The 272,935-nt window shown below is 40.4% G+C and overlaps 4 protein-coding genes, 3 long non-coding RNA genes and 3 pseudogenes across 18 annotated transcripts, besides 4 other annotated features; 4 read left to right on the plus strand and 6 right to left on the minus strand.

The window, feature by feature from the left end:
• Positions 1-2,002: 2,002 nt before the first annotated feature.
• FCHO2-DT (FCHO2 divergent transcript) lies at positions 2,003-21,352 on the minus strand. 2 transcript variants are annotated; one of them, NR_186391.1, is made up of 3 exons: positions 20,482-21,352; positions 6,070-6,518; positions 2,003-3,455 (listed from the first exon to the last, which is right to left on the minus strand). It is a non-coding gene; the product is annotated as an FCHO2 divergent transcript (long non-coding RNA). The 2 variants fall into 2 exon arrangements; NR_186392.1 differs by having other exon boundaries at positions 2,003-6,518.
• Positions 21,402-22,101: a silencer, noted in NCBI's record as "silent region_16086". NCBI's record gives its function as "represses an Ori minimal core promoter by ATAC-STARR-seq in GM12878 lymphoblastoid cells {active_cell/tissue: GM12878}" and the evidence as "EXISTENCE:reporter gene assay evidence [ECO:0000049][PMID:35858748]".
• On the plus strand, positions 21,509-155,990 carry FCHO2 (FCH and mu domain containing endocytic adaptor 2). 9 transcript variants are annotated; one of them, NM_138782.3, is made up of 26 exons: positions 21,509-21,597; positions 33,966-34,057; positions 54,895-54,969; positions 55,946-56,087; positions 56,180-56,332; positions 71,913-72,017; positions 81,094-81,192; positions 82,680-82,776; positions 100,125-100,169; positions 102,611-102,683; positions 106,759-106,783; positions 116,817-116,874; positions 117,800-117,975; positions 119,628-119,639; positions 119,993-120,017; positions 121,533-121,575; positions 123,901-123,992; positions 129,309-129,412; positions 134,118-134,247; positions 140,210-140,321; positions 142,806-142,961; positions 143,648-143,780; positions 147,251-147,450; positions 148,229-148,293; positions 153,057-153,221; positions 153,536-155,990. In NM_138782.3, the coding sequence occupies exons 1-26, from the start codon at positions 21,565-21,567 to the stop codon at positions 153,556-153,558; spliced, it is 2,433 nt and encodes an 810-aa protein (NP_620137.2). In that variant the 5' UTR covers positions 21,509-21,564; the 3' UTR covers positions 153,559-155,990. The 9 variants fall into 9 exon arrangements, with proteins under 9 accessions (NP_620137.2, NP_001139504.1, XP_016864505.1 ...); NM_001146032.2 differs by lacking the exon at positions 81,094-81,192; XM_017009016.3 differs by lacking the exon at positions 71,913-72,017.
• Positions 62,189-63,310, plus strand: CTDNEP1P2 (CTDNEP1 pseudogene 2; annotated as a pseudogene).
• Positions 84,872-86,855, minus strand: CHP1P1 (CHP1 pseudogene 1; annotated as a pseudogene).
• Positions 155,991-178,612: 22,622 nt separating the features above from the next.
• Positions 178,613-185,959, minus strand: LOC124901001 (uncharacterized). Its single transcript, XM_047417978.1, has 2 exons — positions 180,055-185,959; positions 178,613-178,743 (listed from the first exon to the last, which is right to left on the minus strand). The coding sequence occupies exon 1, from the start codon at positions 185,895-185,897 to the stop codon at positions 185,196-185,198; it is 702 nt and encodes a 233-aa protein (XP_047273934.1). The 5' UTR covers positions 185,898-185,959; the 3' UTR covers positions 178,613-178,743; positions 180,055-185,195.
• Positions 184,882-185,433: an enhancer, noted in NCBI's record as "H3K27ac-H3K4me1 hESC enhancer chr5:72415241-72415792 (GRCh37/hg19 assembly coordinates)". NCBI's record gives its function as "activates a minimal SCP1, AML or CMV promoter by ChIP-STARR-seq in primed H9 embryonic stem cells {active_cell/tissue: H9 hESC(primed)}" and the evidence as "EXISTENCE:reporter gene assay evidence [ECO:0000049][PMID:30033119]".
• Positions 185,960-186,042: 83 nt separating the features above from the next.
• TMEM171 (transmembrane protein 171) lies at positions 186,043-197,277 on the plus strand. 3 transcript variants are annotated; one of them, NM_173490.8, is made up of 4 exons: positions 186,043-186,164; positions 188,774-189,481; positions 193,858-193,999; positions 197,006-197,277. In NM_173490.8, the coding sequence occupies exons 2-4, from the start codon at positions 188,842-188,844 to the stop codon at positions 197,196-197,198; spliced, it is 975 nt and encodes a 324-aa protein (NP_775761.4). In that variant the 5' UTR covers positions 186,043-186,164; positions 188,774-188,841; the 3' UTR covers positions 197,199-197,277. The 3 variants fall into 3 exon arrangements, with proteins under 3 accessions (NP_775761.4, NP_001154814.1, XP_011541458.1); NM_001161342.3 differs by having other exon boundaries at positions 197,009-197,277; XM_011543156.2 differs by having other exon boundaries at positions 193,915-193,999.
• A 198-nt stretch (positions 197,278-197,475) lies between these two features.
• Positions 197,476-216,060, minus strand: LOC105379030 (uncharacterized). Its single transcript, NR_134252.1, has 2 exons — positions 215,888-216,060; positions 197,476-197,751 (listed from the first exon to the last, which is right to left on the minus strand). It is a non-coding gene; the product is annotated as an uncharacterized LOC105379030 (long non-coding RNA).
• Positions 216,061-217,877: 1,817 nt separating this feature from the next.
• On the minus strand, positions 217,878-219,204 carry LOC101060067 (40S ribosomal protein S3-like; annotated as a pseudogene).
• Positions 220,717-221,217: an enhancer, noted in NCBI's record as "H3K4me1 hESC enhancer chr5:72451076-72451576 (GRCh37/hg19 assembly coordinates)". NCBI's record gives its function as "activates a minimal SCP1, AML or CMV promoter by ChIP-STARR-seq in primed H9 embryonic stem cells {active_cell/tissue: H9 hESC(primed)}" and the evidence as "EXISTENCE:reporter gene assay evidence [ECO:0000049][PMID:30033119]".
• Positions 221,218-221,718: an enhancer, noted in NCBI's record as "H3K4me1 hESC enhancer chr5:72451577-72452077 (GRCh37/hg19 assembly coordinates)". NCBI's record gives its function as "activates a minimal SCP1, AML or CMV promoter by ChIP-STARR-seq in primed H9 embryonic stem cells {active_cell/tissue: H9 hESC(primed)}" and the evidence as "EXISTENCE:reporter gene assay evidence [ECO:0000049][PMID:30033119]".
• On the plus strand, positions 238,661-240,611 carry TMEM174 (transmembrane protein 174). The gene is made up of 2 exons (NM_153217.3): positions 238,661-239,337; positions 239,528-240,611. Exons 1-2 carry the CDS (start codon positions 238,712-238,714, stop codon positions 239,631-239,633), a joined length of 732 nt encoding a protein of 243 aa, NP_694949.1. The 5' UTR covers positions 238,661-238,711; the 3' UTR covers positions 239,634-240,611.
• A 20,146-nt stretch (positions 240,612-260,757) lies between these two features.
• On the minus strand, positions 260,758-267,429 carry LOC340090 (uncharacterized). Its single transcript, NR_134291.1, has 3 exons — positions 267,286-267,429; positions 264,557-264,727; positions 260,758-262,801 (listed from the first exon to the last, which is right to left on the minus strand). It is a non-coding gene; the product is annotated as an uncharacterized LOC340090 (long non-coding RNA).
• Positions 267,430-272,935: the final 5,506 nt, after the last annotated feature.

Genomic DNA, 272,935 nt, shown 5'->3' on the forward strand with positions numbered 1-272,935 from the left:
TACAATCCCAAATAGACTCTTTGGCAGCAGTGACTCTCCAAAACCACTGAGGCATAGACCTCCTCACTGCTGAGAAAGGAGGACTCTGTACCTTCTTAGGGGAAGAGTGTTGTTTTTACACTAACCAGTCAGGGATAGTACAAGATGCCACCTGGCGTTTACAGGAAAAGGCTCCTGAAATCAGGCAACGCCTGTCAAATTCTTATACCAACCTCTGGAGTTGGGCAACATGGCTTCTCCCCTTTCTAGATCCCGTGGCAGCCATCTTGCTGTTACTTGCCTATGGACCCTGTATTTTTAACATCCTTGTTAAATTTGTTTCCTCTAGAATCGAGGCCATCAAGCTACAGATGGTCTTACAAATGGAACCCCAAATGAGTTCAACTAACAACTTCTACCGAGGATCCCTGAACCAACCTGCTGGCACTTTCACTGGCCTAGAGAGTTCCCCTCTGGAGGACACTACAACTGCAGGACCCCTTCATCATCCCTATCCAGCAGGAAGTAGCTAGAGCGGTCATTGGCCAAATTCCCAACAGCAGTTGGGGTGTCCTGTTTAGAGGGGGGATTGAGAGGCCTCCTCGGCCTCGGTGTCCACTCTGGCTGCACTTGAGGAGCCCTTCAACCCACTGCTGCACTGTGGGAGCCCCTCTCTGGGCTGGCCGAGGCTGGAGCTGGCTCCCTCTGCTTGCGGGGAGGTGTGGAGGGAGAGGCGGGGGCGGGAACCGGGGCTGCACACGGTGCTCGCGGGCCAGCGTGAGTTCCGGGTGGGCGTGGGCTCAGCGGGCCCTGCACTCAGAGTGGCTGGCTGGCGCTGCCGGCCCCGGGCAGTGAGGGGCTTAGCACCCGGGCCAGCAGCTGTGGAGGGTGCACTGGGTCCCCCAGCACTGCTGGCCTGCCCGCGCTGCACTCAAATTCTCACAGGGCCTCAGCCGCCTCCCTGCGGGGCAGTGCTCAGGACCTGCAGCCCACCATGCCTGAGCTCCCTCAACACCAGTGGGCTCCCGTGCAGCCAGAGCCTCCCCGACGGGCACCACCCCCTGCCCCTGCTCCACGGTGCCCAGTCCCATCGACCGCCCAAGGGCTGAGGAGTGCAGGCACGTGGTGTGGGACTGATGAGCAGCTCCACCCATGGCCCCAGCGTGGGATCCACTAGGCGAAGCCAGCTGGGCTCCTGAGTTGGGTGGGGACTTAGAGAACTTTCATGTCTAGCTGGAGGATTGTATATGCACCAATCAGTACTCTGTGTCTAGCTCAGGGATTGTAAATGCACCAATCAGCACTCTGTCAAAATGGACCGATCAGCTCTCTGTAAAATGGACCAATCATCAGGATGTGGGTGGGGCCAGATTAGGGAATAGAAGCAGGCTGTCTGAGCCAACAGTGTCAACATGCTTGGGTCCCCTTCCATGCTGTGGAAACTTTGTTCTTTCGCTCTTCACAATAAATTTTGCTGCTGCTCACTCTTTGGGTCCGCACCACCTTTAAGAGCTATAACATTCACCGTGAAGGTCTGCAGCTTCACTCCTGAGGCCAGCAAGACCACGAACCCATGGGAAAGAATGAACAACTCCAGATGCGCCGCCTTTAAGAGCTGTGACACTCACCGCGAAGGTCTGCAGCTTCACTCCTGAAGTCAGCGAGACCATGAATCCACGAGAAGGAAGAAACTCCAGACACATCTGAACATCTGAAGGAATAAACTGCAGACACACCATCTTTAAGAACTGTAACACTCACCACAAGGGTTTGTGGCTTCATTCTTGAAGTCAGCGAGACCAAGAACCCACCAATTCCAGACAAAATTGTAAATATACTCTTTATATTCTTCCTCTCCTGGAGCAGCTCAATAATTTGGTGAAAGTTATGGGGAAAGTTTGATAATTGCCAGAGCCCTCAGGGGAAGTCCCACCTATTAGACTGAGTTTTGAATTTTTTGGAGACAAGCAGGTAATATGCAGGAATGTATCTATGGCACATAACAAACCACTCCAAAACCTAGTGGCTTAAAACAACAACAGTCCTTTATTTTTGCTTAGGAATCTGTTATTTGGGGAGGTCTTAAAAAGGAATCACATCTCTGTTCCACATTTTATTGTCAGGAATGGCTTGCCTGGGCCTGGGGGATCCACTTTCAAAATGTCTCATTCACATGACGGCACCTTGGGGCTGGCTGTAGGCCAGGAGCTCAGCTGGGGATGTGAGCCTTGGGCCTCAGTTTCTGGCTGTGTGGACTTCTCCATGGGCTGCAGTCTTCTTTACAGCGTGGTGGTCGGATTTCAATATTAAATATTCCAAGAGAACTGTACGTATATTGCATTACCTTTTAGGACCTAGCCTCAAAAGCCATATAGCATTATTTTCATTGTAGTCACAATTCTGCCCAGCATCAAAGGGAGGAAACATGGGCTTCCATTTCTAAATAAGAATGTAGTATCAAAGTTATATTATAAGAACAGCATGTGAGATGGGACACAGTGTGTTGCCCATTTTTGGAAAATACATTCTGTCTCTAGGAGATAGGCTTGCAATAAATCTGCCTCTTTAATGTGACTTGGAACACAGTCTGCTGAGCTCACCGATGCCCCTACACACCTCGGCAACTACAGCTACCAGACTGTTTCAGTGCTTTGGGAGTTTTCCATCGGAGGAGAGGCCACTACATATCTATCCACACACCTACCTGGTAGCCACCATCACGACTAACTCATTACAACTGTCACAAGACTTCTTGAGTGTCAGTCCTGCCTCAACCACTGAGTGGCTGAATGGCCTTTCTGTGTCTCAGTTTCTGTGTCTGTAAACTGAGGATGATAAAAATACCTACTTCAGAGGATTGTCTTGAAGACTAAATGAGTTAACTCACCTGAAGACTTAGAACAGTGTCCGTCACAAAGTTAGCCTGAAGGAGTTTCTGCCTCAGATTCACTCTATTCTGTGCCCACCTGCCCACGTTTCCAGAGTAAAGTGAAAGTTGCTCCTGTCCAGAACGGGCCTTCCAAGTGTTGAGGTACAAGTAGCATCAACCAAAGAGTCACATAGGGGAGATCTGGGGCTGACCACTTTCAACTACCTTCTGAATAAATGTGGGAAGTCCTCTTATTTGACCTGTGAGAATGGAAAATGCTTACTTGGATCCTTTTGCACATGGGCTGCTCTTCTCTGGCCAGTGTGCATGGCCTCCATGAACAGAGTGGTGTACTCCACAACTACAGTGCAGGTGGAGAGGCAGATGGCCTCAATCAGGCTACCAAAGTTTCCTCAGAAACCCCTCAGCAGCCAGTAGCCTTGGTTAGTCAAGCCATCATCCAGGATAATGAGCTTACAGGAAAATCACTGGTTATGGGAGGCGAATCAGCCTCTGAGACAAAAGAGGAAGTGACTTCCAGTAAAAACAAGTTAAGACATCAAATAGGAGAAGGACTTCCGCTTTGCCATTCCTTCTCCAAATTCCACTGAAATCACAAAGAAATAGAAAAATAAATTCAAAGCAGCACAGGAAAACCAGAAAAGGTGCTTCCAGCAAACAATATAGAAAGGAATTTTTGAAAAAAATAAGAAACGTGGGAATCAGTAGAGAAATCTAGCAGGGCATAAGAACCTAAAACCATTCAAAGGAACAAAGTACTTTGTTAACTGAAGAAATAACGGAGCCATACCCCTAAGTCCCCATCAATTCCTGGAGTTGCTCTTGGAGCAGCTGGCTCCATTGTTTGGGCTTAGATGAGAGTCATGGGTATAGTTTTCTGACATAGTACAGCAGCCCCACAGCAATGGTATGCTAAATGAAGTCAGTCTCTTAAGAATCTAGTTTGCACATCTCTTCTCAACTCCCCATTCAGTGACTGTTATGTTGCTAGCTTGAAAATTGGCTAGGGTGGGAGATTTTACATTGCATGGAAATCAGGAAATGCTGCAAACTAGGACTTCCCCCACTCCACCCAGAGCTGGCTGTCAAACATTTACCAACATATTACTGTTCCAGAGTAAGCTAAGGTCAGAGGAAAAGGACAATACCCTGGAGGGTCAGGAAACTATTCTAAGAAGAGACGTTACCTACAGAGTCTGCCTATCCCTACCAAATCCCATGAGGCAGATTCTTGTAATCAAAACTTGCATTCACTGCCAGGTAAACATGAGTTCTCATTTGAAGTGAGGAAATGCGTCCAGCTATGAATTTCAGTCTAGACTGAAATTCTGTTCCTACAAATGGAACAACAACAACAAAAGAACCAACAAACATTTGGAGAAACCAAGAGCACTAAAGAGAGCACCAAATTTAACAAATAGAACTAGCCCACTTAAAAAGAATAGTCAATAGAAACAGATAAAAACTTGAAATTAAACATAGTTCAGATCCTCAGAGTTGCTTTAAAGTAAATCACATTGAAACAAGAGACAGCTGCTATGAAACACAACCAGAATTCATGGAAATTTTAAAATATTATTGCGGCCAGGCATGGTGGCTCATGCCTGTAATCCCAGCACTTTTGGAGGCTGAGGCGGGTGGATCATCTGAGGTCAGGAGTTCAAGACTAGCCTGGCCAACATGGTGAAACCCCGTCTCTACTAAAAATACAAAACTTAGGCGTGGTGGCAGGTGCCTGTAATCCCAGCTACTCAGGAGGCTGAGGCAAGAGAATTGCTTGAACCCAGGAGGCAGAGATTGCAGTGAGCCGATATTGCGCCACTGCACTCCAGTCTGGGTGATGGAGTGAGAATCCTTCTCAAAGAAAAAAAAAAATGACTAAATCCAATAATTGGGCTAAATATACAATAACCCTTACCCTAACCTGAATATACAATTAATGAGTTGGAAAATTGAGCTGAGAGACTTTTCCAAAATTTATGCAAAAAAGAAAAAAAAAGAACAAAAGAAAAAGTACAGCAATAGGCCAGGCGTGGTGGCTCATGCCTGTAATCCCAGCACTTTGGGAGGCAGAGACGGGCGGATCATGAGGTCAGGAGATCGAGACCATCCTGGCTAACATGGTGAAACCCCGTCTCTACTAAAAATATAAAAAAATTATCTGGGCATGGTGGCGGGCGTCTGCAGTCCCAGATACTCAGAGGCTGAGGGGGAAGAATGGTGTGAACCCGGGAGGCAGAGCTGGGCAGTGAGCCGAGATTGTGCCACTGCACTCCAGCCTGGGCAACAGAGCAAGACTCTGTCTCAAAGAAAAAAAGAAAAAGAAAAAGTACAGCAATATTAAGAGATACAGAAGATAAATATAACTAAAATTATACAGCTATAGGACTGTAAGAATAAAAGGGAGACAATTATCAAAGAAATAAAAAAAGAACATTTCCCAGACTTGGATTGGAAGAGTCTACTAAATGCCAGGCAGAATTAATGCAAAATCATCTTCTGATCTTATCTAGGTATTAATATGGCAAAGAACATAGGTCTTTACTGCCTAGCCACCCAAAAGTAATAAGAAGAATAAGAAACGGTAATGTCAACTCTATATCTGATGCAACTAGAAGATATTTGAAACTAAAACAGAAAAAAAGTCTGCCAAAAGCAGTGAAGATCAAACAGAAATGTACAGAGCCAGCAGAATCCATGACTCTAACGTGAAGTGCATAGCCTAAGATGAAAAATCAATAATCTCTTTGTTTGCAACAATGGAATGAGGTTCCGGTGGTGGGAACTTTTCTGGACAGTTTGGTACTGAGAAAAAGCTGAGGAAGCGGATTTGAGCAAGAAATATCATAAACTAATCATATTTTTCAGGAAGTAGTCTGTAGTTGAGGAAAGAGTGGGGGAGAGAGTCTGCATTGTGACATCCCATTGGTGCTGATCTCAAGGAGGCTGCAGAGAAGCAAAACATAAAGTTTATTCACACACGTAGCACATAACCCTGTCTCATGAGGAGAGTTTCTGCTGACCATGAATACCATCTTGGCCTCTCTCATACAAAACTCCAGTAAATAGATAAGAACTCACCTTATTTAAAGTTGACCTAAAATAAAATAAAAACTAGCATAGGAACTGTAAAAAAAAGAAAAGATGGGAATACCCAGCCCCCGCCCCCGCAAAACAAATAGTAGATAAAGCATTCTCACCATAGAGCAAATAAAAGTTGAGACTAAACAAATTGTCATGAATTAAAAGAACACAAATCAGAAATATAGGCGTCAGGGAAGATAAGATAAAACATGAAGACAGCCGAGTGCGGTGGCTCATGCCTGTAATCCCAGCACTTTGGAAGACCAAGGCAGGCGGATCATGAGGTCAGGAGATCCAGACCATCCTGGCTAACACAGTGAAACCCCGTCTCTACTAAAAATACAAAAAAATTAGCCGGGCATGGTGGCGGGCGTCTGTAGTCCCAGCTACTCGGGAGGCTGAGGCAGGAGAATCGCTTGAATCCAGGAGGCGGAGGTTGCAGTGAGCCGAGATCGCGCCACTGCACCTCCAGCCTGGGCGACATAGCGAGATTCCATCTCAAACAAACAAAACAAACTTGAAGACGTATTTTTCTTCCTGTTGACGAAACATGAGACAGCAGGGCCTAGAGAGAAGTGAAAAGAATGTTAAAATTAGCGAAAGTGAACATGATGTACAAGCAGCACAAAGGAAAACAGACATTGTTGAAAACACAGTGATGTACACAGAGGGCAGGATTTTTCTTTTTTAAAAAGAAAAACATTTTTTAAGTGACAGAAACTTTTTTTTTGTTTTTGAGATGGAGTCTTGCTCTGTCGTCCAGGTGCAGTGGCGCGTTCCTGGCTTACTGCAAGCTCCGCCTCCCGAGTTCACGACATTCTCCTGCCTCAGCCTCCCGAGTAGCTGGGACTACCGGCGCCCGCCACACACCCGGCTAATTTTTTTTTTTTTTTTTGAGACGGAGTCTTGCTCTGTTGTCCAGGCTGGAGTGCAGTGGCACAATCTCGGCTCACTGCAAGCTCTGCCTCCTGGGTTCACGCCATTCTCCTGCCTCAGCCTCCCGAGTAGCTGGGACTACAGGCGCCTGCTACCATGCCAGGCTAATTTTTTTTTTGTATTTTTGTAGTAGAGACGGGGTTTCATCGTGTTAGCCAGGATGGTCTCGATCTCCTGACCTCGTGATCCGCCCGCCTTGGCCTCCCAAAGTGCTGGGATTACAGGCGGGAGCCACCGCGTCCGGCCGACAGAAACAATTTTTTTGAAACAGGGTCTCACCCTGTCTCCCAGGCTGGAGTGCAGTGGCACCATCATAGCTCACTGTAACCTTAATCCCCCCAGGCTCAGGTGATCCTCCTGCCTCATCCTCCCAAGTAGCTGGGACCACAGGTAGTCCACACCACCACCTCTGGCTAATTTTTTTTTTTTTAATAGAGATGGGGTCTCCCTATGTTGCCCAGGCTTGTCTCCAACTCCTGGGGTCAAACGAACCTCCTGCCTCAATCTCTTAAAGTGTTGAGAATACAGGAATGAGTCATCACACATGACCAAAATTTTTTAAAGTTAGAAAGAATTGAAAGCTGGGCATGGTGCCTCATGCCTGTAATCCCAACACTTTGGAAGGCTGAAGCGGGCAGATCACTTGAGGTCCAGAGTTCGAGACTGGCCTGGCCAGCATGGCAAAACCCCGTCTCTACTAAAACTACAAAAATTAGCTGGGCGCGGTTGCACGCACCTGTAATTCCAGCTACACAGGTGGCTGAGGCATGAGAATTGCTTGAACCCAGCAGGTGGAGGTTGCATTGAAACGAGATTGCACAGCTGTACTCCAGCCTGGGAGACAGAGCGAGACTCTGTCTCAAAAAAAAAAAAAAAAAATCAAGGAAATAAAGTATGACACAATAATTGTACACCCAATTGACACTAGTCAAATTATCATTGAAATAAAAAGGCATCAGGAAACCATGCCATGTTTTACTTTATTTTACACATACTAGGACCTTTGGGGGTGATGTTCATGTTTTTTCCTATCGAGCATATCCAATCCATCATGGTACCTTTAGTTATAGCCCTGTCCCTCAACCTTGATTTCACTACCACCTTTTAACATTTGGGTAAAATGATTCTGATTTTTTTTTCCTTTTAATGTATATTTATTTGTTTTTTTTATTTTTCTGTTTTTCATGTTTCCAACAATATTTATCTTTTTTTAAATAGGTAATACATTCACATAGAACAAAATCCAAGGCCAGCCGCGGTGGCTCATGCCTGTAATCCCAGCACTTTGGGAGGCTGAAGCAGGCAGATCACGAGGACAAGAGGTCAAGACCATCCTGGCCAACATGGTGAAACTCCGTCTCTACTAAAAATTACAAAAATTAGCTGGGCATGGTGGTGCACACCTGTAGACCCGCTACTCGGGAGGCTGAGGCATCAGAATCCTTGAACCCGGGAGGCAGAGGTTGCAGTGAGCCGAGATCGCGCCACTGCACTCCAGCCTGGCGACAGGCGAGACTCTGTCTCAAATAACAAAATTCAAAAATTGCAAAAGATAATCTTTTAAATCCTGTAATCTAGTTCCCTTCTCCAAAGTATCACTGTTACCAGTCTCTTACATATCCTTCCTTCCAGAGATAGGATATGTATATGAAGAAAATACATATCTAATATACATTGTGTATATGTATATATGTAATGTTTACGTATAGGTGTAAAATGTATATATGTGTATGCATACACATATATGTTACAAATACACATATATAGAGATTTTTAAAATGCCAATGGCAGTATATCACGCATTTTGTCCCACACCTTGCCTTTTTCTATTTATTAGTATATCTTGAATCCAGTAGTGTGGTACATGTTTTTAACAACCAGCTGTCTTGCCCCTTTTAGCCTATTCTCCACATAGCAGCCAGGATAATCCTAAACATTAGGTTATGACACTGCTCAGCTAAAAGCCCTCTGATGACTTCCCATCACTCTTAGAATACCACCTGAGGTTTTTCTATGACCTATAAGGCCCTAGCTGATTTGGCCCAACTCCAACTCCATTCTTTTACCACATTCCCTACAACTATTACCCACTCATTCTGCTCAAGCCATACCAACCTCATCTGTTTTTCTGTGTGCTTTTTCTTCTGCCTGGTAGGTTTTGTCTGGTAGACATCACAAGATTTGTTTCCTTCATTTCATTCACCTCCTCAGATTGATTTTCATTAAACTTTAATAGGACCCCCATCACTTCCAGTTCTTCTTAATATTAATAGTTTATAATAATAATTGTTATTATTATTTTTTGAGATGGAGTTTCACTATTTTTGCCCAGGTTGGAATGAAGTGATGCAATGTTGGCTCACTGGAACCTCCCCCCCTAGGTTCAAGGGATTCTCCTGCCTCAGCCTCCTGAGTAGCTGGGATTATAGGCGCCCGCCACCACACCTGGCTAATTTTTGTATTTTTAGTAGAGACAGGGTTTCGGCATGTCAGCCAGGCTGGTCTTGAACTCCTGACCTCAGGTGATCCACCCACCTCGGCCTCCCAAAGTGCTAGGATTACAGACATGAGCCACCGCGCCCGGCCTTATTATAATTATTTTTTGAGACAGGGTTTCACTCTGTCGCCCAGGCTCTGGAGTGCAGTGGTGCAATGACAGCTCACTGCAGCCACTACCTCCTGGGCTCAGGTGATCCTCCCACCTCAGCCTCCTGAGTAGCTGGGACTACAGGGGTGCACCACCATGCCCAGCTAATTTTCTTTGTATTTTTAGTAGAGATGGGGTTTTGCCATGTTGCCCAGGCTGGTCTGGAACTCCTGAGCTCAAGTGATCTGCCCGCCTCAGCCTCCCAAAGTGCTGGGATTACAGGTGTAAGCAATGGTGCCCTGCCATTGTTTTACATATTTTAACTCATTTAGTCTTTACAGCAACTCTTTGAGGTAGATACTATATTATCCCCACTTTACAGACGTGCAAACTGAGTCATACAAATGATTAAATAACCTCCCTAAGGTTACAAAGCTCATAAGTATCAGAGCCAGGATTAAAATCCAGGCAGTTTAATTCCAGAGCCATATTCTATATGGTCATCTCATCTGCTATATATTTTTTAAAAAGTAGTTGTTAAATTGGCAAATAAAAATCTTATATATTTATCATGTGCAACATGTTATTTCGAAATAAGTATACATTGTGAAATAGCTAAATCGAGCTAATTAATACATTACCTCACATACTTATAATTTTTTTGTGGTAAGAAAACTTAAAATCTACTCTCAACAAATTTTAAGAATACAATACCTTGGTTTTAACTATAGTCACCATATTGTGTCATAGATTTTCTGATCTCATCTGCTATTTTTAAACAAGACATTATACTGCTCTTGCCCTGCTTTATTTTTGTAACATAGCACTTACCACTATGCTATGTATCTACTGACATTTCAGATATTATACTATGTGTCTACTTGTTTGTGTTATTTTTGCCTATCATCCCTACTGGGATTTAAGATCTCTGAGAGCAGAATTCAACTTTTCTTCACTGCTGTCTATCACACACCTAAAACAGTGCCAAAACACTATAGGTGCTTGTTGAATGGATGAATGAATGGACATCTATATCTGTAAAGCTATACATACTCCCCCCACCAATATGGAAGCCCCTGTATAAACTGAAAAGTAAGAGATGATGTATTTTTAAGAGTAAAGAAAGAATGATGAATTCTTCCTCCGACTATGATCACCAACACAAACACATGCACCTGCAAAAAAGAGAAAAAAAGAAAAAAACAAGAAAGCATCTACAAAGAACAGTACAAAGCTCTTTGGACAAGATATAAATTACTCAATTTGAAGGATGTATCACTCAGGAAATATGTCGGAAAAAAGAAATATGAGATTATACAGAAGGTAATGGTTTTGCAACTTTCTTTTTTTGGAGGAGATATATTTGAAGACAGCTTTGAATAAATGGAAATAAGTGGTTTTAGCTGGCATGTGGGAAGTAGGAAGGAAAAAATAACATACATTTTCTGGACCTAAATGAAAAAAATAACTAGTTGGTGACAGTTTGTTCTTGAAACACTATAAAGAAAAGTGTATAAAGGCAGATAACATCCAGTGGGATTTTAAGGCTGGAAACAATTTTTTTTTTTTTTTGAGATGGAGTTTCGCTCTGTCGCCCAGACTGGAGTGCAGTGGCATGATCTCGGCTCACTGAAACCTCCGCCTCCCGGGTTCAAGCGATTTTCTTGCCTCAGCCTCCTGAGTAGCTGGGACTACAGGCATGTGCCACCATGTCCGGCTAATTTTTTTGTATTTTTAATAGAGACGGGGTTTCACCATTTTGGTCAGGCTGGTCTTGAACTCCTGACCTCAAATGATCTGCCCGCCTTGGCCTCCCAAAGTGCTGGGATTATAGGCCTGAGACACTGTGCCTGGCCTGGAAACAAAAATTTGATTTTATTACCTTTGGATCTAGCCTGTTTGACCCAGCCCAGTTGCCTCCTCCCTGCAAATAGTTAATGAGAACTCTGTGGCCTTAAGGATTTTTATAAAGAACATTACAACCATTTCTACAGGCTGATATGGTTTTCTGTTTCCTTCTGTCTACAAAAGGGAGTGGTTTTTAATACAATTACCAAATGTCCTGTTTAAGGTAGGTCAGCCTTAGATTTTGATTAGAATCTGAAATTTTGAACAGTTATATTTCTTGCGTGTTTCAGGATTAACAATGAAGAGAGAAGAGACTTTTTAAACAGTAAGATGTAAATATATTTCCTTAATTTTTTTTTTTTTTTTTGGAAACGGAGTCTCTCTTTGTCACCAGGCTGGAGTGCAGTGGCACAATCTCGGCTCACTGCAACCTCTGCCTCCCGGGTTCAAGTGATTCTCCTGCCTCAGCCTACTGAGTAGCTGGGATTCCAGGTGCCCGCCACTATGCCTGGCTAATTTTTTGTATTTTTAGTAGAGATGGGGTTTCACCATGTTAGTCAGGCTGGTCTCAAACTCCTGACCTCAGGTAATCTGCCCGCCTCAGCCTGCTGGGATTACAGGCGTGAGCCAACGTGCCCGGCCTCCTTGACATTTTTATAGGATTCTTACTAGTTAGCATTTATATTTACCTAAAGCACCTAGTTAGGGAGAAGGTAACCAAGAAAGGGACCTCTTTATGGAAAGAATGTGGAAACTGAGGAAGACCAGATCCACCAGTTAAAAACAAAAACCTGTAAATAAAATCCCTGGGTGGCCGGGTGCGGTGGCTCATGCCTGTAATCCCAGCACTTTGGGAGGCTGAGGTGGGTGGATCACGAGGTCAGGAGTTCAAGACCAGCCTGACCAACATGGTGAAACCCTGTCTCTACTAAAGATACAAAAAATTAGCTGGACGTGGTGGCGGGTGCCTGTAATCCTAGCTACTCGGGAGGCTGAGGCAGGAGAATTGCTTGAACCTGGGAGGTGGAGGTTGCAGTGAGCCAAGATCATGCCATTGCACTCCAGCCGGGGCACCAGGGCCAGACTCCGTCTCAAAAATAAAATAAAATAAAATAAAATAAAAAATAAATCCCTGGGTGGATGAGTTTAACTTTCACCCTTCACCATTCCTCGTCTTTTGACCTGTTTTGTTGCTTGAGGCATCGCTTCCTCCATAACACTTTATTCATACCTCTCTTGTACTCCTAAATTAACAGTAGTTTCCCATTTACTTGTTGTATGACCTTGAGCAACTCATCTAATCTCCTAGATCATATTTTCTCATTTGTAAAATTGGGGTAATCGTTGTGACCTCACAGGGTTAGTATGATGATTCAATGAGATAATACATGAAGGATGCTTTTAATATGCAGAACTACAATAACCTATAGTTCTTATTTTTTCCAACCAATTGACCAATAACCTATTAGACTTACTAGAAATCCAGAAACACCCTCTTAGAACTCCACTTTTATTCTGGATCTCATATTCTTTCCTCTACTCAAGGACTTCATCTCTATAATTCTCTCTCTTTTCCCCCCTCTTTGGTTCATCCTCTCTGGAACTCAAATTGCTTTATTACATCTCATCTTAATGCTTACTCCCTCCCTTTTATCACTTGTTCTCTTCAATACCTGCCTATTTTGCTGCTTCATTTCATAGCAAAACTTCTTGAAGGAATTGTTTATACTTTTTGTCCTTACTTCCTCTTCTCTCTTCAACCCACTTCATTCAGATTTATGTCTCCACCCCTTCAAAGAATCAACACTTGCCAAGGCCACTTCCAACTGGCTAAATCCAATGGTCATTTCTCAGTATTTGTCATGCATCAATCACTTCTTAAAACACTCTCTACTCTTGGCTTGAATGTCATCTCTTTTTCTTGGTGTTCTACTTTACATTAATCTCTTTTCCTGGCTTATCCACTTCTCCTAACCTCTAAATGTAGGAGTGCCCCAGGGCTTTTTCCTCAGTTCCACAGGCTCTCTATCTCCCTCCCTTCCTCTCTCCCCTTTCTTTCTATGTGATCTCATCAAATCTCCTCTATTCATGCCAATGACCCTCCAGTTTACGTCTTGAATCCAACCTCTGTCCTGGGCTCCAGAATCATATATCCAATTGCCTGATAGACATTTCTACTTGTATTTCCATTAGGCCCTTCAAATTTAACAAGTCCAAAGTAGAACCACTGAGTTCTGGCCAGACGTGGTGGCCCACACCTGTAACCCCAGCACTTTAGGAGCCCGAGGCAGGTGGATCACTTGATGTCAGGAGTTTGAGACCAGCCTGGCCAACATGGCGAAACCCGTCTCTACTAAAAATACAAAAAAAATTAGCTGGGCATCGTGGCGCATGACTGTAATCCCAGCTACCTGGGAGGCTGAGGCAGGAGAATCACTTGAATCTAGGAAGCAGAGGTTGCAGTGAGCTGAGATCACACCACTGCACTCCAGCCTGGGCGACAGAGTGAGACTCTGTCTCAAAAATAAATAAATAAATAAAACCACTGAGTTCTCTCTTTCTCCAAACCAGCTCTTCTCTACATTTTTCTATCGTTGTGGCACCATTCACTATACACCTAGTTGTTCAGGCACAACTTCTAGGATCATCTTTGATTTCTTTCCTTCCCGCCCTAAATCCAATCCATTAGCAAGCTCTGTCAGCTTTACCTTCCAAGTAGAGCTTGAGCCTGATAACTTCTTACATTTCCACAGTTGTCACCCAGTCCCTGCCATCACCTTCCCTTGCCAGGTCTATTATATCCATCTTTGGAGTGGCCTCTCAAATATTTTTTCCACTACCCTTCCTTTCAGAGAGCAGTCAATGTGATTTTTTTTTTTTTTGAGATGGAGTCTTGCTCTGTTGCCCAGGCTGGAGTGCAGTGGCACGATCTCGGCTCACCACAACCTCTGCCTCCTGGATTCAAGCAATTCTCCTGCCTCAGCCTCCTGAGTAGCTGGGATTACAGGTGTGTGCCACCACGCCTTGCTAAGTTTTGTATTTTCAGTAGAGACGGGGTTTCATCATGTTGCCCAGGCTGGTCTCAAGCTCCTGGTCTCAAGTGATCCGCCAGCCTCGGCCTCCCAATGTGCTGGGATTACAGGTGTGAGCCACCGTGCCCGGCCTGAATGTGATCTTCCTTAAAACATAAATCAGATATCATTCTGCTGCTTTCAAATCCTCCATTGGCTTCCTATGGTGCTTAGATTACAAACTAGCCTCTCTCTGACTTGACTCTGCTTTCCTGTCTGATTTCATTTCTGTTCTTCTTCCGTTTGATCACTGCACTCCAGCCAAACTGGCCCCCTTTTCATTTACTTGAACAAATCAAGCTCACTGCTACTTCTGGACCTTATTGTTGTTGCTTTAATGTGGACTACTCTGCAGATCTTTGCATGGCTACTTCCTTTAGCTCATTCAGGTCTCTGCTCAAATGTCATGTCCTCAGGGAGGCCTTTTTGACCATTCTAGGTAAAGAAGAAGCCCCCTCTCCCTACTACAACCTATGTCAATTATACTGCAAGGCATGTATCACTATCCCAAAAGATATCATTTATTTAAATCCTTTTGGTCTGTCTCTGTACACTTAAGTGCCATGAAAGCAGCACAATTATTTGTCTCATTCACCATTGTATCACCAGTGTCTAGAAGAGGGCCTAGCTCAATACAGGTGTTCAATAAATGTTTGTTAGATAAACAGTGAATAGGACCACTGGTACACTGTGTTCTGTTGAAATCTGGTGCTACAAGGTGTACAGAAAGTGCTGGTCCATTGGTGACTCATATTCAGTGGCTCTTCAGGGGAGTAGCTCTTCAAGTCCACTTCCTCCATTCTTAGCTAAGCCAAGGGTGCTTCTTGCTTGGGCTCCTATTATTACAATTTCTAGTGCCCTGTTCTTCATAAGCATCCATCTCCTAGGGAGCTAGCTGGCTCCAGGACTGAGTTTCAGAAGTTGCTCTGGACTCTACTATTCCATGGACCCCCAAATCAGTGTGCTAATGGAGGATACCCTGGGTGAATCCAAGGCAGTTTCCTGTCACTTTCCTTGCAGAAAGAAAGGAGGGAGTTGAAGGGAAAAGGAGAGAAGGAAAGAAAGAAGGAAAATACAATAAAAATACAAATTACATTTCTTTGTGGTTACGTTTTGGAACAGTGATTCATTAATTAATGCATTTAACAAATGTGTATTGCTTGCCAACTATGCGTCAGGCACTCTTCTATGCACATTATTGCTATAATTGCCATGATCTCTATCATCTTCATCATACGTCTATATTAGACTGTGAATTTCTCAAAGGCAGAGATGGCCAGGCATGGTGGCTCACACCTGTAATTCCAGCATTTTAGGAGGCCAAGACGAGAGGATTACTTGAGCCCAGGAGTTCAAGACCAGCCTGACAACATAGGGGGATGCCATCTCTACAAAAAATAAAAAATTAGGTGGGCATGGTGGTGTGCGCCTGTGGTCCCAGCTATTAGGGAAGCATAAGTAGGAAGGCTTGCTTGAGACCAGGAGGTTGAAGTTGCAGTGACTTACGATTGCGCCACTGTACTCCAGCCTGGACAACACAGCAAGACCCTGTCTCAAAAAAAAAAAGCAAGCAGAGACAATCTTTTCATTGTAACAAGTGCATAGTAAATGTCTACTGCCTGAATGAATGAAACAGAGGAGAGAGTTAATGAAAGACATTAAAGAAGATTAGGCCCAGTTACATTTATATTCAGACAAAAACATAGAACGATTGTTCTTTAAATTGTACAATGTTATTATATTAAATTTTAAATGTCTTCCATGTTTTACATTTGTCTATTTAACATACTTTTTTTTTTTTTTTTTACATATTTGTAATTTTTCTTTCTTTTTTTTTTTTTTGAGATGAAGTCTTGCTCCATTGCCCAGGCTGGAGTGCAGTGGCATGATGTCGGCTCATTGCAATCTCCTCCTCCCAGGTTCAAGCAATTCTCTTGCCTCAGCCTCCTGAGTAGCTGGGATTACACGCAGGCACCACCACGCCCAGCTAATTTTTGTATTTTTAGTAGAGATGGGGTTACACCATGTTGGTCAGGCTGGTCTCAAACTCCTGACCCTGTGATCCGCCCACCTCGGTCTCCCAAAGTGCTGGGATTACAGACGTGAGCCACCACACCTGGCCCATATTTGTAATTTTACAAATAAAATGTATGACTCAACATATTTGTAATTTGACACCTTCTGTCTTTCTACTTAACATTAATGACAAACATTTTTTAGTGTTTGTTTTGATTTTGGTTTTTGTTTGTTTGTTTGTTTTGAGACAGTGTCTCGCTCTCTTGCCCAGGCTGGAGTGCAATGGCACGATCTCATCTCACTGCAACCTCCACCTCCCGGGTTCAAGCAATTCTCCTGCCTCAGCCTCCCAAGTAGCTGGGATTACAGGCGCCTGCCACCACGCCTGGCTAATCTTTTGTATTTGTAGTAGAGATGGGGTTTTGCCATGTTAGCCAGGCTGGTCTCAAACTCCTGACCTCAGGTGATCCACCTGCCCTGACCTCCCAAAGTGCTGGAATCACAGGCGTGAGCCACTGTGCCCAGCCCTGAGTGTTTCTACATTATCATTATCTTCATGGCTTTCTGTAATTTAGTAATTTCTCTTATTTTTGAAGCATTGTTGGGTTCCCTGTGGTCACTAGCAATGCAGACCCTGGAACAACTGGTCAGGTGTTTGTGCTTCTTCCACAAATGACAAAATGAAGGAGCACCCGGGAAAGTACATCTCATTCTGGAGGAAGAGATGGCACCACATGAGGAGCAGGCAGGGAGTCAATCCCAGGTGCACTTAGGAGAGAAGAAAGGCACATCCACCTGGTAAGCCGCTCTGAAATGAGTAGCGTGCAGGGTGATGTTGAGCTCTATTCTGCAGTTCGATCAACATGCTTCTACCTCTCGGCCCTCACATAGCAGCCTGCCTGGCTGCCATCTGCCAAGCTTTTGCTTTCCTTTCTGTTTTGCATAAGGCTTTTGCTTTTAATATGCTGCTACTGAGTACAGAAAAACAAGAGCGTACCAGACTTCAGGGATCTGCCTGTTTCTTTTCTGCCTTTTAATAGAGCTTAGCTCTTTTGCCACTTGTTATTGTCAAGTACAACATGAGTTCAGAGAAAGAATACTGCACCTGACCGGGGATGGATGCCACGCCTTGAAGAAATTGGCAGGAAACAGAAGAGGTTTATAGGATCTTCTCTTCTGCCACTCCCATCTTGGAAACAAGTGGAAGTACATTTGCAAAATTATATTGAAAAAAATGAGAAAATGCATTTTTCTTTATAGTCAACCCTTCTGACATGGACCTAGTTTCAAATGAAGTTATGAGGAAATGGCCCTTATGACTAAATGTTGATTCATGTGCTGTGAGCTGTGAACCCAGGATGAGAAATGGGAGGAAATCAAACTAAGGAATGGAAAGGGGGAAGTGCTCTGGGTGCCTTGCCTAAGAGACTGAACCCTCAAATCTTGGAAATAAACCATATTTTGTAAACCAGATAATTTAGACTTAGGTTATTTTGTGTGTCTCTTATTTGGTATCATTTATCAAGTTATGTTTTAAAAGTCTATAGCTTTGGGCTATAACATATATGCTTAGGCCAGAGTTTAATGGGGATCAACAGCATCCCTGGAAGCCTATATCTCTTCAGCAGGTATCGAGAGAGATCCTAAGAGAAAGATGATTCTGGTAGCGGTGACACCCAAAAATCAAAGTCCAAATTGAGTAGGGGCTCCTTTCCAACAGGCAATCTCTTGCTACAGTAAATCTTGGATGTTATTTAAATTTTATTTTATTTTTATTTCACAAAGTACACTAAGGCCAGGTGTGGTGGCTCATGCCTGTAATCCCAGCACTTTGGGAGACCGAGGTGGGTGGATCACCTGAGGTCAGGAGTTCAAGACCAGCCTAGCCAACATGGTGAAATCCCGTCTCTACTGAAAATACAAAACTTAGCCAGGTGTGGTGGCGCATGCCTGTAGTTCCAGTTACTCTGGAGGCTGACGCAGGAGAATCACTTGAACCTGGGAGGCGGAGGTTGCAGTGAGTCAAGATTGCACCACTGCACTCCAGCCTGGGTGACAGAGCAAGACTCTGTCTCAAAAAAAAAAAAAAAAAAAAGTACTCTATCCTTTAAGAAGTACACTCAAGCCCACAAGAATTCTTTTGAATATATTTAAAGTAACATGAGAAAATTAAATAAAAAACTTAAATAATGATATTTTCTACAAACTCTAGGATCAAGCACCAATTAAAGAGGATGAGTAGGCTGGGCGCGGTGGCTTATGCCTGTAACCCCAGCACTTTGGGAGGCCCACACAGGCGGATCACTTGAGGTCAGGAGTTCGAGACCAGCCTGGCCAACGTGGTGAAACCCCGTGTCTACTAAAAATACACAAATTAGTCAGGCGTGGTGGTGGGCATGTGTAGTCCCAGCTGCTTGAGAGGCTGAGGCATGAGAATCGCTTGAACCTGGGAGGTGGAGGTTGCAGTGAGCTGAGATCGCACCACTGCACTCCAGTCTGGGCAACCAAGCGAGACTCTGTCTCAAAAAAAAAAAAAAAAAAGAGAATGTGTAAAAGATAATGGAATTATTACATATTCAAGGTCTCATCTACCTTGACATTTCTATGATAGATGTCATCATTCATTCATTCACTGAACATTTACTGACTCTTAAGTGACAGGTATTATAGGCAGTGACTTGTACACTGTTGTTATCTATGTTGGTTTTTAATAATTTCAAAATGAAATACATTTTGATAAGCAAAGTCTAAGAGAGTGTGGCACAAACACTTTAACGCATATAAGCTCGGTGGCTCATGCCTGTAACCCCACCCAGCACTACCCACTCAGGAGCTTATCTATGCTCTGCCAGAATGTATGTTCATCCCTGGAAACCTCACTTGAGAGTGCAGAAGGAGGCTGATACCATCCACGCTCTTCCTATACTACACAGTCTTGTCTGAAATTTAGTCACCTTAATCACTGTTTACTATAAAGTTCCACAACTTAAACATCAGGCAATTACAGGATATGGTGTTTCGGCCCTAATGAACCTTGCAAATACCTGAAATACTCAGAATACTTATTTTCATTCCAGATCTACTCCTAAATTTAAGGGGAGCAGAAGAATGCGAATGAAGGCCAGTAACTATTGTGAATACTATACTAAATTGTCTGTAGGTAATAGCCACACATTGGAACACTAACAAAAGGAAAATGTATGCTTGATACTACTGAGAAACAATACTTTGTCATGCAGGAATCTATAGCATTCAAGCTGAGATGAAGGATTTGACAAGTTAATTTGTCTTCTCTCTTACCTAAGCATTTCTGCTGCTCAAATTCTGACTCCAAAGCAGTCTCTGAAATGGGCAGCCATGCTATGTACAAATTTTCACTGCTTTTGGAGTTCACCGTTTGTTTTGAGGACAGAAGACAAAAGATAGGAAGAAGAGTTTTCCTGGGGCCTGAATAGTGTTCTTCACTGGGAGAGGGAATTTATGGTTATGAGCCAGTGTTCAGTATCAGATCACAAGCGGCAGGGGCACCTATTTTTTTTTAAATTAATGTGTGTGTGTGATATGTAAGTTCCTTTAAAGCATGGAGTCCAGGATAGAAGTCTCTCTTGCCCAGGTCTAAGGGTGCGGGGGGAAGGGGGGGGGCGCGGCGGTGGGAGGGAGTACTTTAGTGATACTAGGAATTTAATGCCAAATGTATTTGCTGTGTGACCTAGATGGCTGAATTTTTTAAAAAGTTCTTCAGCATCGAGAAAAATCCAGTTAGACCGATAGCTTAGAGAGCTGTAGCTTATTTCTAAATTTGACTTTCCCTAAAACTAAGTGTAAATGTCAGTGATATGAGGACTTTTTAAAGAAACAAAATAAAGAAACAAGATACACAAAAATAGAGCAACTATGGCCAATCTTGTTTCATCCCTTTTCATCTATGACCTTACTCATACCCCTATCCATAATAAATGACTTTCAGCAAATCCTAGATGTTCTGCATCCTATATCTTTCTAACAGATATTCTTAAAAAGTATGACCACAATACCATTATCCAATTATTCCTTGTTCAACAAGCACTTACAATTTCATCCATGTGAAAGGCACCTCATGATTTTTACTTGAGGATGAAGATAATTTCTCATGAATTCTCATTGTTTTAAGTCACCTGAAGAGGTGTGATATGCTACAATAAATCTATTTGTAGGGCTTGGCTTCAAGAACTGAAGATTCTGGACCTAGCTGATCTGGTGACAGTGAACTTGAGACCTCTAATAGCGTTTAACTATTTTTTTTTAACTTTTGGAAAGCAAGGTGTAGGAAGGGGATTTAGTTTTTCCATTAGGTCGTGGCATGTTAAGACTTGTTTCTTTTTCCAAAATGTTCAAGTTGCTGAAGAGAACTATGGACTATGGGTCAGGAAGTCCGTCGGTTTCGGGTCACATTCCGCTCCCGCAGGCCTGCGGGCCGCCCCAGCTGGTTTGTTCCCGGCGTGTTAGAGGTCAGAGGCCGAGGCCGCACTCAGTGCCTGGGTCTCGCGCAGCTCCAGGGCTCTCAGGCGACACTGGGCGTTTCCTTTCCGGCTTCGGAAAGTTTTGTTTTGGTTCAAGGAAAGGCGCCCTGTTGACCAAAGGCTTCTCAGTCTCCTCCGGGTGGCCAGCGGCCAAGTTTCCTCCAGCCCAGCGAGTCCAGACTATAGTCCGTTCGAGATCCTCGAAGGCCGGGGAAGCGAGTCTTGTGAGGAGAGAAAGCGAGTGGGCAGCCAGCCTGCCGACTCCACTGCCGCTGGCTGGCCCTTCTCTTCCCTCTGTCCCTGGGCCAGTGCCCGTCGCACCACAAACAGTGCGAGCAGTCTCCCCGGTGACTCCTCAAGGACCCAGTTCTCCACCATTCCTAAGAGAACACTCAACCCAGCCGCGCCCGGGATGCAGAGAGATCTACCAACACCCGAGAATGGGGACAGGGCGCATGCGCACACCGTGGCCGTGGCGTCTAAGTGCTCGCCCAGCTGCGGCAGCCGCTAGGTGGCGCATGCGCCCTGGAAGGTGCGGGCCGGTCTCTGGGAAGAAGGCGGCGGCGGCGAAAGGCGGGGGTGCTGTGGGGGCCGGGCCGTGTTTACACAGCGGCGGGCGGGCGCGGACGCGGAACCCGGCGCGGCGGCGGCACGATGGTCATGGCGTATTTCGTCGAGAATTTTTGGGTAAGCTTAGGATGTTGGAAGTCGTGTGTTTCGAAGTCCAAGGCTTTTGGCGCCTGAGCTTGGCCTGCGTGCGCTTCGGGCGGCGGCGGCGGCCCCTCCGGCAGGGCGAGCGTCCTCCTGCCGCGTCCCGCCTGGGTGAGGTCCGGCGGGCGACCGGTCGCCAGCCTATAGGGACTCCCGGGCTCGCAGCCCTATGGGGACGGGGGCTGTCACCGCGGCCCGGGGGCCCGCAGCGGGGCCGCCGGCCACCGGGGCTGGGACAAAGCGCCGGATGGGGCGGGAGACGGGACCCAGCCCCACCGGAGGCTCCCGGTGCCGCGCTCCGCGCGGGGCGTGCGCGGCAGCTCGGACGCGAAGGACGGGCCCGCGGCACAGCCGCCTCCCGCTGCGCGCTGGCTGGGAGCGCCGGGCGGTGGGGTTTTGCCTCCTGCCCTCACCGCGGGCCCCCCATCTGAGCGATCCCTTTTACCTCTGACGGTTTCCACACCAAATCCAGTGCGGGGTTGGGCTGGACTAGCACTTCCTCTCAGCCTCGCAGCTCGGCTCGTGGGTTTGCGCCCAGGACTTTGCCTCTGGGCCTGTTCACAAAGCGTTTAAAAGTTGGATTTAATGTAACTGGACTCCTTGGGCTTAAATGCATGGAGACCTCCCCCTACTCTGTGCTCCTTCCCCTTCCTCATTCTTTCCACCCCTTGTCTTAGCTCAGTATTAGATTCTTCTTTGAGAATTTCTCCGGCTCCCGGTGGAGTATTTTTCTGCAGTTATTGTTTTTTTTTTTGTAATGGGAAGTACAGTTCAGCCATGTACAGGAAAGGAACGTGTTTACTCAGGTATCTTTCGTGAATCCCATTTTATGCCCTGACAGTTGCAAGTACTGCAGGTCCATTTTCGTTGAGATTTAGACATATTTAAAGGGGTAATCTTTTAGCTAGTAAGGAATGTATGTTAAATTCTTAATTCTAAGTGCCTCAAGCATGGTCTTGGTTAGTAATCAGATCAGTTCATAGTTATTTATTTGTCTTGAATGTACCTTGTTTTCCACAAAGAACGTATATACTAGACCTTAGGTGTTTTGTTTTTTAAACAGCTTTATTGAGTTCACATTTCCGTACCAATACACTCATTTAAAGTGTAGTACAATTCAGAGGTTTTTTCATATGTTCATAGAGTTGTGTAAACATCACCATATCAGTTTTACAACAATTTCGTTATCCCAGAAAGAATCCCTAGACCCATTAGCAGTCACTCCCCATTTTCCCCCTGCCCCAGGCCTAGGCAACTAATGTATTTTCTGCCTCTCTGCATTTGTCTAGTCTGGACATATCCTATAAATGGGGCCATGGTGACCAGTTTCTTTCACTTAGCATAATGTTCTCAAAGTTTATCCATGATGTAGCATGTATCACTACTAATTCCTTTTTATGGTCAAATAATATTCCATTCCACATTTTATTAATATTTATCCAATCAGTGATGGACATCTGGTTGTTCCCACTTTTGGGTTATGAATAATGCTGCATGAACATTTTTGTACAAGTTTTTGTGTGAACATATGTTTTCATTTCTTTTGGGAATGGGATTCCTGGGTCAAATCGTAGCTCTATGTTTAACATTTTGAGGAACTGCCATACTATTCTGAAGTGGTTGTAGCATTTTACAATCCCACCAGCAATATCTGAGGGTTCCTCTCCACATGCTCACGAACACTTATTTGTCCTTTTTATTATAATATAGTGAGTGAACGTGAAGTAGTATTAATATTTTATTGTGGTTCGATTTGCGTTTCTTTGATGCTTAACATCACAGTTAATGTGCTTATTGCCTATTTTTATATTTTCTTTGGAGAAATGTCTATTTAGATTAATTGCCCATTTAAAAATTGGGTTGTCTTTTTTTATAATTGAGTTGTAAGAGTTTTTTTTTTTTTAATATTCTGGATACACACCTTATCTGATACATAATGTGCAAACATTTTCTCCCATTCTGTGGCCTGCCTTTTCATTTTCTTGATGCTGCTCTTTGAAGTAACTCATAAGTTTTTATTTCTCGTGAAGTCTTGGTGAAGTCCATCTTATCTATTTTTTTCTATTACTTGTGCTTTTATTGCATCTAACCCAAAAATTATTTGCCTAACCCAAAAATTACGCCTTTTTTCTTGTTTTCTTGTAAGGGTTTTATAGTTTTACTTCTTCTGTTTAGTTCTATGATCCATTTGAAGTTAATTTTTGTGTATGGTGCAAGGGAAAGGTATAACTTCATTCTTTTGCAATTGTGTATCCAGTTGTCCCAGTACCATTTGTTGAAAAGGTTCATCTTTCCCCGTTGAATTGTGGTACCATTGTCAAATATCAATCGACCAGAAATGTATGGATTCATTTCTGTATTTTCAATTCTATTCCATTGTCTTCCCTTACGACAGCCAGTAACACACAGTTTGGATTGCTGTTGTTTGGATTACAAATTTGTTTTGTATAGCAAATTTGGAATCAGGAAGTATGAGTCCTCTAGCTTTTTCCTTCTTTTTCAGGATTATTTTGACTGCCCTGGGTTCCTTGCATTTCCAGATGAATTTTAGGATTAGCCTGTCAATTTTAGGCATTAGGTTTTACAATGGCAATTTATAAAATGTTTTAAAGAGCATTTAAAAATTGATGCTCTTGTAAATGTTATGCATATTTTTGATGCATGAATGTTTTTTAAGTTGCTAACTTAATTCCAAATTGCATCTTCACATTAAAAGTTATGTTTCGTTTTCTGTTAATTGAGCTTTGAGCATAGCTTTGTTTGATGTTTTTGGCTAATATGAATAATACTTCTCTGAATATCTTTCTACACATTTTTATGTGCTTCTTGGGTATTCTTGTTACAAGAGGGATGGGAATAAACTTCAATATTTGAATTCTGGAGAGACCTCCAAATCTAATTTATGTTTTAGTTTTTGCCTTCACTTTCACTATTGAAAACAAATAGTTAATAGACTGCATTTTATTTTATTTCCTGGCTTGGAATTGGGGCTGTGAGGAGGCTCAGTGAGCTAGGAAGGTCTAGGAATTAACTAAATAATTAACTTCCGAGAATTTATAGTTGTCATTTTAGGCTGGGCATGGTGGTTCACTCCTGTAATCCCAGCACTTTGGGAGGCTGAGGCAGGGGAATGGATTGAGCCCAAGAATTGGAGACCAGCCTGGGCAACACAGTAGACCTTGTCTCTACAAAAAATTTTAAAAAATTAGCCAAGTGTGGTGGCATATGCCTGTAGTCCCAGCTACTTGGAAGGCTAAGGTAGGAGGATTGCTTGAGCCCAGGAGTTCAAGGTTGCAGTAGGTTATGATTGGTCACTGTACTCCAGCCTGGGCAACAGAGTGAGACCCTGTCTCAAAAACAGAAAACTAAAAATTCACATATTTCAGGATCATTTATAAAATAATCCCTTAAAATAGATATTAATTTAACTCTTCCCTCTAGCATTTAAAGTGGAACTATTAAAAGGAAATAAAATTGTCAAAATTCAAAACATCGTGCTCTATATGATAAATATATATGTTTTTCATCAATTAAAAGATAAAAACTTGTCAAAGTGAGGTAGTGAGAACCTTTGATGTTTTAGGTCTGTCTTGTCTTGTCTTCTCTTCTCTCTCTTCTCTTCTTTCTTTTTTTTTTTTTTTTCTGAATTGCAGTCTCACCGTGTTGCCTGGGCTGGCACGCAGTGGCACGAGCATGGCTCGCTGCAGCTTCAACCACCCAAGCTCAAATGATCCTCCCACCTCAGCCTTCCAAGTAGGTGCGACCACAGGTACAGGCCACCATGACCAGCTGGTTTTTAAATTATTTGTGGAGATGAGATCTCGCTATGTTGCCCAGGCTGGTCTCGAACTCCTGGGCTCAAGCCATGTTTCCGCCTCAGCTTCCCAAAGTGCTGGGATTAAAAGGCTGAGCCACTGTGCCCAGCCAAAGTTTTAGGTTTCTAATCAAACAACCTATTAATTGTTTTCTCCCCTACATGTATAAAGACAAACCTTTTTTGTTGTGACATTTCATTAGAAGAAAGTTTGAATCGTTGAAACTCTCTTCAAGCTCTTTTGAAAGCAGCACATTCTTCCTTTTTCTTTAAAGTATAGGTTTTCTCAATTGAAACTATATGCTAAATTGAAAATTCCTTTACTTAATACTGTACTTTGAAGGAAAAATTATTCAAAACCTTTTACAGAACAGGTGTTTTGTTATTGATAAGTCAGTTTTTGCCACGAAGTATAGCACCATTGATAATCAAGCTGAAATTGGACAGCAAAATTAAAATTGGACGCAAAAATAATTTTACTAGTAGAAATTCACACCATTGCTTTTAATATGTAAAAACAATTGTTTTTTATCTTTATTTTTACATATTAAACATTATGTAACTTTAAAAAGATATTATAAAAGATTATGTAACTTTAAAAAGATATTGATCAGTATTACAGTGAGGAAGTGTCTAAGCCGCTGCTTTCTCAAAGGAATAATTGAGTACAAGTTTATAATAGTCTTGAGATTATAACAACATTGCTATGTAATAATTAAAATGGCATTATATTTTTATGTAAACCCAGATTATTCAGCAAAAAAACCTTAATGCATTTCATAGGTAATTATTAATGGGGGACAAATAAGTATGTAAAACATACCTGAGTTGAATAGCTTATAATCTTCATTTTACAGAGTAATCCCAATCTATATACGATATGAAGCATTCACCCAAAGACACTAAGTAGTATTCTTTAGTATATATCACATTGTAATGAGCTGAGATTTTTAGTTAGGTGACTTTTTCCAGAGGTTATCTATAGTCAGCACATAAAAAATGAACAAACAACAATTAGGTATTTTTATCCTGAAGTTTTTCCTTATTTCTTTTACTGATTAACTGTACAGAAGTCTCATTTCACTTGATTTTATTGGTTTTGTTACATTTTGATTTAAAATTAAATTGAAACATTGGTTATATACCCAAAATTTGATTTATCATTACTTGGATAAGCTAAGAGAATTAAAATGTATTTTAAAATTCTGGAATTGCTATTAATAGGTCTTTGGGATAAAAAACATTATTATATTTTTGCTTGATTAATCTAAACTTAGTATCCTAGATGAGAGACTAACACACATTCTTTGGGGTTATGTATCCATATGAAATTTTAAAATATATATCTTTAGCAAATTAGTTTAGGTGACCATATTTGAAACCCAGAATAAAGGCTTTTCATTACTTGAAATTTCCAAATATTGTAGTTTGGGATACCTGTTTTTAGGATATGATCCCATCAGATGACATACCAAAACAAAATCTATATATCTGTATATATTTACTTTATACATTAAGAGATTTGCAAATTTTACATGGTTTAATATTTAAAAGGTATAAGAGGGAGTAAATCTTCTTTTTCTCTGGTAATCAAGATGTCCCTAAAGGCAATCACCATTACCAATTTCTTTCTTTTTTTTTTTTGAGACGGAGTTTCGCTCTTGTTGCCCAGGCTGGAGTGCAATGGCGCGATCTCAGCTCGCTGCAACCTCTGCCTCCCAGGTTCAAGCAATTCTCCTGCCTTAGCCTCCCTGGTAGCTGGGATTACCGGCATGCACCACCATGCCTGGCTAATTTTGTATTTTTAGTAGAGATGGGGATTCTCCATGTTGAGGCTGGTCTCGAACTCCTGACCTCAGGTGATCCGCCTGCCTCGGCCTCCCAAAGTGCTGGGATTACAGGCATGAGCCACCATGCCCGGCTTCACCATTACCAATTTCTTATATGGTTTTCCACAGATGAGACCAAATAACATACACTCCACTAGGTTAAAATTATTATTGTATAACTTTTAGCAAGTTAGCCAGGCCCAACTTGTTCCCATTGCAACAAGCTGTGAAAATGAAGACTACAGATTCATTTAACTTGATGCAGAAGACTTGACAGTAGACATTATAAAATTATAGTGTTTTAGATTGCACTAAAATTTGAGAGGCCCTTAGAATTTTTTAAGGGGTGTGATTTGTTTTATTTTTTAACCTTAATTATAGGAGAAATTTGGAAGTGAAAATTGGTACTGATTTAGTGTGTATATATGTTCAGTTCAGGGGGAGGATTTTAGAACTTTGACATTTGAAAGGATATAAATTTGATGTCTGCGTTCTTTTTTAGCTCTACACACTAAATCCTAAATGCTGTAGTCCTTTCAGAACTACTTAAATTATTTAAGCAAAGGATGAGGGAACAGTTATGCTTTAAATCATCCTGCACATGTGGCTAATATAAGCCCTTTGAAAGTAGTTTTTTGAGTCACTGAGGTATCTCCTGAGATTATCCATCCTGATGTCATAATTCTAGAATAGTTAACGGAAGCACCCTTAGAAATTCAAATGGAAATAGGATCCCATGGAAACTTAAAAAGGAAGGGAATAAGGACTTGGGTTTCAGTTTTCTTAGTGTGGAAAAATTAAAGAATATTAGAGTTGGGGCAGGTGCAGTGGCTCACGCCTGTAATCCCAGCACTTTGGGAAGCTGAGGTGGGCGGACCATGAGGTCAAGAGATCAAGACCATCCTAGCCAACATGGTGAAACCCCGTCTCTACTAAAAATACAAAAATTAGCTGGGCGTGATGGTGCGAACCTGTAGTCCCAGCTACTCAGGAGGCTGAGGCAGGAGGATTGCTTGAACCCGGGTGGCAGAGGTTGTAGTGAGCCGAGATCACGCCACTGTACTCCAGTTGGGCGACAGAGCAAGACTCTGTCTCAAAAAAAAAAAAGTATTAGAATTGGAAGAATTTTAGTAGCAATCTGGTCCAAAAAGATAAGTATAAATTGTTGTGATGTGGGGAGAAACAAAAACAACAGCATGACAGCAACTGAGACCTGTAATGATATCTACTATATTGATAAATGTGCAAGAGGATGTTGCTGGAATGGCCAGAGTCAGAGATAATTAAACTGGAAAGTGTTACAGTGTGTGATAAAGTTGAGGAGATAGTCATGCTCCCTGATGTATTTGAAGGAGTGAAGATTATGGAAGATATATCAAGCACGTTTGCTTGACTTTAGGGAAAAGATTGGAAAGTATAATATAAGTAAAGCAAATTAGTGGTGGTGGTGGAGCCTTAAAACCAAGGGGAGTGAGTTTTCAGTTGGTTGAAGCAACAGCCACAAGTCTGCATGGTTTTCCTTTTTAATTAAAACCATTATTATGGGATAGGTAAAACACAGAAGAATACAGAACACAAATTGCCTATAGCCTCTCCCTCTACCCTTATAATTTTCTTTAGAAATACAAAATTCAAGATAGATTCTACTATATGGTTGTGTGTCTTGGTATTTTCAGTTGATATTACCATCAAGCATTTTTCTCATGTGAATAAGTATTCTTTAATAGGTTTCCATGGAATGGATAGGCTGTAAATTTTTTTTTTTAGACAGGGTCTTCCTCTGTCGCCCAGGCTGGAGTGCAGTGGCCCCATCACCATCATAGCTCACTGCAGCCTTGAACTCCTGGGCTCCAGGGATCCTCTTGCCTTAGCCTTTGGAGTGGCTAGAACTACAGGCGCATGCCACCACACCCAGCTAATTTTTAAAAAAAATTTGTAGGGACGAGGTCTTGCTATGTTATTTAGGCTGGTCTCAAACTCTTAGCCTCAAGGGATCCTCCTGCCTCAGCCTCCCAAAGTGCTGGGATTCCAAGTGTGAGCCACCACACCTGGCCAGATAGGCTGTAATTTTCTTTAATCATTCCCATTTTGTATGGGAACTTTCAGTTTTTTTTTTTTTTTTTTTTTTTTTTTGTTTATGAATTACAAGGACTGGAGATTTAAGTACTGATGTGAACAAGATGCCAGTTTAAGAAAGTAGCCTTCTGTCTCTTTGTAGGCATAGATTGAAGAGCTGAGAAAACTGAAATTGTTGGTTTAGTTTTTTTATTTTGAAAGTAATGAAAAATACTTTCATTTATAGAACATTACAGAAAACGCAAAATATATAAAAATTAAAAAATTAACTACTGTTTGCTTCTGTAGTTTTTTCTCAACCCATATAATATTTATTTAGATAGCTTTAAGGATTCAACTAACTGGCAGAGGTGAACTATAATATAAAAGATTAGGGAAGAATATCTGAGAGGTGAGAAAAACAATTTTTTGAAAGGTAGTAAGATTTCTTTCCTTCAATCAACCAACAAATATGTTTGAGTCACTTTTGTACCTGCATCAAATCGTTCTGACTGCCTATTCTACATACTTTATTTCATTTTTATTTATTTAGAGACTGAGTTTCGCTGTATTGCTCAGGCTGGAGTGCAGTGGCATGATCTCAGCTCTGCAACCTCTGCCTCCCGGGTTCAAGTGATTCTCCTGGCTCAGCCTCCCAATATAGCTGGGATTACAGGGGCACGCCACCACACCTGGCAAATTTGTAAAATATTTTTAGTAGGGACGGGGTTTCACCATGTTGGCCAGGCTGGTCTCAAACTCCTGACCTCAGGTGATCCACCCACCTTGGCCTCCCAAAGTGCTGGGATTACAGGTGTGAGCTACCGCGCCTGAGCATTCTATATATTTTAGTCACTATTTTCTCCATTAGCAGTATCTCTTGCCAGTAGCTCTGCAGAGTACTTTTAATGATCATGACTAAAAATGTCAATGTACGGTTGTCTCCCCATCCATAATTTCACTTTCCACAGTTTCAGATCTGAGGTCAACTGCAGTCTGAAAATATTAAATGGAAAATTCCAGAAATAATTCATAAGCATTGAAATCTCACTGTGTCCTGTTTGGTATGCGAATCATCCCTTTGTCCAGTGCATCCATAGTATATACCCTTCCTGCCCATTAATCACTTAGCAGCCATCTTGGTTATCAGATTAAAAAAAAAAAACAGTGTATAAAGGGTTCATGACCAGTATATAAAGGGTTCGTGACTATCCATGGTTTCAGGCATCCACTGGGGGTTTTGAAACATATCCCCTGTGGAGAAGAGGGGACTACTGTACAAATAAGAGTATTGATGAGAAGAGGTTGTAACTTGTGGTTGAACGTCCCGTATACCTGTAGAAAAATTGCTTGCATACAAAGGCATACCTTAGAGATATTGTGTATTGAATTCAAACAACCACAGTGAAGCAAGTCACAAACTCCTGGTTTTTCAGTGCATATAAAAGTTATGTTTACACTATATTATTTACACTATACTGGTGTATTAAATGTGCAATAGCATTTTATCTAAAAATGTATATACCTTAATTAAAAAATACTTTATTGCTAATGCTAACAGGGAAGAAGTGAGCACATGCAGTTGGAAAAAAGATACTGATAGACTTGCTTGACACGATTGCCACAAACCTTCAATTTGTAAAAATGCAGTATTTTCAAAGTGCAGTAAAGCAATGCTCAATAAAAGAAAGTACAGTAAAATGAAGTGTGCCTGTATTTTACCTCCAGCTCCCTAGCAGTTTTCAAGGCCAGAGTGGCACTGGAGAGCTGTCATTGCATGTCTATTGAGTTCTCATCAAAGCGTATCTGTAGGTTCTTCACTAAAGGGGCTGTTCTTCAAAGAAAAAAATCTTTAGGATTAGTAAAATGTTTTTTGGTGTGTTTCAGAGAAGTCAAGATAAAGTGAGACTGTATCAAAAATATGAATGTTATATTGTGCATTGACTTGTCCAGGGTTGTCTATTAAATGTCCATAAGAGCTAAATTAAAAGGAAAATGTAGACAGGGTGGGAAGTTATAGTATTTATTTATTTTTGAGGTGGTTTAGAGTTGAGAGGGAGGTTAGGCATGTTATTGGTGTTTGCAGGATAGTACCTCCTGACCCTTCTCTTACCCCTCCAAAGAACTTTTTGAAAAAAAGGAAACTTGGTAAAACCAATTTTTTAATCAGTAATGTGATTATACAATATACAATCTATCTTCTGCCTATTTTTCAAATCTTGGACTCACCAAAAGTGAATGCTCGCCACATGCAGTGGCTCACACCTGTAATCCCAGCACTTTGGGAGGCCAAGGTGGGAGGATTGCTTGAGGCTAGGAGTTGGGAGACTGGCTTGAGCAACATAGCGAGACCCTGTTTCTACATAAACTTTTTTTAAAAAACTGAATGCTATCCAGGTTTTTTATTTTTAGTGTCTAATTTACTGTTACTCTTAAAAAGTTCACCGAAGGAGAAGTTTCAAACCCTTATCTTTTTGTTTTTTTAGAGACAGGTTCTCACTTTGGCCAGGCTGGTCTTGAACACCTGGCATCAAGCAAGCCTCCTTGCTCAGCCTCTGGAGTAGCTGGGATTACAGGCACAAGCCTCTGACAATAAATTTTTAAAAAAATCTTAAACATGTAAAGTTGCAGAAGCCAAATGGAAATGTTTGGATTCACAAGAGGCTGTGGTTTTATGTTATATTCTTCTTAATAAATGGAAATGGTTATTCAAAATGCTAAGGATATTGTTCATATTATCTTGTTACAGATGTGACATTTTAATTTGTGATATGTAGGCAAAGTAATTACTAGCTACATTAGCTGATGAGTTTATCAGGAATCACTTCAACATAGCTGGAAGTTTTTATGCTTTCTGTTTTCAGTGGACTGTGGAAAAATCAAGTTTTGTATTATGTAACACTTGCTTATGGTATAACACTTTCCAACAAATATATTCCATTTTTCCATTTTCACTAAAGAAGAATAAAAACTGCTGCCTGTAAAGAGAGTTGTTAAACCTAGTGTATCAGCTGTCTTTTATTTCATCGAATAAATTGACATTTCTAATGTTATCTTTATGATTTACTAATTAAGGATTCATAGGATTAAACAACAGTAGAGGTTTTCCAGGATTGTGTAGTGATCTAGTTCTATTAATATCTCATTAATTAGGCTGGGCATAGTAGCTCACACCTGTAATCCCAGCACATTGGGAAGCCAAGGCAGGTGTATCGTTTGAGGCCAGGAGTTCGAGACCTGCCTGGCCAACATGGCAAAACCCTGTCTCTTCTAAAAATACAAAAATTAGCCAGATGTGGTGGTGCACACCTGTAATCCCAGCTACTCAGGGGGCTGAAGCACAAGAATCGCTTGAACCCGGATGGGGAGGTAGCAGTGAGCCATAATTGCACGTCTGCACTCCAGCCTGGATGATAGAGTGAGACTGTCTCAAAAACAAAAACAAACAAACGAAAATCCCATTAATTAAAGACTAGCACATAGCCTCTTCTCTTTTGTTAAATTTTGTCTATTTTCTCCCTTCTCAGGTTAAGTTTACTGAAAGATCTAAGTATTTTGTGATACTCAATGCTGATGTGACTTAAGTACTTTACTGTCTTAACTCAGAAATCAAGATTTAGTTATTTTAAAGCACAAACTCCAAATTAAATAATCAGGAATTTCTTACTGTGTGTTAAAGAGATTGAAATGGGATTTGGTAATATGTTTTGAAAGGTCCATGTTTATCTTTTCTTAATTATGCTGCATATTCCTTAAAATTTCATACTTAATTTTTTGTTGTTGTTTTTGCCAGAGTCTCACCCTGTCTCCCAGGCTGGAGTGCAGTGGTGTGATTTCAGCTCACTGCAACCTCCACCTCCCGGGTTCAAGCGATTCTCCTGTTTCACCCTCCCAAGTAGCTGGGATTATGGGTGCATGCCACCATGCCCGGCTAATTTTTGTATTTTTAGCTGAGATGGGGTTTCACCATGTTGGCCAGGCTGATCTAGAACTCCTGACCTCAAGTGATCCGCCTGCCTCCGCCTCCCAAAATGCTGGGATTACAGGCGTGAGCCACCACGCCTGGCCTCATACTTAATTTTTTTTTTTTTGAGATGGAGTCTTGCTCTGTCACCCAGGCTGGGGCGCAGTGGCACAATCCCGGCTCACTGCAAGCTCTGCCTCCCGGGTTCACGCCGTTCTCCTGCCTCGGCCTCCCAAGTAGCTGGGACTACAGGTGCCCACCACCACGCCCGGCTAATTTTTTGTATTTTAAGTAGAGACGGGGTTTCACCATGTTAGCCAGGATAGTCTCGACCTCCTGACCTCGTGATCCGCCCACCTCGGCCTCCCAAAGTGCTGGGATTACAGGTGTGAGCCACCACACCCGGTCACAACTTAATTTTATTAATTGTACCTTTATGGGTGATTACAAAGTGTATGCATATATGTTTGTATGTAGGTATATGTATATATAGTTAATTGTAAACTTTATTAAAGCATATAATATTGCTTTATACTGTTTAAAATCATACAATAAATGAGAAAAATTTATGAAAACACCTCACCTGAGCACAGGATTGCATATTAGTTAATGTTGGCTTTTTATATTCTCAAGTCATTTTTATCTGTTTTTTTATGAAACTAAAAATCTTTTTAAATTTTAGGGGGAAAAAAATAGTGGCTTTGATGTCCTCTACCATAATATGAAACATGGACAGATATCAACAAAAGAACTAGCAGATTTTGTAAGGGAACGGTATGTATTTTTTAAATAAGTAATTTGTTTAACAACTTAATAGCAATTTAAATTTTAGAATATAAATAATGGAGAAAACTTTATTTGGATTTGGAATAAAGTAATTGTTTTAAAATATGTACTGTAATTATATCTATCTATTTGTATCTATCATCTACACAGCTGAGGGCTGTATAGTGGCTCAAAGTGGCTCAAAGTTTAATACCCCTGGTTTGTGGATTCCTTCTTGAAAATATTATCTACATATTTTTCACTGGATATGCTAGCAAGGTGATATAATACAGTTGAGAAGTTTGTAGGATAAAACATTAACATTTGTTAACCATGCTAAAATAATTAGAAAAGACTAACTTTTCTGAACTTCAGTTTAATTTTGTGTTTTTGTAACTTTTATTTTTAAAAGTCCTAAGTATATATTTTAAAATCTTGCAAATTTATAAAATGTGATTGTTGTTAAGACTCTTAGAATATAGCGAATTTAAAAGCTATTAAGAATAAATATAATTTGATTATGATTCAAAATCAAACAACTCAAAAGCTGCTATCCTACTAACTTAAAGCTATTTTGTGGCTACCCCAACTTTGTAATTATTTATATGAACACATTTAAAATCTTTACCTTGATAATATAGGGATACTTTGGCTTTAAATTTAATACTCCATTTATTCATGTATTCTTTCAACAATGTATATCCCATCAGTGCTGTGTACCAGCTACTTGTCTGGATTATGGGAATATAGTGGTTAAGATAACAGCTTCTCCCTTCATGGAGTTTACAGACTGATAGGAATTGGGGAATAAACTATTCTATAAGTTCGGTTCTTTTCTTACTCCCTCCTCTCTACTGGAATCAACAAGGAATGCAAAAGCTCAAGTGCTCTGGGTAAGGCTCTCCTTCCTCCGGGCTTCTACATTATCATTGGCAGGAGCAAAGGAAAGGCCGCAGAACTCTGCATCTCTTGGCATGTTCCTTAGCCTTCCCTCTTCCCCTACACTTCACTACTATCACTGTCTACTTTGCAACCATCAGGGCAGATATTATGCCTTTGAGCCCTGTTTATGTTAGTCACCTTAAGAAGTCCAGGACTCCTGGGTTATCCTTCCTTTGCCCAGAATCTATCCCTTTCTGATTCTTTGGGTAGTGAGACAATCCGTCATACTTCCCCTTTACTACTTTATTTTTCTCCATAGTATGTATAACTGTCTGATAAAAGTGATATTTCATTTATTTATTTTTCTGTCTCTTCCCACTAGAATATAAACCCAACAAGGGCAGGGATTTTTGTCTTTTTTTGCTTATTTTGTCTTTTTGCTCTATTTATGCACTTGTGATAGTGCTTGTCACTTGGTAGGCCCTCAGTAAAGGTTTTTCCATAGAATGAATCTGTAACTTCATTATGCTGATCCCAGCTATCATTATTTTTGCCTGAACTTCAGCAGTAGCTCGTAACTGCTCTATCTACAGTTGTTCTTGTTTTCCTGCAACTTACTCTGTCTACTGTAGTTGGAGTGGTTTTTTTGAAATATAGTACAGATCAGTTGTTACCTCTTCTCTTTCAGCCATCTCAAGGGCTTCCCATTGCTCTTAAGATAGGCCTGCATATTCTGACCCTAAAACTACCTTTCAGGTCTTATTGTTCTAGGCTCTATGCTAGGCATGGGATACAACAGAATATTGTCTCACAGGAGAACATAGAAACAATTAACAAAAATGAGTAATAACAAAACTGCATACATAGTACAAAGAGATACATGAATTACAGGCTGCTCCTTATTCTTTCCACTCCAGAGATACTGGGTATCTTATAGACAGGCTTCCTCTGTCTAGTCCAGGCTTTGTAAATACTTATTCTTCTCTTCACCTAGTTAATGCCTACTTATTCTTTTTTTTTTTTATTTAGAACTTTAATTTCCATTCAAAAGAAGTAAAATATAAATTCAATAAGTTGGTTAAAATATTCCTAAAATGACTCCACATTTATATTTTATCCCTCTGAATTACATGTCAAAATCCTATCTTTTTCACAGGGTATCAGTCTCTGGACCATCAAGATCATCAATAATGCAGCATTTCTTTTTATTTTTCTTTCTTTTTCTTTTTTTTTATTTTTTATTTTTTATTATTATACTTTAAGTTTTAGGGTACACGTGCACAATGTGCAGGTTAGTTACATATGTATACATGTGCCGTGCTGGTGCGCTGCACCCACTAACTCGTCATCTAGCATTAGGTATATCTCCCAATGCTATCCCTCTCCCCTCCCCGCAACCCACAACAGTCCCCAGAGTGTGATGTTCCCCTTCCTGTGTCCATGTGTTCTCATTGTTCAATTCCCACCTATGAGTGAGAATATGCGGTGTTTGGTTTTTTGTTCTTGTGATAGTTTACTGAGAATGATGATTTCCAGTTTCATCCATGTCCCTACAAAGGACATGAACTCATCATTTTTTATGGCTGCATAGTATTCCATGGTGTATATGTGCCACATTTTCTTAATCCAGTCTATGATTGTTGGACATTTGGGTTGGTTCCAAGTCTTTGCTATTGTGAATAATGCCGCAATAAACATACATATGCATGTGTCTTTATAGCAGCATGATTTATAGTCCTTTGGGTATATACCCAGTAATGGGATGGCTGGGTCAAATGGTATTTCTAGTTCTAGATCCCTGAGGAATCGCCACACTGACTTCCACAGTGGTTGAACTAGTTTACAGTCCCACCAACAGTGTAAAAGTGTTCCTATTTCTCCACATCCTCTCCAGCACCTGTTGTTTCCTGACTTTTTAATGATTGCCATTCTAACTGGTGTGAGATGGTATCTCATTGTGGTTTTGATTTGCATTTATCTGATGGCCAGCGATGGTGAGCATTTTTTCATGTGTTTTTTGGCTGCATAAATGTCTTCTTTTGAGAAGTATCTGTTCATGTCCTTCGCCCACTTTTGGATGGGGTTGTTTGTTTTTTTCTTGTAAATTTGTTTGAGTTCATTGTAGATTCTGGATATTAGCCCTTTGTCAGATGAGTAGGTTGTGAAAATTTTCTCCCATTTTGTAGGTTGCCTGTTCACTCTAATGGTAGTTTCTTTTGCTGTGCAGAAGCTCTTGAGTTTAATTAGTCCCATTTGTCAATTTTGGCTTTTGTTGCCATTGCTTTTGGTGTTTTAGACATGAAGTCCTTGCCCATGCCTATGTCCTGAATAGTAATGCCTAGGTTTTCTTCTAGGGTTTTTATGGTTTTAGGTCGAACATTTAAGTCTTTAATCCATCGTGAATTGATTTTTGTATAAGGTGTAAGGAAGGGATCCAGTTTCAGCTTTCTACATATGGCTAGCCAGTTTTCCCAGCACCATTTATTAAATAGGGAATCCTTTCCCCATTGCTTGTTTTTCTCAGGTTTGTCAAAGATCAGATAGTTGTAGATATGTGGCATTATTTCTGAGGGCTCTGTTCTGTTCCATTGATCTATATCTCTGTTTTGGTAGCAGTACCATGCTGTTTTGGTTACTGTAGCCTTGTAGTATAGTTTGAAGTCAGGTAGTGTGATGCCTCCACCTTTGTTCTTTTGGCTTAGGATTGACTTGGCGATGCGGGCTCTTTTTTGGTTCCATATGAACTTTAAAGTAGTTTTTTCCAATTCTGTGAAGAAAGTCATTAGTAGCTTGATGGGGATGGCATTGAATCTGTAAATTACCTTGGGCAGTATGGCCATTTTCACGATATTGATTCTTCCTACCCATGAGCATGGAATGTTCTTCCATTTGTTTGTATCCTCTTTTATTTCCTTGAGCAGTGGTTTGTAGTTCTCCTTGAAGAGGTCCTTCCCATCCCTTGTAAGTTGGATTCCTAGGTATCTTATTCTCTTTGAAGCAATTGTGAGTGGGAGTTCACTCATGATTTGGCTCTCTGTTTGTCTGTTGTTGGTGTATAAGAATGCTTGTGATTTTTGTACATTGATTTTGTATCCTGAGACTTTGCTGAAGTTGCTTATCAGCTTGAGGAGATTTTGGGCTGAGACAATGGGGTTTTCTAGATATACAATCATGCCATCTGCAAACAAGGACAATTTGACTTCCTCTTTTCCTAGTTGAATGCCCTTTATTTCCTTCTCCTGCCTAATTGCCCTGGCTAGAACTTCCAACACTATGTTGACTAGGAGTGGTGAGAGAGGGCATCCCTGTCTTGTGCCAGTTTTCAAAGGGAATGCTTCCAGTTTTTGCCCATTCAGTATGATATTGGCTGTGGGTTTGTCATAGATAGCTCTTATTATTTTGAAATACGTCCCATCAATGCCTAATTTATTGAGAGTTTTTAGCATGAAGGGCTGTTGAATTTTGTCAAAGGCCTTTTCTGCATGTATTGAGATAATCATGTGGTTTTTGTCTTTTGTTCTGTTTATATGCTGGATTACATTTATTGATTTGCGTATATTGAACCAGCCTTGCATCCCAGGGATGAAGCCCACTTGATCATGGTGGATAAGCTTTTTGATGTGTTGCTGGATTCGGTTTGCCAGTATTTTATTGAGGATTTTTGCATCAATGTTCATCAAGGCTATTGGTCTAAAATTCTCTTTTTTGGTTGTGTCTCTGCCCAGCTTTGGTATCAGGATGATGCTGGCCTCATAAAATGAGTTAGGGAGGATTCCCTCTTTTTCTATTGATTGGAATAGTTTCAGAAGGAATGGTACCAGTTCCTCCTTGTACCTCTGGTAGAATTTGGCTGTGAATCCATCTGGTCCTGTACTCTTTTTGGTTGGTAAGCTATTGAATATTGCCACAATTTCAGATCCTGTTATTGGTCTATTCAGAGATTCAACTTCTTCCTGGTTTAGTCTTGGGAGAGTGTATGTGTTGAGGAATTTATCCATTTCTTCTAGATTTTCTAGTTTATTTGCGTAGAGGTGTTGGTAGTATTCTCTGATGGTAGTTTGTATTTCTGTGGGATCGGTGGTGATATCCCCTTTATCATTTTTTATTGCGTCTATTTGATTCTTCTCTCTTTTTTTCTTTATTAGTCTTGCTAGTGGTCTATCAATTTTGTTGATCCTTTCAAAAAACCAGCTCCTGGATTCATTAATTTTTTGAAGGGTTTTTTGTGTCTCTATTTCCTTCAGTTCTGCTCTGATTTTAGTTATTTCTTGCCTTCTGCTAGCTTTCGAATGTGTTTGCTCTTGCTTTTCTAGTTCTTTTAATTGTGATGTTAGGGTGTCAATTTTGGATCTTTCCTGCTTTCTCTTGTGGGCATGTAGTGCTATAAATTTCCCTCTACACACTGCTTTGAATGCGTCCCAGAGATTCTGGTATGTTGTGTCTTTGTTCTCGTTGGTTTCAAAGAACATCTTTATTTCTGCCTTCATTTCGTTATGTACCCAGTAGTCATTCAGGAGCAGGTTGTTCAGTTTCTATGTAGTTGAGCGGTTTTGAGTGAGATTCTTAATCCTGAGTTCTAGTTTGATTGCACTGTGGTCTGAGAGATAGTTTGTTATAATTTCTGTTCTTTTACATTTGCTGAGGAGAGCTTTACTTCCAAGTATGTGGTCAGTTTTGGAATAGGTGTGGTGTGGTGCTGAAAAAAATGTATATTCTGTTGATTTGGGGTGGAGAGTTCTGTAGATGTCTATTAGGTCCACTTGGTGCAGAGCTGAGTTCAATTCCTGGGTATCCTTGTTGACTTTCTGTCTCGTTGATCTTTCTAATGTTGACAGTGGGGTGTTAAAGTCTCCCATTATTAATGTGTGGGAGTCTAAGTCTCTTTGTAGGTCACTCAGGACTTGCTTTATGAATCTGGGTGCTCCTGTATTGGGTGCATATATATTTAGGATAGTTAACTCTTCTTGTTGAATTGATCCCTTTACTATTATGTAATGGCCTTCTTTGTCTCTTTTGATCTTTGTTGGTTTAAAGTCTGTTTTATCAGAGACTAAGATTGCAACCCCTGCCTTTTTTTGTTTTCCATTTGCTTGGTAGATCTTCCTCCATCCCTTTATTTTGAGCCTATGTGTGTCTCTGCATGTGAGATGGGTTTCCTGAATACAGCACACTGATGGGTCTTGACTCTTTATCGAGTTTGCCAGTCTGTGTCTTTTAATTGGAGCATTTAGTCCATTTACATTTAAAGTTAATGTTGTTATGTGTGAATTTGATCCTGTCATTATGATGTTAGCTGGTGATTTTGCTCGTTAGTTGATGCAGTTTCTTCCTAGTCTTGATGGTCTTTACATTTTGGCATGATTTTGCAGCGGCTGGTACTGGTTGTTCCTTTCCATGTTTAGCGCTTCCTTCGGGAGCTCTTGTAGGGCAGGCCTGCTGGTGACAAAATCTCTCAGCATTTGCTTGTCTGTAAAGTATTTTATTTCTCCTTCACTTATGAAGCTTAGTTTGACTGGATATGAAATTCGGGGTTGAAAATTCTTTTCTTTAAGAATGTTGAATATTGAATGCCTACTTATTCTTTAGAGCTCAGCAAAGTGGTCACTGCTCTAAGGATGCCTTTCCTAATCTCTCTGACTAGGTCAAAAACACCTAATATAATCTTTTGTTACATCACCTATCTCTTTGTAGTATTTATAAAATTTGGTAATTATTTATTTTTATTTGTTTTTATGTTCCTCTGTGAAACAGTATTTGTTTGTATCCCAGTGGCTAGCACAAAGCCTGGAACAATAGGATAATCATATTTCTTGAAGGACCCAATGAGAAAGGAAAAAACGTAAACTTTGTATACATTATCTGATTGATTGATTGATTGATTTGAGACAGGGTCTAGCTCTGTCACCCAGGCTGGAGTGCAGTGGCTCAGTCAATGCTCACTGTAACTTCTGCCCCCTGGATTCAAGCGATTCTTGTGCCTCAGCCTCCCAAGTAGCTGGGATTATAGCCCTGCGCCATCATGTTCGGCTGATTTTTGTATTATTCTTTTTTTTTTGAGACAGAGTCTCGCTCTGTTACCCAGCCCAGGCTGGAGTGCAGAGGTGCGATCATGGCTAACTGCAACCTCCCTGTCCTAAGTTCAAGCAATTCTTGTGCCTCAGCCTCTTGAGTAGCTGGGACCACAGGCATGCACCACCATGCCTGGCTAATTTTTGTATTTTTTATAGAGACGGGGTTTTGCCATGTCAGCCAGGCTGGTCTGGAACTCCTGACCTCAGGTGATCCACCCATCTCGGCCTCCCAGTGTGTTGGGATTACAGGCATGAGCCACTGTGCCTGGCCAGGCTCATTTCATTTTAGTGCTGAATAATATTTTGTTGTCTGGATGTACTACATTTTATCCACTGACTTACTCAGGGACATCTTGGTTGCTTCCAAGTTTTGGCAATTATGAATACAGCTGCAGTAAACATCTGTGTGCAGGTTTTCGTGTGAACATAAGTTTTAATTTAATTAATTAAAATTTAAATACCAAGGAACGCAGTTACTTGATTATATGGAAAGAATATGTTTAATTTTGTAAGAAACCCATCTTCCAAAGTGACAATACCATTTTGCATTTTAACTAGCAATGAATTAGAGTTCTTATTGCCCCACATCCTTGCCAGCATTTGGAGTGGTCAGTATTCTAGATTTTGGCTGTTCCAATAAGTATATAGTGGTATCTTATCATTGTTTTAATTAGCATTTTCCTGATGACATATGATGTGGAGCATCTTTGCTTTTAATTTTTTTTTGTAGAGGCAAGGTCTTGCTATGTTTCCCAGGCTAGTCTCGAACTCCTGGCCTCAAGTGATCCTCCTTGCCCAGCCTTGCAAAGTGCTGAGATTATAGGTGTGAGCCACTGCACCTGGCTTTTTTGTTGTTGTCAAGATGTGGTCTCAGCATGTTGCCCAGGCTGGTCTTGAACTCCTGGTCTCAAGCAGTCCTCCCGCCACAGTCTCCCAAAGCTCTGCGATTACAGGAGGGAACCAGCACACCTTTCCTCCATCTTTTCATATGCTTATTTGCCAGCTGTGTATCTTCTTTAGTGAGGTATCTGTTAAGGTCTTTGGCTCATTTTTGTTTTTAATATGGTTGTTTGTGTTCTTACTATTTTTTTTAAAATTTTTTTATTATACTTTAAGCCCTGGGATATAGGTGCGAACGTGCAGGGTTGTTACATAGGTATACATGTGCCATGGTGGTTTGCTGCACCCATGAACCTGTCATCCACATTAGGTCTTTCTCCTAATGCTATCCCTCCCCCAGCCCCCCAGCCCCCAACCCCCAAACAGGCCCTGGTGTGTGATGTTCCCCTCCCTGTGTCCATGTGTTCTCATTGTTTAACTCCCACTAATGAGTGAGGACATGTGGTGTTTGGTTTTCTGTTCTTGTGTTTGCTGAGAATGATACTTTCCAGCTTCAACCATATCCCTGCAAAGGACATGAACTCATGCTTTTTTATGGCTGCGTAGATTCCATGGTGTATATGTGCCACATTTTCTTTATCCAGTCTGTGATTGATGTGCATTTGGGTTGGTTCCAAGTCTTTGCTATTGTGAACAGTGCTGCAATAAACATATGTGTGCATGTGTCTTTATAGTAGAATGATTTATAATCCTTTGGGTATATAGCCAGTAATGGGATTGCTGGGTCAAATGATATTTCTGGTTCTAGATCCTTGAGGAATTGCCACACTGTCTTCCACAATGGTTGAACTAATTTACACTCCCACCAGCAGTGTAAAAGCATTCCTGTTTCTCCACATTCTCTCCAGCATCTGTTGTTTCCTGACTTTTTAATGATGGGCATTCTGACTGTCATGAGATGGTATCTCATTGTGGTTTTGATTTGCATTTCTCTAATGACCAGTGATGATGAGCATTTTCTCTTATGTTCGTTGGCTGCATAAATGTCTTCTTTTGAGAAGTGTCTGTTCATATACTTTGCCCACTTTTTGATGGGGTTGTTTTTTTCTTGTAAATTTAAGTTCTTTGTGGATTCTGGATATTAGCCCTTTGTCAGATGGATAGGTTGTAAAAATTTTCTCCCATTCTGTAGGTTGCCTGTTCACTCTGATGATAGTTTCTTTTGCTGTGCAGAAGCTCTTTAGTTTAATTAGATCCCATTTGTTAATTCTGGCTTTTGTTGCCATTGCTTGTGGTGTTTTAGTCATGAAGTCTTTGCCTATGCCTATGTTCTGAATGGAATTGCTTAGGTTTTCTTCTAGGGTTTTTATGGTTTTAGGTCTTACGTTGAAGTGTTTAGCCCATCTTGAGTTAATTTTTTGTATAAGGTGTAAGGAAGGGGTCCAGTTTCAGTTTTCTGCATATGGTTAGCCAGTTTTCCCAACACCATTTATTAAATAGGGAATCTTTTCCCATTGCTTGTTTTTGTCAGGTTTGTCGAAGATCAGATGGTTGTAGATTTGTGGTGTTATTTTTGAGGACTCTCTTCTGTTCCATTGGTCTATATCTCTGTTTTGGTACCAGTACCATGCTGTTTTGGTTACTGAAGCATTGTAGTGTAGTTTGAAGTGATGCCTCCAGCTTTGTTCTTTTTGCCTAGGATTGTCTTGGCTATACAGGCTGTTTTTTGGTTCCATATGAAATTCAAAGTAGTTTTTTCTAATTCTGTGAAGAAAGTCAATGATTGCTTGATGAGGATAGCATTGAATCTATAAATTACTTTGGGCAGTATGGCCATTTTCACAATATGATTCTTCCTATGCATGAGCATGGAATGTTTTTCCATTTGTTTGTGTCCTCTATTATTTCCTTTAGCAGTGGTTCATAGTTCTCCTTGAAGAGGTTCTTCACATCTCTTGTAAGTTGTATTTCTAGGTATTTTATTCTTTTTGTGGCAATTGTGAATGGGAGTTCACTCATGATTTAGCTCTCTGTTTGTCTATTATTGGTGTATAGGAATGCTTGTGATTTTTGCACATTGATTTTGTATCCTGAGAATTTACTGAAGTTGCTTACCAGCTTAAGGAGATTTTGGGCTGAGACGATGGGGTTTTCTAAATATACAATCATGTCATCTTCAAACAGAGACAATTTGACATCCCCTTTTCCTATTTGAATACCCTTTATTTTTTTCTCTTTCCTGATTGCCCTGGCTAGAACTTCCAATACTATGTTGAATAAGAGTGGTGAGAGAGGGCATCCTTGTTTTGTGATGGATTTCAAAGGGAATGCTTCCAGTTATTGCCCATTCAGTATGATATTGGCTGTGGGTTTGTCATAAATAGCTCTTATTGTTTTGAGATACATTCCACCAATACCTAGTTTATTGAGCGTTTTTTGCGTGAAGTGGTGCTGAATTTTGTTGAAGGCCTTTTCTGCATGTATTGAGATAATCATGTGGTTTTTGTCATTGATTCTGTTTATGTGATGGATTACATTTATTGATTTGCGTATGTTGAACCAGCCTTGCATCCCAGGGATGAAGCTGAGTTGATAGTGGTGGATAAGCTTTTTGATGTGTTGCTGGATTCGGTTTGCCTGTATTTTATTGAGGATTTTCGCACTGATGTTCATCAGAGATATTGGCCTGAAATTTTCTTTTGTGTGTGTGTGTCTTTGCCAGGTTTTGATATTAGGATGATGCTGGCCTCATAAAATGAGTTAGGGAGGAGTCCCTCTTTTTCTATTGTTTGGAATAGTTTCAGAATGAATGGTACCAGCTCCTCTTTGTACCTCTGGTAGATTTTGGCTGTGAATCCGTCTTGTCCTGAGCTGTTTTTGGTTGGTAGGCTATTAATTACTGCCTCAATTTCAGAGCTTGTTATCGATCTGTCCAGGGATTCTACCTCTTCCTGGTTTAGACCTGGGAGGGTGTATGTGTATGTGTCCAGGAATTTATCAATTTCTTTTTTTTTTTTTTTTTTTTTTTTTTTTTTTGAGACGGAGTCTCGCTCTGTCGCCCAGGCTGGAGTGCAGTGGCGCGATCTCGGCTCACTGCAAGCTCCGCCTCCCGGGTTCACGCCATTCTCCTGCCTCAGCCTCCCGAGTAGCTGGGACTACAGGCGCCCGCTACCACGCCCGGCTAATTTTTTGTATTTTTAGTAGAGACGGGGTTTCACCGTGTTAGCCAGGATGGTCTCGATCTCCTGACCTCGTGATCCGCCCGCCTCGGCCTCCCAAAGTGCTGGGATTACAGGCGTGAGCCACCGCGCCCGGCCGAATTTATCAATTTCTAATAGATTTTCTAGTTTATTTGCATAGTGGTGTTTCTAGTATTCTCTGATGGTAGTTTGTAATTCTATTGGATCAGTGGTGATATCCCCTTTATCATTTTTTATTGTGTCTATTTGATTCTTCTCTCTTTTCTTGTTTGTTATTCTGGCTAGCGGTCTATCTATTTTGTTGATCTTTTCAAAAAACCAGCTCCTGGATTCATTGATTTTTTTGAACGCTGTTTCATGTCTCTATCTCCTTCAGTTCTGCTCTGATCTTAGTTATTTCTTGTCTTCTGCTAGCTTTTGAATTTGTTTGCTCTTGCTTCTCTAGTTCTTTTAATTGTGATGTTAGGGTGTCAATTTTAGATCTTTCCTGCTTTCTCTTGTGGGCATTTAGTGCTATAAATTTCCCTCTAAACACTGTTTCAGCTGTGTCCCAGAGATCCTGGTATGTTGTGTCTTTGTTCTCATTGGTTTCAAAGAACTTACTTATTTCTGCCTTCATTTCGTTATGTACCCAGTAGTCATTCAGGAGCAGGTTGTTCAGTTTCCGTGTAGTTGTGCAGTTTTCAGTGAGTTTCTTATTCCTGAGTTCTAATTTGGTTGCACTGTGGTCTGAGAGACTGTTTGTTATGATTTCCGTTCTTTTGCATTTGCTGAGGAGTGTTTTACTTCCAATTATGTGGTCAGTTTTAGAATAAGTGTGATGTGGTGCTGAGAAGAATGTATATTCTGTTGATTTTGCGGGGAGGGTTCTGTAGATGTCTATTAGGTCTGCTTGGTCCAGAGCTGAGTTCAATTCCTGAATATCTTTGTTAATTTTCTCTCTTGTTTACCTGTCTAATATTGACAGCGGGGTGTTAAAGTCTCCCACTATTATTGTGTGGGAGTCTAATTCTTTTTGTAGGTCTCAAAGAACTTGCTTTATGAATCTGGGTGCTCCTGTATTAGGTGCATATATATTTAGGATAGTTAGCTCATCTTGATGCATTGATACCTTTACTGTTATGTAATGGCCTTTGTCTCTTTTGATCTTTCTTGATTTAAAGTCTGTTTTATCGAAGACTAGGATTGCAACCCCTGCTTTTTTTTGCTTTCCATTTGCTTGGTAAATATTCCTCCATCCCTTTATTTTGTGCTTATGTGTGTCTTTGCATGTGAGATGGGTGTCCTGAATACAGCACACCAGTGAGTCTTGACTCTTCATCCAATTTGCGAGTCTTTGTCTTTTAATTGGGGCATTTAGCCTGTTTACATTTAAGGTTAATATTGTTATGTGTGAATTTGCTCCTGTCATTATGATGCTAGCTGGTTATTTTGCCCATTAGTTGGTACAGTTTCTTCATAATGTCGGTGGTCTTTACAATTTGGTATGTTTTTGCAGTTGCTGGTGTTGGTTGTTTCTTTCCATGTTTAGTGTTTCCTTCAGGAGCTCTTGTAAGACTGGCCTGGTGGTGATGAAATCTCTCAGCATTTGCTTGTCTGTAAAGGATTTTATTTCTCCTTTGTTTATGAAGCTTTGTTTGGCTAGACATGAAATTCTGGGTTGAAAAGTCTTCTCTTTAAGAATGTTGAAAATTGGCCCCCACTGTCTTCTGGCTTGTAGGGTTTCTGCAGAGATATCCACTGTTAGTCTGATAGGCTTCCCTTTGTGGGTAACCCGACCTTTCTCTCTGGCTGCCCTTAACATTTTTTCCTTCATTTCAACCTTGGTGAATCTGACAATTACGTGTCTTGGGGTTGCTCTTCTCGAGGAGTATCTTTGTGGTGTTCTCTATATTTCCTGAATTTGAATGTTGGCCTGTCTTGCTAGGTTGGGGAAGTTCTCCTGGATGATATCCTGAAGAGTGTTTTCCAACTTGGTTCCATTCTCCCCATCACTTTCAGGTACACCAATCAAATGTAGGTTTCGTGGTTTCACATAGTCCCATATTTCTTGGAGGCTTTGTTTGTTCCTTTTCATTCTTTTTTCTCTAATTCTTGTCTTCATGCTTTATTTCATTAAGTTGATCTTCAGTCTATGATATCCTTTCTTCCACTTGATCGATTTGGCTATTGATACTTGTGTATGCTTCACAAAGTTCTCATGCTGTGTTTTTCATCTCCATCAGGTCATCTATGTTCTTCTCTAAACTGGTTATTCTAGTTAGCAATTCGTCTAACCTTTTTTCAAGGTACTTAGCTTCCTTGCATTTGGTTAGAACATGCTCCTTTAGCTTAGGGGAGTTTGTTATTACCCACCTTCTGAAGCCTACTTCTGTCAGTTTGTCAAACTCATTCTCCATCCAGTTTTGTTCTCTTGCTGGTGAGGAGTTGTGGTCCTTTGTGCTTGAAACCCAGGGCCCTGGTGGTGTAGGCACCCGAGGGAATCTCCTGGTCTGCGGGTTGCAAAGACTGTGGGAAAAGCGTAGTATCTGGGCTGGAATGCACCATTCCTCACAGCACAGTCCCTCATGCCTTCCCTTGGCTAGGGGAGAGAGTTCCTGACCCCTTGTGCTTCCTGGATAGGGTGATGCCCCGTCCTGCTTCTGCTCGCTCTCTGTGGGCTGCACCCACTGTCTAACTAGCCCCAGTGAGATGAGCCGGGTACCTCAGTTAGAAATGCTGAAATCACCTGCCTTCTGCATTGATCTCACTGGGAGCTGCAGACTGGAGCTGTTCCTATTCAGCCATCTTGCCAGCTGCCCCCTTATTGGGTTTTAAGAGTTCTTTATATATTTTGGATAATGGTCTTTTATCAGATGTGTCATTTGCAAATATTTTCTCACAGTCTGATTTGTTTTCTCATTCTTTTGAATTTGTCTTTCAAAGAACAAAAGTATTTAATTTTAAGAAAGTCCAACATATCCATTATTTATTTTATGGATTTTGGGTTTGGAATACCTTTAGGTATTGGAATGCCTTTAGATATTGTGTCTAAAAAGTCATCACCATAGCCAAGGTCTGGTGTATTGGAGTGCCTTTAGATATTGGAATGCGTTTAGATACTGTTCTAAAAAGTCGTCACCATACCCAATGTTGTCTAGGTTTTCTCCTATGTTATCTTCTAGGGGTTTTGTAGTTTTATGTTTTACATTTAGGTCTGTAATACATTTTGAGTTAATTTTTGTGAAGGGTGTAAGGTCTGTGTCTGGATTCATTTTTTTTTTTTTTTTTTTTGCATATAGGTGTCCAGTTGTTCCAGTACCATTTATTGAAAATACTATCTTTGTTCCATCGTATTGCATTTGTTCCTTTTTTTTTTCAGACAGAGTATCTCTCTGTCGCCGAGGCTGGAGTGCAGTGGCGCGATCTCTGCTCACCGCAAGCTCCGCTTCCCGGGTTCATGCCATTTTCCTGCCTCAGCCTCCCGAGTAGCTGGGACTACAGGCACCCGCCACCACACCCGGCTAATTTTTGTATTTTTAGTAGAGACGGGGTTTCATCATGTTATCCAGGATGGTCTCGATCTCTTGACCTCAGGTGATCGGCCAGCCTCAGCCTCCCAAAGTGCTGGGATTACAGGTGTGAGCCACCATGCCCGGCCTTTTTAAAATACTTTTAAGTTCCGGGATACATGTGCAGAATGTGCAGGTTTGTTCCATAGGTATACATGTGCCGTGGTGGTTTGCTACACCCATCAACCTGTCATCTACATATCTACATTAGGTATTTCTCCTAATGCTATCCCTCCCCTAGCTTTATTTTTTTATTTTTATTTATTTATTTTTTTTGAGACAGTGTCTTGTTCTGTCACTCAGGCTGGAGTGCAGTGCAGCCTCCACGTCTTGGGCTCAATCAATTCTTCTGCCTCAGCCTACTGAATAGTTGGGACTATACATATGTGGCACCATGCCCAGTGTCTTTCAAAGTGACAATACTTTTTTTTTTTTTTTTTTTTTTGGAGAGACAAGGTTTCACCATGTTGCCTAGACTGGTCTCAAACTCCTGTGCTCAAATGATCTGCCCACCTCTGCATCCCAAAGTGCCGGGATTTTACAAGCATGAGCCACTGTGCCCCACCTGATTTATTGTAGCTTCATAATAAGTCTTGAAGTTGGGTAGTATCAGTCTTCCAACTTTGTTCTGCTCCTTCAGTATTTTTTTGGCTCTTCTAGATCTTTTGCTGTTTTCGGTTTTTTTTCTATTACCAAGTAATGTTGCCTTGAATAGTTTTGCACATATGTCCTGGTATGCATATATATATATATACATTTATATTGGGTATATACTCTGGAGTAGAATTGTGAGGCCATAAGGTATACGTGTGTTCAACTCGAGTGACTAATAGCAAAGAATTTTCCAAGGTGGTTGTATCAGTTTACACCACCTTCCATCCTTATTTGAGAGTTCCAGTTGCTTTATGTTCTCATCAATTCTTGGTATCGTCAGTTTTTTAATTTTAGCTTGCTAATAGTAGTATCTATCTTATTGTGACCTTAATTTGCATTTCTCTGGTGAATAATGGGATGATATATTTTTCTTTTTCTCTCCTCACAACTTGTCATTTATGTGAATTATTGAAATTTGTGTGTTAAATCAACTTCCCATTCTTGGTCTAAACACAATTTGGTGGGAATGTAGTTGATCATTTTATGTGTTAGTGGATCAATTTGCTGCTATTTTATATGCAATTTTTACATCTATACTTGTGAGTGAGATTGGCCTGAACATTTTCTTTCTCTAAGTGTACTTGTTAGGTTTTGGTATCAAAGTTTGTTGGCTTCATAAAATGAATTGGGGAGTATATCCTATTGTTGTATTTTCTGGAAAAATTTTTGAAAGATTATTGTTTTTTCCTTATGTGCTTAATAGAATTTTCTGGTAAAGCCCTCTGGGCTTGAAACTGTCTTTATAGGAAAGTTTTAAATTACATATTTAATTTCTTTAATCATTATAGGACCATTCACATTTTTTAGTTCTGTGAGTTTGAAAAGTTATGTTTTTCTATGAATGTCTTAATTTTATCCACACTTTAAGGTTTGTTGCAAAAATTTATTATTATTATTATTTTTGAGACAGGGTCTCACTGTCATCCAGGCTGCAGCCTTGACCTCCTGGTCTCAAATGATCCTCCCACTCCAGCCTCCCAAGTAGCTGGGGCTATAGGGATGCACCACCATGCCCAGCTAATTTTTGTATTTTTTTTTGTAGAGATGAGGGTTCACCAGGTTGCCCAGGCTGGTCTCAAACACCAGAGCTCAAGCGATCCTTCTGCCTCGGCCTCCCAAAGAGTCGGGATTACAGGCATGAGCTGTTGCACCTGTCCTAATTTCTATATGTTACACTTGGTTGATATGCCTTTTGAGTCTCTTAATCTATAGCCACCCACCTCCTTACCTTTTGTTGTTGAAGAAACCAGAGTATTTGTTCTAATAGGGCCCCATATCCTGGAATATGCTAATTGCATATGCATAGTTTATTAAATATCTTCCTTTATCCCTGAATTTCTTAAAAATTGTCATTTAAATCTAGCAGCATGATCAAATTCTATTCAGTACTTTTTTTTTTTTGGACTGAGTCTCACTCTGTCACCCAGGCTGGAGTACAGTGGCATGATCTTGACTCACTGCAACCTCCACCTCCCAGGTTCAAGTGATTCTCCTTCCTCTGCCTCCCCGAGTAGCTGGGATTGCAGATGCATGCCCCCACGCCCATCTAATTTTTGTATTTTTAGTAGAGGCAGGGTTTCACCATGTTGGCCAGGCTGATCTCGGACTCCTGACCTCAGGTGATCCACCCACCTCGGCCTCCCAAAGTGCTGGGATTACAGACATGAGCCACCACGCCCGCCTCTATTCAGTATTTTGGAAAGAATACTTCTTAGGTGGTGGTGTGTACTTCCACCAGAGGCATATATTATCCAAATATAACTGTTTCATGATGTTAGTGGCCATTGGTGATAATCACCTAGATCTGTTATTTTATTAAGGATTTGCTTTCATTTATATTTTTGCTGGGTATGGAATTCCAGTTGGTAGATTTTTTTAATTAATTTTTTTTGAAGATCGTTCCATTATCTATAGTTGAGATGTTAGCTATCAGTCTAGTTATTGGTTCTTTGAAGGTAACATTTGGTGGTGGGAAGAGTTTGGTTGCTTTCAAGATTTATTTTGTTCTTTCTCTTTTTAATTTTCAGCGGTTTTTACTCTAATGTGACTAGAACCAGATGTAATTGTTTTTAAACAATTTATCCTCTTAAAGTTTGTTGGGCTGCTTGGATCTGTGGTTAATATCTTTTATCAGTTTTGGAAAATTCCCCATTATTATTTCTTCAAATATTTTCTCTAACTCATTCTTTCTCTTTACTCATTTATCTGACTTTTCTTGCTTTGTCCTTTACATCTCTTCTCTGTTTTTCATTCTTTTTTGTCTTTCTGAACTTCAATGTTGGATAAATTATTCTCATCTATCTTTTAATTAACTAGATCTCTTTATTTTTTAAATTTTCCTTTTTTTTCTCCATCTCCTTTTTATGGTATAAATCTCAATATAGTATATCTAATCAGCTGCTAAACCCCATCCAAGGAGATATTAATTTTGGTTGTTGTATTTTCTAGATCTGTAATTTGCATTTTTTTTTTCTTTTTTGCAAATTTGGTGTGCTTTCCTCCACTTCTTAAAATGACCAGATCTCTAATGAAATTCTTCTTTTGGAGTCTTTACTTGAAGGGCGTGGGATTTTTCTCTGCTTTCTACCTTTAGTGGACCTGAACTCTTTTTCTTTTGGCTCCCTTAACCTGTGAGGCTGAGAAAAGCTCTGTTTCACTTCTCAACTGATCAGCTACCTCTTCTGGATACCCCCAAGGAAGAAGCTGCCCGACATACCTGACTGACTTGTCTGGATGCCCTTCTCTTGGATCTTGATTCTTAACTGCCCCTTAAGTTTTCTAATGCTTTTCAGTTACCTTGCCCCCACCCTCAACTTACCATGTTTTCTAAATTTTCCTCAGTGAGAAAAGTTTTTGTGTCAATAATCTTATTCACTATTACAGGTTAAGTATCCCTTATTTGAAATGCTTGGGAGCAGAAGTCTTTTAGAATTAGGATTTTTTTCAGATTTTGGAGTATTTGCATATACATAGCAAGAAATCTTGAAGGTGAGACCCAAGTCTAAACTTGAAATTTGTTTATGTTTTATACACACCATATACTCATAGCCTGAAGGTAATTTTATACAATATTTTAACTATTTTTCTTTTTCTTTCTTTTTTTTTTCTTTTTTTTTTTTGAGACGGAGTCTCACTCTGTCGCCCAGCTGGAGTGCAGTGGCACCATCTCGGCTCACTGCAACCTCTGCCTCCCGGGTTCACACCATTCTGCCTCAGCCTCCCGAGTAGCTGGGATTACAGGCGTGTGTCACCAAGCCCAGCTAATTTTTTTGTATTTTTAGTAGAGATGGGGTTTCACCGTGTTAGCCAGGATGGTCTCGATCTCCTGACCTCGTGATCCACCTGCCTCAGCCTCCCAAAGTGCTGGGATTACCGGCGTGAGCCACCGTGCCCGGCCTATTTTAACTATTTTTCTACATGAAACAAAGTTTTGACTGAATTTTGACCATGACCTGTCATGAGGTCAGGTGTGGAATTTTCTGCTTTTGGCATCATGTTGGTCCTCAAAAAATATATAGATTTTGGAGCATTTCTGATATTTTGATTAGGGATGTTTGTTTGTTTATTTATTTATTTGAGACAGAGTTTCGCTCTTGTTGCCCAGGCTGGAGTGCGGTGGCATGATCTTGGCTCACTGCAGCCTCCGCCTCCCGGATTCAAGCGATTCTCCTGCCTCAGCCTTCCAAGTAGCTGGGATTACAGGCACCCACCACCATGCTCAGCTAATTTTTGTATTTTTAGTACAGACGGGGTTTCACCATGTTAGCCAGGCTGGTCTTGAACTCCTGACCTCAGGTGATCTGCCAGCCTCGGCCTCCCAAAGTACTGGGATTACAGGCGTGAGCCACCGTGCCTGGCTGATTAGGGATGTTTAATCTGTACTGGAAATTGAACTTCTTTACCTTGCTGTTAAACTCACACATTGATATACTAATATTAACTTTTTTGGGTGAACAAAGTATTACTCTTGTAGTAATAGTATTTTAAAATGACAGAAGAACTTAAAGGAGCAGGAAAGAGTCACAGTACTATCAGCGAGAGGCAGTTACTGTTAATATTTCCTTTTTGTTAGAGAGCTGGTTTTTGTGCAAATTTGGTTGGGAAAGAGTTTGGAGATTAGTTTAGATATTCTGAGTTTGAGGTGGTTCACATATCTTAATTATGTTTGGGGCAGTTAGATATTGAACAGGTGGGTCAGTGCAAGAGTAGTGTGAAGATCTGGATTTAGACATTAGAAGCAGAAAGTTGGTTGGACCAATCAAAGTAAATGGAGGGATGATGGTGGTTGTAGAATGTTCCCCTATTAAGGGTAGCACACATTGAGAAGAGCCAGGCAAAAGGTAAAACTATAAGTTTTGTAGTGTTAAGAAGGCCAAACAGGCCGGGCGCAGTGGCTCATGCCTGTAATCCCAGCACTTTGGGAGGCTGAGTGGGGCGGATCACAAGGTCAGGAGTTTGAGACCAGCCTGACCAATATGGTGAAATCCTGTCTCTACTAAAAATACAAAAATTAGCTGGGTGTGGTGGCGGGTGCCTGTAGTCCCAGCTACTCGGGAGGCTGAGGCAGGAGAATCGCTTGAATCCGGGAGGCGGAGGTTGCAGTGAGCCAAGATTGCACCACTGTACTCCAGCCTGGGTGACAGAGCCATATTCCGTCTCAAAAAAAGAAGGCCATACAAAATGTGTATTCTGTATTTATAGGTTACATGTCTGTAGGATAATTTGTGTCTTTTAGAATTCTATATTTAATGGCTGTGGATGTTTTTTACGGAATAAAATCTCATATGCTAAACAGTAGTTATATAAAACACAGTTTTCTAGTGTGAAATATTTGCTAATATTTTAGATCTGATCACAAAATAAATTAAGCCATGAATGAAGTTCAGGATTTCAGACTTGATGATATATTTAGTTTTGTGCAAATGACTGTCATTAATCTCTTGTTCTATTAAATGTGCATCACAGTGTTGAAGAATAATAAAACTAAGTACAACAAAGAATTATTAAATACAAATGACACACTTATCACAGTGAACCAGCTTACAGAGACAGAGAGAATACAAGAAGTAGCACTCATGTATTTCCTGTTCAGATAAGCATTGGTACTAAAGATAAAAAGAGTTGTGATTCCATTAAAATTTTTTCTGTGGCTGAGCGTGGTGGCTCATGCCTATGATCTCAGCACTTTGGGAGGCCTAGGTGGGAGGATTGCTTGAGCCCTGGAATTCCAGATTAGCCTGGGCAACATAGCAAGGCCCCATCTCTACAAAAAAATACAAAACTTAGCTGGGTGTTGTGGGGCATGCTTGTAGTGTGAGCTACTCAGGAGGCTGAGGTGGGAGGATTGCTTAAGCCTAGGAGGTCAAAGCTGCAGTGAGCTATGATCATACCACTGTACTCCAGCCTGGGTGACAGAGCAAGACTGTTTTAAAAAAAAATTTGTGTGTGTGATATAAATTATTTTAGTTCTATACCAGAAAGGACATTTGAAGATAGGCCGGAAATTCATGACTACATATATGTACTTATTTTTAACATGTAATTTTTGAGGTATCTTTTTGTTTTGCACTTTTAATTGTATTTTGATAACTTTGCTGTTTTTGGTCACTAAATAAGAAGTATTATGATGTGGATATTTGATTTAACAGAGCTACCATAGAGGAGGCATACTCCAGGTCAATGACAAAACTAGCAAAATCTGCAAGCAATTATTCACAACTTGGGTGAGTTAATTTCTTCCTCTTTTTCAGTGTTTATTTAGGCAAAGTTCTTAAGGATTCTAGGTTCCTTTTGAGGACATAACAGTTCAAAAGCATAGTAAAATATATGCTTATTTAAAAGTATCTGTAAATATTAATATATTCTTCACTTGATAGAAAATATAATTGAACTTGCTGAATCAGTCAATGCAGTCAAAACTAAATGAAATTTATTTTTTCCCTTTTTAAAAACTAGTCATTCAATAGTGTTTGAGATTATAAATGTTATCTTATGCACATGCAATGTATTTATTCTAGTTGTCTGTAAGTTCCTATTTAAATTCTGTTGTAGTTTAACAGTGATCTTTAAAAACTCACTTAAGATAAACTTTATTGAAATGATTAAGATGCATTAAAAATGTCTCCTGTGATTTTATAGACTGTCATTAAATCTTCCTTTTAAAAATTTGTATTAAAAATGTGTTCCTTGAAAAATGAAAATAATGAAAAGAATACATTTAAAATGAGATGTGCTCATTGCCATAACAATTATGGAAAGAATAATTATCTAAAAATTGGGCTTTTGCATGTTTAAATTCACAGAAACTTTATTTTTGATGAAGTATTTTAAATGGAATACTTGTTTTAAATTGAAGTTTGATAATAGTTAATTTTTAACAATAGACAGTGATAGAAAGGCTTCTGATACAAGTATAAATACTAAATCAATTCAGAAATTAATATAATTAAGAGGGTTAAGACTTGTGATAATGTAATTAACCCATTTCTATATTCCTGAGGTCCAAAAATATTTTAAATAACCAATGACAAAAAAAATTCAAGGTCAGTCTGTCAATCATTTTATTCATTATTTTAATTTCATCTTTTGCCTAAATAAAGTTGCCATATATACCACTATTATTTCCACTGGTTCCTTGTTAGAACCTTAATTTTCTTTTTTACTTTTAATAAGTTATTCCCATATTTTTTATTTTCTTAGAACATTTGCACCAGTATGGGATGTATTCAAAACATCTACAGAGAAATTAGCAAATTGTCACTTGGATCTTGTTAGAAAATTACAAGAATTAATAAAGGAAGTTCAGAAGTATGGAGAAGAACAAGTAAAGTCTCATAAAAAGGTATCAGTTTTTTTCTTGTTAAATAATTGATTGGTCAGATATTGAATACTTTATAGTTCAGTCATTTTGATGGATCATTTCATACTAAACAGACTAAAGAAGAAGTTGCAGGAACTCTGGAAGCTGTCCAAACCATTCAGAGCATAACTCAGGCCCTCCAGAAATCCAAGGAAAATTACAATGCCAAGTGTGTAGAACAGGAGCGTTTGAAAAAGGAAGGAGCTACACAAAGAGAAATAGAAAAGGTAATCATAATAAAAATTACATATCTGTGGTTTCAAAGCACCTTGACATACAAAATTGCATTTAACATTTAGATCAAACTGAAAATTATCTCATTTTAAAGATGAAGACACTGTGCCTTACAGTCCTAGTGATTACCCAAGTAAAACACAGGAGATTTGTAAAGTATGTTATCTGTGGTAAATAGGTTAGCGAGCACTAAAAAACAATGATTGATTTGAGACGGAGTTTTGCTCTTGTTGCCTAGGCTGGAGTGCAGTGGCGCGATCTTGGCTCACTGCAGCCTCTGCCTCCTGGGTTGAAGTGATTCTCCTGCCTCAGCCTCCCAAATAGCTGGGATTACAGGCGCATGACACCACATCCGGCTAATTTTGTATTTTTAGTAGAGATGGGGTTTCGCCATGTTAGTCAGGTTGGTCTCGAACTCCTGACCTCAGGTGATCCGCCCACCTTGGCCTCCCCAAGTGCTGGGATTACAGGCATGAGCCACTACACCCAACCAAAAAACAATGATTTTTTAAATGTCAGTGACACATTTTCAGGATATTTTTGTAGTAACATAATTGAGGTAATTACTTTGTGTAAAATTTAACCATGAGGTAAAATTGTTTTGAAACAAGATTTTGGTATATTTAGAAAGATACAGGTAGGTACTTGCACATAAGCTTTAAATGTGTGTTGTGGTGATTTATTGCTGACTTTGAGCACATTTATGTAGCATTGTGGTAAACCACAACCTTTTCTTCCATTTATGTTTTAATGGAAAGTAGCTTTTTTTTTCTCCTTTCAAAACAGTTTAACCATTTACTTATTTGATGTGGTATATCTCACTTAAGAATGAGCCATGTGGAGTGATAATTTTGAAAGCTTTGTAAAATGTTTGAAATATCCAGTAAAAAAGGAAACCAAATTGTACCAATTGTATGATTATGACTATAAAACAGCTGTGTATTTATATACTTTTACATGTTTAAATGCACAGATACTTTATTTTTGATGAAGCATATTAAACGGAATACTAGTTTTACATTGAAGTTTGATAAGAGTTAATTTTTAACAACAGATGATGATAGAAAGTCTTCTGTTACAAGTCTGAATAACCAAATCAACTCAGAAATTAATATCATATAATTAAATAAGAGGGGCTGTTACAAGACTTGTGATAATGTAATTAATCCATTTCTATATACCTGAGGTCCAAAATATTTTAAACAACTAACCAATGAAATATGATATATGACTATACATGGGCAAAAAACTAGAAGAGAATGTGGAAAAATGAAAATAGGTGATTTAGAATTTGGAGCAATAAGGCACATAATCTCAGGACCTTCTGGGGACTGTGTCACAGATGAAAAAAATGAATTTGGAGCAATATATTGTGTTTGTATAATAAATAAAAATTGGATTTGTATAATAAAAATTGGGAGGGGCCAAAATGAGACACAGTAAATTCATGGTTTGAAAACACCCTCTGCTTCAGACATAGCAATTATGAATAAAATATAAAAAGGGAAAACGAAATAACAGGGTCCAAAAAGAATAATATTTTATCTCTGTGGGCCAGAATAGAACAGAAATCCAAAATGGCACGTAGAGATTGATTATGCAAGCTGTTGAACTCAAAAGTCCTAAAGTAGGCAGTGGGATTTGGCTCTTACGTGGCAAAAGGGACTAAAAGCTCCCCTCTTAGGATGAGGTACAAAGAGCCTGGCTCATTGCCTGAAACTATAGATAGGGAGAAAAGAAGGCTCTTGGGTTGCTGACAAGAACTAAAGCCTTATTGAAAGTTGGGGATTTAGGGACACAGATACAGAGACACAATCCTGACTTGAAATCAAGCCAAGGAATCATTTCATGACTATTTTGGCCATATCTACAATATTCTTGCAGGGAAGTAATTAAAAATTACTTTCATAAGACTGAAATGAAATTGGGGCCTTGGAGGGGTGGCAGGAGATAACCTGAAAACTGCTTGGGGATGGGTGAGCATAAAGTATAAAGCATAACACAATTCTAGGAGGTACCATTTATGTTTTATTCTATGAATGTCCAGCAGTACTGATGAAGGGCGAGAGAGAAGAAGAGAAAAGAGGGCAAAATAAAAAAAAAAAACTCCTATTCTGAATGAGCAAACAACCAAAATTGTAGCACACACCTAAGAAATCTAATACTAGAACAACCAATAAATTCAATAATTGGAATAAGAATTTACTCCAGATGAAATTTAAATTTATAAAAAATGAACAAAAACGATGTGTCTTGAGGATGTTCAAATAAATAAACATAAACTTACATTAAAGAAGATTAAGAAATTAAACGTAATGAAACAAGATCTACTAGATAGAAAAAAACAGCTAATTAGAAAACTTGGAAATGAAAAATAGAGTTATTGAACTTTTTAAAAAGCAATAGAGAAAAGAAACTTTAGACTTGATATAGTCAAAGAATGAGTTTTGAAGATAGTATGGAGGGACCTTATCCAGAACATAGTAGGAGAAGCAAACGTTACCAACATTCATCTAATACTAATTTCAGAAGGAAAAAATGGAGGAAATGGAAGGACAAGTAATATTTGAAGAGTTAACAGCTCAAAATGTTTCAGAATTGAAGAAATTCAAGAGCCCTCATATTGAAAGTACATTATAGGTATTAAGCAGGTTAAATAAATTCAGACCTAGACCCCAGAGAAAAAGAAAATGGGTATTTTTTTTTCCTCATATGAAATCAGAATGCATTTTCAATTGATGGTATTGTATAGTCATGGTTGGTAAGATAGCTTTTATGGTGTAGTTGAATTGCCTGTACAAACTTCGTTGCATGATTGGACAGCTACAATGCTTTGATATTTCAGTTAACAGACCTTTTAAGGACCATTTGAGGAAGTAATGGCTTTGATTATTTTCTGAAAATCTTTTAGTGATACCTTTTGGTAAGATCAAGTGCTTGGAAGAAAACCTGAAGATAATAATGGAGCACTTGAAAGAAATGGTCTGTCAACTGACAAAAACAAGCAATGGGGAAAGGATTCCCTATTCAATAAATGGTTCTGGGATAACTGGCTAGCCATATGCAGAAAATTGAAACTGGACCCCTTTTTTACACCATATACAAAAATCATCTCCAGATGGATTAAAGACTTAAATGTAAAACCCAAAACTATAAAAACTCTGGAAGACACCTGAGGCAATACCATTCTGGACATAGGAATGGGCAAAGATTTCATGGCAAAGACACCAAAAGCAATTGCAACAAAAACAAAAATTGACAAATAGGATCTAATTAAACGTAATGGTTTCTGCACAGCAAAAGAAACTATCAAAAGAGTAAATAGACAACCTGTAGAATGGGAGAAAATGTTTGCAAACTATGCATCTGACAAAGGTCTGACATCCAGCATCTATAAGGCACTTAAACAAATTTACAAGAGAAAAACAACCCTATTAAAAAGTGGGCAAAGGACATGAACAGACACTTCTCAAAAGAAGACATACATGCAGCCAACAAGCATATGAAAAAAAGCTCAACATCACTGATGATCAGAGAAATGCAAATCAAAACCACAATGAGATACCATCTCACACTAGTCAGAATGACTATTATTAAAAAGTCAAATAACAGATGCTGGCAAGGTTGTGGAGAAAAGGGAATGCTTATACACTGTTGGTGGGAGTGTAAATTAATTCAGCCATTGTGGAAAGCAGTGTGTGGCGATTCTTCAAAGAGCTAAAAACAGAACTACCATTCACCCCAGCAGTCCCATTACTGGATATATCCCCAAAGGAATATAAATCGTTGTACCATAAAGACACATGCATGTGAATATTAATTGCAGCACTATTCACAATATCTAAATGCCCATCAGTGACATTTGATAAAGAAAATGTGGTACATATTCATTGTGGAATACTATGCAGCCATAAAAAAGAATGAGATTATATCTTTTGTGGGAACATGGGTGGAGCTGGAGCCCATTATTCTTAGCAAACTAATGCAGGAACAGAAAACCAAATATTGCATGTTCTCACTTATAAGTGGGAACTAAACAATGAGAACACATAGAGAGGAACAACAGACACTGGGGCCTACTGGAGGAGAGAGGGTGGGGAGAAGGGAAGAAGGAGAGGATCAGAAAAAATACCTGTCAGTTACTGTGCTTATTACCTGGATGACGCATAAGCTGTGCACCACACCCCCGTGACACACAGTTTACCTATATAAGAAACCTTCACATGTTCCCCTGAACCTAAAATAAAAGTTAAAAAAGGAAATGCTTTGTCAGTAAACAGAAAACTGAAAATAATTTGAAAGAAATAATCATAATACATATAAATGTCTTGGACTCCTGGTGTGGTTTGTTTTCTGTTGCTTATGACAGAATACCTGAAACTGGGTAATTTTTTTTTTTTTTGAGACAGAGTCTCACTCTGTTACCCAGGCTAGGGTGCAGTAGCCGCATCTCAGCTCACTGCAACCTCCGCCTCCCGAGTTCAAGCAATTCTGGTGACTCAGCCTCCCGAGTAGTTGGGATTACAGTCATGTGCCACCTCGCCTGGCTAATTTTTGTGTTTTTAGTAGAGATGGGGTTTCACCATGTTGGCCAGGCTGGTCTTGAACTCCTGACCTCAAGCGATCTGCCTGCCTTGGCCTCCCAAAGTGCTGGGTGTGAGCCACCATGCCTGGCTTGAAACTGGATAATTTATAAAGAAAGGAATTTATTTTTTACAATTATGGAGGATGAGAAGGACGTCCGAGGTTGAGGGGCCACATCTAGTGAGAGCCTTCTTGCTTGTGGGGAGTCTGCCGAATTCTCAGAAGGTGCAGGACCTCATATGAGGGGGCTGAGTGTGTTTAGGTCTCTCTTTGCTCCTTATAAAGCTGTCAGTCCTATTTCCATGATAATCCATTGATTCATGAACCGATTAATACATTAATAGATTAATCTATTTATGAGGGCAGAGCCTTCATGACCGACTCATCTATTAAAGGTCCCACCTCTCAATACCGTCACATTGGGGATTAAGTTTCACAAGCATTCAAACCATAGCAGCTCCTCTAATCATAGATCAATTGTCAAATTGAAAAAAAAAATCCTGTTGGCAAGGCATGGTGGCTCACACTTGTAATCCCAGCACTTTGGGAGGCCACGGTGGGTGGATCACCTGAGGTCAGGAATTCAAGACTAGCCTGGCCAACATGGCAAAACCCCTTCTCTGCTAAAAAGACAAAAATTAGCCGGGCGTGGTAGCGGGCGCTTGTAATCCCAGCTACTCGGGAGGCTAAGGCAGGAGAATCACTTGAACCCGGGAGTTAGAGGTTGCAGTGAGCCAAGATCGCACCACTGCAGTCCAGCCTGGGCAACAAGAACGAAACTCTGTCTCAAAAAAAAAAAAAAAAATCCTGTTATGTATTTCATATAATGGGATACAATACAGTAGTTTAAATAAATATTACTCTTGCAAAGAAAAGGGGAAAGAATAGATTGAGTCTTGAAGCTAGGTGATGGATTCATGTTAAAAAAGAATGACATGTATTAACGTGAGTAAATGTAAAAAGCATAATATTGAGCAAGAAAAAGTTTCAAAAGGATGTGTAGAATTTGATGCCTTTTATATAACCTTTAATTCTCTGTAAAAACAGAAAAAAGCTATTGACTCTCTGCTTACCCCCCTCCCTTACCCCTTCATCCTTGCTCCCTCCCCCACTGTCCCCTTCCCCAATTAATCCTTCCCCTTCCCTCCTGGTCTCGGAGGACCCAATCCTAGCCCGACCTGTCTCGGCCCGCAACTTCCCCGAAGCTGTTGGTGCCACTCCCAGCCCATGTGGGCCCCCGCAGGCTGCCAACGCCTGTCCGCCAGCTCCCCGTTCCGCTGGGCTTTCCAAAACCTCGCCAGGGGTGACTTTCTGAGCCGCTTGCTCCATACCCCTCTCTGCAGCCTCTCCTGCCACTTAGGGCTGCCGTTCCCCCTCCCGGCAACGGGGGGCTGGCGGAGCTGTGCCACGGGGGCCCCCGGGGCCGGCGGGGCCGGCAGAGCAGGCAGTGCCAGGGTCATCAGGATGATGCGGACGCAGTGTCTGCTGGGGCTGCGCACGTTCGTGGCCTTCGCCGCCAAGCTCTGGAGCTTCTCCGCCCTTTTGCGGTGGCAGATCTGCATGGTAATTCAGCACCAAACTGTTCGATATGATATCATCCCCTTATCTTCTTGTCCTGGAATCAGCTAGGTGAAGAGGAAGATCATGGTGCTGGATCCGGATGAGATACTTATTCACTCCCACCATGATGGGGTCCTGAGGCTCACAGTCTGGCCTGGAACGCCTCCTGACTTCATCCTCAAGGTGGTAATAGACAAACATCCTGTCCGTTTCTTTGTACATTAGAGGCCCCATGTGGATTTCTTTTTGGAAGTCGTGAGCGAGTGGTGGGAGCTGGTAGTGTTTATAGCAAGCATGGAGATCTATGGCTCTGCTGTGGCAGATAAACTGGACAATAGCAGAAGCATTCTTAAGACGAGATACTACGGACAGCACTGCACTTTGGAGTTGGGCAGCTACATCAAGGACCTCTCTTTGGTCCACAGTGACCTCTCCAGCATTGTGATCCTGGCTAACTCTCCAGGGGTTTACAGGAGCCATCCAGACAAGGCCATCACCATCAAATCCTGGTTCAGTGACCCCAGTGACACAACCCTTCTCAACCTGCTCCCGATGCTGGATGCCCTCAGGTTCACCGCTGATGTTCGTTCCGTGCTGAGCCGCAACCTTCACCAGTATAGGTTCTGGTGACAGCTGCTCCCCCTTCACCTGAGTTGGGGTTGGGGGAAAGGGAGGGCGAGCCCTTGGGATACCGTTTGATGCCCTGTCCAATGTGAGGACTGCCTGGGCAGGGTCTGCCCCTCCAACCCCTCTCTGCCCTGGAAGCCCTACACTCCACTTGGAGTCTGGATGGACGCATGGGCCTGGGACCCTGAAGCAGCCTCACTCTAACTTCGTGTTCACACTCCATGTGTGAATGGAGTTCAGGCTGGGAGACAGGCAGAGGCCTAGGAGAACTAAAACAGTGTTTGTGGTGGAGCGGCAGGACCCGCCAGAGCCACAGATATATGGTGATCCAGGAGGCTCAAAGAGAAGCCAAGTCAGCTTTGTTGTGATTTGATTTTTTTTTTTCTAAACTCTTGTACAAAACTGAAAAAAAAAATGCTATTTATATACAGGTAAAGTATTAGGGACATGTATGGGGACAGTAAACAATAAGCACATGATGGAAATTACTTGTGATGAGAATGTAAGGGGAATGGGACAGGAGCTGACTTTATTCAAAATAAAATAATTACTTTAAAAAATGTGGTCAGGCGCGGTGGCTCACACCTGTAATCCCAGCACTTTGGGAGGCTGAGGTGGGTGGATCACGAGGTCAGGAGATCGAGACCATCCTGGCTAACACGGTGAAACCCCATCTCTACTAAAAATACAACAAATTAGCCAGGCGTGGTGGCGGGCGCCTGTAGTCCCAGCTACTCTGGAGGCTGAGGCAGGAGAATGGCGTGAACCTGGGAGGCAGAGCTTGCAGTGAGCCGAGATCGAGCCACTGCACTCCAGTCTGGGCAACAGAGCGAAACTCCGTCTCAAAAAAGAAAAAAAAAATGTAAGTCACAGGAGCAGTTTACTCTTGGTAGATACTATAACATTCATGCCCAACAGTGAATTGGTATGGGTTTCATATCATTAATGCAAATGTCTATGATCTAAATTAGTTAAAACTATCCAGAGGATTAAAGTACTGCTGGGTTAAATACCGTTGTCTTCTTTTTTGTGAACCCCAGTGGGCTCACCATAGTACCTAGTATGCCGTGACCACTCAAAAAATATATGATGACTAGCGATTACACATAAATAAATGATTCTGAGTCTTTTCATGTAAACCAAAACAAGTTTAATGTAATGATTTAGATGCAATTAAAGGATTTTTTTTTTTTTTGTCTAGAGATGAGGTCTCACTGTGTCACCCAGGCTGGAGTGCAGTGGTGGTATGATCATAGCTCACTGCAGCCTGGAACTGCTGGGTGCAAGCGATCACCTCACTGCCTCAGCCTCTCGAATAGCTGGGATCACAGGTGTGAATCATCAGGCCCGGCTCATGATTTCTTTTTTATTAAAATATTGAGCAGGAGTGGAGCATGTAGTTGTGTCCAAGGGTTGTGAGTTGGCTAAAATTCACCCTGTGCTTCACAGGGATGGACTTCAGTGGGATGGACTACTCAGAGGAAGGGGTGCTTTTTTCTAATTGGTCTCCTCAGAGGTGGCATCTCTGCTTGTGATATTAGATAGTGGGTTCTCTGATTTGTAATATATTTTAATCCAAGTCAGTTATTTTGGCCTATCGTAAGGTTTTTATTAACAAGAATGTAGATTTTTTTTAAAAGTCATAGATCTTTGAATAATTTTTTTGTGACTTAAAAACATAAATACTATAGGTGTTATAACATAATTTGGTTATCTCATTCACTCATTCACAGGCCTTTTTTTTTTTTTTTTTTTTTTAAGATGGAGTCTCGCTCTGTTACCCAGGCTGGAGTGCAGTGGCACGATCTTGGCTCACTGCAATCTCTGCCTCCTGGATTCAAGCCATTCTCTTGCCTCAGCCTCCCAAGTACCTGGGATTACAGGCATGCGTCACCACGCCCAGCTAATTTTTGTATTTTTAGTAGAGATGGGATTTCACCTTGTTGGCCAGCCTGATCTTGAACTTCTGACCTCAGGTGATATGCCCGTCTCAGCCTTCCAAAGTCTGAGATCACAGGTGTGAGCCACCACACCCAACCACAAGCCTTCATTTTTATAAAACACCACTTAGTAGGTACTCATGTTTGTGGACTATTGACTAAGTACTCATTTTATATGTATATGCTGGCTTCATGGATTGTACTATAAAAGTCATAGGCACTTAAAATGTTTTTGGTAGTATATTAATTTATAATGCTAAGGAAATGAATAAAACTTAGATTTGTTTTATTATCATAGGTAATGTATTAAAGCCACTCTTGCTTATGAGAAGAAATGTAGCTATTACTTGTAAAGCACAGTTTCCTCTTAAGAACAAATGCTCCAGCTTCCCTTTTATTTTAATTAATTAGTGAATTAATTAACTAGTGAATTAATTTTTCAAGACAGGTTCTCCCTCTGTTTTCCAGGCTGGAGTGCATTGGCACAATCACGGCTCACTGTAACCTTGAACTCCCAGACTTAAGCAATCCTTCACCTCAGCTTCCAGAGTAGCTGGGACTACAGGCATGTGCCACCATGCACAGCCAATAAAAAAAAAAATTTTGCAGGCCAGGCACGGTGGCTCATTCCTGTAATCCCAGCACTTAGAGAGGCCGAGGCAGGTGGATTACCTGATGTCAGCAGTTTGAGACCAGCCTGGCCAACGTAGTGAAACCCTGTCTCTACTAAAATACAAAATTAGCCGAGTATGGTGGTGTGTGCCTATAATCCCAGCTACTCAGGAGGCTGAGGCAGGAGAATCTCTTGAACCGGGGAGGTGGAGGTTTCAGTGAACAAAGATCACGCCACTGCATTCCAGCCTGGGCAACAAGAGTGAAACTCAGTCTTAAAAAAAAAAAAAAAAAAAAAAAGCTGGGGGCAGTGGCTCACGCCTGTAATCCCAGCACTTTAGGAGGCCAAAGCGGGCGGATCACTTGAGATTGGGAGTTTGAGACCAGCCTGACCAACATGGAGAAACCCCATTTCTGCTAAAAATACAAAATTAGCCAGGCGTGGTGGTACATGCCTGTAATCCCAGCTACTCGGGAGGCTGAGGCAGGAGAATCTCTTGAACCCAGGAGGCAGAGGTTGTGGTGAGCCGAGATTGTGGCATTGCACTCCAGTCTGGGCAACAAGAGTGAAACGCTGTCTCAATTAAAAAAAAAATTGTAGACACAAGGTCTCATGTTGCACAGGCTGGTCTCAAATTCCTAGTCTCAAGCCATCTTCCTGCTTCGGCTTCCCAAAGTGGTGGGATTACAGGCATGAGCCACCACACCTGGCCCAACTTCCCTTTTAATAATGACTATAAAGATTGTCACTTTTTTATGATGAGGCCATTCAGTTTCTATAATTCTACCTTAAGAATTTATAGCATTCCTAACTAAGCATAATATGTTATTTAGAAAGTTGTTTTGACTTAATAATTTAGTATTGTGTAGCTGTTTCTTATGAAAGATGTTTCTTGCTTTCAGAAAATATACATGTTTCTGGTGGGGCATGGTGGCTCATGCCTGTAATCCCAGTGCTTTGGGAGGCCAGGGTGGAGGGATAACTTGAGGCTGGGAGTTTGGGACCAGCCTGGGCAACGTAGGGAGACCCCATCTCTACAAAAAGTTTTTAAAAAAATTAGTCAGTGTGAGATCGCACCATTGCATTCCGGCCCAGGCCTACAACAGCAAGACTGGTGGCACATACCTGTAGTCCTAACTACTCAGGAGGCTGAGGCAGGAGGAGGATTGCTTGAGGCCAGGAGGTTGAGGCTGCAGTGAGCCATGATTGCACCACTGCACTACAGCCCAGATGACAGAGCGAGATCCTGTCTCAAAAAAAAAAAAAAAAAAAAAAAGAAATGAAAAGAAATTTCTTTATTAGTTAGTGCTTCTCTTGTCAGTTTTCTAGATGCTTCTCTATTTCTTTTTTCTTTCATTTTTTTTCTCCCTATCATCTTGTATTAAAGATGCTTCTTAAAGTTGATTTGTAATTTCCTTAGGATTCTGACTGTGGCATATCAATTTTACCTTTCAAGAGTGAGAGCTAGGCTGGGCATGGTGGTGGCTTATGCTGGTAATCCCAGCACTTTGGGAGGCCAAGGCAGGAGCCCAGGAGTTCAAAACCAGCCTGGGCAACACAGTGAGAGCCCATCTCTACAAAAAAAGAAAAAAAATTAGCCAGGCGTAGTGGCATGTGCCTATGGTCCTAGGTACTTGGGAGGCTAAAGTACTTGAGCCCAGTAGTTTGAGGCTACACTCTAGCCTGGGTGACAGAGTGATACCCTGTCTCAAAAAAAAAAAAAAAGAGCTGATTGAAAAAATATAAGTCAGAACTTAAAAAGAGTACCTTCTTTCTTCATGCTTTCAAATAAGATAAATAAAATTTTATAATTTCCTGATATCAGAGGGTACGCTTCATAAAACTTCTTTGTTTAAAATTTTGATTTAGATCCAGCCGTTAACCTTTGAGATAAAGATAATAGTTTTATAGCCAGAAGTAGTGAACAAATAAGTGCTGAATGTATAGACCAGGATTTATAGTGAGAATATCATGAGAGGAAAAAAAGAAATTTATGAAAATATGCTGGTGTAAAAGCCTTAATGGTTTTATCCCTCTTGACTCAGTAGAGATTTGAGTAGCAAAATTAGTTAGAATTCTAGAGACTACGTGAGTATAGGAAGATGAAATGATTCAGGATCTTCCCTCCATGTCTTAAAGGCCTATAATGTTTGATGCATAGTGTTATAAAATAATTTCTTTGTTTATACTTTAGAAATACATGTCTTTTATAAGTAGTAATGTTCCTCCATGTAGTCATCCTTTATTTCTATTAGGTTATAAATTTCTTGTTAGTGAGAAGCTATCATTGCATTGTCCATAACACAGCATATATATTTACTTGGAAAATAATCATAGCAAAATATTATTTGAATTCTTCCACTTCATTAATATAATAAAATTAGTTTGAGTTTATTTTAGCTATAGGCTTTAGAATAGATGCTTACTTTTTAAAATGATTTATTCAAATATTTTTCTGATTTGCCATTATATCATGAAGTGATAATTTGCATGCAACAGTAAATAAATGTTTAGTTCCTAGCCTATCACCACGCTGGGAACTATGAATGTTTTTAAGGCTAAATACATGTTATTGTTTCTGTCTTCAAGAAGCTTTCTTTTTCTTGGAGAGCCAAGACATATTAAATAGTACAGAACAAGAAGTTAGAGAGAGGGTTGAATGGTAAGTTGAGAAGGTGTGGTATCTTATTTTGTACACAGTCTATAAAAAGAAAACCTGCTAGGTGTTTGTCTCAAAAGAAATTGCTATTAAAAGAAATTTATTTTTAAAAAAGTAATTTATTTCACACAATCTTTCCCGTTTTATTTTTATGATATTTGTTTTTTTGTTTTTTGAGTCAGGGTCTCTGTTGTCTGGGCTGGAGTGTGGTGGTATTATCATAGCTCACTGCAGCCTTGAACTCTGGGGCTCAAGTGATTCCACCTCAGCTTCTTGAGTAGCTGGGACCACAGGTGTGTGTCACTGTGCCTGGATAATTTATTTTATTTTATTTTATTTTTGGAGAATGGGGTCTTGCTATGTTGCCCAGGCAGGTCTCGAACTCCTGGGCTCAAACTATTCTCTGCCTCTGCCTCCCTAAGAGCTGGGGTTACAGGCATGAGCCACTGCACCTGGCTTATTTTTTAAAAATTTTTATTGTATTTTATTTTTTTAAAATTTTTGTAGAGACAGGGTCTCACTTTGTTGCCCAGTCTGGTCTTGAACTCCTAGCCTCAAGTGATTCCTCCTGCCTTGGCCTCCCAAAGTGCTGGGATTATAGGCATGTGCCACCATGCCCGCCCAGTAAATTACTTGTAAAAGTGTATGCACAGTCATTATAATTAGGTATTTTTGGAATTTTCCAGTTTTATGGGTCTCCTTTTGACTTGTAAATATCTGTATTAGGAATGATCACAACTTGTCTTTATCAATAGCTGGCATATAAATTATTAAGCAATAATTTAGTGAGCAGCAGAGAAAAAGAAAAAAGTAGGTATCAGGATGAGGTATTAGGAACAAGCAAAGAAGGGGCTTTCAGTAGGGTTACATCATTATGCTAGGCTGTGTCATTAAAAATCACTCTGAAGGCCCAGTGTGGTGGCTCATGCCTGTAATCCCAGCACTTTGGGAGGCCTAGGCGTGTGGATCATTTGAGTTCAGGAGTTCGAGATCAGCTTGGCCAACATGGTGAGTGAGACCCCATCTCTACTAAAAATACAAAAATTAGCTGGGCGTGGTGGCTTGCACCTGTAATTCCAGCTACTTGGGAGACCGAGGCAGGAGAAGCGCTTGAATCCGGGAGGCGGAGGTTGCAGTGAGCCAAGATTGCACCATTGCACTCCAGCCTGGGCCACAGAGTGAGACTCCATCTCAAAAAAAAAAAAAAAAAAAAAAAAAATTCACTCTGAAGGACTGTAGGTCGTTTGATTGCTCTTATACTCACTGAAAATACAGGTATTAGAAGAACAAACTAAAATTTATTTGCATTAAAAAAATCCAAAAGGAAACCCGGATTAAGCATGCCATTATAATTGTTTTTAAAATAAATTCTAGCAAACTTGGTTATCTGGGTTTCTTGCGAAGGTACTTGGTAAACTATCCATTTCATTTAGCTGTTACGTATTTGAACAGGGGCAGGATATTAGAGGATTCCAGTAACTGGTATAAAATAATGTCAGCTGTGTGGAACTGGGAGAAGAGTAAAACAAAAAAAATCTATAGGAGCAAACTAGAAAATTGTTACGGGTTTTAGTCACTTTCGCTAGGGATAGGCAGCTCAATACAACTCAGTAACTCGGATATATCTTTATATTACAGCAAAATATCATGATGTGTTTTCTTGATGATATTTCTTGTTAGAAACCATAATAAAAGCAGGCACTATTTATTTTTAAATTTAACTGTATGCCAGACCCTATTCCAAGCATTTTGTATAACTACATTACTACTACAGCTTTTTTTAAAAAAAAGGTGATATTGTTCCCTTTTTAGTAATGAGAGAACTGTATAAATTTCTAAGACAAGGTCAGATGGGTAGTGCAGTGCTGAGATTTCACTTTCCTTGGTTTCAGTTACCTACTGTCCAGTACAGTAGAATATTTAGAGAGAGAGAGACCGTATTCACATATGATGTTATTACAGTATGTTGTTATAATTGTTATATTTTATTAGTTGTTAATCTCTTACTGTGCCTAATTTATAAATTAAACTTTATCATAGTTATGTATGTATAGGAAAAAACATAGTATATAATACAGAGTCTGTACCATCCATGGCTTCAGACATCTACTGGGATCTTAGAATGTATTCCCCATGGATAAAGGGGCAGTAGTGTAAACGGTAGAGCCAGAATTTCAGTTGAATTTCTTCTGGCTCCAAAATCAGCTTTGTTTATGTTTCATGGTAAAGTGGCATCCTATATTCTTTAAGAAGGCAGGAAAGTACATAACATATATACTTAATATAGTATAAACAATTACATTTTAGAGAGAGTACAAAGTTGCTTGTTTAGGGAGTAGGACTATATGTACCTCTTACCAAACCCAAACCTCAGGGTAAACCCAGTTTTCTCTTTGTAGTTTTTTGTTTTTAGATTCCTGATCATGGCTAAAGATAATTACATATTGGTACTGATCGGCTTTAAACAAATTAAGTATTTTACAGCTTTCCTTGGACTTCAGTGGCACTTAGCAACACTTTTATTCATCTAGTCATGAGCTCTTGCATCCTCCACAATTATGGTTTGAAACTTTTTTTGTTCTCCTTAAGCTCCCAACCTACCCTACTGTTTCTCACTCATACCAGACCCATCTGTTACCTCGTCAAGAAAATGGGGATTTTTATATCTTGAAATCCTATAGCTTGTCTTTCTTTGATCTCCTTTAAACTCTTTTTTAGTCCAACCACATCACTCCATCTTCCTGTATCCAAGTTGATCAGGCCTTTGAGAATATCAAGCTTCTTGATAGCTGTGTATCTGCTTCAACCTACAAACTACACATAATCTTTTCCTTTCTCAAATGCCTATCTTCTTATAATTTACCTTAACTTCTGTGGCTGTGTTACTTTATTGCAATTTCTGTTTATGTATAGGTTGTACAGTACTGCTTAATATGTTTTTTTAATTAAATAAGTAACTTATAAAACCAGAACTATACTATTATGGTAACAGTTTCGTTTTTTAAGTCTTGAAAAAATAGGCAAAGATTGAAAACAAGTTTCTGTATTTGCTGGAGCATAATGGAAGCTGAGAAACATCAAGGAAACCAGCCTTCACAACTTTCGAGATAGGTTTATAGTTTATAGATAGGTTTAATCAGACATTGAATGAAATATATGTATGCTGTGGTGGAGGAAAATTCACAGCTGCGAAAAGGAGTGTCAAGCACGTTCTGGTGGTATTGTGACATTTTTGTATATTGTCTGGAAGTTTCTCTCCAACAGTGTGTTAACATATCTTAGTAACACTGTAGCATTATAATGTAATTATGCAATCTTAGTCTGGGATTTAAAATGAGAGTATTTTAACTTTTCAAAGCACATTCCATCAAACAGAAAAGAGAATCAGTGTTTACTTCCTGACTTCTTGGCTGACTGTAACAACAACAATAAAAAAAGACTAAAGAGGGCCTCACAACAAGTATCAAAGTTAGTTATATGTCATATTGAACTCTTAAAATGTATTTTAATTTGTTATTCATATTAACTTACATTAGGAAAGAAAAAAGGTCAATGCACAGTTAAAAGTTTTTTATTTTATTTTATTACAGGCAGCTGTTAAATCTAAGAAAGCTACAGATACCTATAAACTCTATGTGGAAAAATATGCATTAGCAAAAGCTGATTTCGAACAGAAAATGACAGAAACAGCTCAGGTTGGTATTTTAAGGCTTCAGATTGAAAACAGGGCATTTATATTTGTGTATATTGATTAATTTTTCTCTCATATAATTTTTTAGTGTTGGAAGTTTTAAAATGCACAATCTCAATTTGTTAATGATGCTGTTTTAAAAATACATGTCGCGTTTTGGAGATTGAGGACCAAGATGCAATAATTATAATGTCATAAGGAATTATACAGGTAGATCAGAAGAGCCTGTTTAAAGGTAATTGGGGAAACTGAGGGCATTGGTACATGATGAAGACAGTGCTTAAGAAGCATTAATAAGAAAACTGGAAGTGACTTAGTAGTGAGGCTACGGCAGTCAATACAACCCAAAAAATCCCTGGTCTCAAAGAACTTACATATTAGTGAGGGAAGACAGACACAAATGTCTGCCATCCATTAGCTTGGGATAAATTATATTTGGTGTAGTGTTCTTAGAACCTTAATTAAAGGCCTCGTTTAAGGTGGCTGCCTTTTAGGAATCATACCTAACATTTCCACTCTCCGCTGCCCCTGCTTCTTGTCCTTTTCCTTGTTTTATTTTCCTGCTTAGCACCTATCGTGATCTTACATACCAAGAATTTTATTCCTGTATCATTCAGGTCAGAGTAAGTATGCTGTGGTGACACAAGGCCCCAGAAATCTCAGTGGCTTACAATATCAAGGGTTTATTACTTTCTCATGCTGCGTGTTCATTATGGGTTGGCTGCAGCTGTTTTACATCGTCTTCACTGTAGTCCTGAGGCTGGTGGATGAACTCCTTTTTGGAATGTTCTTAGTTATGTCTAAGGGGCCAGAAACAGTGAAGCACATGAGTTCTTTTACCTATATTTTTTGTCTGTTTTTCTCCACTAAAATTTAAGTTTATGAGAGCAAGGATGGATTTGTTTTGTTTACTGCTATATCCTCAGCTTTTAGAATAGTTCCCAGATCATAGTAGGCACTCAGTTAATATGAAAGAAGGACTTTGTGAATCTGAATTTTTGGACTCTATGTCTTCATTATGTCTTCCCATTTGAAGTAGTGAACAGCTCATATCTTAGAAAGCGAAGTCTTGCATACTTGTGTGCATGTATGTGCATATCCATCTTTACCTACAATGGCATAGACTCTGTTAGGTGCTGGTGTGTATACAGTACATCTGTAAATAAGACAAATATCTCCGTGCTTGAGATGGTGTTTACAGTATAGAGGAGGGAGGCAGACATTAAATACATGCTTAAATATAAAGTTATAAATTATTATAAGTATTGCAAAGGAAAATAATAGGCTTCCATGAGATAGAATAATAGCAGTGACTTAATTTGGATTAGGGAGTCAGGAAAGGCCTTTTAAGATAAGTGATGTTTAAAACTGGAACTTGAAGAGTGAGTAAGAAATTAATAGGGCAAGAGCGTTACAGGCTTTGGGGATCATGAGTATGAAGGCCCAGAGGGTATAAAAGAACTTACATTCTGGAAAGTAAAAAATGCTTACTAAACCTGAGTAAGGGAAAATGGTAGTGAGAAATGAAGTTGAATTGATACACAAGGACTAGGTTACATTAGGTTGGTGCAAAAGTAATTGTAGTTTTTACCGTTACTTTTAATGGCAAAAGAATTTAGGTTTTCTTCTAAGAGCAACTAGAAGCCGCCTAAGGGTTTTAGGCAGGGATGTGACATGATCTGATCTACATTTAAAGATAATTCTGGCAGTTTTGGGAAGAATTGATTAGAGTATGTCTAAAGGAGAATCAAGAGTCCAGTTTGGAAGTCAGTATAGTAGTCAGGTGAGAAGGATGAGGGCCAGCGTAGTGGTCTTGGAGAAGGAGACAAGTGAATGCATTGGAGATGGCAGGGATAGGATGGGTTGAGGAATTCTTCGGAAGATTAGGATCCCTTCCAGGTTTTAGCTTGTTAAATCTATGTGGAGAGAGATGAATGGGGAAGATTAGATGAAGAACTGTTAGTTTGATGGAAGGAAGGGATCAATGTTCAATTTTGAACATGTTAATTTTAAGACGCCTATGAGATACATAATTGGTGACATCAGGAGGGCAGTTTTGGAGGAGCCAAGTAATCTGGGCTGGACATAATGTCCACAGTTCCTTATCCACAATTCCGAATCCGAAGAGCTCTGAAAACCAAGTATTTTTTTTTCTGTGATTTATTTGACAACAAAACTTGACTTGAACTGATACGAGGCTGTCTATAGTCTTTATCCTACGTATATTTTCCTTTAGAAATATTAATGTGTTTGATAAACAGATGCCACTACAGATCCTGCTGGTAGTATTATGAATGAGGTATATGGCATTCTAAATAATACTATATATCTTTATTTAAAAAACAAGGGAAGAAAAGGAATTCCAAAACTCGCCTGGTCCCAAAAGTTTTGAATAAGGATTATCAGACCATATAAAATAGGGTTTTGTCAGTACACAAAGCCATGATGACAGCACTTTTAGAGTGTGGGGAAGAAAGGGCCTCAGGGCCAAGCTCTGAGAGACTCATTATTGAGATTTTAATAGAGGAAGCCAAAGAAGAAAGAAGAAAACTGGAAGTGTAATGTCATGGTAGCTGGAAAAAGAAGCTTCAAGAAGGAAGGGTTTAGGTAGTTGTCTTAAATAAGGCTTCAAGTCTAGTGAGATAGAAAGTTGCAATTTCTGTAGCAACTGAGGTCATTGCAGGCTTCAGCAAGTGCTGTTTTGTCTTTTAAATCATTAGGAGCACACATTTATAAGGGAGTTATTGTTGATATGTTAATTTCACATTAAATGGTTAGTCTTTATCAGCTAAGCATTTGCCGTTTCATTAATTTTTAAAATTGGAATAAACAGAGTTTGCTATAGTCAGAGTTTTTTGTTTGTTGATGTTACTTTATAAAAAAGAGCGTTCAGCACATCTTTCCATTTCCTTTTCATGTTCTGCTTCCTCATTACATTTTTTTCCAAAATGGCATTTTAATTGTTCATCCTGCCTTTCTGGTTTTTTTGTTTGTTTTTTGTTGTTTTTTGAGACAGGGTCTCACTCTGTCAACCAGGCTCGAGTGCAATGGCACGATCTTGGCTTACTGCAGCCTTTTTGCCTCCCAGGCTAGTGACCTTCCCACCTCAGCCTCCTGAGTAACTGGGACTGCAGGTGTGCACCATCATGTCCAGCTAATTTTTGTATTTTTAGTAGAGACAGGGTTTCACCATGTTGCCCAGGGTGGTCTTGAACTCTTGGGCTCAAGTGATCTGTCCAACTCGGCCTCCCAAAATGCTGGCTGGGATCACAGGCACCGTGCCAGCCCATTCTGCCCTTTTTAAGATGGGAACATTAATTTATTTGAGCAAATGTGTGACCATGCTGCTTTTAAATAAAGATGATGGCATACTTTACTAATGTGTGTGTATTTGTTCTTTCTCAAGATCTTAGAGATCTCTGTTTCTGTCTCACCCTCTCTTTCTGTCATACTCTACAGCTGCAGAATAGGTTAATTATTGTTTCTTCATAGAGAATAGACTTTAATTTGGGTTAGTTTAGAAGGGAAAGTAATCCTTTTACTTCTCCACTTAACTGTTTTTCCAGGCCAGCTGGGTTGACCAGTCTCAGTGGGAAAGAAAGAACCTGACAGTATAGTGAGAATCAAATTTGGGTGGTAGGACCTATATTTACTAGTGGGAGAAGATCATTGAGTCTCTAGGGTGAAAGAGGTTAGAATTTAGAGTATTTGTGATTTAAGTTTTTAAAATTTAGGTTTAGGATAAAAATGATTGAAATTGTGACTTTTTATGCTCATGCTTTTACCACTATTAATTAATGAGACACTTGAAACAGAATATGGAGATTTTGTTTACTTTAAAGCAGTGAGATGGCTAGTTTATGGAAACTTTGAGATTTGTTAAGCAGTACCCTCAGATTAAAGATTATTAGGATTAGCGTACTTTTATATATCTTTAGTGGCTGAGAAGATAGTGTAGCCCTGTGTCGCTTAACAACAGGGATACACTTTAAGAAATGTCGTTAGGCAATTTTGTCATTGTGTGAACATCATAGAATGTACTTATGCCTGGCCAGGCATGGTGGCTCACGCCTGTAATCCCAGCACTTTTGGAGGCTGAGGTGGACAGATCACCTGAAGTCAGGAGTTCAAGACTAGACTTGCTAATATGTTGAAATCCTGTCTCTACTAAAAATACAAAACTTAGCCAGGTGTGGTGGTGCACGCCTATAATCCCAGTTATTTGGGAGGCTAAGGCACCAGAATTGCTTGAAATGGGAAGCAGAGGTTGTGGTGAGCCGAGATTGTGCCACTGCACTCCAGCCTGGGTGACAGAGTGAGACTCTGTCTCAAAAAAAAAAAAAAAAAAAAAAAAAAAGAGAGAATGTACTTACTTACACATACCTAGATGGTGTAGACTGCTACAGACCTGGCTATATGGTTTAGTCTGTTGCTTGTAAGCTACAAACCTGTACAGCCTGTTACTGTACTGAATACTGTAGGCAGTTATAACAAAATGGTATTTGTGTCTTTAAACATAGAAAAGATATAGTAAAAATCAGTATAAAAGATTAAAAATGCTGCATCTGAGTAGAACACTTATGTTGAATGGAGATTGCAGGACTGGAAGTTGCTCTGGTTGAGTTAGTGAATGAGTAGTGAGTAAATGTGAAGGCCTAGGACATTACTGTACACTACTGTAGATTTTATAAGCACTGTAGATTTAGGTTACATTAAATTTTATTAAAAATTGTTTTCTTCCTTCAATAATAAATTAACCTTAGCTTATTGTAACTTCTTTAGAAACTTAAAAAAATTTTAAACATTTTGACTCTTTTGGGATGACATCTTAAAGTAGAAACACATTGTACAGTTGTACAATAGTATTTTCTTTATATCCTTACTCGATCAGCTTTTTTTCTGTTTTAAAATTTTTATTTTTTTTTAACTTTTTAAATCTTTTTCCTAAAAACTAAGACACAAACGCACACAGTAAACATGTGCCTACATAGGCTTAGTATCATTAGGATTGCTCTTTTATCTCCACATCTTGTACTACTGGAAGGTCTTCAGGGGCAGTAGCATGCATAGAACTATCATCTCTGGCTGGACTTGGTGGCTCACACTTGTAATCCCAGCACTTTGGGAGGGCGAGGTGGGCAGATCACTTGAGGTCACGAGTTTGAGACCAGCCTGGCCAACATGATGAAACCTCATCTTTAATAAAAATACAGAAATTAGCTGGGCGTGGTGGTACGCGCCTGTAATCCTAGCTGCGTGGGAGGCTCAGGCATGAAATCACTTGAAGCTGAGAGGTGGTGGTTGCAGTGAGCTGAGATTGCGCCACTGCCCTCCAGCCTGGGCAACAGAGCGAGACTCCATCTCAGGAAAAAAAAAAAAAGTATCGCCTATGGTAACAAAGCCTTCTAGAATACCTCCTGAAGGACCTGCTGGAGGCTGTTTTACAGTTATTGTTTTTTCTAATAAGTAGAAGGATTACACTCTAATAATAAAAAGTGTAGTTTAGTAAATACATTTACCAGTAACATCATTTATTATCAAGTATTATGTGCTGTATATTATGTGCTATGCGGTACTTTTATGTGACAGGCAGCACAGTAGGTTTGTTTGTATCAGCATCACCACAAACGTGAGTAATGCGTTGCACTACGTTATGGCAGCTATGATGTCACTAGGCAATAGAAAGTTTTCATATCTATTATAATCTTCTGGTACCACTGTCATATATGGCATTAGTTGTTGACAGAAATGTCATTATGTGGCTCATGACTATACTTTTAAAAATTAATGTAACAGGCTGGGTTTGGTGGCTCACGCCTGTAATCCCAGCGCTTTGGGAGGCCGCGGCAGGTGGATCACGAGGTCAAGAGATTGAGACTATACTGGCCAACGTGGTGAAACTCTGTCTACTAAAAATACAAAAATTAGCTGGGTGTGGTGGCACATGCCTGTAGTCCCAGCTACTCGGGAGCCTGAGGCAGGAGAGTTGCTTGAACCCATGAGGCAGAGGTTGCAGTGAGCCGAGATCACGCCACTGCACTCCAGCCTGGCGACAGAGCGAGACTCCGTCTCAAAAAAAAAAAAAAAAAAAAATTAATGTAACAATACATGTGAACACAGTGAATTTGAAGTTGCAGGGAGTAAAGTGCCTATCTAATTTGTTCAGGAAAGTTCATTTATGTATACTCAAGCATTTGAGACTATATCCATTTCCCATTGCTGAATTACTCTGAGCTTAGTAGTCACTAATTTTGAGGAATTGTGATAGTTAGCAGTGTGCCCCTACCCCCAAAACCCCACAGTTTCAAAATTGCATCTGATTCATGCCTTGAGTTTCTCTGTGGATTCATATTTTAAGATATTTCTAAATAAATAAAGATCTGCCTTGTTGAGTGTAGCTTTTTCAAAAGGGAATGAAGACAGTTTCCTCGGAATTAAGGGTCATTCAAATGAAATTAATGGCTACCTGTCTGAGAAAATATCTTGTTTATTAAATTGCTGAAATTTAAGTTAAGGGCCATCCTTCTAGTAAATGCTCCTCAGTTCTTGAGAGTAATTCAGGATCTTGAAATACTGGTACTGTATTCTCGTTGACTTGGTCAAAATTAATCAATGACAAGTATTCCACTTTAACTCTGCCATTCCTCATAAATCAAATTGATTCAAGTTTTTGGGCTGTTGCAATACTGCCGAAACTGTAATTTCACCATTCTGGATTTTTTTTTTTTTAGAGGTTCTTACCATTTACACATTAGATATCATTTGGTGATTTCTGGTCACCAAAGTGACTGAAGAAATTTAGACATTAAATATAGGGTCAGGGAATTAAATTTCATAAACTAACAAGATAAAAATAGTAAGGCTTAGGCCCATTCCTTAGAACTGATTTAATTTGGAAAAAAATAGATAACCAGGTTTGTACAATAGAAATGACAAATGTATTTTGTTTGAAAATGGGTAGCTCAGCATTTCCCAAAGCCTGTTTTGAGGACTATTATTGCTCTGTGAGATATTAATAGATGTTCAGGGAAGAAGAAAAACAAAAGTGTTGTAAGGTCAAAGAAATTTAGAAAATGCCGGGTTAAGCAAAGTGAAACGTGTCATTATTTCAGTATTTCTCAGACCTTCTTTTTTTTCTCCAAGATGGAGTCTCACTCTGTCGCCCAGGCTGGAGTGCAGAGGCGCGATCTTGGCTCACTGCAATCTCCACCTCTCAAGTTTAAGGAATTCTCCTGGGTTCAAGCTATTCTCTGCCTGAACCTCCTTAGTAGCTGGGATTACAGGCATGCGCCACCATGCCTGGCTAATTTTTGTATTTTTAGTAGAGACGGGGTTTCACCATGTTGGCCAGGCTGGTCTTGAACTCCTCATCTCATGATCAGCTGGCCTCGGCCTCCCAAAGTGCTGGAATTACAGGTGTGAGCCACCGTGCCTGGCCTCTCAGAGCTTTTGATATATTTATTGTGAAGGCAAGGCAAGCAGTGGTTTCCTCTCTGGGGATATCAGAGTAACTTGGAAATTTTTTCCAAACAACTTTCTCATCTCTTTCAACCCCCATTACCCAGGCAGTACTGGAGGATCTATTTGTTTTGAAGTTTGAAAAGGTTCTCCAGGTGATCTAACACATCCTCACTTTTGGTTGAGAACTGCTGAAATAGAGTATATAGGCTTTCCCAGATTTCTTTGATGACAGCCATCTCTTTTGGGGATTGTATATTATTATTTCTTTTTTCTTTTTTTTCTTTTTCTTTTTTTTTTTTTGAGATGGAGTCTCACTCTGTCGCCCAAGCTGGAGTGCAATGGCGTGATCTCGGCTCACTGCAACCCCTGCCTCCCGGGTTCAAGCGATTCTCCTGCCTCAGCCTGCCAAGTAGCTGGGATTACAGGCACGCGCCACCACGCCTGGCTAATTTTTTGTATTTTGAGTAGAGACGAGGTTTCACCACGTTTGTCAGGCTGATCTCAAACTCCTGACCTTGTGATCTGCCCACCTCTGCCTCCCATAGTGCTGGGATTATAGGTGTGAGCCACCGTGCCCGGTGTATATTATTATTTCAAGGATTAGAAAGACATTTTGAAAATCTATGGGCTAGATTATAAAGCATTTGAAAGTAAACTGTAGTTTTTGCTTTGCCAACTGATTGTTTTTCAGTTTTTAAAACTCTTTGTTTTTTTTGTAACATTATTCTCTTCTGGGTCTCCTAATTTTCTGATCACGATTATAGATTTTAATGTGTAATGGCTCCAAATTCGGCTGGGTGCGGTGGCTCACGCCTGTATCCCAGCACTTTTGGAGGCTGAGGCAGGTGGATCATGAGGTCAGGAGATCGAGACTTTCCTGGCTAACACGGTGAAACCCGTCTCTACTAAAAATACAAAAAATTAGCCAGCATGGTGGTGGGCACCTGTAGTCCAAGCTACTCGGGTGGCTGAAGCAGGAGAATGATGTGAACCTGGGAGGCGGAGCTTCCAGTGAGCCAAGATGGTGCCACTGCACTCCAGCCTGGGTGACAGAGCAAGACTCCGTCTCAAAAAAAAAAAAAAAAAAAAAAGCTCCAAATTCTAGAAAAGTTTGTATTTACCTAAGAAATGACATAACAAAAAGTTAACTTTTTGCAGTGCCATATTTCAGTTTACCTGCTAGATCTGTCTGTCTTGAGGCTTGGTTAAACATTGTGTAAAAGTGGTAACTTGGAAAATTTGGTTATATTGAGTTGATTTCTTTTTTTTTTTTGGAGACGGAGTCTCGCTCTGTCGCCCAGGCTCCAGTGCAGTGGCGTGATCTGGGCTCACTGGAACCTCTGCCTCCCAGGTTCAAATGATTCTCCTGCCTCAGCCTCCTGAATTGCTGGGATTACAGGCATCTGCCACCATGCCTGGCTAATTTTTGTATTTTTAGTAGAGACAGGGTTTCACCATGTTGGCCAGGCTGGTCTTGAACTTCTGACCTCAAGTGATCCACCTGCCTCAGCCTCCCAAAGTGCTGGGAGAGATGATTTCTGAAAGCTCTTTTGATTCCAGAATATATATGTATGTACCTGTATATGTTATAAATCTATAACTTTGTATATGTTACCCAGAAATTTCAAGATATTGAAGAAACTCATCTCATTCACATAAAGGAAATTATAGGATCCTTGTCAAATGCTATAAAGGAAATTCATTTGCAGATAGGCCAGGTAAGTTTTTTTACTTTATGTTGAACTATTCATGAAAAATTTGTTTATTTATAGCTCTTTAAAAATATTTTCTCACTCTGTTCAAAGTTCATAAGTATAATACCGAATTTTTCCAAATAAAGAATATGTAAAGATAATATATTTACATGTAGTAAATAGAAAATAAACTGGATATTTTATCATTTGGCCACCGAGGATGATAATTCAAATTAATTTTTTAAATTAACTATATTCAGTTTTCTTTATATTGAATTTCTAAAGCTATCAACTTTTGAATATTTCTTTTTTCAAGCTTTACTATTTTTAAATTTAAAGCAGCAACTTTATTAAACTATAGAACTTTTACTTAGAAGTGTTCCACAAATATAAAAGGTTTAATGATGACAATTTGGGGTATACTGAAATATAGTAGAGAAAGATGAAGTCTGTTATTCTTCAAACTAGCCAGGCACGGTGGCTCATACCTGTAATCTCAGCAGTTTGGGAGGCCAAGGCAGGAAGATTACTTGAGCCCAGAAGTTTGAGACCAGCCTGGGCAACATAGGGAGACCTCATCTCTACACAAAATTTAAAAAATATTTTAAATTGTTTAAATATTAAAAAATATTTTAAATTGTTTAAATATTAAAAAAGATTTTAAATTGTTTAAATATTAAAAAAGATTTTAAATTGTTTAAATATTAAAAAAGATTTTAAATTGTTTAAATATTAAAAAAGATTTTAAATTGTTTAAATATTAAAAAAGATTTTAAATTGTTTAAATATTAAAAAAGATTTTAAATAGTTTAAATATTAAAAAAGATTTTAAATTGTTTAAATATTAAAAAAGATTTTAAATTGTTTAAATATTAAAAAAGATTTTAAATTGTTTAAATATTAAAAAAGATTTTAAATTGTTTAAATATTAAAAAAGATTTTAAATTGTTTAAATATTAAAAAAGATTTTAAATTGTTTAAATATTAAAAAAGATTTTAAATTGTTTAAATATTAAAAAAGATTTTAAATTGTTTAAATATTAAAAAATTTTTGGGTGTGGTGGTGCATGCCTATAGTCCCAGCTACTTGGGAGGCTGAGGTGGGAGGATCACTTGAGTCCAGGAGGTTGAGGCTGCAGTGAGCCGTGACACCCAGCCATCTGGGTGACAGAGTCAGACTGTGTGTGTGTTTTTTTTAAGCCAAAAGTATTTTTGTTGTCTGTATAAGTCTTATCATAAGAATGATGTCTCTAGAACGCTCAAAGATGGGAACAGAAAACTGCTTTGACTTCTAGGGGCGTGAGGCTATGTGTTAAGGGGTTAATGTAAGTCATGGTTGGTCCCTACAGATCCAGTAATGCTGGAAGTTAGGTAAATTAAAGTCCTCAAAGGGCCTTGGGTCAAAAATACATATTTTGATATAATTAATTTTAATTGTCTTGTGTAAGTTTTATCTGAAATACACTAAGAATGTGGAAAAAGAAAAAGTTATCTTTATTTCATTTTAATAGGTCCATGAAGAATTTATAAATAACATGGCTAATACTACAGTTGAAAGTTTGATACAAAAATTTGCTGAGTCAAAAGGCACTGGGAAGGAAAGACCTGGTAAGATGATAAACTCTGCAAGGAAACATTTTAAATTTTCCCATATAGTAACTAACATATTTGCCTTGAAGATCATGTGGGTAAGGGGTAATTTTAACTTTATATCACATATCTGAAGTTAAAAATATTTCCAAACTGTGAAATGGAGCCAACCCAAAAAATGGAGTATACCTAAAAATTTGTATAAAATCTCAGATATTACTATTTTTATGTCTGATGATACATTAAGATTTTTGTTTTGGCTTTTAGTGGTTAATACAATAATTTAGTATTATTTAAAGTGGTTATTATAACATTTTACTAAATCTGTCACAGTTTTAGATTTTTCAAAATAGAGTCACCTACAGAAGGCTATTTTAATAAAAGAAAGATTGGGAGAGAATATTGAACGCTCAGAACATTGAGACCAACGTAGAACCTTTCTTAAAATTTAATAACTTCTTTCTTTTCTCATTTATATATACATTTAACAAATATATTTATTGAGTTCTAACAATATACCAGACCCCATTCTAGAAATTTGGGGATACACCAGTGAACAAATGGATATAGGAATCCTGGCTCCTATTTTTATGAAAAAATGATTACAGAAGTTCAAATTCTACTTTTAATTGGCATGTTATGATGTATCAAATGTAATAAGTACCCCATTCCCTTCCCTGCTCAGCATACTTACAGTCCTCCAGATTTCTTTAATCTATTTATTAGTTACTATATCATGTTCTTGCAAGATACATGTTTCACTCCATAAGTAAAAATAATTTAGTGCATTAAAGAAGTTAAAATATGATATGGCATTCCAGAAAATGGGTAAGAGATCTGTGAAGTTTGGGAACCATATTTCCTCAGTGCAGTTCATAGACCTAAGGCTTGAAACCTAAATCATCTTTAATTTCTTCTTCCCAAATTTCATTAAATTTTTAATCTTACTGATTCAATTGTATTAGTATTTTTCCCTTCAGACTTTCTTTTCATGTTTTCTCTAGCTGCCTAATTAATTTGCAGATTTCATACTGGTACAGCAGACGTTTCTTCTCCAATCTATTTTACATGTTATAGCACACTCATCTTTTGCCTATACAGTTATGAACTTATAATTGTACCACTTACAAATCTTTAAATTTTCACGTTGACAGAATGAAAGTGGGATTCTGGACTTGGTTTCAGAGCCTTTAAGGATCTCGAGCTGACCAGATTTTAGTCTTAACTTTCTTCTTTTTTTTTTTTTTTGTTTCAACCACAAGTGTTTATTGATATATTTTAATGGAACAATAAGGCACAACCGTGGATTAAAACAGTTTGCTATACAGCCAAAAGAGGGGAAAGCTATAACCTTAGGAACTTTAGATATGCAAATCAAGGAGCCTCTGAAGTACCTCTCTATAGATCAGTGTCAGACATTCTTCCGTTTTCACTTGATCACAAAGTCTGACTGATACTTCATGAAGAATTTCTCATTCATTTATATTTGAGCCATCCAGCCCAGCTACTTCCCTGTTCTCTACCCTTTTCCATCACTTTGCAGTGGTATTTTTTTTAGCAATCCCCTTCCTAAATAATTATGTACACATCTTCAATAGTTTTCCAAAGCAAGGAAACAAGCACGCAAGCAGTGAATCAGAGAAAGTCAGCCAAGGGCAGATGTTTGGATAAATAGACTCATAGGGACATACATTAGGATGGCAATAGCTTGATTCACTGAAGTCTAAACTAAGCTGACTTTGGCAGAAAAGTTGCTGTGGCTTGTTCGAAGACCTGTAATGCCACCTTAGGTTGTGCTACTAGTGCCAGACCTCATTTTTAAGGGATTAGCAGTGGTCTATACAAGGAAGTAGGAAGCTAGTGTAACCAGGCAGCTAATGATACAATAGTCAATGCTTTGGACATGTATTAGGAGCTGACTATGGCTTCCATCATTAACATTTGCCAAGTGTAAAATTCATAAAGAATTTTGTGACTGAGCATGGTGGTTCACACCTGTAATCCCAGCACTTTGGGACGCTGAGGCAGGAGGATCACCTGAGGTCAGGAGTTCAAGACCAACCTGGCCAACATGGTGAAACCCTCTACTGAAAATACAAAAATTAGCCAGGTTTGGTGGTGCACATCTGTAATCCCAGCTACTTGGGAGGCTGAGGCGGGAGAATTGCTTGAACCCAGAGGCGGAGGTTGCAGTGAGCCAAGATTGCGCCATTGCACTCCAGCCTGGGTGACAGAGTAAGACTCCGTCTTAAAAAAATAAAAAAGAATTTTGTGCAAAACTTCAAGATACGGAGGAAACAATCTTTAAATGTTTTGGACTGGGATAAGTTAACGCTAATCTTTCTACTTGGAAATGTGAAGTGAAAAACATTCCAGTGCACGTAACACTAAGTCATAAACCATGCTGCAAAGGTGTGAATGCGTGAGGCTTTATAGGGTGTCCAGCTGCCTTGATAAAAAGCCATGAAAAAGTCCCCAGGCATATTGCCAGAGCAGTCATTCTGGTGGTAACGGTGTCCCCAAACTAAACAAACCCATAGGCATATTGCTATTTTTTGAACAGTCAACACTGCACTAACGAGGAGCCATGTAGGTAAAAGTTGAGAATCAGAGGCCAGAGGTAGAGTGATGTGGGCAAGCAACCCAGAAGACTTGTCTCCACACCTCTCACCAAGGCCACCTTTCAAGATGAGTATCTCCACCCAGCAGCCCTTTGATGACAGAGTAGAATGCAGAGGATAGTGTCATACTTCTCAGAGAAGTGTTGGTTACCAAAAAGCTCCTGGAGAGGCAACATCCCAGAGGCCCATTTAATAATGAAGGTAAATAAAAACTGCCAGACCCCTGAACTATCCTGTCAAGTCAGGAATACATAGGGCATAGCAGTGCCAAGTAGAACAGATTAGATTTTGAGGCTTACTGAAAAGCAGAAAGACTGCCAGACTAAGCAAACAGTATGTTGGATGACACAGAAGTAGGAAGCAAAGGACATATGAAAAGGATGAAGAAGCATGGTGGCATACTTGCTAGAGGGAAGGCAGTAGGGCTACAGTCTACATCTGGTGAAAGAGCTTTGCTGGCTTGTTCTTGGCATGATTCCGTCTCTCACTTTCTCAGACTGTATGGATATGCATTCAGCAGCAGAATGGGGAAAAAGATACTTATAAATGAAGAACTAGTGACTGGATACTGAACAGAAATAGACTGGGTGTACCATTCTGTAATGCCCTGTTTATGCATCAAAGGCAGGTTTGTGTTGACAGAACATATTTGGGGTTGTCGTGCAACAGCAGTAGTACTTTGGGAGAAGGGGAATGATGGGTTGGAGGTGGGGTTGGTAGAAGGAGGACTTTCAAGTTCCAGTTATTAAATACTAGACCGCAAGGAACAGTTTGGTCTCTGTCCTTTAGTGAAGAAATTGGATGCTCATTTTCTGTTCTACATCCACCTTCTCCAAAACCTTAACAAATTCTGTGAGAGATATGGCACTGTCCCCATCCTGATCAGCCTCTTGAATGGTCCTGTCTGCGATGCTGCCGAGCTGCTCATCTGAGATATTTACTCTGACCATTAAGTGTAGCACCTGTATCAGCTCACCACGGGAGAGCTTATCATCTTTATCGAAATCATATAGTCGAAAAGCAAACTGCAGTTTGTTGCTTCGGCTGTTGAGTGGTTCGGGTCCATTCACATCTTTGCTCTTTTCATTATCCTCAATGGGGTGGAAATGAGCCAAAGTTCACATGAATCCATGGAAGTTTACCTGGTCCTCTCCCTCTGGAAAGAAGACATTGATGATTCGGTCCCCCAGTGGGTTGATGACAAGTTCTGGAATCCTCAGGAAATCTTCATGGCTGAGAATGCCATCTCTCCTTTGTCCAGGCTGGTGAACCGGCTGTAGAGCAAGTGATTTGACTGTGGGAAAAACTGATCTTCTTTATCTCCTCAAGCTCTTCATCCCACAGTAACATGGAGGGCTGAGAACCCATCACCACTGGGGAGCTCCTATGGGTGCAGCGGTGCCAGAAGTGATGGCGACAGGAGGGAAGGAGGGAGGGTGAGAAAGGATAGGGGTCAAGAAGGGAGAGGGCAGTCTTAACTTTCTTTTACTCCTATTCAAGTACCTTCACTGAGGCCAACCTGAACTGCTTGCTGTTTCACATACATGCTTCCTTTTTTCCTTTAGTACTTTAGTTGTCCTTAATCCTTACTCTAGAAAATGCTGTATTCCACTACTTTCCTACACCACATCTTTACCACATTCATTCATCATGTGTTGAATGAATGAACTCTTTAAAGAGCCCGGTTATTATCTTTAATGATATCTTTCTCCATCAAAAGTGCCAGAGAACTTATATATTTCTTTCTTGCCTTGTTGCTGTCTACCATTAAATCTTAATAGTTTGTACTTGTGAAAAAGTTCTGTATTTGATTCATCTATTTTCTCTATTTGTAAGCAGTATATATTTTTGTTAAATGAATGAACAAATGGGCATTTAATGGCAAGATTAGGGTGTTAAGAAGGTTGGAATGGAGTGGCTATTAGAAAATTTTTTAAGTGAATGCTAAATAATTATGGTTAATGTTTAGTGAGCTCTTACTGTGTGCCATGTACCATGCCAACCACTTTGTAGGCACACTTTGATTTTCAGCAACTTTTTGAAGTATGTACTATTATTCTCATTTTACAGATGAGGGAAATGTTCAGAGGTAATGTTGAGAGATTTGTCTAAGCTAGTACATGGCAGAAATGGGATTCAGTTCTGGGATTTTTGATCCTGGATCACAAATCAAGTCACATGCTTTGGAAAAATTAGACTAGAACTAAGTGTAGATATGTTGACATAAATTTTAATTTTGAGAATGCCTTTAAACCAGGGGGACTTGACCTTAAATGTGAACCTAAACTGATGAACGATAACCTTTTTTCCCTGGGTCACAAATGATCCAGAGTATATTTAAGCAAAAAGAAAGAATACAGAGAATGAGCTTGAAGTGGATCAGTGTTTTTCTTAAAGTATTACACTAGAGAGTAATTGGAACATTAAAATGTGTTCTGAATCAAGCCAATTTTATTTTGATTTGCCATTTTTTTGTGACTTTTTTTCTTTTCCCTGATGCAATTTTTCCCACTCTGCTTTGGCTTCCTGGGCTCTTTTTACTGCTTTTTGCTTTTATATGCCAGTGTCATTTCCTAAGACACTGCTCAGCCAAAGGCTGACAAGTATGTGGCATGTGCTGCCTTATTCATGGCAGATACCGTTGCTAGATCATTGCATTCGTCCCCGGAGGAGATCTCAGTCTCTCTCATCTCAGTGCTGTAGGCAGTCACTGCCAATATTGAGTGTTGGTACTCATGTTGAAACCTGTCATCTCCAGCTTAGTTCAATAGAGACTTTTTGTTTGCGAATGTCAGAAAGCCATATAAACAAGCTTAAGCAAAAATTCCATGCATTGGCTATTTTAACCTGGAAGGCTGGAATAGATTCAAGGTCCACATGGATTTCATCAGGACTTTGGTTCACTCTTTTCTTTCATTTTTGCTTGTCTTTACTTGGCTTCAGTTTATTAAGTTCCTACTGTAGACTTTTTCCTCATAGCTGGCAAGGAAGACATCAACAGTCCAAGCCTATATCCATTCTGTTTAGAACCCTAGTAGAACTTATTTTTTTTTTGTAGTGTCAGCATATTAATTTCAGGAAAGGTTCTGCTTTTGTCACATGCTTATCTTTGAATAAATCTCTGTGTTTAGGGTAGTAGGATATTATAATTGGTCAGCATAGGTCACATGCCCAGATCATGGAGGAGCAGGATTTGTATTCTGAAAGGGATAATGGAAATATCTTTTGAACAGACAAAAATTACTACTGTAGTACATTGTAGAATCACAGTACAAAGATACCAAACCCCAAAATATAACGTTTTAGAACTACAATAGGTTGTATATGTATTTCAGGTGTAGGATTTAATCATGTTATTAATGTTTAAATAATTAGAAATAACAGTTTAAGAGGCAGGAATTTACTTTATAATTAGATAAAACTAGAAGATAAAAGTTACATAATTCGGTTTGTCTAATAATCATGGAGTTTTATTGCATAAGGGGGCCTTAAAATTAATGTAGTCCAAGGCTGGGCATAGTGGCTCACGCCTGTAATCCCAGCACTTTGGGAGGCTGAGGCAGGTGTATTACCTGAGGTCAGGAGTTCAAGACCAGCCTGACCAACATAGTGAAACTCCATCTCTACTAAATATAAAAATTAGCTGGGAGTGGTGATGTGTACCTGTAATCCCAGCTACTTGGTAGGCTGAGGCAGGAGAATTGCTTGAACCCGGGAGGCAGAGGTTGCAGCGAGCTCAGATTGCGCCATTGCACTCCAGCCTAGGCAACAAGAGCGAAACTCCATCTCAAAAAAAAAAAAAAGTAATGTAGTCCAAACACATTTATTTAACACACAGAAATATGTTGGAACTTATCAAATATATGCCACTAATTTCGTTTAATATAGACTTGCAGGTGAATGAAAGTTTTGTCAGTTCTTAGAAATTTTGCTAACTCAACATATGGGGATTGCTGAACCCTTATTCATCATAATGTCCTACTTGTCAACCTACTCATTTATTCTCTATGAAGAACTCAACAAATATACAGTTATTATAAATTCCTTTCTGTTGGTTAGGTAATAACTGTATATTAGGAATTACCTTTAAGCTCACTGCTTGATTCCTTTTGAATTCTGGACATTTAGATCATGTTTCTTTTTTCTTTTCTTTTCCTTTTTTTTTTGAGACATGGTCTTGCTCTGTCACCTAGGCTAGAATGCAGTGATGCAATCATAGCTCACTGTAGCTTCAACCTCCCAGGCTCAAGCGATCTTGCCACCTGAGCTTCCCAAGTAGCTGGGACCACAGGCATATGCCAGTACACCCCACTGATTTTTAAAAATTTTTAGTGGAGACAGAATCTTACTATGTTGTTCAGGCTGGTCTTGAACTCCTGGACTGAAGCAATCCTTCTGTCTCAGCCTCCTGAAGTGCTGGGATTACAGGTGTGAGCCACTGTGCCTGGCTCATGTTTATTTTCTTGTCTGTGGTGTAGTGCAGTGGTTTGTGACCTGCTCTTTACTAGCAGTGAGACTTTTTTTTTTTTATGTTTTATTTTTTTTGGAGTCGGAGTCTCGCTCCGTCGCCCAGGCTGGAGTGCAGTGGCATGGTCTTGGCTCACTGAACCTCTGCCTCCTCGGTTCAAGCTATTCTCCTGCCTCAGCCTCCCGAGTAGCTGGGATTACAGGTGCCCACCACCACACCTGGCTAATTTTTGTATTTTTAGTAGAGACGGGGTTTCACCATATTAGCCAGGTTGGTCTCGAAATCCTGACCTCATGATCCGCCCACCTCGGCCTCCCAAAGTGCTGGGATTACAGGTGTGAGCCACCGCCCGCGGCCTAGCAGTGAGACTTTTAAACCTCAGTGCCCTCATCTGTAAAGTGGGGATAATAATAGTAACTGCCTCATGGGGCTGTTGTGAGATTTACATGAGATAGTCTACATTTATTAATAAATATTGTTTTCAAAAATGATACATTTCTCATGAATAAGTAGCCACTAATGTAGTTTCATTATAAATTTAATTTTACTGGCCTTAAGATATACGAAGTCATGTAGAAAATACTTACAGCTAGATGGTAGGAGGTAATAGGGAAGCCAAGAACGGTGATGACATGGGCTTTCGTAGAGTCACTAAACCCAGAATTAGGTGGCTGTTTCAGGACCCCAAAAAGAGTCATAGAACTAGGACTTTTAAACAGTCCTAGAACAAACTAACTAGTGTGGGGTGGAGTGGAAGGGATAAATATTATTTCCCTGGTTGAGTTGCTATGGGTGACTAATTGCAGCTTTTTCATATGTTTTTGTTTGTTTGTTTTTTTCTTTTTTGAGACAGAGTTTCACACTTGTTGCCCAGGCTGGAGTGCAATGGCACAATCTCAGCTCACTGCAGTCTCTGCCTCCCGAGTTCAAGCGATTCTACTGCCTCAGCCTCCCGAGTAGCTGGGATTGATGGGGCCCACCACCACACCCAGCTAATTTTTTTTTTTTTTTTTTTTGAGATGGAGTTTCGCTCTTGTTGCCCAGGCTGGAGTGCAGTGGCATGATCTCGGCTCACTGCAACCTCCGCCTGCCGGGTTCAAGCAATTCTCTTGCCTCATCCTCCCTAATAGCTGGGATTACAGGCACCCACCACCCTGCCTGGCTAATTTTTGTATTTTTAGTAGAGATGGGATTTCACCATGTTGGCCAGGTTAATCTCAAACTCCTGACCTCAGGTAATCCTCCCACCTTGGCCTCCCAAAGTGCTGTGATTATAGGTGTGAGCCACTGTGCCTGGCCTCTTTTGTATGTTTTTGATCAGTTTATGGGCACCTGAGCAAATGAGTCTAGTGACTCACTGCAATAACAAAACTTGTGCTTCCTAGAAAAATAACATAGACAAAATTTTGCTTGTGATTGTGTGGAATTTATGGACTTAAAGGATTTTGTTTTGTAAAGTCTATTCTAACCTTCAATTGTTTTATACTATTGATTTCTGTTAACATTTTATTTCTCCTCTTTTGTAAGGAGCCCCTCTGGCGGATGAGTTCCACCCTAAACTAGCTTTAGTTCTGTGGGATAGAGATCTTTAAAAGAAAACAAAAGATCCAATTCTTTTAAAAATTTGTATACATAGCTGGATGTGGTGGCTCACGCCTGTAATCCCAGCACTTTCGGAGGCCGAGGCGACTGAACTCTAACTACTCCATTGAGAACGCCTGCAGAAAAAGGCAAGGATCGAGGTAGAGAGACCACTGCATGACTGTTGGAATAATCCAGGGTAATTTAAGAAGAAAAGAGGCCAAGTGCAGTGGCTCACACCTGTAATCCCAGGACTTTGGGAGGCCAAGGTGGGTGGATCACCTGGAACACCTGAGGTCAGGGGTTCGAGACCAGCCTGGACAATGTGGTGAAACCCTGTCTCTACTAAAAATACAAAACTTAGCTGGGTGTGGTGGTGGGCGCCTGTAATCCCAGCTACTTGGGAGGCTGAGGCAGGAGAATTGCTTGAACCTGGGAGGCGGAGGTTGCCATGAGCCGAGATTGCATCATTGCACTCCAGCCTGGACGACAAGAGCAAGATTCCGTCTCAAAAAAAAAAAATTGTATACATAAGTTAACCTATTTCTCTGATGCTGCAAAATGACACCAATTTTATTTTTAGTCAGTTATCTATTGAAAGATACAACCTGTCAGTTTGTGTTTTCAGTTCTTAAGTCAAACTGAGAGCATTACAAATTTTTTTCTAACTCGTTATGATAATGTTATATTACTTATTGTATGTACTGACACTTTTTGTCATTGCCTTTTTGTTTGTTTTGCTTTTTTTGAGACAGAGTCTCATTCTGTTGCCCAGTCTGGAGTGCAGTGGCATGATCTCAGGCTCAGTGCAACCTCCACCTCCCGGGTTCAAGCAATTCTCATGCCTCAGCCTCCCAAGCAGCTGGGCTTACAGGCGTGCATCACCATACCTGGCTAATTTTTGTATTTTTAGTAGAGACATAGTTTCACCATGTTGGCTAGGCTGGTCTCGAACTCTTGGCCTGAAGCAGTCCACCTGCCTCAGCCTCCCAAAGTGCTGGGATTACAGGTGTGAACCACGGCACCTGGCCTGTCATTGTTTTTTTTTTGTTTGTTTGTTTTTTTTTTTTTTTTTTTAGTGTAGTAATGGCTGGTTCCTCTGGAATTTGAGTCACTGTAAGAGGATGCTTTGAATATTAAGGCACCTGTGGTCTGAAGGGATCATGAATAAACTGGTGTTTTCTAATTTTGTATATCTTTTTATATTCCATTGACATTGCCCTTGTAACCCTAACCACTCTCAGGTAATTCAGTTGCTAAAAGAGAGTAAAATCCATATTTTCAATGTTTTCTATTTTACAGTCATTTTGGTAATTTTACTTTATGCTATTTATAATTCATAAAAGTTCAGCAGGTTTCCATTTATATATATACATATAGTGACTATTTTCTCCCAGTCTGGCTTGTTCTTTTTTTTTTTTTCCGGTGTTTTTGAAGAGCAAAAGTTAATTTTGATGAAGTGCAGTTTACCAAATTTTGGTTTTTTATGTGTTATGCTTTTGTGTCAAATACAAGAAACGTTTGTCTAATCCAAGGTCACAAAGATTTTTAAAAATTTTTCTATTTCCTTTAGTTGAAGTTTTGTAGTTTAGAAGGACACAGGTGATAACCTGAAAAGAGTTCCCAGTGGCCAAAGCTGGAATTACTTGAGCAAGTAATAAGTAATGAATATATTAGATCATAACACAAAGAATAAAATAAATAGCCATTAATCCATACAGATAAAAATAAATGAGTAAAGAATTTAAAATTTATTTCAAAATTTTGTATACATGTTAATACAAAAGGTGACCAAAAGATTTGGACACTTCCTAAAAATATATATATTTATGAATGTCAAGTAAGCACATGAAAAGATACCCCATTCGTAATTAGGGAAATACAGATTAAAACCACAAGAAAAATAGCAGTAGACACTTAATAGAGTGATAAAAATTTAAAAGGCTGACTATACCAGCCAGGCATGCTGGCTCACACCTGTAATCCCAGCACTTTAGGAGGCCAAGATGTGTGGATTCCTTGAGCCCAGGAAGTCGAGACCAGCCTGGGCAACATGATGAAACTCTGTATCTACAAAAAAATACAAAAATTAGGCGTGGTGTTGTGCACCTGTAGTCTTAGCTACTTGGGAGGCTGAGAGGGGAGTATGGCTTGAGCCCAGGAGGCAGAGAGGTTGCTGTGAGCTGAGATTGTACCACAGCACTCCAGCCTGGGTGACAGGGCGAGACTCCATCTGGGAAAAAGAAAAAAAGACTGAGTATACCAAATGCTATCAAGGTTGTGGAAGAACTGAAACTCACAAAGACTGCTGGTGAAAATATAAAATGGTGCAACCACTCTGGAAAATACCTTGGCAGCTTCTTAGAAATTTAAGCGTACACTTACCATATGATCCAGTTGTTCTACCCCTAGGCATTTACCCAAGAGAAAAGGAAATATATGTGCAAAGACTTGCATATGAATGTTCATGGCAGTTTTATTTGTAGTAGCTCCAAACTGTAAACAACCCAAATGTCCATTAACAGATGAACGGATAAACAAATTGTAGTATTTCCATGCAGTGAAGTACTACTCAACAATAAAAATTAATAAACTACTGATACATGCAATTACATGGATGAATCTCAAAGTAATTTTGCTGAGTAAAAGAAGCCAGACCAAAATAAGAATACATATTATATGATTCTTTTTTTTTTTTTTTTTTTTTGTGACAAGAGTCTCGCTCTGTCACCCAGGCTGGAGTGCAGTGGCGCGATCTTGGCTCACTGCAACCTCCACCTCCCAGGTTCAAGTGATTCTCCTGCTTCAGCCTCCCAAGCAGCTAGAACTACAGGCACGCACCACTATGCCCAGTTAGTTTTTGTATTTTTAGTGGAGACAGGGTTTCACCATAGGCCAGGGTGGTCTTGAACTCCTGACCTCGTGATCCACCCGCCTCGGCCTCCCAAAGTGCTGGGATTACAGGTGGAGCCACCGTGCCCAGCCCATACTATATGATTCTATTTATATAACTTTCTAGAAAATGTACACTAATTTATAGTGACAGAAAGCAGATCAGTGATTGCCTTGGGAAGGGTGGAATGGGTTACAAAGGAGCATGAGGTGATAATTATATATGTTATCTTGTGGTAGTAGACTCACAAATGTCAAAATTCATTAAACTGTACAATTTAAGTAGATGTAGTTTATCATATGTTAATTATACCTCAGAAAATCTGTTTAAAAAGGAGTTGGGAAGAATCATTTTAAGGGTTTTGGCATGAGTAACTGAAAGGATATGGTTGCAACTAACATGGAGAATGCTTATAGACATAAGTACTATAATTGAAAGTAGAAACAAGGGCTTTATCAGGATCATGGAAGATGAAAACATGACTCAACCTTATGAGTATGGGGACACTGTCAAAATGTGTATGTAAGAGGAGATTATATTTCAGTACTAAGATTCTGTGGAGAACTAGATAAAATTTTGGAATGTTTCACAGTGACTGAAATCTGTGGTTAAAAACCTATTTCTTTGATTTAAGACTATAGTTTCTAAATTTTTCTCATAGTTTTCAAGCCTTGGGTACTGTATTCGTCCATTCTAGTGTTGCTAAAAAGAAATAATCTGAGGCTAGGTCATTTATAAAGAAAAGATATTTAACTTGGCGCATGGTTCTACAGGCTTTATAGGAAGCATGGTGCTGGCATGTGCTTCTGGTGAGACCTTAGGAAACTTAAAATCATAGTGGAAGGCAACAGAGAGCCACCATGTCACATGGCAATAGTGGGAACATGAGACAGATGGGGGAGGTCCCAGACACTCTTAAACAACCAGATCTTGTGTGAAATAACTTAGCGAGAACACACTTATTACCAAGGGGATGATGCTAAGCCATTCATGAAAGATCCTCCTGCATGATCCAGTCATCTCCCATTAGGCCCCACCTCCCACGTGGGAATCGCATTTCCACATGCGATTTGGAGGGTACAGACATCCAAACCGTATCAGGTACATACAAGAATTATTTTTGGACATTTTTTTCTTTGCATTTTTCTTTTTTTATGTACAGAAATTGATTTCTTTTCTTTCTTTCTTTTTGTTTTTTTTTTTTTTGAGACAGAGTCTTGCCCTGTCACCCAAGCTGGAGTGTAGTGACATGATCTTGGCTCACTGCAACCTCCGCCTCCTGGGTTCAAGTGATTGTCCTGCCTCAGCCTCCCAAGTAGCTGGGATTACAGGGGTCCTCCACCATGCCCAGCTAATTTTTGTATTTTTAGTAGAGATGGGTTTTCACCATGTTGGCCAGGCTGGCGTTGGACTCCTGACCTCAGGTGATCTGCCTGCCTCGGCCTTTCACAGTGCTGGGATTACAGGCATGAGCCACCATGCCCAGCCAAGAAATTGATTTCATTGGTCCAGGGTGGATACCACTATATTTTAAAACTCCTCAGCTGATTGTAACTAGCAGCCATTGTTGAGAACCTATAGCATCACACTACATGAATGCTTGTTATAAATGGAGAATCTCAAATCCTATCCCAGTCCTACTGAATCAGAATCCGTATTTTAATAAGATCCCAAGATGCTCTGGGCTTTGTATGCACAGTATAATTGGAGAAGCACTGTCTAGACTAATTAAATATCTACCAGTGGCCACAGAGTCTACTAGGGCTGTATTTCTCAAAATGTGATTCCAGGACCAGTGGCATCACCTGGGAATTTGTTAAAAATGCAAATATTTGAGCTCCACCCTAGACCTTCTGAATAGAACACTGTGGGAGTGGAGCCCAGTAGTCTGTGGTTTAACAAGTTCTCCAGGTGATTCTCATACATAATATAGTTTAGAAGCATTGCGCCAGGAGTCTCTCATGAGGTTTGAAACTGCTGAATTGAGGAAATTGATTCAGCAAGTCCTTTTTTAAAACACATACTCCTGAAGTGAAGTGTCATTGATGTCTGCAACTTTCAAATGGTTTAGCAAAAGAAAAAAATTGTATAAGGCTATGTGGAGAGAGAGAGAAAGCAAATGCTATATTTGTTATCATTTACCTTTTATAAATGATACAACCTAGGTTCAAAAAGAGCATCTAGTTCAAAAAGAGTATCCAAATTAGAATTTGAGCCTCTATACCCTGTGCATATCACCACAAACTGGAGTGTGATTCTCTTTTTTGTGTTAGCTTGCCTGGCCTATCATCCCAGGCATCTGGGAATGTGACTGTGTTGCATTCCACAGGCCCAGGAGCAAGCTTGAAAATGTAGTAATTGATTTCCATTGTTATGAGTCACAACTCTTTCCTTGCTCATGCACACATGCACACACCCCTTCATTATCATCATTCCTTTTATTAAACTTTTAGTGTATGTCTGAGAGTGTTTGTGTTTAGCTCTGATTAGAAGCAGAAATATGCTTGATTTGAATAGCCCAGACTTTCTATTTGAGTTTTGAGGGCAGTTTTTAACTAATGTTAAAAACTTGTCCTGTTGATGGCCTGAGATTTAGGATTGATTCCGAAGCAACAGGGATTATTAATTAAATATTTCACATATTTTGTACTTTTCCTCAGTCCACAAAACATTTGTGGTGATCAAAGATTACCGTTCAGTAAGTTGCTTTTCTTCTTGTAACATCTTTTCAAAGTTTTAATCCAAATTAGGTTTGAATGGATTCTTTAGGTTGATGGCTTTTCTTATAGCATTTATTTATTCCTACCTGATGATTAAAGCATCATATTTAAGAATTGTTTTGCTTTGAATCATTGACCTCTTAGAGCTGTTCTTCTGTTCTATGAGTTTAATTGAACTCATAGTGGTGTTTTAAAATAATGTGTAAAAGAGCATCAGGAGACAGAGCCAAAATGGTTTTATTTGCTTTTATACAAACTAAATTGCCCTTGTGACCCAACATAAAATTTAAGTGCTAAGAGCAGTTATTTATTTTGACAAAAGAATTAATTGAGTCTAAAACAGTTAAAATTCCAGTTGTAGCAAACTATTCATTAAGACTCTCACTCTGGCTTTAGTACTGTCAAAAAAAATAACTTGTCTTATGATTAAATAGCAGAATGATGGGCAGTGGACTGCATTTGAAGGAGATGCTGAATAAACTTTCCACTTGTGAAACAGTTCAGAAGTGACATGCTACAGGGGGGGTCAGAATGTGCATTGATATCCAGCTGAGTTGTCAACTGGCACTGAGCCAGGCACGCAAAGCCTTGCCATGTGAAGCGGCATGTGGAGCATATGCCATTTGTAAAAGAAAATCTTGTTCATGCATGATTTAATGGTTTTTTTAAAAAGGTAGTATTTAGTTTTATTATGCCAGAAATCATTATTTCTATCTTTAATAGAAAAGTTTGTGTGGATGGTACTCAATTTAAAATTTTTAATATATATTTTTTGATTTGAAGTGATTTGGCATCTTTCAAAATGTGTTTTTTTTGGACATTTTTCTATTTCAAATGGATTTTAAGAGGATGTTTAGAAAACATAAGAGAAATCAAGATATGTTTACTATAGGAAAAGAGTTTTGTGAGAACAAAAAGGAGAATTTTGTTTAAAGGGACTGATTTTATGGAGTTAAGAGATGTCTTTACTGTTTTCACATGTATGAAGTCATCCAAAGATTTTACAAATCTTTTTTTCTGTATGTACCATATTTGCTAAGATGATGATGTAAAAGTCCTTCTAGATAATATATATTTAGTATTTGTAAACAAGGCAATTTGGCATTGGTGTTTTGTTTTTATGGTACTTACTTTTTTCTACTCTCTAGAGTAAGCGTGTGGCCTGAGCATTAGAGATTCTGTAAATAGTTAATGGGTAGAAATTATGTGGATGTGTAGCTGTAGGAGAATTTTTGACTAACCACATGCCTGATTGCCTTTTTTTGGTAAACCCTTTCTTGTCTCAACAGACGATTATATTTTCTCAAGCTTTATTAGTACTTGGAAAAGCCAATAATATATAATAAGCTGTTGGTAATTTAGGTAGAGATTTGTTATTCATAATTTTTATACTAAGTGAAAAGTTGCTAATTTGCACATCTCAATTTCTTTACCCTTATTGATTTTTCAGCCTGCCTTCATCTCATTGTAAATTGTTACGATAGGCCTCTAAGGGATTCTAAGAACAAGCTCAGTACCCTTTTATTAAATGATTTCTCAGCTTCCAGATTTGCAGAATGGGTTTGAATAAAGTCCTTAAATTTTTAATTGGGTCATTTTCTGACTCTTTAAGGCTTTTTTGGATAGAAGTGATAAACATTTTTTTTAGTCCTTGTTCATATTTAGAAGAATGTATTAGTAAGGAACATACTAATAATTGATTAGGACCTTGTTTATCAACTCACTTCTATGACTGTTTTATTCTGCTTATTAGTAAATGTTAATTTATTTTATTTGAATGGAAACTAGAACCACACAGAAATAAATCTTAGGTTTAGGGGGAGGGAGAGGGACATTAAGACAATATTTTTAGATCCCCCTATTTGTAGAGAAATCTTTCTTGTTAATCAATCAGTGGCTTTCTTTTTTAATGGAATGATCAATAATAATGCTGATCATGAATTTGTACATAGTTAAGCTTCACATCTCAGAAGAACCAGTAACAAAATCCTCTATCATCTACTCTCTGTTTCAAGCTCTATTTTAAAATTTCTTCATATAGCAAGTTATACCAGTTACCATTAATAAATTAAAAATTATTTCACAAAAAAAGCTAGACTTTCATGAATTTATATATAAAAAGTACTAAATGACAGCTTAGTGGGAGATAATTTTTTAGTCTCATATTTAGCTTCTGGGATATTTCATTAGGAGAGTAATTCATGTTTTGCTACTTTCTCACACTGCCAAATAATTTGATATTTCACATATATGAAGTATGCCATATTTTATGGCAATTAAGGCTAGTCTGAGCAGTCAGTCATTTCAGGGCTATTTTAATTGTTTTCTAATGATTTCCACTTTATCATCATCCTCTTCTACAATCTATCTCTCATAGCAATGCTAAATTAATTGTCCTTGAAGATCTCTTTGTGGGTGGATGTGTATGATCTTACATGAAAACTCTTCCTATTTCCTGTAAGCTGTAGTTCACATTCCTTGACCTGCTATACAGTTAGAGAGATCTGGATTATAATCCCAAGGTCACCACTTAACTAGTCTGTAATTAGTTCATTTATTCATTCAATAAATATTTACTTATTTACCCAACTTATTATTTACCTGGCATTTTTTAAGTATTGAAGATACAGTGATGAACAGGACAGATGAGGTCCCAAGCTTATGTTCTAGTAGTATTTACTATCTTGGTAGCCCTGTTCTTCCCATGAACACCACCGAGGATTCAGCAACCACCTTTACCATGCTTGTTTCCTCTCATTAACAGTACTGCCAGCTTCTTGAAAGCAGAAACTGCATATTCTTGTGTCTCTAGTTTTGTGGCATCATATGTAATTGGTTTTCAGTAAATTATTGTGATCATAATGGGCTAGTCTTGTTATTTTTCACTGTTAGAATTATTTGATTTTTAAAATTTATTGCTGATATTTTAATTATTAGGTAACAACTAGAACCATTTCAGAACAATTAAAAAGATGCGTTGTCAATTAAAAGTAGAATAAAAAATTTAAAATGTAAAAAAAAAGTTTTAAAATTTACCTAATAGTTTTTTTCTACTAGAAGTTTTTCAATTTCTTTTTTTCCAGGCCTCATTGAATTTGAAGAATGTGACACTGCTAGTGCAGTTGAAGGTAAGTTGATTAGTTATAATATGTTAATGCACATGGCAGCTAGCTAGTATCTTCTGTTCATTGAACAAATAAGGAGGGACTGCTATCCCTAGGTGTCAGCATACCTATGGAATGGAATGCTGTAAAAATCTGAAATTAGTTTGAAGGCCTGCAGATGCTACTTGCTGCTTAATAAATAACAGATTTTCCCAAAATAATATTAGTGTGTTAGATTATATATTTTTAAAGATTGAGTATAACATGCATTTGTTTTTAAATATACATTGAAATAGTTTTCTTCATTGACATCCATGTTTAAGCCTTGTTCCATGTTTAAGCCTTGTTAATCCATGTTTAAGCCATATTCAGGAATATGAAACTCATCTCTGTAATGTGTAGTGCTAATTGTACAGTGGGTAACATTTCATTAATTTATGTTAATATTACCATCATTTGGCTGGGCACAGTGGCTCATGCTTGTAATCTCAGCACTTTGGGAGGCTGAGGCAGGAGGATTACTTGAGTCCAGGAGTTCGAGACCAGCCTGGGAAACATGTTGAGACCCCATCTCTACAAAAAAACTTTTAAAATTAGCAGGTGTGGTGGTGTGCACCTGTAGTCCCAGCTACTGGGAAGGCTGAGGTAGAAGGATTGCTGGAGCCTGGGAGGAGGAGTCTGTGGTGAGCTGTGATTGTACCACTGCACTCCAGCCTGGGCGACAGAGTGAGACCCTGTCTCAAAAACAACAACAAAAACCCTTCTTGAATTTCTTCATCTGTAAGATGAGGGGCTAGCTTAAACCTAAGGTCTCTACTGCTCTCTTCTGTTTTTATTTTTTGGGAGACAGGGTCTCACTTTGTTTCCCAGGCTGGAATACAGTGGTACGATCTCTGCTCACTGCAGCCTCGACCTCCCAGATCCAAGCGATCCTTGCACCTCAGCCCCAAAATTAGCTGGGACTACAGGTATATGCCATCATGCCCAGCTAACTTTTGTATTTTTTTTAGAGAAAGGGTTTCACCATGTTGGCTAGGCTGGTCTTGAACTCCTGAGCTCAAGTGATCCATCCACCTTAGCCTCCAAAGTGCTAGGATTACAGGCGTGAGCCACCACACCCAGTCTCTACTGCTCAATTCTCAAAGAGTAAACACCTAAGTTTTAAGTGCTGAATTCTTTTTTTTGAGACGGGGTCTTGCTCTGTCACCCAGGCTGGAGTGCACTGGCGTGATCTTGGCTCACTGCATCCTCCGCCTTCTGGTTCGGATGATTCTCCTCCCTTAGCCTCCCAAGTAGCCGGGATTACAGGTGTGCGCCACTACGCCCGGCTAATTTTTTGTGTGTTTTTAGTAGAAACGGGGTTTCACCATGTTGGCCAGGCTGGTCTCAAACTCCTGACCTTAGGTGATCCGCCCACGTCGGCCTTCCAAAGTGCTGGGATTATAGGCGAGATCCACCACACCAGGCCTTAAGTGCTGAATTCTATCAAAAGTTAATAGCATGACTGGCCTTTAAAAATAATTTGTCATGAAAGAAGAGGATGCCTTATTAGGAAAATCAAAGATAATTTTTACTCCTCGGTTATGGTAGAATCCATTTATAGCATTGTTTGTATTAGGGACAACATTATGGACACAAGAATGCCATATTGTAAACTTACTTCTTTTTTGTTTTTTTGTTTTTTTCTGTTTCTGTTTTTTTCTTTTTAATTTTTGAGGTAGGGTCTCACTCTGTCACTCAGGGTGGAGTGCAGTGGTGTGATCACAGCTCACTGCAGCCTCCATCTCCTGGACTCAAGCAATCCTCTCACCCCAGCCTCCCGAGTAGCTAGGACCACAGGCGCGCACCACCACACCCAGCTAATCTTTTGTATTTTTTTGTAGAGACAGGGTTTCACCATGTTGCCTAGGCTGGTCTTGAACTTCTGAGTTCAAGTGATCTGTCCGCTTTGGCCTTCCAAAGTGCTGGGATTATAGGCATGCATCACTGCACCTGGCCCCATATTATACTTCTAATGGGTCTGCTGTATCATCTTTTTATCTAAAACAATAAAATTATATTTTGTGGCCCTCTAAAAAGCAAACATGATTTGACCTTTATAACATTATTTGACGTTTATAACAAAATTTAGTATAATGAATAATGTACTTTCTTTGAAGTTTTAAGATATCTCCATATGCTTATTATGTGTAAGGTGACTTAAGGGAGGCTTAGGAAAAGAAAAGAAAATTTTATCTATAAAGTAAATGTTCTATGATCTTTTGATAAACAATAGACTATGTTTTATTAACATAAGAAAAGTCTAACCAATAGGGTTGAGTGGTTGCTAACTTTATTTCTGTCATCCACATTTAGCATCAGCAGTTATGAGCAAATTATGTGTGAGGATGCAAGATGTATCCATAAGTTTAATATGTTTATCAGGAATGTTTATGTTTCTGTAACAATATATATTTATTTTAAAGGTATAAAACCAAGGAAAAGAAAGACCTTTGCTTTGCCAGGAATCATTAAAAAGGAAAAAGATGCAGAATCTGTGTAAGTATTTTAAATATCGTCAAAATCCTTTTTGTTTTTATAAGTGATTAAGAATAAGACTTTTGAATTTGGAAAGAAAAAAGTATTTTGGAAATAACTCAAAAGTATATGTGTAAGGTGTGAAAAACAAGCCTTTCTAAATATTAATAAATACATTTGCCAATTCCTCTGGTTTTAGATCAAAGTATTATTAATTATTTGAAAATGTTAAGACATTATAGACAAAAGCTTTAATGTCTAGAAATGGAAAGTTTTGAAATATCCTTATTTTTGTAAAATGATAAATGCATATTTTAAAAAATTAAAAGTGCAAAGAAAACTAAAAATTCATCAAAGTCTTAATGCCTAAGAGAAAATCTCTGGTCAACTATTTGATGAAAATCCTTCTAGACAATTCTGAGTGTACAGGCACATGGTGATACCTATACATACATTGATGGAAAATGTTAAATAGGGGAGAGAAAAGCCCTAACATTTTACCATTTATACTAGGTCATCATTTTTAGATGGAATATTTGGTCCACTTATAAGTCTGATTTACCTTCTTTTTTTTTTTTTGAGATGGAGTTTCACTGTTGTTGCCCAGGTTGGAATGCAATGGCGCGATCTTGGCTTACTGCATTCTCCACCTCCCAGGTTCAAGCGATTCTCCTCCTACCTCAGCCTCCCAAGTAGCTGGAATTACGGCGCCCACCACCACATCTGGCTAATTTTTTGTATTTTTAGTAGAGACAGGGTTTCACCATATTGGCCAGGCTGGTCGCGAACTCCTGACCTCAGGTGAACCACCCGCCTCAGCTTCCCAAAGTGCTGGGATTACAGGCCTGAGCCACGCGCCCGGCCTGATTTACCTTCTTTTAAAAATAAAAAATTAATATACAAAGAATATGTAATAAACATGTAAGAAATTGAGTTTAGATTAGCTAACTAAAGTTTTTGTTTGTTTGTTTGTTTTTTACTTTGGCTACACATTAGAACTACCTGGGAAATTAAAATAAATACACCTATGCCAGGTCCCACCTCAGATCAATTAAATCAGATTCTCTAAGCATGAAACCTCAACATAGGTTTTGCTCTTTTTTGTTTTAAGCAGCCCCTTTGATTCCTAATGTATACCTGGGGTTAAGAATCTTTGAGCCGTGATTATTCAGAGACAAACTAGAATTAAAAGAATCTTTCTTTCAATGATTACTCAGTCCATTTAGATTGAAGAGACACCGATCAAAAGTCTTGAGTCAAAACAACAAAAAAATTTGTTGACCCACCAACATTGACTGAAAATTAGTTTAAAAACCCAGCTTCCCTAGCATAATCAAAGGAATTCTCATGAGATTTAATATTTGATGGGCACTCATATTTTTAACATAAGAGAACAGTTTGTGCTTTGGGTATTCTTGCTTTCTACCTAGTTATATTTCTATTTGAGTTTCCTAGAATTTCTTTCATTTTAAATGACTCTCTTCCCCTCTCCCAAGTAGTATTTGGTTAACAAATCAAGACCAATTGCAAAGTCATCTATATCTATAGTTATCAAATCTTCTGCAAATGTCTTTCTTGAGCATTTATGAAGGGTATATTTTTAAGGGGGTGAAACCTAATCTATTTTATAATATTAGCAATACATATTGAAATCTGATCAATTGATTAGTAAGTAAATGTTTAAAATATATCTAGTTCATCTGTTAGTGGCTATATTGTAAAGAATCATGGCCTTAAATTATTTTTATAATGTATAGGTTTCATTACTGTTCATGTAGGGAGCTTATAGTATTTTTTAACCAGGTTTTTAAAACAGTTTTCCTTATCAATAATTTCCCAATATGATATTAAGCCACTTAGGGTGGTTTTTTGTTTTTGTTTTTTAACCAATGGCAATAGTAGAGCAGAAAGCCACTGCTTAAACCACTGTACCATCATCACCTTCTTTCAAACTTCTTGGCAGGAAAAAATGTTAGAATTCACTTTGCCTGAAATGCCAGAGGCTCTTGGCATGCCTCTTCATAGCCTGAAGGCTTTTGAGATGCTAGTAATTGTGGGAGACAGGCCCTTTTCAGAGCTTCCTCTTCCTGGAGCTTCATCTGCAGGTGTCATACAGCCCACTGTGAGGGCAAACAGATAAGTACTTTACCCCAATGACTGGAGTGTTTTGGCCTAAAGCCAGAGAATAAACTCTTTGGAACTTTAACACTTCCTTTTATGTTCAAACTGCATCTTTTTTAAAAAAAGAAGAAAGTAGAAATGTTCTAACATCTTGATTAATTTGATTCTCTAGAAGGATTGGGTTATTATTATTATGCCTTTTCTGGAACATTTCTTCAGATTATGCATAAGTTTAGAAAAATATAATGTTTCTCATCTACCAGTAAGGAAGCTGTATTTCAAAATGTGCAATTTTAAATGACTTTTAAGTGGATAGAAAGTCACCTGGGGGGCCAGGCCCGGTGGCTCATGCCTGTAAACCCAGCATTTTGGGAGGCCGAGGAGGGTGGATTACTTGAGGTCAGGAGTTCAAGACCAGCCTGGCCAACATTGTGAAACCCTATCTCTACTAAAAATACAAAAATTAGCCAGGTGTGGTGGTACACACCTGTAATCCCGGCTACTTGAGAGGCTGAGGCTGGAGAATTGCTTGAACCTGGAAGGCCGAAGTTGCAGTGAGCCGAGACGATGCCACTGAACTCCATCTAGCCTGGGTGACAGAGTAAGACTCTGTGTCAGAGAAAAAAAGAAAAAAAAAAAAAGAAGAAGAAAGAAAGTCACCTGGGGTTTGCATTTACCCTGTCTCTTTGGTACTTCGTTTTGGATTAAGAGCAATGTAGTCATCTTCCTCCTTTTTAATTTTTTCAGTCTGTTTTATCCTATTTTCCTTTAAGAAAATTCTTCAATTTTGTAGATTCTTCTGGTGTTTGCTTAGTATTTGGATAAATGGCGTTTATCTGTTTGTATAAGATTTTGACACACATTGCGTATCCTTTGAAATGCTTGAGACCAGAAGTGTTTTGGATTTCAGATTTTTTTGGATTTTGAAATATTTGCAGAATACATCCAGTTGAGTATTCCTAAACCGAAAATCCCAAAGCCAGAATGTTCCAATGAACATTTTGTTTGAGCATCCTGTTAGTGTTCAAAAACTCTCAGATTTTGGAGCACTTTGGATTTCAGATTTTTGGATTAGGGATGCTCAGCCTGCTTTGTGTGCATTAACTGTCACAAGTCAGAGGTCCAAAAACCTTTTAAGTCTGCGCTCTTAATTTTTGTTTGTGAATTTATTTTAGAGTGCATACATGGAAATTCTTCTAACCTCATTTTTAATGACCTCACTGTCCTTAGTTGTACATATTTAGGTCTTCTTTATAAACATAAACATAGTTTTACATTTTAAATAATACTTTTCACTAGTGTATATGCAAATTCAATACTTGTTTATCAGTTAAATGATAGAATTTCAGTTCTCAACTACATATTACATTACATAAGAAAGTTATCCAACTGGAAGTCTACTCAGTATATTTGGAAAAAACTAGCTTTAACTTTTGTATCTACTAAGTTATGGAAAGTACTTCAGATGAAACTGAAGTGTTTAAAAATTGTATTTTTTCCAGTAGTTTTGGGTTTTCAGACTACTTGCTACTTAATACTGACTTTTTTTTAAAGTCAAGCTTTCTTCTTTAAGGACATTTTTTTAACTTGCTTTACTTGAATGAAAAGCCATTAGAAAGCCTTGTAGGACTGACAGCTTTCTTGATGTGTGAGTATATTCATGGAAAAGAATTATTTTTCAAAATAGGTTTTTGAATATTTATAAGCTCTCAAAGCATAATGTAAGCTGTTAGAAAAAAAGGAATACTTGTAAGCTGTTTGTTTTTTATTTTGTCAGGTGGTATGGGTATAAGAATGCCTTTTTTGAATTTTAAAATAATTTGGTATGTTTTAATCTTCATGGTTTGATTTCTCTGAATATTTTTTGTAGAGTTTAAATAAAAGCTATATTTAAGTACCAAAGTAAATACTTTAAACAAGCATAATTAGCAGACAATTCTAATTATTGAGTATTTCTGATATTTTGTTTTAATAGGGAATGTCCTGATGCAGATTCATTGGTAAGTAGATTTAACTTTGATATAAACAATTTAAATTAGTTATTTTCATTAGGACAAACCTAACACATTTGAGTTGAGTTGTTACCAGTCTTTCAAAGAAAAATACCATCATATTGTAAATTCACTATTAAAATTATTTTACAGATGCATTTTTGGATTTACATTGCCAGATGCTTTCCTATTAAATAGAAAGTATTTCTAACCACCTTTGAAGAGTGGACATTTTACTTTTAAAATTGGAGTGGTGCCATATCATTCTGTTTTTTTCTTGGGAAACATGCCAGAAATCAAATCTGTATACTTTATTTTAAAATGTGGTGTTCTTACTAATTTATTCTTAGCTCTATTAAAATACAACATTGTGCGTGCATTTGAGTTCATTTAAGAGCTTGTCATTTTAGAAATAACAGCAACAAGAACCATGGTCAGTACTTTTCTGTGCTTTTTGTTTTATTTTAAAGAAGGGTTGCTTATATTTCTTGATTAAATGTATTTCTTTATGTGTAATTAAAGAAGACATCAAATGGAGCTCCCTTTGGTTACAGTGAGAGAGTAGATTTACCAAATGCTGTTAAGTAATGTGTAGACAGACATATTTTTCAAAACTGTTCATTAGATACCGTTCATGTTGATAAGTATAGGGGTTTCAAACAATCTCTGTCCTTTGCTTATTGTTCTTACCTGCGTAACTATTGTTTCCTTTGATCCCAAAACATTTTGATCTTTTACAGCATCATAGTGTAACAAAATAACTAAAAATATTTTGTGAAACACTGTGTTTTATGTTACTTAACTAAGATAAAATTAGTATTTTGTTTTATATTTTGGCCTTAAAATACAATTATGATTTGTTAACAAATTTATATGAAAAATAAGAAATAGACTTATAATGAGTTACGGGGTTAAAACCATCAGTGTATTTTTGGAGTTACAATGTTTACCTTACCACTTGGTTACTCTGTTTGATACCCTTGGTTAACTAATTAATGAAAAGCAGCAGATGTGTTTGGCATTAACTTTAGTACTCATTTTATTTCTGCATTATTTTTATGCATTTTATTTCTGAATTATTTGTAGCATTAAATTGATGATGTAAAATTAAATACAACTTTAATACTTCATGTTTTAGTTTACATATATTCCTTTTAAATAAAACATTTTTAATTCAGTAACTGATACTATTTTATAATGATCAATATTATCCAATTTTGAACTTTACTTAGTACTTATCCAGAATACAAAAGAATACAGAATTCTAATACTGAATAAGAAGTGATTGATGAATTTGACTGTGTAGAAATGAAAAATATATAAAACTAGAAAAAATACGTTATAAAAGGATTTGAATTATCAGAGACTGGCAGAGCATCTTTGCAAGACGTGACAGGGGTTAATTGCTTTCATTTATAAAGTTTATATGCAAATCAATACAGAAAATAAGTGGGTGCCTAGTAGGAAAAGGGCATAGGATAAAAATGGTCAATTTTCATAAAAAGAAATAAAAGTGATAACCATAATAAATATTGCTCAAAATAGTGGTGTTCTTCTGGTGGAAATTAGAATGAATTTAGTCTAGTGTCTAATCATATTGGCAAATTTCTTTTCAATTTAATTTTTTGTTTTTTAATTTGGAAACAAGGTCTCACTCTGTTGCTCAGGCTTGAGTGCCGTTGTGTGATCATAGCTCACTGTAACCATGAACTCCTGGGCTCAAGCAATCATCTTGCCTCAGCCTCCCATGTAGCTGGGACTACAGGCACATGTCACCATGCCCAGCTGATTTCTTAAACCTTTTTTTTTTGGTAGAGTTGGGGTTGTGTTGCCCAGGCTGGTCTTGACCTCCTGGCTTCAAGCCATTTTCCTGCTTCAGTCTCCCAGAGTGCTGGGATTACAGGTGTGAACCACTGTTCCTGGCCAACAAAGGTTTTGATATGCTCATACTGTTGGTAGGAATGTAAATTGATACTGTCTGTCTTGTGGATAGTTTGGCAGTATTGCCCCAAAAAAGAAATGTGAGTTCATTTTTGACCATGCCATCTCCCTGCTAGGAATTTACTGTTACAGTTATAGTAACAAAACTTTACACACACACATACACACACACACACACATTGTATTAGTGTGTATATGTGTGTGTATACATATACACACATATATAAAGTATATATGTTTGTACACATGCAGACACACTTGATCAAGATTCATGCATATATAGAAAGTGATAAATAGATATTTATTTCAACATTGTTTATATTAGCAAAAAACTGGAAACATCAAAGCATCCATCAAAATGGGAACTGGTTAAATAAATTGGTGGGGTAATAGATGTTATAAAGGATTAAGTTGATCTGTGTCTGCTGATATGGAAAGAACTTAATAAAAGCAAGTATGATATTTTAAGTGATTGCTGTTTTAAAAATAAGATAAATATGTGGATATATGTATTATATTTATTTTAGAAGAATGAGTTACAAGGTACTTTACTTGTGGATACCTTTGGGGCCAAGAATTACAGTGATCAGTAGAGAAAGGAGACTTGTTTTTACTTATTTTATTTTGAGATGGGGTCTTGCTCTGTGGCTGATGTGACTTGGATTTGTGTCTCTGCCCAAATCTGTTGTCAAATTGTAATCCCCAGTGTTGGAGGAAGGGATTGGTGGGAGGCAATTGGGTCAGGGGATAGATCTCCCCCTCGCTGTTCTCGTGATAGTAAGTGAGTTCTCACTTGTTGTTTGAAAGTGTGTAGCATCTCCCCCTTCACTCTCTTCCTCTTACTCTGGCCATGTAAGATATGCTTCCTTCCTCTTTGCCTTCCGCCATGATTGTAAGTTTCCTGAGGCCTCCCTAGCCATGCTTCCTGTACAGCCTGTAGAACTGTGAACCGATTAAACTTCTTTTCTTTATAAATTACCCAGTCTCAGATAGTTCTTGATAGCGATGTGAGAACAGACGAATACAGTCACCCAGGCTGGAGTGCAGTGGCAACGATCATAGCTCACTTCAGCCTCGACCTCCCAGGCTCAGCCATTCCTCCCATTCCAGCCTCCTGAGTAGCTGGGAACACAGGCATATGCCACCATGCCTGGCTATGTTTTTTCATTTTTAGTAGAGGCAATGTCTCACTATGTTATCCAGGCTTGTTATTTTCTTTTATTTGTAGCCTATAAATAATAACTTACGGCCTATTCATGGCTTCCTCTTACTAATTATTTTTTAAAACATCAATAGGCTATCATGGTAGGGAAATTATTGTTCATTTCTTATTCCTTTCTTTAAAGGTCTATGTAATTTAAAAAATTATTTTTAGCAACTGCATCTTTTGAAAGTTGGCCAAGGAAGTGTAATTGCTCTTTTTTTCTTTTTTCTTTTTCTTTTTCTTTCTTTTTTTTTGGTTTTGGCCTATGTCCACATTCCAAACAGAAATTAAGAAACATTTCATTGACTCTTGAGCTCCATTCTGGTATATATTTTTTAAATTGCCACCACTACTTTAGCCAGAGTAAACAACTGCCTTTAAGATTGATGGGTGAAGTTGCCTGTTCTATTCTTGTTCATACTGCTTTTGACCTAGGGCTTCACTCCAGCTGTATGGGCCCTAATATAGAAATCATGGATTGAATGGGTAAAGATGAACACAGGTAATGGGTACGTTTTTATTAATATCAGGTTTCTGTGCATAGTTCTAGCAGTAAAAAGATAGTACACTGAGAATCACTGCTTTTAAGAAAAACTTTTTATTTTGAAATAAAGATGCATAGAAGGTTGCAAAGATGGTGTATGTAACAGTACTGTGTACTTGTTACCCCTTCTTCCTGACACTAACATTTTACAAAACTGTCATGTAATATCACAACTGAAATATTGACACTAATTCAATCAAAATAGGACATTTTCATTAGCACAACAATCTCTCATGTTGGTTGCCCTTTTACAGCCACTTTTCCTTACGCCTTCCTTAACTTCTGGCAACCACTAACCTTTTCTTCATTCCTATAATTTTGTCAATTCAAGGTTGTTCTGTAAGTGAAATCATACAATATGTATGCTTTTGAGATTGGCTTTTTTCCACTCAGCACAGTTCTTTGGAGATGTATCCAGGTTGTGGTACATATGAATAGTTTATTTTTTATTGCTGAGTAGTAGTCCCTGTTTTGGATGTACTAAAGTTTGTTTAACCACTCACCCATTGTAGGACATTTTGGTTGTTTTTCAATTTTTGGCTATTAGAAATAAAGTTACTATGAACAATTGTGTACAGGTTTTTGTGTGGACATAATGTTCCTCTCTGACCCTGATAATGTTCTTTATGAAATCTACTTTATCTAACATAAAGACAGCCTCTTTTCCCCTTTGTTATTATTCATGTTTGCCTAGTATAATTGTTTCCATCCTTTTTCTTTCAACCTAACTATATTGTTATATTTGAAGTGAGTTTCTTATAGACAGCAGATAGTTTGATTATGTTTTTAAAAATCCATTCTGCCAATCTCTGCCTTTTAATTGATATATTTGGACCATTTATATGTAATGATATTGTCAGATTTTAAGATTGCCATTTCTTGTTTTGTTTGTTCCTCTGTTTTTGTTTCATTTTGCTTTTTTCTTGCCTTTCTGTAGGTTATTTGAATCCTTTTTTAGAATTACATTGTGACTTTATAGAGTTTTTCAGTGAATCACTTCGTAGAGTGATTTTAGTTGGTGCTCTAGGTCATTTTCCATTACCTCCAGCTGGTTGTTTATGGTGGTTTTTTTGTTTTGTTTTTAATAGAGCTAGGTTCTTGATCTGTGGCCCAGGCTGGAGTGCGGTAGCACAATCCTAGCTTACCACAGCCTTGAACTCCTTGGCTCAAGTGATCCTTCCTGCCTGAGCCTTCCAAGTAGCTAGGACTACAGGCATGTGCCACCATACCCAGCTAATTTTTTTATTTTTGAGTAGAGACAAGGTCTTGCTATATTGAGCAGGTTGGTCTTGAACTCTCGGCCTCAAGTGATCCTCCTGTTTGACCCCCCCAAAATGCTGGGATTATAGGCCTGAGCCACCGTGCCTGGCCTGTTGATGTTTTGATCAGAATTTATCGTTGTAGTCTACAGGAGGTTGGTCCAAAAGCTGCTTACTCAGCCATATAGAAAACAGCTTGGTATTATTAAATTATTACATTGTGCATTTAGTGTATTCTCTAAACAAATGGTGTATTCTAAACAAATTTAAAGTAGTCCATTGTTAAATTTGAGATAGAACCTCTGGGAGACTAAATACCTGGTGTGTTTTTAGGGTACTTGGAATGGGGACAAAGTATTTTGAAAAAAACCTTTCATTCTGATTTCTAAAAGATTCACAATTAGCAAAGTTTCCTTATTTTTAAAGTATTTTAAAGTGATATTTGCATATTAGCAAGCAGTAGAAAGAAAGGGCTCTACCTTCAGTGTTAAAAATATGGCCTTTGTCATCTTTTTATCCGTGGAATCTGCTCTTCACCCTACATTAGGTTTTTTATTTCTAGTTTTTAATTCCATCTGTTAACTCACTGCTAGCTACATTAGACTGTTTATTTAGTCTGGAAGTGATAGTCACATAAATGCTGCCCTCAGTTCTCCCTAACCTTGTGTTGTGCCTGCCTTCACAGTTCTTCATATCTTTCTTGCTGAGCTTTAGAAAGTGATTAGAAGAACAGAATACCTTACCAGTAAAAGGATTTTTGCTGCAATTCCTTGGCAGCCTTTTCTTTCCATTAAAATTTTTTTGAAATTTGGAAATCATTTCTAACTTACAAAATTGCAAGAATGAAATAATACGAAGAACACTTGTATGCCCTTTATTTTTGTCACATTTGCATTCTCTCTCTGTTTGTGCATGTGTTTATATGTGTATAATATTTTTTCTGATCCATTTGAGCACAAATTAAATATATTCTGGCCCTTTGTCTCTAAATACTTAAGTATATGTTGTCCCAAAATTTCAAATATTCCATTATCTAACCACAAAAACACATTCAGAGAAGTGTTCGTCTTTCCTGTGTCCTTCTACCCCATTGCCCTTCCTTGTAGGTAACCAACTTTATTGTGTTCTAATTATCCTTTCTGTAGTTTTTTTTTTTAAACAAAGATAAGCAGATGTATGTTTGTGTTCTTATTTGCCCTTCTTACTTAAAAGTTATAATACTATATATGTTCTTTACTACTTGGCTTTTTAAAAATTAGCAGTATTTCCTGGCAATCACTCCATATTAGTTCATAGAAACTTTTTTCCTTTTTTTTTTTTTTAACAGCTACATAGTATAATCGTTCCTCAGTGTCCTTGCAGGATTGGTTCTAGAACCCCCTGAGGATACCAGAATCACTGAATGCTCAAGTCCCTTACATAAACTGTCATAGTGTTTATATATAACCCACACATATCCTTTAAGTCATACTTTAAGTCATCTCTAGACTACTTATAATACCTAATACAATGTAAATGGATATTGTAAATAGTTGTTTTACTGTGTTTTTTAAAGATTCATGTTTTGTGTATTTTTATTTTTTATTTATTTATTTATTTCGAGACAGAGTCTTGCTCTGTTGCCTAGGCTGGAGTGCACTGGCACCATCTGGGCTCACTGCAACCTCTACCTCCCAGGCTTAAGCGATCCTCCCACCTCAGCTCCCTAGTAGCTGGGCTGCAGGTGCATGCCTCCATGCTCAGCTGATGTTTTAATTTTTTGTAGAGATGAGATATGACTATATTGCCAGCTCTACTGCTGGTCTCGAACTCCTGGGCTCAAGCAATCTTCCTGCCCTCAGCCTCCTGAAGAACTGGGGTTACAGTCATGAGCTACCACAATCAGCTTATTTTTTATTTTTTTTAAATATTTTTGCCGGGCACAGTGGGTCATGCCTGTAATCCCAACACTTTGGGGGGCCGAGGTGAGCAGATCAACTGAGGCCAGGAGTTCGAGACCAGCCTGGCCAATATAGGGACACCCTGTGTCTATTAAAAATACAAAAATTTTCTGGGTGTGGTGGTAGGCGCCTGTAATCCCAGCTGTTAGGGAGGCTGAGGAAGGAGAATCACTGCAGGAGGTGGAGGTTGCAGTAAATTGAGATTGGGCCACTGCACTCCAGCCTGGGTGACAGAGTGAGTCTCCATCTCAAAAAACTAAATAAATAAAATAAAAATATTTTCAATCTGCGGTTGGTTGAATACATGCAAATACTGAAACCGAACCTGCAGATATGGAGGAATGGCTTTACCCATTTTGTGTATGTACCATAGTTTATTCAGCTGTGCTTGGACATTTAGGTAATTTCTAATAATTACAGGTTATAAATAATCTTCGATGAATAACCTTGTGCATATATATTTTTAAATAGTTGGAGCTGTGTCTTCACGGTAAATTTCTAGAAATGGGATTCCTGGGTAAAAGAGTGAATATATATGTAGTTTTGTTACACATTGCTGAGTTTTTCTCTGTAGGGGTTGTGCCAATTATTGTATTAATACCCACAAAGTATGAATATGCCTTTCCCCTGCAGCTTCACTAACAGAGTATATTTTCAAGCTTATGAATTTGCTATCTTTTTTTTTTTTTTTTTTTTTTTTGAGACGGAGTCTCGCTCTGTCGCCCAGGCTGGAGTGCAGTGGCGCGATCTCGGCTCACTGCAAGCTCCGCCTCCCGGGTTCACGCCATTCTCCTGCCTCAGCCTCCCGAGTAGCTGGGACTACAGGCGCCCGCTACCACGCCCGGCTAATTTTTTGTATTTTTAGTAGAGACGGGGTTTCACCGTGTTAGCCAGGATGGTCTCGATCTCCTGACCTCGTGATCCGCCCGCCTCGGCCTCCCAAAGTGCTGGGATTACAGGCGTGAGCCACCGCGCCCGGCCTGAATTTGCTATCTTAATGTAGTTTTAATTTTCTTGGTAGTCTTTTATTTCTCATTTTGTTTGTTTTTTGCTTATGGTTTATATTTACACTCTCAGTCCTTTTGCTTCACCACACCACACCCCAAGATACACGTAGCCTTAACCTTTTATTTCTTTACTTTGAGGATTTGAATGAAAAATTTATGGTCCACAAAGCTGCTGGCATTCCTACCCAAATACCTGTTTTCTTCCTTTTATTTTTTCCTAGTCCTTGAGGAACAGGGAGGGGCCTTTTTGTCTTATCCTGTTTTTTCTTGACTCTTAGAGTACCTTGTTCTCATTTTATCTCACATATTTGTGATATCTGTAGTATTTATTGGCTCCTCTTCTGCTTTTAGGCATGCCCAGTTTTCTTTAACTTGAAAAAAACCTTTTTCTGAACACCTGAACTGAATGTTTGTTTATCTTTCTTTGACTTTGTGTATGTTATTTCTCCTTGTTTGCAGTGTTCTTTCAACTTATGGGAATTTTATGATGTGACCAGAAAACCCCTTCTTGAAGCTGTTAAAATGCATTAAAACTAATTTCTGAGTTATAATATTTAGGCAACTTCTGCTGTTTTTAATACTCCCAGCTAGATTATTTTTATCTTTTTATTTTGAAGAATTCTAAACAAATTGTGTGTGTGTGTGTCTGTGTGTATACACACATATACATATATATACACATAGATATATACATACATATACATATACATATAAATACCATCATGGTCTCTCATTTTGGGGTCTCATCAGTCAGCCCCAGCAGCTTGCCCCAGCCAATCCTGCCCATCCATTTCCTCTGCCCAAATTCTAGAATATTATAATTTCATCTGAATTTACATTATATATATCTTTACACTTGATCTTAGCCAAAAGGCCAAGAAGCGATACATCATATATATCTTTAAAACATAATCACAATATCATCACATCTAGAAATAATTTATTACTCCTTAGTATTTTGAAATAACCATTCAGTATTTATCATCTTTGATGTCCATTTTATTATGCTTTGTTTGAATTTGTTGATATGTCTTAAGTCTCTCTTGATCTACAGGTTCCCCTTCCCTCCCTCCCTCTCTGTTTAGCTTTCTGCTATTTATTTATTTATTTATTTATTTATTTATTTATTTATTTATTTTGACAGAGCTCGCTCTTTTGCCAGGCTGGAGTGCAGTGGCGTGATCTCGGCTGACTGCAACCTCTGCCTCCTGGGTTCAAGCAATTCTCCAGCCTCAGCCTCCAGAGTAACTGGGATTACAAGCATGCACCACCATGCCCAGCTAATTTTTGTATTTTTAGTAGAGATGGAGTTTCACCATTTTGGCCAGGATGATCTTGATCTCTTGACCTCATGATCCACCCGCTTCAGCCTCCAAAAGTGCTGGAACTACAGGCGTGAGCCACTGCACCGGGCCCGCTTTCTGTGTTTTTATTGGCAAGACTAAGTGGTTTGTTTTATAGTTTCCTTTAGTCTGGATTTTGCCGATTATATTGCCATACTGTATTATGTTTTACTTCTTTATATTATTTAAATTGGCATTTGGATCTAGAGGCTTGATCAGATCCAGGTTCAAGTTTTTTTTGGTCTTGTTTTATTTTGTCAGGGCTGCCTCTCTCATGACACACATGGTGTCTGGTTGTCACTCTTTATGGCATGTTGGCAGACATTGATGGTTTGTCTTAGATAGTTTTACTAGTTCACCCAGACTTAAACTGCATAAGGAGGTGCTAGATCTTATATTTCCATACAGCTTATAGCAATAAGAATATTTAGCTTGATAATAGCTTTCAAATCACATGTACTTTTTAAACTAACTTATTCTTCCTCATTTATAACAGAAACTGTAGATTTTGAGCAATCTGAATTGGTCCCCACCTCAGTGATTTCTTGCCCTGAAATTATGAGTTGTGTTTCTCCTGTTTCATTTTGCAGGTCTTTCCTCTTTCAGGTAGCCAGAGCATGGAGTGTGATTTGAAGCTAATTAACTAAAAAGGTGTAATTTTTCTTCGGTGTTCATCATTTCATTAACCTGTTGATATCTGAGAAGCGGTTTGGTTCCTAAGTAATACCTGAGGCTACTTTGATAATCTCTAATAATTTTGTACATTGGAGTTGTCATTATAATTTTTTTTTCTTTTTCCCTTAGAACATTCCTGATGTAGATGAAGAAGGCTACAGTATTAAACCAGAAACAAATCAGAATGATATCCTTTCATCATCTAGTATTCTTAAGGATTATGTTGGCATATAAGTAGGCAGTTATAAGAAAATCATGTATTAAAGCCTCTTCCAATTTTTTATTAATTATAAAATATGGTTCCTTGTTTGTCATTTGACATGTTTTTTGTTGTTGTTGTTTTTTGTTTTTTTTGGGTTTTTTTTGAGACAGAGTCTCGCTCTCTTGCCCGGGCAGGAGTGCAGTGGCACAATCTCAGCTCACTGCAGCCTCTGCCTCCCGGGTTTCAGCGATTCTTCTGCCTCAGTCCCCCAAGTAGCTTGGATTACAGGCATGCGCACCATGCCTGGCTAATTTTTGTATTTTTAGTAGAGACAGGGTTTCATTATGTTGGCCAGCCAGGCTGGTGAAGAACTCCTGACCTCAAGTGAACCACCTGCGTTGGCCTCCCAAAGTGCTGGGATTACAGGTGTGAGCTAACCCGACTGGCCTTGACATATTTTTATTAATAAAAGTTAGTAGTCTTATTTCTGTTAAGGTCTGTTTTTCTCTTTGGTTTTTTTGAGATGAAGTCTCACTCTGTCACGCAGGCTGGAGTGCAGTGGTGCGATCTCGGCTCACTGCAGCCTCCTACTCCTGGGTGAAAGTGATTCTCATGCCTCAGCCTCCCGATTGTCTGGGACCACAGGTGCATGCCACCATGCCGAGCTAATTTTTTGTATTTTTAGTAGAGACAAAGTTTCACCGTGTTAGCCAGGATGGTCTTGATCTCCTGACCTCGTGATCCACCTGCCTTAGCCTCCCAAAGTCCTGGGATTACAGGCGTGAGCCGTCGCACCCGGCCCAAAGTCTGTGTAACTCTTAAAGGTTTCATTCCTTTTTTAAAATAAATGTGTGAAAAACTGGTTATACGTCTAAGGTAATTTAAAAACAATTCTTTAACTGAAACTCACATACCAAAGAGAACCATTTCTACTCATCTAGTGATTCTGACTCCGAAGATGAAGAACCAAAGAAGTATCGGATAGAAATTAAGCCTATGCATCCAAATAACTCACATCACACAATGGCTTCTTTGGATGAATTAAAAGTATCTATAGGGAATATAACACTCTCCCCAGCAATATCTGTAAGTACAAACACGTTTGTACTCTTTATATAAAAGTCTTTATTTTTCTTACCTACCTGTGTCTGGTCAAACATTACTTAGCAATTGTTAAGCATGTTGACTGAGGAAATACTTAGTTTATAATTTTTATACAGGGAAATAAACTTGTGAATTTGGCTTAATTTTGCTTTTGAAAGTAGAAAGTGAAAATGTCAAAAATTTACTATTTCTGCCATTTGTTGCATTTCATAAACAGTGCTGTGTGTCTCTGGCAGAATTCTTTGAATTGGCAGTATTAATTTTTGCCTCATCTAATTTTGAAGTGTTTCTTCTATGTTTTGTGAGCCTTATGTAGGAGGGAATTTTATAAAAATGAATTTAAAGATTAAATTATATATTTGCATTTTTTTTAGTCTGTCACTGTAACATTTATTTTCCCATACTTTTCATACAAGGAAAGGCACAGATAAGAGTTCTTAGTGGTAATAGTTAATTCCTCAATTCTAAAATACCGTATTTAATAGGATTTGAGGGAGAAATAAAACATTATCCCAGTAAATTTTTTCCTCATTGATGTCAATTTTAAACTTAAAAATGTTACACTATGTGAAAAAAGCAATTCTTAGGATAAGTTAAGTATATCTATATGTGATCATCATGATTGACATTAAGTCTGTTCTTCTTGATAATGAAGAATAAAGGTTCTCACCGTTTCATATTGTTGTCTAATTACATATTTTATGTAGTTACATGTATTTGTTTGGAAAAAAAGGTGGTTTTCTCCCAGTCATGTACTTCAGAATTTAGTTTCAGAACTATTTTCTTCCTACCAAAAATATTTCTGAAATGAGGTTTTATTGTACCATTACTATTTAACGTTAAGATTAATGTTGAAGTACAGAGTTGCTTAAAAGTTGGTGAATATAGGGCCGGGCATGGTGGCTCACGCCTGTAATCCCAGCACTTTGGGAGGCCGAGGCGGGTGGATCACAAGGTCAGGAGATGGAGACCATCCTGGCTAACACAGTGAAACCCCGTCTCTTGAAAAAATACAAAAAATTAGCCGGTCGTGGTGGCATGCGCCTTTGGTCCTAGCTACTCAGGAGGCTGAGGCAGGAGAATTGCTTGAAAACCATGAGGCGGAGGTTGAAGTGAGCCGAGATTGCACCACTGCACTCCAGCCTGGGTGACAGAGCGAGACTTCGTCTCAAAAAAAAAAAAAAAAGGTGGTGAATATATACGAAGTATGAGGTTGTAAACCATTAAAAATGTGTGTTATGTAAGAGCATAACTAATATAAAATATGTATGTTAAATATATAAAACAAAAGCCTAGAGGAATATATGGGTAGTGAGATTGTGAATAGTTTTAAATTTTCTCTTTTGTACTCTTCTCTTTTCAGTTTGTTTTTAAAAAACAATGAACATGTATTAATTTCATACTATGAAAATAATAATCAGAACAATTTTATAGTTAATATTGGATAAGAAAAGATTATATCTGAATATATTTTGCTGCCTCATTTGCTTAACTTTTTCCCACCTGACAGTGTATGTGTTTTAAGGTGTATATAGTTTAGATATGATTGAATAGGGAATGATAAATTATTACAGCACAAAAATACAGTATTCAGAATTCTAACCTAATTTTCTTTTTCTTCCATGTACTACTAGAGACACAGTCCAGTAAGTACAAGATTTTATATTTTTGCCCATTGACTTTTAAAATCATTGTAATTTTGGAAGATTGACTTTCAAAATATTTGTATTAAATTTTTAGATTAGCAAGTTTTAGTGTTTTGTTGTAGATGTTGCTTTAATATTTTAAAAACATTAGGTGTTAAAACTACATGTATTATTTTTTGCTGTAAAACAAAAACTACTGTTTTTTCTCTATATCTTTTATGTAAATACACTTTACAATTGAGCAGATATACTAAAAACAACATAAAATTAGGTTCCCAGTATTAACATTTTACCAAATATTTAATTATCAAATTCATTTGTTTTATGGTACCTATTTTGCATCTCTGTTTTAGGTACAGATGAATCGGAATTTGTCTAGTAAGTTTGACATTTGAATTGTTTATTTTATGTCTATTAAAATTTATAAGGCAATTTGTTAGTCTTTTACCTTTAGCTGTAGAAATAAATGATCTTTTCTCATCATGAGCCCTACTGCGTGGCTAGAAGGATAATTATTTTAAATAGAAAACAGCGTATCTATATTATTTCCTGTAGAGCTGAGAGACATGCTTTAAACTTCAATACATGGCTACAACATTTTTCAGAAATCACCAAAGCCAAAAAGTAACTTCTGATTCAGAATGTTAAACGGTTTCACTGGCATTCTCTGTCTTATTAACCAGAAAGCGTTTATAAGATGAGTAATATTGAATTTTACCTATTTTTAAGTTGTGTCACAATTACAAATTCTATTATAATTTAATTATACTAAAAATTATACTAAAAACTTTTCTAAGGTGCTAATACCTTTTGCAGAATCATGCATTAAAAATAACAAGGGTTGTGGGAAAAACAGTTGAAGCAGCCCACTCAAAAGCTATGTAATTTTGTTAACAGAAGACTTAACAGAAACTTTAACATCAGTTTTATTAAAAATTCTAACAGAGTTTAAGAGACCTAGTAAATGAATAATAAATACCAAAATAAAAGTAAGGATTTTATCTTTAAAGAAATGTTGATTGTAGCTTAATGATAGGGGGTGTGAGGAAAATGAGGATAAATGCAGGGTGCTGAGTTGTGGAGATGAGAGCAAAATGCAGAAATATTGAAGAATAGCACAATAAACACTGAGGCAAAACAACCAACCAAACTGAGCCAAGTGAAGAATGTAGAGTGAATGGTTATCATGTACTGTGATACTCCTCCATAGTTTGTGGAAGTTACTCATATTGATGTACTTTGCATTCATCAGGTATTGCTTGGTGATGCAAAGAAAACATGAAGGTGCAGCAAAAATTGCTTATGCACCAACATGAGTTTTTCATTAATGATGCTATTCCCCTGTTTACCACTTGCTTGTGAAATGAGGCACATTACAAATCCAAAAGGTAGCAAAACAAACTATCTTATAAAGAGACTTGCTCCAGGTTGCTGTAAGATTCTTAATTTTTCAAAATATGACATCCTCAAGAGTTAATAACTACTTTTTGTCAATACAATAATCACTAATAATATTCTTAGAACTTGAAAAATGCATTCATGATTCATCAGTTAAAATTCTTAACTAGAATTTATGTATTTAAACATTTTTCTAATTTTTAAAGTTGCAACCCATAGTTTCTCTTTTCTAAACAGCAATTTTAATGAATATCATAGTTTAATTGACTTAAGTCATTTCTTACTAAAGATATTAGAAGGAACCAGGGTTTTGTAATTTCAGTTATTTTAATGTACACAATAGAAAACTTGTTAAAATATTGTTTGTATTTACATTATCAATTCCAAAATTTTTAATTGTTATAGTGTTGAGATATGTGTATAGAGTTTCTGTTTTTCATTAAAATATTTTATTTCTCAGATTATGAAGTTTTCATATTTTAATTTTTTAATTAGATGAGGAGTTAACAAAATCAAAGCCATCTGCTCCACCCAATGAGTAAGTTTCCATGTTTAATTTTGTTAAAAAATAGACTTTATTTTTTAGAGCAGTGTTTGATTTATGGCAAAATTGAATGGAAAGCACAGAGATTTCCCTTTATGCTCCCTGCCCCTTCATATGCCCAGTCTCTCTCACAGTCAAATTCTCTCACCAGAGTGGTACATTTGTTAGAATCAGTGAACCTGCATTGACACATCATAATCACCTAAAGTCCACAGTTTACATTAGGGTTCATTCTTGGTGTTGGACAAATGTGTAAGGACATGTATTCGTCATTATAGTATCATACAGAGTATTTTTGCTGCCCTGAAAATCTTCTGTGCTCCACCTTCTCATCCCTTCTTCCACACACTTACATTTTAAGTATCCTTTTGTCTTTTTTTCTAGAGTTTTATTAGCTCTATAGTTTTAATTCCAGTAAAGTTCTGTTAATCATCCTGTTTTCTGAGCTGTCAAATGCAATGTTGGAGTTTTTAGAAGTTTAAAATTATTTCTCGCTTGGTAATATGTCCTTTTACAATAAAAAAAATCTATTTAACCACAGTTGGCCTTGGTAGCCTCACTACTTCTAAATAAATGATGAAACCCTAAATTCATACATATCTGTATTTCAGCTGGTTATTCTCATGGGAATTTTCTCATTTCTTCCTTCAGTTTTGACTGTGACGTTATAAAATAATATACTTCGTAAGCTTCAAAAAAAGAAGTGTGTCAAGTTGGAAAGGGAGAGAGAGGCTAGAAGGCATGTTGCCAGCTCTTCTTAAAAAAAAAAATGTTAAGCCAATGTTTCATGGGTCTCTTTTTACTTCTGTGTCTATCAGTTAAGAATACTCTCTTTGAGTTAATGGTTTTTTGCTTGTCTGTTTTGAGACAGGGTCTTACTCTGTCTCTCAGGCTGGAGTGCAGTGGCGTGATCATGGCTCTCTGCAGCCTCAACGTCCCAGGCTCAAATGATCCTCCCGCCCCTGTCTCCCAGCTAATTTTTTTCAAAATTTTTTTTTTTTGGTAGATACTGGGTCTTGCTATATTTCCCAGGCTGGTCTCGAACTCCTGGACTCAGACTCCTGAGCCTCTCAAAGTACTGTGATTACAGGCATGAGCCATCAAGCCTGGCCAGAGTTAATGTAAAATACAAGTAAAAGTAGGCTTAGTTAAATAGGTAGTTTACAATTATTTGATACTTTTGAGGTACTAATTGAGCATAGTGGTGGTATTTATTGGATGTATCATTTTTTTAAAGATAAGTTGTTGAGTGTTTTAAAACTGTTTTTAGGAGTCATACAGTTGCAATGCTAGGCTTTATCATACGAGGTATAGTGTGCTTTCATGTAGGTGCATGTTGAGATGCTGGATATGTACTCTTATGTAATTACAGCACTTTCATTATAGAGGGCCTGTTTTTTTGTGTGTGTAAGATTTCCTAAAATTTTTTAAAATAATGGCAGTTTGATGCATTAAAATATGTAAGCCACCTTTCTGTACTTAAGGGCTTAAAAAAATCACTTTACCCTTTTTCTTCATCTTTGAAAATAAGTATGGCCTTATAAAATTTTAACCCAATTTTATACCACTTAAATTTTCTTTTCAGGATTGGGTGCTATGTGTGAACCAGCAGATGTGAGCCTGTTTTAGAATCAAGTAGCTGTATGTCTTTGGGCAGTTCATTTAGACGTGTGCTGCTCTTTTTTATTTGTAAAGCTGAAATTATTATTCCCATTATGATAGCCCCCAAGGTGGTTGAATCTAACAAGGCATGATGAATGGGAATTAATCTTCCCCATTCTCCTCTGCTAACTTCACATGTTATCTTAGGTTACGCTTCTAACAAATATTGGCTGTTAAATCTGTTAATTAATTTCTACACATATACTACTGATAGAGTATCCAACTTTTAAATTAAAAAAAATTATTTTTTTTACGGACGGGGTCTTGCTCTGTTACCCAGGCTGGAGTACAGTGGTGCAATCATAGCTCACTGCAGCACAGAACTCCTGGGCTCAAGTGATCTTCCTTAGCCTCCTGGATAGCTAGGACTACAGGCATGCACCACCAAGCCAGGCTAATTTAAAAAAATTTTTTTGTGTATATTGGGTCTTGCTATGTTGCCTAGGCTTGATCTTGAACTCCTAGTCTCAAGTGATCCTCCTGCCTGAGCCTCCAGAAGTGTTGGGATTACAGGTGTGAGCCATGGTGCCTGGCCCTAACTTTTTAATTATGTATATTGAGCTGTTAGAATTCTATGAAATAAAAATAAGTGACTAGAAATTTTATACTAATAAAATATTCTCGTTAAAATTTTTGCTTTTAAAAATATTATGGTAGAAAAGGAACCAGTGATTTACTTGCTTGGGACCCCCTATTTGGACCATCTCTTGATTCATCTTCTTCATCTTCACTAACTTCATCATCATCAGGTAAATATATATATGTATATATGTATTTTTTTAAATAAAGAATACTTTAGTTGCTTTTTCTCATTCACTTTTTGTGCATTGTACTTAATGATCAAAATTTCTAAAAATTTGTCCTCTGTATTGCCAAATAAAAGTGATTTTATTCTGGTTTTGTTCTCTTAGATACTCTATGACTTAAACAATAAAAATTGGTAAAATACTAAGTGGTTTTTTAAATTGGCATGTTATTTCTAGGCATTTCATATCATTATCCAAATAATAATTCTTAGTGTTTATAGATAATTCAAATACAAAATATATATCAATGTAACCAGTTCTTTCTTGTTGGAAGTTTAAGTTGCATCTAATTTTCTAGTATTATGAACATCCATAGAAATAACAAATTTTGTGCATATGTCTCATAATATGCTTGTAGTAATTTATCAATTTAAAATTTATGGCTTACAAGATGATGTCCATGATACTTATTGCCAAACTGCTTTCTAGAAAGGCTTTAACACTTCCCAAGCAGTTTACAAAAGAAGTTGATAAATGTTTTTTAGTTGTTTTGGCAATAATATATGAAGTTTCTCTTTTCATTAGTCAAAAAGCAGGCACCAAAAATGTATGTTTAATAAAACCACTGCTTGTTCAAAACAAGAAAATAAAATCAATTTTAGTTGATCTTCTACCCTCTTCTCTGGGACTTCAGAATTGCCATCCAGTATTTGGGGTTAAGGAAGCGCTGGAATCATGCGGGAAGAACTTAAATCTGTCTAGTTCATGCTAGGTAACTTTGTTAGGAGTGCCACACATTCTATTTAATTTCACCACATTAACAGCAGCATGAAGTTGTTTTTATTGTCCCTGTTTTATAGATGAAAAAAGTAAAGCTCAGAGATAATAAGTAACTTCTCCAAGATTATATAGCTAGTAAATGATGAAGACAGGTTTCAAACCTGGCTCTTACTTATTCTAAAGCCATTGTTCTATCTGTCACACTTTGGCAGATTAACAGCAACAACAAAAAAGCCATGTTGAAATATCTTACTATTAAAAATTAAATATTGGTTTTTAAAATTAGACCGTTTAGCAACAAAATATTTTTAAAAGATACTATAAGTGGATTATAAGAAACCTTAACCCTAAACACTAAACGCTATTTGACCTTTTGAAGGGAAGGTAATCTGTACTTAATACTTGTAAAACAGCAAGAAACAGTCAATAGATAGTTGAACATAATCTGAAGTGGCTTTATAGCCTTTCTCATTGAGCATTTGTTACTATTTAGTATTATAAAATTAACCATATATATATTATATGAAGAAAGTAATTGTACAGGAAAATCTGATGTTGTTGCCAGATCTCTCTTTTGTTTAGTAAAAATGTCAGAATGGCATTTTGTATTTAGAATGAGGAGTTCTCAGCAGTATTTTCGAATTTTGTTAATATCCCCTTATGAATTATTAAAGTCTTTAATAAAAGTTTTCAAATTGGTATCACAGAGGTTTTATTTATATAGAAATTTCTTTATAATTCTGCTCATTGTTTCTTGATATTTTCTCTAGTACAGTCTCTTTCATTTTATAAAAGTACTCTTTCTTCCTTTTGCTCCCTGTCTAAAGAGTGTTTGGCTCATATCACCATCACTTCAGGTAAAAAATGGTTCGTTTTCATTTAGTGGTCATTGATGTTTGGCCATTAGGAAATGATACAATATTTATTAACTTCTTGCTGGTTTTAAAATTCACTTCAGTATGCATTTTTAAATCTTCCTATATAGTATGAAAAGTAATGTTATAAATTTTGCCTTTCAAAAAAAAAGTTAATGATGCTCAAAAGAGATAGTTATCTTGTTATATAGTAGTTACTATTAAGTCTTCACTTGAACAGAATATAATTGATCAAACTAATTAATTCATAATTGCGATTCTCCTGTTTTACAGAACTGGCCCTAAGTGAAGTTACGAAATAGGCATTTTATCTTAAATTTTTATTTCACTTATTTTTATTGTTTTCTTGGTACTCGCTAGTTACAACCAGTCTTAAACTTTGTCCCCCATTCTTTGCAATGCACTTCTCTCCCATCTTAACATCCTCTACCCAGGTACCCATTTTAACATTTTAGCAAGGTCCAGGTTGTGAGATCATTCAGTGCTCTCCTGTGTGTCTTTCATAATCTTAATTCATCACTGACCTCATCTTAAAGCAGGCTAAAAAATAATTTCAATCAATCAGTTAATAACTGATAGTTAAGAATCCCAGTGTTGTTACATGTTTTAAAATGTTGATTAGGGCTTGGCTGAAAAGTAGTTTCAGTTGCATCTTATACCATGTAGACTATAAATAAGCATTCATGTTTATGTCAGATATGAATATATATAAACATCGATATGTGTATTTTTAAAAATTTAACATAAATATCTTACGCCTACCTCCCCTTTGTTAAGTGCCAATGTAGATTACTTTCTCTGCCTATGAATTAATTGAACTCTTGTGCTCACAAAAAAAAAAAAAACCGCTTAAAATGATTTTTTGAAAAATATTGGGCTGTTTTTAAATATTAACTCGAACCCTGATGTAGTCCGATGTACTTCCTGGGGGCAGTTTTATCACTGGACAATGATGAACTTTGTTGAGTACCACACATACACAGCATTGTTGCTTTGCCACCTTGTCGAATCTTTTTAGATCTTGTACTGACTATAAATAGTTACCTTTGCTCCTCTGGGAAAACAGGAATAACTCTGACTTTGTATAATTTTGGACCTTCAGTTTTTCATATGCATTTTAAGTTTCTAATGTACATACTTCTTCAGTTAATATAGTTTGAACTTATGCTCTTCTTCCGTGTATTGTTATTAAATTTTCTAGTTTCAAATAATTAAAACAAGGTAACTATTTGGTTATATGGATTTATGTTTAATTCTAGAATTTTCCTTTTGCTTGTAGTTTTTTATTTTCTTCTTCTTCATCTGAACTTGTAGAGCAGAGTAGGAACTTCAGTTCCTTTCTCACTGATTTGCCTGGGTGTGTGATAATTGAAAATTTACTTGAAACCCAGTCAGATTCTGAGTCTAGAAAGTCCATCACCAGACTTGTCCCCCAAATCTCTACTTTATTCTGCTGTAACAGCACCACTCGAGAGCACAGATAAAGTTCCTTTTGCTTCATGGCTACAAAGTCAGTGGATTTTCTTTACTGATGAACTTGTTACAATTAATAGCTCCAGTGTTGCTCAGAAGGCATTCCAGAGATTGCATTGTAAAGCTGAAAATACTTTTAGGTTTCCTAATGCTTTGGATGGGATTTCTTCCGACAGCTGCATCTCTGAGGATCACAGTGACCTTTGCCTAATATTAGATGTTTTGAAAATGTACCTGCAGAAGCAGCTAACAGTGCTGCTGCTATTTCTTCTACATCATCATTATTGCTTCTAGATTCTAGATTAGTTTCCACTTTTGTTCAGATAAAGAATGGTATGACAAGCATGCTTTGTCTATTTGCTTTAGTTAATGTCTGAGGGCAGATATAGAGTAGCCCTTATCGCCTATGTTTTTTTATACTTCACAGGTCAATTTATATTTCTTGAAACACTGCTTCTAATAGAAATTTGTAGCACTGATCTCCACCCCACCACCAGCAAAAAATAAAACACAGGACACTGAAGAAAGTAAACAATTGCAGTTATCTCCTTCAGAAGCTTCTAGAAGCAGTGCCTAATTGACCTATGCAGATATAATATAGATTCATTTATAAACAGTGGTGTTAATAAGTATTGTTACTAGCTTTTCTCGAAAAGCAAATTTTGAACTGAACTTAATACTTCTACCAGGCTTGGTTTGAGTCAATCTAAATGCCATTTGGACAGACCACTTGATCAGTAATAAATGCCTCTGCTGTGTAAACTCTCTCACAAGTTTGAAATAACATAGGCTAGTGCTAGTTTCATTGATGATGAACATATCTTTAAAGTAGATATGTAATACACAGGGAAGTGTTATGGGCTTCAGATTTTGGTGCACATTTCTTCCAGGGTACAGCTTCAAGTGTGAGTGCAGCATGAAAGAACTGGTACTGACTGGAAAAAGACAGTGGCCTCAGAATCTAAGCTTGATTTACTAGCTTTTTTGTTTTCCTTAAGCAACCTGAACAGCGTTTGCATCTTTTATCTCTTATTATGGTATGCTTTCTAAGTGATTCCCTACGTCCCATGCATGTACAACTTTCAATCCGTGTGACTACCTTTTTCTTTAGGTCTCTTCCTACTACCTCTATGCACCTTCCTTTCATGCCTCCTTGATTCCTCCATTGATGATTAAAGGCCTTTAGCTTTGCAGTTTATTTCCCCGTGTGTATACTTAGGCCCACTTATATATTTTTAATTTTGTACATCTCTAAACTTTGAAAACATGCTGAATATGTTTCTTCCCACCCATTATATTTTTCAGTCTCTGAATTATAGCCTGTATTTTAGTGTGAGCCAAAGGGCTTTGAAAATCATTTAAGTTAATTTATTAATGATTATTAAACATGATTTTAAAGAGGGTTTAAACCTATTTACTTCCATTTTTTTTACTCCTTCTTTGATTATGCTAATACATTTGTGACTTTTGATGATGTATACATGACATTTATCCAGTAATTTACATTGTGATGAGATTAAGAATACTGATATTTCTGATTTGTAAAATTAGCAAATGGCATTGAAAAACTCAACACTAAATTTATATAGGACTTAGGAACAAGTTAAGATATTATTTTGAACACTTACCAAAGTTAATTGTAATGATTTGGGGAATTTTTTTTAGTAAACTAATAGAATATCTGATTATCTCAAATAATGTACCCCCCAAAATGTTACAATGTGGTTCAACTTAAAAGGCAAATTTAACAATTTTAATTAAGGTAAGTATTTTATTTAGAGTTTACAATATTATTCTGGAGGTACAGCTTCAAAGGCTTGGTCTCGAATTACTATCTGTAAAATAGATGTATTGGCAATAAACAAATGACCTTTGGCCTTAAATTGATTTGTTCTCATCAGCTAATGTATCAGATTTAATTTTTATATGTATAGATAATGAAACAGGAATAAAATTTATATGTGTCAGTTATTGAAAGGTTAACTTTTTTTCAGGAATATTACTGGTCACTTCAAAATAAAGCATATTTGATAGATTCCCAATATTTCAACATCTATAATTACATCTAAAAAAAGAGCCTCCTGAAAAATGAGCTTTGATTACCAAAAGTTTCTTTATAATAGAATGTCTTTATGTAAGGATTGCTACATACTAATGATTTTCTTCAAATTCTCTTTTCCCCCTCAACCAGCCAGGCCCACAACTCCTCTTTCTGTAGGCACCATTGTCCCACCTCCGAGGCCTGCTTCCAGACCAAAGCTTACTTCAGGCAAACTCAGTGGGATTAATGAAATAGTATGTACTCAGGTTTTTTAAAAATTATTTAACTGTTTTGATTTAAGATGCAAATGCTATTTTTCTATATGCCCTTTTACAGTTAATTGCTTGAAGTTTTCTACCCATGTCCTCACAGTATAGAAAAATTTTCCCAGCTAGTGCTTCCTTTACTCTTCCTTGTTACCACAGTGATCATACCTGTGAGACACGACATTGTCCAGGAGGAAAGAGATTTCCTGAGAAAGTTGGCACATTATAAAAATACCATTCAGTATCCATTGTCTCACAATAAAGAAGCGGTTTTCATATAATTCTACTTAAAGTCAAATGTTAAGGAAATAAATGGTGGCTTGTTCTTAGACCTTAAAAGTATACTGCAAGGAGGATTATGGAAGGCATCTAGCTCAGCATTTAAAATTTTACACATAAGGAAACTGGAGTCCACATCATCCAGTTGACTTATAAAAGTACATGCATGGGTGGGAAAAGCATTGGTTTTTAAAAGTCATCAGATAGAGAAAATCTATAGACTCTATGCAGTGAGGCTCTCCCAGTCTATTTGCCTTTGATCTGGTTTGTTTTGCTTCATCTTCTACACTAATTGCCAGTTTAATTACCAGAATTAAATTTCTAAGTCCAGTTTAATCTTTTTTCCCTTGATACACATTTCCAGTGGTTTCTCAGTCTGTGTGGTTGACTGTTTTAGCTGAATGTACAAGAGTCTTTATAAAGCTGCCTCAACAACCTACATTACCAGACTAACTGTCCATCTTTCTCCCCTTTTCAACCTAGGTTCCAGCCACTTGAAACTTTTCAGGGTTCCTTAAACACATCATGGTCTTTTACATGTCCATGTCTTCTTCCTGTGCTGTATCTCAAATGCCCCTCAGTTTTCTATGTCACAAATTGACTTCTTTCTTTAAGACCTAGCTAAACATCACCACCTAGGCAAAACCCTCTTTGATCATTCCTTCACTTATCTTCCTTATACCCAGATACTTTGCTTATATTTTTGTTAGTTCATATATCACCTTGTATGTACTTTTTTTGTGTGTGTTACCTTTACTGGGCTATTCCTTCGTCAGTCTCATATCCTCAGTACTTTGCATGATGCCTGTTGGGTGGTACACAGTTATGAAATCTTCAGTGAATATATTGAAAAGCTTCGGCACCAAGTATTGAAATGGTGATATCTTTCTTTTCCGAATGAACAGACTTAGTGGAAGTAAAATAAAAGACTAGGTACAAGCTGCCAAGGAGAAGGTTATTATTTAAGTAATATAGAAATTACTACATTTTAAAATACTTCATTCTCTTTTTTAAATCGTTATGACTAGAACTTTGAGTACATTCTAATAAATTGATTTTTTTTTCCTGATTGTAAAAACAGTAAATGATCGTGTTATAAAATTTGGAAAACAGAGAAAGCAGAGAAGGAAAATTATAAATTTCCTCTGTATTTCACCACCCAAAGATAACCACTGTTAACATTTTTTGGAATGCATAAGTGTTTATCCAGAGGCAGTAAAATATAGTTAAAAGTACAAGCTTATTAGCCACGTATTAGCTGAGCAACATTAAACAGTTATTTAATCAGAGTTTAGTTGCCTCATGGATAAAATATGTGTAATGATATTAGGTTGTGAGACTTAAATGAGTTAATACATGTAAAACAGAATATTGTTGAATGCAAATAGTTGCTCAAAAATTATTAATTGTATAGGCATATTTTTAAATAAAAAGTCATACTTTACATATTTCTAATTTGTTTTCTACTTGCAAATATCTTTCTATATCATGAATTATTCTTTGATTATAATTTTATTTATAGAATTAGGGGATACAAGTGCAGATTTCTTACATGTATATATTGCATACCGGCAGAATCTGGGCTTTTGGTGTACCCATTAACTGAGTAGTGAATATTGTACCCAACAGGTAATTTTTCTACCCTTACCCTTTTCCCATCCTCCCACCTTTTGTAGTCTTCACTCTCTGTTATTCCACTGTATATGTCCATGTGTAACCTTTGTTTAGCTCCCACTTATAAGTGAGAACATGAGGTATTTGACTTTCTGTTTCTGAGTTATTTCACTCAGGATAATGGCCTCCAGTTCTATCCATGTTGCTGAATGAATTATTCTTATTTCATAGTCTTCAAGCTTCTTTAAAGTGATAGAATCTTTTGCCAAATAACTTTAAATTGTAAGTATTAATATATTAAAATAAAGTGGGACTCATAGTTGAATCCTTCACATCATCCCCATATCACCATACACTACCCTCTCCCCATCCTTGAGAGCCTTCTAGAAACCACCCTCTGAGCTTCAGGGAGCACTATTTTAAGTGGCTACAGAGTATTTCAATATGAGTGCTCTGTCTTCTACACCGTTGTCAGAATTAAATTTCTAAATGTTTTCAGAAATTTATTTGACATTTAGTTCCATGTTTTTGTTATTATAAACAATGTCTTAATGACTGTCCTTATGGTTTCTTAGCATTCTTTTTTAATAAAAAATTTTAAAAGTGCAATTTATGAACTAAACTGTATGTACATTTTTAAGACTCTTGATGATTATTTCTGTATCACCCACCAGAGAGAGTATGTTGATTTAAATTTTCTCCAGCTGTACATTGGAGTGCCTTTTCTTTTTTTTTTTTTTTTTTTGCATGCTCATATGTGCATTTTTCTGGAGAGAGCTCATAGCTTTCACCAGATGCTCAAAGGAGTCTATAACCACATCCTCCCTACCCACTGAAAGAACCACTCATTGTTCTAGAGCAGGGGCACCCAACGTGCAGTACCAGATCAGTAGCATTAGCATCACCAGGGAATTTGGTAGAAATAGTTTCTCTGGCTTCACCCCAGGCAAATTGGAAATTCAGGGGAGGGGCCAAGCAACTGTGTATTATTAACAAGCCCTCCATGCGATTCTGATGCCTGCTAATGTTTCAGAAACATTGTTTTAAAGCAATGCCGTCCAATAGAAATATAATATAAGCAACATATAATTTAAAGTTTTCTAGTAGCCACATAGAAAAACAATGGAATTCATTGTAATATATTTTATCTGCTATATAAAAATATTATTTTAACACATTCAATATGAAAATTAATGAGATTTTACATTCCTTTTGTGTGTATGCTGTGTCTTCAAAATTTGCTCTGTATGTTGTAGCACATCTCAATTTGGACTAGTCACATTTCACGTGCTATTGGCCACTGTAGTAGATAGCATAATTCTAAAATTAGAGAAAACCACTTGAGAAAAGAGCTGTTTTTGCCTTTTCCTAAAAAAAATTAAAAAGGCAGTCACATTATGTTGGCCTAGAGGTTATGTTGCCATAGGAGAAATGTCCCACAGTAGTTGATCTCAAGACTTTTTCCAAGCTTGTAAGTTTCAGACTAGCTGTTGATCAGTATCTGTTCACCCCAATGTCCTGCACCACCTTGGTCTGCGTATATACACAGCTGCATTTTTAGCATCCTGCTGAGTTTTTTCAACCTATTGTCCATCATAATGAGTCATCAAAAAGCTGTACTCTGGAAAAAATAGTTAAATGGGTAGGGGGTTACAAATTGTAAAACACTTTTTGCAGTAAAATGACAGTTTTATTAAAATGTGTATCTCTAAGTTTATATTCATGCAATGAAGAATTGACTAGTGTATGAATGCAAGTAGGGTTTTGTTTTTGCCTTTTTTTCATGTTCCTCAAATAACTGAGGACAGTTATCTTTCTTGTTCACAGCTTTGTATCTAGTACCTAATCCAGGGTCAGACACATAGTAGACACTAAATAAATATATATTTGCCTAATACTTTTATAAGCAGGAAAAGGTTTTTGTTTTTTTTTAAATGAAGACAAATACGCCTATTTTTTAAGAAAGCAAAACACCTCAGGAAGTGTTGCTACTGAATTATTGGTACAGTTAGGAATTTGGAAGGAAAAGAATCTGTTCACCAAAGTAAAAGATAAATGAATTGGAGTTATATTTTTTATATTTGTTTTATGTTTAATTAGAAAATTGGGAAGACAACAGAATTGAGTCGCTCAAACCTTTGTATGGAGTGAGTTTTCTGAGTGAGGAAGCATTACAAGGAATTACTGAGGAAAATGTGAACAGATTTGTAAACACCAAAAGTGTAAAGGACAAGCAATATTTAAGGAGGAAAATATTTGCAAGAAAATAAGGCAAAGGCTTAGTGAAAGCTCAGATAATACTAAAACCTCCCCAAATTACATCAACCCATTCATAAAAGTGAAGGTTTTATTATTTTCTAAATTAGCTAGAAAAAATTTTTAATCCCTTTTTCTTCTTCTGTGACTCATCCATTTGTTTCTGGCAAGGGTGTAGAGAAATAATTTTCTTATATTTATAGTCAGGTAAAGTGAATAACCCTTTTGGGAAGCAGTTTGGGAAGAACGTTTATACTGTTTAAACTAATTTAACTTCTGAGAATCTGTCTTAAACATACTTTTTTAAATACAGAAAAATTTTTATGCACAAAGACCTTTTTTACAGCATTATTTCAAAATAATCTTTTCAGGCTTTAGTATGTTCTTAAAAATGATATGATATATGGCATCTCTGATACTAAGTTACAAGAAACTCACACAGTAAATTTGGTTTGGTATGTTAAATTTACCTCATACTTAAAAATCTTCTCTAACAAGAGAGGTATTGTTTTAGCATTTTGATAAATAACTTTTTGTTTTTAAGCCCAGGCCATTCAGCCCACCTGTAACTTCCAACACCAGCCCACCTCCTGCTGCACCATTAGCCCGGGCAGAAAGTTCTTCTTCTATCTCATCATCTGCTTCATTGAGTGCTGCCAATACTCCAACAGTAGGTAAGTGATTATCATCAATTACATGTGAAATGTAGTGTACAAAGTATATGTATGCTAAATATGTATATATTTTTAAATGGGCTAATGAAGAATTTAACATTATAAATTTTGTTTTTCTGGAAACACACCTGGAATTTATTAAACTGTCCATGCTTTGCTTTTCTGTTTCACAGTCTATGTTATCTGGATAGAAGAATTTTAACTGTGGTTAGCACCGTTAAGAATGAGTTAAATTTATAAATTGCTGATCAATATAAATAGTTGAAGGCAAAACAAAATGCAGTTCTTCCTTCTGTGAACTGATAGTTGCGTTTCTAAGAAAGTTTATGTTTTAAAAACAATAGTGTTTTGAAAATGATTGAATGAAAGAAAACAATTTGTGCTTGCAGTGAATTATATTTTTCCACAAGAATTTCAAGACTTAAAAATAGCTCTTAGGGAAGTGGTCCCCAACCTTTGGCACCAGGGACTGGTTTTGTGGAAGACAATTTTTCCATGGACTGGGGTCAAGAGGATGGTTTCAGGATGATTCAAGTGCATTACATTTATTGTGCACTTTATTTCTATTATTATTACATTGTAATATATAATGAAATAATTATATAACTCACCATAGTGTAGAATCAGTGTGAGCCCTGAGCTTTTTGTCTTGCAACTAGTCAGTCCCATCTGGGGGTGATGGGAGACAATGGCAGATCATCAGGCATTAGATTCTCATAAGAGTGCGCAACCTAGATCCCTCACATGCACAGTTCACAATAGGGTTCTCGCTCCTATGAGAGTCTAATGCCGCTGCTGATCTGACTGGAGGCAGAGCTCAGGCTGTAATTTGAGTGATGGGGTGGGGGGCGGTTTACTTTAAATACAGATGACATTCACATTCACATTCTCCTCCTTCTGTGCAGCTGGGTACTAGACTGTGGCCTGGGGGTTGAGGATCCATGAAGCATAGCTATATGAACCTAAACCTCACCAAACAAATTCAGTATTTTACTACATCTAGACTTTGCTCAAGAGTTTTTTTGTCATCATTTCTACTCAGTTTTTTCTACAAATTCTTACTACCTTTTTCACCCATTGTTAGGATAATAAAGCACAAAGCCACTTAGACAAAGCAGCTGTGTTGCAGGACATACAACTTCTCATAAAAATTATAACTGTACGTATTGCTGCTGGTTTAAGTAGTGATGGGTTTATTCTTGATAATGCAAATCACTGATTTTCACTAACCGAGCACTAATTCAGTAGTAGTCAAAGTGTGGTCCTTGGACCTGCAGCATCTGCATAACCTGGGTACTTCTTAGAAATGCAGACTTTTAAAATCAGAAACCCTGGGAGTGGAACTAGCAGTCGTTTAATAGGCATTCCAGGTGATTCTGATGCATGCTAAGTTTGATAACCACAGCCCTAATTAAGCTGATTTAATTCCAGTTGATTTGTCAAGGCTCACATAGGAGAAATGCAACTAGTGTGTGGCCATTGTAAAAAGACGATAAGTAATATAGGCTAGAATGAAATATAAAATGGCTTGATTTCTAAATGTCTAAACATGATGTCACCATCTTATTACCTTTGTGAACACAGCATTTTTCCCATCTTTTAATTTTATATAAACTGAATATGTCTAATAAGTTTGCCCTTTGGTTTAATGAATACTTCATTTTTATTTTTTGTTTGTGTGGTTTTAATTTTTTCCCACAGAATCTATATTTTAGTCCTAAAAAACCTAACTGGGACCTACTAGAAAGCAGGCAGGTGGTCTGGGTAACCTTATTTTCGCTTTAGGTTTTTTTTTTTTTTTTCCAGTTATCTTTAGATTATTCAGGAGGTTTTGTGTTTGTGATGGAAACTTTAATTTCTATTGAATTGGTACATATTAGTTTATGGTTTGAGACATTGCTGGCAATAGGACAACCAAAAGCAGGTGACAGTGATAATACAGGCAAGGCAGGTTGTATGTGAATTTTATACAACAAAGATTTTTAAAATCTACCTAAAAAGTTCTCTTTCTTTGCCATGATTTTTCAACGCTGTGTGGATTTAAGTTTCTGATTCTCCTTGTTTCTTGAAAATATTTTCTTTTTCTGCATTATTTTATTTAAATACAATAGAAGATGATAATTTGATTGGGACACACACTGAAATTGAAAAGCACTGTGAGACGTCACCAGGTATTGTATCAGAAGCAAATGTATGTGTTGACTAATGGTCCTTAAGTGTATCTAAAATATTTCGTTATCCAACTTTTCCTTTTCCAGAATTGTATGATGTCTCAGAAATCAAGAATTATGCTAAGATTAACTATTTCAGTTTTGTGCTAATTCCATCAAATTGCTGTACAGGATCCATTATATCAAATCCCCAACTTGCTGAATAGGATCCATTATATCAAATCCCCAACTATAAAAACACGATATTTTTGCATTTTCTTCTCTGCTTTCCTCAACTCAGCTTTAAGAAATGTCAATAAATCTTAATTCTAAAGCTATCCAAATCAGGTAAGAAGTCATCCAAAAAGAATTAAAAGGAATATGTCAGTTAAAAAAAAAACCTCTAATACCTAAATTAGTAGGGCAAAGGCTGTCATATACGAAAACCATACAGATGAAGTTAGAAGCATGGAGATGATAGGAGATAGTAGGGAGTGGGTGTCTGTGTTTTATTTCTGAGCGGAAAGGAATTCTACATAAATATCCATTGATTGTTATAAGAAGGTACCCTATACCTGTTACATACCTCAAGTTTATAAGCTCTCTACATTTTCAAAACAAAATTATCTAAATATGTAACAAACCAAAATTAGAAACCACAATCTACCCTTATTAAGAGAATAAATTTTTATTTCTAAGAAATTATTTATTTGGAATAATACAGTATAGTTTTAGACTTTTTAAAAGACTATTTAAGTACATATTTCCTATTCATTTTTTGAAGTATCCATGTGCAATACGATCTTGAAAGAAAAACAAAAATAGAAAATACGAAAGGGAATATGCCAACTGTTAAGTGGGTTTTGAGTTTTTCTTCAACTTTCCAATACTTTTCTCTGCTTGCCAATGTTTCAGTAATGGCATAATTTACAGGGAAGCTAGGCATAATAATTTACAGAGTCGTGTTATGTGCCCAGATTAGATTGTTGAAAAGAATATTTATGCAGGTTTCTTTTAATTTTTAGTGTCAAAGCAGTAGTAGACATTAATGTTACCATTGACTTTATATAAATATTCATTTGTGTGAGTTACTCAAGAGACATTTTTTTTTTTTAATGAGACAGGGTCTCACTCCATTGTCCAGACTGAAATTCAGGGATATGATCATAGCTCACTATAAGCTCAAATTCCTGGGTTCAAGCAGTCCTCCCACCTCAGCCTCCCAAAGTACTGGAATTACAGGCATGAGCCAGTACACCTGGTCAGGGAATATATTAATTTCATATTTAAGAGAGTATAATTTTAATAAAATAGTATTACAATAACAAATGTTGGTGAGGATGTGGAGAAACTGGAAGGCTTGTGCACTGTTGGTGAGAATGTAAAATGGTACAGCTGCTGTGGAAAACAGTATGATTGTTCCTCGGAAAATGAAAAATGGAATTTACATATGATCCAGCAATTTTACTTCTGGGTATATACCCAAAAGAATTGAAAGCAGGACCTCAAAGAGATAGTTGTTTACTCCTGTTCGTAGCAGCACTATTCACAGCAGCCAAAAGGTAGAAGCAAGCCATGTCCATTGTTGGATGAATGGATGAGCAAAATGTGGTATATGCATACAATAGAATATTATTCAGCCTTAAAAGGGAAAGAAATTCTAACATGCTATGATAACATGGATGAACCTTGAAGACATTGTGCTAAGTTAAATACTGTATGCTTCCACTTATATGAGGTACTTAAAGAGTAGTCAAACTCATAGAGACAGCAAGTAGAATGGTGGTTGCCAGGGGCTGGGGAAACTGGTGGGAGTTGTTGTTTCATGGGTATAGGGTTTCCGTTTTATAAGACGAACAGAGTTATGGAGATGGATGATAGTGATTGTTGCACAGCGTTATGAATATAATTCATACCGGTGAACTGTATGCTTAAGAATGATTAAGATGGTAAATTTTATGTTAAGTTTATTTTACTACAGTTACAAAATTGGAGAGAAAAGATTATTACAGCCTTTGTCTTTTTCAGAAAATATGTTTTCCTGAATTTCTGATGACCCTCTTGTTTAGAACAATATATTAGGGAAAAAAGTGGATTGAACTAAGTTAGATTTACAGTGAAGTTTTCCAGTGTACAAACATATATTTTTATATTTATAATCAGTAAATGTATACTTAATCAGCTTTTTTTCACTTGATATTTTCTTGCATCCCAAAACTAATGACACTTGATCAGGCCACTAGCTTTCACCTAACTGCTCTCACCTGATCCAAACTTGATTCCCTGCCAACAGTCATTTTTCCCTTCAATCTAGGATTTACTCTGTGTTCAGAGAGATCTTACTACATAAAAGCCTAATAATGTTTCTCTCAAACATTATCAGTGGTTTCTAGTGACAAAAGGATAAAATTAAAGGTCTTTCATACCCTAATCTGGATCATGAGCACTTTTCCAGCCTCATCTTTGTGTCTTTTTGTCACTCCAGCCTCTCCCTCACATTTTTTGTTTTGCTTCTGCTTTGCAAAACTAGTACTTGTGCTTCAAAAAGGCACCATTTTTTTTAAATGTCCCCCTAGCAAAGTGCCTGGCACATGGTGGTTAATACATAGTAGCTGTTGTGATTTCATGAATAACTTTTTAACTGTGAAGAAGCTTCTAAATACAAATTCCTTCAAAATCTAGAATACCAAGCTAACAGAGTATCTTTTTTCACTATTTATAGCATCTCAGATTTAGTTGTGAGGCAGAAAAAGCCAGTACTGATTTTTATCAGAATTAATATTTACGGTATCTCAGAGGTAATTCATTGTTTCACTACAGGAGTCGCATCTGAAATAAAAATGTCTGATGGCTGTTAATGTTGTGTAACATATAAGGAAAGCATATATTCAAATTTCAGAGATAAGTGTTGACCTAGATTATTTATTTTTTTCACTAAGGATGAATAATTATAACAAACTCTCATATATTTTTATAAAATTGCATTTTATTTATTAAATGAAATGCTCCCACTTTGGAAAATCAGTAGCAGTAGCAGTAAGGCACGCAGTGGTAAGAAGAGTGCGTTTGTGAAGAAAAACAAAGGCAATGCACTATTTTGAGGGGATACTTCACTTAGGTTACATTTAAAACAATAAACAGAAACCTGAACACTTGCATAAATTTGTTTACATTTTAATTTTGCTCTGTAGACACTGATCTTTCTCTGATTTGACTCTAAAAGGTGTCTTATCTGAGTGAACTTTGGCCAGGGTTTTTTTTTTTTAAATAATGTTATTAGTCAAGTATTTATTAGTCAAATATTGAGGCAAAGTAATGTGGGAATACAATACAAGCATCAGACAAAGAGGAGGTTAAAGAGAATTATAATAATAATGAGTAGTGTATGAAACATTACTACTTGGATAGAAAAACTTAAATACAAAAATCCTAAATTGGCCTTAAATAATGCCCTGAAGTATATGATTGATAGAACCTGGAGGAATTTGGTATTTGAATGTTTTTGAAGCCAATATTTTTGAAATTTTAGCTGTTTAGTCAAGGGCTTTTTTATTCTGACATTCCTTAACCATTCTGTCTTTCCATTTAAAAGAAATGTCTGTGTGACATGTCTTCCTGGTTTTTTTTTGTCCTTTGTATTAATGCTCCAGTTTGTTTTATACTATATTTCTTAGCCCCCAGATTTATCATGGGACATCACTGAAACCAGTGGTAGGGTCGTTTGTGACAGCCTAACAATGTGAATCTAACTATCTTGATATTTAATTTATGTCTTTCTGAAGGATTTAACAAGTTAATTGTGTATATTCTAGGTGTGTCACGGGGTCCCAGCCCTGTCAGCCTTGGAAATCAGGATACCTTACCTGTGGCAGTTGCCCTTACAGAATCTGTTAATGCCTACTTTAAAGGAGCAGATCCCACCAAGTTAGTTTTTAAAATATATGCATGTATGTGTATGTATGTGTGTTGGGTGGAGGAGGTGGTGGGGCTTGGTGGTAAATTTTAAGAATTACATTTTGATTCTGTGTAGATTACAGTTTTCTGTTGTTTATTTACCTGCTTTTTTGCTATCTAAGGTAGTCATTTGATGATTGCATTCAATGTACATTCATTCATCAAATACTTGAGCACCTATTATTTCTAAGACTCTGTTACATGTGCACTGAGGATACTTTAGTAAACAAAAGAGTTCTCTCCTGAGCTTGCATTATAGTGAGGGAAAACTAAATATCAAAGAAACAGCTGTATGTATTGGATATTGATACACGCTATGAAGAAAAATAAACCAGGGTTAGAGGCTAGAGAATAACATTAGATAGAGGGCTACTATTTTAGATAGAATGATCAGGGTAAACTTTTTTGAGGTTAATTTAAGCAGGTAGTTGAAAGACATGGAGGAGCAAGCCATGCAGATATCTGAGGAAAGTATTCCAGGAAGAGGGAACCAGTGAGTGTAAGATACCAAGGTAAAAGCATATTTGGTATATTCAAGAAACAGCAAGCAAAACCATGTCACTGAGTAGGAGTAAACAGGAGAGTACTTGAAGATGAGTCCGGAGAGGTATGAGACCAGGTTAGGCATTGTAGGCCATGATAAAGAATTTGGAATTTATTTTGAGTAACATGGAAAGCCAGTGGAGGCTTTGAGCAGAGGAATGATGAAATTACATGTGTTTTCAGAGGAGCGCTGGTTGCTGTATGGAGAATAAACTGGGGGCAGAGGGTGCGGTGGGCAGTCAGAATTGATGCAGAGAGAAAGTTAGAAAATTAATTACAGAAGTCCAGGTGAGAGATAATGGTGGCTTGTATAAGGGTATTAGCAGAGCAGGTGATGAGTAGTAATGAGATTCTGAATATATTTTGAGAACAGAATTGTCAAGATTTGTTGGAGGCAAAATGCTAAGTTTGAAGTTTAAGACATCTTAGTGGAAATGTTGAATTGATACTTGGATACATGATTCTGGAGTTCAAGGGGTAAGTCTAGGCTAGAGATAAAATACTTGGTAGTGTAATTAGTTTGTAGATAATACTCAAAATTAGTGGCCTTAAGGAATAGATGGAAAAGAGATCTGAAAACTAAGTCTTGATTCCCTCCAGTGTTTAGAAAACAGGAAGATGAGAATGATTTAACAAAGGAATTTGAGAGAGCAAGCAGCAAGAGAGGTGAGGAGAGAACCAATAGACCCGTGTCTAGAAACTAAGTGAATAAATCATTTCTTGAAGGCAGGTGTGAACCTGTATCTGATGCTGCTTGACAGGTCAAGAAAAATTGACCATTGACAATAATTGGTGACATTCACAAGAAGGATTTTAGTGGCATAGTGGAGATGAAAGTATGCTTTGAGAGTGTTCAGGAGCCGAAGGTGATGCAGTCTAGACAACTATATTTGGAAAGAACAAATGCAGTTATTTCAGGATGTTTTGGTCTAAGTGGGAGCAGAGAAATGGAATGGTAGCAGGAGTGAGGTGGTGGAATCAAAGGAGGGTTTTATTTATTTTCATTTTTGTGTTTTTTAAAAGATGATATATATTTCAGCATGTCTGCCTGCTGATGGGAAAGATCCATTATTTATGGAAAAACAGGACTTGCAGAAAAAAGAGGGAACAATCACATGAATGAAGTCCTTCAGTATATAAGAGCAGATGAGTTCCAGTGCAGAATTGCTGGGATTGGCCTGAGGTGCAGAAATTGATTATCTGTTGAAACAGTATGGACTGCAGAATATATGGATAAAAAGTTAGGTAGATTTACTAGTGAGAGTATGAGGAAGTTATTTTTTTATTTCCTCAGTGAAATGAAGAGCACAGTCATCAGCTAAGAGTTGGGGGAAGGACTATTGCAGGTTAGAGATAAAAGGGGAAGCTAGGAAAAGACCAAAAGAAGAATAAATAGACTTGGGAAATGTGATAGGATTACCAAAGGGGTCCAGTTGAGAGTTTTGGCTATGTAGTTATATGTTTCAAAGGAAGAAAGAATAGAGGGTTGGAAGAAGCAATGAGGAGCAAGGGCCTCCTTGCTACCATCACCATCACCAGGCCCAGTGCTTTTTGGGGTTTGGGAGGGAAAAATAGCCACAACTAGGTATAGCGTTATGAGGAAAGCAATATCCTTCCAGGGAGGGAATGGTTATCACAAAAAAGTGAAGGAATATTATCAGTGTGCTTGCATTTGTGTTTAGAGTTTAATTCCAGGAAAAGATGATGCTAGATGAGTATACTATTTCATGTATATAATTTTTAAAAATTAAATTGAAAAAATAATCTATAGTTATGATAAAGGATATAGATATACACACATATAGGTGCGTGTGTGTGTGCGCACGTGCACGCGTGTGCCTTTTTAAACCAAATACTTTAAATAGAGATTAGAGCATTTTATTTAAACACTTTTCAAAATCCCTGTTTTAGGTGTATTGTGAAGATCACTGGTGATATGACAATGTCATTTCCAAGTGGAATTATTAAAGTCTTCACCAGCAATCCAACTCCAGCTGTGTTGTGCTTCAGGGTGAAAAATATCAGCAGACTAGAGCAGATTCTTCCAAATGCACAGCTTGTGTTCAGGTTTGTGTACTTTTTGTTTTGAAGGTTGAAATTTCGTTTTAAGATTTTCTTTCCTGCTGTGCACAGTGGCTCACGCCTGTAATCCCAGCAGTTTGGGAGGCTGAGGCAGGTGGATTGCTTGAGCCCAGTTGTTCAAAACCAGCCTGAGCAATGTGGCAAAACCCCATCTCTACCAAAAAAACAAAAAACAAAAAACAAGAACAAAAATTAGCTGGGCATGATGGTGCGTTCCTGTAGTCCCAGCTACTCAGGAGGCTGAGGTGGGAGAATCGCTTGAGCCTAGGAGGCAGAGGTTGCAGTGAGCCAAGATCGTGTCACTGCACTCCAGCCTTGGTGACAGAGCTAGACCCTGTCTCAAAAAAAAATGTTTTCCCCCTTCTTCTTTGAAATAATAATATTCAATTTGAAAACCATACCAAAATTATTCTTACTAAACACCTTTCTGCTGTCTTTTTATTTTGTTTTCAGTGGTGCTAATAGTTATTTTAAGATTCTTTTCTCTCTCTCCATCTTATCTTTCAAGCAAGCTTCTCCTGTGTTCCATTCTTCATCCCCTGATCTAATTTTCCTTCATCCCACCTCTTGGTTTATTTCTACTAGTTTTTCCTGTGTCACCAAATTACTACACAGAGGCAAAACATAAAGATAAGTCAATAAAATAACAAATATATTTTTTATATATGTAGTGATCCATCACAATGTGATTCCAACACAAAAGATTTTTGGATGAACATGCAAGCTGTTACAGTCTACCTCAAGAAGCTGTCAGAGCAAAATCCAGCTGCTTCTTATTATAATGTAGATGTATTAAAGTATCAGGTGAGTGTCACGACATTGCAAAAATTCTAAATTAAAATATTAAAAAATGGAATCTAGCATATAAATGAATAAGTATGTCATAGCCAAGTGAGTTTTTTCCCAGAAATTCAAGGATGTTTTGAAATTAGAAAATCTGTTTATAAGCCAGTGGAGATTTTGACCAGTTTGGTAAAATTCACCATTTATTCATGATTAAAATACTGAGTAAATTTAAATGCATAAATTTGTCCTTAAGCTGAAAAGACTAGCAGTATCAGTCTTAACAATGAAACTCCCAAAGTAATCAATTAAAGTTAGGAATGGCAAAGATGCCCATTAGTAGATCCTGTTAGTATATAAGAGTTTTCTGGATGTGTTAGCCAGTACAGTCAGGTAAGAGAACAAAATAAGCATTAATAAATACTGGGAAAGAGGAATCAAAATTATTATTGCTTACAGGTGATATATTCCTCTCACGAGAACCAATTGAAGAACTATTTGACATAAGGACATTTAATATAGGTGGTCAGTTTAGTAATTAATACCAAAATTAATAACTTTCAAAACCAATTACAAAAACTAGTGGAGAAAAATATTCACAAAGAACAATTAGGAAGAAACACAACACAATCTCTAGTGACTTGAATATGGAAAGATTCATGCTGTAGAAGTTTAGCTGTTTCTCAGTTAACTTATACATCTAATATAATACTGATCAGAAACCCAGTAGAGTTACGTCTTTGTGTTTGGAGGCTTGACAATCATTTTCACGTTTCTCTAGAAGAATAAAGCTTACAAGAATAAGTCAAGAATTTTTTATTTTAAAGAGATGGAGTCCCATTCTCTTGCTCAGAATGGAGTAGAGTAGCATGATCACATTTCACTGCAGCCTCAAACTCCTGGGCTCAAGCAGTCTTCCAGCCTTAGCCTCCCGAGTGACTGGGACTAAAGGCACAAACCACCGCTCCTGGCAAGAAATGTTTTAAACAGTAAAGTGGAGTAATGTTTTAGCTTTAATGGGAAAGCTTAGTATAGACAGTATTTAAAATAGTTTGGAACTAACGCAGCAGTAGATGGCCAGATGAAGGAATAGATTAGAGTATCCAGAAATAGATCTAAGAATAAATGGAAAATTGTTTATACGACATAGTAGCATTTCAAGGCAATGTGGACGTGATGAATTTTTCAAAAAATGATGTTGAGGATAGCAAGCTAGACACTTGAGAAAAAAATTAAGGTGAATCCCTGTTAGACTTTTAGCCAAAGTAAAATCCATGTGTATCAAAGGTTTAATAATAATAATAAAAGATACCATACCATAAAGGTACTAAAATAAAGGCATGGGTGAAGATACAGTTGACCCTTAAACAAAAAGGATCTATAAACTATGCAGGTCCACTTATACGAGGATTCTTTTTAACCAAACACCAATTGAAAATGCAATGATTGTGGATGCAAAACTCATGTATAAACAGAGGGCCAACTTTTTCTATATGTGGGTCCCACAGGGCCAACTATGTTTCTTGAGTATGCACAGATTAGTATATACACAGGGGTCCTGGAACCCACCCTCCCAAGTATGCTGAGGAACAACTGTATATGTATTTCTCTGTGTGTGTATATATGTAATACATATTTATTACATATTTTAATCTTGAAGTACAGAAGACCTAAGTATGATATGAAACCCAGAAGCCATGTAAGAAGAGAATGAGATATTTGATAAATAAATGTGTGTGTTTATAAAATATTTTGTTAAACCTTTAAACACAATCAGTATTTAATCTGTGGGAAAAGTATTTACGACACATAAGATGAACCACAGGGCTTACCCCAAAGAGCCCTTGTAAATTTGTAAGCAACATGTGAATAACTCAATAGACAAATAACCTATGGAAAGATGCTTCATGTCAGTAGTAATGAGAGCAGTCAATACTAAGATAACAATGAGGTGTCAGTTTTAGCCCATCAGATTTACAAAAATGAAAGTTCGCTTTATCCAGTATTAAGAAGGTTATGATCACTTGTTAATAGGATGCAAGTAAAACCTCTTAGAAGGCAATTCTGTTAGATTGTTGAAAGATGTAACCTTTAATTCAACAATTCCACTTCCAGAAATCATCAGAAATACACAGTTGGATGAAGATAAGGCATAAAGGATATTCGCTGTAGCATTGTTTAGAAAGCACCTAAGTACATACACATCAGCAGAGGAGGAAATTAATTACTATAGCCATTAAAAAGAATGACATGGATCTATGTTTGCATATGCCTGAAGAGTCTGGAAGGATATATGCCAGGATTCCAAGGGATAAATTTCCTACTTTATATTTCTCTATTTTTTTAGTTTTTAATAGGGTAATTTTATTAAAATGGCTTGTTTCTAGAAAAATACTTAAAGAACAAAAAAGTGCTGCCACTTAAATTGACTTAAAGTTTCTTACAGGTGTTCATTTATTCAACAGATGTGTATTATTCAGTGCATGTAATTGCTGGGAGTAGGACAGGGAGACAGTAAAGATCAGTAATATTCTATGGGCTGGACTTTGTTGCTCTGGTCTATAATCCCAGTACTTTGAGAGGCTGAGGCGAGAAGATTGCTTGAGCCCAGGAGTTCAAGACCAGTCTGGGCAATAAAAAGAAACCCCATCTCTACAAAAAATGTAAAATTCTCTGGGTGTGATGGCACAAGCCTGTAGTCCTAGCTAGTACAGAGGCTGAGGAGGGAGGATTGCTCGAGCCCAGGAGGTTGAGGCTGCAGTGAGCCATGAGCATGCCACTACACTCCAGCCTGGGCAACAGAGTGAGACCCTGCCTCAAAATAATAATCATAATATTCTATGTTAGAAAATGAGTGGTATGGAAAAAAGAAAAAGTATAGACTAAGGTAAGGAAGATTGAAAATACAGTTTTCAGTGTAAATTTAAACAGAGCAGTCAGAGTAGGTCTCCTTAAAAAGGAGCCATTGGACAAGGAGCTTAAGAATTTGAAGGAATTATAACATTTACTGTGAGTCATGTGATTAAACATTTGAAGTTGGAAGCATTCTAATTCCAACTTGTGGTACTACGTGGTGACCTTTTTTCTCGTGTTCTAAATCTGAATTCTTATAATGTATGAAGAATCTTTGAATTCTGTGTTGAATGTTGGAAGATTCGCAAACTTTACACGCATAATTAAGAATTCCTTCATAAAATGCTGATTTCTGGGCCCTGTCCCTAAGCTGTTGAATCAGATTTTCTGCAGTTGGAGCTAAGGGAATGTGTGTTATAAACAAGCACCACAGCAATTTTGATGTAAGTAGTAGTAGGTCCCCACATTGAGAATGATCCTTACTCCTTTGAGATAGGTCTGCTTCACTCTGCCAACAGATAGTCCCCTCATTAGATATTTTTGATTTTGTGGACTTACATGTTCAAGTGTCCATGTCATTAACATGACTTCTTAACTTTTCAGGCCAAAAACAATTGTTTGTTCTTTTCTCTTTAAAGGTATCATCAAATGGTATTCAGTCCACTCCTCTGAATCTTGCAACATACTGGAAATGTAGTGCTAGCACCACAGATCTTAGAGTGGATTATAAATACAATCCAGAAGCTATGGTGGCACCTAGTGTGCTTTCCAACATACAGGTGGTGGTACCAGTGGATGGAGGAGTAACGAACATGCAGTCCCTTCCCCCTGCAATATGGTAAATTAAACATACGTTTCTGAATTCCCACTAAATTTTTGTTGCAATCCCCAACTTCTAGAACCCAAGTTCTGTAAGTTTTCTTAGAAGTTTGAAAAATTTTTGTGCCTTTTTCCATAGAAACCACGCTGTAAAAGATGCAGTTCATTTTACTAGTCAAACCATAGTAACCTTAATCAAAAATAAACAAAACTAGTTTTGCTCTAAGTACCACCCAGACTTCAATGATTCCATACTAACTTTACCATTAGGCAGAGTGCTTGACCTCTCTAAACTTCTTTTTTTTTTTTTTTCATTTAAAAAATACAAATATTTTATGGATTAAATATAGCATCTGGCAAGTCTATAGGAACAGGAACACCTATCTAATTAGTGTTTAATAGTATTAGTTACTGCCATCTCTTAGCAACTTCTCCTGTCCCCTCTGTTAGTATTAGTATAGACTCTAACCGCTCTTTATAGTTACTTCATCATTTAATAACATGTGTCTTCCTTGACTAATGAAGGTACTGATCCCTATACACATTCCATTTTACTTTCTCTGACCAATAGGAATGAGAAGAATTACATAATTTGGTAAACTTCCATTAATTGAAAAAGATACAGCATTATGTTTATACTATATCATAAACACATTTTCACCAGTTAATACTACTTAAACTTAGCAATATATTTGTTGTAGTGAAAATATTTAAAATACACTTATTTATTGAGGTCCCATTCATGTATCAGGTACTATACTAGACACAAAACCTGAAGATATCTGTTCTTATTGCAGGAATGCAGAACAAATGAAAGCCTTTTGGAAATTGTCTAGTATTTCAGAAAAATCAGAAAATGGAGGTAAGTGTGTGTGTCCTTTTTTATTTATAAAATGATGTCACTGAAAATTGATTTTTTTTTTTTTTTTAAAACAGAGTCTAGCTTTGTTGCCAGGCTGGAGTGCAGTAACACAATCTCAGCTCACTGCAACCTCCGCCTGCTGGGTTCAAGCGATTCTCCTGCCTCAGACTCCTGAGTAGCTGGGATTACAGGCACGTGCCACCACACCCAACTAATTTTTGTTTGTTTGTTTTTTTTTTTAGTAGAAACAGGGTTTCACTATGTTACCCAGGATGGTCTCGATCTCCTGACCTCGTGATCTGCCCACCTCGGCCTCCCAAAGTGCTGGGATTACAGGCGTGAGCCACTGCGCCTGGCCATGGGTGCACCGTTCCTGGAAGCACTGCAATACCTTTTTTAAGGGAAAGTTTATGTAAAGTTTCCTCCTGGAATTTCATGCCCTCAGTTCTAGAAATGACCACTAGGTGGAAGTTAATACCTTTAGAATGGACCAGCTGAGATTCAGAACACATTTGTTCATCTAGATTGAGTATGTGTTCTCTATAAGAAAAAATTTATTTTGCCATAACTTTATAAATATTATGTAAATACTTCTTATATTTACATGCTAACATTAAGAAACTATACCTAGTAAATTTAAAGAAATAGAACTCTATGTTCCATGTAGGTAACCTGATAACTAATTGAAACTGATTTAACACAGTTTAGTTCATTCTGTTAACGGGATTCTCCTGACCTCCCAGAAATCATGTAGACGCTTCCAGGCTTTAAAAAGCCCCTTGCCGTCCCGGCACAGTGGCTCACGCTTGTAATCCCAGCACTTTGGTAGGCCGAGGTGGGTGGATCACTTGAAGTCAGGAGTTCAAGACCAGCCTGGCCAACATGGTGAAACCCCATCTGTTTTAAAAATACAAAAATTAGCTGGGCGTCATGGTGCACGCCTGTAATTCCAGCTATTCAGGGGACTTAAGCATGAGAATCACTTGAACCCAAGGAGGCGGAGGTTGCAGTGAGCTGAGATGGTGCCCCTGCTCTCCAGCCTGGGTGACAGAGTGAGACTCTGTCTCAAAAAAAAAAAAAAAAAAAAGCCCCCTTGCCTTCTGCAGTTCTCTAAAAGAACCTTTTTCCTGTCCATTTCCCCCTATTAAAGCTAACTATCAGCAGCATTCAATTTTCTGATGATTATTTTAAGGAGAAGCAAGTTATGCTTCTCTCACTAAGTACATCTGTTTGTGTTCATAATGCCAAGGAAAAGGCTGTCCTAGCTGATCACTTCTATAACTCAACTTACAATAAGGATGTAATTCTTGGGACAGCCAAGTCTTTAACATAGTCTTATTTTCTCTTAATCAAAAGAGAATTCTTCTGCCTTCTTTTGAATGCATAATTTTAGTCTACAATAACTTTTCTGCTTGTTTTTTTAGGGTTTGGTTTTGTTTTGTTTTGTTTTGTTTTTTTGAGACAGAGCCTTGCTCTGTTGCCCACTCTGGAGTGCAGCGGCATGATCTTGGCTCACTGCAACCTCTGCCTCCCAGGTTCAAGCAATTCTCCTGCCTCAGCCTCCCGAGTAGCTGGGATTACAGGCACCTACCACCACATCCAGCTAATTTTTGTATTTTTAGTAGAGACAGGGTTTCGCCATGTTGGCCAGGCTGGTCTTGAACTCCTGACCTCAGTTGATCTGCCAGCCTCAGCCTCCCAAAGTGCTGGGATTACAGGCATGAGCCACCATGCTCAGCCTAGTCTCCAATAACTCCTCTATTTGATAGGTTTTTTGGCTTTTCAAATGTTGCTGAGCTTTTTCTTTTTGAATATTTTGAGCATAATATAAAACATATCAGTAGCTTTTCTCATAGATATTTCTGTAGAAAGGACCGTAAATATGTCTGTGTTGTTTATTCATTTACACCTGCCATGCAGAATAAGACTTTTACTGGAGAGCCATACATTGGGTGAAATAACCAAGCAAATCTTCAGTTTCTTTTTTGCTGTTTGGTACTTATAGGTTGCCCACTTTCAGCTGGCCAACTGCATTGACTTTAACCCTAGCTATTAATATATAGCTTTTTGTGAGCCAAGCTGAAATTCCTAGTTTAAATTGAAGTAAACCAGCAATCCTGTTTGCATTAAGGGCTTATAACCAGTTTAGAAGGACAAAAGGATCTTTTTCCCCAATATAATGAAACTATACTATTGTAAATAATTAACAAGAAAGAAATTTGTTCTCTCAAAAATAAGACACAGGCTGGGTGCAGTGGCTCATGCCTGTAATCCCAGCACTTTGGGAGGCCAAGGCAGGTAGATCGTGAGGTCAAGAGATCGAGACCATCCTGGCCAACATGGTGAAACCCTGTCTCTACTAAAAATACAAAAATTAGCTGGATGTAGTGGCACGTGCCTGTAGTGTCAGCTACTCGGGAGGCTGAGGCAGGAGAATTGTTTGAACACGGGAGGTGGAGGTTGCAGTGAGCCAACATCGCACCACTGCCCTCCAGCCTGGCGCAGAGACTCCGTCTCAAAAAATAAAAAAATGAGATACAAATTTTCTAACCAGATTTTAAGTTTCCCTCTGCTATTCAGGTATCAGGTGTTTCTGTGAGGAAATGGAAAAATCTTATAAATGTGGTTTTTGATGTGGTTAGTCAAGCCTTTGAAAAGAATATCCAAGGCCAGGCATGGTGGCTCATTCCTGCAATCCCAGCACTTTGGGAGGCTGAGGCAGGTGGATCACTTGAGGCCAGGAGTTGGAGACCAGCCTAGACAATGTGGCAAAACCCTGCCTCTACTAAAAATACAAAAATTAACCAAGTGTGGTGGCACGTGCCTGTAGTCCCAGTTACTCAGGAGGCTGAGGCACGAGTCTAGCTTGAACCTGGGAGGCAGAGGTTTCAGTGAGCCAAGATTGCACCACTGTATTCCAGCTTGGGCCTTAGAGGGAGACTCTGTCTCAAAAAATAAATAAATAAATAAATAAATAAATAAATAAATAAATAAATAAATAAGAATGCTGTAAAATAGGCTGGGCACGGTGGCTCACACCTGAAATCCCAGCACTTTGGGAGGCTGAGGCGGGTGGATCATGAGGTCAGGAATTCAAGACCAGCCTGGCCAATATGGTGAAACCCTGTCTCTACTAAAAATACAGAATTAGCCAGGCATGGTGGTGTGCGCCTGTAATCCCAGATACTCAGGAGGCTGAGGCAGGAGAATCGCTTGAACCCAGGAGGCGGAGGTTGCAGTGAGCCAAGATCGTGCCACTGCACTCCAGCCTAGGCAACAGAGTGAGAGACTCTGTCTCAAAAAAAAAAAACACAAAAAATTCTGTAAAATAGAAATCTGTTTTCTGTTGCTGACTGTGTACTCAGAAGAGGGACAGGAAATATTTCTAAGGTGATTGTCAAGGTTGTTGCTCTTGGTCTATGGTAGAACTTTTGCACAACCAAATTGGTTATCAAGAATTGTAAAAGTTTGAGGGCCTGGATAGTAATTAAGAATAAGGCAGCAGTTCATCTCCACTACTGATCTATGCCTCCAGGCATAATAATACAAGTTGGATCAATGTTGTGACATCCTATTCTCCATTTCTCTGTGTAGTGTTAAGCTTCTGTGCAGGGGATCACAGGATCTTACTGCTAGTACCTAGCATTTCTGTCCATTTGCTCTATCCAGAAACCTGGGAACCCTCCTAGACTCCTCCTTTCTCATTTCTTGATTCCAACTCCTAAATATCTTTCAAATAACTTTCTTAATATCTTTCCTTTTTATTAGCCCTAGTTCAGATCCCCCTTTCCTATCATCTAGAGTCCTAAACTGTTTTGACTTGCAGTTGGTCTCCCAACCTTGCATCTTGTGCTTCTCTTCCCTTTTGAGACACTAATCTGAAATGTTCTTGTCTTCCTTATCTTTGGTGACTTCCCATGGTTACATCATGAATTTCTTACCATGGCCTGGCCCATGCTACCACTCTAGTCTCATCTGCCACTCCCCTCTACCTGTATCCTGTTCTCCTGCTAATCTGATATAGATGCTATTTCGTTAAATGCATCATGCTCTGTCTCTGTATCTTTGGTAACTTCTGCCTAAAATACACACCATCATCCCCACCACCATTTATAATTTTCAGCTGAGATAGGTGCTTTTGTGCCTGTAGCTCCTCAGAGCTCCTTTACAGCATTTATAATATTCATTATAATTATTGGTTTACTGTTCCTGCCATTCCATTAGACTGAAGTATACTGAATAAATGGTGATGATACTAGAAACAAAACACCTCAGAAATACCTACTTGGCATTATGTTAGACCAGTAAAACTTTAAAAAGAAAAGTGAATAGAAAATAGCAATGTTATACAACTCTTCCCAACCGTAGTTACCTTTCCATCTTTACTTCTTCTACTACTCAGTAGTCATTTCTTTTTTAACTTTATGCCACCTATATCCCTCCTAGGGTTTTTCTCTGGGCTGTCCTCAGTTACTTCCTTCTTCTCTTTTGACTCGCCTCAACATGCATATAGCATAGGAGTCCAGTAGTTAACATCTCTGAAGATTAGTATTGAGTCAAAGAAAAGCATGGGTTATTTACTTAATGAAAATTGATATTCACTAAAAAATATGAGATTTGGAAACAGGATAATAGTTTGTTTACTGTGCACATCTAATGAATGTAGCACAGGACTGATGTAGTTTAGCTTACTTGCTCATTTGATTCTATTTTGTTTGAAATGTATTTTACCCTGTGTAAGTGCTTTATTCTTTTCTTTGTAGGTTCTGGGTCCCTCCGAGCAAAATTTGATCTTTCAGAAGGACCTAGTAAACCCACGACACTTGCAGTACAATTCCTCAGCGAGGGAAGTACCCTTTCAGGAGTAGATTTCGAACTTGTGGGCACTGGCTATAGGCTTTCCTTAATAAAGAAGCGGTTTGCTACTGGTAAGTTAGGAGATTTCAAACTTTTTAATGTACATGGGAAACATTTGTATTCTAACAGTTATTAAAAAACTGTCAAGCAATTTATAATCTAAAGACATGGAAATTTTTTCTTTAACCCTTGGTACAAGGTGCCAGGTAGAGACACACCTGGGAGAGAGTTCTTACGGTCAGTATAGCTGAACACCTGTTATCTGATTCTAATGTACTGTAAATAGCAGATGGGAACTAGAGTTTTGTATTGGTAACCACAGTGGAAAATGTCCTTAGAGTGCATTTGAAATTGTAATTGCAAAGGTCTGCTTGGCGTTTTTCAGGACGATACCTGGCGGATTGTTGATGGACCTGGGAAAGTGATGTGGCTTCAGGGATTACAAACCTGCCATTCTGCATTATCTGTTCTTTCCAAACACTATTTTAACTTGTATGATGTCTTTCAAACTTAGACATATTTGAGAGCTGACTACAAACATTAAATCGCACTTTTAAAGTGAGTCATTGAAATAAATAGTACTGAAATGATTCTCTATGTTGTAAATGATCAACTACAATATTCAGGAAGCACATTTATTCAGATTCTCAGTAAAAATGAAGTTTTTGTAGGATTAATTTTTAAATTATTTCCAGTGTCTATGTTGAAAAAAAGGGTTATAGTGTAATATCAGGCCTAAAGTTTCAGAAGAGCAAGCACAAAGTAATTTAGCTTTCCATACATTTTTAGAGTCAGAGATAACTTTGAAATTTCATAAGTTTGATATTCAGTGGATACAAATAGAACATGAATTCTAAGTTTTGGGTAATGTTAACTCAGAACACTTAATCAAATTGAGCTATGTGCCATAAGGTAATCAGACCAGAGTCCAAGTTGTATGCAAAAAATCTATAATTTGATTCTCATAAACATATTAATAAAGTATAAGTGATGTTTTATATGATTTTTAAAAAAAATTCTCAAGTGCAATGTGTTTTAAAATAAGCTTGCAAATGACAGCAGAGACATTTACTTCTGCAGTTAGTTAACTTTATAGGAGTTGTGATTTTTTTGATGAATTAATGCTGTAGATTTAATTTATTTTTATATGGAATTGCATAATGTGTGCCTTTTAAAACAATAACAAAAACCAGAGATGTGCCTATACAATTTGTGTTCATTAATGTGCCTCACTTTTTTTCTCAGTCTGAATCTTCTGTTCAGAATCTTACAGTGATCAAGCATTTTTATAAGATATTTGCAATTTTTGTAAATATTTTTGGCCTGCAACTGGGAAGGGGATTCAGAGTCATAAAGCCTAACTTAAGAATCCTGGCTCACTTCTTTGGTGATACACTGTAGCCACTAGAAAGAGAAATAAACCCAATGGCATGTGTTTACAGGAAGAAAGATTACCTTCAGATACTTGACATTAACCTCATCAAAAGTGTGTGAATTTTAAAACAAATTCTAAAAAAACTATAGTGCTAAATTGGTAACTGGTATTTTAACTCTCAATTTAGCATTTTCCTTGATACTTTATCATTGAAAATTTATGCATTTATTTACTGATTGTGTTGTGAACATGAGTTTTATGGTATTTTGTGAGGGATGCATTTTTTAAAAGATTAATTTTGGAAACAGAAGGAGAAGCACTGCCATTTGTTTTTATTTCAACAATTGGAAAAATTACCAATTTGTACATTTTAATTATTCAATTTCTACTTTGTAAAAATAGGGAAATTATTTGAAGTGATATATTTGGTTAAACATTTCTAAAAATAAACTACCAATACTAAATAGTAAGAAACCTAACTTTAGTAGCAAATCTTGATTAATTGAAGAAATAAAATATTTCGGATAAGGTTTCATAATTTACAAATGGGAATTTCATTTATAATAATAAATATGAGTGTCCTTTATTTGCCTAGTAGAAGTGATAAATTGTGTTATATATGATAATTTATATAAAACCACTAATTGTTCCGTTAAGCTTCACAGAAAATAAAACCTCTATTACTAGACATTTATGTAACATCTTGCTGTACTAAATACAGCAGAAAATCTACTCTTTAGCAATATATAACACAGTATATGCTTTTTTATATATTCAATGTTAGCCCAAGTCTGAATTTACATTTGACTAAAGCAGCACATAAGATAATTTGCTAAAATGCTAATCTTTACTAAATAGTGAGCTAAATTAGAATTTCTAACTCTTATATTGTGCTCTTTTAAATGCCAATTACAGTCCCTTACTGGAATTCTAACTGTAATTTGCTTTGCAATCAAACTGCTTTTAGGGCAGCCAATATTTTATTATTGGAATTCAGACACTGTTCTTACCGTGTTTGTTTTTAATCAAATATTACCTAAAAATGTACAAATTAGTGAAATGGTTAAACTTCTGCACTTTCTTAGTTACCACAGTCTTCATACCAAGTATTGGGTACAGGTTACAATTTTGAAGCCATATGAGTTTATATTGATTTTTTTTTTCCATTTAAAAATCCACTAATGGTGTAAAAGAGACCAGTAGATTTTCAATGGGAAATGTACCTAGCAAGCTGGTTCTTGCTTATATATAGTGATAAACTTTGTAGCTGCCTCTTTAACCAAGAATTTGTAAACACAACTCTAATAAATGTGAGTTTTAAAGGATTGTTATTTACTACTTTGGATTGTAATTAGAACAATGCACATCTGTCTTCCAAGATTTTGTAAATATTTTTGATTTTTTTCATTAAATGTAAATTTTACATAAAAGTTGTGCTCTTAATAAACATGTAATATATAATTTATCAATTGGTTTATGTGTCTTTGTACTTGATAGTAATAGCTATATCATAATGTTAGGACAAGGCAAGCTGGCCAAGTAATTGGTTTTTAACTTTGTACTACTGTTTGAACAGGCGTACAGATCGAACTGTTATTTATTGGTTATATAGAAAGCTTCATTTGGAGTATATCCCAAAGTGTCAAAATTGTTTAACAAGGGATTATTTTTAATATATTTTAAGATATATTTAAATTGATGTTAAATTTTTGCAGACTTTCTTCCTAACCAGTTGCTCAGGAACACAGTCTCAGACAGTTCAAAAATCATAATGTTCCAAAGAATTAGTTAAGACAATCAAGCCTCCCAAAATGGTAAATTTAGGAAGGAGCAAAAGAAGGAAATTAGAAAAGAAAGAATTTATCCTAACTATTGAAAATTTTGGGCTGGGTGCAGTGGCGCATTACTGTAATCCCAGCACTTTGGAAGGTCGAGGTGGGCAGACCACATGAGGTCAGGAGTTCGAGATCAGCCTGGCCAACATGGTGAAACCCCAACTCTACCAAAAAATATAAAAATTAGCTGGGCATGGTGACGTATGCCTGTAGTCCCAGCTACTCGGGATGCTGAGGTAGGAGAAGTGCTTGAACACGGGAGGTGGAGGTTGCCGTGAGCCAAGATTGTGCCAGAGCACTCCAGCCTGGGTGACCAAGTGAGACCCTGTCTGAAAAAAAGAAAAAATGTTGCCAATCTGTGTTAAAAAAGGAACAGCTTAATTTATCTAGGTAGGCCAGGGCAGAGGAACCTGTGGAAAGATCTGATAGCACTCACCATTCATACCATATGCCCATCGTTTTCTTCCTTTTTCCTCTTCATCCCATTCCCACCTCTGTTAGACTAAATGATGCTAGCTGCTGCAATAGCTAAGCACAATACTTACTACATTGCTCTTATCACAGTCATAAGTAGGTTTGAGGAGGAGTTCTGCTCCATATAGTAATTCAGGGGCCCAGGCTCTTCCCATTCTGTGATTCTGCTTAAAATCTTCATTTGGCCGGCAGATGAAGAAAAAGCAAAGATTAGATGGGAGTTTTTATGGGCCAGGCCCAGAAGAATTGGCATCATCACTTCTGACCATATTCCATGAGCCAGGATTTGATCTTGTGGCTCCAACCAACTGCAAAAAAAGATGGGAAATGTAGTTTGGTTATGTGCCCAGGAAGAAAACGGGGTTTTGATAAACACAGAGTAAACCTCTGCCATGTACCCCACCCCTGCTCCATTTTGTTATTTTCTTTGTTCCTTTTTCCTAATGTGCATTTAATGGTTTCAGTGGCTCTCAGTATTAAAGGTTTTTTCCATGATTTCTTACTGTATGTAGCTATTTTATCCATATTTTTAAATATATATAATTATTTCCATACGCCTCCTAATGATCGTTTCTGAATGAACATTTGTGATAACTCAGAAACCACTGCTTATCTTTTTAGCATGAGTGTTTTATCTGTCAGTAATGTTTTTAGCCTCAAGTAACAGAAACAGAACTAAGAATGGTTTAAACCAGCAGTACCAACCTTTTTGGCACCAGGGACCAGTTTTGTGGAAGACAATTTTTCCATGGATGAAGCGGTGTGGGGAGATAGTTTCAGGATGAAACTGTTCCACTCAGATCATCAGTCATTAGTTAGATTCTCATAAGGAGCGTACAACTTAGATCCCTCACATGCGCAATTCACCATAGGACTTCCGTTCCTGTGAGAATCTAATGCTGCCGCCGATCTGACAGGAGGCAGAGCTCAGGCAGTAATGCTTGCTCACCTGCTGCTCACCTCCTGCTGTGCAACGTGGTTCCTAACAGGCCACAGATCACTACCAGTCTGTGGTCTGGGGTTGGGGTCCCCTGGTTTAAACATTTTTTTCATATCACAGCTCAAGTTACCTCTTGTTGGCATTGGTCAGAACAAGTCATTCGCCCTTTCTTTACGGTTGGAGTATGGCAGCCATAGCTCCAGACTGTATGTGTTTACATCCACAGCTAGGAGGGACAGTTCCAGTATGTCTGTCTTTTTTTTGTACGAAGAGTAAAAGTTTTTCCAGAAGCTCCCAGCTCGTATCTGTTTACGTTCTGTTGGCCTGAATTATGTAAGACAGGCAGAGAAAACAAGTAGCCTTCATAATGAAGGTGGGTAAAGGAGAAGGGCCTAGGAATGGCTGGAAGTAAGCTGGCCAGCAATCAGACACAGAATTTCTGCTGGTACAGGCATGTTTCCATATAGCATATTGCCAAGCAAGTCTGCACCTATCCCAATCAACTTTTTAACCCATTTTTTAAATAGTGTGAACTCAGCAATGAGCAGGATGAACTTAATTAAGTATTCAACTTTTTAGGAACAGTAAACTGGTATAATCTTTCTGACGATTTGAATCCAAAGGCTTTAAAATTTTTTTTTAATCTATGTATCATGTAAACTAGTCATTCACTTGGGAATTTGTCCTAAGAAAATAATGAGACATAAGCAAAATTATGTATGCAAAGATGTTTATTGCAACATTGTTTATAGTATGCAAAATTGAGAGGGTTGGCTGAGTTGATAACTCCCATATAGTGATACACTATGCGGCTTTTAAAAATAATTGTGAAGATCCACAGTCACTGATATTGAGATATTACCACAATATTATTAAATGGTAAAAGGTAATATGCCATTTTTGTTTTTAAAAGTGCATACATCAGGCCAGACGCAGTGGCTCACGCCTGTAATCCCAGCACTTTGGGAGGCCGAGGCGGGCAGGTCATTTGAGGTCACAAGTTCAAGACCAGCCTGGCCAACATGGTGAAACCCCATCTCTACCAAAAATACAAAAATTAGCCAGGCATGGTGGCGCATGCCTATAATCCCAGTTACTTGGGAGGCTGAGGTGAGGCAGGAGAATCACTTGAACCCACGAGATGGAGGCTGCAGTGAGCCGAGATCGCACCACTGCATTCCAGCCTGGGTGACAGAGTGAGGAAAAAAAAAAAAAAAGCATACATCTAGAGCAAAACTTTTTGCAAAAGCATTCACCAAGCCGTTATAATCTATAGGTGGTGGGATTTTTATTTTTAACAATATGTTAGGTGTTATCTAAATTTTTTTATAATTAGTACATATTACATCTACAATTATAAACTAACTATGTTTTGGAAAATAGTTGCATAGAGTGCAAGTTGAACTTTCTGTTGATGCACAAAGATCTCTTCACATAAGGATCTTCCTATTTTGATTATTGCCTTGCCTTACGTGGTCCTACCAATATAGCCAGGTTTTTTGTTTGTTTTGTTTTGTTTTGTTTGTTAACGTATGAAGTAGATTGCTGATCTAATTTTTATTCTTTTTGGTCTCAAAGCCAAATGTCATATTTTGTTTTCCCTAAGTGGATACAGGATCAGTTTGTTTTTTTTTTCTGGGAATATATTTTGCCCAAATTACTCTCTTAAGAAAAGTGTCGGCCGGGTGCGGTAGCTCACGCCTGTAATTCTAGCACTCTGGGAAGCTGAGGTGGGCGGATTGCCGGAGCTCAGGAGTTCAAAACCAGCCTCGCCAACATGGAGAAACCCTTTCTCTACTAAAAATACAAAAAACTAGCTGGGTGTGGTGACACATGCCTGTAGTCCCAGCTACTCCCAAGGCTGAGGCATGAGTCACTTTCACTCAGGAGGTGGAGGTTGCAGTGAGCCAAGATCATGCCACTTCACTACAGACTGGGTGACAGAACAAGGCTCTGTCTCAAAGAAAAAAAAATGTGATCCAGAGAAGTGACAGAGGTTAGCCTTTGGCAAAATTAAGAGCCTTTTAAGTTCAGAACCTTAATGTCATCACATACTCAATGAATAGTGACTGTTTACACCATTGAAATTCCCAAAAAGAGTAACCTAAAGAGTGATGAGCTTGCAACAAAGATTAGGTTATTTGGTTTTTCCACCTTCTGTCAATAAAATATTTCCATTAGTTGGGGAACTTATGGAGTGAATTTCAAATTGTTCAGGAAGTGTAAAGGCATACTTTGAAACCATCTTCATGCTATTTGCATGAAGCATGTTTCAGTATGACAGGCAACCAGGGTACCTGCTTGAGGTAAGGTGACCTTTAAGGTTGGTGATTGACTGTATACATCAGAATCATAATCCTGTCAGTGCAAAATTGCAGTTGCTTGCTTTACTTCTTTTTGATCTGAGTTGATGGCACCCACAATATTTAGAAGTTCTGGGGTCTCTGACCCCAGGCACCTCCCCACTCAGATTAGGGAAAGTCCCCTCGAAGTACCAGCTCATTAGGAGGAAATCAGTGAGTAATTCACAATTTAAACATTTCACACATCTGCAAAGTAACTATGATCAGTAATGACCTCTTTCCTACCCAGTTTTTCAGGATGTAGGGGGCTTCAAAGTCAAACAGAAGCGCAAGTTGTTTTCTTTAAGAGGGCTTACAATGATGGACTGCATGTACGACGGCGGTCCCAGACTGTATATCTCTAATACAAAGGTTAAAAGCTAAAACTATAGCCAAAATAATTTGTTAAAGGATACACAATAAAAAATGTAATTTTTTAATTGAACAAAATGTGGGGTTGGGAGTAAAATGGATTTCCTTTTTTTTTTTTGTATGTAATAAGATCAAGTTGTTATCAGCTTAAAAAGCAGGGAGGTCATTACAAATTAGATTCATATATATGAGCAGATTTTTGTTTCTCCTGAAAGAAAACAAGTCATATGAAATAATGTGAAACATAGAAGATTGCTAATAACTACTAAAAATAGAAATTTGGTTTGTAGGCAGACTATGAGAAAGATAAGACATACCTATGTGCTTCCTGAAATCTTTGGGCAGCACATATTATGTGGGAATTTTTAAATATAAATATTTTCAAGTTCAGTAATTACTGTAGCCTTCAAACGTCCCAAAGCATGCATATTTTATGACTTAAATAAATTTTTCAGATATTTTCTACTTTGCTATAAAAGTCTTGTGAATGTCAACCTCTGTTTATTTTTTTCATGTGAATGACTGCAAAACCTCTGCATCACCTAGAATTGGCTTAGAGCAGTCAAGGAAAAATACCTAGATATCTGCTATATTATTAGTGTCTTTGAGGTTAGCTTCTGAAAAGAAACTCTGGAGAATATGTTTCCTCTAATGAGGCGTTAAAGTGCTGGTCAGCCAGTAGGACTGACTCCCACAGATAAGCTTCTGCCTCTTAAGCACCAAAGTTTGTTTTGTTTTGGAGGCAGAGTCTCACTTCGTTGCCCCGCCTAGAGTGGATCACAGCTCACTGTAACCTCAAACTCCTAGGCTCAAGCAATTCTCCCCTGCCTTAGCCTCCTGAGTAGCTGAGAATACAGGCGTGTGCCACCACACCCAGCTGTTTTTTTTAATATTTTGTAGAGATGAGGTCTCACTATATTGTCAAGGCTGGTCTTGAACTTCAGCCTCAAGAAATCCTCCACTCCGCCTCCCAAAATGCTGGGATTATAGGTGTGAGCCACTGCACCCAGCCAAGCACCAAGATATTGTGGGTGATAGGTACCATGCAGTGCCCTGTGGAGATTTTTAACTGAAAATATTTATGTCAAATTATTACGCAAGTATACTCTGCCTTCACAGCTAAGTAAGCTTTTTATAATCCTCTGTTATTTTGCAACTTTAAACCCACCACTCATTGTTATTCCTTTCAACTGCAAAAAAAAAAAAAAAAAAAAAAGCCACTTCCTTGTTTAAGAGCAAAGGTGTCATGAACACCGCTGTTTGGCTATGCCCTTGTGGCTCCAGAAATGTTAACAGTCATCTGAAAGCACAGGTCTCTCTCTAAGTCATGAGGTTTAAACACATAGCTCACTGTTACTGGGTACAGTTGAAGGGCATCTTTTAAATGTGAAATGACTACTTAGCAAAGTGGCTATTTCATGAGAAATGTGGCAGTCCTCACCCTTAGTCATCCTAGCTGTGGCTGGTAAGAGTTAGAAAATGGTCAGCTCTGAGGGGCAGGCCTGTTGTTGGGTCATTCCCAATTTGGATATGTGAACACCTTAGCTTGCCTTCTGTGGTTAGTGCTAAATGTAAAATTGGCTCTAACATGCTAAATTGTACAGACATAACTTTTGTGAATCTCCTAGGGAAGTGTTTGTAGAGGCAATGCCAGGAAGCCGCCTTGAAGATTAGCAGAGGCATAACTAGCCTTGGGCTGACCTAATGTCCACTGACTGTCTCTAAGAATTTACCTGATGAGGAACCTACCTCATATATATATGTAGAGAGAGGTAGGTAGGTTCCCCATCAGGTAAATTCCTAAGAGATATAGTCGCTGAACACTAGGTCATATATAGTAGGTCATTGGCTGGACATTTATACATTCTCTTTTACTGCAGCTATATCTATATTTACAGTGTGTGTTTTAAGTGGATACTTTTCTTAGGTATCTTTCAATTCTGAGAGAAATAAGCCTGATTGTAAAGAGTATAGGAAACTGGGGTAGTCCAAGATTGTATGAAAATAAACTCATTACAACTTTGGGGTTTGTAATGGGAAGTCAGGTTTGCTAATGATCTGTGAAGTTGTACAGTTATTTCCAAGATGCTTTTTTCCATCTTTCAGTCCTGGTTGGAGTCAAACTGCACAGTTGGCTAGGCAAGAATATAAAAAACATGAGTTGATTTTATTTTTCTGTCTCCAGACCAGTGAGATAGCAGCATCTGATAGACACGCACCCAGCCTATCAGCAAAGTATGTTCTTAGCTGAAGCCATTATATTTTCTACCTGGTCACACCTCCTAGCTGAGCCAGCAGAAGCTTATCAGGAGCCACTACATAGATCCCTAGGGGCAATGGGGAGCTGTGGACACACCCCACTGTCATCCAGAGATGATGTTTAGGTCCATGAGAAGCAAGTGCCTTGGTATCAAGAGTGTCTCTGGACCTGATTTGTCTCCAAGATAATGCAAGGGCAGAAGAATCAAATGTGAAGTCACATATACAAGCTATATTTGCAGGGAAGTGTTCACCTGAGGATCTCTACTTTGTCACTATCTTTGTTGACTTGAGAGAAGTAAAGCCCCAAAAAAGTAACTCACATAACATTTTACTTAGTGTCACAGGAGAATTCCTATATGTCCTAGAACATAGGTATGTCCTCTCCCCACATAGAACTCCTAAAAATATCTTTCCCGTGAAGCACTCCCATTACCCAAAGATGAGTAACGATCTTAAATGTCTATACAGTAATAGTTAAACAAAAAGGGGAGAGGACAAAGATTTAGAAACATGACATGGAAAAACAAATGGCAGATGAAGTATACTCACTAGAAATATGTTTCCATGGAGCACATGAAAAATTACACTAAATATAAAACAAGAAATTTAAAATTTTGATAAAGCAATTACCTCCACAAAACAAGAACACAAAGAAGACATGCAAGAACTCATGATAAAAATAGCAAGAAAATAAATAAAAAATAAGCTGGCAGAGCTAAGGGGAGAAGTTGAAAGGGTCCTCGTAGGAAATCGTTGAAGCCCTGCATGAGCAACTACAGACAAGTAGAATGAAATTATTATTTATGTCAGAAGTCAGACATGTAAATTTATTTCTAGCTTCAGCATTATGATTGCCAGGACCTGTGACGTGCTGTACTTGAATCCTTGCCTGGCTGGCCTGTGTCATCTGTATTACATTTTTGTCTGGCTTCATCAGGGCCACTAGATCTTGTTGGATGACTGCTGGCCTGGTTTCTCTTTCATCCTCAGCTTTGACATGGGACCTCCTGGTTTAAGTGAAGCAACCAGGTCACCTAAGAGCAGATCTTCCTTGTTTTGGAAGCATCTCCTGAGAAGTCCCTCTTGTCTGTGTAAACTGTAAACGCAGAAAGCCCCCTCTGCCTAGGAGAAGTTGTCATGGGAAATAGGCTGGGTTGGCTTGGCTTGATTAGGCTGCACCACCTAATCTTTTGGAATGCAGAGCTCTGAGGGCTCTGGGAAGTGGCTGAGCAAACGTGTATAAAGTCCAAAGAGATGTCTTACCCCACCCACAAAGAGAGCCCTGCTGAGTGCAGTGAGGTTCCAACTTTTCAGATGACCTCACAAATAATTTTAAAAATTTGTGTACCCTTTTGCTCATTTTAAAGTTGACATGTAAAATTTTCATCATAAATTTAAATAGAAAGGATTTATATTCATGGTATGTTGTAAATACTGGCATTTTAAACTAAAATGTGCATCACTTTTGAAGATGCTCAATGGGATAGAAATACATCAGTGATTTGACACTCACTGTTAAATGCCCATTATTTAAAATTCTGCAGCCTAAGTGTGATATTGTGCAAGTGCTACTTAGGTTAAACTGTAACCCAGGTAAGCTAGATGTTAATAAAACTACTGAGAACAAAGTATTGGGTTAAGAGAGACCTTATTTCTTTGAGCAGTCTGCAAACCAAGGAGATGCAGCCTTCAATACAAAACAAAGATGTGCTCTGCCAGAAAAAAGGAAGGGGGTGTCCTTTATAGAAAAAGTTGCTGGCTGGGTGTGGTGGCTCATGCATGTAATCCCAGCACTTTGGGAGGCTGAGGTGGGAGTATCACCTAAGCGCAGTTCAAGACCAGCCTGGCAACATGGCAAGACCCTCTCTTTATAAAATTTTTAAAAATTAGCTGAGTGTAGTGGTGCATGCCTGTAGTCCTAGCTACTTGGGAGGTTGAGGAAAGATTGCTTGAAGCTGAGGAAGTAAAGGCTGTAATAAGCTATGATCACACCACTGCATTCCAGCCTGGGTGACAGAGCAAGACTGTCTTAAAAAAAAAAACAGAGAAAAAATTTCACCCAGGTTCCCACTCCAGTCTGTTATGCAAATAATAGATACAAGCTCTCCTAGTTCTTTGTTGTTATTGTTGTTCTTTGTTTTTGAGACAGATTCTCGCTCTGTCGCCCAGGCTGGAGTACAGTGGCGCTATCTCAGCTCACTGCAACTTCCACCTCCCGGGTTCAAGCGATTCTCGTGCCTCAGCCTCCTGAGTAGCCGGGACTAGAGGAGCGTGCCACCATGCCTGGCTATTTTTTTGTATTTTTAGTAGAGATGGGGTTTTGCCGTGTTGCCCAGGCTCGTCTCGAGCTGCTGAGCTCAGGCCATCTGCCTGCCTCGGCTCCCCAAAGTGCTGGGATTACAGGTGTGAGCCAGAGCACCTGGCCTGTTTTGTTTTTTGAGACAGAGTCTTGCTCTGTCGCCCAGGCTGGAGTGCAGTGGTGTGATCTCGGCTCACCGCAACCTCTGCCTCCCAGGTTCAAGCAATTCTTGTGCCTCAGCCTCCTGAGTAGCTGGGATCATAGGTGTGCGCCACCATGCCCAGCTACTTTTTGTATTTTTAGTAGGGACCTGGGTTTTGCCATGTTGGCTAGGCTGGTCTCAAACTGCGGGCCTCAAGTGATCCACCAGCCTCGGCCTCCCAATGTGTTGAGATTACAGGCGTGAGCCACTGTGCCTGGCCTTGGATATTTCTTTTAAAGGCTTTTTAAAAGTTCTCCTAGTTCTATTCCATTGATGTTAAGATTGACTGGGCTAGTCCAAAGGTGGTCAGTTATTTCAATTGGTTGTTCACGGTTAGTTACAGATCAAACTCTTGTTATACTCTTTCCCCCTTCTCACTACTGCACTTGACTAATTAAAAAAAAAAAAAGGAAGGAAAGAAGAAAGAAAATGAGACAAAAAAAGATTTACCATAGGTCACAGTCTATTGGTTAGTTTCAGGTGCCTTCTGGCAGCATAAAGGAGAACAGATAGCTAGGAGAGTCCCTAAGTTACCAGATCATGGGGCGTTTCCAGAACGCAGAGTACACGTGTGACCTCTAGTCAGCAAATGGCCACTTGGCTTCATTTTGAATTTGGCCCAATTAGCTACTCAAGATCCATCTTGAATGATTGGCTCTTTCAGGGTTCACATAGAATATCAGTTGGTAGTCAGCTAACACCTGAAAGGCCACAGTCCAGAAGCAGCTTCCATGATACCTGAGGCTCTACTAATTGGCATAAAAATTAGAAGTATGTTTTTATTGGTGAAAATGGTGGGCTATTATCTGGCACAAGAAATATTAATAATGGGCTTTCGCTGGGGAATTAGAGGAATTCAAGATGTGGGTTGGCTAAAAGACTTTAGCAGTATCCTCTATTCTAGTATGAAGGTGGTGTGGCTTCATCTCTCACAGACTGTTGATTTGCAAAGAAGTCCTAAGGCCCGATGCACTGTGAATGTGAGAGACCCCTGGAAGGTCACTGTGTCTGACTCAAGTCAATGTCAGCAAGCTCATGGAACAAGGCAGCCCTATAAACTGCTTTGTGCCTGTTTATTAATACATGTTTAATAAAGGTCTGTATGTTTAGCGGAATTTGATTTGAGATGTTTGAGATACTCACTTTCACCTGTTAGTGAGATTATGGGGGAGTAGCTAGGTTTTGGTGACTTCAAGACATCTTTGGTAGCTACTAAAAATAACCTGAGAAGGTGTATATAATTAAGTTGGTTTAGCTTAATTCATGATGACATTAACCATGCCTGTTTTTAAAAATTAGCTTTAAAAAATAATACATTTTACATATTTTTACACATTATGCAGTTTTTGGTTTCTGTAAACTTTTATTTCCATATACTTCCTCCCCACAGAATTTTATCCCAATGTATTATTTTTTATAAAAGTGTTTCTGATTAATCATATTTCTTTGAAATAATTACATTTTGCTTTGCCAAAAAAATCTATATATCTATATGTAACCCTATACTGTAAGTTTCTAAGTATTAAAATATTTTGGGGTTGAATTATCAGTACAACTATTAGTACTAATTGATCAAATATAAAAATAAAACACACATTGTACACATATTATAATGTTGGTAATCACTAAACATAAAAGCAAACTTTTATTAAAAATTCACCTATTAATGAAATGGATGGGGGCTGTCACTGGCGATTACTTATTGCTAGAATGAGACAGAATCTATTCCTACTTTTCACTGTCATGGATGTGAGTACTGATGCTCTTTGTCCACATAAGCAAGTACATGGAAATAGAGGGAGTTTATTAAGCAAGGTTATTCCATTCTTTGAATTTTTCCAAGATTTTGCCAAAAAAATCATATAACAATGTTTTCATCAAAAATTATTTCTAGTGACCAGTCAGCTAACCACTTGGTCCTTCTTCAATTTTGGTGAAAGTCAGTACAATCATGTGTCACTTAATGACAGGGATACCTTCTGAGAAATGCATCATTATGCAATTTTGTCATTGTATGAACTCATAGAATGCATTTACACAAACCTATACGGTGGAGCCTCCTACACACCTAGACTGTATGGTAGAGTTTATTGTTCCTAAGCTACAAACCTGTACAGCATGTCAGTGTGCTGAATATTGTAGGCAATTGGAAGAAAATGGTGTTTGTGTATTGAAACATATCAAAACATAGAAGTACATTAAAAATATGGTATAAAAGAAATGATACACCTGTATAGGGCACTCACCATGAATGAAGCTTGCAGGACTGGAAGTTACTCTGTGTCAGTGAGTCAGTGGTGAGGCCATTACAATACACTACTGCAGATATTAAAACATGGTACCCTTAGGCTACACTAAATCTATAAAATAATATTCTTCTTTCTTCAGTTATAAATTAACTAGCTTACTTAACTTTTTGCTTCAGAAACTTTTAATTTTTTTAAACTTATTGACTTTCTTGTAATAACGCTTAGTTTAAAACACAAGGCCAAGCACAGTGGCTCACATCTATAATCCTAGCACTTTGGGATGCCAAAACAAGAAGATCACTTGAGCTCAGGAATTGGAGACAAGCCTTGATAACATAGTGAGACCTTGTCTTCACAAAAAAATTAAAAAATTATTAGCTGAGCATGGTGACACGCACCTGTAATTCCAACTACTCAGGAGACTGAGGTGGAAGGATCACTTGAACCTGGGAGGGAGAGGCTACAGCGAGCCAAGACACACTACTGCACTCCAACCTGGATGACAAGAGTGAGACCCTGTCTCAAATAAATAAATAAAAATAAAAACACAAAACATTGTACAGCTGCACAAAAATATTTTCTTTTGGCTGGGCACGGTGGCTCATGCCTGTAATCCCAGCACTTTGGGAGGCCTAGGCGGGCAGATCAGGAGGTCAGGAGATCCAGACCAACCTGGCCAACATGGTGAAACCCCGTCTCTACTAAAAATACAAAAATTAGCTGAGCGTGGTGGTGGACACCTGTAGTCCCAGCTACTCAGGAGGCTGAGGCAGGAGAATTGCTTGAACCCAGGAGGCAGAGCTTGCAGTGAGCCGAGACTGTGCCACTGCACTCCAGCCTGGCGGCAGAGTGAGACTCTCTCAAAAAAAAATTTTTTCTTCTTTCTTTATATCCTTACTCTATAAGCTTTTTTCTATTTAACATTTTTTTAACTTTTTAAATTTTTTTGATAAAAACTAAGACACACACACACTGGCCTAGATTACACAGGCTCAGTATCATCAATATCATTGTCTTCCACTTCCACACCCTATCCCACTGGAAGGTCCTCAGGGGCAATGATAGGCATGGAGCTGTCATCTCCTATTATAACAATGCCTTCTTCTGGAATACTTCCAGAAGGAACTGCCTAAGGCTGCCTTACAGTTAACTTTTTTTTTTTTTTTAATTCTTAAAAATAGAGACAAGGTCTTGCTTTGTTGCTCACACTGGTCTCAAACTCCAGGGCTCAAGCAATCCTTGTGCCTCAGCCTCCCAAAGTGGTGGGATTACAGGTGTGAGCCTGGTCAACCTTTTTTTTTTTTAAGCTACTTCTACTTATAAAAGTAGAGAACATTCTAAAACAATAAAAAGTATAGTATGGTAATTTTTTATTTTTATTGAGAAATAAAAATAAAATTCTAAGCCCCCCAACCAACTGAATAGATCCCCCCTTGACCAAGAGGACCCCAGAGAAACCTTAAAACTGAGTTCCTGGCCATGATGAGATGGGAGGCCGGACATGCCTTGTTACGCCCCCTCTCTCACTAAGGCTTTCTTCCCTAAAGGCTTAACAGAAACCAGTCTTTTTAAAAGGCTCCGCCACTGATGTCAACCAATGGCTTGATGGTGCCCCTCCCTTTTGCAGTTTTGACACAACTGACCAGCATTTCTGATAAGAGACCACCGACCATGAAGTGGTTCTGGCCAGTCTACAGGGGTTGGGTGCAGTGAGGGTTTTCATGCCCTCTGCATCCCCTTTTGATGTTCAGAGAGCCAAAAACTCCAACCTTGGATCATGCTAACGCCACCATTTTTTTTACACCTGCCACCCATGAAGCTCAACTGTGCATGTGCACATTTCTCTTTTCATAAATATTCATGACTCCTCCTATAGCCTGTTAAATACATATATTCAGCCACCCCACTCAGCATACATTCCTGTTCCTTTTGCCTCTCCTTTCGAAGTGCAGGTTTCTGGCTTCTGGCCAGAGGCTACACTTCCCAGCTTGTCAGAATGGCCACCTGCACGCTGCAACCTTTTAAGAGCAATAAAGGTGGGCTTTCCAAATTTATTAACCTCATCATTCTTCGGTTGACAACACAAACCAGTAACATAGTCGTTTATTATCATTACAAAGTATTATATGCATTACATAATTATATGTGCTATACTTTTACATAACTGGCAGTGCAGTAGGTTTGTTTACACCAGCATCACCACAAACATGTGAGTAATGCATTGTGCTACATATTATGTACTACATAATATGTGCTACACATTATGATGGCTATGAAGTCACCAAGCAATTGCAATCTTCTAGCTCCAGTATAATCTTATGGGACCACCATTGTATATGGGGTCTATAATTGACTGTAGTTGGGAACCAATTGACCCTGAGAAATTGCCTATAATTGGAAACCACTTGACTCTGAAAAGGACTGGTTGCTCTGGCCTTTGAGTAATGACTGACTCCAACACAGTACTCAGAATTGCTCCTTTGTTTGAGGCCCTGAGGCCTTTACTTCCAGTGAAGTGAACTAAATAGAGTCAATGGGAGAAGCAGTTTGATGCCAGGTAGTGCCTGAGGGCAGATATATTTCGGAAAGAGATCTTAGTGGAGGATATAAAAATTGGTTCCTTTGAAACTACCTGGGTCTGGTGCTCTGAGGAAGTCTTCTGTCTCCCTAGAATTCCCATACCCCAGTTTGAAGACTGCTGGTTTATTTAGCTCCCCCTTGAATCTGGCAAAAAGTTTGGGGGAGGAATTTGTGCTGCAGACTAAAGGTGGAGGCTGGGTGAGGTGGGGAGGATTAGACCAGAGGGAAAGAATTCAAGCTATACATAAAAAGGACTTATTGTGGCTCCAGAAAGACATGAACTAGGGAAGGCACCTAGGATATGATGGCCTGAACTCAGAGCCATCCAGTGAGCATCCTGCTTAGAGCCTTCTCAGCATCCTTCTCATCCAGGATAATTGGGCGCATCCAGGGAGAGGAGGGCAGGGCAGGGTCAACAACCCTACTCCTTTCTTCCCCCTTTTTTTCAGTTTTTCTTTTAATTGTGGCAAGAAATAAGGAGTTAAAATATAATCTTCTAAAATATTCTCCTCAACTCTCATAAATTTGTAGTTGAAACAGACTCCTGTAACACAAGATAGATTAGCAAGAGAAAAACAGCAAGTTAATAAATTAATTAAATAATTAATTACTTTTGAGACAGGATCTCGCTCTAGTGCCCAGACTGAAGTGCAGTGGCAAGATCACGGCTCACTGCAACCTCTGCCTCCCGGGCTCAAGCGATCCTCCCACCTCAGCCTCCCGAGTAGCTGGGACTACAAGCATGCACCACCATGCCAGGCTAATACTGCATTTTTTGTAGAGATGGAGTTTTGCTGTATTGCTCAGGCTGATCTCAAACTACTGAGCTCAATGTATCCACCCACCCCAGCCTCCCAGAGTTCTGGAATTACATGTGTGAGCCACTGTACCTGGCCAGCAAGTGTATTAACTAACGTGTATAGTGTACACCATGTGGAAGAAATCTCAGTGAAAGGTAACTCAAAGTGGTAGCTTAAAACTATGAGCATCATATCTTCAACAACAAAGAACAATAAATTTTATAGAAGTGACAGGACATAGGAAAGCAGTTTTAGATTTCCAAAGGCAAGAAACTGTAGCAAGATAAATCTGTGGGAATACACCAACAGAATAAGGCTTTTTTGTAGGTTCTTCTGGTGCTATTTCTGGGCTGATAAGTGCTATCTCCAGTAAAGTGGACTTTATATCCTATCTTTAGGCAGAAAAGCAGATGGATAGAGAGATCTTTTCTTTTGTTTGCTACTTCTTAATTGCCTTTAATTCAAAAATATTTAAGTCAAAGAAGAATATTTTGGGGTAACACATTCTGGTTTCCTTCACACATCAATACAATTTACCATCTTAACTATTTTTAAATGTACAATTCAGTGGTATTAAACACATTCATAATATTGTGCAACTGTCACCATCACCCATCTTCATAATTCTTTTCATCTTGAAAAGATGAAAACTGAAACTTTAGGTCAGGTTCATACCTGTAATCCCAGCATTTTGGGAGGCCAAGGAGGCATCGCTTGAGTCCAGGAGTTCCAGACCGGCCTAGGCAACATGGTGAAACTCCATCTCTACCAAAAAAAAAAAAAAAAAAAAAAATACAAAAATTAGCCAGTCGTGATGGTGCCTGCCTGTAGTCCCAGCTACTTGGGGGACTGAGGTGGGAAAATCACTTGAAGCTGGGGAGACTGGGGCCACAACGAGCCATGATCATGCCACTGCACTCCAGCCTGGGTGACAGAGAGTGAGACTGTCTCAAAAAAAAAAAAAAAGAAAAGAAAAAGGAAAACAAAACTGAAAGTTTATGCCCATTAATAAGCCTTCATTCTCCTCTCCCCCAAGCCCATGATAACCACCATTCTACTTTCTGTCTCTGTGAGTTGACTACTGTAAGCACCCCTCATGTAATTGGAATCAAAAAGTATCTGTCTTTTTGTGACTGGCTTATTTTACTTAGCATAGTGTCCTTGAGATTCATCTTTGTAGCATGTGTCAGAATTTCCTTCCTTTTTAAGGCTGAATAATATTCCATTGTGTGTCTATACCATATTTTGCTTATCCATTCATCTGTAAATGGGCACTTGAGTTGCTTCCATCTTTTGTTTATTGTGAATAATGCTGCCATGAACTTTGATGTACAAAGAGCTCTTTGAGACCTCGCTTTCAGTTCTTTTGGGTATATACCCAGAAGTGGAATTGCTGGATCATATAGTAATTTTATTTTTAATTTTTTGAGGAACCACCATGCCACCATAAACTCTTTTCATACCAGTTTACGTTCCCACCAACAGTGCACAAGGGTTCCAATCTCTCTACATCCTCTCTAACACTTATTTTCTGTTTTTTTCTTTTTGATAGCAGTCATGAGGTGGCATCTCATTGTAGTTTGGTTTGCATTTTTCTAATGATCAGTGATATTGAACATCTTTTCATGTGCTTAGTGGGGATATATGTATATCCTGTTTGGATAAATGTCTATAAAATTCCATTGCCCATTTTTTGAATCAGGTTGTTTGGTTTTTTTGTTTTTGAGTTTTAGGTGAGTTCTCTATATATGCTGGATATTAATTCCTTATTAGATATACGGTTTGCGAAGATTTTCTCCCATTCTGTGGGTTGCCTTTTTACTCTGTTGATAGTGTCTTTTGATGCATAAATTTTTCAAACTTTCATGAAATCCAATTTCTCTCTGTTTTTCTTTTTTGCCTGCGCCTTTGATGTCATTTCCAAAAAATCATTGCCAGTTGGGCGTGGTGGCTTATGCCTGTAGTCCCAGCACTTTGGGAGGCTGAGGCGGCAGATCACCTGAGGTCAGGAGTTAAAGACCAGTCTGGCCAACCTGGTGAAACCTCGTATCTATTTAAAATACAAACATTAGCCAGGCGTGGTGGTGCATGCCTGTAATCCCAGCTACTCTGGAGGCTTAGGCGGGAGAATCGTTGGAACCTGGGAGGCAGAGGTTGCAGTGAGCAGAGATTGAGCCACTGCACTCCAACCTGGGTAACAGAGCAAGACTCTGTCTAAAAAAAAAAAAAAAAAAAAAAAAAAATCATTGCCAAATCCAATGTCATGAAGCTTTTGCCTTATGTTTTCCTTCTAGTCTTAGGTGTTACATTTAAGTCTTTGATTAATTTTGAGTGATTTTTCTGTATGGTGTTAGGTAAGGTCCAACTTCATTATTTTGTATATGGATATTCAGTCTTCCCAAACCATTTGTTGAGAAGAATGTTCTTTCCCCATTGAATGGTCATGACACCCTTGTCAAAAATCATTTGGCCATACATGTAAGAGTTTATTTCTGGGATGTCAATTTTATTCAATTGGTCTATATGTATGTTTTTATGCCGGTACCACACTGTTTTGATTACTGCAGCTTTGTAGTAAGTTTTGAAATCAGGAAATGTGAGTCCTTCAGCTTTGGTCTTCTTTTTTAAGATTTTTGGCTATTCAGGATCTCTTGAGATCTCAAATGAATTTTAGCATCAGTTATTCTGTTTCTCTCCAAAATATCACTGGGATTTTGAGAGGAATTGCATCAAATCTGTAGGTCACTTTGGGTAGTATTGACATCTTAACAATATTAAGCCTTCCAACCCATGAACATGGGATGTGTTTCTGTTTAATTATACTTTCTTTAATTTCTTTCAGCAATATCTTGTAGTTTTTATTGTACAAGACTTTCCTTGTCTAAATTAATTTCTAATTATTTTCTTCTTTTTGGTGCTATTATAAATGGAATTGTTTTCATACTTCCCTTTTCAAATTATTCATTTTCAGTGTATAGAAATGCAAATGATTTTTGCATTGTGTTGACTTTGTATCCTACTACTTTGCTGAATTCATTTTATTCTAACAATTTGTGTGTGTGTGTAATATTTAGGATTTTCAGCATACAACACCATATTATCTGCAAACATTGAGAATTTTACTTCTTTCTTTCCAATTTGGATGTCTTCTATTATTATTATTTTTCTTGCCTAAATGCCCTGGCTAGTACTTCCAGGGCTATGTTAAACAGAAGTAGTAAAAGTAGGTATCCTTGCCTCATTCCTGATCTTAGAGGAAAAGTGTTCAGTTTTTCACCATTAAATATCATGTTTGCTGTGGGTTTTCCCACATGGCTTTCACTGTTGGTATAGTTTCCTTCCGTTCCTGGTTTATTGAGTATTTTTAATCATAAAACAGTGTTGAATTTTTGTCAAATGCTTTTTCTGCATCAATTGCGGTAACCACGTGTTTTTTCTCCTTCATTCTGTTAACATGGTGCATTACATTGGTCAATTTTCATATGTTTAACCATTCTTGCATTCCAGAAATAAATTCCACTTCATCATGGCATATGATCCTTTTAATATACTGCTGAATTTGGTTTGCTAATATTTTGTTGAGGATTTTTGCACCAATATCATAAGAAATATTGGTCAACAGTTTTCTTATTTTATTTTTTACTCTGTCCTTCTGGTCTGATAGTTTTCTTTTCTTACAGTGTCTTTGTCTGGCTTCAGTATCAGTGTAACATTAGTTTCATGGAATGAGTCAGGAAGTGTTCCTGCCTCTTCAATTCTTGGAAAAGTTTGAAAAGGATTAGTATTGTTCTTTTTTAAGTGTTTGGTAAAACTCATGGTGAAGCCATCAGGTCCAAGGCTTTTCTTTGATGAGACATTTATGACTACTGATTCAATCTCCTGACTATTTATAGGTGCATTCAAATTTTCTATTTCTTTGTGATTTCACCTTGCTGTAAGTTTTGTGTTCTAGGAACCTGTCAATTTCATTTAGGCTATCCAATTTGTTGATGTACAATTGTTCATAGTACTCTCTCAAAATCCTTTTTATTTATGTAGGATTGGTAGTAATATCCTCACTTTCATTTCTGATTTTAATAATTTGAATCTTCTTTTATTCTTAGTCCCTCTCCCTAAAGGTTTGTAAATTTTGTTGATCTTTTCAGATAACCAACTTTTGTTTCATTAATCTTTTCTATTTTTTGTATTGTCTATTTTGTTTATTTTTGCTCTGATCTTTATTATTTCCTTCTCTTTGCTAGCTTTGTTTAGGTTTTTTTTTTTTAATGTAAACATTTATAGCTATACGTTTCCCTGTGATCAGTGCATTTGCTGAGTGCCGTAAGTTTTGGTATGTTCTGTTTTTATTTTCATTCATCTGTAAGTATTTTCTAATTTTCTTTGTGATTTCTTCTTTGAAACATTGGTTGTTTAGCATCCTAAAGTTATAACATTCTAATTTGAATTTAGACAAGCTTAACCACAATTTTGTGAGTTTTCTAGTTTTACTTCTGATTCTGCTTTCTAATTTTGTCTTGTTGTAGTTACAGAAGATACTTTGTATGATATCTATCTATCTTTTTTTTTTTTTTGACCTTGTCTCTGTTGCCCTGGCTAGAGTGCAGTAGTGTGATCACAACTCACTGCAGCCTCAACCTTTTGGGCTCAAATGATCCTCCCACCACAGCCTCCAAAGTAGCTGGGACCACAGGTATGCACACCATGCCTGGCTAATTTTTTTCTTTTTTTTTGTTTGTAGAAATAAAGTCTTGCTATGTTGCCCAGCCTGGTCTCAAACTCCTGGGCTCAAGTGATCCTCCTGCCTTGGACTTCCAACATGCAGACATCTATTTTTTCAAATATATTGAGACAATTTGTGGCCTATCATATGATCTACCCTGGACCATGCCCCATGTGCACTTGAGAAGAATGTGTATGTTGTCGTTGCTGGGCAGAGTGTTCTGTTTATGTCTGTTAGATCTAGTTGGTTTATTATGTTGGTTTCTTAAGTCCTCTATTTTCTTGTGTATCTTACTTGTCTGGTTGTTCTGTCTGTTATTGAGAGTGGGATATGGATGTTTACAACTGTTATTTTACAACTTTCTATTTCTCCCTTTGATTCTGTCAGTTTTTGCTGAATATATTTTGATGATCTGTCATTAGGTTGTAAATGTTTATAGTTGTTCTAGTTTCTTAATGTGTTGAAACTTTTATTTATATTGCCCTTCTTGTCTCTTGTAACCATTTTTACAATTTAAAATCTATTTTGTCTGATATTAGTATAGTCACCTGTGTTATCTTTTGTTTACTATTTGCATGCAATATCTTTTTCCATCGTTTTACTTTTATTCTATATGTGTCTTTGGAGCTAAAGCAAGTCTCTTGTAGACAGCATGTAGTTGGATCATGGGTTTTGTTGCTGTTATTGTTGTTGTTTTTCAGAAAAAAATATTTCCTGCCAATCATCTCTGTCTTTTCATTGGAGAGTTTCATCCATTTACATTTAAAGTTATTACTAATAAGAAGGGACGTACTTCTGTCATTCTGCCATTTTTTTATATGACTTACAGCTTTTTTTGTCCCTTATTTCCTGCATTGCTCTTTTGTGTTTAATTGATTTTTTTTTTAAAAACATAGTGCTGTTTAAATTCTTTTCTCATTTCCTTTTGTGTATATTCTATACCTATCTCTTTGCAGTTAAATGTAAAGGGGATTACATGTAACATCCTAAAGTTATAACACTAATTTGAATTTAGAAAAGCTTAACCTCAATAACACACAAAGACTCTGCTCCTTTATGGCTTTATCTCCACCCCTTTCAGTTGTTGTTGTCACAGACTGCATATTCACACATTGTGTGACAAAAGCATAAACTAATAAATCTTTTAAATGCATTGATCTCTTCAATTATGTAGTAAATAAAATGTGGATTTACAAACCAAAGTTACAATAATACTAGCTTTTAAACAAATATTTTTTTAATATATTAATCTCTTAAATCATGCAGAATACAAAAAGTGAAGGTACGAACTACCATTACAACAGTTCTAGCTTTTCTCTCTTCTCCTTTTAAGACTCCCACAATGTGTATGGGCTGGAGGTGAAGGATGGGTGATATGGTTACTACTCTGCTAAGAGCTAAAACTGATTGACAGTAACTGCAATTTACTGCCCAACCTTCCACTGGAAGTTTTTAAGCCTGCAATAGATTTCAGAGTTATAAAACAGTTACATCAAACAGATTCTGCCAGCAAATCATTGTCTAAGTGGGGAGATAGATTCCTGGTATTTTCTACTCCACCATCTTGCCAGATTTACCCCCTATTTCTTTTTAAGTTCAACAAATTAGTATTGCAGAAGTGAGCAAGCTATAGCCCAAGGGCCAAATCTGGCTGCCTCCTGTTTTTGTAAGACCAGTGAACTAAGAATGACTTTATTTTGTTTATTTCTAACTACACCTACTTGAATAGGAGAACTTATACTTTCAATGGCTGAAAAAAATTAAAAGAAGAATATTTTGTGACGTGAAAATTCTATGAAATTCAAATATTGGTGTTCATAAGTAAAGTTGTATTGAATCATAGCCATGCTCATTTGTTTATATTGTCTATGTTTATGGCTGCTTTCTAGCTGTGATGGTAGAGGTGAGTAGTTGCAACAGAGACCAAATAACTCAAATGACCTATAGGGCCTAAAATATTTGCTATCTAGCCTATTACAGAATAAGTTCACCAATCCTTATTTTAAGCCATGCTGATGGATGGAGATAATTCAGACTTAGGTCTCTAGCAAGAAATATCTAGGGCCCTGAAGGAAGAACTCATCAGAAGTGAAGTGAGCTTAGAACACTGACCTGGGTCCAATATCAGGGAAAAGTCACCATGAAGGGAGATTCAGCTTTGGCACAGCTTTGGCACAGACTTGAAGCTCCCTGACCTGGGCTGGAAGCAAGTATGCTTCAGGTATCAAGCACTGAAGAGCAAACTAAAGAGCTATAACACTGGGACTCCAAGCCAGGGGCACTATAGGGGGAGTGTGCTTGGCCAAGGATTTACCCTTGCTTTACCCTTGCTTGTTGTCTTCCCTGAAGAACCATGCTGGCCAGGCAAGGATCAGAACCATCAAGGGTGTCTGTCACCTGAGCAGGGAAAAAGGCTCACTGGACTTTGGGACTACCTGCTGAAAACAGTTATGCAGAAAGTGAGCCTAGGAACAAAATGGGGTTGGGTAGCCAGGCATTGTTGAGGGCCCACTTCAGTTTAGTGAACATTGATTTACACAGATAGCAGTCAATTTTAGAGTTGGGTCGTTCACCAGTAGCACTTAGCTACTGAGGACAGGCTCAGAAAAGTAGGTAATGGCAACATTACCAGATGGCATGATGCAAAGACACAGGCTTTGAAATTTAAGTCTATCAGAGAGACTGCTACTGAATTGATAGAGCATAGAATCTAAACTACACAAGAAAGAAGTAAAGAAAAAATAGTTAATTGGAACAAGTGAAGGGTCTAGTTAGAGTGAAGGACAGTTGTAGCAGGAATGGCTGGAAAAGCAAGATGGAAAGAGATGCTCCAATTCCTGTTTTTGCAGAAGGGGCTGTTTCAGGTAGTCCCTGGTCCAGGGTGAGCTGGTAGGAGGTGTTGGCTGAGGTGGTTGGAAGAGGAAAGATTTGTTGATGAGAAGGCCTGAATTCTGAATTGGTATTGTCTTAGTGTGTTTGTGTTACTATAAAGGAATACCCGAGGCTGGGTAATTTATAAAGAAAAGAGGTTTATTTGGCTCACAGTTCTGCAGACTGTACAAGAAGCATGGCACCAGCATCTGCCTCTGGCTTCTGGTGAGGGCTTCAGGCTGTTTCCAATCAAGACAGAAGGCGAAGGAAACCTGGTATGTACAGATCACCATGTGGCCTCCAGGCTTTTTGTTAACAACCAGCTTTCTTGGAAACTAATAGAGCTAGAACTATTAATCTTCCCCGGGGAGCATTAATCTAATCATGAAGGATCCACCCTCACGACCCAAACACTTCCCATTAGGCCCCACCTCCAACACCGGGGATCAAATTTCAACATGAGATTTGAGGGGATAAAAACACCCAAACTCTAGCACTCAACCACATGGAGGTTGGAAGCATGTAGGATTAAGGGAGGATTTGAAGTGGTAGAGACGGAAGCCAATGATGAGAGTGACAGGAAGGGGAGAGGGTGACACATAGTATAAGCAGCAAAGGGTGGGGAAGAAGTGGTCTGAAAGGAATAGTAAACAACTATGGCTGTGGTAAGTGTCCTGAATGAAAAACACCAGAACGCCAGGTATGAAAATAACAAGGGGGAACGGGGAGCCAGGGCCCATCTTCACTGGGGAAATGGCATTTAACTGGAACTGCAAAGAATGAATGGGTGCTGTGGCAGAGCACACAGACACCCGCTGGAGAGGAGAGAGAACTGGCGCTTCCCATCCGGCAATGCCCCTGGCTGGCAAGGTGAGGGAGCAAGTGCCCAGCCTCCCTGTGCACCTGTCCAGTGGGGCAGCAGCAGTACTCACTTCACAGGGTTCTTATGAAACACAAAGGAGTGAATACATTTGTAAACCCCTAAAAACACATAGTAAGCTTTATGTAGGGGTTAGCTATTATATTTTCATTTAAGAAAAAATATTTCCCCTGGAATCACATCCAACCAAAATTACAGCAAGTCTTGTTTTCTGTACTCATTCAATTCTTTAAACACCCCATGAGGTAAGTTAAAAAGAAAAAACCCTAAAAAGTAGTTTTCTCTTTATCTTCTCTCAATCAGCACCGCCTCAAATCCTAGCTTTACCTGCATTCTGTGGCTTCCACAAAGGGCCTTTTATGAAAATCTGGGGCATTCAGGAGGTGGCTTACTGCCAAACTGCCTTTTAATTTATCAAAGACTCTCGGCTCTCAGGTGTTTAGATAAGTATTGATTAATTTTTTAGGCCAGAAGTTTTTGTGGGAGAAGTCAAGTGTTCGTGTGTTACTGTGAGGAGATGACCTGCCACACCCAGGAAGACCCTTGCTCCCTGGATCCCCAGCCAGGTGGCATGTTCCCCATGTACAGCACCCTGGGACAGTCAGATGGCCCCTTTCTGGATTTCTGGGTCAGACCATTTTGGGAGTCATCTCCAAGTGTCTCAGACAAGTTTCCATGCCTGATCCAAAACTAGGTAAGTTACCTGTATGTATGACATCAGAAGGTTCCCACACCACCATGCACATCACAGCAAGCTGTTTGAAGGAGGTAGGATATACAATAAGTCTTTTCTTTCTTTTTCTTCTTTTGTTTTTATCATTTATTTGCACATTTGTTTCACTTTGCTATATTTTTGGAGCACTGTGAGCTGATCTGAATCCTTGGAATCATCAGTGGCAACCAGGTAGTGGAGGGGCCAGAACCGAGGATATGGAGATTGGGCCAAGACATGCAGATGGATCCAGGAGATGTGAGGCAGGTAGAATCCTGAGCCCTGGGCCACTGACAGGCTAAGGAATCACCCTTGGCAGGATACCACATGCCCCTCTAAAGATACCAGCAGCAGCAAGTCCCATTTCAGAAGCTTTGGAGGCTGCAGACCTTGGGAAAACAAAGGTAGATCAACAGGGCAGATAACACAAGTTGGACGGGCTGGTTTTTGAGATGATGCGATGCACACCTTTAAGAACTCCTAGAAATAACTGAGAGATGCGCTATAGGGAGAAACAGCTGAGCTGGCAGGCTGGGAACTCCAACCATTGCCAACTGGGCATCAGAAATCAACAGAGCCACAGTTTGCTCTCAGTGAGCACCCTGATCGACCTCCCCTGCTATTTCTTTACAGTCTCCATGGATTCATCAGCTCAAGCTTCCTGAGCCACAGGTGGAAGATGAGATGAGTGTAGCTAGACGAGTAGTAGTTAAGGAGAAATCCATTTATTGATCACTCTCCATGTGCCAGATATTTACTCTTCAAGCAAGACATCCTTCGAGGTAGGTCTGGTTATTCTCACATTACAGATGAGAACACTAAGATACAGAAAAGATGTTTACTTGCCCCAGGTCACACAGCTGGTAAGTGACAAAGCCAGGATCTAAACTCAGTTTGATTCATCCCCTTTCTGCATGCTGGGGAGACAGTGCATTCTTTGGGATCCAGTCAGCAGTGAATGAGTGAAGAGACAGTACTTTTCCAAAGAACTCTTAATATCAACACGTTGGTCTCCTCTAGCCACAGACCAGATGCTGTGGCCACTGTTGAGGGGGGGTCTTTCTCCCTTGGCAGTGCAGAGGCCTCTTCAGAAAAGCCAAGTGTGCTCCCAGCAAATTCTTACTTTCGCTGAAACAACTGCTTGCATTCTACACCCTTGGCTAAGGCTAGCAGCACTCAGGCTGAGCTGTTATTAACTGTGCAAAATCAACAGCACCATCTCACGCCATAAAATGACTCTGCAAAAGATTAGCCTTTGCACTAGGATCAGCTAAGGGAGCCAGTCTAAACCCTTAATTCAAGCTTTCCAAATTAGTCAGCCTCTACTTGCACTCCTGATATGTCTCTGAAGCCCCTGGGTCTAAGTCCGACCTGGGGGTTAGGGAGGAGGAAAATATCCCAGGGACTTTGGTACACCCTTTTCAGGGTTATACAGCTGGATGGGGCCCAGGTTGGTTCAGAGGAGTCATTGGGAGTCCTGGAAATATGTGTTGAAACATGGACCCAAGACTGAGCGCTCAAGAATAAATTCCTATAAACCAAGCCCAGCTGGGGCTCAGAAAACATCAGAAATTGGAAGCAGGGAAATGTGTGCTTCTGGGTGCTAAGATTAATTTGGGGCAGAATTAGAAAGAGACCAAAAGAGAAAAGAGACCTAGAAGTTGGCAGACTTGATTAGCTGATTGTCTTTCTGCCATCTTATGAATTCTGAAAAATGGTGCCACTGAATTCTGCAGGTCAATCCACTTGCCCTGAGTTTCTTCTCAGGGTTGGCAGTGCCCTGGGAAGAAATACGTGGCCTGTCTTGTTGAAGTGAAAGATATGTGTTCCTTAGGGCACTGTTTTGGGAACAGAGCAGCAGAAGCCCCCTGCTCTGGGTGAAACTCATGCCTCCCAGCCGCACTAGCTGTGCTCTGCACCCCAGAAACATCTGAAAACTGCACTTGGTTGGCACCAGCCCCTCCCTTGCTTTGTGTGTTTAGAACCCTCCAAAGGACTAATTGTTACTCTTCCAGAGAGGGAGCCCAGCCTCCTCAATTTTGTAATGTCACTCACAGACCACAGGAAAGTATTCCTTCCGAATTCCTGAACTCCAAGCCTCCATATTCAATTGCCTACTCAGCTTCTCTACTCGGATGTCTAATGGACAAAATTAACATGTCCCCAAATGGACTCTGAAGCTCCTCCTCTCAAACTTGTCCCACTCTTAGGATTCCCCATCTTGCTCATGCCAGAACCATTCTTCCACTTGCTCAGATCCAAAACCTTGGAATCAAAACCCACATGTGGTTCATGGAAAATCCCATTGACTCTATCTTCAAGATATATCCAAAGTCTCATCCCTTTCATCACCTTCATACACAAGCTACAGACATAACTCCTGGGTTGTTACCACAGCCTCCTAACTGGCCTCTTCCCATCCATCCTGGCTCCTCCTTGGGCTATTCTTACTGCAACAGCCACCAATTTCTTTTTTAAAAGAAATCAGATCACATCACTGTCAAAGCTCATCACATCAGCTCAAAAACCATTCAAAGGCTTCCCACCTACTTAAAGGCCCTGCACAACCTGGTGCCCTTGGCCCTGCACATGCCTTTCCTCTCTGACCTCCTCTCCTACTCTCCCCCTTGCTCACCAACTGCAGCCACCCTGGCCTCTTGCTCTCCTTTGAATATGCTAATATGTGTGTTCCTACCTCAGGGCCTTTGCACCTGTGGTTACTTCTGCCTGAAGCACTCTTCCCTACTTCCCACAAAAAATCACGAACTATGCTTACAAATTCTTACTCTTCCCTACAAGAGGTGGCACCTAATCCCATTCCCCTTGACTTTGTGACTCAATTCTAAGGACCAGAATAAAGAGAAGTGATGGTATGGAAGTGCAGAGCCTCGTCAGAAAAGGCACCACAGCTTCCCCTTTGTTTGCTCTCCCTTGGATCACTCACGTGAGGGGAGGCTGGGTGGAGAAATCCACATAGTGAGGAACTGAGGCCTCCTGCCAATAGCCCTGTGAATGTGCCACCTTGGCAGCAGATCCTCCAGCCCCAGTCCAGCCTTCAGATGACCACAGCCCTGGCCAACTGCTAGACTGCAGCCTCTGAGAGGCTCAGCCAGAAGTACCCAGCTAAGCCACTTGCAGTTTCTGACCCTGATCAGAAACCCTGAGAATACATTTTTGCTGTTTCAAACTTCAAAGTTTTGGGGTAAGTTGTTATGCAATAATAGATCATTGATACACTTGCTTCCTCATTCCCTTCAAGTTTTTGCTGCAATCTCACCTTCTCAGAGATGCCTTCCTTAACTCCCCTATTTAAAATGGGGTGCTCCCCAGTCCCCATCTGTGATTTATTGTTCTCCCTGGCACTCAATCACTTTCTAATTCTCTGTATAACTTACATATTTTATTGCCTTTCTCCTCAATAAAATACAAGTTCCGTGTTTTATTGGTAGTTGGTAAATCTGTGCTGGCTAAATACATGAACACATGCCTCTGCTTTATGCTTCTACAGTCACTGAATTCGAGGTTTTTAATCTTGTTCTGATGCTGTTTTTCTAAGGATTCGGTCTGGCTTTTATCTTTTTCACTACCACACAGGCCAGGGAAGACCACTAGATAGTGACCAGGCCACGCAGCTTCTCTCCTAAGGCTAGGTGGGCTACAAAGATAAGTACCTCAAAGGCTGGTGGGTATGTCTTTCATACATAATCGATGATCAATTTCCAAGGAGTTTAATTTAGTCAAACAGGCTCTCATAGACACAAACAGTGAGAACAGCAGATATACCAAGTGGAGGCTAATCTGATTGTCCTTGGTGCCAGGATATTCAAGTCTGTCATGGGTGGTGAGCCTGCAGTCATGTGGCACCAGAGGGGCAGCTGTATCAACAGGCCCCTTGCAGGCCTGCACATGACATGGCCAGAGATTCAGTTTCAAATAAGGGGGAAGGGAAGAATGAGTAGGGAAAGGACAAGGAAACCCTTTTGCACAATGAAGAGTTGTTCACAGGCCTGTGTCAGAGGGGACAAATCCTATAATGAGGGCCTGAGTTCTTAGAAAGCCAGTGCCTGCTGTTGTACAATCCACTCTTGGGTATCTGCCCATTCGCTGGACATGCTTTGGTGCCCTTCCAGAAGGTGGTATACCTTGACACTTGGACCAGGAAGGATATCTCCACCCCAAACATAGATTACTGCAATGTCCTTGGGACACAGTGCCTGTATTGTTATAATAATCTAAACGTGCTTGGCATCACAAGGCCATGAGGGCGTTTTCTGGGTTCACAGCATGGTGTGTTCTCTGAGTGACAGGTGTGCTGCGGGAGAAACACTGAATGGTCAGCGCATCTGCATCTGGCTCAGGCCTTCTCTGCATGTCAACCAGCTGCAGAGGTTACTTTACCTCTGTCAGCCTGGACCTCAGTTTCCTCAACTGACAAATGACTGTTTTTCTCAGTCTCCTGTCCCCTGCTGCCTCCAACCTTTTCTGAACTGCTGGAGAGATGTAGCAAAGAACCACAAAGCAAGGGGTCGTGAGTGTTGGCATTGTTCATTTCGACAGTAATCAGGGCTGTTAGTTATGGCGGGGATTTACAGAGGTCGGGCACCCTGGCTATGAAAAAGTCCACCTTTGGCCACCCAGGCAAGTGCCCCACCAAATTCCAATGGCAAGAACTTGTCCGTTCTGCCTCCCTGGTGAACCCTAAAGCCCAGGTAACCCCCTCCCCTCTTTACCTCTCTGACTGGTTCTTTAAGTCTCTTCTCACCTCTGATGATTAGCTAAGCCTGCTTCATACTTTACCTTCAGTGAGCATGACCAGGAATCTCTTGTTGTATCAGGTAGGTAAAGTGCTTGCTTGCACATTGAAAAGTTTCATCCATTGGCCTTAACTCTAGATAGGGTTTCAGGCAAGGCAGACAGGAAGCTGAGAAGAGAAGGCAGGGCTGGGAAGTCCCCGTGGCTCAGGGCACCTCTGCGCTTGGGCAGAGAACCCTTGACTCACCTTCCACCGTGCCCTGACCCCTGGTGTGGAAACTAGCACAGTTGGATCCGTATCACGTGTCACGGGGCTGGTTACAAATAGCACAGGGATTGGCAAACTCATCCCGAAACTCCCGGTTCAAGGGCAGGGAAAGTTACCAGTTTAATTCCGGCAGATCATTAGTGGTGGAGAACCAGGAAGGGGGTTCTATCGCAAAGGAGGGCTGTGCGCAGACACGTGGGTGCGGGAGGGGCAGAGCTGGTCCGGCGCGGGGCTTGCCGCGTCTCGGCCTCAGTCTCGGAGCCAGGACCTCAGGCCTGAATGGCTGGGTGTGGAGGGCCCTTGTCTCACATTCTGTAGAGCGCACGTCGTCCCGTGACCTGGTGGCTCCATATTCGATGGGGAGCTCGCAGCGAGTCGCTTCCCTCTGTAACCCCACTCCAGGTCTCCAGAGCAGTAGGAGGGCCACAGGGCTGCTGGGTGTAGTCGCCCCGGACCTCGCGGTGGCCAAGGCCAAGGCGGCCGGGGCACGGTACCCTGTTCGGCCTGGGCCGCAACCACGAAGGAGGCGGTGGAGGCGGGGGCCGGCGCTTCCTCCGCGCCCCCCACGCCGCCGCTCTCTCGCGCCCCTATAGAACTGGGCCTCAGGCCTCGAGGGGGAGCGGGCCTCGGCGGGCGGGGCGCACAGTTCCGCCAGCCGGCGGGGGCATCTCAACTCGCCGGCCCCGCCAGGTGTGCGGGCCAGGCAGCCGTGGAAGGTGCCCATTTCTCCCAGATTCCTCGCGCGCACGGCCACGAGCGCGGAGGCTGCCAAACCCGCCAGCCCTGGGTTCCGAAGCCGCCCCTGGCTCTCCATTCCCTCGCGGGCGCGCCCCGGGCCCCCAGTGGCGGCCAGCTCCCACCGGTCGCTCCTGCACTGCCCTGCCCTGCCCTCCCCGGGCCGCCGCGCCCGCGCAGCACCGCCTCCTTCTCTAAATACTGCCGGGTCCGCCCTCCGCACCAGGACGCGCGGTGGGTAGGGTGCAGGGCGGCCGGCGCAGCCGAGGCCGCGTGCGGAGGCGGACGCCGCGCCCAGCCAGTGCCCACAGCAGCGCGGTCAGCCAGGCGCCGGACCCAGCTTCAGGTAAGCTGCCCCGGCCCGCGCGCCTGCGCCGGCGGCGGCGGGTCGGGCGCTGAGCTGTGCGGCCAGGCTGGGCGCGGGGAGCCGCGGCAGCGCGGAGGCGCTGGGTATCCGAGCCCAACCTGCGTCCCTGCGAGCCCCTCCGGCTGTTGCTTGCGCTCGGGCTCCCTAAAAGCCGCAAACCGATTTCGCACAGAAGGCATTTGCCTCTCGTTTCGTTCCCCAAACGCACCATAGCTTTGGACGTGGAGAGGTGCTGTGAATTTTGGAAATGTCTTTTGGAAAACCAATAGGAGTGTTGGAGAGGGGAGTTTGGCTTTGGGGAGTTTAAGTGTAGGGTGGTGTTTGGAAAAGGTTTCATTGCGAGTGAATGTGGGTGTCTTTGTATCCGTTTGTGAGTGCATCTGTGGGAGAAGGAGAGAGAGAGAGTATTTCCACACTATTATGGATCAGAGGTGAACACTCAGCCAGGTGCTCCGTCCACTAGTCCACGGACAAGAAACTACAGATTCAGTTTTGGGCTTCTATTTACTGGTGTTTGGGAATTTGCCTTAAGACAGTTGAAGCCTTGTGACTCACTGCAAAGTTGACTATACTGGGAATAAATGAATTCCTGATAGGACTTTGCAGCCGAGAATCACCCTTCTCTTTCTTGTCTCCGAAACCGCAAAAGAGATTGCATGATTCAGGAAAAAAATTAAAACAACAACAATAACAAAAAACCAATATATATAGGTTTCAGGACTCTCCATCGTTTCATTCCACTGAGAGTTTTGGAATGTACTCCCTGTAGGATAAATGAGGACTACTGTATACTCAATATGAAATTCTTATTCACTGCAGGATGTTACTGACTTAATAAAAAATGGGAAGATTAAAAAATTAGTGCAATGCTTTGTCTCAGCTTAACTGCATCTGTATATCAAGTTTTTCCAAGTTTGAAATGAAAGCTTTTTTCCCTCCTATATTTCCTTTTTTTCTCCAACTTCCTTCTGATTCTATCATACTTTTTCCTGGAAAAGTTTTTCCCAGTGTAAGATTGCCTGTTTGCTTTCTTTACCTAAACTGACCTTCCCTCAGTGTGATTTTGGTTTGTCAAGATCATCTTGGGCTTAGGGCCTCAGTCTTGAGTTCCTTCATGGGACCATGGATGTGAGCGGCACAAAATATTTTAAAAGTTTTCTTTCCTTGGGCAGGTGAAAATAGTCTTCACGATTTTGGATTGTCTTTGCAATTGCAGGACCTGACTTACGGGGTCCTGGTAAAATATCCCATTCATTGGAGTAAAATAAGATAACGAGATAATTAGGTCAGCTCTGTGTAAGCTAGACAACTCTTTAACAACCACTTGGCATATTTAATATATTATACCCCTGAAGTACAGGGCTTGGGTGATTTTCTGGAAGGTGCTTTCTCACTTGATTCCACTTATACTATTCTTTCAAAGCCAAGTTCCCCCCTTCCACCCATTTTGTGCTTTATAACTAGCAGTTTTATTGGCTGCTTGTTTTTTAACTGAGTCTCAACCTCTTTGTGGAAGTAGGTGACACCATGGAGGAGGGTGAGTGAGAGGCCACACCAGCCTTTGGGTACCTGTCCACTCTGAAAATTGAGCTCCTGTTGACCTGCTGTGCAACACTTTCCAGGGTCATCCCAGATCCAAGCAACTGGGTCACCAGTCTGTGCTTGTTGAGAACCCAAGAACCATTTTGTTTTGTTTTGTTTTGTTTTTGGCAGGGTCTCACTCTGTTGCCCAGGCTGGAGAGTAGTGGCGTGATCTTGGCTCACTGCAACCTCCAGCTCCTGGGCTCAAGCAATCCTCCCACCTCAGCCTACCAAGTAGCTGGGACCACAGGCACCATGCCTGGCTAAAGTTTGTATTTTTAGCAGAGATGGGGTTTTGCTATGTCACCCAGGCTGGTCTCGAACTCCTGAGCTCAAGCAATCTGCCTGCCTCTGCCTCCCAAAGTGCTGGGATTACAGGCGCAAGCCACCACGCCTGGCCTCAAGAACCACATTTTGATAGAATCAACTTAAAAGTCCACCAAACCCACTGTGTTCCTGAACAGACTTCTTATTCTATTGAAATTGCTGAAATTGGGTCTTTTGTAGATGTAGCCTTAGAATAAAACATGAAATGGAAAGCTGCTGTAGTCTAAAACAGGAAATGGAAAGTTAGTTACTGAACTGACTTGAAAATGCTGAGAGCAGCTATGATGAAAAGTGGGGCATTTGCAATCAGAAAGAATCCCTGTGGTTCTTCCCTCATTCACCAGTGCTTTTTTCCCCAGGGAAATGAGTTTGTAAGACTCAGAAAAGGAAATGCCACACCCAGCTACTTTTGTTCTTTCAGTTTTTAAAAAAGATACCCTTAGATGTGTAGTAATTTAATTTCCTGTTTTGAATATCTTGTAAAATTACATATTTAGGAGTTTCTGAATGCTAGTTTATCTGACTCATAAACCAACTCATTGTTCTACAGCTTATCAGTTGTATAAAGTTCTACCCCCAAGGCCTCATTGTGGTGTGATTTCAGAAATGATCAGCAAAAAACCAGGGTGGTTCTGGAACACCTGTGCCCACGTTAATTTGGTGTTTGGTTGTGTTTGCAGAGCTGCTGAAATCTTGGAGGGAAGAAAACACATCCCACCCTGCCTCCGGGAAGGGGCCTCTCCTGGACATGTCTCCTGCAGCTGCTGCTGAGCCAGATGGGGACCAGCAGGACAGACACGTCAGCAAACTCATCTTCTGCTTCTTTGTCTTCGGCGCCGTCTTGTTGTGTGTGGGAGTCCTGCTCTCCATCTTTGGGTTCCAGGCATGCCAATATAAGCCCCTCCCAGACTGCCCCATGGTGCTCAAGGTGGCGGGGCCTGCATGTGCCGTGGTTGGGCTTGGGGCTGTGATCCTGGCCCGCTCCCGGGCGCAACTTCAGCTCCGTGCAGGGCTGCAGAGAGGTCAGCAGATGGACCCCGACCGAGCCTTCATCTGTGGAGAGAGCCGCCAGTTTGCCCAGTGCCTTATCTTTGGGTTTCTGTTCTTGACAAGCGGCATGCTCATCAGCGTCCTGGGCATTTGGGTCCCTGGATGTGGCTCCAACTGGGCGCAGGAACCGCTAAACGAGACAGACACTGGCGACTCAGAGCCCCGGATGTGTGGGTTCCTTTCTCTGCAGATCATGGGGCCCTTGATTGTGCTTGTGGGATTGTGTTTCTTCGTGGTTGCCCATGTTAAGAAGAGAAACACGCTGAATGCTGGCCAGGATGCCTCTGAGAGAGAAGAGGGACAGATCCAGATTATGGAGCCTGTCCAGGTCACTGTAGGTGGGTTGCTGTTATTTGCGTTCTTGCTTCTATCACAGTGGCTTTGCAGCAGGGTTTCACCAGCTGCTCTTGGTTCTCGTCTGGATTCTCTTTCTCAATTCTTCCATCTCTCACACATGTGTGTGCACACGCACACACCCCCATCATGTGTACATACACAATGGTGCTGCTGTGGGAAGCCCCGTAGGAACCTTGTATACATCTTTTCCCCCCCAGCAACTCTTTCCTACTTTGCAAAGCATTGGGATATTAAGTAGTGACCTTGACTGAGGTCACAGAGCAAATTAAGAGGAAAGTGAGAAGAACCATGAGGACAGCCTTGGAGCCTTCTGCCACCTTAGGGACTCACTAAGTGACCCTGTTACCCCTGTTATTCTCACACCAAAACCACATAGCATTTTAGTTGTGGGACACTTGGTTTCTCCTCCCAGGCTGTCACTAGCTGGCTGTCCTTGTAAGTCCTTAACCTCTCCTGCCTTGGTTTATGTCTCTATAAAATGAGCAGTGCCTCTCTAAGATTCCTGCAGCACTAACATTCTAGGATTCTGGATCTGTCTGAGTCCAGCAGTCTCCAGGTGTTTTGAGGGGCCTCTGCACTGTCTCTGTGTTGTCCTTCTTTTTTTGTGACATCATCCGTGGCTGCAGGGCTGAGGCAAAGCTTGGAAGCAGCGGGATGAACCAAGATGGAATATGACAGCACCTTTCTCCCGTGGAATGCCTACAAGTTCCTTTTGGGTCCCCCGGGTTCTACAGAAGAGATGGAGTGCCATTTCCCAGAGCCTGCCCCCTCAGAACAATAGCAGTAGCGTTGGCCTCAGCTTCACACAACCAAGGAAAAACCCCATCGCTGTTCATTGGCAGATCACTTTTTTTCAGTCTCCTACTTTTGAAAGAGTAAAGTTGTGAAACCACTGACATTTAAAAGGCTAGGAAAAGAGATCTTCAGAACAGAAACCATGGAGAGGACAGAGAGGGAATGTGACAAGTGAGATGCATCTCCTGTTTGGGGCTGTCTACTGGAAGCAGTGGAATTCACTGACTGCAGCCTGGAGGGGAGGAACTGGGTTGCTGGACTTGCATGGCACCAGCCTTGGAGAGGAGGGGCAGATGGATCTGCAGCCATTCCTTGTGTAGAGCCAGGGTAGATGCTCCCAGCTTATTTATTAATATATTTATGCATTAATATATTTATGGTGACAACACAAATATTAGTTATATATTCACAATAGCTAACACTTATATAGGGTCTATTTTTGTGCCAAACACCCATTTAAGTGCTTTATCATGTGCTCTTAAAGGTCCCCTGTGTGAAATTCATTCACACCTACAGCAATCCAAGGGGGCAGATAACGTTAGTACCTCCATGTTACACAGGAAGAAGATGAGGCATGTAGATATCAAGTGACTTGCCTAAGGTCACACCCTAGCAAGTGGTAGAGCAAGGTTCCAACCCAAGTGTCTGGGCACACCCACAGAATAGCCCTTGCATAGCACCCTGCCCAGGGCACGTGGGTGTGATTCCATTTTATCCTTCACCAAGTGTTCCTGGAAGTTATTACATGAAAAAAGGGGCTCCCTTTAATTTGATAGATGTTCTTAGTGTTCTTGAGGAACACCGTGGGGTACAAGTAAATATGTTCATCCAACGCTGCTATGCTTTCATCTAGTTGGGAACGGTTCGAGGGGAGTTTTGGGGCCCAGCCTTCCACCTGGTAGCTGGAATCAGAGTGGACAGAGCTGTGGTGCTGCTCCTGGTGTCCTTGTCCTGAAGTTGGCACTGCATGGTTTAAAATCTTTTCTACTTAACTCTTTAAGTCCCCATCAAACCTATGAAAATCTTGCATCCTAATTCCTCTCCTTTGATATTGTGGAATAGGGTTTACATTTTTAGAATCCAAGAAGCATGCTCTCCTTGTTGTGGGTACACTCAGTGCTATCCTGGATACACAGCAGGTATATGAGACAGCTCTCCTTGGAGGGGTGTATATGTTGTCTGCTCACAGAGGACATCAAGTTCTGAAAGACGCATGAAAGGGAACTCGCAGAGGAGAGGCCTCTTTCCAGGGAGAGCAGGTTGCAGGGTGTGGGCAGGCGGAGCTGCTGGGCCAAAGGGCTGGAGACCCTTGGAGGTAACAGGGTTACTGGAGCATATCCTTGTGTGTTTTTGAGAGGTGATTGGCCTGCCCTCAAGGGTTACTTCACAGGTTCTTTATTCTACAGTGTGTAATGGAAGTGAACACAACCCCAATTCCTCTAACCTACCAAGACCTTCTAAAAAAGTAAATGAGAATCTCAGGACCGCTATTATGCTTTCTCACCTTTAGATTAGCAAAACGTATTTTAAACTCTCATTGCCTTCTCCTTGGAGAAGGAAGGGGAGATGGAATTAATGCATTTTCTGAAGGGCTAAATTCCCTCTGGGAAATGATTGAGGCTGCTGTGGCTCATGAAGGGTAGAGAGTGGAGCCAGTGGCCAATTGCCTCTGTGGTGTTTCTTCATCATGCAAATCAGTGCCCTCGGCTGGTGTTGAGCTGAGAGAGTTGGCTCTGTGCTCCGCACTGTGTTCACTGCCAGATGCAAATCAGTCCATCTAGTCCTTCCTTCTATCTGTCCTGTGATGCAAGAACTGCCTGGCCTGCAGTTTACAGCTGTGGCGGCTGAGGTCAAGGAGGTCGCCTAGCTTGTTCAGGTTGGAACCCCCATCACTTTAAAGAATCCTATGCCACCCTAAGCAAGCATCAGACATGCTAGGAGTGTGAACCACTACAGGGAAGTAAAGCCCCATCTTCTTCATTTTTTCTGAACTGTTATTGCTATTGCCAGCTTCTCAGAGGCTTTCACCAGGCCCCCAGCAGTGGTGCTGCCAGAGCTCTACACTGTTCTGGTCCACTTGTGTGGTGCATTTTATATTGGAATCGGAATACAAATTAGAGTTTGCATCTGGTCCCTAGTTTCTCCTCAAAACATGAGGATGTATTCTGGAGTGAACAGTAGCCACAGAAATGCAAAAACCAAACTTCTTTGGGTTCAACCTTCATCTGTATGGGTGAAATTTTGGTAAATAACAGTTAGGGGCTGTAATATGGCTTACTGTCATTTGCTCAGGGGCTGAAACTACATTTGAGGAACAAGGCACTTTAGCCAACAGCTAACTTGTGAATTAAAGTTGTAGGCTGAAAACGAGAAAAGCTTTTTCAGCAGTAGACACCCCAGAGGAGGGAAAGGAGCTTGTTAGCAAACAATTCACAAAAAGGCTTGGTCTTAGACTTGCTACAAAATATAGACCTGCTTTCATACCATAATTGTCAGCACTCTGGATTCTGAAATGTAGGCCTACTTTTAAAAAATTTGTGGTAAAAAAAAAAAAAAAATATATATATATATATATATATAAAGCATAAACAATTTAAACTGCTTTTTGTTTCGTTTTGTTTTGTTTTGAAACAGAATCTCACTCTGTCACCCAGGCTGGAGTGCAGTGGCATGATCCTGGCTCACCACAACCTCTGCCTCCCGGGTTCAAGCAATTCTCCTGCCTCAGCCTCCCGAATAGCTGGGATTACAGGCGCCTGCCACCACGCCTGCCTGATTGTTTTTTCTTTGTATTTTTAGTAGAGACAGGGTTTCGCCGTGTTGGCCAGGCTGGTCTTGAACTCCTGACCTCAAGTGATCCACCCGCTTCGGCCTTCCAAAATGCTGGGATTACAGGCGTGAGCCACCACGCCTGGCTTTTTTTTTTTTTTTAAGACAGGGTCTTGCTCTGTCACCCAGGCTGGAGTGCAGTGGTACAATCATAGTTCACTGCAGCCTAGAACTCCTGGGCTCAAGCAGTCCTCCTATCTCAGCCTTCCGAGTAGCTGGGACTGCAGGCGTGTACTCCCACATCTGGCTAAATTTTTTCTTTTAATTTTTTTGAGATGAGATAGCGCTGTGTTGCCCAGGCTGGTCTCCAACTCCTGGGCTCAAGCGATCCTTCCTCCTCAGCTTCCCGAAGTGGTGGGATTATAGGTGTGAGCCACTGCACCCAGCCAAACCGTTTTTAAATGGTTTAGTGGCATTGAATACAGTCACAATGTTGTTCAACCATTATCATCATCAATTTCTGGAACTCTTCCATTATCCCCAACAGCAACTCTGTACTCACCAAACAGCAATTCCCACTCCCTTCCTCCTCCCGAACCCCTCCTAGCCCCTGGTAACCTAGTCTACTTTTCTATCTCTATACATTTAATGGGCTTACTTTTAAATTTTGGAGTTAGCAGCAGGTGTGTTGACCTTTTATATAGATGGGCCAAATATATAATTAATTTTGCTTTTGCTAATTTGCTTCCATTTATTACCCACCTGTTGTCAACTAAATATTGTTTTGCCTTAGGTGACTCGGTAATAATATTTCCACCCCCTCCACCACCTTACTTTCCTGAATCTTCAGCTTCTGCGGTCGCTGAGAGTCCTGGAACTAACAGTCTGCTTCCGAATGAAAACCCCCCTTCATATTACAGTATTTTCAACTATGGGTAAGAATTTCAATTTGAACTTCAAGAGAGGCCTGAATTCAGGCCACACTAGTATTAAGGCTGTGTGGTTCACCAGGAGGCATTCAAGTGTGAGTATCTTTTTTGCTGATGTTATGTCAGAATTAGTGTCTTGATATTAACAGTACCTTTGCCGAAATTTGGGCAGCACATAAGTTAAAAATGATAAAGTGATCATGCTGGGTTAATATGAAGCCTACTCCAGGCATCTATCTTTATGTGCTCCTAACAGGGGTGATACTCAGAATGTTTAACAACCCTTGCCGGGTGCTGTGGCTCACACCTGTAATCCCAGCATTTTGAGAGGCCAAGGTGAGTGGATCACTTGAGCTTAGGAGTTTGAGACCAGCCTGGCCAACGTGGCAAAACCCTGTCTCTACGAAAAATAGAAGAATTAGCTGGGGATGGTGGTAGGCACCTGTAATCCTAGCTACTCGGGAGGCTGAGGCATGAGGATCGATTGAACGCAAGAGACAGAGGTTGCAGTGAGCCTGTTACCGGCGGAGGGTGTCCACGTACTTTGTGTTTTGAACAAAGAACTGGACAAAATGCACAAACGAAGCAAGGAAAGAATGAAGCAACAAAAGCAAAATTTTATTGAAAATGGAAGTACACTCCACAGGGTGGGAGCAAGCCTGAACAGCTGCTCAAGGGCCCAGTTCCAGAATCTTCTTGGGTCCAAATCACCCCTAGAGGTTTCCCATTGGCCACTTTGTGTTCACCTCATGTAAATGAAGTGGTGGCCCACAATCCGTCTGATTGGTTGCAGAAAGCAGCCAATCAGAGGCTGAAGTGAAGTTACAAAGTTGTTGTCCTATGCAAATGTCTGATTGGTTGCAAAAAGCAACCAATTAGAGGCACTTTCAATTTCCCATCTGCCGAAAGGTGGGTGTTTGCAAAGGGAGTAGTCTTTGGTCCTTTTGTTACTCAGGGGTGGAAAGTTAGGGTTTTCCTTTCAATTTAGTTCTAGGAAGTCAGCGTGAAACGGCCGTAGATTCCCTGCCTCCACACCCTATTCTTCTGCTCCAAGCCGAGATCGCGCCACTGCACTCCAGCCTGGGCAACAGAGAGAGACTCTATCTCAGGGGGAAAAAAAAGAATGTTTAATGACCCACCAATCAGACTGAGCACCAGGACTGGGCCAGGAGGCCCCTGCTATGCTAGGCTTCACTGCTTTAGATCATGGAGAGGTGTGAGGGTCTCAGGGGATCCCCAACAGTTACAGAAGGGCTTTAGTACTCTGATGGCCGTGCTTGGGTGACTGGCTAAAGTCAGCCTGAGCCCCGATCCAACACAACTGGGCCTCTCCTTCAATATTCGCTCCTTCCCTGGGCCGCAGAGAATATCAGGTCAATACCCACCCCACACAGAATGCAGCGAGGCAGGCTCTAGTGGGACGGGCCTGAGGTGCCAGGAGCCTGGGGGAGGGGGTCTGGATGGAGAATGACATTGAGGAAGAGGCGAAGATGATGAGTTCCAGGGTGAGTGACAGGGAAGCTCAGAGGTCCCCAACTGAGAAGACGTGAGTGATGAGCTTGGTTTCGGTGGGGAAAGGATGGTGGGCGGCTGATGGTGGCGGTACAGTGAGATGAGGGCCTTGGAGGCAGACTGGGAAGGGCTGGGTTTTGGGAGAGAGAGGAGGTGATGGAGATGGAGCTGCAGAGGTTGTTGGAGAACCAGAAGGGCAAAGAGTCAGGGACTAGTGGGAGACCCCCAGGAGGGGCTTGTGCATACCCCAGAAATGGTGTGCTCAGGGAGCAGGGCTGGAGAAGGCTCTGGTGGTACCTTCTAGAATGGGAAACCAGGGTTTAGGAAGGGAAGGAAGAATTGCTTCACATTGTCACAGGGTGAAGCAGGTAAGACAATGAGATATGTGCATTTTTGCATGCAGTGAGCAGCAGGCACAGAGAGACTGGTGCTCATTGCTGGGGATAGCACCACCTTACCTTGTTATTCGTGTTTAAGGAACTCCCTCTCCACCCTGCCTTGACAGAGCAGGCAGTGGGCCTTGGAGCAGGGGCCAGGGTGCCTTTTCTCTGGGGCCTGGAGGGAATGAAGTTGTGTAGAGATTCTTTTCCCACAAAAGCAGGGGGACAGGTTATCTGATGGGAGAGGGAAAGAGGTGGCTGACAAGGACAGAATTGGCTTTACAGCTTCATATGGGGTCGTGATGGGGGGATCCAGGGAGGTGCATGTGGGAACGGCCCTGCATGGAGAAAGGGCAGGCTAGGGCTGGACCTCTGTAGAATTCTCATCGTGAATGTTTGTATTTTTTTTCTTCTAATGATAAACTTCCCCAAACCCTAAAATCAGTGTCTAGTAACTTAAACTACTGCTGCTGCTACTATGATTTCTGTGTCCTAGGGTCTGGCTTTTCTTGCATTAGTTTATGTAACTCCCATATCCAGTCTAGGAGAAAGGAATGTTATCATCTTCATTTCAAGATAAGGAAACTGAGCTTTAGCAATGTTAACTAACTTGCCCAAGATCACACAGCTGGGAAGCAGCAGAGTAGATTCCAGTGCAGGTTGGCCTTTGTTAGAGCCCACTCCATTAGCCAATATGCCTTCCTGCCGTCCTTCAGGTTTGTGGCTTAATGTTTTAATTTTCCATATGCAAAAGTTTGTCTACCTTATGTTAGCTGTCCCAGAAGACAGAATAGCAGAGAACAGTAAGTGTGTGTGTGTGTGTGTGTGTGTCTATGTTCTCTTTGGATGGTGTCTGTAAATTTGTTTTCAATGTCTTTTCAATGACAAAGGGAATGACAGCAGGAGTGAGACTGTCTTAATGTTACACTCAGCTCTAGGAAAAGGAAGAGGTAAGAAATCAAAACAAATCTATGAAAAGTAGAGTGAGGGAGAAATTACTCCTCAGATTCTTGCAAATACTCTTAAGTGCATGTAATCAAACATTTGAAAAGAACCTAGTACTAAAGGGGTGTCACTGTTTTCATCCCCTCCCCTTCATGTTCTCTCTCCTTCTCTTTAGCAGGACCCCAACTTCAGAGGGTGCAGCCTCTGAAAGAGACTGTGAATCTATATATACCATTTCTGGGACGAATTCATCTTCTGAGGCCTCACACACTCCACATCTTCCATCTGAATTGCCTCCTAGATATGAAGAAAAAGAAAATGCTGCAGCTACATTCTTGCCTCTATCTTCTGAGCCTTCCCCACCGTAAACTATGGACTCTAGTTCAGTTTTATATGCAATGGATCACTATTTTATTTAATTTTTTTTAAATAAAAAATACAATAGCATTGGCTATATTCTGACTTTCCTGCTACAGCATCAACAAGGGTAACCAACCTTCCAGGTTAGATTCCAGCCATTAGTGCTTCAGACCATGGAGAGGGGCAAAGTGCCCATGGTCCAGGCACTGAACGTGTCCTCTTTGGATAGCATCTATCCATTTGTACTCAATGTCTTTTCAATGACAAGGGAATGACAACAGGAGTGAGACTGTCTTAATTTATTCATTTGTACATTATACACTTGGACCTACAACCCTGGGTGGTAGGTGAGATTATTTTTATTGGTGGATAAAGAACCAAAGGTTCAGAGAGTCTAATTAACTTCTTCAAGGTCACATAGCTTCTACATGATGGGCTTGGTTTTGAACCCAGCTAGCTGGTTTCTGAAAGACAGGCTCACCACCTTGTGCTGTCAGAGGCCTACCAGCAGCAATGGTTAATGTTTAGCTTGGTCCATTCTCTCTCCAGGGTTAGCTGCTTCTGAAACAGAGAAACAAGATTACTCCCTTCATTTCTTTATTATTTCTTCTCTTCTTCCCTTCTCTCTTTCTCTCCCCTCCTCTTTTCTCCTCTTCTTACTCCCCTTTTCTTTTCTTTGCTTTTGAAAGAAGACGATTAGGGAGGCTTTATGCTGGGGCAGTCACAAGCATGTTCATACCCTGGAGTCTCTTTATAGTGAAATTTCTTGACAGGAAATTTCTAGGAACACTTTGGCAACTAGGTTCTCCTCAAGAGGCTCAGGAAGGATTTGCCTTTCTGTATGATGACATATTAGAACAAAACTGACTGAACCATTGCTTTTTTATTCTTATAAGGATACTGCTAGCCAAAGCCTGTTGTATAGTTGGGTGTGTTAATATGTATTTATTTAATGCTAGATCTAAACCTTAAGAAATAATGACTAATGGTATTTCCAACTGGAAGAAACTGATTTTTAGAATACGAAATCTGTAGTAACAGCTTTTTTGGTAACAACATTTAGTGTAGCAAAAATGTGAATTTTTTAATGCCTTTTACACAAGCCATAATCTCCCCCAAATTGGTTCATTCCAGCATTTAAGTGCCTGAAAGCAGAGCAAAGGGGCGTGCAGGCTCCAACAGTTTGACTGAAGTAATGACTGATTTCATGTTAATTGCCACTGAGATAAGTCAGGGTGGCAGTTGGTACCAGCAGTACTAATCTATTTTTAAATTGGACATTTATTGGCTTGAACTGCTCTTAAAATTCTGCTATTTTTCCTCCTGGGAGGTTAATTATTCACATTTAAAAATTAGAACAAAACTTCCTTCTGCCGCTGTTTAAAATGCCTGAGCTGAAACTTCTAGGTAGAATTACTTTTAAGCATTTATGAGTCCTCATATTAATCAAGAACCTTTTTAATGGCTCAGTGTTGGGGTTTGTAACTGGGTATTTTACATTTATATGCTATGCTAGTAAACTTCAGCAAGGGGGTTGCCAGGCTCAGGAATAAGTTTGATCTTCTGGTTATGGAATCTACTCCGGTTCCATCAGTCCTTCACAGTATTCAGCAAACCTGAGACTGAAGCTGAAGTCTTCAAACCTCCCAGCTTTGAAAATGCTGAAAGTGTGAGAATGTTTATTGTGGGGCTGAAATCACATGCAGCAGAGCTGGGCCAAATCATTTACCCCCAGCAAGACGCGTTCTTTTCCTAGCACGGTGCTGGCAGAGGATGACAGCTTCTGAAAGCCCCCTCGGTGGACTGTGCCTTGTTTTTCTTAGGTTTGTTAGCTTTTTTATTGAGGTAAAATTTGCATAATACAATGAACAATTTATGTTTGTATGTATGTATGTATTTCGAGACTGGGTCTCACTTTGTTGCCCAGGCTGGAATACAGTGATGCGATCACAGCTCACTGCAGCCTCTAACTCTGGGCTCAAGCCATCTTCCTACTTCAGCCTCCTGAGTAGCTGGGAGTACAGGCGAGTGCCACCACACCCAGCTAATTTTTTAAATTTTTCATAGAGATGGGATTTTACTATACTACCCAGGCTGGTCTCCAACTCCCAGGGTTCAAGCAGTCCTCCTGCCTTGGCCTCCCAAACTGTTGGGATTGCAGGTTATGGAAGTCTATTTCATTTCTATCAGTCCTTTGCCATATTCAGTGGGTGAGTCATTGTGCCCAGCCTACAATTAACCATTTTAAAGTGAACAATTCAGTGGCCTTTAATACGTTCACAGTGTTATACAAACCACCACCTCTATCTAATTCCAAATCATTTTCATCACCCTAAAATAAAACCCCACACACATTAAGCAGCCCCTCCTTCTCCTCCTCTATGCCTCAGCTCCTGGAAAACACCAGTCTGCTTTCTGTCTGTATGTGTTTACCTATTCTGGGTATTTCATATAAGTGGAATCATAAATATGTGACCTTTTGTGTCTGATGTCTTTCATTTAGCATGTTTTCATTTAGCATGTTGTAACATATATCAGTACTTCATTTTTTATGGCCAAGTACTACTCCATTGTGTGAATATACCACACTTTGTTTATCCATTCATCCATGGGTGGACATCTAGGTTGTGTCTACCTTTTGACCATTGTGAATGATGCTGCTATGAACGTACATGTGCAAGTATTTGTTGGAGTACCTGTTTTCAATTCTTTAGGGTATACACCTAGCAGCAGAATTGCCGGATCACATGTTAACTTTAAGTTTTGGAAGAACCACCAGCCTGTTTTCCACCATTTTACGTTTCTACCAGCAATGTGTTGAGGGGTCTAATTTTTCCATTTCCTCACCAACACTTGTTTTCTATTTTTAAAAAAGTATAGCTATCCTACTTGATATGAAGCAGTTTTTCATTGAATTGTATTTCTCCAATGGCCAATGATATTGAGTATCTCTTCATGTGTGTTACTTGGTTTAGAATACCAGACATTATCATCAGCACACAGAATCTTACAAATCTTGCTCCAAATTTTCCTCCTATGGCTTTGGGAGGTCTGATAGCCCCACTTTAGATACAATAGTGATGAGGTCTACAAATTCAGGTGGGACGACCCACCCTTGCCACCAGAGGATGAAAGCTGAGGGGCAGGCAATATTCACCCAGTTTCTACCTGAGAGTTTCACGTGGGGATAGGAAGAGTTATGGTGCCTGCCCCCTGCCCCAGTCATGTGGATGTGGCCATTGGTTTTCTGATATGGGTGCTGTGTTGAGCACTGAGGCAATGTGGGCAGTGGGTCTTTCCCGAAGGGGCCATCATTCCAGGGTAGGTCTTAGGAAAGGAGTGGGTCCAGAGACAGGAACTGGGAATTAGACCTCAGAACTGGCCTTAGGTCATGGAAGAGATACCTGGCAGTTCGGCCGATCAGCCAGGATCTTTCCTGAGAGCATATGCAGAGCTCAGGTGGGGCCCCTGTCAAGTGGTGGAAATTCCTGCAGTGTTTCCTAAATTCCAGGAAGATGAGAACCACCTAGAGTAATTGTTGAAAATGTCAAATTCCCCTGCCCAATAAATCTACCACCTCCTCCACCCCAGGAGATAATGTTTACCATCTGGGAATCTGGGAAATGCTGCCTATGGTGACAAGATAAACTGCAGAGGTCATACCCTGTGGGCTAGATAATCTGGGATTATGACCTCTCTTGTCGCTTCTTGGCCTTCTGGGGAGTCCTGTGTACATGTCCCAGCCTGTGCTAGGGGTTCTCATGGGGAGGGGTGTGGGTTCACACTCAGCCCCCAGCCGCCAGTGCTCATGGGGGCTTCCTACAGTCTCTCTGTCCCAGTGTCCCAGGAAGCTCTGTTGGTGAGACACCCACAAGGGCGTGGGAAACAAAGCCAGGGGCTCATCACCCTCCTGTTCCTCTCACAAGTGTGCAGTACCCCTCTATCTCCAGACGGGGGATCTTGGACTCATTTATTAAGGAAGGTGTGGTTTTTATCTTTGCTTCTTCATCTTGGAAGAGGCCAAGACTGTGCTCCGTGGGAGCACCAGATGATGTTTATCACAACAGGCAGAGATGGAGGAAAATGATATTTGGGTCAAAATGGAAAATACTGGAGACTTCAAGTGAGGAGTAGTGTGAAAACTGTCCTGGCCCTCAGTGCCCCCAACCCCTGGTGAATCAGGGTGGGTGACTTTCCCGGGTTAGGACGGTGGGCTGGCTTCTGCTGGCTGCTCCCTGGGTGCAGAAAACCCTGCTCCATGGGCCCCTGATGTAGGAGCTTCTCCCAGAGAGAGGGTAGTCAGGAAGCACACTGTGGGGGTGGTGGGCCTGAGGGGAGAAACGTCCTGGACTGTTGAAGGGGAACCATGCATGGTCTTCTGGCTTTGGCTTCGGCTGCAGGCCATAAGCCCTCCCGGGATCTTGCATACTTGGGATTCCTGGAGTCTCATGCATGCTGCCGCCAGCACGAGCACCCCAAGAGGAACCAAGTGGACAACTGGGATGCAGCTTTTCCTCCCTAAGGAATGCTTGGTGGGGGGAGACCCCTGCTCGGTATGGCATGTGACTGCTTGAAAATGCTGTCTGCCCCTGCCCGGCGACCTCCCCGGGGAGATATTGGCTGAGGTGAGGCCAGAAGTGTAGTGTGACATATCCCCTCCCTCCCCAAGGGGACAGGCCGGGCAGGCAGCAGGCTCATGAGGGCAGTGGGCAGCCACTTAAACACCGTGTGTTCTCTCCCAAAGCTGCTCAGAGCCGCAAGGGGCTGGAAGTTGGGCAGGGTGGGTGAGTGAGTAGGTCGCGGGGGAGGAAACTCCGCAGCTGTCCTGAGCCAAGCCACTCCCAGGACATTTCCTTAAAGGCTTTTGAATAGCAAGTGAATCCTGCCTGCTGGTACCAGGTAGGCCAAATAACTAATTTATAAGGGGTTTTCACGAAGCAGGAGGACTGTCTCTTTTCCTGGGAAGATAGGACTGAGTGGTCAGAACCCAGCTGGATGGAGAGGCTTGGAGAGCCTCTGCAGGGGCTGAGGCTCTTCCTCAAACTCAAAGTCTTCCTAGGGGACCAGATCCCACCCAGGAAGCAGCCATTTCTCTGTCTGCCTAGTGTCCTAGACCCCCCCTCCAGATGCGGCTGGTGGTGCACCTGCCTTTCCTCAGACCCATAGGTGTTACACTGCCTCCAAGATTCCTTTATGTAGGCTCTGAAACTCTGTTCCTTTCTCCTGGCGAAGCAGCGTAATTGTTTTGGGTAAAAACCTGGGGTTCCTCATCTTGCGCCAAGAAGATTAAACAGACGGACACATGAATGGGCTAAGGAGCAGAAAGTTTAATAGGCAGAAGGAAGGAGAAAGGAGAGTAGCTCTCTTTCGAGAGAGAGGTGTCCGAAAGGGAAAAGCCAGCCTTCGGTGGACTGCGCCAGACTTTGTAGGCAGGCTTGAGGAGGCGGCATCTGATTTACATAGGGCCCACAGATTGGTTCGATCAGGTGTGATGTTTACATGGTGTGTGGGGGAAGGCTGGTTTTCCCCCCAATCTTATTATGCAAATGGACTTTCTACTCTGCTAGCACCATCTTTTCAGCTCCTTACTGTATACATGGCTGGCAAAGAGAAGAAAACGGCAAATAGAGCCGCCATTTTGAACATGCCTGTTCCCAGGTAGCATTTTCCTATTGGCACAACTGTCAGCATTTGCCTGTCCAAGCTTCCAGCTTCCTTGTCTATATCTGCAGCTGGATTTTACAGGCTGGTCTTTGTTAGAAAACAAAATGATTTTGGGGGCTGCTTTTCATCAAAAGGAAAACCTTACCAAGGGCTTCCTTACCTTCACTATCTGCCTAAATAATTCCTTTTTAACTCCTATATCACTGGTCCTCCAGGCAGTAGAGTTGCTGGGAGCCTACCCTGCTGCTGTCTCAGCCTTTTCTGTCAAGCTGGAGTTTACCCCTAGGAGCCTGCAGGTGAGGACGGAAGCACAGGTCTTACAGGGGCCAGGCCTCTCTAAGCAACTTCCCTGCAGTATCTCATGGACTCATCCCTGCTGATCTGGGAAAGGTAACATGTTATTACAAGTCCTGCAGGTAGACTCTGGCAGAGCCAGAACCTGTGCCGAGGTCTGCCTGATGCCAAGGCCTGTGTCCGTCACAGCTGTGCACCGGGAAAGGATCTTAGCACCATTATATGTGGCTGTGGGCAGGCAACTGCCCCTCTCCCATCCTCGCCCATTTCTAGGGTGCCTTTCAGCTCTAGAAAGACACTAAAATTCCAGTCCAGCTCCTATAAGGGTCTCCTCCACTCCTTTCCCTAGGCTCCTGGCTTTGGAAACCTTTCCCTCTGGAACCTTGCCAGGTGGAAGTGGGATGAGATTAGAGAGGGCAAAGTGTCTGTCAAAGTTTCAAAAGGAAACTTCAAGTTCAGTGTAAGGCCATAGCATGCACCAGAGCGGCGTGCTCTTTGCTATTGGGCAGGCAATTTTGGTTCCCCAACCTGGGAAGAAAAATCACTTCAACACTTGCTACTTCAGTTGGAAATTCCCTTAGCACTGGTAATTGGCGGGAGCAGCACGGAAGAGCCGGGCAGAGGGTGGTCACAGCATGTAGCCTCTTCTGCAGGGAGTTGGGATGGACAGAATGGCCTGTGGTTAGGGGTGTGTGTGTGTGTGTGTAAGAAGAACCACAGAATGGTGCTGCCCAATGCCCCTGGAATTAGTCTTAGCTGGGCAATCTACAGAGACATAGTGAGGAGCCTAGGTGGGGCTGGGTCTTGAGCCCAGGTACAGCAGGGGAGGGGCTGGAGCCCTAGGCAGGCTGGTGGGGTGCAGCTCTGGCCAGGAACACCTCCCCAGCAAACGCTGGAGATTATAGAGACTGGCTGCCAGCCAGATCATGAAGTAGATAAGTGCTATCAAACAGCATGGCATGCTACTGAGAAATTTATTATTATTATTTGTAATATTAAAAGATTAAAAGAGCTGGGCATGGTGGCTCATGCCTATAATCCCAGCACTCTGGGAGGCTGAGGCAGGTGGATCACCTGAGGTTGGGAGTTCAAGACTAGCCTGGCCAACATGGTGAAACCCCGTTTCTACTAAAAATACAAAAATTAGCTGGGCGTGGTGGTGTGCGCCTGTAATCCCAGTTACTCAGGAGGCTGAGGCACGAGAATCACTTGAACTTGGGAGGCAGAGGTTGTGCCTACCACACTCCAGCCTGGGAGAAAACACAAGACTCTGTCTCAAAAAAAAAAAATTAAAAGATTAAAAGATCCTTGACAAGCGAGTGTACTTTTTCCACAAGTTCCCTGCTGTTAAGTGTCTATGTTGTTTCCAATTTTTTGCTATGAGGAAAAAAATGCTAAAATTAAGTTTTGTATTTTTGTCTGAAAGTTTTTATTGTTTCAGTTGTATTTATTTTGAATGTGTGTATATATAAAATATATATTACAATATATAATATGTATCTATCCCTACACATATTTGTGATGGTTAATTGTATGTGTCAGTTTGACTGGGGCAAGGGATGTCCAGATAGCTGGTAACATTAATTCTGTGGCGTGTGCCTGGAATCCTAGTTACTCCAAAGGCTGAAGCAGGAGAATTGCTTGAGCCCCAGAGTTGGAGGCCAATCTGGGCAACATAGTGAAAACTTCTCAATAAACATAAATCAATAAAGAAGCAAAAAATAAAAAACTTAAAAAAAATGAAAACTTTAAAAGCATTATTCCTGGGTGTATATTGGATTCCGGAAGAGGTTAACATTTGAATCCACTGGGTGAGAGCGAATCCAAAGAAGATCCACCCTCATCCAATTCATTGAGGGCCCTAATAGAACAAAACAGCAGAAGCTAGGTGAATCTGCTCTCTCTTCTTCAGCTGAGACATTCATCTTTACCTGCCCTCACACACCAGAGTTCCTTGTGCTTGGGAGTTTGGACTCCAGGACTTACAGGTCCCCTCCCTCCACCTGTTCTCCTGTTTCCTGACTTAGGCTGAAATTACACAACCAGCTTTGCTGTTTCTCCAGCTTGCAGACAGTATATTGTGGGACTTCTCAGCCTCCATAATTACGAGTCAATTTCCATAATAAATCTCTCTCTCTGTGACACACACACACAAACACACACACACACACACACACACTCCCTCTCTCTCTGTCCCGTATTGGTTTTGTTTCTCAGGAGAACCCTGACTAATGCAATATTATTGTCTTAATATTGAATCATTTGAGAGTAAACTGTCAACATTACAATTCTGTATCCCAAAATACTTCAGGATTTATCTCCTAAAAATAAGGATGTTCTTTTTAAAAGGCAACAGTACCATGATCCAAGTATCAAATTCAGGAAATTTAACATTGATACACTATTATTATCTAATATGCAATCCATATTATTTATTTACTTTTTATTTGGAGTCTCGCTCTGTCACCCGGGCTGGAGTACAGTGGCACAGTCTCGGCTCACTGCAGCCTCCACCTCCCGGGTTCAAGTGATCCTCTCACCTCAGCCTCCCAAGTAGCTGGGATTACAGGTGCCTGCCACCATCCCCAGCTACCATATTCCAATCATTTTATAATTTTTAAAATTTTTATTTATTTATCTTTTGAGACAGAGTCTCATTCCACCTAGGCTGGAGTGCTATGGCGTGATCTTAGCTCACTGCAGCCTCTGCTTCCTGGGTTCAAGCAATTCTCGTGCCTCAGCCTCCCGAGTAGCTAGAATTACAGGTGCACACTACCACGCCTGGCTAATTTTCCTGTATTTTTAGTAGAAACGGGGTTTTGCCATGTTGGCCAGGCTGGTATCGAACTCCTGACCTAAGTGCTGGAATTACAGGTGTGAGCCACTGCACCTGGCCTCCAATCATTTTTCTTAAGTCAGTTTTATTTCATTAATACAGACTACCGCTTCAGTCCATTTTTATTTTCATTTCACTGACCAGCCAGTGGTATAATGTCTTGCATTCTAGTCTCCTCAGAGAGTTGGTTGACATGGTTCTCTGTTCCCTGTATCCCTGGAAACTAGAACTAGAAGTTAGACCTAAAAGCTCATGTAGACTATTGTTAAACATTTAAACAAAAATACTTTAGAGGAAAAGCTGTATGTTTCAGACTTCCTCATATCAGAAGGCCCTTAATGGGAGGTTGCTCACATTTAGGGGTGCAAAGTGTGAACTCTAAGGTGGTGGCTGCTGAATCTTGGGGTAATATTTTGGCACAGTGCGAATCCCTGTTTGTTCCCCAGCAAACCTTTTGCTAATGGCTCTAGCATCCACTAATGACCCTTGCCTGTCTGATTCAATGATGTCATCACAGGCCTCTGTAAAGAAGGGCAAGCATTCATGCATCAACCAGGATGGACTACAGGTGTTCCTAAAAAGCCAGGATAAGAATTTCTTTTTTACCTTTAAATACCAATTTTCAGAGTGTATTAGTCTGCTAGGGCTGGCATAAGAAAATACCACACACTGGGTGGCTTAAACAGAAATTTATTTTCTCACAGTTGTGGGGACTGGAAGTCCAAGATCAAGGAAGTGGCAGGGTTGGTTTCTGGTGAGGCCTCTTTCCTTGGCTTGCAGATGGCCACCTTCTTGCTGTGCCCTCACATGGCCTTACCTCTGTGGGTCCACACTCTTCGTGTCTCTTCTTCTTATAAGGACACTTGTCTTTTTGCTTTAGGGCTTTATAAGCTGTCTTAATCTTAGTTACCTTTGGAAAGGTCTTGTCTCCAAATATTTTTACATCACCTTGGGGGTTAAGGCTTCAACCTATGAATTTAGGGGGTAGCAGGGAGTGGTACACAATTCAATCCATAGCACAGAGCAAGGAGTTGGTGTGAAAATCTCTACAGTAATGGCAAATGAGACTCTCTCTCCCTGGTTTTTTTTTTTTTCCTCTCTCTCTCCTGTCCCTATAAACTCATATAAAGTCATGAATTTCAATTAAATCAATGTTTTCTTTTATGTTCAAATAATTCCAAATTTGGTCAATCCTTTGTGGTGGTTCTTCTGTATTTTTGACATGTACCCCAGAGAGTAAGCTACCCTAGGCTCACTTTGTTTCCCTGCCCCATACCTGGAAAAGCCATTTCTCTAGCCCTGAATCCTTCTGTGGAAAATATATTTAGAAACCAAGATTTGGAGTTGAAGTTTGCTTATTGCTACTGAAGTGTCATTTCCAGCACTTTCAAGAGCTAAGAGATTTTTTTAAAACCATAAATTGACATTAACATTTCCAATTTAAATTTAACTTAACACTTTTTTTCTTAACTCTGTGTATTAGTCTGTTCTCACACTGCTATAAAAGAAATACCCGAGACTGGTTAATTTATAAGGAAAAGGGGTTTAATTGGCTCAGGGTTCCACAGGCTGTACAGGATGCATGGCAGCGTCTGCTTTTGGGGAGGCCTCAGGTAACTTTTACTCATGGCAGAAGGCAAAGTGGGAGCAGGTGTCTTACATGGCAGGAGCAGGACCGAGAAGTGGGCCGGGAGGAGAGGGGAGGCGCTACACACCTTTAAACAACCAGGTCTCATGAGAACTCTATCACGAGGCAGCACCAAGGGGATAGTGCTAAACCATTCATGAAGGATCCACCCCCATGATCGAATCGCCTCCCACCAGGCCCCACTTCCAACACTGGGGGTTGTAATTCGACATGAGATTGGGTGGGGACACAGATCCAAACCCTATCACTTTGATTTTATATTTTTGTTTCTTTTTTCTTACTCTGAAAATCTTGGTTTCTGTTAACACAATCCAGTTGCTGCATAAAATGAACTATCACATTTACCTATTTATTACACATTTACCTTGATTTATTGTATAATATAAAAAAGTTTCAAAATTACAATTCAATATTGTTAATAACAATAAAACTAGAGTTAAGTAACAAGATTTTTTGAAGATTTTTATCCTTCAAACATATCTATGTATGTGAAGTTAGAATAGTATATTAAACTCATTTAAATAATTTTTTCTTTGTTTTCATATTACCAATTTGATATATCATTAGGGTCATTTATTCATGTTTATATTCAACATTAAGGCTAATTTTGTTTTTTAATTTAATTTTATTTTTGAACACATACAACATATCCTGTATTAAAAAGTGTATGTAGAGAAGTCTCAATCCTATCCCTGTCTCATCTACCCTGTTCTACCTTCCAGTCTCTTTTTGCAATACATACACCACACACACACACACATGCACACACACTAATATATGCGGCCCTGCACCTTGCTTTTCTCATTTAGTTGTATCTCCTGGCAATCACTCCATATATAGCGAGGCTTCTCACTTTTTTGGTATGGCTGGACAGTGCCCCATTGTGTGACTGTACCATAGTTTCTTCAACTAGTCCTCTAATGATGGGCATCTCGATTGTTTCTAATCTTTCAATGTTACAAACAATGTCAGAATGAATCATCTTGTGCTTATGTTCCTTTTGATTTGTGAAGGTGTGTCTGCAGTGCAAACTCCTAAAAGTGTCATTGCTACTTTAAAACATAAATGCATGTGTAATTCTGTTAGATATTGCCAAATTCTCCTCCATAAGGGCTGTGCCATTTTGCACTTATTAGCAACATATAAATATGTCTATTTCCTTATAGCTTCGTCAATGGAAAGTGTCATCTAAATTTGACTTCTGCATTTTGGCTGATCTGATAGGTGAGAGGTTGGATTTGAGGACAGCCGTAATTTACATTTCTCTATGAGTGAGATTGAGCATCTTTTTAAATGTTAAAAGTGTTTTGAATCTTCTTTTTTGTGAACTATTTATATTCTTTGCCTATTATTTACTAGATTGTAGTCTAATTTTTTAAAAAATTAACCTAAATATTTTTTGATGTAAGAAAAGTCACTTTTCGCCTACCTGTCAGAGAGATACAAAACACAAAACCAAACCAACAAGTAAATATCTCAATACTGTGCTTTGCTCCCTCACCCCCAAACTCACTCTAAACAAAAAGTTTTGGTGATCCCTTACATTTTAACTTTTCTTCGTAGGCCCTATTGCATCGGCTGGAATGTTTTGGCACTAAACCATCATTTTATTATTTTTCAAAATCTTGGCCAGTCAGCTGGTTTTGTTAGATTGTGACATTAACGAAACAAAGGTTGCAGCTTTGATACCCACATGTGCTGCTGGCTCTACACCCAGAAAAGTTGTTCCCAGCCAGAAGCAGGGCTGCCCAGCTGCCTTACATGCAGACGGAAGTCCCAAAAGAGCAGCTGGGGATGGGGAGGTAATGGCGTCATCTCCAAACATAGTTCACTCAGGGGGTGAATGCCCCAACTCCTGGCTCTGGAGGCCTGATGTAGGTATTTGCCCGGGAATTTCACTGTGAGCTCAGGAGCCAGTTGAGAAGATACATGTGCCAAACAGGAAAGCATGCAGAACTCCATATCATGTGGTTCTGAAGCTGGCTGCCCCAAATGGAGTGACAGACAGGGCTCCCCAATGTGATCTCAGAAGTAGCCCTAAATATGTGCAAAGTTCCTGTATTCGTTATCTATTGCTGCATAACCAACTGGCCAAAAATGAAGGGCTTCAAAGAGCAAAACACATATATTACCTTGCATGTTTCTGTGGGTCAGCAATTCTAGTGGTTCAGCTGGGTAGCTCTCTGTGAGGTTGTGGTCAAGATGTCAGCCAGGACTGCAGTCCTCTGAAGGCATGACTGGGGCTGGAGAGCCCACTTCCAAGATAGTCACTGTTACAGATTGAATGTCTGTGTCCTCCTTAAATTCATATGATGAAACTTCATTCACAATGTGATGATATTTGGAGGTGAGGTCCTTGGAGGTGATTAGGTCATGAGGGTGGAACCTTCATGAATGAGATTAGTGTCCTTATAAAAGAGACCCCAGAGAGCTCCCTTGCCTCTTTCACCATGGGAGGACATGGCAAGAAGACAGCCATCTATGAATCAGGAAGTTGGCCCTCTCCAGACCCTGAATCTGCCGGTGCCTTGATCTGGGACTTCCCAGTCTCCAGAACTATGAGAAAGAAATATCTGTTGTTTATGAGCCACCTGGTCTCTAGTATTTTTGTTAGGACAGCCTGAACAGACTAGAACAGTCACTCACATGGCTGGCTGGTTCATGCTGGCTGTGGACTCAGCTCTTTCCATGTGGACTCCCACAGACATCCCAAAGACCATGCTGGAATGTCTTTTCAGCATGATGCCCAGGGCCCCTCAGAGCAAGAGATTGAAGGGAGAGCAAGGGGGATGCTGCAAGGGTTTTCAGGATCCGGTCTTGCAGTCACACACCATCACTTCTGCTAAACTCTATTTGTTAGAAGTGAATCACTAAGTCTGGCCCACACCAAAGGGGAGAGGAATTAGCCTTCACCTTTTGAAGGGAGTTGTCACAATGAATTTGTGAACATATTTAAGAATCACTACAGTTCCCAAGGCCAGGATGCTTTTTCTCTTATAATGAAAGCAGTGGGTGACTGCTGGGTGACTGCTGACCTGTGAGGCATGTTCACCTCCGGTACACCTAATAGTAAATCAGAAGAAGATGCAGCCTCCTTCCAGGTAGGTGGCTTTCCCCCTTAGGAGCTGAGTTTCATCACACCGGCCTTCAGTGTGGTGTCCTTTTGGATATTAACAGTCCTTTGACCTGTTAATATCAGTGGAACCAGTTAAAACACAGATTTCTGTGTCTCATCAAGAGATTCTATTCCAGTGGTCCAAGGGGCTAGTGAATCTGCATTGTTACAAGTGTTCCAGATAAAGTAAGCCCTTTGGCCCTGGCCCAGAAAAAGAGTGAGATGCTGACTTTTCTAGCACTGTGCTTCGGTGTCACCCACCAATCCCACCCCAACCCCACTGAGGGCAAGTTGGACCACATCGCTGTATCCTGTTGAGCACTCATAGCACCACACCTGGCAGAGGTAACCGTGTCATGAGTTTTTGGCGGATGGATGACAGATGGGAGAATGAATGAATTCAGGAATGATCTCAACTCAGTTGCACTGACTTTAATGATGCTTTTTCAAAAGTTAATATTTTCAACATCACCTAAGAGATTATTCCTGTGAAAAAAATGTTTAGCTTGATTCTCATGAGGCCTTTGACCCAACGACCTTTTATAGAAAATATAAGGGATAAAGGAATATGTTATGTGATATCTTGAGAAAATAGGATTTGGAGCATTCAGTAAGATGACTGGCTTGGAGTCTTGACAAAGTCAATGTCACAGGGGGAAAATGGCTGGAGTATTGTTCTAGATCAAGGGCTGGTGAACTATGGGCTGCGGGTCTGTTGCCTGTTTTTATAAATAAAGTTTCATTTGAACATAATGATGCTCACTAACTTAGGTATTGACTATGGCCGCTTTTGTGCTATATTGACATGGCTGAGCTATTGCAACAGAAACAGTGTTGCCTGAAAACCTAATGTGTTTACTATCTGGCTCTTAAGAAAAAGTTAACTGACCCCTGCTCTAAATGAGAAGAGATTAATGACTCTTCTGCTTCCACCCATGGCATAGTAACTAGTACTGGCTGGCCATCCTGCCATACAAAACTAGAAAGTTGGGTAAATATATCAAATAACTGGTTTCAGACATAATTGGTAGGACAGGGCTCTAATCAAGACAGAAAGGAAACAAACAAGGTGAGCCTTCCAACCACCCAGACGTTCTGTCAGAGCCATTTGCTGAATTCCAACACAGAGAGGGAGAAGCTAAGCAAAATGCAGAAGTCTCACTGAGCTGAAGACACAGATACTGGAGTTCGGGGAGACTAAGGCAGAAAGAACCCTTTAGAAGAAGAAACTACGCAGAGAAAGAATTCCAGGTTGGCAGAGTGCAGTGCCTCATGCCTGTAATCCCAGCACTTTGGGAGGCTGAGGCGGGAGCATGTTTGAGCCCAGGAGTTCGTGACCAGCCTGGCCAATATGGTGAAACCCCATCTCTAGTAAAAATGCAACAGTTAGCTGGGCGTGGTGGTGGGTGCCTGTAGTACCAGCTGCTTGGGAGGCTGAGGCACAAGAATCACTGGAACCCAGGAGGTGGAGGTTGCAGTGAGCCAAGATTGCACCAGGGCAGCAGAGCAAGACTCTGCCTCAAAAAAACGAAAAAAAAGATTTCCAGATCATAGGGTTCCCTTCGAGTCTTTGGCTAAATACCAATCGGCACTTGTGCAGAGTGAGGCACCACAAGGTGGATCAAAGCACCACCGGGGAAAGAATGGTTGCCAGGGAACTGTGAACTAAACAAATTCTGGAGCTTATACAGAGTTGGGAGATGCTTAAAATTTGAACAACCAGAGTGAAAAGACCTCATTGGACACCAAGGGCTTTGAGTAGAGTACCAGAAAGACCACATCTCAGGATTAGGACCAAACTAACCTAAAATAAAGGCTACTCTAGATCTTCCTCAAAAAAAAGAATAGGTCAATCCATTAATGAATCAACTGCCTACAAAAACAAAATGCAACAGTCTTTAAAGGAAGGCAATCTAGGCTGGACGCAGGGACTCACACCTCGAATCCCAGCACTTTGGGAGGCTGAGGCAGGAGGGTTGCTTGAGCCCAGGAGTTCAAGACCAGTCTGGGCAACATAGTGAGACCCCCTCCATCTCTACAAAAAAAATCGAAAAACTAACTGGCTGTAGTGGTGCTCACCTGTAGTTCTAGCTACTTAGGAGGCTGAGGTGGGAGAATCGCTTGAGTTGGGAAGTTGAGGCTGCAGTGAGCTGAGATCACGCCACTGCTCTCCAGCCTGGGCAACAGAGCAGGACTCTGTCTCAAAAAAATAAATAAATAAAAAGAGAGAGAGAGAGAGAGACAATATAGATGCCTTTAGCATTTTATTCCAAATGAATTTTGAATTTTGTCAAATGCTTCTGCGTCTGCTAACCTTTACCTAGTGTCATATTTTTTGGTGAAAGACTGAATGTTTTCTCTAAGATGAGGGCCAGGGAAAGGAAGTTTTCTTTCATCACTTCTGTTAAACATTTTGCTGTGATCCTAGCCATACAAAAAGTCAAGAAAAAAGAAACAAAAGCACATATGTTGGAAAGGAAGACGTAAAACATGATTGTGACCATAGAAAATCTCAAAGAGTTTACACAAAAGCTGCTAAAACCAAAAAGTGAATTTAGTAAGGACGCAGAACACAAAATCAATATACATAAATAAATTGTATGTCTATATATCAGTACAAACAATTGGAAAATGAAATAAAAATCCTATTTACAATACCAGAGAATAATGTTTTATAATAATATGATTAATATTTAGAATAACACACACACACACCCTGTGTACTGATAACTCTAAAACATTTCTCAAAGAAATTAAATCGGTATTAAATGAATGAATGAACCAGAAGAGCCAAAATTATTTTGGAAAATAATAACAATTCCGAAGATTTACACAACTGATTTTAAGACTACTGTAAACAATAGTAATCAAGACACTGTGATATTGGCAGAGGATAGCCATACAGATCAATGAACTAGAATACAGTCCAGAAATAGACCCATATATATGGTCAATTGATTTTTTTTTAAATAAATAGGCCAAGGTGGTTCAATTGGGAAAATAGAGTCTTTTCAACAAATGGCACTGGAACAACTGGGTATATGTGTGGGAAACAAAGCAAAACAAAAACAAACAACAAACATTAGTTCCTATCTGATGCCGTATACAAAAATTAACTCTAAATGGATTATAGGCCTAAATGCAAAAGCTAAAACTACACAACTTCTAGACTAAAACATAGAAGGATATCTTGGTAACCTTGAGGTAAGCAAAGACTTCTTAGACAGGACACAGAAAGCACCAACCATGAAGAAAATATTGACAAACTGAGCTTCATCAAGATACAAAATTTCTGCTTTTAAAAGACAATATTAATAAAAAGAAAAGTCACCTGGGTACTTGAAAAGTCATCACTGACCGGCAGAAGATATTCGTAATACATAAATCTGGCAAAGGATTTATATGTAAATCTCAATAACAAAAAGATAACTTATGACCTGGCGCGGTGGCTCATGCCTGTAATCCCAGCACTTTGGGAGGCTGAGGCGGGTGGATCACCTGAGGTCAAGAGTTCAAGACCAGCCTGGCCAATATGGCGAAACCCCATCTCTCTAAAAATTACACAAAAAAATTAGCCAGGCATGGTGGTGCATGCCTTTCTTCCCAGCTGCTCGGGAGGCTGAGGCAGGAGAATCACTTGAACCCAGGAGATGAAAGTTGCAGTGAGCTGAGATTTGTGCCCCTGCACTCCAGCCTGGGCAACAAGAATAAAACTCCCTCTCAAAAACAAACAAACAAACAAAAACCCAAAAACTTACTTTTTAAAAAGACAAAATATTTGAACAGACATACTACAAAAGGAATATATATATATATATATATATATATATATATATATATATATATGCGTGGCCAAGAACCACACAAAACAGCAGCTCTGGTTATCAGGGACATGCAAATTAAGACCACACAGAGATACTACTACACACCCACGAAAATGGCAAAAAGTAAAGGATTGATAATATCAAGCATTGGTGAGGATGCGGAGAAACTAGAACTCTCATATGTTGCTGGCAGGAGTGCAAAGTGTTGTCAACATTTTGGAAGCAGTTTGGCAGTTTCTTATAAAGTTAAATATACACTTATATGATCCATAAATTCTACTCCAGATTTTTACCCCAGAGAAATGAAAACATATGTCTACAAAAAGAGTTTTACAAAAATTTTCATAAAGACTTTAATCAGAATGGCCTAACACTGGAAACAATCCAAATCTTCATCAGTGGGTAAATGGATAGGCAAATGGTGGTAGACTCATGCACTAGCATACTACTCAGCAATGAAAGGAGCCACCCACTCACATATTCAACAACATAGGTGAATCCCAGGTAGATCAGACTCGGCGAAAGAAACCACAGAAGATCATAAACTGTATTATCACATTTATGAAGTTCTTGAGCAAGCAAAGCTGCCTATAGATAGAAAAATCAGATCAGTGGCTGCCTGGAGTCGGGGCTGTGGGGGTGAGAGGAGGAGAGATAGGCTGCAAAGGGAGAAGGAGTGAACTTTGTAAATATTTTGACTGTGGTGGTAGTGATAAGGACATACACATTTTTTTTTTAACTCATCCAGTATGCACTTAAAATGAATGTATTAACATGTACTGAATGTTAGTTTTACTTCAGTAAAAAAAATTTGTTTTAAATAGACTAAAGAGAAGTAATAACCAAATGCAACATCTGATTCTCAGTTGGATGCTGATTTGGCAAAACCAAAGCTATAAAATATATTTTTAGGATGACTGGGAAATTTTGCATATGGCTTGGCTATTAAATAATATTATAGAATGGGTGTTAATCTTCTTAGGTGTTAAATAGAGGTATCTAACTTCCTGTTCTTAGGAGATGCATGCTGAAGTATTTAGGAATGAAACATACTATTGGCAACTTATTTTTAAATGGTTCAATAACAACAAAAATATGTACACAAATGCAGAGATGAAACTCATCTGGCAAGCATTAAAATTGTTGAAGAAGGTGGAAGACATATAGATTTTCATTGTACTTTCAACATTTCTGACTTTTCAACATTTTCCCACAACTTTCCACAATAATAATAAAAATTGAGGGGGAAATTTAATGTAGAGTTGTTACGGATTACTCCAAAGTCTATAAATTCTTCCTTAGAAGATAACACTTACAAAGACATGGTTGCAGTCATAATTTCCTCCAAATTCTTCTAAGAGCTTGGTTTTGAACAGAACCCCTGGCACAAACAGCAATGCCAACGTTAGCAGTAAAGCCACGCTGCGATGGGACGCCCAGTGGTTGGAGCTTGGTTGGCCTTCCAGCCTCCTTGGCTGGTATCTGGGGCGAGGATGATGGCAACGTGCTGGATCAGGAACACCAAGGCTGTGGGCAGGAGTGGGCAGCAGCTGGGGCCTCTTTTCTGCTGTCCTCCCTGGGAGGGAAGTAAATGGTTAACCAGTCACCCACCCCTGGCACTTTGCAATCCTTCTCTGCGCCTGCACAGGGCATTCTCTGGCTGAATTCTGCCAGCCAAACTAAAAGTCTCATAACAAAGTAATGGGATAAACAAGGCCCAGGTGATCCTGTTTGCTAAACAGTGAAAACCAGATCCACACAGGCACTTTACAAAAGGCTACACACACATATGCAAAAGTGTCTCCCTGCAGACCTCAAATTCACTGTTACTCCGGGACAGTACCCAGAGCCTCGGACAGATGAGGTTTTGGGAAGGCGAGGTCTTGGAGATAATGTGGGAAGGACAAAAAATCCAGAAAGTGTTTCCTTATTAGGTGGGAGGGAGGAGGGTGGAGCCAGTGAAGGGGAGGGAAATAGAGTCTAATGGGCTGAGGAGAGGGCGAGGCAGTGAGGCCTTTTGTACCTTGGCAGGTGAGAGGGCTGAGTTCAAGGAGAACATGTGGCCGATGGTGTGGGAAGTTACAGAAACTTCGTCAGGGGTTAAAGGCAGGAAAAAGTTCACTGGGTTTGGCCGCTTTGTGGGCCCTGGGGACCAAGGCCAGAGTATTTTCCTAGGGGTGGGAAGGTGGAAGGGCCTTCAGGATTGCACAGGAAGGGAGGAAATGGAGGCCTGGGGAATAAATAATTTTGTCAAGAAGTTTGATCCTATACGGTGATGGCTGCAGAAGTGGGCATCTGAGTGGGGATGGAGGAGAGGGTTTTGCTCTTTAGTGTCTGGAGCCCTGAGTGTACTCAGGCTGAGTGGAGAGAACCAGCTTATTACAGAAGAGGAGCGTCTTCTGCTGCAACCCTCTCCTTGGCAATGAAAGCAGAAGCAGCAGCAACAGCAAACAGGAGCATCTGGAAAGAGTCTCTTTGAGAACCTGAAATTGGCCACAGTGGTTTTTGAGGAAGGAGCTACTGAAAGCCAGTTTTCCTAAAATAAAAATCATGCTGGTCAGACTCATGGTTATAAGGAGCAGAAAGCTAATGAGAGTAGCTCCCGAGAAGAGGGGTTGGTTGTAAGCTGTGCACCTGCGAGCCTTGGAGGAAGGCTGAGACCACACTCAGGGCTACCAAAGACTGATGTAAGAGGTGCTTTGTTGTTATTGTGTTGACAATTTAAATGTTCCTTACAGTTTTCCAGAACAGAATGGTCAAGAGAGCAGAACTTAGGAATGTGGATTCTAATGCCAGCTCCATACTGCTCAGGCAAATTTGCTTCTGAGCCTGAGCTTCAGTGGTGCAGCACATTTCCTTTCCACGTACCAGATGTTGAGGAGTAAATGATTGTGAATGCAAAGAACATTTAGCACAGTATGACGCACACTATAATGGCCATTGTATTTACTTTCTATGTGCAATGCGTATTTCCTTAGGCATAGGAAAAATCATTCTAAATATATCCCCCTTCTAAAGCTACAATCCTGAATTACAGAACAGTTAATTGAGGTGCTGCCCTGCTAGCCATCAGCCTTCACTCTCACATGGGACATTCCTCTGGTTAGCTCTGCTTGGGTCCTCCCGTGCTGGGCCCTGCAAATTCCTTAACCAAGAGGTCAAGGAATGCTCTGCAGGCCAACATGCCCCTCAGTCTGAACACTGGACATACAGTCGAGTCAGGCTTTGTGCCTTTGTACAAGATTTTATTAAAGGCCTTTCCAGGACAACATCCAGATGCCAGACACAGCTGTCAAGGAGAACCTGTCATGTTGTGGGGGTTGGCTGCGGCATGGCAGGAGCTATGGCTTCCTCCCCACCCTTCTATTCTGAGATGGGGTAGTGGGCAGTACTTCATCTTTGGGTTCCACGATACTCATGTGCTCAGGCAGGGCCTTCCTAGAGTCAGTCTTACCAGCTGGGTCCCAGGGCAGCATGACCTTCCCTTGATGGCCAGCACACCCTGTTGGAGCAGCACCTGGCACATGGCGGTGTCAATGAGGTAAACAGAGTTCCTGCTGAGGATCATCAGGTCATCCACAAACTTCCTGCATTTAGAGTTTTCAGACACCACAGCCTTGAAGCCTGTGGCCCCCTACGCCCCGCCTGATGAACCACAGCACACCACAGCAGGCCCTCTGCGCTGCAAGCCCTCCCAGGAGGTAACACTGAGACTCCACCTAGGCAAACACACACATACCTCTTGTGGCTACCTTTCCAGCAAAAAGCTCTACACTGCCCTCTGGAAGCCAAACCTCTTCTGAACTACAGCAGGCAATTTCCAAATCTGCCAGCCCTTCTCACCAAGAACATTCTGTGTTTTGGTGGCTAAGATTATGATTTTGAAGCAGCGTCATTTGTCTAGAGTAGTAACCGAGGTTCGTTGCCTCACACCAAGGAAATCAAGGATGTGGACACGTAAGGAGTGAGGTTAGGAGCAGAGGTTTAATAGGCAAAAGAAAGAAAAAAGCTCTCTCTCCTGCAGAGATGGGCTCCCAAGCAGGTTTTTCAGTTTCATGGTGAAATGCACAGCGTTTTATAGATGAGCTTGAGCAGACGGTTTCGATTGGTGGGACCAGGTGTGTCATTTACATAGCTTGTAAAGAAACTGGCCATACCACCCTTATTTTTTATGTGATGGGTTCTCTACCTGGCCTGTGCCATGTTGCCTGTTCCTTTATTGTACATGTGGTTGACAAAGAAAAGGGAAGATGGAGCCTCCATGTTGAACATGCCTGACCCCCGGGTAGCCTTTTTCTATTGGCACAGCTGCTGGCATTCTCCATGCAAGCTTCCAGCTTGTTTATCTATGTTTGCAGCTCAATTTTACAGGCTGCTCTTTGTTAGAAAATAAATGATTCGGGGGCTGCTTTTTGTTAAGAGAGAAGTCTTGCCGAGGATTCTCTTACCCTCACTATCTGCCTAAATAATTTATTTTAAGCTCCTGTATTAATTCCTGTTCTGGTTGACGTAATTTGGACCTCAACTCCAGAGTAGCCATCCTCAGCCAGCTCTCGAGTGAGAACTTTTTCAGTTCCACTTTGAGGATGCCATCAGTGACAAACTTCCTCTTCTTGGAGATCTGCACCCCCATCTTGCCACCGTGTGCCTCTGAAATGAAGGGCCAATGCGAGAGTTTTATCCTCTCTGCAGCAGAGTCCTTCTCTTGCGGGCAGGTATCTGCTTGTCTTTAAACAAAGATAGACCCTTTTCTCCTCTCTTGGTCAACCAGTGTCCTCCACTTCTCGAAGTTTCTGCTCTTGAGTTTTGTTTATATAGGACCCGTATGGAAGCTCCTTAGTGCCCCTTGCCCTCTTTCTACACCACGGCACTTCTATTGCAGCCAACAGTCTCGGTCTGCTAGATTCCCTGTTTCTCACTGAGAATCTATTTTTGAAGCTGGCCTTACAGGTCCTAAGTCCCTCCCTGCCAGGATGACCAGCTTGTCCCAGGTGGCTCAGAACTTTTCTAGTTTCAGCACAGAGAGTTTTGCATCCTGGGACCCCCCTCAGTCCAAGGCAAACCAGGATGCTTGGTGACCCCCACCCTGTCTCTGGAAGGGCTGCCCTTGAATCAGTTTCCCACCTCAGGCCCATCGGCCAAGAGAAGGTGATCCGGGTCACCTGGTGTCCAACAAGGCCTCAGTCTTTCAGTAGGGGTGGGTGGCTTCTCTGGGAGAGGGACCATGAATTGGGCCAGCAATGATCAACCTCTCCAGTTAAAACTATACTTAGATGAATTACTCATTAGAAGGGAAGGAAGTGAGGCATTATAAGTATACGTGTAGCAGTTTGATGCAGTAGAAAGCACATTGAATTGGAAGTCAAAATGCCTGGTTTCTGCCTCTGAACAGCAATAAAATCCCAGCATCAAACAGTTCATCTTTCTGAGCCTCAGTTTCTCCATCTGTAAAATGAAAGGTTTAATTTAGGGCTTGCTTCCTTTTTAACTTATGTTAGAGTTACTCCATATTCTTCAAGACATAATCTGCTATCATCATTATTAAATTCTTCCCTTTCCTCTCCTCCCTTCTTCCCTGTTCCCCTTCCTCTCCCTTCCTCCCTTCCCCTTCCTTCTTTCCTTCCTTCCTTCCTTCCTTCCTTCCTTCCTTCCTTCCTTCCCTCCTTCCTCCCTTCCTCTCTCCCTCCCTCCTTCTCCATTCCCAGCACTAATTCCTTTCTTCCCAACAGGCCACTACATCAATGTGAAAGATATTTATCCTTGAATAGGTATGTAGTTCTATAAGATATGATTATTATTTTGTGTATTTATTTAAAATTTACATATATTACATTATGTTATAGTCCTCATTTGCTTCCTAACGTTTCTTACTCAGCACCATTTAAAAATATATCCGTGGTGCTGGCTGTTGGTCTTTAAGACTCCTTCCAGAGTGGCACTTTATGAACCTTGTTTAGTATTGCAGAACGCTCTGTTATCCAAAGTTCTTCTACTTTGAATCAAATTATTGGTGGGCTTTTTAGAGGGGACCAAAGGGACAAGAAAGTATTACTCCAATGTTGGACAACTTTGGTCTGCATGAAAGGACCTAAATGGATTAATATATAGAGGACATTAAAGAGGAATAAATGAAGTACTGGGTGGCAAGAACCGTTGTGAATTCATCTTTGGCCCTTAATCTTGAAACTATGAAGCCATCTATGAAGCCAAAACTATGAAGCCGAATTCACATGCACGATTCCTGGAACAGCTTACCTCCTATGTGGAGCTGGCAGACATTCTCCAAGAGGAGGCAGGAAGAGTTCTCAGGCTCTCACTCACATATCATCAAGCATAGAAAAACTGCTTAAGACCTCAGCCAGAGATTGAACCCAAATCGGAAGACCTGTCCCCGGGGGGCCAATCTCTGTGGCTCAGAGGAGGCAAAGGAGACCCAGCCGCATCCCTCCCAGAGCGTTCTGTGGTTGTTAGCAGACGGGCTAGTGCCTCGCAGGTTGAGCAGCTCTCTTGGTGGCATTGAGGCTGAGGGAGCCATGTGGAGCCTGGGAATGGGCTGCGGGTGGGGAGCAGCTGTGGAATAGCCCCTCCTGGCTCTGCCTGCCTATGGCTGGGAGAACAGTTTCCATTTCAGGCAGCAGCAATTCACACTGGGTGGTCTCTGCCTTCCCTCCCTCAGTGCCTCAGTGCCACAGGCAACTGCCAGCAGGCTGAGAAAAGCACAGCTCCCCTTGGAGGACAGAGGCCTGTGCGAGGAGGCTGTTCTCTCCCACACTTCTGGCTCACAGGGTCTTCATCTCCACTCAGGCCTCTCAGCAAGCTCTGGAAAGACCTCTCGCAGCTCCGCTGGTGAGGCCTGTGAGCCAGGGCAGGGGCGGGGGTTGCTTTATGTTCCCCCGGTGACACACTTCCCGACCTACCTCAACTTTACAGAGGCACATGTTGACTCTATTCCAGGCCTTAACTATTTCTGTTCCTTTGAACATGTAAAACAAACAAAAACAACAATGAAACACAAAAACCAATAATAACAAATATAATAAAAACTCTGCAAATGCCCCTGAGGGTTTCCAGCCCCGCTCTCCACATCTCAGCCGACTTGGTGTTGAGATGCGTGCTTTCTGCCTCGGGTTGTATGATCTCTGAGGAGGAGATCATGGTGGCTGTGGGATTATATACACACGCTTTACCAAGATGTCTTCCTTTGCAGTGACAGGACTTAAGCTGACTCTAGGAATCAGAGAAGGTTCACTTTTGCCTTCAGGCCTAGGAGCAGCTCATCCTCAGTCCCCAGGCAGTGCCTCCCGGGGCTGCCTTCAGGGCCTCCTGACAAGGGCCTGGGTGCTTTACCCCCACCATAGACTCAAGCACTCAAGGAGAAAGTTTCCAGAAACTGAACAGGATGAAGTAATTATAGCCGAAAGTCACTGAACTTACTACGCTATGTGTTCTCTGTATGATCTCACTTGATCCTGATAACCTTATGATGTAGGTCCCATCATTCATAAATGAGGAAACTGAGGCTCAGTGAGGCTAAGCAGCTGGCCCATTTACATAGCTAGTGATTGGAGAAGCCAGAATTTGATTGTAGAAAAGACTCCAAAGCCTGTACTCTTAACCGTGACATGCATGGAAGCGCGCGCACACACACACACACACACACACACAATTGACATATATGTGCATTCTTTGGTCTCTACAGTGTAATCTTTTTTGTAATATTCACAAATCATACGTTGTTAGAAATGGAAGTCATTTTAGAGATTACCTATCTGACTCCTCCCCAACTTTTACTTCCATAGAAAAGGAAACTGGGGACCTACCTTAGAGAAATAGTTTTCAAACCTGAGCAAGCATCAGAATCACCCAAGGGACTGGCTAAAACACAGACCTCTGGCCCCATCTCCAGAGTTTCTAATTCTGTAGGTCGAGGTGGGGCCCAAAATATATATTTCTAACAAGTTCCCAGGTGCTGCTGCTGCTGGTTCTGGGCCCCCACTTGGAGAACCGCTGCAGTAGAGTAAATTGGACATGTGAAGGCCTGCAAGACCCACTGCAGTGTTGTTACTTGAACGTGCTTAGCAATGTTGATGAGGCCTGGACAAACATGTCCCCTGGTCACTCTTAGCAGACTCATTCGTCCTTTACTAACTCTCTTTGGGTCTCAGCAACAGAAACAGAATGTGGCAGGCAGAATTCTAAAAATGCTCCCCGCTAAAAAAAAAAAAATCCCACATCTTTATTCCTCAAAGCCTGAGAACATGTGGCATCGTTCCTATGATTGTGTTATGTTATACGGCACAGTGGACCCACAAAAAGGGAGTATCTGGGTGGGTGTAATTTAATCACATGGCTCCTTAAAACCGGATAACTTTCCATGGCTGTTGTGGCAGAAGAGTAGGGCAGAAAGGGGGAAATCAGAGAGACTTGAAGCTCAAGAGCTTGGCTAGTCTTGCAGCACTATTGCTGTTTTGAAGATGGAGCGGCCCAAGTGAGAAGGAATGTGGGGGGCTTCTAGGAGCAGAAAGGAATTTCTGGCAGGGAATTGGAACCTCAGTCTTATGTTGCTTAGGACCAAATTCGGCCAACAGCCTGAATGAGCTTGGGAACAGATTATTTCCTGAGCCTCCAGATAATACAGAGGGATGCCTGACCTACAGAACCGTGAACGAATAAATGAATGTAGTTTTAAGCCTCTAAGTGTGTGGTTATTCTGAAGTGGAAACTAACATACAAGTACATAAATTCCTGAGCTCAGAAGCAAGCCCACTGCAGACCTACTCCATCCAGAAGCTTCTCACACCAAGAGCTGGGCCTCTGGGAGGCTCACCTTATCATTTGCTGGAAATGGCAGTGGCTGTGACTTAAATTCCAGCCCCATCAAGGTAGTTTTCAGTTCAGTTGGTGTCTGAGTGCATTTTCTGCTGCTATAAAGGAATACATGAGGCTGAGTCATTTATAAAGAGAAGTTTATTTGGCTTATAATTTTGATGACTGGGCATCTGCCTCTGGTGAGGGCCTCAGGCTGCTCTCACTCATGATGGAAGACGGGGAGCTCATGTGTGCAGAGATCACATGGCAGGAGGGGAAGCAAGAAAAACAGTGGGGAGGCACCAGGCTCTTTTAACAACCAGCTTTACAGGGAACTAATAGGGTGAGAAGTCACCCCCAAAAAAGGGCATTATTCTATTCATCAGGGATCCCCTCATGACCCAAACACTTCCCATCAGGCCAATTTCCAACAGTAGGGATCAAAGCTCAACATGAGTTTTGGAGGAGACAAACATTCAAATCATCGCAGCTGGGGAAAAAAATCTAAAGATTATCAGGACACCCAGGAAACTGCCTACCCAACCAACCTCAGCAGACACCAGCCTCGCTCGAGAACACAGGCAGATCACTTGCCTGCCAGTGCCTGCCCTTCATGGATGAGCAATTTTAAAAACACTTTAGGAAAACAGATTGTCCTCCTGCACTACCACTAAATCAAATAGCCTACTTTCCTGTTCTGAGATTAATCATCTGTAAAACAGAGGCCTTGCTTCTCACCAGGATATCAGAAAGTTCAAGCAAGAATACGGTGTAAAGACACAGAATCCATACTCCATACAGCAATGATCGCCACCGCCACCTACAATATTCTTGTTACTGTTTTGTTTTGTTTTTTTGAGATAGGGTCTCACTCTGTCACCCAGGCTGGAGGGTGGTGGCATGATCATAGCTCATTGACACCTCGATCTCTCAGGCTCAAGTGATTCTCCACCTTACCTCTCAAGTAGCTGAGACTACAGGCTGCACCACCATGCCTGGCTAATTTTTATATATTTTTTTTTGTAGAGGTGGGGTTTTGCCATGTCCTCAGGCTGGTCTTGAACTCCTGGGCTCAAGCGATCCACTTGCTTCAGCCTCCCAAATTATTGGGATCACAGGTGTGAACCACCACCCCCAGGCTCTTGTTATTCTTGAAATAAAATAAAATCTGAAGAATGAGGGGACAGTTTTGATTTTCAACAAGATCCATCCTGTAGCTAATAATAGTATAGTCATGATTCAACCACCCTGTCATTTTATTGTAAAAGTTGAATATAACCTTGAGGCTGCCATGGTCCAACACAATTCAAGTAAATATAACAGGTGAGTAGATAATTCCTATAATTGAGATTTCCCCCAAATATTCCCCCTAAATGACTTATAGACACCTGATGCTCATTTAAGTAGAGAATCTATTCTTAGGGTCGAGGTTCCGCGTCTGCTCCATCCAGGTCCTTACTGTGCAAGGATCCTCTTGCCGCATGTCCTTGAGGGGGTGGGGCCAAGTGGCATAGGTCACCCCATCCTCGTTGCTACTCCCTGCAGGTCTGCAACTGTGGCCCTCTGAAGGTACAGAGCTGCGCAGGGTGTGCATTTCTGACCGTAGTCACCCCTTGCCATGACATCTGCCTACTTTCACTGATCTAGCCCTAAAGACTGGAGGAATATCATGGAGGATGTTCCCGCCTTGTGCTGGACACCAGGACAGGTCTAGCACCTGGGTTTCTCAGAAGGCTTCCCAGCAGACTATGCATCCTGACCCTGTGTTCCTCTCACATCCACGTGGACCCATGAACCACCTTCCTCTGGAGTCTGATTTTGTCATCCGGACCTTTTCTGATTTTGTTGATCATCTCAGGATTGCCAGGTAGTGGTGGCCACTGACAGGGTCCTACAGTGCAGAGAAGAATGTCCAGGTCCCTTCTTGTGGCTTCTCTCTTTTCTCCCCAACCCCTCTTTCCTGAACCCCCACCTCCTGTGGTGCACCAGCGTAGGGGAGGCCACATGGTGCCATTTTTACCTAAATGTTTAGGAAGACATTCTTTTGAATTTTGGAAATCTTGAAGGGTTTTGAGACATGTATTTGCAAGTAAAACATGCAGGTTCCTGTTTTTCCATGTCACCCAAGCTTGTGGCTTTGTTTTGTTTTATTTTGCTTTTTATGTGCTATAAGTTGTTGAAATATTTTGGGGCTTTTTTGTTATCAGAGAACCTGGTAGTGTTCTGTCTGTAGTCTGATCCAAGTGAATATGGCCAATAGATTACCCTGCAGGATCACAGCACAAGCAGACAGATCTTTGAAACATGGGTTTGCCACTCTACCAAACTTTTGAAAAAAGACATTTAATCACACACACACAGCTTCCACAAAGCAATTTACTTCCAACCACAATGTGTTCAATCAAACGATTTGTTCAGAACTATATGACCACGCTTAGTTTCACTTCCCACCGCAGGTCTCTGATAACCTCTGAAAACTCTGTTTTTGTGGTTATACTGTCATTCATTATTCATCTTTTTAAACTATAATCATTTCAAAATTACAATTTTTAACGGGGAATGTGGATTGGTGGTTAAAAACAGGAAGCTTGATGTCTAAGTCTGAAAAGCAGTGAAAATATGTAAGAAACTCAGAAAAATTCAGAACCTGCCATTATTGTTGATTGTGACAGAGTGTTACCACCTGAGGACTCACTGAAAACTTGCCAGTAAAGAAGGATGAGGTTACTAACCAGCCACAAGTGAATGGGTATATAAACATGGTTGATCTAAAATCTTGGACTATATTTGGATGTTCACATGGACGAAAATTCAAGCAGTATCACAGACTGAACAGTGAAAAGTAAATCTCCCTCTGCAGAAGATTGTATTTTCCAAAGAGAAAGATGGTAATATTTCCTCTCCCAAGTGTTCTTCTGCAATGTGACCTTGACATTCCAACTATAGAAAGGAAGAATCGAATTCCCTTCCCTTTGTATCTGGGTTGGTTTAGTGACTTGCTTGAGCAATAGAATGAAATGAGAGTGATATTCTGGGACTGCCAAAGCCAGGTCATAAGACGCCTCACAGCTTCCACCTGGGACCCCAGGAGTACTTGCTCCTAAGACACTTCCTCTTGAAACCCAGTCCCCTGGCCGGGAGAAACCACATGGAAAGACACAGGTGAGTGCTCTGGTTGATGAGCCAGCGAAGCTCCTAGCATCAGCTGTCAGTCACATGAGTGAACCATCTTGATGTCCCACTCAGGTGAGCTTCTAGGTTCTGGCAGCCCTTGCTGACTGCCTGACAAAACTCAGCCAAGCCACATAACTGTTTTAAGCCACAAAATTGGGAGTGGATTGTTATATAGCAATAGATAACTGGAACACCCTCTCAGTTCTTCTGTCAAATTTATTTCATATTCTTTCAATGACATTTTATGCACAGACATTCAATGATGTGTATGTCTTTCCCCTTGCAAATAATGGCATAATAAGCACACTACAGTACTCACTCTGCTTTCTTTTTCAACCAATAACACATCTTAGAGATTATTCCATACCTGTGTATGTACAGCTGACTTGCTCTTTAACAGTGGAAGAGAACCTTATATTTTACCACCATAAGTTATTTAGCCAGTCCACTACTGATGGACATGTAGGGTTCCCCATCCCTGTACTTTGTTAGTACAGATAGTGATTCATTGTCTATTCTGCTAAAGTATCCTTTTGTAAGGTGTCTATTGTAAGTATGTAGGTTACATTCCTAGAAGATGTTTGTAGCTTCTTTAATTCTGTTGTACGTACATTTTGAATTTTAGTAAATATTGCCAAGCCCCCCAAAAAGAGGTTGTGTCAAGTTATACTCTTCCCCACTCAGATTTAAAGCTGTTTTCCCAGTGACTTGCCAAAACAATGCATTCATAAAGTTTTAAAAATGGTTTACCCTAGATTCTTATTCAAATTATGGATTTTATTGTGGAGAAGAAAATGAGCTTAAACTTTGATATCTATTTGATATCTTTGTATTGCTTGTTTGAGAAACTTCCAGCTATAATTGAATCACTCATTCTTGTCAAAATATTAAAAACTAAAATTGTATGAATTTGGGAAAGATGACATGAGCTACTAGGTAAAAAGGTGAGTTGAAGAAAAATAATTTTTTTTTTTTAGATAGAGTCTTGCTGGGTTGCCCGGGCTGGAGTGCAGTGGTGCAATCTTGGCTCACTGTAGCCTCCACCTCCTGGGTTCAAACAATTCTCCTGCCTCAGACTCCTGAGTATCTGGGATTACAGGCACCCAGCACCACACCTGGCTAATTTTCCTGTATTTTTAGTGGAGACAGGGTTTCACCATTTTGGCCAGGATGGTCTCGAACTCATGACCTCAAGTGATTTGCCTGCCTCGGCCTCCCAAAGTGCTGGGATTACAGATGTGAGCCACTGCACTGGGCCAGAAAAATCAAGTTTAATGAGATTTCATTTTTATGAGATGTGTGAACCTGCAGAAGTAAAAAATATCTGGAAGTAGATATACAAAGTGTTAGTAAGAAGCACAGTCCTTCCTAATTATAAACCACAGTCCATCTAGCAAACGAAACATTGCCTGCAATTTCCTGAAAGGTCACTGTCACAAATGCTTTGGAAGGAGGTGGCACTGCTCTCCAGACATGGCTGAAGAAAAACTTAGGTCAAAACAGGCAGTCTAAACCAAAAAGGGTGCTCTTATTTAAAAAAATCTGAATGTGCTAAAAAGCCATATATAAATAATTAGTGAGAGATTAAAATTTAAATTTGAGTAAATATTGCCAACCTCCCAAAAAATTAATTTTGAACATTTTGATAAAAGCACAGACCGAAGGGATGTAACCATTTTACAGGTCTTTGTTCTATTTATGCAAAATGAATTTAGGTCAATTTGCTTAAAGACTAATTTGCTAAATGACCGATTGATTAACTTAAATTTTTTAAAAAGTATTTAATTTTAGTTGACAAGTTTTCTTTTTTCTTTTTCTTTTTTTTTTTTTTTTTTTGAGATGGAGTCTCGCTTTGCCGCCCAAGCTGGAGTGCAGTGAGGCGAATCCCCTGTCTCAGCCTCCTGAGTAGCTGGGATTACAGGCGCGTGCCACCATGCCTGGCTAATTTTTGTATTTTTAGTAGAGATGGGGTTTCACCATCTGGGCCGGGCTGGTTCTTGAACTCCCAATCTCAGGTGATCCACCCACTTCAGCCTCCCAAACTGCTGGGATTACAGGCGTGAGCCATCACCCCTGGCCTAGTGGACCAGTTTTCATTTGTCATTGTGAACTGCATCTTAAGACATGTCATTTAATCTCTGATTCAGTCAGTTCCTTTTATTTGCTGCAATTGGAGAACAAGGATCAGAGCTGGGGGAGCCCTAAGGGAGACAGCTCCCATTGATAATGCTTGTGAAGACGTGCCCAGAGCTTGATCAGATAAAATAACTGGTACAAATAGTTCAATAAGATGGGGTCCTAAGGTTTCTTCAGTAGCCATTGCATCCATTGAGAACACCACCACAAAGAATTGGCCTCTGGATTTCCTTACTTAAGGGAATTAAGTAGCAGGAAGCTTTGTCAAAAAGGAAATAGCACATTGAATATATGCATTCTCAACAAATTAAAATAATTTCCTTTGTCATGGACCCCAAAGAAAAAAATGATTAATAACTTTGAAAACTTACCAGCCAGATTTTCTGAATTCAGGATTGAATTATTATTTTCTATATTTTTTCTGAGAAGTTGTGAATAATGTAAATTATCATTTTCATTTTTCTTTCTTTCCTTTTTTTTTTTTTGAGACAAAGTCTCACTCTGTTGCCCAAGTTGGAGTGCAGTGGCATGATCTCAGCTCACTGCAACCTCCATCTCCCGGGCTCAAGTGATTCTCCTGCCTCAGCCTCTCGAGTAGCTGGGACTACAGGCACGCACCACCATGCCCGGCTAATTTTTATTTTTATTATTTTTAGTAGAGACAGGGTTTCACTATGTTGGCCGGGTTGGTCTTGAACTCCTGACCTCAAGCCATCTGCCCACCTCGGCCTCCCAAAGTGCTGGGATTATAGGCATGAGCCACCGCACCCAGCCTATTATTTCCATTTTTCAAAGAAGGTATGTTCCACCCAGTACAAAGGGTAAAATTCTGGATAAAGCAAATGAATTAATAGCTCACCTTAATAACAAAGGTTGCTCACAAAGTTGGCTTGGTTAACAAATGTTTTTCAAGTTTCTATGCTAAATATTCTCAAACAACAATTGCAAGGGAAAACCATGTGTTTTTATTACATGTGACACCCTAACAGTAAAAATGAAGTTTGAGAATTAAAGGAAGAGCCTTACTTGACCACTGAGACTATCAGCCATTTGAGACCATTTAATTATACTGTACTGATAAAAAGTTTGGCATTAGTGTTAAAAGAATTTCTCTTATTTTCACCAAAGAAATTCCTGGATGGTATCATCTTTTATCTGATGCTTTTCTCTGGAAGGAGTAGTTATGAATCTCCTCGCTTAAGTTCTAGATTAATTGGACTATGTTTACACATGGGTGGTAGCATTGTGATTGAAAAGGGCACTTGGTTAAATGGAGCTCCTTTCTACTTCCTTCTTTTACGTGGCTGCTGCGTTAAGATGGTAAGATGGCTGAGCCTTTTGGCAGGTAGAAGGAGACCCAATCATCTTTTATGTCATCTCCCATTCTCCTCCACATATCTCTGTCCTCAGAGAGTCTGCATGCCCTGGCCCTCTCTGGTTATCACTTTTCCTATGCTTCTTTGAGGTCATGTTCAAGTTTAGGGGAGGCCTCCAGCCTTGACCATGCGCTCTAGCCAAGCTTACCTGAGTTCTGTGCATGGGGGCATTCTCTACAGCTCAAGCCCTATAGCAGTAAATTTGTTCTGTGCTTCTGTGCCTCTGTCTCCCATGGGGAAGTCATGGGGAGTGGTAGGGTGGGTGGCAGGATTTGGGTATTTCTTGGTCCCTGGCCATACCATCTCATTGCCACCTTTCCTGTTATTAGCCTGAAGTAGCTATCAAAGCAGGGCAAAACTACTTCCTTTAATGGGACTTTTGCTCCTAGAAGTGTTGAGATATCAGGCATAGAGAAATTGTCTAGCCATTAGACAAATTTCCCAAGTCTATATATTTAATGCAATAACACCTCACCACTACCCTAGGGGTTCTCACTCTTCAATCTGCCCAAGAATCATCTGGGGAACTTATAATACAAGTTCAGATTTATGTGCCTCACATCCAGGGTTTTTGATTCACTCATTGCCAATAGTGCTGAAAATCTGCGTTTCTAACAAGTACCACAAATTGTTATGATGTGGAAAATATTACTTCATTGAAACAGGTAGGAAACTCACCTTTTTATTTTGTCTTGGCAGTAAATCTTTTTAATATTCAAAAAAATTAAAAAGAATCCCCATAGAGCAGGGAGGGGAATGAAAAATTCAAAGGGCTTTTAAGATAAAACACAAAAATTCAGACTGCTGGTGGGTTATCAACTCCTATCCCCAGCAATCTGAAAAATAATTAGACAGTGTCTTCAGAAATGTCATATGTCTGACAGGAACAGCACAGGAGCCACCAAGCATTTTTAGAGAATGAAGCCACAATGAGACTCTAATATGCCACCTGGGTTCCATTTCAGCTCTGCCACTCTCTAATTTTCCCTCCATTTCTGCTTCAGATAGAATCCACTCATGAAAACAGAAACACAGCAGTGATTTTTAATGGTGAAATTAATCTGGGGTATTGGTTAAACAGATAGTAGAAGATTGAAAAGACAAAAGAGAAACATTGATGTAATAGGAAGAAGCCACCACTTCTAGGGCTGAGGAATCAATGCAAAGCAGTTAGGGTATCAGGGCTTAGAGCTTGGGGGAGAGACCCCTAGGGCTGGGACTGAGACCTCTCAGGAGGGCACTGTCCAGCTGGTGCTAGTACCTCTGAAGGGTACAATGAGAGTGGGGATATGGGGACAGACTGGAAACTGGACCCAATTGTGACTACCACAAGAAGCGTTGCTGGGTGAAATAACAGAAATAGCAAGCAAAACAGAAAACAGCAAATCCCTTCTCCCTCCTTCCACCTTGTAGCCTCCCTCTAATGCCTCCTGTGGCAATGCCTAATAGCAAGCCAGGTGAAATGTGGCTTGTGGAGTCCCAGCCCCATCACTACAAAACACAGTAGAGAAGGATGGATTTGGACCTGAGGGACAATAGCTTGATAACTACCACCATCTACCCCTTTGGCTACTCAGCATCCACACACAGCCTTCTATACATTATTTGCACTTGTATCCACAAACAAAAACCACTTTGTGCTTTGCATAACAAGATGAAACTGGTGTCCAAATAAAGATGCCCTCATCCTCTCCTTGAAATGGGAGATACAAACTTCCAAGAATCATTCATGCGTTCATCTCTGGGCAATGTTCATTCTTCTCAAATTTGGCCACAATCCCATCTGGATAAAGACTAAATTGTAAAGTTAACCACAGACAACAATATTTATGTAAAATAATAAGGGGAAGGAGGAAAGGCAGAAAAAGAAATTGATTTGTATACACAAATAAATATATACATAACAATTAAGGAAGAAGCTATGCAGAGCTGCTACCACGTTTATTCCTGCAATTGGCCATGAGTCCCTAGTTGATATTTGTAACTTTTTTCTTCCACTACTTAGTCCCTGTTTCCTTTGCCCTCATCAAGGCCTCAGTTGATCGGTTCTTTACCTGGTGGAGTGACGCAAGCTTTCTTTTTGGAAGAATCTGAATCCACAATGGTCCTGTGTGTCGGTCATTACAATTTTCCTTTAACTTTTATTATTGGGCATAAAAATATGAAGAGAGGTCCCAGAGAGTCCCTAGGTTCTAAATATAGTCCTTTCTGCTCCCATGATGTTGTAGCATCCTAGTTTCCTCTTGGTAATAAAGAGCAAGTATCCTGGCCAGGAAAGCAACCCCTTCTTTGCTTGCTGGTTCAGGGTCATGAGAAGCTCAGAATGGCCAAGTGGCAGTGTCACTTTTCTATTGTTGTGTCCCTTGGTACACAACAGTAAGACTAAGACCTCCCAGGTCAAAGTTGAAAGACAGTCAGAAAAAATAATGTGAGTAGATTATCAGGTGTGATAGTGAGAGGAGTCACTCCTACTTTCTCTCCTTAATTTCTAGACCCATGTATTCTGACAATGAAAGAAACAATGCTGTATATTGCTTGCTGGTTTAAAGTATGTACTTTATCCTGGAGATGAAATGACATCTATGGCGGATGCTGTGGAACACTGCTCAGATCCACCTTAAGACTGAGGCATTTATTCCCCCAACTACCAGAAGTGTTGCCTGCTGACCGTTCATACTACACTCCTCTCTGGGCATTTTCCTCAGCAGGAAAGAAGGCCGCCTTGACCAAGATTATGTCCCCTTCTTGGTGGCAACCTGCATCCAGTCGCTGGCCGATACGGGAATACAAAGGCCTGGCACCTTAACTTCAATTTGGAACAATTCTGAAGCAGCATTCAAGCTCCAGGAAGACCTAAGCATTCAGCTGAAGCCTATGTTGCAACTGCATCATAGTTCAACTTTTCCCTTTGTGCAATTTGGCTACCCTCACTCCCATTAGGCATTGTTTCCTAGAGCATTCTCCAACAAATCTATGGCATTCAAGTGACCCCCTCAGCATCTCTTTCTAGGGAACCTACCCAAGATGCTATCTAATCAGGGTGATATCTCCTTACTGGTGCTATAACTGAACCTTCAGTAAGCCATTCTACCATTCTTTTGGGCTAGCTGCTTCTGGATGATAGAGGATGTAATTATAGCAATGAATTTTATGAGCATAGGATCATTGCTGTACTTCTTTTGCTGTGAACTAAGTTCTTTGATCAGGAGCAACGTTTTGCAGAATACCATCATGGTGAATATAGCATTCTGCACACCATATACGATGATGCTGGTAGAAGTATTAAAGTGAGGGAGGGCAAATCCATAACCCAGAATATGTGTTTAGTTGAGTAAGGACAAATTGCTGCCCCTCCTGGAAGGAGTCCACCATGATCCAGCTGCCATCAGATATTTGGCTGTGATCTTCAGGGAATAGTGCCACACTGAGGACTCAGCATTGGTCTCTGCTTTTGGTAGGTTAGGTACTCAACAGTGATGGTAGCCAGATTAGCTACTAGTTTTAAGCTCATGCATCGCCTTCATGCTTTCATCATGGTAGCCTGCATCCTGTGTACATGGGCTTATCAAGGAAACACTGATGTCTGGGGGAAAAGACTGACTGATATCCACAGAATACACCAGCTTGTTCACCTGACTGGTAGAGCCTCCTTTGCAGTGGATGCCCTTGGGTGAGTGTTCACAGGGAACACAACTATCTTTACACTCTGTGCCCACTTTGAGATATCCTTATACTTGTTCACCATACTTCCTGTTACTCACATTCCAATCTTGTTCTTTCTGAGTCCTTGAAACCTAGGACACCACTCACCTCTGCCTATGAACCAACATCGATTGTATTATTGGCCATCTCTCAGCTCAGACAACATGGACAACCAAATGTCCTGCTTGAAGTTCTGCTCGCTAGGATTTCCATTCTACCCTATTTCTAGCATCTTTCAGGGACACTCCTGATGGGTGTCATAATGCTTCAGCAGTCCACTGTTGTGCAGAATAACGTATACACAAGACCTAAGATTTTTTCTCCTCAGTCATCTAGCTGGGAAGAGCTCCCTACTAGGCCATAGGTTTGGATTGTAGGAGAAGATGCCACACAGTAAGAGTAAGTGTAAGGCTCTGAACCGCCTGTTTATGTAGTTACTTGTAATTCTAGACCTGCTCATGTCCAAGTTCTTAAATACCATTTTTACTTGATAATGAATCACTGCTGTGCATGCTCAAACTTACAGTTGTGTGGGTCAGATATGCTCAGGTCATGATTGGCAGCTCAGGGGTCATTCAGTGTCCTAGGGTGATGCAGGGCCCAGTAGCCAGGGCCCAGTAAAGAATCATGAGCTGTGTCTCAAAAGAAGAATAGCTGCCTGCAGAAGCAGCATGGATTTTCTCTAAAACCCTGGAGGCCTGCGCTGTGGTTTTATCTATGATTACTCTGTACAGCATCACTACTTACCATAGATACTTTAAGTATCATTGTCTATTAGGGTTCTCCAGAGAAACTGAACCAATCGCATGTAGATATAGATACTGTTCCATGGTAAGCAGGTTTATGCAAACCTATCCTCAAAGGCCATGGAAGCTAAGAGGCTGAGGAAAGAGGCTGACAAATCCAGTTTCTCAGAAAGGAACATATAATAGGGACTTAAGAACAGAGGCCATGCTCCTGGAAGCCATGAGACAAGATGGTGGATCCTATACCATTACTCACCAGACCCAGAGCTTACATACCTCAGGGAAAGGGTATGTATGCTTCAGAAGGGATGTGTAGAACAATTGCTTAAGGTCAGGATTTATGGTAAGTACTATAACATTAAAGTTGTTTTGATCTAAGGGCAGGGCTTACAGTAAGTACATGCTCTCATGCAAGGAACAGTAGATAAAACAGACTTTTTTTTTTACTATACTTTAAGTGTTAGGGTACATGTGCACAACGTGCAGGTTAGTTACATATGTATACATGTGCCATGTTGGTGTGCTGCACCCAGTAACTCGTCATTTAACATTAGGTATATCTCCAAATGCTATCCCTCCCCCCTCCCCCCACCCCAAAACAGGCCCTGGTGTGTGATGTTCCCCTTCCAAAACAGGCATTTTAAAGGCATTCCTGGAACGAGTTAGACAGCAGTGAACACGGTGGGTTAGCATCTAAGAGGGAGTGGCTGTAGCCTCCACAGATGTATAGCTATATAGAAAGATATCTATTTAAATTTTGTTGACTTTTGGTGATGTCAGCCCTGTAAATATAGGATACAAGTTTCTTTTAGGACCACCACAGAAACTCTCTGGTTCTCTGACTGTGACTTGAGCTGAATTTAAAGACCTGAGCTTGTTACTTTTCCTTTTATAAGTATTGCAGGGCATTCTGAAGTGGCCATCTCCATCCCACAGAACTTGCAGTTCATCATTATTGTCATAGTGATTAAGTGTAGCAGCCAGTTGGTCCCCAAGGCATTTGCTCCAATAGGCAATTTTTCACAACCTACTACAGGTGCTATTTTTATTAGTTTTGATGCCACTTCATGCCATGATCTACTAATATCCCATGTTTCATTGATGAGGACTCAGCATTGTATTTGAGGCCAAGAATATGACCAAATCAATTCCAGAATCCCATCTTCACAGGTATGTTTCCTAACCCCACTGTGAATACGACATATCAGTCAGAATCACTTAGGGAAACAGAAACTATACCAGTTATTTTAATAGAGAGAATTTGGTATAGGAAATTAGTTTAACAGATACTGGAGGATTGAAAAGGCAAAAAATAAACACTAAGAACACTTAGACTTAGTGAAAGCAGGCTGGGGGAACAAAAGGAAGAGGTTGGGCTTATATTAGAAATCAGAAGCTTGGATAAGGGCCCTTGTGGAGCTGGGATGCAGCTCTCTGAGTAGAAAACGTCCTTCAGCTAATGCTGGCATCTCAGGAGCTTGGACAAAGAACAGTGGCTGGTGTTGGTTTCCCTGAAGGGGCACAGTGAGGCTGATTGGAGGGCAGGAGGAGGGTTCTGGAAACTGGAACTGTTACTGCCAGGAAGAAGAACTGTTGTTGGAGTGACACTGACAGTAACAGCAAGCAAAATAGAAACTGCTAAGTGCCTTCTCCTTTCTCCCACCTTGAAGTCTCCCTGTAGCACCCCCTATTGGCAAAGCCTAACTGGAGCAGCCTGGGAAAGGAAAAGTGTGCTTTGAGAGTCTGAGACAAAGAGAAGTTTAGAAAGGTGGGTTTGGAGCTGAGTCACCATAGCTTAATAATCAGCATAGTTTTCTTGACTGTAACCTGGTTGTTAAAAGAATGAAATTATGTCACCTATATTAAATGTATAGAATTACACCTGGTACATAGTAAGTATTCAATAAATGTTTCCCCTTCACTCATCAATTGAGATGATCGTGTGTTGTTTTTTCCCCTTCATTCTGTGAATATACTGCATCACATAGATTGATTTTTGTACGTTGAACCAGCCTTGCCTTCCACTTGGTCATGGCATATAGTCCTTTGAATATGCTATTGAATTCAGTTGGTTAGCTTTAAAAAAAAATTGCTATTTACCATCTAGACAGAGGTGGGGCTTTTGGAAGAAGCAGCTGAGTCAAACGGACCTTGAAAATGTAATTGGAGAACTTTCTGATCTTTCTGCTCTGAAAGCAGTTCCAGTTTGCATTCATGAGCTGTCTAAAGGAGGGTGATCTGTTTCCTCTACTCTCTCAGGCTTCCCAGTTATTCTTAGTGGATATAGCTAAAGGCAAATGGAAAACATAAATTGAGTGATTTAGAAGACAGTTTTGAGATCCTAGCTTTTTTCTAAATGTCAGGGATTGTTTTGACTGTTAACTTAGGAGTTAAGAACCTGAAAATAATGGCAGGCTAACTTACCAGAAATTTATAGTTAAAGAGAAAATCTGGCTTTCCTGGATCTCTGATCTAGCTCAGTGGGAAAAAGGGCAGCCTGTTCCTATAGCAACTCCACTCCAGCCTTGCTGCTCCAAGGCACATCCAGGAAGATACCTCAGGGGTCACCTGCTTGCTTTTCCATCTGTTTGGCAGTGAAGTAGGAGATTACAAGCCTTGTCCTGTAGCAGGGAGAGGCATTTTCATGGGGAAAAATGTCCTTTGGTCTCCTAGAAGCATTTAAGGTTAACCTGGGGTTGGGTTTCCTAAGATTTCTTGATGATGAATCACCTGAGGTCCTTCCCTTGGATATTTGGTTCTGTTGGTCTGAAATGGGAGCTCACATTTTGTCCTTTAAAAAAGTGGCCCATGTGATTTCTTTGTCAAGGGAAGTTTAGGAAGCCCTGCCTTAGGGCAAGACGGCAGCCCTCTCAATTCTGCAAAAGGAGCTAATATAATATTTAATTACTGCAGAGAGCATCGGCTTGAATAAAATCTGTCTAGGAAGGAAAGAAGGCTACAGTTATTAATCAGTGGAGGAAGAAACTCATGGGGCTGTTTGGAAGTTTTGCAGTCATGAATGACAGATAATGTTATTGAAAATTAAACTGTCTTCTCTACATCAACTTGGGTTTGGTTGTAAAACATAGTAGGTTCCAAAACACAGCTGGTTGTTTCACCTTGAAGACCAGGAACTGTGTGGCCACCATGGAGGGAGGGTCCGAAGCATGTGTCCTAGTGAGCCAGGTCATATCTGATGCTTATTCAACCACTGGCAGTGATGCAGTGCATAAAAAGGTTTCCTATGACGTTGTTCCTCTCCCAAAGCTGGAATTACTCCCCAAACGCAGAAAGCAAAAGGCATGTGGGGCTGGCCAGAAAAGAACAGGATCTCAGGGCTTTGTGAGAACTGTTATTAAAGTTTAAGTATCATCACAGCTAGGGGTTCTTGAAGTAGATAGGAATACACACGCAGTCAAGAAATAGGTGTCTGTCTATTCCTAATGAACTGAACCACTAGGTAAATCAGGTTAGACTCCTGTGCATGTGTGGATATATCAAGGGCCCCATTCACTGCTGGAGACCCTTGAGGGAGCTCTGCCATTTCTACAAAGTTGGGTAGGACAAAAACAGGGTCTTATGGCAGCGTCTTAAATTGCTATAGAAGAGTACCTCCTGGGGCCAAGGCAGGAGGAGCACTTGAGTCCAGGAGTTTTGAGACCAGCCTGGTCAACATAATGAGACCCTATCTCTACAAAAAATTTTAAAAATTGGCTGAGCATTGTGATGTGTGCCTGTAGTCCTGGCTACTGGAGAGGATGAGGTGGGAGGATCGCTTGACCCAGGAGGTTGAGGCTGCAGTGAGCTATCATTGTGCCACTGCATTCCAGCTGGGTGACAGAGTGAGACCCACACCCTAAAAAAACAAAACAAAACAAAAAAAAGAAAAGAAAAGAAAAAGAAAGAGAAAGATGGGCTCAATAAGTTAATTTTTGAATGTGTGAATGAATGAATGTGAATTAGAGAGACAGCTTGTCATTGACTTGCAAAACAGAGACCTCCACTTGTTGACAATACATGAGAAAACTTCAGGCTTCATTTCTCAGACCTTTATTCTTCTAAACAAGGTCCAGCCCTCTGTGTGTTACACCCTGTTAAGCACAAGCCCTAAGTTCTTCTATAACTAATTTGGACCTGTGATTCCTTGGTTCTCACAATCCTCTCCACTCTAAGAAGCAGGGTGAGCCCACAAGGAGCAATGGAGCAGGGCAGCGGCCGCTTGGAGGACTTCCCTGTCAATGTGTTCTCCGTCACTCCTTACACACCCAGCACCGCTGACATCCAGGTGTCCGATGATGACAAGGCGGGGGCCACCTTGCTCTTCTCAGGCATCTTTCTGGGACTGGTGGGGATCACATTCACTGTCATGGGCTGGATCAAATACCAAGGTGTCTCCCACTTTGAATGGACCCAGCTCCTTGGGCCCGTCCTGCTGTCAGTTGGGGTGACATTCATCCTGATTGCTGTGTGCAAGTTCAAAATGCTCTCCTGCCAGTTGTGCAAAGAAAGTGAGGAAAGGGTCCCGGACTCGGAACAGACACCAGGAGGACCATCATTTGTTTTCACTGGCATCAACCAACCCATCACCTTCCATGGGGCCACTGTGGTGCAGTACATCCCTCCTCCTTATGGTTCTCCAGAGCCTATGGGGATAAATACCAGCTACCTGCAGTCTGTGGTGAGCCCCTGCGGCCTCATAACCTCTGGAGGGGCAGCAGCCGCCATGTCAAGTCCTCCTCAATACTACACCATCTACCCTCAAGATAACTCTGCATTTGTGGTTGATGAGGGCTGCCTTTCTTTCACGGACGGTGGAAATCACAGGTATGGCGTGTCTACTGGGGGAATGCACTCCTTCTAGCCATCTCCGTCATGATCTGTGGCTGTTTGGTCCATGAATAAGGTGTTGGGAGACTGTGAATCTCTTCTTAGCCTGTTGCCCACGATGGCAGCCTTGGTTCTGTGAATGGTGCTTTGGACCATAATGTACCTGTGTTTTCTGCTCACATTTCAGGCCCAATCCTGATGTTGACCAGCTAGAAGAGACACAGCTGGAAGAGGAGGCCTGTGCCTGCTTCTCTCCTCCCCCTTATGAAGAAATATACTCTCTCCCTCGCTAGAGGCTATTCTGATATAATAACACAATGCTCAGCTCAGGGAGCAAGTGTTTCCGTCATTGTTACCTGACAACCGTGGTGTTCTATGTTGTAACCTTCAGAAGTTACAGCAGCGCCCAGGCAGCCTGACAGAGATCATTCAAGGGGGGAAAGGGGAAGTGGGAGGTGCAATTTCTCAGATTGGTAAAAATTAGGCTGGGCTGGGGAAATTCTCCTCCGGAACAGTTTCAAATTCCCTCGGGTAAGAAATCTCCTGTATAAGGTTCAGGAGCAGGAATTTCACTTTTTCATCCACCACCCTCCCCCTTCTCTGTAGGAAGGCATTGGTGGCTCAATTTTAACCCCAGCAGCCAATGGAAAAATCACGACTTCTGAGACTTTGGGAGTTTCCACAGAGGTGAGAGTCGGGTGGGAAGGAAGCAGGGAAGAGAAAGCAGGCCCAGCTGGAGATTTCCTGGTGGCTGTCCTTGGCCCCAAAGCAGACTCACTAATCCCAAACAACTCAGCTGCCATCTGGCCTCTCTGAGGACTCTGGGTACCTTAAAGACTATAAAACAAAACAAAACAAAAACATCAAACCAATGAAATAAAATAAATCATGTCTCCTGCTAGAATAGTATTGGATACCTGACTAAATTACACAAAATAGACCATAATAGGATAGCGCTGTGAATACATCCTTCCCGATCACTGAGTCACAGTGACCCTTGGCTGCTGCTGTTCTCTTCTGCAAGGTTGAAGCTTGACGTGTGATGAACATGGGTGGGCTCTTGGTCCACCCCAGGCTGGGGCCTGCGCCAAGCATGAACTAGCTGGGACCAGTGGCTGACAGAACACAGGACTTCCCTAAGTACCCGTAGGTCTGTGGAGCAAGACAGAGCAGAGTTGCCATGTCAACACATGGGGAATGATATGATAGAAACAATCTTTATGACTAAAAGAAACTCATCTTCTTCATTAAAAAAACTTTGGTGTCCTTAATCTCTCTGAATTTGGCTGTGTAATAAACAACTGGAACTGACTCACAGACTTTAGAAGAGACAGTTTAAAACCATTAGGTTTTAAAAGAAAATATTTGCTTTGGGCTTCAAAGGCAATGCCACTCAAGGTAAGGGTGGTACATCCTAAAGGAAGACACAGGATTAAGCAATTCTTAAAAAAATTTTGACATAGCGTTTGTATATGGAGCAACTTTTACTAATTTTGATCAGAAGTATCTAGGTTTCCAAGGATATGAGTGAAGTAAGCTTGGTATATTATTGTTGTCATTTATGTTATATCTTGGGGACAAAACCTTTTCACATACACTGTCATGTTTGATGATAGGTGATAAGTGAAAATGATTTCATTTAAAGAAACTAGCTTTATGTTCAGCAGATCCCTGAGACACTGGTCCCTAGCTGAGGGCCATTGGTTTTGGAGAAGAAGTTTGGTGACAAGGACCAGGCTGAGCATCACCAGTGGCATGCTGACCAGCAGATGACATTTTGGGCCCCTCATGCCACCCTTGCCTTGAGTGCTTCTCTGACTGTCTCTCCCCAGCCCCCTGCCATTTTCACCCACCCCATAATTTTATGTTCATAAATTTGGGCTACAATGAACATCAAAAGTAGCTCAAAAAAGAAAATGTTATTAGGAAAAGGGCATCCCCACATACAGCTGGGTAGGGCAGAGCAGCCAGTTTGTCTTGGAGATGCCTAGAGTCAGATATGCAGGGAGGTGGCCTGGAGGGTTGGGATGGTTATTTTCTGGCACCAACAATTCCTGTTCCAAGACAGAGGGAAAAGTGCTAATGTAGAGGTCATTTATGCTTCCAAAGAGAGTGCTTCAGGGCTAATGGCTTCAAGAGCTCGAGGTAGGAGTAGGATCTGCAGCAGTCAGGGATCAGAAAACAGGAATTTGTTCATTAGTGCAATATTTATTTATTGAGCATCTACTCTGTGTCGGTCTGGGTCCATCAGGTGGAAATATAACTTAAAAATGTCACCAAGAAGAGAGCATACATGGTTCTGCCCTTGCAGAGCCTCTAGTCTAGTAGTCTAGTGGGGGAGAAAGATACGGATTCATTATCTGTATTAATCATCTATTAATTATTCTCTGACACCACTGAGAAGTCCTGTAGCCCTAAGAGGGATTTGGACTCATTAAAGGGTCATGAGGCTTGCTTCGGAAGTGAAGTCAGGGTCATTGCCTTGCATAATCCCAGAAAGCACTGTTCACAGGGTGTCTGTGGACCTGTGGAGACTGTGCTAGGAGCTAAAGGAACAGTGGCTGTCTCCTAGACAAAGAGGAGAGGGCAGGAGGGAGGGGCCTGGCAGAGCCCCATGTGGGAGGCAGTGTTATGAGGCATTCAGCAGGTTGTGTAAACCTTTTTATTTTTCTGCTGCTGCAACCCTCAAACAGAGGTGCCTTCCAGTAACCAAGAAATTACACCCACCGATTTTCTTGCTTTGAGACAACCACTCATGCTCTCTATTTCTTTATTTGGGAATTTCAGGGGCCAATCTGATGGGAAGCCCACTGTGTGGCTCCTAAACTCTGACTTCCAACCAGGTCCTTGCTACGTCTCTGACCAGCAGGACACATTCTCGACAGAGTTTCTGTTTTGTTGTCCAGATATTTGCCTTTTATCATTCTTTCACTCAGTATCTCATCAGGGATGAACCATGGGAAACTATGATCTGGGGCACTGATTGGAGTCCAGCTCCTGGCTATGCTCTTCTCCCTTAGATTATCAGTGGAGGAAGCAGCCCTGGCTCAAGGCGGGTACCTGAAGGTTTGGTGTCCAGCCAGAACCCACAGGGCCTGGTCAACCTTGTCAGTCTTGTCAAACATTTTAGGCTTTGTTTAAAGAGCAGTTGGGAAGCCATGGAAGTGTTTTTTGAAGAGGGAGCTGCGATCACATTTTGCACATTGACTGGTTAGGGCAAGACCCAGAGGGCATATACGGGTATAATATTCACTTTGCTGGTGACATTCAGAGCTAAGTGACCAGAATATCGGGAGCCATTTCTCCCCTCTCCTCCATCCTCAGCCTGGAGAGGGGCCATGTGGTGGGCATGCTCTGTGGATCTACACAGAATTAAAAATAAAGTTAAAAGGTCTTGTTGATTACAGGAAACGAGTTTCTTTTCTTTTCTTCTCTTTTCTTTTCTTTTTTTGAGATGGAGTTTCGCTCTTGTTGTCAGGGCTGGAGTGCAATGACGTGGTATCAGCTCATTGCAACCTCTGCCTCCCAGGTTCAAACGATTCTCCTGCCTCAGCCTCCTGAGTAGCTGGGATTACAGGCATGCACCACCATGCCCAGCTAATTTTGTATTTTTAGTAGGGATGGGGCTTCTCCATGTTGGCCAGGCTGGTCTCAAACTCCCAACCTCAGGTGATCTGCGTGCCTCAGCCTCTCAAAGTGCTAGGATTACAGGTGTGAGCCACCGCGCCCAGCCACGAGTTTCTTAAGAACTTGTTATCTCCTGGGAGCAATTTGGGCTGGGTTTTTTGCCTACAGTGACTGATAACAGCTGATGGTTTTGATGGAGAGGAAAGGGATCATCCAGGTTTGAGAAACAAGGCTCAGACACCAAGGGGAAGAAGCTTTCACAAAGCTCTCAGGACTTTTCTTTCTCCTTTTTGGGCCACTGGAGGGCAAATCTCTTGTGCAAGGAGGCTCTGTTTTCACTGCCCTCTGGGAAGTGCCTTCTAGAGGTGGAGGGCTTTCCAGAGATCCCAGTCACATTCCCTTCTGCTCTGCAGGCCAGGCACTGGTGTAAGTTTCAAATTCACCACATGGCTGTCTGCTACAAAACCAGCCCTTTGACTGCTCTCCTTACTTTTTCTTTTTTAGGTACAGCATAAAAATAAAGCCTCCTTTTTTTTCTGGAGAGCTGGCCTTGAGTCTCTGTTTTCAGCTTCAGACCTCTGGGGCTTCTCCGGTCCTGTTAGATGACTAACAGTGAAAATCTGTTGTTTAGCGTAGCCACCTCCATCAATGATCTTAGCCAGATCTTCTGAATAACTTGCTGCAGCTTCTAAATCAGCACTTGCTGCTTCGCTTTGCACTTTTATGTTATGGAGATGGCTTCTTTCCTTAAACCTCATGAAGCAACCTCTGCTAGCTTCCAACTAGCTGTTGATGACTGTTAGATCAGTGGAGTAGATTGCACCGAAGCTGAATACTGCTGGGTGGCCGTTCCCCTAAACAGAAGCTCTTCACAGTAACCAACGGGTAGACACCTTCTTACTTACCTAGAGGAGAGAGGCTCCAGCACACAACACAGAGGCTGATGTGGTCTAGATATCAGTAGTGTCCCCACCCGTCACAACCTGCACTGTTTGGAGTGACTGCAGCTCACACCACTCAGCATTTACTGAAATGTCTCACTCAGAGCCCTTTACGCAACCAATGCTTGGTTTCTGTTGAATAATAAATGTGATATGAATACATGAAAAAATGTTCAAATACATAATGAGTAACCATTCTAGCTTGTTAGCTGTTTTTGTTGTTTTTCACATTGCAAAAAATTTCAAACAAATACAAGCGTACATAAAAGAGTACAGGAAGACCTCATTTTATTGGACTTTGCAGATTTTTTTTTTTTAACAAATGGAAGGTTTGTGGCAATCCCATGTGGAGCAAGTCTCAGTGCCATTTTTCTAACAGCGTGTGCTCACTTTGTGTGTCTACATCACATTTTAGTAATTATTGCAATATTCCAGACTTTTTCATTGTTATTATATCAGTTATGGTGATCTGCAATCAGTGATCTTTAATGTTACTGTTGTAAATGTTTTGGGGCACCATCAACCTTGCTCATATAAGATGATGAACTTACTTGATAAATGTGTGCACTCTGACTGCTCCACCCACTGGCCATTCTCCCGACTCTCTCCCTCTCCTTGGGCCTTCCTATTCCTTGAGACACAACAATATTGAAATTAAGCCAACTAATAACCCTACAATGGCCTCTAAGTGTTCAAGTATAAGGAAGAGTCGCATGTCTCTCACTCAAAATCAAAAGCTCACTTGAAATTAAGCTTAGTGAGGAAGGTGTGTTGAAAGCCCAGACTGGCTGAAAGCTAGGTTTCTTGTACCAAATAATTAGCCAGTTGTGAATGCAAAAGAAATGTTCATGAAGGAAATTAAAAGTGCTACTTCAGTGGATACACGAATAATAAGAAATTGAAACAGCCTTATTAGTGATGTGGAGAAAGTTTGAGTGGTCTGGATAGAAACCAGCTACAACATTCTCTTAAGCCAAAGCCTAATCCAGAGCAAGGCCCAAATTCTCTTCAATTCTATGAAGGCTGAGAGAAGTAAGGAAGCTGCAGAAGAAAAGTTGGAAGCTAGCAGAGGTTGCTTCATGAGGTTTAAGGAAAGAAGCCATCTCCATAACATAAAAGTGCAAAGCGAAGCAGCAAGTGCTGATTTAGAAGCTGCAGTAAGTTATTCAGAAGATCTGGCTAAGATCATTGATGGAGGTGGCTACACTAAACAACAGATTTTCACTGTAGATAAAACAGCCCTCTAGATGGAAGACCATCTAATTCTTTCACAGCTAGAGAGGAGAAGTCAGTGCCTGGCTTCAAAGCTTCAAAGGAAGGGCTGACTTTCTTGACTTAGGGGCTAAAGCAGCTGGTGGCTTGAAGCTGAAGCCAATGCTCATTGACCATTCCAAAATCCCAAGGCCCTTAAGAATAATGCTAAATCTACTCTGCCTGTGCTCTAGAAATGAAACAACAAAGCCTGCATGAGAGCACATCTATTTATAGCATGGTTTCCTGATTATTCTAAGTTCACCGTTGACACCTGCTGCTCAGAAGGATCCCATTAAAAATATTACTGCTCATCGACCCAAGAGTTCTGAGGGAGATGTACAAGCAAATTAATGTTGTTTTCATGCTCACTAAGATAACGTTCACTCTGCAACCCATGGATAAAGGAATGATTTCTATTTTTAAGTCTTATTACTTAGGAAATGGATTTTGTAAGACTATAGCTGCCATAAATAGTGATTGCTCTGATGGATCTGGGAAAAGTAAATTGAAAACCTTCTGGAAAGGATTTATCATTCTAGATACCATTAAGAACATTTGTGATTCGTAGGAGGAAGTAAAAATGGCAACATTAACAGGTGTTTGGAAGAAGTTGATTCCAGTCCTCTTGGATGACTTTGAGAGGCTCAAGACTTCAGTGGAGGAAGTAACTGCAGACATGAAGGGAACAGCAAGAGAACTAGATTTAGAAGTGGAGCCTGAAGATGTGATTGAATTGCTCCAATCTCATGATCAAACTGGAATGAATGAGAAGTTGCTTCTTATGAATGAGTAAACAAAATTGTTCCATGAGATGGAAACTACTCCTGATTAAGATGCTGTGAACATCGTTGTGATAACAACAAAGAATTGAGAATATTTCATAAACTTAGTTGATAAGGCAGCAGCAGGGTTTTAGAGGATTGACTCCAATTTTGAAAGTTGACTTCTGCTGTGGGAAAAATGCTATCAAACATCATCTCATGCTACAGAGAAATCTTTCATGAAAGGAAGAGTTCAACCATGCAGCAAACCTCACTGTTGTCTTACTAAGAAATGACTACAGCCACCTTAACCTTCAGCAAACACCATACTGATTAGTCAGCAGGCATCAACATCCAGGCAAGACCCTCCACCAGCAAAAAGATTATGACTTGCTGAAGGCTCAGATGATCACTAGCATTTTTAAGCAATAAGCAACAAAGTATTTTATAATTAAGGTATGTACATTGTTTTTTAGACATAATGCTACTGCACCCTTAACAGACAAGTATAGTGTAAATATATATATATTTTTAGATGGAGTCTCGCTCTGTTGCCCAGGCTGAAGTGCAGTGGCATAATCTTGGCTCACTGCAACCTCTGCCTCTTGGGTTCAAACCATTCTCATGCTTCAGCCTCCCAAGCAGCTGGGATTATAGGCGCCCACTACCACGCCCAGCTAATTTTTGTAGTTTTAGTAGACACGGGATTTCACCATGTTGGCCAGGCTGGTCTTGAACTCCTGACCTCAAGTGATCTACCCACCTCAGCCTCCCAAAGTGCTGGGATTACAGGCGTGAGCCACCACGCCTGGCCCATAAATATACTTTTATATGCATTGGGAAACAAAAAAATTTGTGTGACTCACTTTATTGCATTATTTGCTTTCTTGCAGTGGTCTGAAACCGAGCCCACAATGTCTCTAAGTATGCCTGTATATGAAACCCCATGTATCTTTCATCCAGCTTCAGTGATTATCTACTCATGGCCAATCTTGTTTAATTTATACCCCCCACTCACAATTCCCCCAGTTGGATTTTTTAAAAGCAAATTCAAGCCATCAAATAATTTCAGTCTAAAATATTTTGTTGTGTATCTTTAAAAGATAAAGACTTGAAAGAATTAGAACACCATTATTATAACTTAAAAATTTACAATTATTTTTGAATGTCATCAAATACCTAATCAGTGTTCAAATTTCCCCAATTTTCCCCCATCTCACTCTCTCTTATTTTTTCTTCTTTGTTTGGTTTGAATCAGAATCCAAATAAGAATTACATTTTGCCAATTGCATCTTAAATTTCTAGCTGTTTCATACTATATTTTGAGAGGCAGATGGTTGGCAAACTATTCATGGTAGCAGATTCATAATTATTAAATTTTACTTTCCAAACAAATATGTTTTACAAGATTTTTCTCCTTCTCTATTAGTTCCCTGAAGCCCTACTACTTCCCTGGAATTAAAAACTTATATTTTTCCCACTTTTAGAATACTATTAGGGATTTTTCTAAAACCAGACTTAGAAAAAAGGAGAGAGAGATCTTCAAATGACTGTTTAGTTGAGAATTATCTGTTGCAGAATAATTTCAAGAGTATCAGGAAACCTTGGCAATCTTCAACATTTTTGGCTTGGTCAGTAAAGCTTTTTAGAAAAAAAATTATTGTTTTCCTTCAGAGATCATAAAAACCCCTTTGAACATCTCAAAAGCACGAACCAGTCTCCTCTTTCAGAAACACAAGAGCAAAGCCTCTTGCTTTACATTAAAATATTACCTGATATAATTTACCTCTCAGATGTTATTGACTGTGGGCCTCTTATCAATGAGCTCTCCATTTTTTGAATTAAAAATGAATATATTTTCTGGACATACCTACAGCTCTTCCTCTGAAAGTGGATATGAATAAGTGTATGTGTGTATATTCACCTACACCCTTATTATGGAATGTGATTTATGAATTTCTTGCCCACTTACTGCTTGTAAATCATCAAGAGTTTTATGTCCCAAGCAGTCAGCAGTGGTTATAAAATCAACAGAGGGATGTACTAAATAAACCTTTACTGGATTGCTCCTAAGGAATTGATGACAAGTCAGAAAGTGCAGACAGCTCCACTGGAATGATTCTCACCTGCCTTTGGGAAAGCACAAAGGTCTCAGATAGGGAAATTTTTTTGTCTTGAGCTTTTAAGATTAATTACCAGATGTTCTGGTAAGGAAATTAGTTTTCTAGGTTCCAGAAGTTTTCTATAACAAAAAAATTTGCCCTCTATCACAAAGCCTACACATGTGTAAATCATAGATGCAAACAAATATGTGCTCTGGAATTTGTGCTTATATACAAGGTATGAGAAGATAGAGATTTTCCTTTTCCAACCCTGCAATTCACTAGTTTAAAAGAACTAATTCAAAAGGGATATAGATACATATACACACATATGTATACATATAATATATATACAACTATATGTGTGTGTGTATATACTCATTTTTTTCAAATATATGAAATATCTCTTGAAGAATACATAAGAACTAGTGATAATTATTTCTGGAGTGGAGGATGGGAGACTCATTTTTCACTTTACTTGATGGCGATTAATGATTTTTTTAAACCATGTTCATATATTAACTGTTGATAAAATTATTTTTGGAATAAAGGAGGAAAAGAAGGAAATGATCTGTCTCTGTGTACTTCTGTTAATCTCATCTTCTTCAGTCCTGGCGTTTTCATTGCATCATCATGCCGCTGCTTACATATGTCATAGGTAAACATGCAAGACACATAGATACAAATGTGACATGTATGCATACATCTACGTGGACACAAATGCATTGTAATATGAATAACACTTTTACATGGACACATATACACAAAGCCTCTTGGGAGGGAGCAGAGGTTCATGTACATGAACGGTATTTCACATATATATACGTTGTTGCTAAAGTCCTCTGCTAGCTAATGGCAGTGTCACAGCAGCACACACAGAATATCAGATCAGATTACCCCACGAGTCTTTCTTTCTTTGATAGATTTCCCAACCCAGCCCTCGCTACCACACCTAGAAAAACTGTTCACTCCTGGCAGACGGTAATTCATTTACGGGGAGCCACCACCTTTGTACCCTGAGAGGTGAAGCTGAAAATAACCTAAGTAATCTGATTCCTCAGCAGAAGGTGGAGTGCAGGGAGGAAGTCTGCACGTCTCCCTTTCGGGGTGTGAGAGGCAGAATCAGTGGCCGCAGTGGCTGCACCTGCCCCCTGGCCCCCTGGTTCCTCTGGCTTGGACTCCTCCTCCTCTCTCTGGGGCTGGTTTGATCCCACCTCAGCCATGAGGGACACCCTGATCTCTCAACAGCCTGAACAGGACTCACGGAAGCATGCTGGGCCTTTGGAACGCTGGGACCGTGGTGAAGGCTCTTTGCCAGCCCAAGTTGCTCTCATGCTCCCTTGCAGGCTTCCCATCCCTGATTCTCTTGGGCTCTGTTGGACCCTGGCTCTTGCTCTCCTCCTTCCCGCTCTGGTTCCTCCCCAGAACTATGCATATCCTCATCATCTGGGGAGCTCTGTGGATCCCAGGTGAAGAACTCTTGTGGAAACCTCTTTTCCAAAGGGTCATGTAGTCCTGTGGCTTTATCTATCATTTGAGACTAGTGAGTCTTACATCTCCTTTTCTGTTTCCCCCAAAGTGAACTCAGAAATTAATGGGCTCACTTTGAAGGAATGGAAAAGACTAGCCTCTCTTCCAGGCTGTTGAGGCAGAGAATTCTATTTGTATACCTAACATCTATTCCCTGACATCAGCAGTTACCAAAGTGTGGTCCATAAGTCCCTGGGACTCCCTGAGACCTTTGTTTGTTTGCTTTTGGCAGAGGGGTTTGGGGTGCATGTTATGCAAGGTCAAAACAAATTAAATAATAATTCTAAAACATTATTTACCTTCTTGATTGAAAGGACATCTGCATTGATGGTATAAAAGCAATAGTGGCTCAAACTGCTGGTGTCTTAGCACCAATCACAGCAATAGCACTGTAGCAGACTGAAAAATGCACACCAACCACCCCCCCATCCCCCACCACAAAGATATCAGGACCTAATCTCTGGAACCTAGTAAATGTTGCTTTATCTGTAAAAAGGGTCTTTGCAGATGTGATTAATTTAAGGAGATGGGGAGATGATCCTAGATCATCTGGGGGGGTCCCTAAATGCAACCACATGTATACCTATAAGGAGACAGAAGGAGACTTTACAGACAGAAGAAGAGAAGGCCATGTGAAAATAGAGGCCGAGATTGGAGTGATGCGGCCACAAGCCAAGGAATGCTGGCAGCCACAGAGGCTGGGAGAGGCAAGGAACAGACTCTCCCTGAGAGCCTCCAGATGGAGTGTGGCCTTGCTGACACCTTGACTTCAGACTTCTGATCTCCAGAGCTATGAGAGAATAAATGTCTGTTGTTTTTTTTTTTTGTTTTGTTTTGTTTTTTTTTGTTTTTTGAGACGGAGTCTCGCTCTGTCGCCCAGGCTGGAGTGCAGTGGCGGGATCTCGGCTCACTGCAAGCTCCGCCTCCCGGGTTCACGCCATTCTCCTGCCTCAGCCTCCCAAGTAGCTGGGACTACAGGAGCCCGCCACTACGCCTGGCTAATTTTTTGTATTTTTAGTAGAGACGGGGTTTCACCGTTTTAGCCGGGATGGTCTCGATCATGTCTGTTGTTTTAAGCCACCTAGTTTGTAATAATTTGTTAGAGCAGCCACAGAAAACTAATACAAGCACCAAACTATCTAGCAATAACTGTTCTTCACCACCGTGCACTCACAGTAAAAACAACGAGGTACAATCAAAATGGCCAGTTTCACTTTTAAATTGCCCTTATTGAAGCAGTAAAAATTATTAATTTTGTTAAATCTCAACCGTTGAGTACATAGCTTTTTAACAGTCTGTGTGATGGAATGGGAGGTACACATAACATGCTTCTGCTGCCTGCATGACTATGATGGTTACTTGGAGGGAAAGCAGTTCTGTGAGTTGCAAGCTGAACTAGCCACATTTCTCATGGAATGCCATTTTTGCTTGGAGGAGTGACTGCCAGATACACCATAGTTATTCAGATGTGTGTACTTTGTAGATATTTTTTCAAAACTGAACAAAGTGAGCCTGCCACTTCAAGAGAAATATCTGACAGTATTAGTTGCCAATGATAACATTCAACCTTTCAAGTAAAAATTAGAATTTTTGAAAACTTATGTTTGTCATCATGAGCTTGACAACTTCTTGAAAGTGTTTTTTTCTTGTTAGATCAGTGGTGATATTTTAAAATGTGATTTAAAAATTATATAATGAAATGTGTCAGCATTTGAAAGGTCTGCATAATTCATTAAACAAACATTTTCCATATAACTATTATGTGATATTGCAATATCATGTGTGGTTAAAAATCCATTCACTATGCAAGATATCCCAGTGAATTTTAACATAAGAGTACAAAATATTCGTTGATATGGTTTCAGATTCTACATTGCAACTAACCTTTAAATAACTACCACATGAATTATGGTATCATACCAAAGAAAAATATCCACAATTACCTGAAAAAGTTTTAAAAACACTTTTATATTTTTCAGTTACATATCTGCATGAGTCCAGATTTTCTCCATATAATTCAAGCAAGATGTCGTATTGTAACAGAGTCAGTGTAGAAGCAGATATAAAAGAGTCTGGCTGTCTCCTATTAAGTCAAACACTGAATAAATTTGCAAAAATGTCAAACAATATCACTCTTTTCACTTTATTTTTTTTCCTTGGAAAGCATATGTTATTTAACATGTAAAGGGCATATAAATATACTTTTTAAATGAATAAACAAATATTTTCAGATTTTTTGGCTTTAATTTCTAATATGGCAAATACTAATAGATATTACTCACATAAATAAAAGCTCTTTGGGGTCCTCAACAATTTTTTAGGGTATAAGAGGTATCAACCTTTTTCAAGACCGAAAAGGTTGAGAACTGCAGTTCTATGTTATTAAGAAGTGGGGCAATGTGCCCATTTAAAAGACTACATTTTCCAGATGCCTTTGCAGCTAAATTTGGTCATGTGGTAAGTTCTGGGTAATCATATATAAGCAGAAGTTTGTAAAAAGGACTTCCCGAAAGCCTACATGGAGAACGAATGGCTGGGAAAATTCCTTTTTTGACTTTCTGCTTTTTCTCATTCTCAGAGAATACATTTGTATATGATTGTGGAAGCCCTAGCAGCTACCTTGAACTATGAGGTGACCTTGAGGATACAAGGTACTTGTAACCAAGATGAAAAAAAGATAAAAAAAAAAACAACGGCTGGATCCCCAATAACTATGATGTTGCCTAATTATCTACTCCAGGCTTCTTTTAAATGGGAGACAAAAAAACCTTTTACATCCTGTTTAAGCCTCTATTATTTCTATTTTTCTGTTACATGTAGCGGAACCTAATCCTACTCTTTCCTTTAAATGTGACAATGTGCTAAGACCAACCACCGAGGACCTAGTTTTAGGATGTGTATTATATAATGATTTCTTCTGTATTTTTAAAATGGGGTTTTCTTTCCATGTCTTAATGTGTGATACTGAAAAAACATTATTCTTCAGGATTAGTAATAAAGGCACTCAGAAATTTGTTCAACTCTGAGCAACAAACATTTCGGGATCTCATGCTATTGGCATGCAGTGAGCCAGGCTCTGAGCACATGTGTCCTCACAGCCCTGTGGGTCATGGGGGTAAATCACCTCCCTCCAGGGCCCAGCACTGTCTTCACAGCCCTGCTGCAGGCCCCACTATCGGGTAACACACTATTCTCAGCATGGAGAGAGAAGCATACCTCTTTGTCACTTAACTTGTGTTTCTGGGGTAGGACTTAAAATTCTCTTGAATAAATTTGTCATCCCCACTCCTTGAACCAGAATGGCCCAAATAAACAAAGAGGCTTCCCTCTCCTGAATTTTGATGGGCTGACATGTCTAATTTCCCTGATAAGCCATGTCATTTGTTCAGTGTTCTCCCATGCTACCTTTGTCAATATAATAACCAACTGAATTTGAAAGTTGCAGAAAGTCAACAGACCTTGTCCATGGACCCACCCTGCAACTAAAATCTTCAAAGCAAAGATAACTTTCTACAGAACATCAGATGGTCTCTTCCCTTGTGTTACACAGAATCTATTGCCATTAACTGGTGGCATCATAGGTGATGGGTAGGTAAATGAGAGATACCCAAAAGCCTTACTCATAAAAACCAGGCAGATTCTGTAAGGGGCAACATGTTTAGAGTAAGCAAATCTCTACCATACTCCTTGGGTTCAGGATGGATTCAGGCTAGACCTAACCACGGCACAGCTTGGTGAGGCTAAAACATGATAATATATGATCAAAAACTACAAACTCCGCAGAGCTGTATGTCAGCTATAGTTATTAACTTGTGCTCTCTTGATAGGGAAAGAAAATTCAATTAAAAGTTTAGGCTGAATTAGAATATTGGGTTTGCTACTTGTTTGCTGGGTGACTTTAGGCAAGTTGCTTAACCTTGCTGAGCACAAGAAATAATTAGGTACAGTCCAGGGGTATCCAACCTTTTGGTTTCCCTGGGTCACATTGAAAGAAGAAGAATTGTCTTGGGCCACACATAAAATACTCTAACACTATGATAGCTGATGAGCTAACACACACACACACACACACACACACACACACACACAAAATCTCATAATGTTTTAAGAAAGTTCACGAATTTGTGTTAGGCCACATTCAAAGCCATCCTGGGCCACATGCAGCCTGTGGGCCACGGGTTGGACAAGCTTGATGTACACCTTTTCAAATACTGATGTTCATTTTAGCAGATGGACTAACATGGGTAAAAAGGTGCTAACAGAGTTTGAAAAATGACTTTTTTAAAAAATCAATTTTACCCTAACATAACATTTAGGGTTAGATTTGTTTTCTTTTCTTTCTTTCTTTTTTTCTTTTTTTTTTTTTTTTTTTGAGATGGAGTCTTGTTCTGCCACCCAGGCTGGAGTGCAATGGCGTGATTTCAGCGCACTGCAACCTACACCTCCCAGGTTCAAGCAGTTCTCCTGCCTCATCCTATCGAATAGTGGGATTTCTGGCGCACGCCACCATGCCTGGCTAATTTTGAGTTGAGATTGGGGTTTCACCATGTTGGCCAGGCTGGTCTCGAACTCCTGACCTCAAGTGATCTGCCTGCCTCAGCCTCCCAAAGTGCTGGGATTAGAGGCGTGAGCCACAGCACCCGACCTAGATTTGTTCTCATATAACTAAAAACTCAACATAACTTTAACTTAAAGAAGATCAGTTTACTTCTCTGTCACATAAAGGAAGTCTAGAGGTAGGTATTAAAGCACTGCTCCCTCTGTCCTCAGTGGCCTAGGCTCCTATCTTCCTCCTGTGCCATCTTCCTTCAGCATGTGGCTTTCCTCTTGAAAGTCACCTTATGGTCTAAGATGGCTGCTGAAGCTCCAGCATTATGTCCATGCTCGAAGCAGAAGGAAAGAGAAACAGACAGGAAAAAAAGAGCATACCTCACACCTGATTCAACTCTCTTAAAGAAAGCCTTCCTGAAAGATCCATGCTGTACTTAACACTTCCACCTTCTGACCAGAATTTGGCCAGATGGCCACACTAAGCTGCGCAGGAGTCTGGGAAATGTAGTCTTCTTGGTTGCTGTTCTGTTACAAAGGGAAAAGGGTAGAATAATTGTTAGGTAGGCAACTAGCAGCCTGTTCCATACTTGGTCCTCTCTCTCTGTCTCTCTGTTTCTCTGTCTCTCTCTTCCTTCTGTCTGGATTCAAATAACTGCTCAAGAATTTGGAATTTAAGAAAAAATGTTTGTTTTGAATTCCTCTGCTGAACCAAAAATATTAACTTTGAAATGCCAAGTATAAATACACATGACAGATGCAAGGTTTTGGCTAAAGAAGTTTGACTTGTAACTTTAGAATAACAGATGCACTTATCAGCAGGAGAGCTGTCAATGAGTTACAGAGCATCTGAGCTGTAAAATAGGCAAGCTTTAACTAAACCATGACACCAAGGACTTGTTTGTATCACATATTTGTCTCATATGGCTGGATTTTTGTGGGATTTTTTTTGATCCCCCATCTTCCTACTTGAAGGACATCAGTTGTTATGGACACAGTGACATTAAATTCATATGGCAAGATTTGACATAAACAAAGTAAAGTAAGTTCATTCCAGAGGCTGTGACTTAATAAGCTCGAATTTTCCAGAATTTAACCTGGTCCCTGAGTTTGGTGGGGACAGGATGGGAGGGAGGAAGAGCAGGAAGCCAGACACCTTTGGGAGCTGCCACGAGTTCTTTGGGAGCATTAGAGCTATATTTGGTGCAATTAAGTTGCTAATTCAGTAAAAACTACACAGTTCCCTTGTGGCCTGGGAAAGTAAAATGCAGCTGCTAAAGGTGGCTGATTTACAAGCCGGGAATGGCTGAGGTACCGGGGGAAATGAGCCAGATTCTTCCAAAAGCCTAAATCACTCTCTTAGTCAGGCGATCAAAACAGCATGCTCACCCTGGGCAGAGCACCAGAGTTGGGCAGCCTCCAAAACTGGCCTTGAAAAAATTCCCAGTTTTTCAGCAGGATTAGACCCTTGCCTCTCCTTCATTCCTCAGAAGGATGCAGAAAGTGTAAGGGATTCCTTAAAGGATCACAGTTCAGTCCCTACACTTTCCCAAACCCCAATCCCGACCCAAGGGAAAACAACGTAAAAGGCAGAGAGGTATGTATTTAGTCTGTGATCTGTTCCATTAGCAAGTTCAGGTCACTGGGGATTGCATCAGGCCAGCTGGGGTGGGCGGGGCTCATCTGAAGGGCTATGCAGACTATCTACCACACATCCTCAGTGGGCACCATTCACAGCATAGTCTAATTTACTGGTTCTCAAACATGGTGGGTGCATATTAGAATTACTTGGGCATTTAAAAAAATCCCAAGCCAGGATGCAACTCAGAACAATTACATCAGACAACCTGGAGGAGGGACTAAGACATCAATAATGTTTAAATTTCCTCCAAATGTTTCCAACATGCAGCTGAGTTTAAGGCCCAGTGGTCTCATTCATGTAGACTTTGATGTGAATGGCACTCCCTGTAGCTGTGCTGAGTATGACCTGCAAAGACATATTTCATAGTCCTAGGTGGAGGTGGAGATGCAAAGAGTTAGCAGAGGACAATAGGGAGATGGGGATGCCTTCTAGGAAAAAAAAGACATGTCAAAAGGAAATCTAGAAAGTGGCCCTCACACCAGCCTCCTGTGACTAGGGTTGCCTGTAGACTGGGTAAAAAAAAAAATAAGACATTCTATTATTTGGGGCTCCTGAACAGTTTACATGATCCCAGATTTCTCTCCTGTTAATCTGCTCTAGTTCCTAATCTTCATTTCTTGGATATTGTCTTAGATATGTATTTTATGTAATTAAAATAGCAACCAACAAACACTCATGCATCACTTCAGAGTTTGCAAAGCCGTGTTTCAATGCCCATTATCCTCACCGGGATGACTCATAAAGTCTCTGCCCCCTGTCTGTGGAGTCCAAGTCCCTTTCTTTCTCAGATCCAGGTGCCATTAGAACTGGAGGATTGGTTTTTCACCAGCTTCTACACAGAGGTTTCCCACCTATGGTGTCTGCTGGGAATTTTTTTTCCTTTGCTGAATTTTTAATTACTGTGAAACAACTTGGAGCATGAGTTTATGGGCAAAATCAGCATTTCCAATGTGGCCTCATCCTTGCTCAAGGTAGGGCCCCAGGTCAAATGGCCGTCTGATCTCCACCAAAGGCCCAGTGTTAGGCACAAAGGAGGCACTTAGCAGCGCTTTGTGGAACAAATGCAGAGTGGATGCTGCGTTGGCAAACCATGCAGGCAGCCACCAGTCAGGAGAAAGGCTCTGGGTGCTGAGAGGGAGACTTACAGCCACAGAAAAGAACGGAATATTCCAAGCTTAAGTAGTTTTAAATTTGGTTGAGGATTCTGGTCTTAGCCCATCTTCAGCCTTGTCAAAGGCAATAGTCAAAGAGGGCTCCCGAAACTGTCCTGGTGAGCCAGAATGCAGGCTGAGTTCACAGTCTGGGTCCTCGGGTGGCCTAACACTCATGTGCAGTCACCAGGTCTCTGGTCCACAGGCAGTAGGAGCAGAGCAGCCAATTTCCTGTAGCCAAAAGACTTGGCCCCTGACTGGCTGAGTGGCTGTGAACACGTCCCTGAAAATTGTCATGCCTCTGTCTCTTTGATCCGACAAGTGGGGTTAATAGTCCCAGCCTCTTAATGTTGCTGTGAGACTCAGCTGCTGTTTAGCACGGCGCTCCATAAATGGTGGCAGTGGTATTATTGCAGGCTCCGGTCTATCTCCGATTTTACTGCCTTCACCAGTGAAAACCAGCAGGGCGAGCCTGGTCTCCTTCCTGTTCCCCACAGCCTGATCTGACAGGCTCTCTATCACCGGGCCATGATGTGTGCTTGTTTCATGGATCAGGAGATAACTAATACTTTTAGCAGGATATATTTGAACTGTAAGGTTCCAGTTCAGTCCTTTTCTTTAAGGACCTAGAATAGTGATTAAGAAAATAAGTTCCGGAGTCAAAATGGGCTCAAAGTTTTGCTCTACCACTGTGCTATATATAGCCTTGATGATAGGGTTTGGCTGCATCCCCACCCAAATCTTACCTTGAATTATAATCCCCATAATCCCCACGTGCTGTGGGAGGAACCTGGTGGGAGGTAATTGAATCATGGAGCCAGTTTCTCCCATGCTGTTCTAGAGCTAATGAGTGAGTTCTCATGAGATCTGATGGTTTTATAAGCGTCTGGCATTTCCCCTGCTGGCACTCATTCTCTCTCCTACTGCACTGTGAAAAGGCACCTTCTGCCATGATTGTAAGTTTCCTGAGGCCTCCCCAGCCATGTGGAACTGTGAGTCAATTAAACGTCTTTTCTTTATAAATTACTCAGTCTCAAGTATTTCTTCATAGCAGTAGGAGAATGGACTAATACACTTGGGCAAGGTTCTTGCCCTCGGTAAAGTGTCAATGTCCACATCTGTGAAATGAAATTGATGCTACTGTTTATGGCATAGGTTTATTGGGAGAATCAAAGGATATAATGCCTGGGACATAATTAGCACGTGATATGGGCAGTCCTGTTTATATCTCCCCTCCCTGTGATCTAGGACTAAAGACTCTCTTAGTAAATTCTCCCATGGTTTCCCATGGCAGTTCTGGCCAACTTCAGCTCTGTTCAACTCCAAGGATGCCGGGAAAGCCCTATTTTCCAGGAGTTTTCCTTCCAAAGTGTCCTCACTTGATGGAAATTTCTTAACTCCAAAAAGAGCTCTTGGGGCCAGGCACAATAGCTCACACCTGTAATCTCAGCACTTTGGGAGGCTCAAGCAGGTGGATCACTTGAGGCCAGGAGTGTGAGACCAGCCTGGCCAACATGGCGAAACCCCATCTCTACTAAAAATACAAAAATTAGTCAGGCATGGTGGTGAGCGCCTGTAACCCCAGCTACTCAGGAGGCTGAGGCCGAGAATTGCTTGAACCTGGGAGGTGGAGGTTGCAGAGAGCCAAGATCACACCACTGTACTCTAGCCTGAGCAACACAGCGAGACTCTGTCTCAAAAACCAAAAACTAACCAAACAAAAAAACCTTACCAGTTTTCACACAGGTACACACAGGTAGTAAGTAATAGAGCTGGATTTAAATACAGGCAATCTCCTTATAAAATCAGCATGATGTGGGGGTGGACAGAGGGAGGTGGCATTAAGCAGTTTAAAATTTGACTTGATAAGGCTGGGGATACCATGCTTAGCCTGTGGTGAAAGTATAGAAAGGATGAAACTAGTTCTGGAGGGTTCTTGCTTTCTAGGGCAATAGCCATCCTTGAAATTATTCTAACATTTGATCACTTGTCTTAGTGTGCCACTTCAAGTCACCTCTCACTTTTTCTCCCATTGTTCCTGCAGGTAGATCATGTCCTGTTTCAGTAGGGATGATATACCTGTGCCAATTCACCTGTGCTATTTAGAACAGACACTTTCTGCCAAGTGTACCACCCCACACCTTGCCAGACTGCTCCACCCAAAAAGCAGGGCCTGGGGTGGGTGACCCACATAAGGTGGCGACTCCTAAACCTAATAATAACTCCTACCCTGTGGGGTCAACTATTTTGTGTTTGTTCATGGCCCCAAGCCCCACCCCATAAATTTGACATCACTTTTTCCATAGCAAATAGTAATCTTCAAATGGAATAAGGCAGGAGCTGCGAGTCCCACAAGAGGCAGCCAGATGAGACCAACATGTTCCTTAAACAATGGACACAGTGGTGTGGTGCACTGCAAGCCTGTGTCTTATGTTCCAGGTGACTTCCATGTCTCAACCCGTGGTTCCTCCACTAACAAGGAATGAGAAAAACTTGCCACTATGGAAACGTGGCAATATGCCACAATATCACATGTCCTAAGAGAGTAGGTATTTATATAGATAGACGTAACTCTCATTGTAAAGTTAAGATGTATTAATGCAACCCTGCATCTGGAGCACGTGCTCATCCTCAACATTTCAAAGTAAGTATTTGGACTTCAGTTCTCTTTGGAATTTACAATAGACTCTGGAGTGTTGCTCTCATTTGTTGTAGGCAGTTCTCACTGAGTGCCCAGGATCAGTTTCCTGGGCCACCTACATGTGCATTGAGATGCTGAATACAAGCTCCTTAAGGTCAGGGCCCTGTATTGTAACAAGTGCATAGGGTCTTACACATAGTAGGTGGCTATGTGTATAGATGAACAGGATGACATAGTGCTACTTAAGAGAGAATGGAATCCACAGGATAGGTTCTATCTAAACACATTTAAGGGCATTCTGTTCCTGGAAGTCCTAAAAGGATATTAACGCATCCTTGACTTCACATCTCAAAGTGTGATCTCCTGACCAGCAGCAGGACATCACCAGGAGCCTGTTAGAAATGCAGAATCTGCCTCCACTCCAGGCCTTTTGAGTCAGTGCCTTCATTTGAACAAGATCTCCAGGTTGGCTGGGCATGGGGCTGTAATCCCAACACTGTGGGAGGCCGAGAGGGGTGGATCATTTGAGGTCAGGAGTTCGAGACCAGCCTGGCCAACATGGTGAAACCCTGTCTCTACTAAAAGTACAAAAATTAGCCGGGCGTGGTGGCACGCACCTGTAATCACAGCTGCTCAGGAGGCTGAGGCAGGAGAATTGCTTGAACCTGGGAGGCAGATGTTGCAGTGAGCCAAGATCACGCCACTGCACTCCAGCCTGGGCAACAGAGCAAGACTCCATCTCAACAAAACAATAAAAAAAAAAGATCTCCAGGTCATCTGTTTGCACGTCAACATTTGAGAAACGCTGGTTGGTCTATGACAACACTGTCATGTGGATGGCTGAGAGCAGTGTTCAAATAACGTTCTGGGGGTGTGTGAGAGGGAAGGAGAGAAAGAGAGAGAGAGAGCAAGAGAGAGAGAGGTGTCACTATTAATAGCTAACATGTGTTGCGTGCTTCCCATGCGGCAGGTGTCTCGCATACACTATCCCGTTGAATCCTCACAGGGAGCCTGAGAGGCAGGTATTACCACTGTTCCATGTGACTAGCTAGCAAGCTGTGGAGACAGAATCAAACCTTCAGATTACGTCCTCTTAGCCATTATGTCATATATACTAGAAGCTGTAGAAATTAATGAAGTTCCCTATTTCTGTAATACCTTGAGAGAATTCTAACTTACAGTCAGATATTGCTTCATACCTGAACCATCTTACACACTGATGAGATTCAGAGCAACCTTTATTCCTTATCCTCTAAAAAAAGTCATAGGAGTAATATATGCTTACTGTAGAACAATTAGAAAACGCAAATGAGCACAAAGAAGGAAAAAAAAACCACCCTATAATGACAAAATAGCTAAAATTTTGTTATATGTTCCTCCTTCCATCATTCTATATATATAATATGAGTGTCTGTATGTGTGTGTATATATTCACTTATACTTTTAACAAAAAAGGAATCATAGTAGCCATACTATTTTGTGACTCCTCTATTTCAAACTGCCTTTAGAATTTTAGGTTTCTCTGGTCTAAAACTTCTCCTCTTCTCTGAACCTGTTTTAATTCCCACCTATCCTTGAAGGCTTAGCCCCAGGTACACCTCCTCCCAGGAGCCTCTCCTGATCACCCAGCCCACGGGTGCCTGGTGTTGGTGGCCACCTCTGCCTGAGTGTTGGTATAACCCACATTCCCCAGCCGCAACACTCAGAACAGGGTCTGAACAATGTTCACAGGACATTGGTCTCAGCCTCCAGCTCCTGCTCAAGGAAATGCAGCAGCCACAGACAGTTCCTTCCTTTAGGTTCAAGGGCTCTTTGGGGTGGCTCATGCATGTGTGCCCTATCTGTCCTCTGCTCTGATCCAATGTCTCTGCCCTCCCCATGTGGGCTGCTCCCTGCACTTACCTAAGACCACTGTGTCAACCCACCTTGTACCGGCTACAGCCAAATGCTCTGCTGCCAACCAGGGTGAACTAGAATGAACAAATGAAACTGGCAATATTCTACTGTTTGTGACCTATCGCATTGGCAATTTCATGATGTTCACACTCTACCTCCTCTCATGCACTGGGATGTGACCACTCCTCGGTTTAGCTCTGACAGTTGTTCCAGTCAATTGGAGGAAAGACTCTGTCCTCATCTGCCTTAAAACTCCACCATTAGGGCACAAAGCAGAGCAAGCTCTCCTCTTGGTTTCCTTCAAGCTTCTGAAAGAGTAGGTCTTTCGTGGACTTTCTTTCCATTGTTAGCACCTTCTCCTTTAGAAGCACAGCTAGTGGCCCTGGATGGGCTGGACAATCTGAGTCACCTGTTCTGGGCAGACTCAGAATGGTGCCTCTTCATTGACTGCTCACCTGTGTCCCTGGACTGGATTGGTTACCAAAGGGCCCCAACCTTATCTGGCCACTCCTTGGGAGGTTAGGAGTGCCCATGCTTCCCTGCCTTTAGGGGATGGTTTTAGGCCTCATTACCATCTTCCATGAGGCTGCTACCCCCAAGCTCCCTTCATGTCTAAACATCCCACATTTCTCAGTGAGTGTCAGGATGTACCCTTGCTTGGGGCCCTTGCTGTAATGAGCTTTCTAGGTAGCACGAGTGGGATTATACTGCTGGACTCAGCCTGGTTTTGAATTCTGCCTCCAACGCTTGCTAGCCAGAGTGAATTTCTTTGGCTTTTCAGTGTTGTATTTTTCTCATCTGTTAAAAGGGGATAATAGGAATGCCCACTTCCAAGGGTCATTTTGAGGATTAAACAGAATCATCCATGAGAGATGCTTAGAACAGTGACTGGTACACAGAAAACACTTAACAATATCTTCCTGCTGCTGTTAACTGTTGCTGTGGTAAGTTCCTTGAAGGCACCCACAGCAGCTCCCTTCTCTCAGCCCTTTGCTCTGTGCCTGAACACATACTTACTGCGTGAGGGGTGAGCGATGAACAATACCTCTAAGAAAATAGAGGCAGTGATCCCTGTGTTAGTTATAGAGAAAGAAGACTGCAGTTGAGGGAGGGGAAGTGAGCGTGTGGGGAAATAGAGTCCGTGTTGGGGAGAGGCTGCGCCCCAGTCTCTTAGCCCCTGGTCACATCTGTAAACGCCAAACCCCGCACTCCCCGGGTGCACTTGCAGGCAGCAGGCCCACACACTCAGGCACCTGTAGGGCACTTCTGGAAGCCTCAGGCTGGAGCAGCGTGAGTTTCAGAACGTTGAGAAAAAGTGGCTTCACTCCATAAAGGGATCTTTTCAAGCCCCAAGAACCTGGGAACAAACTGCAGAGAAATTACAAAGGTCAGGATCTGACAGCCTCAAAAGCAAATTATTCAGTCCCAAATACATACAAAGACTCCAGAGTGATTTATAACTTCTGAAGATCTATGCAAATGAAAGGCCAAGGAACATGAGGGGGCTGCATCTGCAGAGAGAAACACTCCAAGCTATCAGCACTAGGTGAGGGCTGGTTGCTTCGAGGTAGCCGGGGACACTGTGATGCATATATTAGTGCTCAGGGCTCTCTTGCACTTTGGAGCCCTCTCCATTGGAATTCACCCAGAAATATCCCCCTGAGCAGCTTTGTTTCATTTCAGCTACCCCTTCTATGTGCCACCGTGGTTTTCATATTTAGCTTTATATTAATACATATTAAGTTTATATTTGGTTCTATTTTCATGAAAACGATGTTTGTAACCAACCCCTTCATCAAAGGAGTATTACAGAGATAGGACAGCACGAGCAAACATGAGGTGGTCATGATGCATGTAGCAGTGTAGTGGGCTTGGCTGTGGTTAACCTTCTCATCAATTGCTCAAGCTTGCTTAGTGAGGATTTCCCCTAAAGGTATAAGGCTCTTGAAACTTCTGCCACATGGGGATGGCGGAGGCATAAATTTTAGCAGGACTATCCACACAATTTGCACATAAGTGCAAAACGAACATGTAGGGTTCCTTGTTCAAAAGTTATTAAGAGTTTCAAGGTGGTGACAGCAGACCAGTAAACCACTGTGGGCTATTTTAAGTGTGGGGCTCTGTATGATGGCACAGGTCTCGTGACCATGTAGTCAACCACATCCTTGAAGGCACAATATAAAATTTAAGAAATGTGACATTCCTTTAGTTCCCCGAAACAAAATTTAGCCTCCAAAAAATCAGAGTACTGCTTTTCCCAATCCGGGGAGCCTGTGAGAATTCTGGGCTTGTGTGAGGCTAGAACATGGGAGGGAAAGGGGCACAGCCTTTGGCCTTGGGGTTGCTGCCTTTACCATTGTGCTTTTGGCGGACCCCAGGCCTCCCTGCCTGTCTGTCAGGCACTGCTAGGAGGCTCAGGGAGGCCCTCACAGCTCTCCTCCCCTCACTGACTCCAGGCTTGGCATCTACTAGCTGCCAAATCTCAACTTCCTCATATTCCCTGGCCCTCTGTTCCCCTCTCTAAGTCTGGGAGAAGTCAGAACCCTCTCTCAGGATCGGGCTACTCCCTCATCTCAAGGCATGTTCCCTCCCGCTCCCTTCCATGATATTTCCACATTAAACCCTCACAGACTTTAGGAAGTCACAGCCTTCAGGAGGACACTGCTGCCCTCTTTCCTGAGGTGGGGGAAAGCAGATGCCCACCTCAGTAGGGCAGATTTTTTTCTATTCTTGCCCCTTTTGGCATCATCAAGGTTGTGGTGGGACCTGGGCCTCATGGCTCCTGAGTCTTCCAATCCCTTTCACCCTTTGCATCCCACAAAGGACTGGGTGGGGAGCCCAGAAGGAGATGGGCAGTGGGAAGGAGGTAAAGAATGCAGAGTAAGACAGAGACCTTGCCGAATTGACTCTCTGGCTCTCATTGCTGTGACCTGAATTTCCTTGTCTGTGCAATGATCAGTAGCAGTTGCCTCCCATGGTGACTGGGATGAGGAAATCAGACTGAGAATGTAGGGGGTTGGCAAACTGCCTATACCAAAAAAGGAAACCTAGGGGACAAAGAGAGGTGAGTATATCAGGGTAGGCCAAGTTTTGCTGCAGTAACAAATAACTCTTCAATCTCACTTTGTTTTCATTCTCTTCAATCTCACTTTGTTTTCATTCATGCAGTCCACTGCGATCCAGGTGACTGTCCAGGCAGCTGTCCTCCAGGTAGTGACTTAGCCTGTGTTCATCCTGTGACTCCACCATCTCCATGCAAGTCCTCCATGTTAGCTGCAGCAGGGGAGGAGGAACCTGGAAAACCACACAGGGGTTTTCACTGTCTCAGTCCAGAAGCAATGTGTGACATTTCCATCCACATTACTGAACAGAACTAGCCACATGACTCTGCCTAGCTACAAGGGATCTGAGAAGTCGATGCTAGTGCACACCCAGGAAGCAGGAAAGATGAGGATATTGCTAAACACTAGTCATGCCTCCTGCAGGGAGGAACCTAAATGAATTGCTCTTGTCAGCCTAGGCTGTCAGGGTTTAAGACACTCTCCCCATGTTCAACTCTGAGAAGTTCTACCTTGACTTCCTTGTTCTGAGCTGGTTTTTCTCACTTCTAAGATGAGGAACTGTTCCTACATTTGATACAGAGTGGATTTTCCTTGAAATGGCCATATATGCAAAGCAACCCCCAAATGCTGAAGGAGCCAAGAAACTCAAGAATGAGGCAGACAACCATAAGACTGAGATAGATCTCCGCACTGCAACTGCCCACAGACCCAGGGCTTTTATCTTGGTGAAAGTATGTGCACTCTGGAAGAATACATAGGTGGCTACAGGCATCACATCCTATGATTTCTGCAACAGCACCAAGGATTGTTTTGGAGGAAACTTGAGAGTGAATAGATGTTCCTACATAAAGAGTAATACAACTTGACATTTTGGAGGCATTCCCGGAGTCGGGGTTAGTCAGGCGGATTAGCATTTAAAATAAAGTAACTCTTGTCCCCACAGTGGACATCCAAGGAAATGTAATGAAAAAATATCATTTGAGTCCTTTCTGAGAAACACAGGGGAGACACACCAGGGAAGTTACATGGGCCTTGAGGCGATTGTCACTTATACACCAGGTGATGGCTTTATTTGCTTTGAAACTCCCACAAACCAGAAAGAAAAATCTGTTGACATTTGGGCCTATGTTGAGATCTAATCAGTTATAATTCCCAGAGCTCAGAGCCCCTGTGCTCCACCAAACGAAGGGCATTTCTTGAGTTCTGGAATGATAGACACAATGCTGGAGTGCTTAAGAGCGAGAACCCGGGAATCAGATGGGCTGGATCTCAAACTTGGTTCTGCTGTCTACTGGCTCAGTGACTTTAGGCATTATACTCTTGCTTCACTTCCCTCATCTCTACATAGTATAATAGTCTATCTTCTTCAAAGTGTTGCTTTGGCATTAAATCTGTTAATGTATATAGTTTAGAACAGGACCTGACAAGCCAGAAACACTCAGTGTTGCTACCACAGTGATTATAGCAGACTCCAGCACATATCCCATTTCTGAGCAAAACTTACAAGAGAAGAGAATTGAAGATGACAGCATCATTTTTTTTTTTTTGAGTTGTTCTGGACGAGACAGGATGGAGTTTGGTTCTTTTTACCAGTCAATACAAAAACATATAATTAAAACACCATACTTGTGAGGACTAAGGAAGTTCCGTGCAAAACGGAGAATGAAATCCAGCAGTGAAGTTTTGTCAATTAAAATAACAGCGTTTTTAAATGAGAATAGAGCTAAATGTACCTTTATATTGCTATTGTTCTTCAAAAGTGGTCATATGTAGCTTTGTCTCAACATGGGAAATCAGACATGCAGCATGTTTTCAATTGTTTTTTTAAAATGGGTTATAGGATCTCACAATAATTTCCGAGTCTGTTTAGTAAGCTCATTTTTATGCAAAGAAATTATATTTGGGGCTGGGCGTGGTGGCTCACGCCTGTAATTCCAGCAATTTGGGAGGCTGAGGCGGGCAGATCACTTGAAGCCAGGAGTTTGAGACCAGCCTGGCCAACATGGTGAAATCCTTTCTCTACTAAAAATACAAAATTAGCTGGGCATGGTGGCGTGAACCTGTAGTCCCAGCTACTCGGGAGGCTGAGGCACAAGAATCTCTTGAATCCAGGAGGCGGAGGTTGCAGTGAGCCGAGATGGTGCCATTGCACTCCAGCTTGGGCAAAAAGAATGAAACTCCGTCTCAAAAATATATATATATATATTATATTTGGAAACAGAAAACCATCTTATTTACCTAAGAAATCATTTCACGATACCAGATCGTGGTGATGTGCATTTCTGAAACTCATAGCAAACTGGACCACTATGGGAAATAGATATCTGATTCCACTCTTCCTTCTAATTCCACATAAACCTCTTTCTATGTTAATTCCTGCTATTCCTGAAAAGTAAAGGTCCATTCCAGCCAGCACATTTCATATTTCTGCCCACACCTAACATTCACATTACAGATTCACTCTTGGCCTTGTCTTCTTATGATTGACTTTCACCTGCATATATCTGCAACTTGCCCTCGAGTTGCTGAAATCCCTTCCCAATTTCAAGAATCTAAGTCTCACATTATGATGCCATGTCCTGGGACAAGAGCAAAAAGATCAGGACCTCCCTAGCTGAAAAAAGCAGGTGCTTCTCAGAACCTGCACCCTCTTCAGAGAGAATACGGTGGCAGGCGCGCAGGGGACCCTGCCCGCAGCACCCATCTTTTAGGGAGCTACTAGGGCGTTCGGCAGGAAGCACAGTTGAGACGACCCACGCAGCGAGGCAGGACTCACGCCGAGTTTGTTACCTTTGCCCATCAGACCTGGTGGATTCTTTTGGTTCTGCAGGTGGAGCCACCAATGCCCAGACACCCTGCTGCAAAGTCAGGGTCCCTCTCGGCCTCGTCTTTCCCTCTCCCGTACCCCTAGGGCTGGATAGTCCTCGTCTGCAGAAGTTCGCCCTTTGCTGGCCCCTGTCCAGGCTCTCCTCTCGCTGGCCCACGTGATCCTTTCCTGCCAGTCTCCCCTGGCTCCAGCTTCCTCCACGCCCAGGGCTCTGCCCTCCGCCGGGCCGACTTCCCGCGAAACTGCAGCGGCTCCCCCTACAGGACAAAGGAGGAAACGCTAGCGGGGCCCCAGAGCCCTCTCCAATGGGACCCAAAGGGACACATCCCGGCACAGACCCTCCCCACTCTAAGGCAGAGCCTTTCGCAGGGCCTATCACAGGGCGGAGGGAGGGAGGGAGGGCGGCAGGAGGACTGCTGGCCTGAAACTCTGCTTTCACAAAGAGGTTACACTTCGAAGTTAGACCTCATCTGCAAATGAGGTTATGGACACGGTCCCATAGAAGCTGACAGAGGTTGCAACTTTATCTCTGGCCCTGTTACTGGACTACATTGCTTGTGGGGAACTGAGTTAATATTTTTTGTAAATTCTGTAATATTTTTTCTGAACAGAACAATTATATAGCATGTTTTGTGTTTCAATAATTTAATTGTTCAACGTAAACATATTTTTTAAAGACTACAGGTGGGCGTGGTGACTCACATCTGTAATCCCAGTACTTTGGGAGGTTGAGGCCAGTGGATCGCTTTTAACCCAGGAGTTTGAGACCATCCTGGCCAACATGATTTCCACTCCGTCTCTACCAAAAATACAAAAATTAGTCAGGGGGCTGAGGCAGAAGAATCACTTGAACCTGGACGGTGGAGGTTGCAGTGAACGGAGATCACACCACTGCACTCCACCTGGGTGACAGAGCAAGACTCAAAAAAAAAAAAAAAAAAAAAGAATAAATTAAAATAAAAAGGCTACAAAACTTTTCACCCCGTTTGAACATTTAAAAAATAGTTTTCTTATTCTGCTCTTTCGTTTCCTTTTTAAAAACTTCCGTATGCAGAATCCCTTAAAACCAAACCAAATGACCAGGCTTTTTTTCCTTGTCTCTGCCCTACTAGTGGTTCTCCTGTCCTCCCCAAAACCGTCCTCTCCTTTGAGATACTGTTCACTAGCTGGGCGTGGTGGCTCAGGCTTGTAATCCCAGCACTTTGGGAGGCCGAGGAGGGTGGATCACCTGAGGTCAGGAGTTCGAGACCAGCTTGACCAACATGGAGAAACCCCATCTCCACTAAAAATACTAAAATTAGCTGGGCATGGTGACGGGTGCCTGTAATCCCAGCTACTCGGGAGACTGAGGCAGGAGAATCGCTTGAACCCAGGAGGCAGAGGTTGCAGTAGGCTGAGATTGCGCCATTGTACTTCAGAGTGACAAGAGCAAAACTCCATCTCAAAAAAAAAAAGAGATGCTGTTCACCAAGCCCCCATTGCCCAGAATTCTCTCCTGCCTGCTGAGCTCAGGTCAGGCCTCACCTCCCAACCTCCAACCTCTCAGCCCTCCTACCAAGGCCACAGTGCATGACTCCTTGCCACCCTGAGCTGCAGGGCTTGTTGGCCCCTGTTGTTTAGGACTTAGCATAAACTACCTTGAATTTCATATTATCTCTCTTTCTGTTCAGTTGAGTCTTTCCAGCTCATTGCATGTCATCTTCACTTCTGTGCCCACAGCATCTCTCAATGTGCTCTGCACACGCAGGTGCTCCAGAAGCCCTTCCTCAGGCTGCTACGGATCAAGCTTACTGTGCCTGTTGGTGGCCTGCCCTGAGAGAATGTCCTTCATGATGACTATTCTTAATCAAGCATTCTTGGATGGGCTTTAGGGGGCTCCATGAACCCTCCAACACTGCAAAATCTTCCATGCATGTACAGTTTTATGGTGAGAGGGTTTATAGCTTTCACTAGAGTCTCAAAAGGTTCCATGGCCTCAAAAACATGGTGAACTCCTGCTTTGAGGTACTTCAGTACACAGCAGAGAAATGAATGAAAGAGCTCAGTTGCCTCATCTGGAAAATGGGAATCATGGTGGGTGCCTGTATGTGAGGAGGGCTCAGTAAATACCAATTAGTAGTATCCCTGACCTGGTCCCAGAAATGCCTCACAGAAAGGACCGCTTCCCCTCGCCCCCACTACCATGCCTTAGATCAAGGGTTCCCAAACTTGGGTAAGCATTAGAATCATGTGGGGAGCTTAAAAATACAGATTCCTGGGCTCCACTCCAAGAGCACAGGAATGATGATTGCTGGGAGAGGACCTAGAGCTCTGTACCTTTATCGAGTCTTCCCCTTGGTGGTTCTGATGATGAGCAAGGTCAGGGCTGGGGCCAGGGGTCTTCCACAATGCCTGGCCTCCAAGAGGCATTCTCACGCCCTGCCTTTACTCGTTCTGGGAGGTACATGTGTTAAAGGAAGCTGCCCAAGCCTTTGAGGGAATAGTGGGCTGCAAAAATCTTTCAGAACAAAGAATTAAGTATCTTTATAATTATATCCAGGCCTATATTTAGGCCATGGCTCATATGGCCTCTTGAACTTTAAATAAATACCTATTCTGTTCCTTGTTTAAACAGGTGCAACAATATCGTTGGAGACTAGATTTATCCAGGCAGGAAGGCGGCTCCCACAGCTGTCAGAAGCACACGGCCCTTTCATTCCTCACAAGAGGGGGAGCTAATTATACTGTGGTAGAGCAAAAGAAATTTACAACTTCTACCCCTGAGCTCAATGAACCACTCAGGGTAAACTCTTCTCTGAGCTGCTCTCTGGCAGGATTCAGGGCCCATTCAGGAGGCATATGCCCTCAAAAGGCACATGCCCTCAAAAGGCTTAGAGGCCACTGCAGTGGGGCGATTCTGGTCTGGCAAGATCTGCTCTCTGCAGAGTGTCTGTGCTCTCACACTCACACACACACACATACGCACACTCACCCACCACTCTCACACATGTGCACACACACTCTTGGACATGTATACACTCCCACACACTAATGCACACTCACACACACATTCATACAACACTCGCACACTCTCAGATTCACACACAAAATCTCTCTTGTACTCTCTCACACACATACAACTCATGCTCTCACACACATGAACACACTTGAACAAGTCACACACCCATGCATACACAAACTCTCACACTCACACATGCACAAATGGGTGCAGATGCGCACACATACACCCACATGCACATATTGGTGCAACACACACACACTCTCACGCTCACACACACACACCCTTTCTCTGATGCAGAGTTCTACCATCTAACCATGACAGTTTATTCCTGGGGACCTCAGACTTGTGGTTCCCTGTCAAAATGCCTGAGAGTTTTCTGATTTTAGCACTTTAAAGTCTCACATCCTAGGAACGCATCCTTTACCTGCAAAGCCCTGGGCAAATGAGGATGCTGGTCACCTCAAAATGCACCCTTCCAGGGAGAGGTCTGCTGTGCTTTACCAGCCACTAGCACCCTGTGAATGAGGCTGTCGCATGCTCTTCTGTGAGAGGCACTCAGGGACTCCTGTAGGTCCTGTGGTTTCTGCGCCAACAGGCTGGCACATCCAGATAAGCACACACTCTGGCAGCAGGCATCTACCACCTGGGGAGATGGAGTAGTCCCTTGGGGCCCAGGCCCCACTCTACAGGGTGGAGTTTAACTGGCTGAGGTGGGGCCTGGCCACGTGCATGTGTCTCTGGCTTCTGAGGTGATTGCAATGTGCAGCTGGGGTTGAGATTCACTGGATCCAGGCAAAGAGGACATCAGCCAGGTCTTCCCTGCTGCCTTCCTTACCCCTCACCAAGGAAAGTGGGGCTTCTGTGTAGCCAGCACAGGGCGGAGTTGCTGCTGGTCATAGACACTGAATCTCCTCCATCCTGTGCTTTAAAATTGATGTTTTATCATATAAAGCAATGCACAGTTCTGTGCATTAACTGAACCTAAGTCCAGTTTACCAATAAAGAATTTCTGATTATGCCACTGAGGAAAATTTAATCCCAATCTTATTTGCAACCAAAAAGGGCTTTCCAACCAGTGGTTTGACTATGGCTCACTACCTACAATGGCAGGAATCCCCACGAAAAGGCAATTCTCTGACTGAGCCAGCATTGCCGTGGCTGCTCTCTGAGAAGGGGTGGAGGAAGCAGTAAGGGCTTTGGAATCCACTGAAGTTGAGTTTGTATCCTTTCTCTCCACCTATCAACTATTAATGTTTAGCTCTGGGTAATTTACTTACCTATTCTGAGCCTGTTTCCTCCTCTATAAAAAGTGCAAAACAACACTTACCTCAAAATGTTCTTGCTAGCATATCCATAACTAGCACAGGTCCTGGCATAACATAGGCAGTGGGCAAATGACAAATGACAGCTATGGAATAAAAAACAATAAATGGGGATGCTGTTTTATTCTTCATGTTGTACCAGAGGGTTCCCATCAAATCCAAAAGGTGTTCTTTTCTCAACTTCTAGAGGCTTCCTACATTCCTTGACTCACCATCTCCCTTCATCTTCAAAGCCAGCAGCTTAGCATCTTCAAATCTTTCTCTGACCCTAACTCTCCTGCCTCCATCTTCCACTTATCAAGAGCCTTGTGATTACATAGGGCCCATCCAGCTAATCCAGGATAATCTCCTCATCTCAAGATCTATAACTTAATTACATCTGCAAAGTCCTTCTTGCCTTGTGAGGTAACTTATTCACAGGTTATGGGCATTAGGAAGTGGACATTTGGGGAAGGCCATTATTCTGTGTAGAGTGCTTTGTTGATTTCAAATTTGTTATCTTCCAAAAGATTTTCTCCAACCTATGACACCTACTTCCACTTGCCTGGTAGCAAATGTTGGTGGAAGGCAAAAAAGAAGAAAGAAGAGGGCTGGCAAGATGGCCAAATAGGAACAGGTCTGGTCTGCAGTTTCCAGTGACATCAACGCAGGAGGCGGGTGATTTCTGCATTTCCAATTGAGGTACCTGGCTCATCTCATTGGCACTGGTTAGACAGTGAATGGATGCAGCTCACAGAGGGTGAGCAGAAGCAGGGTGGGCTGTCGCCTCACCCGGGAAGCACAGGGGGTCGGGGAACTCCCTCCCCTAGCCAAGGGAAGCCGTGAGGGACTGTGCCGTGAGGGATGGTGCATTCTGGCCCAGATACTACGCTTTTCCCATGGTCTTCACAACCCACAGGCCAGGAAATTCCCTCGGGTGCCTACACCACTAGGGCCCTGGGTTTCAAGCACAGAACAGGGCAGCCATTTGGGCAGACACTGGGCTAGCTGCAGGAGTTTTTTTTTCATACCCCAGTGGCACCTGGAATGCCAGTGAGACAGAAACGTTAACCCCCTGAAAAGGGGGCTGAAGCCAGGAAAGCCAAGTGGTCTAGCTCACTGGATCCCACCCCCATGGAGCACAGCAAGCTAAGATCCACTGGTTTGAAATTCTCCCTGCCAGCACAGCAGTCTGAAGTCGACCTGGGATGCTGGAGCTTGGTGGGAGGAGGGGCGTCCACCATTACTGAGGCTTGAGTAGGTGGTTTTCCCCTCACAGTGTAAACAAACCCGCCGGGAAGTTTGAACTGG

Source organism: Homo sapiens, chromosome 5 (assembly GCF_000001405.40).
Source record: "Homo sapiens chromosome 5, GRCh38.p14 Primary Assembly".
Lineage (NCBI taxonomy): Eukaryota > Metazoa > Chordata > Mammalia > Primates > Hominidae > Homo > Homo sapiens.

Bases quoted from the DNA above. Each gene is read 5' to 3' on its own strand.
- TMEM174 (NM_153217.3), top strand. From the start codon at position 238,712: ATGGAGCAGGGCAGCGGCCGCTTGGAGGACTTCCCTGTCAATGTGTTC. The intron at 239,338-239,527 runs GTATGGCGTGTC...CTCACATTTCAG, and splicing joins ACGGACGGTGGAAATCACAG to GCCCAATCCTGATGTTGACC.
- FCHO2 (NM_138782.3), top strand. From the start codon at position 21,565: ATGGTCATGGCGTATTTCGTCGAGAATTTTTGG. The intron at 82,777-100,124 runs GTAAGATGATAA...CTTTTTTTCCAG, and splicing joins CACTGGGAAGGAAAGACCTG to GCCTCATTGAATTTGAAGAA. The intron at 147,451-148,228 runs GTAAATTAAACA...TTCTTATTGCAG, and splicing joins TCCCTTCCCCCTGCAATATG to GAATGCAGAACAAATGAAAG.
- TMEM171 (NM_173490.8), top strand. From the start codon at position 188,842: ATGTCTCCTGCAGCTGCTGCTGAGCCAGATGGGGACCAGCAGGACAGA. The intron at 189,482-193,857 runs GTGGGTTGCTGT...GTTTTGCCTTAG, and splicing joins GCCTGTCCAGGTCACTGTAG to GTGACTCGGTAATAATATTT. The intron at 194,000-197,005 runs GTAAGAATTTCA...CCTTCTCTTTAG, and splicing joins TACAGTATTTTCAACTATGG to CAGGACCCCAACTTCAGAGG.
- LOC124901001 (XM_047417978.1), bottom strand. From the start codon at position 185,897: ATGGAGAGCCAGGGGCGGCTTCGGAACCCAGGGCTGGCGGGTTTGGCA.